The sequence below is a fragment of the Haemorhous mexicanus genome, chromosome 5, assembly GCF_027477595.1.
Source record: "Haemorhous mexicanus isolate bHaeMex1 chromosome 5, bHaeMex1.pri, whole genome shotgun sequence".
NCBI lineage: Eukaryota > Metazoa > Chordata > Aves > Passeriformes > Fringillidae > Haemorhous > Haemorhous mexicanus.
The window spans coordinates 71,731,285-72,012,589 of record NC_082345.1 but is presented as its reverse complement, the minus strand read 5'-3'; the positions used below and the strand labels follow the sequence as shown (position 1 = coordinate 72,012,589).

The 281,305-nt window shown below is 43.1% G+C and overlaps 6 protein-coding genes and 1 long non-coding RNA gene across 10 annotated transcripts; 4 read left to right on the top strand and 3 right to left on the bottom strand.

Moving 5' to 3' along the window:
- The first annotated feature begins 23,835 nt into the window (after positions 1–23,835).
- LOC132327881 (store-operated calcium entry regulator STIMATE-like) lies at positions 23,836–56,227 on the top strand. The gene is made up of 8 exons (XM_059847543.1): positions 23,836–24,056; positions 37,462–37,510; positions 37,732–37,827; positions 39,507–39,628; positions 47,001–47,113; positions 48,206–48,289; positions 49,260–49,376; positions 55,629–56,227. Exons 1-8 carry the CDS (start codon positions 23,948–23,950, stop codon positions 55,740–55,742), a joined length of 804 nt encoding a protein of 267 aa, XP_059703526.1. The 5' UTR covers positions 23,836–23,947; the 3' UTR covers positions 55,743–56,227.
- A 2,257-nt stretch (positions 56,228–58,484) lies between these two features.
- On the bottom strand, positions 58,485–106,301 carry ITIH5 (inter-alpha-trypsin inhibitor heavy chain 5). The gene is made up of 14 exons (XM_059847542.1): positions 106,092–106,301; positions 102,383–102,427; positions 96,974–97,137; positions 95,509–95,616; positions 94,752–95,002; positions 87,098–87,267; positions 86,352–86,468; positions 71,427–71,598; positions 68,661–68,970; positions 65,433–65,986; positions 65,011–65,061; positions 63,840–63,956; positions 62,158–62,535; positions 58,485–61,141 (listed from the first exon to the last, which is right to left on the bottom strand). Exons 1-14 carry the CDS (start codon positions 106,209–106,211, stop codon positions 60,843–60,845), a joined length of 2,856 nt encoding a protein of 951 aa, XP_059703525.1. The 5' UTR covers positions 106,212–106,301; the 3' UTR covers positions 58,485–60,842.
- Positions 106,302–113,746: 7,445 nt separating this feature from the next.
- Positions 113,747–138,831, top strand: ITIH2 (inter-alpha-trypsin inhibitor heavy chain 2). The gene is made up of 21 exons (XM_059847541.1): positions 113,747–113,959; positions 115,517–115,591; positions 120,644–120,679; positions 121,405–121,577; positions 123,074–123,178; positions 123,490–123,652; positions 124,155–124,262; positions 124,986–125,114; positions 125,778–125,894; positions 127,151–127,319; positions 128,973–129,098; positions 130,072–130,253; positions 131,503–131,688; positions 132,663–132,802; positions 133,019–133,191; positions 134,001–134,135; positions 135,274–135,387; positions 136,429–136,627; positions 137,070–137,242; positions 138,113–138,224; positions 138,476–138,831. Exons 1-21 carry the CDS (start codon positions 113,876–113,878, stop codon positions 138,621–138,623), a joined length of 2,847 nt encoding a protein of 948 aa, XP_059703524.1. The 5' UTR covers positions 113,747–113,875; the 3' UTR covers positions 138,624–138,831.
- Positions 138,832–140,348: 1,517 nt separating this feature from the next.
- Positions 140,349–150,814, bottom strand: KIN (Kin17 DNA and RNA binding protein). 2 transcript variants are annotated; one of them, XM_059847536.1, is made up of 13 exons: positions 150,637–150,814; positions 149,995–150,089; positions 149,110–149,153; positions 148,879–149,001; positions 147,661–147,842; positions 146,585–146,633; positions 146,194–146,251; positions 144,097–144,217; positions 143,558–143,608; positions 143,114–143,182; positions 142,497–142,596; positions 142,129–142,229; positions 140,349–141,274 (listed from the first exon to the last, which is right to left on the bottom strand). In XM_059847536.1, the coding sequence occupies exons 1-13, from the start codon at positions 150,748–150,750 to the stop codon at positions 141,212–141,214; spliced, it is 1,170 nt and encodes a 389-aa protein (XP_059703519.1). In that variant the 5' UTR covers positions 150,751–150,814; the 3' UTR covers positions 140,349–141,211. The 2 variants fall into 2 exon arrangements, with proteins under 2 accessions (XP_059703519.1, XP_059703518.1); XM_059847535.1 differs by having other exon boundaries at positions 144,097–144,220; positions 150,637–150,813.
- ATP5F1C (ATP synthase F1 subunit gamma) lies at positions 150,810–158,147 on the top strand. 3 transcript variants are annotated; one of them, XM_059847537.1, is made up of 10 exons: positions 150,810–150,947; positions 152,114–152,148; positions 153,051–153,182; positions 153,533–153,737; positions 154,176–154,319; positions 154,700–154,764; positions 155,393–155,548; positions 156,501–156,597; positions 157,410–157,447; positions 158,009–158,147. In XM_059847537.1, exons 1-9 carry the CDS (start codon positions 150,904–150,906, stop codon positions 157,414–157,416), a joined length of 885 nt encoding a protein of 294 aa, XP_059703520.1. In that variant the 5' UTR covers positions 150,810–150,903; the 3' UTR covers positions 157,417–157,447; positions 158,009–158,147. The 3 variants fall into 3 exon arrangements, with proteins under 3 accessions (XP_059703520.1, XP_059703521.1, XP_059703523.1); XM_059847538.1 differs by lacking the exon at positions 157,410–157,447; XM_059847540.1 differs by lacking the exons at positions 157,410–157,447; positions 158,009–158,147 and having other exon boundaries at positions 156,501–156,601.
- Positions 158,148–158,221: 74 nt separating this feature from the next.
- On the bottom strand, positions 158,222–159,936 carry LOC132327878 (uncharacterized). Its single transcript, XR_009486639.1, has 2 exons — positions 159,745–159,936; positions 158,222–159,269 (listed from the first exon to the last, which is right to left on the bottom strand). It is a non-coding gene; the product is annotated as an uncharacterized LOC132327878 (long non-coding RNA).
- Positions 159,937–160,092: 156 nt separating this feature from the next.
- On the top strand, positions 160,093–274,181 carry TAF3 (TATA-box binding protein associated factor 3). Its single transcript, XM_059847534.1, has 7 exons — positions 160,093–160,335; positions 170,151–170,393; positions 246,356–248,172; positions 253,130–253,212; positions 267,041–267,296; positions 271,230–271,336; positions 272,078–274,181. Exons 1-7 carry the CDS (start codon positions 160,170–160,172, stop codon positions 272,190–272,192), a joined length of 2,787 nt encoding a protein of 928 aa, XP_059703517.1. The 5' UTR covers positions 160,093–160,169; the 3' UTR covers positions 272,193–274,181.
- The last annotated feature ends 7,124 nt before the right edge of the window (positions 274,182–281,305 follow it).

The window sequence follows — 281,305 nt, the reverse complement described above, 5'->3', positions numbered from 1 at the left end:
GGGCTTTCTCGGGATGCTCCGACCGCCCGCAGATCCCAGAGCTTTCCCCACCCTGATCTGCTCAGCAGCGGGGCTGGGGGTGAATTTTTCAGGATTTTTGCCCCCCCTCTTGCAGCCCTGCTCAGGGAGTGTGTAAAGCATCGTTGATGGGGATTTTTGGAGCCCCAGCTCCCGTCTCCCTGCAGGCGCGATTGGGCGATTGAGGATTCAAGTGGATGCTTTTGGAGCATCCTCCGAGGTGGGGGTTGGTGCAGGGCACACACATTCAACAGGTCTGGGGGACAGCAGAGGGAAAGGACATCCCGGTTTTGAGGCAGCAACCAGTCCTGGACTTTGTCCTTTCCACAAATTCCTTTTGGAATTAACCCCAAACGCTGCTGTGTCCATCCCCGCACCCGGGCTGCCAAATCGACCTCACCCCTCATGCTCAGATGCAAGTGCTGTCTCCATTTGCCTTTCTCTGGACATTTCTGAGCCAAGGTTTGAAGTTTCTAGGTTGATTTTGTGAGCATCCCTTCTTGCAGGAGCAGGGAGGGTGATCTCACACTGGGGAAGAAATGGTTTCCCACAGGTGACCCCAGCTCTTCTCTGCCCTATTGCAAGCACCAGCACTCTTTTCACTGGTTCGTGCTGGGGACTCATCACTGAACCTCCCAAATCCCTTTCCCTTCTACTCTCTCCAATCCCTTTCCCTTCCACTCTCTCCAATCCCTTTCTCTTCCACCAGCCTCTCATGGATTTTGTGCAGGAAGACAAGTGAGGGGTGGAATAAAGATGAAGAAATATTTTGATTCTGGAATACATTTGAGAAGATAGTGAAGACTGGGAAAGAAGAGCAAATATTGCAGACAGTGTTTCTTCAGCACAATCCATGTTCTTGCCATTCACACTCCAAGAGGCCACGGGCATGGGCTCAGCCTCTCCTGTTCCAGCAGATTTCCTGGAAAACAAATACAAATACAAACACAAATACAAATACAAATACAAATACAAATACAAATACAAATACAAATCAAGCAGCTCCTACTTTTAGAGTTTGGGCTGGATGGGATTTCAAAACAGCAAGAGAACACTCTCAGAACTTCAAAATATGACCAAAAACCCAACTAGATGCCAGCAGAGCATTGAAGTCCTGTTTATCCAGATGATTGTGGAAGTGGGTGACATTTTCAGCACAGTGACATTTCAATTTTTCCACACACTTTTGAAAGGAAGATGCTCTGCAAACACCATATCTGTGTTCTCTCTCTCTTTTAATCTGCTCTGAATTAGGTTACACTGAGATTCCTCTGGCTGCAGCCCCTCCTCATCTAAAGCTGGTGGCATCATCCAGTTCAGGGACAGCCACAGCCACAGTGGCTCTCACAGCACTTCAGGTGTTTCTCCATCTCCTTTCCTTTAACACCAGATGCCTTTGTGCTTTATTTCCATTCAAGCCTAAGAAGCTTTCCCAGAAGTTTTGGCTCCACTGTCTTCTCTGGAGCTTCTTCTTCCCTCTTCACCTTGATTTTCTCTTTTAGTTTCATTTAGAGACTAATTCTGAAGCACTGATGGTTCAGTTGGCCCTGTATGGAGAGATGTGGAAGAAAGCCTTCTAAGAGTTTGTGATCTAAATTAGGTCTGTGGATGGTGTCCAAAGAGGTGGTTTGAAACCAAAAAAAAAAAAAAAAAAAAAAGGAAAAGAAAATAATAGTAATTAAAGCTGAGGAACAAAATTCCCTTGGAACTTTTCTAAGTGGCTGCTAACAAAGCTCTCAGATATGAATGAAAAGGTGCAGATTTATATCAGGGCTGAGCTGGAGATGACTCTAACAGCTCCTGTTGGCAGCAAAGACTTTGCATCTTGCTCGTTGCTGAGAATACAAATTGGTTGAGTGGACGTGAACTGCAGTAAGTGCTGAGAGATTTCATTCTAATACTAGCTTTGAGAGCATCACTGGGGAAAAAAGAAAGTGCTTTGAGAAATACTGAATTGTGCCAGTGCAGTATCCCAAGATGTAAAATGGATTTAAGCCCTGGCAGAAACCCACCCTGAGATCAGCTCCAGTTTCAGGATCAGTGACACTCAGGGATGAATCTTCCACTGATCTAAAGCAACTCCATTGATTTCACTGCTGTCCATGCTCCTTAGTGCTGCATTTCCATTTCTTGGCAACCATGACACCTGATCTGTGTTTCAAGTTGGGAACAGAGGTTTCACATCTGAATTTTGTTGTTGTTTTTAACTAAAGCACTTTTCTTCAAGTAGCACTGATAAAAAAGATTTACCTGAGTACCAGGTACCCAAGCTGTAATGAACATCCATCTGCTGCTGCCTCTGATGATCACTCCCAAAGGATGTAACTGTTCACATTCCAAACTTTCCATAGCTGGACACACAAAAACTGTCCAACCCAGTGAAATTCAGACAGTCCCATTACTTCAGATCAGATATTAGCAGCTCCTGATCTTCAGGATAAGATAACTAAGACACAAAAATTTTCCCATTTTCCAGGCTGTTGGCTTCAGCAGGTTCATGTTTTTGGAGGATAGGTGGAGGTGTAAAAAGGTCCCTACCCAAGGAGGCACAAGCACACACACAAACAGTGGTGTTATGGCATTAACACTCCTAATTTTTCTCTTTTTTCCTGACTTGGGAAGAGAAATGCTCTGAGGGACACTGTGGGATTTGTAGGTGGTTGTGTGTTTGGTTATCCAATTCTGGCCCAAATTTAAGCAGGTGCCTGAAGGACCCACAAGCTGAACATGGTGCTGAGATGACATTTGTGTTCATGAGTAAATGGCATCAGCCTTGCAGACAGAGCAACTGGGGGGATCTGAGACAACTTTTCTACAGGTGAAATGGCAAAGTTGAGACTCTGGAGCTTCGTGTGTGATTAACACTGTGAGACTGGGCAGAAGTTCCTTGGTGGCAGCCAGGTTTCCTTTCAGCCCAAAGAATGGGGTTATCTCCACTTTTGGAGGTATTTGCCTGCTTTTGGGATGCTGATTCCTGCCCTGGAAAGGGGCAGGGCTGTGCAGCTGGCAGTGGGGAATCCTTTGGGGCTGGTTAACAGTGTCCAGCCTGAGTGAGCTAAAGGGTGGAGAGTGTCTAACAGGAGCTGGGTGTCAGAGAGGAGACACAGGACATCACTGGGGCCACCTCCACCCTCAGGTGCAGTTCCTGTTAGTTCCTCTGCCATACTCATCTCCTGGCACTGCTCCTGGACTTCCAGCAAAGCCTCTCTGCATTTTCCCTCTCCTCTCAACAAACTGTTCAGCTTCCTTCAGCTTCCAAGTTTTCACCCCACCTTATCACAATCTTTACAAGAGGTAAAGACACCATCAGGCCCTTATTTCGTGGCAGCTCATGGGCCAGGGCTTTCACTTCTACCTTTGTCTTCTTTTTATCCATCAGCCCTAATTCAGAAAGAAGCTGGTCCCTGAGAGGTGGCATTGGGATGCTGAAAGACTTGTTTCACAGTGCCATCTCCTGGAGATCATATTTAGGCTGAATTTCTCTGATACCTTTTTCTTTTCCGTGTATCTGAGCTCTGAAGGCAGGTGTTTAAGGCATGATCTAAAGAAGAGATTAGCATAAGTGAAGTTAATCCAAAATTTAAACTCCCTCTTTATGCTTCACAGTAAAAGTCCTGCCTCCTGAACGCTGGGAACAGCAAAGGAATTGCTGGCTTGGGATTCATAAAATATTCACTGGGTTATGGTCTCACAGGCTTTGCACCTCTTGGCAGCACCAGCCCTGTGTGCAGTGATTGCAGAGGCAAAACATCCCCTGGGGAGGTGAAAGGGCCCTTGGTGCAGCCCTCCTGCAGGAACTCAAGGAATGCCAGGGAAAAAGGCTCATCACCTCTCAAATGGGAGCTCTCAGGGCCAGGCACCCCCACAGCCTCCAGCAGCAGCTGCCCTGCACACCCTGCCCCAGACACAAACCCCATGTGGAGACCCCCACACCACCTCCATAGCCCAAAGCACTTTATTTACCCAGTTTTAATTTATTTTTACTGCCTGTTGATTAGAAATTGCTGCGTAGGGGTTGTGGCTATTCAGCAGAGGGGCAATAAGTGGCTTTAATATTAACTGGAGAATCTGAGCCAGTACCTCATGCCTGCAGCTCAGGAATGCCCAGAAAGCGTGGTCTCTGTGCTAAACAATGCTTTCCCACCTTAGCAGTAAATGAAAAGGAAGCACATGTTATACCCAATAAATCACAGGGCTGAGGTTCAATACTGAGGCTCACAGCTATGAGCCTTATTGATCGTGCCAGCACTACAGGAGAGACCCACTCTCATATCAAAACCTTGCTCATTTCTACCATTTACTAACTTTATTTATTTATTTACTAGCTTCTTTATTTATTTCAAGTGTTTACAGGCTTTGCCTTGGCAGGAAAGCTCCTCCTGGCTTTTAGCCTTTACGAGCTGGTGTTGGGAAGGGAGGCTGGGGAAACTGAGGCAGGAGGAGCTGAGCTCTCACACACAGATATGCAGTCCCAGGGAAAGGCTGTGACAATGGAAATGGATTTACACCTCAGATGCAGCACTGTGGTTACAGCTTTCACTTAACAGGGGTGTTTCTGCCAAGTTCTGTGGTGTCAAACAAGTAAATTCTCCATTTTGCTCCTGTTTCACACAGGAATACCCACAATGGCAGAACAAGACCAAAATCTCTCACTGGCAAGGATGACCAGGAGCTCATGTTTCATTAAAGTGCAAATTATGCACCACATCTGCATTTCTTGTCATTGCTGCACGTGGAGTGAATTCTGTGTTATAGCCTGCAAAATACTGAGTTGGTCAGGCTCTCTCAGTGCCCTCCTTGCATGGTGGGCTCAAAACCCAGCCCAGGCATTTCCATGGTTTTGGCACCTAATGGGATTTAGGAGCTGGACAGCTGTGGGCAGAAATGCCCTGGCACATTCCCACAACAGCCCAAAAGCCCATCCACAGCACAATTCGTGCCCAAAATTTCTCTGGCAAACATCTCACCATGAAACAAAACCTAATCTTGCAATTACCCATTTGACCTTCTCCTCCCTCCTTCCTGTCCCCCACTCAGTACCACCCCCAAATTCACAGCAAAGTATTAAAAGTACTAATTACTCTAGTACTATAGTGCTAATTACTAAATATAATATACTAAAAGTATATCAGTACTTTGAGGGATTTTTTTGGACAGTACTAAGATGAAAATGATACATTTAGAAGTGTCTCTCTGAAGCTGACTATGAAAAGGGCTTGTGGATGGCTTTTGCTCTTTTAATGGCTCTTCCTGTATTAAGGAGGAAGATTAAGAACAAAATGCCACTAATTGCACATAAAGGGCCTCAGCTTCCACAACAGAGTAACTGTACATTGTATTCAGCTTAATCTCCATCTGCCCCTAAGAGCATAATTGATTTTTTATTTTAATTTGAAGAGGCTGACACTTGTACTTCTTCATTGCCAGGTTGCTAAGCACATTTAATAAGGATGCATGTGAGTGGAGGAGTCTGCAGTATGCCATTAAAGGTAATAGGTAACATATTTAAGGTCATAATGAGCTCAGGACTGAGTATCTCAGTGCAGGGATCAGGAGGGGAGGTGTTTAAATACTTTTCTTACTACAGCTCTGCTGAGCAAGACATGGCTGTGGGCTTATAAGTATGGAAGGAAACAGAGGGTTTTTAAATGAAGTGAATTTTCTGATCTCATTTCAGACCATGCTCCCTTGGTAGCTCATGTCCTGCCTGCAGGTGACCATGGTTTTACCACAGACTGGCTGAGCCCTGACAAGTGACAACCTCTGGGCCTCAGGTTCCCCACCCCTAAAACAAAAAGAAGAATAATGCCCCGATTTTATAAACTGCTGGAAGAATTCACTGAAAAATGCCAAATTCTGTACCTTTTAAGTATCCTGTACTTTGTCTTTAGAAAGGAAGCACTGTACAGCTGGGAGATTGAAATCTAGGCAAATTAAAAGCCAGGTCCATAAAAATATTTAATAATTTAAATCCCTCTTGGATTTCCTATTGCAAATAATAGGTTTTAGGAATGGAGGAAGATTTTTAAGGAGCTCAAAAAGCTGCAAGCAGCTTTGGACATGACTCCAGGATCAAGTCCTCTAAGTCCTTACTTTTATTATGACATTGATACCATTTTCTCCACTTTTAGACTCTTTTAGACAATAAGCTTGCCCAGGACATGTCTGGTTACCTTCAGGCACCCCCAGGAGCCTCAGGAAGATTTGGTCCTTGAGCAGCATCTGCTCTGTTTGAGATTCACACCCTCTCTGAAATCCTGCAGAGAGACTCAGCTCCTGCGTCTGTCACAAACTTGCAGCCAAACCTCCCAAAAAATTCAAGCTTGGGAAAAAAATTGTAACTGCTGCCACAATAGAGAGGGTGAAAATCCTCAGCACCCACCCTGGCTGCTCAGAAATTCCTCTTAAGGGGATGAGACACAACTTCAGCCTCCAAACCCAGGACTCTTACCTGAGTACCCCATCAGTTTAAATGATGGGATTTTAACCATTAATGCTCAAAATCAGTTGCTTAAAATCAAATTATTTTAACCATCATTTAGATCCCAAACTTGGGTTTTGGTGGATCCCACTGGGCACAATAAAGGCTGTGTTTTTTCGTAATTCACATACAGGAAGGATCACAGGAAAAAGAACCTGGATTTTGGCTGTGTGCAGACACCCTCAGACAGAGTCACAGTGCCAGAAGAACATGCCCTCAGGCACCAACTGTGTCATCTGAGTCAGCCCCTCTGATTTATGGGGTGGAACTGATCTGAAACCCTAAAACACAGCACGGGGCGTGCTGACATTTAATGAGACAGAGATTTTGTGCAATTCAACCTAATTGCTGATTCCCTTTTGATTTTATAAACTGGCACTTCTCCAGGCCAGGATTTACAGTCTGGACAGGAGTCTTTTCCAGTGGGAATCTCCAAACATCTCCTAAATTCTGACATTCATGCCAGCCCTATTTTTCTGTGTGTTCAATTGTAACATGAAAAAAAAAAATTCTCAGCTTGTTCCTGTGACACATTCTAAATATTAACCATCTTCCAGGTTTTCTTTTGGCTTGAACCAGGTTGTTCCCTGATGAATCCAGGGTGCATTCAGGGGTCACTTGAAGGATTTCCCTTTGCCCACAATGTGAGGATGAGTTTACCCTCCTGGCTCTCCAACACTATCCCAGCGAGCTTCAACCTCAAGAACCCTTTGGGGATTCTGCCAGGTTCCAAAAGGAGGGATGTGCCACCTCAGTGCCACCCCCATGGGCTGTATTTTCAGTCTTTTTGTTCTGCAAATTACCCTTTTTCTCGGGGATGAAGAGATGCCTCATTAATCCCAGAAGAGACCAAGGTGGACACAGCCACCTTGGGAGAGGAGAGCCATGAGCTGGATGGACAAGATTTGTCCTGGAGGCTGGAGATCTGCCCTTACAGCAAACAACACTAGCAGGGAAACATTTCACTAGCGCTGGACAGGATTTTCAGGATCTTCCCTGGGGAAGGTGTTCTTCCAACAGCTAAAATGGTTTCACTTGAAAAAATTATTCTCCTTCCTTGCTTTTTGATCACCTCTCATTATAAGGTATAAATGTAAAAGCTTCTTGGCATGGTGTTGAGAAAATAATAGGTTTTAGTGCTCTGAAAAAAAGTTTTTGTTGAAAGGAACACAACTCTTTACACAGGAAAAATCAGAATTTTGTTTGCTCACCACAAACAACTGCTGCTTTCTTGCTCACACCTACAATTTCATAATGTAAAATGAGAGAAGACTTTACCCTGAGAAATCTTCTTAGTCCTCATCTCAATGTCCTTTAGATTGCTTCCTTACAAACAAAAGGATGTTGCACAGTCCTGTCAAGAGGAAATGCTTGCTGACAAGCACTGGATTTAAAGTCCTGTTTGGGTAAACAAATCATGATTGCAGTCGATTAATTGATTATGTTACTGTCTATGAAATATCCCATTTATCCAAGATCCACAAAGGCAGCTCATTAGCTATTAGCATAAACAAAGAGTGAAGAGTAGGGGCAAAGGCAAAAGGGGACTTTGGAAGAGATGCCAACAAGACAGGGAGAACGATTTCTGTTTGAAAAGCAATGTCAGGGAGAAGGTTTGTGTGAAAATGCCTTCTAAAATTGTCCAGTGCAGTGTCCCTGTCTCATATTTGGAATGCCTCAATGGATGTACCCAAGATTGCATTCTGAAAGATGGAGTTGGGTTTTTTCCCTGTGGAAATATCAGTATTTTGGGGATATTTCCATGCTCTATCCCTGGAAGTGCTCAAGGCCAGGTTGGCTAGAGCTCTAAGCAACCTAGTCTAGGGAAAAGCATCCCTGCCCATGGCAGGGGGTTGGAATGAGATGATCTTTGAGGTCCCTTCCAACCCAAACCATCCTGTGACTCTGTACCTTTTCTGTTCCTCTATTCCAGTGCAATGACTTGTGCCCAGCCCAGTAGGATGGGAGCAGTGGGAAATGTCCCTGGAGACTGATCCAGATCTGATCAATGTGACAGCACAGGGCACAGAATTCATGTTCCTCCTCTCCTGAGTAACAACAGGTGTCCAGGTAGGAAAGGTCTTTGGTTTTCCTCATGTCAAGTTTTAAAATGAATTTTATTTTCAGCTCAGTTTTTCAAAAACTGGGGCCAGGAGAAGCTTTTGGACAGGAATGGGACCACACTTCCTGGCAGAACAGGCTCCAAGGGCTTTTCTCCAGCTCTGCCACAGAAAAAAGGCAGAAAACTCAGCATGCAAAGTCATTCAAAGGCATTTGCACAGCAAAGGCAGCACTCTCAAAGGAGACCAAGAACTCAGACCCAGCAGGAGAGGGTCAACATTTCCTTTGGACTGCCTGGAAAATCCTCCCTGAGTGTGCTCAGAGAGGTGGCCCTTGTGGGGGCAAACCAGTCAATTACAGAGAAATATCCCCAAAATGATTAGTGCCAGTGCCAGCAGGTTGGAGGCACAGAAAGGTGACTTCCCCACGTGACTGGTCACACTCCCAGATCCATCCTTAGACCATCCTGCCTCCCCATTTTTCATCTCACCAGGTAGTTTTAATGCTAATCTGCTTAACTGCCTTTTTATAGCTGCTAGCTGCAGGCTGGTTGAGTTAAGAAACCTTTACAGCTGTACAGTTTACAGGGCTGCTTTAAGACATGGCATATATTATGTATGAAACCTTATAACAACCATCCCTATCAGAGCTGATGGAGAACATGAAAGCAATACAGCACTGCTCCTTCCTACAGCACTTTGTTACAGGTGACAAGAGATAGGAGATCCAAAGGCTCAGTAAAACTGGGAGCAGGAAATTATTTTCCTAAGAGACTTCTAAAGGATTTAATGATAAATAAGACTTTCAGAGCCACAGTGAGACAAAGGGCTGCTTTAATTAAAAAGAAATCTGATCCCATGAAATGTTGAAGGTTGTATTCATCTGTCTGAGCTAGGAGATATTGAGATAAGTGCAGCTGAAGTATTAATCCCCTTTGTAATTGGGGGGAGAAATCACTGCAGGGACCTGGAAAAGAAATTCACCTCCCTCCAGGGTAAATATTTTATCTATGCTTGAGACTTTCAAACTTCCACAATTGAGTATTAACTACAATCTGTCTCAATAAAGCAAAACTGGTTTCCAGGCCCAAAGCAGCCTGTGAGACACCTTGGTCTGGACCTTTGGGTGAGAAGAGTCCCAAACCCAACCCAAAGCCAAGAAGAACCCTGGTCCCAGAGATTCCAGAAGGGAGCAGAGATTCCCCACAGGGTAACTACTTGTATGACAAAATTTTGCAAGCACTTGTGAGGTTTGCTCCACTGGAGCTACACTGTTTTGAACTTCTTTGAATTAAACCCTGCATGAGTGTGGAAACTGGAAAGATTTTTCCTTCTAGAGTTCGGATCAGACTCTGCAAAACTGAATTAAATTCAATGTCACTGTAATCCTTCCCAAAGCAGACAGAAGTTTAAATCATCCTGCCCCCTACCCCAAAACAAAGCTCTCAGCTCCCATCTCCATTTCAAGGCTAATTACAAACAGAAAGTCTTGCCCCTCCTGGAGTTTAATCAGTTTTGCTTTCATGCCAAAGACAAGCACAAAAGTTGAGTTTCATTCTTAGTGATTCTGGGCTTTTTTCATTCTGGAGAGCTCAAGAGCCAGCTCCTGTAAATAAAACCACTTTTCAGCACTAAATACTTCTCATTTTCACCCACAGAGCACCTGGGGCAGCTTCTCCAAGAAATCCATTTGGGTTCTCACTCCTCACCATGACAGGGCATACACAAATGTGTACAAAGGCATTATAAGAAGTTCATGAGAAAGACACATGGTGTAATGATACTAAATGAAAATAGATGCAATGAAAGCTTGGAGAGAAAGCATTCACACACTGGTTACAAAGAGCTAATGTCCACTTTAAGTGGTATCAAGAGCTGGAGCAATTGAAAGATAATAAGGAGAAAATGAGTAATGAATCAATTTTATTGTGTGCTGTTGAGCAGTCCTTGCTGGAAGAGAGTGTGTTGATACTGCCTGATAAAACGGATGGATGGGAGCTGACAGCAGCAGGGACAAGTACTCCCACACTTTCTGAAGAAATAAATGACTTCTGGAGTTATTTTTGCCTCAGCCAATAGGATCCCACTGGAAAAAAATGGGATGTTTTCTTGGGGAGATCAGTATAGACACAGCAATTGAACAGCATGATATTTATGGAGAGTGAAAATTCCAGCTTTAGTAGAGACACAAAATCACTCTGCATTTTCCTTGAATGTGGCTGTGCTGCCTCCCCCAGGAAAAGGGACACCCTCCCAGATCTCCCTGAGGGACTCACCTCTGCTGAACATCTCTCTTTTTTTATGCATTATACAAAGCCTAAGCCACCACTTTCCACTTCATCTCTGGTTTGGTATGGGTTCCAAATTCATGCTTGCCTCCCTGGACTCACAGAAGGGTTTGGGTTGGAAGAGACCTTAAAGACCATCTGGTTCCAGCCCCCTGCCATGGGCAGGGATGTTTCCCACTATCCCAGGAGTTACAACCTGCTGCAGGAGGTGAGGCTGGCTCAGGTTCTTGTTAGTAGCACTGGGGGCAGGTTAGAGTGAAATGACACCACACACACACAAATTCTCTTCCTCCCCCTCTGGGGTGCAAACCTGGCACCTGCAAAGCTCAAAAGGGCAAATGTTGGAACCATCCCCCCTAAACATTTCAGTGTCTCAGCCCAGGCTGCTCAGAGCCCTATCCAGCCTGGCCTTGACCCGTGCTGCAGTCACACTTATCCAGAAACCACAGAGCTGCTGTAGAACATTCCCTGTTGGGAACAGAGCAGAATGAGTCCACACAGGCATTTCTTCCTGCTACAGCAAGACTGATTCCTGTAACCAAGCTGATTTGGGTGTCTTCACTCCAGTCTGAAGAGTGGAAATCTATTTGGCAACTGTTGTCTTACTGATGCCTGGGTTTCAATTTTTTCATGACTTTTTAATTCTTCATCAAAGCACCATTTATGCTTAATTGTGGAAATCTGAATCAGCTCTGAATCTCACTGACTAATATTATTTCATCCATGTGTTAACTTGCAAACATCTGTGATGGCAAGCAGATGTCTTCTGGCCTTTGGAAATCCCTGGGCATTCAGGGGTTTGTATTTCAGCTGTAACATCCAGAAGTGAAGAGATGGGGAGGAAAAGAACATATGGCCTACATCAGCATCAAGCTAAGAGGTCACCTGTTAAAACAGCAGCCCTTGATTAAGGCGAGGCTGAAAATAGAAAAAATACAGTAGAAGAAAATAGAAACACTGTTTAGGTTGAGTTTGAAATAAGTATTGGGTTAAATTTTTTTTTTTATGGAATGGTACAGGCCTATTCCTCCCAGACAAGGAAGAAAAGTCTCCACTTTGAGCTATGCCAAAAGCTAAGAACTTTGCAGAACTCCTGTGAGTCACAAGGCACAAATCTCCTTGAAAAAATTAGCTTTTCAGCCTGTAGAGTTACTGTTCTGGTGCAATAAGTAAAATTTAGGCCAGTTAAAAGCCTTTTTACTATTGCATGTACCAGAGGAAGGTGATTGTAAAACTCCACCCCTTCTCTGGTACAACAATGTCAGAAAAACTTTTAAAGAGCAGATCTGGTGTCAGACACATAGAGTGACTGGGGGTTTGTGCATCACTCTGTAAAGCAATTTTCTAACCCTTTTTGTTTTAAAAAGGACTTGTAGCTGTGCCATAGACTCATGGAATCATTCAGATTAGAAAGGTGTGTCTTGCCCATGCAATTACAGAAAGCAAGAGCAGGCCTGCAGGGTGGGATGGATTTGTAGGATCATCTCTAGCAGCTGCTGTCTTGCTCCTTCAAATATTTTTCTCTTCTCCTGCTAAAGATGGAAATGCAGTAAAAATATGGCTCCTCTGGGATGCAGCTTCTCTGGGATACAGCTGGCAGGCATTTTGTACAGCTTTGCATCCCCACAGTGCTGGGCTGCAGAGCCACAGAAAGCTTTGTCTGCGAGCTGTGCTCATGTGAGCCCTGGGACTTCTCTGTAAATAACTTTAAGGATCCTTCCAGAAGCTGAATTCAGGCATGGGGTGAAGAGGCACGATTTGAGGAAGCTTAGAAAGCCAGTTTTGGCTGCAGGGCTGCATCTTAAAGACCTCAAAAGCAGCAGACCCAACTCCCTGCAGTTCCAGCCTCCCCTCCAGTGCTGAAGGAGGCTCTGAGCTCAGGATGTGTGCAGATCTAAGCTGCAAAAGTTCTGCCTGAAAAGGAGCTGTACATTGTGGCATGTGTCCAGTGTTTAGGAGCTAAAATGTGAAAACACAGCTCTGGTAAATGGATTTTTTCAACTGAGATTGTTTTGCATCAGGTCTCATCTAAGGGTGAGATTTACACATCTGATATAAGGCTATTGTATTTGTAGGGATCCCCATGGCAGGGAGGAATGATGACTCTGACTCCATGTTCTCAGAAGGCTAATTTATTGTTTTATGATACTATATTATATTAAAGAATGCTATACTAAACTATACTAAAGAATACAGAAAGGATACTTACAGAAGGCTAAAAAGATAATAATGAAAACTCCTGACTCTCTCCAGAGTCCTGACACAGCTTGGCCCTGATTGGCCAAAGAGTCAAAACAACTCACAGAAATCCAATGAAACAATCACCTGTGGGTAAACAATCTCCAAAGACATCCCACATGAGCACAACACAGGAGAAGAAAATGAGATAAAAATTGTTTTCCTTTTCTCCGAGGCTTCCCAGGAGAAAAATCCTGGGTGAAGGGATTTTTCAGAGAAAGTGAATGCCACATAAGGCCAGCTGGAATCAGAAAAAGATTCCCCTTGGATACAGAAAGCACAGGGCTGACCAAAGCAACCTCAGCACTGCCTGCTTTGGAAAACCATTGGATATTGTAGTGTAAAACAAAATAATAACAGCAAAGTTATTATCACCATTATTTTTTAAAAAATTATCACCATTATTTTAAATGAAATGCATATTTTAGGGCCAAGTGTTTTAGTAACCACCACCAGATCTGAGGCTACCCATCACAGGAGAAATGAGCAATCCTCCCCTTGGTGGTTTTCTTGTGACTTTTGTTCCTTGCTTAACTAGATGAAGTCACTAAGAAGGGGTTAAACCTAAAATCAAGATTCCTGCAGGTCTTCAGGCAGAACTGGCTTAGCTGAGCAGATCTCTGTGCCTTCTGCAGTGCACACCCAATGGATAATGAACTGAGGTGGGACCCAGATTGTCTGATTTCCTGGGCAGGATCCTGAGGATGCTAAGGAAAGTAATGCACAACTCCTTGCTTTAATTCTTCCTCCCATTTAGTGTCTGTGGCTGACACCAGATCAGTTTTTCTGACATTGTTGTACCAGAGAAGGGGTGGAGTTTTACAATCACCTTCCTCTGGTACATGCAATAGTAAAAAGGCTTTTAACTGGACTAAATTTTACTTATTGCACCAGAACAGTAACTCTACAGGCTGAAAAGCTAATTTTTTCAAGGAGATTTGTGCCTAGTGACTCACATGAGTTCTGCAGAGTTCTTAGCTTTTGGCATAGCTCAAAGTGGGAGACTTTTCTTCCTTGTCTGGGAGGAATGGGAATGCCATTTAATATCCAATAGGATCATTATGGGCTTGTGAGCTTGTGCATTTTCTCATCAGAGACCCTCTAGGCGAGTAAAAATCAAGTTTTAAGACAGTTTATTTAGCAATCCCTGGGAAGAAACACTGTAGGTATCCCAGGGGCAGATTTGGCAGAGGTTTCTAGGCTGGAGACAATCTTCTTCCTGAACCTTGAGAAGGTTTGTTGGCTGCAATACTTGTTGCACCATTTCTAATCCAAACACTATTAACACCCCTTTTCTTCCACATCCAGGTGTGGGTTTTTTCCCTCATGGAAATTCATCCATGTGAAATTCAGCCAAGGTTGAGCTCTCTTCTGAAAGCTTTTTTTTTTGTACCTGTAAGGATCCAAAAGGCTCCTGACCTGTGGTTCTGCAGCTGAGATTGCACAGAAATGTGAAATTGAATCCTTGAGCAGGTTATTAGCTTAAGGTTAGGCAGCATGTGCTGTTTTGGGAACACCTCAGGAGAGGTAGCTGAGGTCCCTTCCAGGACGACTCTTTGCAGCCTGAATGGAAATAATATCTCTGCTGCAGCTGTAAAAAATGCATTAAAGGGAGAAGAAGGGATGTCTCAGCTATAACATTTATAAAACATCAAGGGTGGCTTGTGAAGGAACCTGTGGTTTTCAAGTGCTAATGGAGAAAGGCTTGGGAGCAGGGAATATTCTCCAGGTCTTGGCAAATTAGCATTTTATTTCAAGGCTCCCAATGAGCAATAGAGCTCAGGGGAAAATAACCAAGGTCCTCTCTGGTTCATGCTGCCTGAATGTTGTGAATATTTAACATTTCTCCAATAGGTCTCCATTTCCTAACTGATCTTTTTGCATAAATAGTCACCCAGGCTGTCAGATTCCAACATCCAGGCCTGAAAGGATTCATCCAGACCCACGACTGAGCAGAGAAAAAAGCTTCCTCTTTCCTGAGGCAACCTCAGGTCTGCCAGAGAGACACAAGAGCTGTAAGGAACAAAACTGTATTTGATTTATTTGATTGGATCTTTTCACTCTTTCCCCTTCTTTTTTTTTCACCCTGAGGAGGAATCTGATCCCCCTGAACTGGAAGGATGTTGAGAGGAGTAAGATCTCCAATAGCACAGGATTGGGACTCTTCCTGTCTGTCCAATAACTCACTGCAACACAAGGTCAGGCTGGAGATACAGGCAGGCAAAAAGGGAGCAGGGCAGCCAAGAAAATGCAGCTCATGGGGAATTGAGGAGATCAGCTCACCAATTCTCCCACCTCAAGCAGGAATTACCCAGCTCTCCCTGAGAGGAGACTATTGGCTGGACTCAATTAATAGCTGGACTTGATGATCTTAGAGGTATTTTCCAACCTACATTATTCTCTTAAGATAGATATTCTTAAAATTCTCCAATGGCAGAATTTCTCCCTCTGCACTCAACAAATTATTGCAGCTCTAAACTAGCCTTAGTCCTGGAAAAGGTGTCCTGATGCCAGCCTAAATCCACTCTGTTGCAGTTCAGACCCAGGCAATTTTGCCCAGGTCTCAATAGCCATAAATTCAAATGTATCTTAGGCTTGAAAGAATTTGCATCTGGCCATTCTTACATAAGAACAACACAAGTTCAATTTTCAAGGAAGAAATTGATTGAAAAAAGCAAATGCTGAGCCTTTCTAGCAGTTCTCTCCTTGTCCAAACAGTCACAAACCCAAGGATCATCTTAGAACCATGGAATGGTTTGGTTTGGAAGTGACCTTAAAGGGGATCTAGTCCAACCCCCTCCAAGGGCTCACCTCTGCAGGAATGTGGGTGATACATGGCCTCAAGAGAGTCAAATGAAGCAGGGACAGCTATTGTATTTGTGGGGTGCCCCATGGCAGGAAGGAATGATGAATCTGACTCCATGTTCTCAGAAGGCTGATTTATTGTTTTATGATACTATATTATATTAAAGAATGCTATACTAAACTATACTAAAGAATACAGAAAGGATACTTACAGAAGGTTGAAAAGATAATGAAAACTCCTGACTCTTTCCAGAGTCCTGACACAGCTTGGCCCTGATTGGCTAAAGAGTCAAAACAACTCACAGCAGAATCCAATGGAACAATCACCTGTGGGTAAACAATCTCCAACCACATTCCACATGAGCACAACACAGGAGAAGCAAATGAGATAAGAATTGTTTTCCTTTTCTCTGAGGCTTCCCAGGAAAAAAATCCTGGGTGAAGGGATTTTTCAGAGAAAGTGAATGTCACAGACATCATCCCCAGGGTTGGTGGGACCTGTGAGGGTTTCCCTGGTGCCATTATGGGAGCTCCCACTCTATCCTGGGTGAAGGGATGGCCATGCAGAGGAGTGGGCTGTGCTCAGGGGCTGGATTGTAAAGCTGGGGTGTTCTGAACGAGGGGAGGGGGAAAGGGAGCTGAAACCTTCCTCTTTCTGACTTTCACAGCTGGGCTCATCTCAGGTTTCTGTGGTTGAAATGACCCCTGAGGTATTAAAAGTCTTTTTTCCCAGCCCTGCGACCGAAGAAGAAGTTGAGATTCCTCAGCTCTGCTTTTCAAGGTTGTTTATTTTCTCTTATCTGTTCCATTCTTTCTCTGCCCTGCTGAGATCTGTCCAGCAGGTCGGGTTGGGGCACAGTCCCTGCCCTTGGGCTGGTGTTGGCTTTTTATACTAAGAACTACGTGTACTTTATTTACAATAATGTCCCAATACCTATCACCTATGTTAGACAGTCTGTCTCTGCTCTAAACCAATCCAGAAGTGCCACCATCCCAGCAGAAGATGGAGGACAAGAAGAAAAAGGAGAAGGACAGGACATGCTCAGATTCCTCCATCTTGTCTCTTGGATCCCCATTCTAAACCCCCAAAATTCTACTTTTTCACCCTGTGACAAATTCACTATAGTTCTACTCAAACTCTTGTGGCTTGTAACTCCTCACACAAAGTTGGGAATTGTTCCCATGGGCTGAAATCAAAGGCCCAGATGGTTTTGACTCCGTGCCAAGGTCTCTGAGCCCCCTGCCAGGGTCTGGAGTCCTCCAGGGCAGCCAGAGCAATGTCCTGGGTCCTGACAGGCACAGACCTGCAGGTGTCCCCTGCCCCTCTGGCAGGGTGAGCAAGGCTGGCAATACTGGAGAGCCTCAGCTCCAAGCCAGGCACAGCCAGCCAACAGTGCCACAGGCCCTGTAAAGTGGGAGATTATTCCCATTCATTCAGAGCAAGACATTGAACATCTCATAATAACACAGCTAAAGCACTTAGTGAAAATAGAAAAGAATTACCTTGACAATTACTCCTTGGAGAATCCTGCAATACAAAGCCCTGGCTGATACAAAAATTGCTGTTGGCCTCTTGCTTATGAATATAACCTGGAACTGATTGTTCAGTGTGCTAGGCCTTGTCAAATGGGTAATTCAGCAAGAATAAGGTCCAGCTACTATTTAATCAGCAGGGATCACTGCTGCTGGCAGCATGAATAAAGTCTGTTCCAAGTATCTGCTTAAGGAAGTTTTCCCAAGAGATCTTGTTTTCAGAAGTAATTTCTTCACCTAGTGATAAATAAAAGCAGATGAATAATTTCCTTGAGCATCATCCTGGAAAGGGCAGCTTGGTGTGCCCCCTCCAATCTACCACAATAACCCTCTGCAAACCTGCCACTGTCCTTTCCTCATCCCCACCATCCAGCTGGGGACTCTGAGGGTACAAAACACCTGAGTGTTTTGGGGGCAAGTGAGTTGAAGAAAACAATGCTGTGCTGTTTAAAAAAAAAATGGAATTGATGCTTTTGTGGCTCTTTTCTGACATGAGGCCATCGCTGAACTGCCTGGAGCTGGAGCAGATTTAATCCATCTGACCAGGATGGACAAAGGAAGATGTCCTGAAAGAAGTTATTCCTCTCCACTGGCTATGAAAGGAGACGTCTCAAAAAGGGACATCTGAAGGTGGATCCCACCCAAAAGTAACTTGTGCAGAACAGGGGTGGGATTTTTCATCCTGTGACCATACCAGGACTGTACTAAGGGTATCCAAGGCCATGGCAATGTTACAAGAAGGAGCAGACCTAAAAAAAGAGGATCCCTCTGGATCCCAAGGCAGCAGCTTTTCACAGTTAAGTGCCCTTGAAGTGAGGAAGCCTTGAAAAGCCTTGTCCTCCCCTCAGGTCTGTTTTGAACCCAGGCCCAGCTGAGTGTGAGCAGGTACCTGTGCTGAGTGCCAGATATGGGCTGGACAATTTTCCCAGTGCTGCAAAACACTTTTTTTTTTTTTTTAATTTTTTTGAAAAAACAAACAAACAAACAAAACTGACTTGTCTTTTTTGAGGCAGAAAAATTCCAATAACTTTATTAACTTTTTATAACTGTACCAGAACAGTTTTGCCACAAAGCCTGTTCCTCCAATGACAGCTACTATTTCTGCAGGCTTTTTTCTGGAGGAGAAAATATCCCATTTCCTTTCTGGTTTTTATTTTCTCAAATGCTTTCCATTCTTCTTTGCCTTCTCCAGACTCCAGCTCATCTTTGTGTGATGGCAAAACTGGGCTGAACCCAGCACTGCCCAATTTTCCTACAAAACTCTCCAGATCACCTCCTAAAACAGGGAGGTGCAACATTCCTCATTGCAACACCTTTTGTGTTATCCACTCACATTTTGTCTGCAGGACATTTACATCTCCTGATGCTCTCTCCAGCCACTTTCTGCCTCCTTCCTTCCCTCCCATGCCCTGCCTTCCCTTCTGTTGATTCTGGAACCATCCCTTTGGTTTAAGGAAATAATTCCTAATTTTCACCCTAACCTCTTGAAGGCTTGCAGACTCTGCCAGTTGGATATTCAGCTTCAGGTGCCCACCTGGAGCCATCACACTGCTCCTGATGCAGCAGCAAACAGATTTTGGAGCAGCTGGTGGGGGTTTGTCCAGAGGTGATGCACCTGCAGAGCTCATGGGTTTTCACTGGGGCAGCAACACAAACCTTCTCCAAGCCAAGATACACCCAGTCATCCTCTCAGAGCAGAAATAAAACTCCCTTGACATGATTTATACTAGTCAAATCCTCATTGGTTGGTTTTTATTACATTATTTTCTGCTAGGTGCTTATAAATTGATTATTTGGTAATTTGAACCAGTGTCCTCCTGGCTGCTGGAATAAAGCTGGTGGGTCCCAGGTTCCTCACACCCTCATTCCCCTCCTCACAGCCAGGCACAGCATTTCCCCTTCTGCTGTGATAACACCTGAGGAGCCAAACTTTATCCAGCCCACTTCTCAGCTACTTTTGCTTTGTTTGTTCAGGCCCTTGAATCCATCAGTCTTCATTCCTCTCATCTTTTAACCTGTTCTTGTCTTGTGTTATCACTGCTCACGTTGTTTTAAGCTGATTTCATTTGCTAATCCTTTTTTGGAAGGATGGGAAAATTAAGGTATATTCTGTGGTTTCCTTTATTTGGTTTTTCCATTCTCTCATAAAGTAGAATACTGTTCTTATAGAAAATTCACAGTTTTCCTCCATCTTTCATTTTTTTTCCTTGTACTTTCATAAATAGCCTGGGTTAACTTTTACATTCCTTATCACTTGAAATCACTTTGGTGTTTCTGATCTTATCCTTAAGCACATGGCCTAATATTTTAATTAATTTTTCTTTTTTTCTTTTAATTATTCCTTTATTAAGTTCTACTTCTTGCATAAGTTCTTACATGACTTGCTTTTTCTTTTGCTGGGTGTTTTTCAACTGTTAGAAGCATGGAATGGTTTGGGTTTGATGGGACCTTGAAGATTATCTCATTCCACCCTCTGCCATGGCAGGGACACCTCCCACTAGCCCAGGGTGCTCCAAGCACTGTCCAGCCTGGCCTTGGACACTTCCAGGGATCCAGGAGCAGCCACAGCTTCTCTGGGCACCCTGTGCCAGGGCCTCACCTCCCTCACAGGGAAGGATTTCTCCCCAAAATCTGATCTAACCCTGCCCTCTGGCAGTGTGAAGCCATTCCCCCTTATCCTATCACTCCATGCCCTTGTCCAAAGTCCTTCTCCAGCTCTCTTGGAGCCCCTTTAGATACTAAAGGGGCTCTAAAGTCTCCTCAGAGAGAGAAAAACCTCAGAGAAAAAAAAAAAAAAAGGCAATAAAAAGGCAGGGAGCCAAGTGGTGAGGCATCTTAATTGCCAAAATCCTTGGGTTAGAATTCAATAACCAAAGCTCCTGGACTCCACTTGGGATATAGACAAAACTTCAAGACTTCTTGCATAGGCTCAGAAAACACAAATATTTTGAAGTGCAAATGGTGCTTTTGATAAAGCAAAGTTGTGTTTTCACAGAGGGGTGTGGAGCACCAAGAGCCACTGAGGGATATCTGCAAGGAGGGGGAAATCAAGGCTTTCTGTTCATTGCCCTCCTGGAGCCCGAGTGCTTTCACACATGGGAGGCACCCTGCTCTCTTGTAAAACCATCAGCACCTGGAAATAAGGCCTGGGATAACTCTGTCCTGCTGATAAAGCAGCTGGGAGGAATCACCATTAATTGGGCTTGAAAAAGGGGAGGAGGCAGTACTGGCTCTGAGGGAGCTTTTGAAAAGTTGTCCCCTTGGGCAAGACCTGATACATCACAGATAATTTGCAGGCTATTCACAGAAATTTAAATTTTGTTTAAGAAATACTCATCTTGGTTAAATGTCTTTTTTTTTAATCCCCTTTGTTTTCTCCAATTTCTGTGCTGTACCTGGGCAAATAGAGTCCAAGGCACCTCCCAGGGGAGAAATTACCATCCAGCAATTCTTTATAGCAGCAACCTAGGAAATCTGAGAAAATGCAAAAAAAGTTAAGAGCTTGAAGAAATCTCTGTTAAAGTCTGTACTTGCTTAATAGATGCTTCCCCATACCATGTGTTCAACTGGCTTATATCAAAGTATCAACTTTAATGTTTGATTTAGAATTTAATATAAGGGCAACTGACTGCAAAACACAATCAGATTTACCAGCTCAGGGGAATGAACCTTTTTATGAAACTAACAATTGCACATACAAAATCAGCTGAAAATGAGTTAGTGAGATGAAACTTCCACCTTCCTGGCTGAAGTTGTGATTAAAGCATGATTAAAGTCAGTGAGCTAAGTGAACAGCAATCAACCCAAGATTCAATTCACCCTTGGAAAAAAAAAAAAAAAAAAAAAAAAAAGAGGGACTATTTTTGTTATTTCAGTGATGTGCTGAGTTGAAGAGGGACAAGGCTCCAGCCTAAGCTGCCTGGCACTAATGACCTCCCCAGAACAGGGGATTCCCAAGCCCAGGAACAACACAATTCCCTCCTGTGTTGTAAACTGGACCTATTTGGGAAGCAGGCCAGCTCCCATGATTTTCTTTTCTCATAACATTTACTGCTGTTTCTCAGGCCATCCCTCAGAGTCATATGACAGGAATTGCAGCAGCTCTGGTTTTGTAAGTAAACACAAGCTCCTACCCTGCAAAATCAGGGAGGGAAATTTCACCATGTGACCCCAGTGCTCCCTGAAGATGGCCTCAAGTGTATTGAAAAGAGAGAGAAAATCAAAACTGCCCTGTGGGGAGGAGGCTGTAGAGGGGGGTGGCAGCAGTGTAATACAGGGGAGCAAAAAAATGAGATTTGGGGCAGCAGTTTGAGAATGTTGTAAATGATCAAATCGGCAGCCAAATTTATAAAAAAAAATTATAAATTTTAGATTCACAGCCGAATAGAATATTATAAAACCACCACAGCCAAGACAGTGTCAACCCCGGACTTTGACTCTGGGTGAACTTGGGTCAAACTGATGTAGTGTCAGCATCTCCCCAGAGTGTCACACCAACTGCTCCAGGTAGCCAGCTTATATACAGTTTGTTCTGCCTGGAGCAGAAATGACCTAAGATTTCTGTATGTCCTTTCATATGTATAACAGGGACTATACAGATTCAGACCTGTACAAAAGTCAGTCCATAGGTCTGGATGGCTGTCTGGGCTCCTCAAGATAGTCTTCTTTTCAATTGTAGCCAAGACTTCGCAGGTCCTCGATGTAATCTCTCCCAGGTGCTATTCTGTGAATGTTCTGGACATTCCTGGGAAATGGCTGATGATTGCCCGAGAAGGACTCATTCACTCGTTAATGGTCATGATTTTATCTGGGCGAGTCCGGGAAATCTTTGAATAGAAAGAAGGCCCTGCTTCTGGCCATGGGGGTCAGAGGCATGGTTGGATCTTATAATTTTTATACAGTTACAAAGCATGAATTATCTCTATCATATACTACAAGAACACAACCCCAGCAGACTCAAAATCCCACCAGGACTACCCCAGCCCAGCACTCTAAACCCTGCTGGGATCCTCTCCAGCCTGGTACCCCAAACCCTGCTGTGACCTCCCAAACCCATCACCCCCATCCCTGCTGGAACCCCTCAACCTGGCACCCCAATCTTGACCAGTATCCCTACCAACTCTCCCCAGTCAAGCATCCCAAACTTTGTGAGGACCTCTCCAGCCAGGGCAACCCAAACCCTGCTGGGACTTCCACATCCTGGCACCTGAAACACTTCTGGGACTCCCTCAGTCCACCATCTCAAATCCCAACAGGGTGCAACCACCCTCCTTGGGCTGTGCACCCCTATCCCACCAGGACTCCCCAACCCAGCTCTCCAAACCTCAGCACAATTTACCCAATCCAGCACCCCCGTTCCCTCCAGGACCTCACAACCTCATCTCCATCCCCAACACTGTCTCTGCCTGCATCTCCATCCTGATATCTCTCTTCATTTCCTTCCCTATCCCAATCCTCATTCCATCTCCGACCTCATCTACATCCACATTGCCATCTTCATCTCTATGCCTGTCCTCATCCCCACCAATTTCCATCTTCATCCCCATCACATCCAACCTACCAGCCCTTCCACATCCACCCCTCCATCTTAACTTCCATCCTCATCTTCATGCCTCCCTCTGTCTGCCTGTTCCCATTGCATCCCCATCTCCAACCTCTTCCACATCCCTATCCCCATCTCCATCTCTGTTCCTATCCTTATTCCCTTCCCTACCACCACAGTCATCCCCATCCCCATCTCCATTTCCATTTCCATCCCTGTCCCCATCTCCATACACATTCCCATGGCTGCCTCTGTCTCAATGTCTGTGTACCCTGAATCCCCATCTCCAACCCCTTCCACCTCCTCAACTCTTTGTCCCCATCTTTGTCCCTGTTCCCATCCCCAACGCAGCTCCATTTCCATTCTCATCCCCATTCCCATCTCCATCTCTGTCTCCATCTCAATGTCTGTCCCCTTTGTATCCTCATCTCCAACTTTTTCCATATCCCAATCTGTCCCCATCCTCGTCCCCTTCCCCTTTCCTGTCCTGATCCTCATCCCTGTCCCTAACTCAGCTCCATTTCCATTCCCATTCCCATCCCCATCTCCATCCCCATCCCTCTGCCTCTCTGTCCTCTTTGTACCCTCATCTCCAACTTCTTCCACATCCCAATCTCTGCCTCTGTCCCCTTCCACATCCCTATCCTGATCCTCATCCCCGTCCCCAACTCCATTCCCATCCCTACCTCCATCTTCATCCCCATGTCTCTGTCCCCTTTGTATCCTCATCTCCAACTTCTTCCACATCCTCATCCCCGTCCCTTTTCGCTGTCCCTCTCCCATCTCCATCCCCTCCTCCGCCCTCCCCTCCCGCCCCGCCCCGGGCGCTGCTGCCGGCGGGGCGGGCCGGGAGGCGGGGGCGGCGGCTCGGGGCCGCCTTTGTGCGGGGTCGGGGCTATCCCATCCCCGTTCCCCTTCCCGTTCCCGCTTCGTTCCTCGCTATCCCGCACCTCTCCGCACTTTCCCGTCCCACGGCATCCCCATGGCCGCCCCCCGGCCGGCGCACGGCTGCGGCAGCGGAGCGCTGCTGGGGCGCTTCGGGGTGCTGCTGCAGGCGCTGCTGGCTCTCTGCGCCTTCAGCACCCTCATGCGTGAGTACCGCGCACCTCGGGGCACCCCCTGCCCCCGGGGGGACCTCGGTAGGATGGGGTGGGTGCCCGTTCTCTTAAAAAGCACCGAGTTTTGGCTGAGCCGCGGTTGGGTTCGGGAGGAAGGGACGCGCTGGGGATGTTCCCGAGCAGCAGCGCCAGATGCTCCTTCTTCCAAACTCCCTAATCTGATGGTAATGAAGCTCCGCGGAAGGCGAGGCTGTAATCTCTTAAAATTGGCCGCGCTTGTGTGAGCCATTGCTCAGTCACTTAGAAAATTTTAATGAGGGGTAAAAAAAGCTTTTGGTGTGACCCCGCGAGTTGCCGGGGAGGAGCTGATAAAAACGGGGCGGGTGTCCGACCCGGCGCTGCGTGATGAGGGTGGTTTAATTGCGTTGTGATATTGTTTTGTTGAATTTTCGCTCAAGTTTTAGGGCTTGAGCGGCTGGGGAAGGAGGTTACAGAGAGAACGTGTTTTTCTGATTACTGGGAAGGGGTGGTAGTAGGAGAAATCAGCTGAGGAGTGAGAAAAATCACTCGGGGTGTGATTTCCAGAGCCGGAGAGAACGGCCCAAGTTACGCTGTAGAAAGTTCAGAGTGGATATTTGGGAAAGCGTCTTCTCCGGAAGGGGAAGGCATTGGAACAGGCTGCCCAGGGCAGTGCTGGAGCCTCGTCCCGGGAGGGATTTAAAATACGTGTGGATGTGGCACTTGGGGACGTGGTTTAGTGGGGCTCTTGGCAGTGCTGGGTTAATGATTGCACTTGATGGTATTAGAATTCTTTTCCAACCTCAGTGATTCTGCGATCCTGTGAAAAGGTGCGGAACGCCGAGGCTGAAAGAGCCGTGAAAATTTACTGTTGTTCTGTGCCGCAGCTGTGTTTTGCTCAGAGCAATGTGTGTGTTGCTGCTCTTCAGGGTTAAGTGGTTTAGCACAAGTTGAATCAACATGCCAGAACTCGATCTGTTTTCCTTGTTTAAAAGTCTGTGGTGACGGTGAACCGAAACCTCCAAGTTTTCTGGCTATGTAGCTGCAGATTTTGAGGTTCTGTTGCCCCCTCTGCCTTTTGGAAACCACTTTCAAAGGCTCCAACGCTGCGGTTAACGCCAAGCTGCCAGAGAAAATTGCAATAAGTTCTTCCAGGGATAACTGATCCCTTCTTCCAGCTGGGGCAGCCCAGTTGCAACATGCCGCTGCTTGTGTTTCACCAAATATTTTCAGTAAGAATAGTGTTAATTTCTTTTTCTGTTCCGGTTCCCCCTAGTGATGTGTGCATGTGAGTTAATTTTCCCATAAACGCTATGGGGTGTCCCATAAAATCAAGGACTTGAGTAAATCGTGTTGGAATACATCTGTGGATGAGGCTGCATAACCCCTGCCAGAAAATCAGCAGCTCTGGGCTAGCTGCTGGTGCAAGGGCTAATATTCCTGTGAACATTAACAACCTCTTATTTAATGAAGAGAAACTGAAAGCTGATCCTCTGTGGTTTCGTTGTGAGTCAGCTGAGGAGGAGCTGCTGCCTGGGACCCCGAGGGCAGATGTGTTTACAGCCCTGGGATCCCAACCACAGCACCTCCTCTGGCTGCAGCTGGGCTGGGGGTCCCTAGCCCACCCCAGCTGGTCCTTACCTGTGCCCCAGTCACACACTTCCAGCTGGAGGCTTCCTTGGATCTGCTGGAGGGGCTGTTTGTGTGCTGACCCCTAGCCCATGGTGGTTGTGGGCTCACCAGCAGTTTTGTGTTGGGCAGCAGCTTGCAGCTTTTGGGTTGTTTCTGTGGCACATGCAGCTGGCAGCCTTCTGGGAAGGAGAAGGCTCCAGTGCCTGGGAGGTGTGGAAGCCTCTGGAGCTGAGACAAAAAATTACTGGGAATTTTGGTTGCATCTTCATTTCACCCAGCCAGGCAGTCCCAGCTGGGTGACTACATCACGTGGAATTTAGGATCTTGCTGTTGTTGGAGTCAGCCCTTAGGTACATCTTTCCTTCAGTACTGTGATGTTCTTAGTGTGTGTTTCTACTGGTTTTATTACTGTGATTTCTTCTTTGCCAGGATGTTGCAGGCCATGGGTTAATAAGTGGAAACAAGGTCCACGAGTGTGGGCAGGCCCTGGCACAGGGTGCCCAGAGCAGCTGTGGCTGCCCCTGGATCCCTGGAAGTGTCCAAGGCCAGGCTGGATGGGGCTTGGAGCAACCTGGGATAGTGGAAGGTGTCCCTGCCATGGCTGGGGGTTGGAGCTGGATGATCTTTAAGTTCCCTTCCAACCCAAAACCATGTTACAGAATTCCCATCCAAACCCAAACCAGTGCCTTTTCTATCTATTCCTTCTACTTTAAAGTACCAGCTCAGCTATAGGAACACCTGGATTTGGATAGATAAAATTTCCAAATGTTGCAGATACTTGTTCAGAGCTCTTGAAAACATACAGAGGAGCTCAGGCTAACAATAATGTGGAAATCTGCAAAGTTGTGCAGGTGTATGTGCATGGATGTGCTCAGAGTATCCCTCCAGAATGTGAATCCCAAGCATGGCTATTGCAGGGAGGATAAATTTGTTTTTATCAGAGCAATTTGCATCATTGAATTTGTGTTTCTTGGGTCTGTGGAAAGATTCTCTCCTGCCAGCCTAGTAGGAAAACCTAATGGAGGAGGAAATCAGTCTTGAATGATTGAGTGGGGTGGTTGCTCCCCATTGCTGTGGATTCTGTGAAATGGATCCTTTGAGTGGTGAAAACAGGACCCAGAAGTACATGATGCCCAGCCTTGGCAGGGAGTCAGGACAGCTGTTTAGTGGGGTTTTATTATTCTGTCAACTCCCGTAAGCAATGGTGCTAACAGTTCATTTCAGCCTACAAACACTCTCTTGCTTTTCCAGCAAGGTGTTTAAGGCTGTAGCCAAGCCTAACCCCAGTCTGACCAGAGCTTGCTCAGGTTGCAGCTTTGCCCCATTTGGCAGTCAAATGGCAAAGAGGTGTCACCCTGTCCACCTGCCTGGGGTAGCTGTGGAGGCTCTTTGGCTCTAAGGACAGTCCTAGAACTGAACACAAACACTTGGAAGCAGAGGCAGAGGAGCCCAGCAGCTGTGAGTGTGTGGCAATCTGGATTCCTGTGCAAGAACCTCCCTTGGGGAGGTCGTGGCCCTGAGGAGTGGGGGTAATTGTGCAATCCCATCTAAAGCAGTTTGTGATGCTTTTCCTTGAGCATCCCTCAGATGGGTGGAGAAAGCTCGCTGCAGTTATCTCATCTGCAAGGGCTGGGTTTGCTTTTGAGGGCTGAGCCCCTGCAGTTGCTGCAATTCATTGAAACTTTTTTTTTTCTTTTTTTTTTTTTGAGGAAGGGGTTCTAGACTAGCAAAAGTTGTCCAGGCTTGCACAGGGGACAGCAAAACTCTTTGAAATGAGGGAAGATCTTTTGTACAAATTACATCCATAGCCTTCTTTGTGAATGAGCTAGAGTGCAGGAGAGACAGATTTGGGGAGTTGAAGAATTTTTGTCTCCATTGTGAATGGAAAAACTTTTCCCTGGAGCTGGTATACTCATTTTCTACTCTACCACAAACAGCATTGAGGAAATGCACGGACCTTTGTTTTTCTTCCAGCTTTTTCTGAAACTGTCTTGGCAGCCCCATGAGCTGCTGAATGAGGTGTAGTAGGACTTGTGATGTTGGTGTAGTATATGATAGAGATAATTCATGCTTTGTAACTGTATAAAATTATAAGATCCAACCATGCCTCTGACCCCCATGACCAGAAGCAGGGCCTTCTTTCTGTTCAAAGATTTCCCAGACTCCCCCAGATAAAATCATGACCATTAACGAGTGAATGAGTCCTTCTCAGGCAATCATCAGCCATTTCCCAGGAATGTCCAGAACATTCACAGAATAGCACCTGGGAGAGATTACATCGAGGACCTGCGAAGTCTTGGCTACAATTGACAAGAACACCATTTTGAGGAGCCCAGACAGCCATCCAGACCTATGGACTGACTTTTGTACTGGTCTGAATCTGTATAGTCCCTGTTATACATATGAAGGGACATACAGAAATCTTAGGTCATTTCTGCTCCAGGCAGAACAAACTGTATATAAGCTGGCTACCTGGAGCAGTTGGGGTGACACTCTGGGGAGATGCTGACACTACATCAGTTTGACCCAAGTTCACCCAGCGTCAAAGTCCGGGGTTGTCTTGGCTGTGGCGGTTTTATAATATTCTATCTGGTTGTCCATCTAATAAATTTATAATTTTTTAAATAAATTTGGCTGCTGATTTGATCATTTACAACATTGGTATGAAAATAGATGTTGCTCTTGGAAAACATTCCTGCTGCCAGGCAAGGAGAGCTGGACTGGACTGAGCTCCCACAACTCCGTGGAAATCTGGTTTTCAGCTTTACTTTTGAAAATGTCTCGATCCTGCCTCATGTGACAGCAGTGTCCCTCTCTCCTCCTGTGTGTCACTGCTGGACATGCTCTTCCAGCACATCTTGCCTTGAGCCTAGTCTTAAGAAGGCTCAGTTTGCAGTAGGGACCCTGGTGCTGACTCCCAGGCAGGACTTGGAGCTGGAGATGCTCTGTTAGCACCTGGGGTGGTGTTTTAGACACCGATCCAAATAGCTTGTCCTGAGGCAGAGCCACAGAATAGGAATTTACCAGACTTCCTGTAAAAGAAATAGTGTCTCTGTGGTAGAAAACAGTTGTTAAAGAACATCAGAAGTATCCCCTTGATCTGTGACCAGGGTTTTCTTGATCCCTGTGGATTTTCCAGCTGAGCTCTCGATGTTGATTTTCTCCTGGATGGTGCAATGGGAGAGAGCATTCTCGTGTTGAGAAGTGTCTGAACTTCCAGAGGGACTCCTGGAAGCTGTTGCACTCATCTCCTCTAGATTAATCAAACTTAACATTTTCTGTGACTTTTTACTGGGCCCTGTAGTGATAGGAAAAGGGACATTGGTTTTAAACTGAAGGAGGATAGATTTAGACTAAGTACAAGAGGAATTTTTTTTTACAATGAGAGCACTGAAACAGGTTGCCCAGCAGAATGATGGATGCCCTATCCTTGGAAACAGTCAAGGTCAGGTTGGATGAGTCTCTGACCAGCCTGGTCTAGTGGAAGGTGTCCCTGTCCATTAGGTTGGAAGGAGATGACCATGGAAGGACCCTTCCAACCCAAACCATGCTGTGATTCTGCCCCAGTGCTAAGTTCAGGGTGGTTGCTGCACATAGTTTGAAGTGCAGTGCTGTCTCTGTGCTTCAAAAGTATCCCGAGTGCTTTCTGGTTTGTGAAAATTCCTCATAAGGGTGGCTCAAAGTGTGAATCCATGTCAAGGAAAAGAAGAAATAAATGCTAGAGCCCTTGATCTGTCCAGTCTTCCATTCTGTTCTGAAATACACCTGCCCAAGACACAAAACCACTGCAGGCTTCCCATGCCCAAGGCAGGCTCTGCTGCCTTTGCTTGCTGTCACACAAGTGCATAACTCTGTGTGATTTTAATTGTTCGCTCACAAGAGCATGCAAATTCCAACTTCACCCTGTAAATGCTTTTCCCTCTAGAGAAAAACAAAGCCACAGAGGTTAACTGTGTCTGGCAGTGTGCAGCCTGGGTCCTTGCTGATTTACATGTAGGTTTGTGGGTTAAGCAACGAGCTGCACATGGCAGGACTCTCAGCACGTTTCTCTTCTGCTTCAGTACATCTGAAAACTGGATGAGCTGGAGAACATGTGTTGCCCTTTGTGGGCTGGAAGGTCTGTGCAGCACTCCGTGTGCTTCATTAAGCTGCACACAGCTTTCCACAAAGCTTTAGAATTGCAGCTGTTGGCTGCTCTGACCTCTCCTTGGCCGTCGCCCCTCGAGCGGCCGAGCTGAGGGAGGACTGGGAATGATTTATTAAGAAAAAAAGGATATTGATCTAGTACCAATATCCAACTGTGATGGACAAAAACTCTCTAACAGTTTAGAGTTAGAAAGTGTGTGTTTATTGTGACAGGTGATCAGAGAGTCCTTTTATCTATACAGCTATTGAATACCCAAAATACCAATGCATATTCATAACTTTGGTACGTCCCATTCCCCTCTCTGTATGGTAATTAGTTCAAAAGCCATTAAGCATTTGTTCCTTGAAATGGGTCGGTGGTCCCTTTCATGGGGAGGGGTCCCAAAATGAGGAAGTAAATGAAGTCTTCCTCGTTCTGACCCTTCTACCTGTTCAATGCAAATATGACAAATGAACCCTTGGTAGAACTCCTACTCCCCATCTTCAATTGGTTTCAGGACAGAGGAGGCCCACAATTGTCTTCTGTCCCTAAAAGCCATTTATCAGTTTCTATATTCTTCATTATAAACCCAGCTAACCAAACATTGTGTTGACAAGCAATCAACTATTAGTCAGCTACTAACTCTTAACTTCATCAAGGCCTACACATTTATTTTAATTAAGTCCAATAAAGCTTATCTCTAACTAAAATCTCAGCTCCTCTAAAATCTCTTAAATTCATTAAAGTTCGTGTCTCAGGAAGCTCCTGGTTCCTTTGAGAACAGAGGCATTGGGGAAGATGAGAGATGAGCTGGCAGAGTAGAGCTCCATGAGAAGTTACCTGTGATCCACAGGCAGCTGAGCACCTTGCACCTGGCTGAGCTGGTTCTGCCATGTGTGGTGAGCAGTTGATGTTATGGGTGACTTAACAAGACAAAAATCTGTACAGGGAAATTGGTATTTTATAATTGAGGTGGAGCATGCAAAGCTTTAAGGAGTCTCTTAAATTTAGAGCTTATTTTTTTAAACTGCATTTGTAAGAAAACTTTATGGCAGAGAGACTTTAGTGACAAAAGTTGGGTTGGCATAAAATGCTGTCTTTAATGCTAAAAGGGAGTAGAAAGAAGAGTAGAAAGAAGATGATGGTTAAAGTCCCTTCCCACCCAAACCATCTGTGATTCTGGGATAGCTGCTTGTGCATCACTTCATTCTTCAGGTGGTGTTCTCTTAGTGATCTTGGATTTTATTGCCTTTTTATCTTATTGCCTACTTTTACCTTTCCCTGTCTAAATTCCATTTTTCAAGGGACTGCCTTGCAGTGCTTTATATGGGGAGTCACAGCTGCCTCCCCAGGATGCTCTGCATTGAGTTGGAGCCCAGCCTCAGTCCAGGTGTCCTGTAGGACCTACTGTGTCAGCAAATAATATGTTCTGTTCTCAGTGTGCAAAGCACAACTGATGGTTGTTATCTCACAGCTTTGCTTGGTGACCACCTGGCACTTGGCTAAAATAACAGCTTCAAAAATCTGTGTAAAAATAAGACACAAAGGGTTGAGCTTAAGGCTGAGAGCCATGCCAGGGTCCTCTGTGGCCTCGATTGGGGCAGCTGGAGTCTCCAGAAGGATGAGTGTTCCAGCTGAGGCTCCTGAACAGCCTGCTCTGGTGGAAGCTGTGGAGGGAGTGGCAGGGAGTTGGAGCTAGATGTCTTTAAAGACCCTTCCCATCAAACCATTCAGTGATTCCATGAACACAATCTCAGTTTCTGTTCCTTCCTCTGCCCCTTTTGCTGGAGGTGCTTTCATCCTCCTAATGCTGGTACAAGGCTCCTTGGGAGGGAATGACAGAATAAACCTAGGGCAGACCTGAGGATGGAAGTCAGCAGCAGTCTGTGCCATCAAACCCCTGACAGCTGTTTTGAGGAGGAAAACCAGGACTTTGGCTGCTCCCTGAACTGATGGGGGATATAATTTCACACTTTTCTGGCTGCTCTCTGCAAACAGTGGCTGCTGCTGCTTCCTCCCATTGTGTCTAGGGTCAAGCTGTCTGAGTGGTGCATGCTCAGGCTAAGAATAGTGCAGACCCCAGGGTTTTGGCTCTGTATCCTGAATGTTGGCTTCTTTCCTGCCTGGGGCTTGGAAAGAGCCTGGGAAAGGGTGTGTCCTGCAGAATAGGTTGAGATGTGTTATTGGAGACTGTACTGCTGAAAATAACACAGAGGTTGGGCAGGGGCAGAGCTGCTGTTTCCTCCCTGGTGCAGTAGCTCTGAGTCCTCTTTGGCACAGGCCAGAAATAAAGTCCTGACCCTCTTGCTAGTGTGATGTGGCTCTGGAGATGGGGTTTATGGCAGTCAATTTAGTCCCCTCCTAAAAGCAGGTATCACCAGTTTGGGGCATCTCTGACTTTATTTTTGATAAGGCTTTCACAGTTTAGGTGTATTAATGCATCTATAAGTGCTTTTATATCAGGTTCATTTTTCAGTATCCATCCCCCAGGCCTGCTGCTGAGCTCAGCAGGGTCAGGCTTGGATCCCTGTAAATCAAATCCCAGCAGTTCTGTCTGGTGTGTCAACACCTCCCTCCCAAACCTCAGCTTCAGACTCCTGTGGTTGGTTGCAGTAAGATTTGTCAGGGAGGTGGTCTGACTCCCAGCCAAGCATGTCTAACCATATCCCAGGGAGGTAAGTTTCCCCCTATAATTTTGTAGAAACCTGTGGAAACCCAGGGCACTGGGAATATTTCTCTGTCTGCTCTGGGGTGCCCTGACCCCCAGGGGAGCACTGACTTTGACCCTCATCCATGGAGAAAGTTTCCCAGACTTCAGGATAGACTGGAATCCACAAAAGTGTGAAATAGATTACAGAGATCAGTGTAGGTGTGTCACTGGGTGAGAAATTGAGGGTTTGGGGTTTTTAGTGTGTTGTGAATGGAAGCAAGGTGGAGGGCACAGGGTGTCATCCTGGGTTTCTTCTTCATGCTGCTTCTTCCTCCTTCTCCATGGTTTGGGTGGCATTTTGTAATTGGGCAGAAAAGTCCCCATTGTGGGCTCTGTGGGATCAGTTATTGGGTCAAAAGGGAAAATAATCCAGGTGTCAGTTCTTAATTGGATAGTTCAGTCTTTAAAGACCTTGTACCAAGAGATTGTTGGCCATTTTGTGCCCTCTAATGAAAAGCTGCTGAACTCCCAGTAGTGAGACTGTTTTACTGATAAGAAATAATAAACACCTGAGTCTGAACATGAACTGCCATCTCCAGTGCCTTCAGTCCACACCCAGAGAAACCAATGACTGGTACCCCCACAGAAATCTGAGTTGGTAGCCTGTTTTGCTGATTGATGCTGCAGCTAATTCTGCTTAAATTAAGGGGTTTATACCTGTGCTGATGCACAAATCTGCAGCAGATCTGCCTGAATGCAGTGTGGGGTCAGTGGGGAATGCAGGGAGGATGTTCCAGCATGGGTGAGGAGCAGCACAAGGGAATTGGGCTGCTGTTGCTACTGTCCTTGTCCTAATCAATTATTAGAATCAGAGAATTTGTTTAAAAGCAGAAGTAGGCTATGGGACATTGACTGTGACTGGTCTGGTAACTTCACAGCACTTGTCTTTGTGTAGGGCAGCAAAGCTGTCTGTCCCCTTCCTGCTGCCTCAAGAGAACATAATGAATATTAACCTCTATATTACACTGGAAAAAAGGTGAGGACAGCTGTCATTGTGCTTTTATCTTTTAGCTTCCTGACTATTTCCATATCTATATTGACAGACTCCAGCAAATTTATTTTTTTTCTTGTAACTTTTCACAGGTTCTCATTCAGCTTCCACCCAGCCTGGTGGTTCTGAGGGGATTTCAAGCATGTATGATCTTTATTGTCCTTGGCTGAAGAGGAAGGGCTGGGAAGTGTTTTGTTTCCTGCCCTCTCTCTGCTGTGGTCAGGGGATCTCTCAGATTGTCACTCATCTTCCTTCCCTTTTGGTTCAGCCTCACAGCTTTTTGTCTGGAGCCAAGCAGGGGCAGAGTGGGAGCTGGTGAGGGCAGAGCCTGCAGAAGGCAGGCACCATCCCAGTGGTGCTCTGCTCAGGATAGACCTGGGTCCCCTCTCCTGGCTCCTACAGAGTCTCAGTCACAGAATGGTGAGCACAGCTTGGATCCAATGGTGGATCCAGTGCCACCCCCTGCCATGGGCAGGGACAACTTCCACTATCCCAGGATGCTCCAAGCCCTGTCCAGCCTGGCCTTGGGCACTTCCAGGGATCCAGGGGCAGCCACATCTCCTCTGGGCACCCTGTGCCAGGGCCTGCCCACCCTCACAGGGAAGAATTTCTTCCCAAGATGTGCAATAGCATTGCTTCCTTGCACAAGGCAGCTTGCTTTGCACGTGGACACAGCTGAGAAGGGAAGCAGCATTAAAATATTCAATACTGCAGTTGGGAAGACTAATTCCTGATGCCTTCTGATATAGAGCAGCTACATTCCAATCTCATGTTCAAATTGAAGGGGGTTCTCCTCCACCTTGTGCAACTCCGTGTGCAGTGAACTCCATTTTTAATTTCTTTCAGGTGTTTTTATGGAATTTGATTTGATCAAACTGGAACTCAAATATCACTTTTTTTTTTGTCCTTGATGCATGCATAACTTCCCTTAAAGTAAATATGAAGGATGGACTGATCTGTCTGAGCCAGGGTAGCAAACCCACCTACAGCTGGTGGAAAACTGAGTGGACTGCAGTGACTGGAAACCCATTTTGAGAAGAACAGAGGAGATTTTAGCCTTTCTGCAGCTTGATCCAGCTGAGTCTGTGCATGCCATGGCTTGGCTCTCTGTAGCACTTGGAAGAGGGGAGGGAAGCTTTGCTGTTGCTGCTCAGTCTCCAGAGCCCTGCTGTGCTCACTGAGCACAAAGTGCTGCTTTATGGAGGGCTCCATCATCTCCTGGAGTCTTCAGAGATGTGGTGCTGCTCCTGTGGATTTAACATCCCCCCCTTACCCCAGGTCACAGCTACCAAACAACTCTGCTCCCTGTTAAAGCTCTGGTAATCTTGGCTGGATTTCTGGTTTAATTTGGAGACAGCCTGCTGCAGCTCTGCACAGTAAATGCCCTATTAAGCAGCTAATTATTTCTCTATAATACTAGCTTTTATCTTTAATACAACAGTTTTACTGTCTCTGATAATTACACAGTCTCAGATAACTCTCTTAAATCTAATGAGGCATGACAAGCTGTGTTCAACAAGGCACCACACCATTAACTTCTTACCTCTTACTTGTCATCTTATCACACTGAATTACTGTATTTCCAGCCTGAGTGGCTGTGGATACATAACATGTCACTTCTCATTAAGAAAATAATGAAAGTCACCCCTGGTGCTCCTGTGGTTGGGCTAGTGGTCAGCTGGCTGGCCTGGTGGCCTGAAGACCCCTCCAACAGCTTCTCTGCAGCATTGTGCTCTTTGCCCCCCATCAGCTGAGGGTTGCTTTAAACACTTCTGGCCTCTTGGTTGGTCCATGGCTCTGATGCTTGTGGGTAGGTGAAATGAAAATTGGCTTTTGAAAGATATCAGTGATGATAGGTCTTGTCTGAGCTGATGGAAGTCATTGCTGCAGGAATGTCTCATGGTGGGATTCAGCTGGGATGAGGGAAACTGGTGGTTTTTATTCTGGACAGGGGTAGGACAAGCTGCTGCAGCAGGGTCTGGTGTGGCTTGACTGGTGCCTTGTTACTCATCACTGGCAGTAATGGATCAGGTTGTAGCAGTGCTGGTTTTATGTGGATTTGAGACTGGCACCAAATCCCTGCAGGTGCCTGACTAAATCCTGGGATTAGGGGAGATCACAGGGTTGGAGAATGGTTTGGAAGGGACCTTATAGACCATCTTGTTACACCCCCTGACATGTGCAGGGACACCTCCCATTGTCCCAGGTGGCTCCAATCCCTGTCCAGCCTGGCCTTGGACACTTCCAGGGATGGGGCAGCCACAGCTTCTCTGGGCAACTTTTTCCAGTGCCTCCCCATCCTCACAGTAAAGAATGTCTCCCTAATCTCTCACCTAAATATCTCTTCTTTTAGCTGTAAATGTTCCTCATAGTCCTTTTACCCTTGTCTTTTTATCTGTTGCCCTGTCACCTTGCCAGTAAAAGCAGTACAAAGCTGCACTTTTGAAATGTCAAGGCACCTGTCAGGGAAGTCCCTGCATCCTTCCATGTTGGATCAGGAAGGCATTTCCCAGGGGAAGGAGCCCAGGCTGCCCTTTGGGGGTATTGTATTTGTGGGGACCCTCGTGGCAGGAAGGAATGATGAATCTGACTCCGTGTTCTCAGAAGGCTGATTTATTATTTTATGATACTGTATTATATTAAAGAATACTAAATTAAAGAATACAGAGGATACAGACAGAAGGCTAAAAAGATAAAAATGAAAACTTGTGACTGCTTCCAGAGTCCTGACACAGCTGGCTGTGATTGGTCATTAAGTCAACAATTCACATGAAACCAATCAAACAATCACATGTTGGATAAACAATCTCCAACCACATTCCAAAGCAGCAAACACAGGAGAAGCAAATAAGATTGTTATTATTTTCATTTTGCTCTGAGGCTTCTCAGCTTCCCAGGAGAAGAAATCCTGACAAAGGGATTTTTCAGAGAATATGACAGTGACACCTCTGGTTGCTTTGCTCCAGGCCTGAGAACAGAAAAATGGAATCATTGTGGCTGGAAAAGCCATCCAGGATCATCAAGTGCAACCATTAACCCAGCACTGCCAAGCCCACCCCTGACCTGTGTCCCTAAACACAACATCTGTGTCTTCTGGGCACTTCCAGGACAGTGATGCCACCACTGCCCTGGGGAGGTCCTTTGGCTTTGCTCATCTTTAAACTTGCAAATTCTGAGGGACCTGTGTCACTGTCATATTTTCTGAAAAATCCTCTTTGCCCAGGACTCTTCTCCTGGGAAGCTGAGAAGCCTCAGAGAAAAAGGAAAACAGTATTATCTCATTTGCTTCTCCTGTGTTTTGATGCTTTGGAATGTGGTTGGAGATTGCTTATCCAACAGGTGATTGTTTCATTGGTTTAATGTGAATTGTTTAAACTTAATGACCAATCAGGGCCAAGCTGTGTCAGGACTCTGGAGAGAGAAATGAGATTCATTATTGTCTTTTAGCCTTCTGTAAGTATCCTTTCTCTATTCTTTAGTATAGAAATAATATAATATAATGTAATGTAATGTAATGTAATATAATGTAATGTAATATAATGTAATGTAATATAATAGAATGTAATATAATAGAATGTAATATAATATAATATATGTAATGTAATATAATATAATATATGTAATGTAATATAATATAATATATGTAATGCAATGTAATGCAATATAATATAATATAATGCAATATAATATAATATAATGCAATATAATATAATATAATATAATATAATATAATATAATATAATATAATATAATATAATATAATATAATATAATATAATATAATAAATATAATATGCCTTCTAAGAACATGAAGTCAGATTCATTCTTTCCTGCCACAAAGAACCCCAGAAAGTGCCACAGCCCTGCAGGATTTTTGGACAGCTTTTGCAGTGCAGGTAGGTGCAGGCTGCACACCTGGAGGGTTCATCTGGGTAATGGAACCTCTCTGATTCTCTTTGCAGTAAAACGATTTAAGGAGCCAAAGGCAGAGAGGCGACCCTGGAGGATATGGTGAGATTTTTTTCATTTGAAACTTGAAAAAACTGTGTTTATCATATTTTTTTTCTCTTCTACTAACAATCTTCTTGGCCCCCTGTGTATCCTGTATGACATTTAATTGTTAAATGAAATGTGCTGCTGCCTCCCAAGGAAATCTCCATGAAGTAGCTGGTGTTCCCTAGAAATAAAATTCCCTGCTTAACTCCTTTAGAAAATCTTGGTTTTTCCTTCAGGTTTTATGATACCTCCAAGCAAGCCATAGGTGCCCTCTTCATCCACTTTGCCAATGTTTTTCTGTCTGATCTCACTGAGGAGGACCCTTGTTCTCTGTAAGTACACAAAGCACTTGCCTTCAAGCCCTACATCTGTCAAAGGGAGAATTGTGTTGGGAAGGGTCATGAACAGTGGGAATGGATCCATCTGAAGCACTACATGGGGATAAACCCTGCTGAGCTTGTTTTTGTGGTCTCTGTTGTCTTCTTTGCTGGTCCTGTTTGGGGATTTCTAAACCAAACTTCAGACTAAATGTAGAAGTGACGCCTTCACTTCAGACACTTGGCAGATAAAAATTTAGTTTCAGCATTAACCTCATCTCATTTTGAGAAACTCCTTTAGGCTTCAAAATTCTCCTTAAAACCTTCTGACCAGTCCCCTTTTTTTATATCAAAGTTCTGCACCTTGATATGTTTCTCTAAGCAGACACAAGTTTGGCTGGGGCTGCACATAACCTCTCAAATGATGTATTGTTGTTTTTTTTAAAACAGACAGTGTTTAAAAATAAACCCTTTCATGCTTGTGCTATGCCCTTTGGGTGTGTTGTTTATTTTTCATGTGTGCTTTATGTTTCCCTGCACTGCCTGACTTGTCATCCTGAAGCAGGCAGCTTAAAACCCTCCAGCCCTGTCCCTGGGCTTTGAGGCTCACACTCTGTGTCCTGCCCAGAACAAACCACCAGAGCTCCATGTCTCTATGGAATGCTCTGATTTTCAGCAGCTGGAAACTGTAAAAAGCCAGTCTGAGTTTCTGGATGTAGAAAAACTTAATGTTAGGCTTTCAAAGTGGATATCAAAAGCAGATTGTTGTTTTCAATTTCTTGGTTCAGAGGCAAAGTTCTGGAAAAGGAAATGTTCACTGCTGTAGCTTTGTGCTTGGCATTTTCTTCATCCTGTAGAAATCTGGCAGAAAATATTGCAATAATGGAAAACTGTATAAAAAACCACATTAGTCTGTGTGATTTTTTTTTTTTTCTTTTTGGACTTCATTAAAATACCAAGCCCTGGATTAGAGCTTGGACCCTGCAATCCCCAGAAGGTCCCTGCAGGTCTCCTGCCCCTGGCACTCTGCCCAGGGACACTTCACCATCCAGAGCTGCAGAACTCAAATCCATTGAGCCAAAATCTCCTGGCAGGGATGGGTTCAGCTCCTGGATCTGCAGTGGGACCTGAACTTGAGGTTTTTGGGACCTCAGGATTCTTGCTGCTGAGCCAGGACCCATCACCTCTCCCAAAACCTGCCTCTCAGTCTGTCTCTGTTTTTGGGAGCCTCTTGCAGCTGCTCAGAAAAATGGACTTTGTGCCTCTTCTGCTGCCAGTGTGTAGAGCAACTGTGGTGCCCAAAAAGCTGCCATTTTCTTGTGTAAAATTCTGGGAACAGTTTGGTTCTGTTTCCTCTGAAAGTTGAAATTTCATTTTTTTAATTAGAAAAAAAAGTAAGAAGTCTCCTTTTTGGGGGGTAACTTTTAAAAGGTATTTATTGCTAAGTGAATAAATAAGCTGTGCCAGAGAGTTGGTGGAGCCTGTCCCTTCTCTCCTGAACAAGCTTTTAAACTGAGAAATTGCTGGTAAGGCCTATGAAAATGCAATCAAAGAGAAAGGAAGCGAGTTTGGATTGTTAAGCAGGTTTATTTAAAATCTTGGGGTTTTTAAATTCATTTCCATTATGAAATTAAAGATTTTGAATAATACTTCAGACCATAGAAGCTGAAACCTGCATTTTCCTCTGCTCTTAGCTACCTTATTAATTTCATCCTGGATGCCACGCTGGGGATGCTGCTGATCTGGCTGGGTGTGAAAGTTGTCTCCTGGATTGTTCAGCACAAGAAATACACATACCTGGTCTTTGGGGAGTATGGTAGGTGCCACCTGCTCTGCCCAGAGGGGGTTGGTGTGCTCCCACCTGGGAATGGGGACAGAAATGGCAGGAGCTGCAGTCTGGGGCTGAAATGGGAGCAGCTGTTCTCCCTTCCTCAGGGTGGGTTAAATGCTGGAACCACTGGAGTGCAGCAGGGTGGTGAGGAAAAGCTGAACATTTCCTTGCATGTAGAATATACCCCAGCACATCTGTGTGGTACATTAAGGTGTGTAAGGTTCTTTTTTGGGGTTCTTCTGTGGGTTTTTCCCTATCACCTCCATTCAGAATGTGGAGTTGTTCTTGCATTTGCCTTGAGCTGTGGTGGGGATCAGCCAGGCACAGTGTGACCCCAAAAGTTGAGTTCTCAAGTGTTGCCTCTTTCTCTTTAAATTCCTGCCTTGAGGTGGAGAAAACATTTCCAAAAAGCTGCTCTCAGCCAGCCCCACTAGAGGGTAGCAGTTCCCTTCCAAAAGAGCAGAGCCAGCTTGCTGGAGAAGCTGCAGGAAAGGGGAAAATTAATGCTTTGCTTATTTTACATTGCATCTAATGTACAGATGAATTCTGGCCTAGTTCAGAAAATACATCTTCATAAAAAATTCAGTCTTGCCATTAAGATGGTAATCATGAAGCCTTTTCTGAGGTTAGTCTGGTTTCTTTGTGTTTTTAGTGGCTGGTCTGGCACCTGAGCTGGTGAAACTTGGAGCCAAGTGGGATCAGTTTGGAGACCTCAGTGCCCTGTGAATTTCCTCAGGCTCTGCAGATGGGTCATGGCAGAGGGTGAAGGGCCTGGCAGGGTTTGTGAGGCAGCAAAAACAGCCACAGACTGGGAATGAGATGATGTGGGCAGGGCTGGCTCTCCTCAAGCCTGAGAGGGGCTTTCAGGGCTGATCTCCAGAGCAGATTCAGCATCAGCATCCTGACTCAGGCATTGGGTGGGGGCAATACCTTTTGTATTTTCCCTAATAGCTCCTCCCTTATAATAGATCCCTAACTTAGATGAGACAACAGAAGAATGCAGATCTTCTTAGTTCAGGACCTGGAGTTTTTCCTCTTTGGAGCAACAGGGACTTGAAGCCCAACCACCTCAGGACACAGCTTCAGCTTCATGTGCCACGTCTGCAGTTGAGCAGAAGCAAAAAACATGAAAAGTCTGTTGGCAGGGCAGGGATGAACTTCTGTTGAGCTGTAGCTGGCCCCTCATTAGGGCTGGCTTAGACCACAGAAACAGCTCACTCCTTTGAGAAAATCTTGCTTTCATGAGTGAAAAACAAGTTTGTGCTGTTGCTTGAATTTGGTTCTTGGATTGGGGGTTAAATATCTCATCCATCAAGTACAGTTTTTGGTGCAGGTCTCTGGCCAGAGTGACCCCAGTGGAAAATACAGGTGGGAGCCAAGTGACATGTCCAAGGCAATCCTGGGGCAGGGCTGGGGAAGGCAAACACTCCTGCCCTCATCTCTGGTGTTAAGTAACTTCCAAAACAGTTGTGAAGACGCTTGTAAACTTTGTACAGTTTGATGCAGGCTCCAGGAACATGATTCATTTCTGGGCTAATTGCTGTACCAGACTTCTGCTCCTCAGGAGAATTGAGGGAAGCAACATAAGTCCTGCAGAGGAGAAAACCAGGGGAGCACAAAATCCATGTTGCAGACAGCAGTCAGTGCCATTGCTGCAGCCATCAGAACAGAAGGGTTGTGGTTTTGTCCAGGAGAGCCAGTACCCATGTCCCTGCATCAACCTGGAGGGGGAAAAAAATGAATCTGTCACAGCTGTGTCCTTCCAGCAGCCCTGCAGCTGATGCAAAGCCCTGCAGTTGTCCTTTGGTGTGGGCTGCAGCAGTTCCTCCTGCTCTGTGGTTGCTTCTCCTGCCTCCACAGCCCTGGCTGGCTCCCCTGTGCAGCTGCAAGAGCTGCATTAATGGGGAAGTAAAGTAAAGGGGAGGGAAAGCACTTAAATCTATGCTGCTATTTTAAGCATCCAGCTGTCCAGAATTGTTTAGAAAAATCAATTTCCATATTTCCAAAAACCCAGGAACAGGCATTCTGAGATCAGCCTCTCTTGTGCCTGAGCTCATGGCCAAACAGTGCTGCAGCCAGGCATGACCTGTTTTACAGCTAGTGAGGAATCAAAGGCTCATGTTTGCTTGTGTTCCTCCATCTTTTGCTCAGGAGCTCTTGGTTACTCTCTGAACTGCCTCTAAGCACAGGAAACTGCATCTTGGAAAGTGCTGTCTCTTCTCAGGATGCCTGGCTCCTGAGATCAAAGATTGGGAAGTGTGTTCTTGGCACAGCTGGGCTTTGGGGAATGAGGGTTGCCTTACACCTACTCAGAGCTAACAAGCTCCTACCCCTGGAGGTGTTGAAGGCCAGGTTGGATGGAACCCTGAGAAACTCCCATGGCAGGGGGTTTGGAACTAGGTGATATTTTTAATGTCCATTCCAACCCAAACCATTCTGTGATGCTTCTGTGAAATTCCACAAATGCACCATTGCTGTAGCAGGTCATGGTTACAGGAGCTGTCCCTGTAGGGAACCATCCCAAGGAGGAGAACAAAGCAGAGTTAAAGCTTCAAAAGATGTAGGAGATGGATGCCCAAGTTCTTGGGGATGCTGTTGGGCTGGGACAGACTGAGCAGGGGATGTGCTGGCTCCAGTCAGGGTGTGCAGATCAAGCCTGACTGAGCTTTGTGCCTCATCTCCAAACTGGTCCAGCTCTCTTCTCCCTCCCCATGGCAATGAGCAGCTCCCTAGAGAACACCTTTGTATGGCTGCAGTGCCCTGACATTTTAATTGTGTTCAGTAATTCTCCAGCATTACTTTAGAAATATCCCAGTATTTCTCTTAAGTAAGCAAATGCAATGAATTTGCATTGAGAGAGAGATTTCCTGCAAGTCAATTTTTCTAGAGGAGCATTAGGAAATGAGAGGGAGGAAAAGTGTTCTCAGTGGAAAATGTCCCTCTGGATGCCCATCTGGATGTTGACTTGTGGCTGTGGTCACTGCCTATCTAAGCCTGATGCTTTGTGCTTCTTTAGTGTCTGGAAATGGAAAGGCATCTTGCTTGGAGGGCTTCAAAGTCTGTTTAGTGGCCTGTTGAACTCTGCTGGTCAAATTTAGTTCTAGGAGAATATGCTCTGTGCCAGCTGCTGAGTTTAACTGAGGACCTGTGTAGGCTGCTTCTGGCCCCGTGGTGATGTTGTACAAAATTTCCATAACAAATATTCCCACGTCCTGGAGCAGCCAAGGGAGCTGGCTGCTAATGCTTGAGGAAATACTGCTGGAAATAGCTCTAACCTGAGGGGCTGTCCTGGCCTGCTGGGCCAGGGGGAAAAGTGAGGAGAGGGATGAGGGTCCTGCTCAGGGACTGAGTGTGTGGTTGGGTGCCTTGCTCTGAGCAGGGGTGCAGCCTCTGGATTTGGATGACAGCAACACTGTTCCCTGCAGTTTGAATATCCACAGGGACCAAAGATCCAGAGCAGGGACAGATTCCAAATGTGCACTCACTTTTCTCTGCTTCAGCAACGTGACAGGGTGTCCAGGGGAGCTGGGAATGCCCCATCCCTGGAAGTGTTCAAGGCCAGGTTGGATGGGTTTTGAACAGCCTGGTCTGGTGGGAGGTGTCCCTGCTCATGGGGTCCCTTCCAACCCACACCATTCTATGGTTCAGTCATTTTAGTTCAGGTGCAGAAAATGCCAGAGAGGGTCTGGGGTGTCCACTGGACCCATCTGGCTTCTGATGCATCGCATTCCCATCTCTAAAAGGCTGGGTTTGCCCTCCATCTGAGCATTTCACACAATTCAGAATTTACTGCTATTTCCTACCCTCTGTACTTGGCACTGATAATTGGATCCCTTGGTTTTGGAGGTACCATTTGTGTGTCTGGTAAGAAGCTTTTATTGACTTTTTCTACCCCCACCCTGTCACCCAGTACAACTTCCACTGCTTTCAAATACTTGCCTCTCCTCAAAGCCCCTGAACCCTCCACTTTGGCTGTGAATGAGCTTTTTTCCTACCTGCTCTGTGCACAGCAGTCCCCAGAAGAGTGTAAATAAAGCTGTCTGGCAGTAACATGTGGGCTGTGCTGACAGCTTGGTGCATTAGGCAGCCTGGATTAAAACTAATCCTGTTGGGTGCTAACAGCTCCAACACCTCAGGCACTGCTGCTCTGCTCCCCAGCACCAGTGGAGTATAAAACCCATTTCTGTGAGGTTGCCACAGGCTCCAGGGGTTCTTGGGCTGCTCCAAGAAGTTTTGCTGGTGGTGGGGAGCACTAGGAATGCTGCTGGAGGAGAGCAGTCATCATTCAGTGGGTGCATACCAGGAGGATACTAATTTCTATGAGGATGGGAGATGGCTCAGGAAGGTTTTAGCAGAGGCTGTTCTCTATGCTGGTGGAAGGCTCAATGTGGTAGAGCTGAGATGTCCTGGGTTACCTCCCAGCTAGAACCAGGGACAAGAACCTGGAAGGGTTCAGAGGGAGTGTGATACATACAATCACCCAGCAGGTGTGATGTGGAGGCTGCAAAGGTCATTCAGGCCAATTCCCAACCCTGCTGTGTCCAGGGTTTTCCTTTCCTGGTAGGAAAGAGGAGGACATCTATTTTATTTTATTTTTTTTTAGCCTCCAAGTAGCAGATTCATTTTTTGCTGGCTGGCAGCACAGTGTGGCTGAAAATCTTGTGGGCTCCTCTTGAGATTTCTGCATAGAAACCCTTCCTGTAAGAAGAATCCTTTCCCACCCACAGACCAGGGCAGCTCTTGATCCACCAAAGGCATCAGGCTGAATCTGAGGATGCCTCTGACCAGCTTTCTGTAGGAAAGGAGCCCTTACATGAGCTCAGCTCCAGTCTTCCAGCCTTTCCCTACTGTGGAAGGAGATGGGGCAAATCTGTCATATGGGCTTGTCACACCAAGGGCTTCCCTGATGAGGTGCCAGGAAATGTTGGTTGGAATGTTCCTGGTGTTGGTCAGAGTTAGGTGAATTAGAGGTGTTAGGTGGTGGATTAGTGGATGAGGGACACTGGGATGGATCAGTGGGCCTTGGATGACTCCACACCTGCTGAGGTGAGAAGCAGACAGCTGCATTCCTTGGTGAAGTGGAAATGAGCTGCTGTCTCTAAGTCACCTTGCAGCCCTTAAGGCCATGCTGCTGTTTTGTTTTCACCTCTGTCTTGAATCATTTGGTACAGAGCAGCCTCCTGTCCTTGGGAGGTCAGGATGCAGTAAAAAATAACAGTGGAAACAGCCTCTGAGCTCCCTGCTGGGTGTGAAAGTCCTGAGTACCCAGGCAAGTCCATGCCTAGGGGGGTTAGGTAGCAGGTTGTCTTTCCTAGGTCTGTGTGAGGTTGCCACAGGCTCCAGGGGTTCCTGGGCTGCTCCAAGGAAGTTTTGCTGGTGGTGGGGAGCACTAGGAATGCTGCTGGAGGAGAGCAGTCATCATTCAGTGGGTGCATCCTTCGGAGTGAAGGAGAATATTAATTTCTCTTTTCTCAGGTGAGCCAAAACCTGCCCCAGGCTGTGCACAGAATGCAGAGCACAGAGCCATGGTTGTGCTGGGGAGTGGTAGTGACCTCTCCCTGCAAGGGGGCAGGTGTTTGGGAGAGATCTCAGTCCTGCTGCTGCTTTTTGGGCGAGCTGAGATGACAGAGGGAAGTGCTGTCACAGAGAGCCAATTCACAAAGGGTGCCATGGCTTCAGTCCTGTCCCTCCACGGGGGACAGAGCACAGCTGACAACACACAGCAGAAGGGAAAGAGTTCACATGCAGGAAGGATACAACAGATGTGTTTGTTTTCCTGTTTTGTTTGTACTCAGAGCTCTGATGGGTGCTGATAAATGTGGGGGTTTCTGGGAGAATGGTTTGTTTTGGGGTATGGGGCAAAAATGTTCACTAGACCCAATGTCTGTGCCAAAGACAGCCAGGCATCCTAATCTATTGGGAGAGGCTTTTAGGAGGATCAAAGCCCCTCTGACACCAGCCTGTGCTGCCAGCTGCCTCCAACAGTGCTCCCATCTCCTCACAGACCACCCATTAAGCTGTTGCCTGCCAGAGAGCAGAGATTCCTCTCTCCAAAATCTCCACAGGCTCTGCTGGGTGTGCTTCCACATAACCTTCCTGGCTCCCTGTTCCTGCTTTCCCTCCATGCAGTTCCTGCTGGTTTGGCTCTCTCTGCTTGCTCTTCTCACCCCTGCACCCTCAGCTTCCCTCCTTCCCTCTCCTCTTCTTTGCTTCCTTCTCAGTCATGGCTTGAGCAATTAAGAATTTAGGGCACAAGGGGATCCTGCCTTGGACACTACCAGGATGCCTCTGCTTTTGAGCTGTAACTTTTCCTTGAGGCAGGTGTTTTGGTATGTTGCTAACAAATGACAGAATAAGGACAAATGTGCCTAAAAACCCATTTTGCACTTGCTGGGAAGCTGATCCCCACAGAGCTGGGGCTGGTTGGACACCAGCTCTTACCAAATCCCAGCATGTGCTGCTGGTTTTTGTGGCCAGAGGTTTGTACTGGTGTGGATAAATGTTCCTTTGCAGACTGATGGTGTTGTCTCCCCCTGCCACATCTCAGAATTATGCTGAAAAGTGGGGAAAAGTGGTCAAAAGTGAAGCAAGGCTCCCAGGCTGCTGCCATCTGACCACATTGAGTGTTGGCATCTGTCTGTGCCAACTGCACAGGCTCCCTTGCATGGATGGAATTCCAAATTCCGGGCAGATTATGCTGGGAACAAGTGTTGCCAGGGGTTATCTTTGTCTTGAAGTGGTAAGAGGAAATGCTGCAGCTTTCCTGAGCCAGACAGAGTAGCTCAGTTTTGCAGACCTGAGATATTCTGGTGAGCCAGGGGAGGTGATAACCAGCTGGCAGGGTGCTCACAGAGGGCTGAAGCAAGCACGTGTAATAGATACAGAACCATTATTGTTGTTAACAATACAAATATGCTTTTCCTCATTTCTTGGTGAGTGCCCTGTTGGAAACATTCATATTTAATTAGCATTGATTGTTTTTGAGTGAATTGCTTTAAAAGCTGGGGTGATGGAGCCCCTGTCTCTTGCTCAGACAGTATCACATAACCAGCCCTTCACTTCATCAGCACAATGAAATAATTCTGTTCAGGCCTCAGAAGTTAGGCTGCTTGTAGTAAAAATGGTGATTTGAAATTTTCAAACTGTTTCTGGTACCTCTGTGGGTAAGTCTTGGCAGGGAGCACATTGCAGATTACATTTTTAATGATTTACTTGCATTTACTTTATTTTATAGAAGAGTGTGCAGGTACTGACTGGTCCTTGTAGAGAGGAGGGTCAGTATCAAGCATGAGGCAACTTTTCTGCAAGCCTGTCTCCTCCTGTGCTCTGTCCCAGATTTAATATTCTGTTTTTCCAGGTGACCCTCCACAAGCTGCTGCCTGGATTGGCCAGTGTATCCTCTATTTGCTGATAATGGTTTTTGAGAAGACTGTGATTAGCCTTGTCCTGCTTATCCCTGGCTGGACAAAGGTAAGCAGTATTTTTCTAGCTGTAGCTGTTGTGGTTTCTTTTTGCTTTGCCTGATTCATGGTTCCCATTACTGAAGGCCTTTAATCCTCACACTTATTGACATTACTCTGTAATCATTAGCTATTACTTAGATTTTGGGAAACATGACTTTCATAATGGTTTGGCTTCTGGTGCATTCTCTTGCTAGTCAAAAGCTAATGGAATAAGATGATGCTTTAATTTTCTTCCCCATTCTTGGAAGGCTAAAATGGGCTGGGCTGGCAGCTGAGTTCCTTCAGTTCTGCCAGAGGATTTCTGTGTTCTTCTGTCACGTCAGTCCATGTTGGTGTTTCATGATCCTGTGCTTAAACTGGGGGAATTAGAGATTCATTTGAGAAGTGCTGTATGAGTAGTGTGTTGTCTTTTCCTGCTCAGCTGCTTCTGTATGCCAGCAATGTTAATTGTGTTGATCAGAAGTTTATCTTTAAAAAAATAAAAATAATAATAACCTGTGGGGCTTTTAGCCACTTGCCTGTTGGCAGGTAGATGTGATGGGTGTAAAAACCTAATTCTGAAAGTCAGGGGTAGCTCCACCTTGGAGTCCTCTTCCAGCAGGCTCTGAGGTGCCAGGCACTGTGAGTAACTTGACTGAGGAGGTATCTCCAGCAGTCTGGGAGCACTTATCTCTTCAAGGGCTGTCCTTCAAACCCAGTAGCCCACAGTGCTCACACTTGGATGTGAACTTCTCCAGCAGCCCCAACCCAGATCCAGAGAAGCTGCTGGACTCCAACCCATGATTACTGCTCGTGGCTGGTGTCCTTCTTCTGCAGATGAGCTCCAGGGAGCCAAGGGAAGTCCCACCAGTTGTTGTCATGGATAGTTACACTGAAAAACTTGTTTCTGAACAAAATCATGTGCTTGGCAGCTGGGCTAAGGGAATATCCTGAGTAATCTTTTAAGAGCTGGGTTGAAGCACAGGCTGCAGAGCTCTGGCTGCTCATGTAAGAAGACAAGCAGTTTTCATCAAAGATCTTGCAACAGAGCTGTTCAAATAATGCTATAAAGTGTTCTAAATAACGTTCTAAATAATGTTCAGTGTTTCCTCCTCTGCAGCTTCAGCAGATCCTCCTGGGTTACATCCCAAACCCTCAGCTGGAGCTCGTCCTGGTGATGTTTGTTGTGCCTTTCATCGTCAATGTGAGTGGTGCCTCTGCAAGTGCTGGGGGGGCTGGTTGGAGATTACAGTGCACCCTCATGGGAGTGCACAGGGACTGGCTGGGGGCAGCCTCAGAGTGCCTGGGACAGGGTGGAGGGGTGTGTAAATAAAGCTGTGGGTCACAAATCTGTCGCTGCCTCAGTCTCTGTTCCCAATTGCCTTCCCTTTCTCTGAGCTGCTGTGGGGCTGACTCTTCACCTCTTGGAATAAAGGTGGGTCTTGTTAGGTGAGAGCTCATCTCAACAGCATGGGGATGCCCAAAACCCTTTAATGTCCTACAGGATGGCTTGTGACCCTGACAATCCAGTCATTTGGCTGGATGTCAGATTGTATTACAGCAAGATAAGGTGCTCAGGGTTACCCAGAACTGTTGTTCTTCTCAAAACTAGTTTGTCAAAACCTCTTGAAAGCTCAGCTCTTTCCTTTCCTGTTCCCCTGATTCTGGGTAATCCTTGAGCTGTTGCCCAGTTCCTGCTAAGGTGGGAAGTGGGAACAACATGTTACCTGGACAAGCAGGGAGTTGAGCTTTCAGCTCATCCCAGGCACATTTCAATGGATGCAGCACTGGCAAAGCTGGATGGATCTGCCTCTCTCCACCATCCCAGGCTGCCTTTCCACATTGGAAAGCAGATTCTGGTCCTCAAAGAACTGACCAGGCACTGGTTCAGGCAGAGGAGCTTTGGGTGGAGCTTGGTTCAGGAGTTACGTTCTGGTGGAAACTCAGCCTATTGTGGTTTTATTTAATCTGGGAACAATAGGACTTGTGTAAGAAGGGACTTAAGGAATTGGGCTCATCCAATCCCCATGGACACAACTGATACAGGGCTGATTTGGATCTGAGGTTGATCAAGGCTGGATGTCTGGAGAACCCAAGAGGAGAAGAGATATCTGTGATTGACTGACTGCATTTTGGTCTCTGCAATCTGTTGATGTTAGTTCTTTCTCCCCAAGGCCATTATGTTCTGGGTTGTGGACAGCTTGATCATGAAGAAATACAAGCAGAAGGATGCCCTAGACATCAATGGATCCACAGAAACCCCTCGGGCCAGGAGGACTGAGGAATCTCAGGTAAGACCAGGGATGCAAACTTGTGTTTCAGACCAAGATGCAAATTTGTGGGATGGTCTGTGTGTTTTACCACAGCCCTGTAACAGAACATCACACTGCCTGCACCTGGGGTGGTGCTTCATGGATGTGGGTGATCACCCTGCAAAGTCAAACTCACTCTAACCATGAGCAGTGTCACAGCCCAGGAAATGTTGCTGAAATACTGCCCTGGATGATGACAATGTCTTGGGGGGATGAGCTGGCTTCTGCACTGATCTGTGTGTGCAGGCTAAAACTGTCCCTCTGAGCTTTGCTATGTTTAATTGTAATTAATTTTGGCTGGGAAGAGCTTACTTTCCTCTCTGTAATTGTTAGCATCCCCTTTAGAGGACAAGGCTTAGCTGAGAATCCTGTTTTTGTCAGCATTTGTTATTTGTTCAGCCAGATTATTGTCCCTTAGCTGGAGGAGGCTGTGTTTTGGGTAGTCTGAGCCTGACAGCTGAAAGTTGTGGTGGGGGAGGAAATGCTGCAGCTCCAGCAGACTTTGTTCTTCTTCATAATGTGGGGTTTGTTGGGTAGGTGGTGTCTGCTTCTCACTGACCTCTGGGCAGAGTCCACACTCTTGGTCTCTGGGAGGAATTCCCTTCCTTCTCCTGGCACCCAGGCCTGGTTCCAGTGTGTTCTGTGTCCAGCTGCTGATATCCTGCAGCCCACTGGTGAGACTTACCAAGAGAAGATAATTTCTGGCAATCACAGCCTGGCTCCTGCAGGAGCTCCTGCTGAGGAATTTAGGATGAACAGAAATAGCTCTTGCTCTCTGAGGGTTCTTTCATGAGGAGGAACTCAGCTCTTGTGCTGACAGATGGGCTGGCCCATCACTGGTGACACTGCAGCACACACAGAGGTGGCAGTGCTTTAACAGGGCATGTTTGGTACAGCAGCCAAGGCTCCAGGGGTGCAGTGACAGAGGAGTCCTGGCTCAGACAGGGAGGGCAGGCAGGTGGGAGCAGCTGTTGGGACAAGAGGGTCACTGCTGCTGGCCCTGCCTCTGGATGAGCAGCTCTGGGAGGTCACTGGTGGCCAAGCCCTGCCCTGCTCCCTGGATGTGCTCCTGAAGGCCCAAGCTCTGTCAGAATCACACCAGCTCAGGAGCAGAGCTGAGGAGGTGACATCTCTGTTTGGGACAAGGACCTCCTTCACAGCTTCTGGACCAAACCTGGCAGCAACCAGGCTCACAGAGGGTGGCTGCTGTGGATGTGTCACAGATGGTGTCACAGGTACTGCTGCTCCATGGAGGTGGAGCTGCACCTGTGCCTTGGTCCACTGGAACACTGCAAGTGTTTGGTGAGCTCTCTGGGACAGCATCAAGGGCTGTGAGGATCAAGCCTGAATGTATTCTCCCTTGTGAGGGAGGGAAGTGTTGTGATGCCCACTTCAGAGCTGAAAAAATTTGGAATTTACAGTCCATGACCTGCCTTTGCTCTTGGGGCAGCAGGAGCACAAACTGTTTTCCCAGGTCCTGTTCTACTGTATTAAAGTCTGTGGTTAAACTCTGATTTCACTGTGGGAGTAGAAGCCTAGGGTCTGTTCTTACCTCCTACCAAGGGTCTAGAGACTAAAGAACATCAATGACCTTTAATTTTCCACTGAAATTACTTATTCCCAACTTCTTGTTAACTGGTGAGTGGCTCTTTCAGTCACCTGGTAATGTGAGCCTGTCCAGCAGCATAAAACACACACAGCCTTAGCTTCAAAGCTTGATTTATCTTGGCCAAATGAAAGCTTCACTGCAGTGTTCACTGTAAAATATTTATTGTGAAATGGATAGCTGGAAGGAACAATACCTGCTAATTTCCAGATGCTGAGAAAGCCTCTTCTGGCAGGTCAACAGACAGGAGATTTCATGTAGTAGAAAGAATTCCCACAACCTGCCACTTTCTGTCAAAGGTTTCTCTCAAGTACCTGGCTGCTTTTCTGGGCAGACTTCAGGAAAAATTCCACAATGTGCAGGTCATCTGTTCATCCTGAAACCCTGTGATCCATCACTGCAGTACCAAGGGGACTGCTTTCTCCTCAGAGCTGTCTGCAGGGATTGTCCTTCATGCTCAGGCATGTTCCTGTGCCTCTGGCCAGCAAATATTTTGGGTAGAAAAGGAAGTTTATGAAGAAATACAGAAGTGGGTGACCTGTTTTCCAACTCTTTCTTGGCACTGGGCCTTGAGGAATAGCCTTAAGCTCCTGCTTCAGGTGTCAGCCTCTTAAGCTGTGAACTCCAGATCATGTTGACTGGCTGAGCCCTACAGCTGGATTGACTGGAATTTAGGCTCAAAAGCAGTAAATGATCATTTGCTGGGCTTGTTGCTGCTAATCACCTGTTCAGATGGGGGAATTTCATGTTTCCCTGCTGCCCAGGGGAGGAGGAAGGGGGGCTGAGCAGAGCTGATGTGTCCCCCAGGTTTATCAGGGTTCATCGGGGCTGCAGGCGCCACCAGCTCCCAGCTCCCTGCTGGCTTGAATTTCAGCCCTCTGCCTCTCACCAATGGGGTGTCATTATTGTCACATGAACCAGCAGTTTGTGATTGGAGAAGGAGGGGCAGAGATAGCCAGGAGAATGGGAAGAGTAGGCTGGAGTTAACCTGTTACAAGCCCACGCTCTGTGCTTTCTCCAGGGGCAGCAGGAAAGCTCAGCTCTGTCCTTGGCTTGGTAGGACAGCTGGGCAGCAAGCAGAAACCCAGCAGCAGCAATCCTGGAGGAGGATTGTAGCCTCCTGGAGGAGGATTGTAGCCTCCTGGAGGAGGATTGTAGCCAGGTGGGGATCAGTCTCTTCTCCCAGGTAACAAGAACAGAATAAAAGGGAATGGCCCCAAGTTGCACCACAGGAAGTTTAGATTGGATATTAAAATTTATGTACTGAAAGGGTGGTCAGGCACTGGCACAGGCACTGGCTCATCCTTTGGTGAACCAGAGGATGAGCTTTTGCTACTTTTACAGTGAATCCCTGAAAGGGACAAACTCCCTCTTATGGTTGGAAGAATTTCATCCTCCTTTCCTTCCACAGCAGTCTTAAGCTTTGTGTTGTTTCAGTCCCCTGCCCTGCCTTGTAAATGTTCATGGAGTAATTTTTTTCCCCCCTCTTGTGGGATAGAAAAGGATCTCTTGAATGCCAGTTTGCATCCAGTGCTGTTCAGCCTGGGGAAATTAATTCATCTGCAAGGCCCTTATTTTTGCTTTGTATGTGTCCTGCCCTTGACCCGAGGCTCTTTTCCCTTGCCCTTGTAACTCCCATGAACTTTAGATCTTATCAGTGATTTCTTTGTTTCCTCCACTCAGGAAAACAAGTCAGTTTTAATAATGTTTTATTTGATCTTTTTTCAGTTGTTGGTTTTTTTTTTTTCCTTCCCCCAGGGAGGTGGATGAGTTTCTGTTCCTTTCCTGAAGGCTTACAGTTTTAGAGACAACCCTTAAAGCAAAAGTCTACTAACAGTGGTACTTGTGAGAAAAATTTTGGTGAAATGAGAGGCTGGAAGGAAAGTTAATATACTGCATGAGGGCCTGCCTTTGGTCAGGATGGAGTTCAGCACCTTGTTCCCTTCATAAGGAATTCTGTATTTTGGCATTCATTGGATGAAGATGCTGATAGACACCAATACAGTGCTGCTTACTTATATTGAAACACTTAGAAAGTCCAAGAGCAAGTTGGATTTTGCTGAGAAACAAGTTTATTTTATTTTTTATTTTTAATGAGCTCAAATTCATGGTGAGCTCAGGTACCAGATCCTTACAGGGAAGATAAAGGGAGGTGGACATAGAGCTGCTTCTGGAAGGGAATTGTCCCACCTCACAGTCCTCCTGACTCTGGCAAATCCCTCTGTGGAATATGAGGTGTTTGAGGACTGCTGAGTGAGACAGCAGCACATTGTCCCAGGACTGGGAAACCATGTCCCAGCCGTGCCACCAGCCCTCTGTGATCCTGACCTGGAGGCATCTGCAGGGAAAGAGCCTTGTCCAAGCTGTTCTGAAAACTCCCAGATTGGATTGGGCTTGCAGATGCTGTCTGAGGGTGTGTCCTGTGGCTGTCATGGCAATGAGATGTTCTCTCATGGTGCTGCTTCCTGGGGAATTGTGGAAAGGTTCTGGGGGACTGTTGCTGCTGTAGCTTCCTGCAAGTGAGGTGTTGGGGCTGGGTTGGACTTGATGATCTTGAAGGTCTCTTCCAACCCAGGCATTCTGTGAGTTCTGAGCAGTGTGTGGTGGGCAGGTGGCAGCCTGGATGGGTCTGGATGCACAGCACTGTGTCACCATCCCTGCTTGGCTGCAAGGGGCTCTGAGTTTTCAGCTGAAAGCCACCCAAATCACCAGTTCAGCAGGCCCCACAACCTGCCTGTCAGAGCTCAGGGAGTTCACAGTGCTGCCTGTGAGTAATTACACATTTCTTCAGGTCCAACAGCATCACATTACCAATGTGATAAACAGAGGAAATACTCACGTGAGAGAGATGGAAACTTGCCAGTGTGTGTCCTGAACCAAAAAAAATTCCTTGAGACCAATGAGGGGGACAAGAAGAGAGCTTAATCTGCTCTGCTGCTGTCCTTTGGGTGTCTGACTGTGGGGAGGATGGAGGGGCTGGGGTGTGGGTGAGGGTGGGGAGCAGGAAATCTTCCCCTGCGGCTCTTCTGCTGCTTTGAAGTCACTGACTCACTGGAGTTGTGTTTTTCCTGTTTAGTGGTTTTGTTGCTGTGGTGACTGGCCCTGTGGTGCTGCCTGAGTGCTGACAAGTGGAGGGCATGTTCATTCACAGCTGTATGTGGAGATACAGATAGGAGTGATTCCCCCTGCTCCTGGTTTTGCCCAAGGGATCCTGAGCTCTGTTGGGAATGGTCTGTGTGTGAGCACTGGGCTGAAAGTCCATGAACCATCCCTTGCCTTGGGTCTTGGAGCTGGAAGGCTGCTGGGTCAGGCACAGGGAGATTTCATGGTGACAGTGCAGCTTCTCTTGCCCAGATGGGGGTGTTTGAGGAGATGGGGCTGAGCAAACAGCCTGGTCTGGAGCACAGCTCTGATGAGGAGCAGCTGAGGGAACTGGGCATGCAGGAGAAAAGGAGGCTCAGGGGTGACCTTACTCCTCTCTAAAACTCCCTGAAAGGAGCCTGTAGCCAGGTCTCTTCTCCCAGGTAACAAGAACAGAACAAAAGGGAGCACCCCAAGTTGTACCAGAAGAGGTTTAGACTGGATATTAAGAAAAAATTCTTTCCTGAAGCTGTGGTTGGGCACTGGCACAGGCTGCCCAGAGAAATGCTGGAATCACCATCCCTAGAAGTGTTGAAGAAACATGTGGATGTGGTGCTCAGGGACATTTAGGGTTACTGGTGAGCCTGGCAGTGCTGAGTTAATGGTGGGACTCAGCCTAGGGGGTCTTTTCCAACCTTGAGGATTTATTGATTCTAACCTGTCCAGCCATGAATACTGTCCATGCACACTGCTGGCTGGCTGGCATTGGGTTTCAGCTACTCTGCAGTCAGTGCAGCCATCTCCTGGATAAAATCCAGCCTTTTTTCTCTTCCAGAGGATGTGGCTGCCCACATGTGGCTCCATCTGCATCTTGCAAATGCTCCAGGCTGGTGGCAGCCAGTTCAGAGCAGCCCGTGGTGGCCTCAGGTGTGGAGTTAACTACTGAGGGTGTCGGGTTCCTTTGGGTCCTCCAGCAAGAAAAAATGTGGTTTTTTACCTCAAACCCCAGTGAGAGGTGTCACTGCTCTGCTTTGGCTCCCACAACTGAGACTGAGCCAGGAGCTGCTGTGCCAGGCAGAAATGAGGTGCTGCCAGGCCAGGACAGCCCTCCTGAGCTGGCTCCATGGCTGAGGCTGAGCCTGTAGCCCTGCTTGCCCTTCTGGCTGAGCTGTGGAGGTGACAAGCAGCTGGGGACCTGGGAAAAGGTCTACATGTGGCACAGCTGTTCCCAAAATATGTGGCCTTGTTTTTGAGGCTTCAGCCAGGCCTGGACATCCATGTGTGAGTTCTGTCCTGTGGGATCAGAGCCTGTTCTGCTCTCAAGGAAGGGGCTGGGACACCAGGTGGTTGTGGTGCCTGTGCCCAAACCTGTTTGGCTGTTGTTGGAGAGATGGTCTACATGACCTTGAAGCCTTACCCTCAGCCAGAGAGGATTGGATCTGGCAGCAGACCCCTCTGTAGGAATGTTTGATTCGTTGGGCAAGCAGAATTGAGAAGATCTGAGACCTTTGACTCCATCAGCACCTGTCTGTTGTCCTTTCTAGGTATTGCTGTCTCCAGACATGGATTTTGATCAGTCTGAAAGCGACCAGGATATTCCAGGGCTCTGGGGAACCAACCAGAAGATGAAGCAGCCCAGCTACCAAGTGGTCATCTGACAGCAGCAGGACAGTGGAGGTGGAGGGAGGAGCAGCACTGTGATCCTTGGGCTGGCCAAGGAAGGGCAGGGTGGGGACTACTGGGTGACCCTTGTGGGTCTGCAGAGGTCCTTTTGCCTGCCTCATCTTGGGCCTATCCTGCAGCTGTCCTGTGGGTGCTGTCTGTGCATCTGCCCGACACACAGGCACGTTGAGGTTGGGGATACAGGGATGGATTTTCCCTGGCTGGACAACTGGGTGTGACTTTTTTTTTTTTTTCTTTTGTCAGGGCTAGAGACTGGAATGAAAATATTGTCTGGTTTTTTAATAGAAAAAAAAAAAAGCTCTATTCTGTAGTACCTGAACTGTGACACTTTTATATGCACAATGCTCAAAAGAATTGGTTTGCAATATGTATTTAAATGTGTTGAATTGGGAAGCTTGTCCCAGTGGATCTGATTCTTTTTACTGTTTTATAAGGAATCCAATAAATATTTGACCTAAAATTGCTTCATAGATTAAATGCCTTCATGTGCCTAATGTTCTGCACAACCCTGATGCTGTGAAAGGGAGGAAGGGGAGCTGTTGAAATCTTTCCTGACCAGGCAAGATTGTGTTTCTGCAGCAGAGCTGGTCTGGTAAACCTAAAGATGAAGAGCTTGAGCCACAGAGCTGGTTTCTGTGGTTGAGTTTTAGGAGCTGCTTCAGTGCAAAGCCTTGATGCTGCAGCCTCAGCCTGTGCTGGGCTCCAGAGCAGACTCAGAGATGGATCCCAGTCAGCACCTTACAAGGGAGTGTTTACTGGAAGCTGACAGCTTGCCTTTTACTCAGTTTAAAATAAACAGCTGAACTGTCTGCAGGGTCTGATTCAAGCTGTGTCTGTGGCCCCATTAGCCAGCCCTGTTTTGGGGGTAAGGAAGGACCTGGGGTGGTACAGCTGCTGGAAGAGACCCTGGCCCACCCCAGGACTGGCACTTTCTGCTCCAAGTGTGAAGTGCAGGGCTTTGCCCTGTTTGCTTTCCTCTTAGCAAGCTGTATTTGTCTATAAACACAAAAATGCAAAACACTTTGCAGCTGTCCTGGGGAGAGAGCCCAGAGCAGCTGCACCACCCCACTCCCAGGCTGGATGCAGAGACACAGCTGTGGAGAGAGCCAGCCAGAGTCCAAATGGGGGGATAGTCCTTGGAGCAGGGATCCAGGATCCACTGGGCTGCCATCCTTCATGGAGCCTTAGACAGGCTTTGCTTCTTGCAAGACAACTCCCCTTAAGTGATGGATGAGAACGTTCTTTTATTTTTCCTTCCCCCCTTGTATTTTTCCCAAGAAGAAAAGCCCTTGTAAAGGAGTAAAAATTAAAGGATTTGGATTTTCTAACTTGGATGGATTTAGATGCGAAGGCTGAGCTTGGAGCATGAGAAGATATTTGGTGGGGGTTTTTTTGGGGTTTGGTTTGTTGTTTTTTTCCTGACTTCAAAGTGGATTGAAGCCTTAGATGCAAATCAGAGTCTCAGATGCCCCTCAGTGAACGAGGCACGCTTGGCTACACTTGCAGCTGTGCAGCTTTAAACTGTTTTTCTGGAAATTAAGTCCTATTTTTTTTGTTTTTCTTCCTTAATGAAGGGTCAAAATCCTACTTCTGCTGGCACATCAAAAGGATTTTGGAACACATGGCACACAGCTCTCTGAATGGATTATTTATATTGCTCAGTGCAGTTGGTTTCACAACACAACTTCTGCTTGTCTGGGGTGGTTCTGCACTGGTAAGGGTTGGAATAAGTCCTGTGCTGTGCAAGGTTTTGACTGGAAATAGATGAAAACAGCTTCCCTATGGGAAACTTGCTCCCTATTTTGAGGAATACTGGTTTTTTGGAGTTTTGCTCTTGCTATGGGGTTGCACAGTGCAATCCTGCAGTGGGTGAAGAGTGCAAATTTGGCCAAAGCAATGTCCTTGTCCTAAACTGGACTGTGAGTGACATGACCTTCATTTTAGCTCTGAGTTGAGGCTGTCTGAGAAGGTTCATAATTGGCAATAGCAGGAGAAGTGAAATGTGGGGCAAGGTTCTCCCTCTCAATCCTTGTGCTGTTCCAGCAGCCCTGTTCCCTTCCCATCTCTGAAATGGTGCCATGCAATTGTTCCCATTGCACTCCAGAGTGAGTGCTCAGCCTCATTCCTGAGCTGTCTGAGCAATGTGCAATCACTGGACACATCCCTGTGCTCTGTGACCCTCTTGGAGATGAGAACAAATGCAACTTCACTGCAATATCTGCATGGAGGTCTGGGAGCTCTCTGGGACAGCATCAAGGGCTGTGAGGACCAAGCCTGAACATATTCCCCCTCATATTCACAATATTCTCATATTCCTCCCCCTATGAGAGAGGGAAGTGTTGCAATGCCCACTTCAGAGCTGAAAAACATTGAAATTTAACAGTCCATGACCTGCCTTTGCTCTTGGGGCAGCAGGAGCACAAACTGTTTTCCCAGGTCCTGTTCTACTGTATTTAAAGACTATGGTTAAACTCTGATTTCAATGTGGGAGTAGAAGCCTAGGGTCTGTTCTTGCCTCCTACCAAGTGTGTAGAGACTAAAGAACATCAATGACCTTTAATTTTCCACTGAAATTACTTATTCCCAACTTCTTGTTAACTGGTGAGTGGCTCTTTCAGTCACCTGGTAATGTGGGCCTGTCCAGCAGCATAAAACACACACAGCCTTAGCTTCAAAGCTTGATTTATCTTGGCCAAATGAAAGCTTCACTGCAGTGCTCACTGTAAAATATTTATTGTGAAATGGATAGCTGGAGCCTTCAGGAGACCTTGAGTATATTGCTCCAGGTGCTTCATTGGACTTGATCCTTGTTATCTTCAGGCCCTGAAAGAAATGTGTTTCCTTGGCCGGAGGAGGAGAAGGAGGAGCAATGGTGAATTTTTAGCAGTAGGTGTGTGTTTATATATATTATCTACATATCTATATACAGAGGAGATGAGGGAGAGCCTGAGCCAGCCCCTCCCCTTAGCAATACACGTGGACAGCACAAGGTGGGAGGAGAGGGGAGGTTGCAGTGAGGACAGTATGGAGACACCTGCCAAGCCCTGGGGTGTCCAGAAATCCCCTGCCACTTTCCTGTTTGCTCTGTGCCAGTGGAAGGGGAGGTTGTTTGGGTGTGGGCCCTGGGTGATCTTCCTACTCTCTTCTTGGGCAGAGATGCCAACATCACAGCTGTTCTTCCTCATCTTTCTGGCCCACAAGCAAACTGCAGAGCATTAAACCTTATTGTTATTATTATTTAGTGTTATTATTCCACACTCAGGGCTGTGCTGAAGGTTTTGCCTTCAGCTCTCCCTCACAGGGGAGCTATTCCTCAAGACAGCAGGGCCCAAAGCAGTAGTTTCTTCTTTATGTTCTGTTCCAAAGTACAAGCCTTGGCACGAGTTTGGTGCTAACTGAGCTCTCTGTAAGGATCTTCCAGAGTGCAGTTAAATCTTGCTGGCTGCTTTTGGCTGTTTCCAGGCAGCACATGGTGTGAGTAAAGAAACCGTGCTTGCCACCTGCTCTGCTGCCACGGTGCTTGCAGCACTAACGAGCTGATCAAGCAACTGGAAAATCACCACCCACCCCCAGCAGCTGGAGCTCCAACAGCAACAATATGATTTAATTGTTAAATACGAAATAAAAAATAAATCAGTCAAGATTGAACCTATTTCTGTGGGTCCCTGGCAACTGTTTTCTCCTAACACATGGATATCATTTAATTCCTGGAGATGCTTCCACACCCAGCCTCCCTCCTTTTCAATTCTGGAAAGGCAGAGTATTCATGAGCTCAGTTTGGCCTTGCCATGTAAATGTCTTTGTGGTTGTCAAGTCCCCTTTGGACAAGTTCATTGCTAAAACTCCCCTGTGGCTGATCTGCAGCATTGCTCAGTGATGCCTCACTTTCAAACACACCACAGCCTTGCAGTTTTGGGTTTGGAGCACCACCTGCAGTGGGGGTGGCTGGCAGACCCTTCTGTAACCTCCTGCTGCCAAATTCCTGCTGCACACAAATTCCTGCAGGGTAAGGAAGGAGAAGAAGCCAGGGGAAATCGGGATGAAAATTTTTTGACAATTTGGAATAAATAAAGACTTCCTGATTACAAAAGCAGCTAGAGTTGTCTGGTAGAAATTCAAGAGGCTGCTTTGTAGGCTCACAAGCTGTTGTGGGTGCTGGGTTGTCATCCCTTAGGAAATTTTAATCTTTGCTTAGCAGAAGGGCTGTGATGCTCAAGGACATGGCAGGTCTGCTGGAAGCTCACAGTGGAACTTTGTTTCTTCCTGGGGGAGTCAAGACTCAAGAAATCACTAACCCTGCAATGATATTTAAACTGATTTATGTTGAATTAACTGCTCCATGGAATGGGAGCCTGCACCACTCCTGTTGCTGCTGAGGACCAGAGGTGTTTTTTAAGCACACAGCCTGTGCACCAAGACAGCAATAAACCCCATCAAGGTTTTCACCACTGTTTGAAGGGTTTGTAGTGATTCAGGGAACATCATGTTTAGTGGCAAATCCAGACCTCATCCCACTAACCAGGAAAGCAATACCCTCCTGTGGCCTGTTGATTCAAGGTTTTGATTTTATCTGAGGCTAATGGGTCGCTGCAGATGAATATCCACCCACCTCTCCTCTCTCTTTTTGTCTTTCTGTCCTTTCCCCATGGACCAAGGTTGGAGCAGGTGCTCCAAGTCACTTCTTTGCAAAGCCTGTCACTTCAACAGGCACTGTTCTGTATGATCTGCCTTTCGTGGGGTGACTCACCAGCCCCAGGGGGTATTGCACAGATCCTGCATGGGTTTATTTTAAGGCCAGCAACCTCTGCACTGTTCACTGGCTTATTTCTCCCTCCCTTCCCACTGAGAGAGCATCAATCATGCCTTTAACCACGTCCTTTCCCCCAGCCTTCTTTTTCTTCAGGAATTTGATGAGCGTTCATTTAGCATGAAAGAGAGACAGCTGATTTCCAAGGACAAAATCCTTGGTTTCTTTGGCACCAAAAGGTAAGGAAATACTCATAAGTTGCCTAGTAAAGGCTTCAGAAGGGACCTGCTGTCCCACGTGCTGCTGCAATGCATTGCTGTGACCAGTCCTAAAGGCTATTGATTGTCCCAAAGCTGGTCCCTGTGTCGAAGGGATGGGAAGCCAGATAGTCCTGGTAGCTCCCATCGATCAGTTTGTCCGCGTTGTTCTTGGCAAACCAGCACTCCACTTCCTGCTGGCCATTGTAGATCCTCCTCTGCTTCCACACCACAGGAACCAGCCTCCCCTTCACCTTCAGGGTGTTTGTAGGGTTGGCCTTCAACGCCTCCGTTTGGTTCTGCCCGGCCTCCTGACGACTTGTGTTTAGGGATTCCTGAAGAAGCTTAACTTCATGGCTCAAGAACTGACCTGCAAGGCAAGATAAAATAAGAGTCCATGACTGGCTGATTTGTGCCTGTTTATAAATTGTTGTGGTTTGGTGGTTTGTTTTGTTTTTTGTTTTTTGGGGTTTTTTTTTGGTAGGATGCATTTGAGGATTCTCAGCCTACCGATCTTCTCTGCAATAGCAGGATGAATCTTGTTCCTGTGATTCATTTCTAAATCCCACAAACACAGAGGTTAGAATAAAACCCTATTTATTTTTTTTTTCCATGGGTCACTAAAGAGCTAAAGAGGTTTTTTTAGCTGCCAGTAGTAAGTTCCCTTCTATGGGACATGGTTATTAGAGGGTAATGACCCACACAATGTCCATCAGCAAGCAAAAAGTCCTAGGCCTGAAGATTCAATTTCTGTTCCCTTGCCTTCTTGGGAGAAATTTCTTCTAGGCCAAACCTAAGTGTGGATTTAGAGGTTTGTCCGTGAGAGTAGCCTGAGTCCAAAACCCCATTCATAAGGGATCATCTCCTCCTTCATCTGGGGGTGTCTGAGTGGCACAGAAACTATGGAAGAAGTTTTAGAGTTCTGCACCTGAACATGACCAAAACCATCAATACTTCTCATTGGCTGATAGAACACAACCATCTGGCCATCTAAAGCCTAGTTCCTTCAAAAGGTAGGGGTGGTTCTTCTTTCATTTCACATTTGGAAAAAGAAAGGGGCCACAAAAAGTTCTTGGGGAAGATTTGGTTTCTGTCTATACTTGGGAGCATCAAGCACGTGTATTCTAACAGGAACTGTACTAAACAATCATTAAAAGGGTGGAAATGTGAAAACCAGGCACAGCTGGGATAGGGAGAGATAGCTCCTGCAGGAAAAGACAGGAGAGGAGTTGGAGGTACTAGAAAGAGGGAATTGTTTGAGAGAGGATGTGAAAGTCTCACCTGGGAGCTTAATCCCCACCTGCCTTGCTCCTTCCCTCCTGTCTCCGCTCAGAAACACCATTTTTGTCTGATTTACAGCTCTGAACCTGAGAACCTGCCACCTACCCAGGAGCCCGTGGGAGTCAGAAGAGAGGCCTTTACTGTTGGAAATGTAGAACCCCAGGTGATTCCTCTGGTACGGGGCTGGCTTCTTGTAGTGGTGGATGAGGATGACGAAGCTGATGGAGTCCCGGATGGTCACGGTGATGTTGGAGTAGGCAGAGATGGACACCTCCAGGCTCCTGCTCCTCACGACAGCACTCCGGCCACAGGACAGGACAAGCCTCTCCCCATCATCCAGGATGACCCTCTTGGGTGTGATCTCCAGGTAAGACCTCTCTGGCTTATTGCTGAGGATGGTGATGGTGCTGAAGTAAGTCCGATGCTTCTTGTGGCCATTGGGTGGTGCGGGAGCTCCAATTAATTGTCCATTCACAGTTACACCTTGCAGGAAAACAATCAGTAAGTGAAAGCTGGAACCCGGGATCACAGAGCCACAGAACAGTCTGAGCTGGAAGGGGCTCAGCAGGAACAGGTCTATTGTCTCAATGACACAAGCTTTGTGACTGAGGACATGCAGGCTCGCCACCTCGTGCTCAATTATTTCACTTACCAGCATTCAAAAGAGTACAATCAGTCTGTTATGGAATTGTGACCTCATACAGAGCACATAAATTTACCCAAGCTCAGAAATGCTGGCCTTCCCTGCAGGCAGGTGCCCCCAGTCCCATTAAACACAGTGTACACAGTGCCACAAAAAGAACCACTTTTGAGTATTCTAAGGTGCAGAGCCCACTGAGTCAATTAAAGCCTAAAAGTCCACAGTAAGTTTCCAAGTAATTTTAATATTTGTTGTGAGCTATTGTCCATAAGACAGTGATTCACTTCCCACAAGCCTCTGAAGACTGACAGTTAAGAAGCAGGCTTGTTGCTAACCCAAGCTAAACCCAAGCCATTAACACTGAGATTAAATGCCTCCATATCCCATTATTCCTGAGGGGACCTCTCATTTCTGTCTTCAAAGATTCAAGGCTCTAGTGCTACAGAGTCTGTTTTCCTCAAGCTCATTCTGCATTGGAGCCACAAAATCATTCAAGCAGTAGCACAAAAAAACAGTCTCAGAAAGAAGTTGAAGGGAAACATTGCCTGGAGCTGTATTTTGTATTTTTAAGGCACACATCAACACAGAAATATGGGGGCTAGACCACTGCCACACAGAACAGAATCTTACAAATTCATTGTGGGGTTTTGTAAAACAAGCCTGTGAATTGTCTCCTATTTTGACACCCCTTTCTCTCCCACTGTTGCCCTGAGCAGGACATAATCTGCTTATTAGCAGTCCTGCTTAGAATTCCAGATGGGATCAGACCACGCTTTGGCTCAGATTGGCTTGGGTAAAGCAGATCCTGAATCATGTGGGTTTTCTCAAGACTGTCATGACTCTCCAGCCAGTTTGGTGGTTTCTTTACTAAAAGAGCCGTGATGCTTGGGTACTTTGCTCTGTCCTAAACCAAACAGTATTGTGAATAAAGAGGGAAATTCCCACAGCAGAGTAATTTTGGTGAGTCCAAACCTTTTATCTGCAAGCTGTGACTTTGGAACTGGGTGAAGCTGAACCATAGAAGAAACTTTTTCTAATTTCCTATCAATTTCTTGCCTGTGAGGCACCTTGGTGCTTGGTCTGCTGCAAGGCTTGGCCTTACACTTTGATTTTCCTCCACAAGAAACTGCTTGACTTGGCTGCTCACCAGATTCCTTGTGATCAGAGACCAGCCTGAGAATGTCCCCTGGTTCTCCATCAATATTGAAGCAGACAGAGAACTTGCTGGAGGGAAAATCAATGACAAAGTGAGGGTCCCCATCCGCTGAGAAGACATGGAAAAAGAGACAAATGTGAGAGGCTCACACAAAACTCCAGTATCCAACAGATTGCAACAAAACTGCTGTTTAAAGTGTGTTTGTCCCTGTTTTTCCTAAGTCCTCCTGGTTTGTTGTTTTTAGAGGGTCAGATGGAGTTTGCCAGGAAATGCCAAGTTTTGCTTTGTTTTTGCAAAGATTGTTTTGTTTTTCTCACAGAAGAGGTTGGGTTTTCAACGACAACTCAAAACCCAAAATAGTCTAGATGAAAATCAGGATATTTTCTTCCCGGAATATAATTTTGGTGATTTATGGGAATTATCATGTAGGTGTTTTGAACTCTTCTCCATTCTTTTTTGGCAAGATACATCCCCACAGCACACAGAAATGTACTTTCTGACCAAGGGCTGCTGCATGGCTCCACCTCACACTGACCCCTCCTGGCCCTCAGTATCATATTGGAGCAGTCAACAGCAGCTGTTGATCCCACAGTCCTAATTTTTCAACAGGTCTTGACCTATCATCAACTATCAGACAGCTGCCATTAATAAGGCAAGCCAAAAATACCAGTTTCTAAGGTAAAACTGACCCTATCAAGAGAAATTCAAGTCAGAGTTCTTGATCTGGACTTATTCTTCAGTGTTTAATGTATGAAAAGTTAAGTAAAGGTGCAGGACAAACAGGAAAATTGTAAAATACCATAGAATTTTCTCTTTTTTCCATCTTCAACAACTTTTTTTATATTTCAGCATTATTATTTTTAAAGGTTTTTTCACTATTTCTAGTACAGAGAGAATGTGTTTCTGTTTTACCCTAACCTGCAGAAGTCTTAAACATGAGGATCAAGAGTTATGGATCATCTGCCTTGGCCACACTCCTTCTCATTACTGACCCTCTCTGTATTTTGGGTTTGTTTTCATTTTCTTCCCTACTCTGTAGGTCTGACAAACAGAATTTTGGCTGGTCACTTGCATGGTTATACCACAGTGATATGTATCTGAGGTTTCCATAAATCAGTCACTACTGTTTTGCATTATGAAAGGCATAAAAACAGGCACTGACCTGAAGTTTTGGAGATTTTAATCCTCTGCTTATCTTGCCCTCTGCGTATACCTAGAAGTGGGGAAGGAAGGCTGTTACAATTACTCACTGAGCAGCAGAAAGAGACATATTATAAAAATGTTCCCCAAATATTATTCAGAGAGCTTATGGGACGTATATTCTTGCAGTCACTTTTAAGTTTCATGTAGAACTCCAATTTTAATCCAATACTTTCTACAGAGCAGTAAGTGCTTCAAGGGGGTGAGTGAGTGGCCTAAAAGGTTTGCTAAAGGTTACCCAGCCCACAATTAGCAAAATTAGTATGAAAATTTCGGCTTTACCCTTCAGTTCACTGTCTAGATCACCCCTGTGCCAAAGTCAGCCATGAGGCATTGCCCAGAAAGAAGATTTTTTACCAGAACAAGGTTATTCTTCTCTCATACCTGATGGGGCCTTGTGCCCCTGCAGGCTCTGCACCTTTTCCCCGATGCCATCAGTGGAAGGGCTGATAAACTCCTCCTGAGGTGGCTCCAAGGGGAGTCCAGCCTCTTTCATCTTCAGAACAGTGAAGGGGGTAACAAAATTGTAAGCCAGGGCCATGGACTTGGCTTTCTCCATCAATTTGTCCTTTTCCTGAATGTCATCACTCTTCAGCCGCGAGTTGAGCAATTCCTTGATGGTGAGATAACTCCACGCCCTCTCAATGTAGTTATTGCCACCTTTGCCATCCTCCAGGCCAGGGACACCCCTGATGTCATTTCTGCTGGGCAGGTCAATAGCCACATCTGTTTTGAGCAGGATGTACTTCTTGGAATTGCTGGCAGTCACCTCCACGTGGAGTTTATCCGAGGTGCGGTTGATGAGTTTGCCGGCTATGATAATTTCAGAGCCATTGAAGTAGTTGGGGAAGAAGTTCTGGGTGACCTGCTCCACATCATCTTCAGGGTAGTCAACACGGATGTCAGAGAGAAGGGGTGTCCCTATTTCATCATAAAACCTTAAAGCAAAACACATTTTTCACTGTTAGCACTGTGTGAACACACTCTTGCACTTGCACACCAGTAAGGACACAGTCAGGTTATCTAAAACAGCTCCTAAGTTGTTCAGGGGCAGTTTGAGCCATCAGAAACCAAATTTAACTATGATGTCCACTCTAACTTGGCCTAGAAAAACAGGGGGGGGGGGGCTGTCTGCCCTTAGGGCTTTTCAAAACCTGAGTGGACAAAGCTCTGAGAACCCTCATCTAAATTTGAAGTTAGCTCTTCTTAGAACAGGAGGCTGAATTACAGGATCTCCAGAGGTCTCTGTCAACCAAAGTTATTCTCTGCCTCATTTTAGTCTTCACTGTTCCTTAGGCACCTAAACAGAGTCTCAAGTATGTTCAGAACCATCCCAACATGGCCTGGAAGTCACTTCCACTATAGTCCTAGATCTCTGCAAGGAGATATTTGTGACCACTTAAAAGTAAATTATTGGCCTCCAAGATTCACAGAAATCACCCCATTTATTAAAAAATGTACTTAGATGAGATGCTGTTATCCACAGGTTTCTAGTGGTGTTACACATGGTATCCCAGAGCCAGAAACTGTAAGGCCAAAATGTTAGGTCCACCAAAGATGAAGAGATTCCAAACCAAAGCCTCTGAATCTCTGAAAGACCCCTAGATTGGGTTGGTCAGTGTAGGACAGGCAGGAGTACAGTTTTCTGAGGGCCAACAGAGAAAGAAAATCAAGAAGGAATCTCACCATGCCCCCTGCATTTGACCCTGTTACGGAATTGTGGATAAATGAGGATATTTCCAAGGAATGGAGGAATTCTAGCTGCTAAGAGAGAGCACAAGAAAACTCACTTCCTCGTGGCTAATTTTCTGTTGGAGCAAGGCATGGCTTTCCTGGAACCAGGGAGGTTAACCCTTTAATGCCTTGTTAATGTGACCAGCCACACTTGTGAAACACCTCGCACCAGACAGCCGAGAAAACCTTCCCAAGGCTCAAAGCCCAAGTTTACAGTACTGTGTTTTCCCTACAGCAATGTGCTTTTGAAGGTTCCTCCCAAGCTGCTCCAAGAATACCACATTTCCCATTCCAATGCCAAACTGCTCATCTCTTGGCAAGTCATTTGAGTTTAATTTGGTAAATAAACAAAGAATTGGCCTCAGCCCTTTTTCTAGTTCAGGCTGCATTTATTTGACACATCTGGTTAAACAGACTGTCTGGAAGCTAAAGTCACACTTTCTGCTTTATTCTCTCTCCAAGGGAACCCAAAGCCTGAATTGGTTGACTTTCTTTTAAAGTCTGTTTGAGCACTCATTGTCTTTCATGCAGAGACCTCACCAGATTTTAAAACATGACTAAATTAAACTTGAGGGCTCTCTGTAAATTAACTTCTGAGTTGTAACAAATGGTGGAGATACACAACCTGTCTTAGAGTACAATTCAAGGAAGTATCTGTATAAAAATACAACCCGCGAGCATAAAAAAAAATAAATTGGCACCCATTTAGGCTTTCCCTCCAACTGAGGTTTGAATTGGCCTCCAGCAGTGATTGTGCTTTTCTGTATAAATTTGGCACCAGGTGCCAAATGGGTTTGCCATGACTGAACTTGATAAACAGGGAGCTGTTCATCAGAGAGGTGTTTGAACAAGTACTTGCAGCACTGGGCTCCTGCAGCCCCGCCAATCAGAACATCCTCCATCTGCCAGGGAATGCCACTTGCTATCCAAAATTCATGTCCTGAGGAGGAAATGACATGGGTGGAGTGACAGATGGATCTGTAGAATTTAGTTTAGAAGGAATTCTTGTCCATGCATTACTTCCACAGAAGGCAAAGCCCTGGTGGAAAGTGCTTGGATTTATTGCTCCAGAGGAGTTTGGCATGAGCCAGGAGAGAGATCAGGACTTATTCACCTTCTCTTTTCTGTTTCTGTGGTTAAAACACTAACATTTTCGGTATGAAAGCCAAACATTTTTATTTGGAAACATTGAAACATTGCTAAACATTTTGGTCAGAGGTCTGGTCACACATATTTCTGCTGTTCATTACCAGGGTCTCTCCTTGGACTACAGCTCTCTCCGCACAGAAGAGAAACATAATCTCTGGTCCTACTGAAGCATGAGGATTTCAGGAAACTTATGAGAAGTTTGGGTCACAAAGAATGAGGAAATTAAGTGACTATATGGTCATCCCAGGAATGATCTTAGTGTGTTTTTCCAAGTCAAATATTTTGGATCTTGGGCAAAGGGCTATCATTTTCAAAAAATAAATAAATTATTTTTTTGCTACAAATTGGAATCTTCATTCCTGATTCCCCCCATGCTGTTTATGTTGTTGATTTGAAGTATGAAATGCATCCTCTCCTCCTACCATCTCCCTGTGAGGAGTTGGGACCTGTGCCCCCCAGCTCTCTGGGTTTACATGTCCAAAAGAATGATCTGAATTAGGGAACAAATGCCTTGTTCTGAGGTACTGGGAGCTTCAGTACATCTCAGGGGGTCTGCTAAGAAAAAGGAAATTTTTGGGCAGCCATTCAGAGTATCTGATCATACTCTGCCCTTCCCAACCAGAGCTAAGCCTCAGGGAAACTCCAATTTCTTGCCTTATCTCAGTGAAGGATATTCCATCCCAAAATGCTTTCCCAGAGAACCCAAAGAACAGAAAAAGCAGAACAAACCCCTTGAGGTGGCTGGCTGCATCCTCATCCTCCTGGAAAAGCCTCGTCATGCCACAGTTCTCCAGCGCCATCCTCTCCAGCAGCTTGTGGTCCACGTCGTTGCCAATGCCGATGGTGAAGAGGCAGAATTTATCCCTGATGGCCTCCTTGGTGTTGCTGAGGATTTTGGAGGACTGTGTTTCCCCCACAGTCGGCCTCCCATCCGTGAGGAAGATGATCAGGGACACGCTCCTGGCGTTGATGTCGTTCTGAGCGATGTAATCATTCAGCAGCTTTGCCCCAGTCTGCAGAGCCCCGTTGATATTAGTCCCTGGGAAGGTTCCAGAATGATTAGAGGTCAATTCTCCTTCTAAGAGTGGTGTGGATAATTTCCCTGAGCTCCCTTCAGTGAGGTGACAGCTTCTCTGGACATCAGGATGTCCCCTTTTCTCCACATGAAGTTGCTCTAGCCCTTGAATTCAGTTCAGCTCTGTTACTCAGAACAAGTTTGGCACAGCTGTTTATGGTCTTATGAATTGAGTTATGAATTTCAGTTTGTCATGTGGAATTGCTGTTGAATGTCTCAATGTACAACAATCAGCCTGGTAAACAGTCACACTGCGTCTGGCTGGTACAAACAAAAATTGTTAAATTTAATTATGGCACTCTCCCAGATGATATCTGGACTAGGAAATGTTCTGCTCATTTTTTTTTTTTTCTGAAGGGAACAACACTTGGAGTCAGGAAAAAAGCCTTCAAATGGGAAAACAAGTGGATGGGCTCCTTCTTCACACCCCAGGGGATACAAAGTTTAAAGGGAAGAGCTTGGTTAGCTGAGGAGTGTTTGCACAAAACAACTGGGTAGTGAAGAATAAAACTGCCTGAAGTGGGGTGGGAGGGAGAAAACAAAGTAAATGAGAGATCAGATGTATTAGAATAGACATGAAAAGGATACAAGCCCACTGTGTGTTAAAAAAAAAAAAAAAAGAAAACAGGAAAATGAGTACAAGTATTCCCTTTCTCCATGTATTTCTAGTTAAAGCACAGAGGGATTGGCTGTGGCACCTTTGCAAAATCAGCACATTGGGGTTAAAAACAGCTCTTAGGAAACAAAGCAGGTGAAAAGGGTAAAGAGCCATACACAGCTGACTCTGGGGGGGTCTGGAAAGGGAGATCTAGGAAGGTTATCAACAGGATGTGACAGAAAGTCAGCACAAACCTAGAAACTCAGTGTGCACAGCTCCAGTGACTGCAGCAAGACAAGGAACAGGAGAGCAGCAAAGACTTCTGAAAAGTCCTCAAAATCCTGGTTCTGTCTTCTCCACAATCCAGGCAGATCCAAAATTTCAGAAAGAACTTTTTCCCCAAAACCAGAGGAAAACCATGTCTCATAGCAGAGTGTGTAATTTTATACTCAGTTGTATCATAGAACCAGCAAGCACTGACAACTGCCTTTTGCCACATGCTCAGGTATTTAGCAGCAGGGTTTTTCTCCCATTTCTTTGGTGTGTAAGTACAACACAGGGGTGTAACCACACCATGTTATTTGTGTGTGTTCATGTTCAGTGGAAGATCCTCAAGGAATAGCACCTTTATAGGGAAAACACAGATTTAGCCAAACCTGGAAAAAGCCTGAAGTACCTGTGGTGGAGGATCACTGTGGAGAATAATTTCCTTTTACTTTTATTCTCTGGCAGGTTCATGGGCAAACCCAGCTGGTTCCTGCACAGCTCTCTTGGCACTTCAGGAATAAAAGGCTTTGTTCTCTGAGTTTTGTCCCACTATTGGTAATTGTTTAACTGGGCAGGTCCCTTCACCACTTCCTAAGCAATTCCTCTCACAGCACAAACAGCACAACGAGCCATCCTGTTTGCTGTGCTTTTCCATCAGAGGGTTTCCTCTGCTAGGAGTGGTCCCTGCTCAGGGGCAGCCATGGGAAGGCCCTCCCTGACCTTCAGCCAGCTGTGACCACTTCCATGGGGAAGGGTTTGAATAGGTCCTTTTGCAGCTCTCTGGGCACAGCTGCTGGAATATGTTTGATTGCAAACCTCACTGTAGTTGGAGATTTTTTTATACTACTGTCCACAGCCTCACAGGAGACCTATGAATCAAATTAAAACTCACACCTGCACTCTGCCACTGTTCTGGGGTTTTCTCTGCCTGCTTCCCTCCAGGCAACAAGGCAGAAGCAAAAAGAGCTGAGAAATTCTTAAAATATCATTTTGGCTGTTCCTTGGTAGAGACAAGAGGACAGTACTAGGTGAGAAACTAACTCCTGGAGAAGGCAATCCCACATCCCACAGCGTGTGCTCCATCCCTGGGGTTTCCAGCCCAGACCAAATCATGAGTCTGCTTTCACAGAGCTTTTCAGAAACTACACAATACTGGCACAGTGTATCCTTTGCCAGGGTATGTTTTCATCTGTGTCCTCAAGAAATAACCTTGGAAGCTTTCCCATTCTGAGGGTGCCACCAGATAAGCAGGAGAATGGAATCAAATTGGGTTTAATAAGTGTATGGAATCACAGATTAATTTTGGTTGGAAGGAACATTAAAAGTCCATCTTGTCCAAACCCCCTGCAATGGGCAGGCTCTGAGGAAACCTTCCCACCATGTGTATCAATAAAGAACACATAACCCTGAATGGAGATGTAGGGACCCCCTTGTCCCATGACCTAAATCCCAATGTCTTTTTATCCCATGTGCTCCAGGACCACATTCCCCACTCTTTGTTCTGTTGTAGTAAATTGGATAGCACAATTAATGCCATCTGTATCTCTGATCATACCTCCAGTGGGTGACATGTTATGGATGTACTTTTTGGCATCCCTGATGTTATTTGGAGTAACTGGCACCAGCCTGTCCTGCTGCCAGACCTTGATTCGGTTGGAAAAGCCAATGATATTGAAGTGGTCTTCAGGCCTTAGGTCCTGGAGGATTGTGAAGAGAGCTTCTTTGGTCTAGAAAGAGAAAAGAGAGCAGCTATTGGTTTCTCTGGGTGTGGATTGAAGGCAGTTGAGATAGCAGTTCATGTTCAGACTCAGGTGTTTATTATTTCTTACCAGTAAAACAGTCTCACTACTGGGAGTTCAGCAGTTTTTCTTTAGAAGGCACAAAATGGCCAACAATCTCTTGTTTCAAGGTCCTTTAAGACTGAACTATCCAATTAAGAACTGACACCTGGATTATTTTCCCTTTTAACCCAATAACTGTTCCCACAGAGCCCACAATGGGGACTTTTCTGCCCAATTACAAAATGCCACCCAAACCCATGGAGAAGGAGGAAGAAGAAGGTGAAGAAGAAACCTAGGACGACACCCTGTGCCCTCCATCTTGCTTCCATCCACAACACACTAAAAATCCCAAACTCTCAATTTCCCACCTAAGTGACACACCTACACTGCTCTCTATAATCTCTTTCACACTTTTGTGGATTCCAGTCCATCCTGAAGTCTGGGAAACTTTCTCCATGGATGAGGGTCAAAGTCAGTGCTCCCCTGGGGGTCAGGGCACCCCAGAGAGACAGAGAAATATTCCCTGTGGTGACCTGGGTTTCCACAAGCAGCAGACAGAGCTGTCAGTGTTTTAGTGGCTGAGAATTTAGTTTTAAGATGTTTACTGATCTTTTAGATATTTCTACACTGCCAGTTTGGCTGATGAAGAAAATAGGGATGTCCTTCCTTATCTCAAAGCCTGATCTCTATGGTACCAGGGGATGGGCAAATATGAGATGACAAACAACTCTTGCCCAAAAAGTCTTGTGAGGCACATCTAGACCTAACTAAGCTTAAAAATCTGGCTCCACAATTGGGATCAAAGCTCCCAGTGACTGGGAGAACCATGTTCTGAATTAAGGAATAGTGAATAATAATGACTAATAACAAACTTAGAGTATGTCTGACACCCTCTAGATTGGCAGTAAGGTGCAAGTGGCATATATTTAAAACAGGTTACTTATAAGTTAAAAAAACAGTAAACATGTCAAAGGATGCACATTCTCTGTTCATAATTAGGATATTATTTGCTACATGTACACTCTAATGAGTACTTTCAGCAATTAATAAATGTTTAGGTTAACATATTCAATTAACTAGATATAACTAGTCATTGCAGACTCTACCTGCCAGGCAGTTTTGTCCCAGGCATATTATTTTTAATCAATATGCCAACTCTTCATCATCCTATATAAACACAGGCAACAGAGTGAGGAAAGCTGGTCACAAGATGAGTTCTTAACAAAGGAGGTTACAGATCCTGGGTTCTGGGAAAGCCAGACCACTGAGGAAAAGGCAAGAGGAAGACTGCAGAGGAGTCCAGCTTGGATTTAGCAGCCATGCAGCTGTGTTCACATGGAGACAGACTTCAGCTGAGTCAGACTCAGAGAAGTTGCCCAAAAGCAGCCTCTGTCCATGCAAACATACCCTATATTTGGATGTAAAACACATGGGAGGAATATGAGGCAATATCTAGGCAGAGCAATCAGCAGATTCTCAGCTCAGCCCTTTCTTGGCCTCCATTAAGCCTTCAAATTCCAAGGAAAGCTATGCAAGAAATTATACTGTGGGCTCACCAGCATTTAAAGGTTCCTCTCATGCCTATCAGGAAAATATGTGAAGGGCTTGTCCAGAAGAAATGTAGCAGTGCTGGAAACCACAAAATCCTAGGCCTGATGTTGCTGTGTAAAGACAGTTTGGAAAAGGGCTCAAAGGACTGATCAAGCTGTGTCATCAACATCCCCCTGGATTCTGCATGGCAGATGATGATGCAATGATGCAAACAAATCTAATCCTCACAGCTGGTGCCTTGGCTCCCAGTCCACCTGAAATTAAGGGGAATATTTCCCATAGCTTCAAACATTCTGGAGCCAGGTCTGGAGGCTCTCCCTGCCTGTTTCTGTTCTCTGTACAAATAATTTTCCTCTGCAGGGATCTCAGGCTTAATCCCTCCACTTGCTTAGCTGGAACATTCCCCCACGTCCCACCACTGTTTCACAGACAAGAATATTAAAGCAAATGCTGGTGGAAGAGATTCTTTCAAAGAGAAGGGGAGATTCCCATCAGGTTCACGTGATGATGTGCACCAAACAACCCTGCACAAAGGTGAATTCCTGCCCCAAACACAGAGGCTGCCTCCAGTCTAACAGTCCACAGAAAATGGAAAAGTTGGGTGGAATAATCAGCTATTTGACAAAGAAGGAAAGGTTTTATTCTCTCTCATCTGCTCTTTTACAACACCCTTTGTATTGTAAAAACTCTTCAGATAATGCATGGCATCACCCTTCAGAGACACCCTCCATCAACATCCCATTCTACAGAGAGGAAAACCAGGCTACTTTTGTAATTATGTCAAGGTCAGAAAGTGGGAGGTTCCCAAAACCTGGGGTTCCCAGCCCTCAGTTCAGTCAGCCAAACCATCCCACACGTGCACAGGCAGCAATCACACAGCGGAGAAAAGGACTCTTGCATTTATTCCATAATAACAAGGTTGGCCTGAGTATCTGTCCCTCAAAAAATGGATCAAAGTAAGCAGAAAGTGAAAATGGAGAACCTTCTATCCTGTGTGTGAGCAGGCCTCAGTGCCAAGCTCTGCTGAGGGAAATCTGGGCAGGGTGTTAAAGCAAAGAGCAGTGAGACCACAACAACTCCCTACATACACATCCTCCCTCCTCTCCACAAGGAGAGGAACAGAGGTTCCTAGAGGCAGTCATTTAAAAAAAAAACTCCCCAAATCTCATTATCTATATTACAGCTCTGATTATAATTAACACTACTTGACCTCTCCCATTACAAAACCCCTCTTCAGTTTTTTTTGGTTTTTTTCCCCCCAATTCTGTGAAACTGCACTTTTCTCAGAGGGATTTATTGGGCCCAAATAAGCTCTGCTGTTTCTGAGAACAAGGCAAGAGGAGAAATAATCTTGCATTGGCCTACTTGCAGAGAGGCTGCATCTCACTTCCCTTGTGCTCACAAATTCCTTTTGACATTCTTGCCTGTGTTCAGCCAAAAGAAAAGGAAAGGAAAAAATAAAGCAACACGGAGCAGAAGTAGCTTGGTGTACACAGCATCCAAGCTAGAATTGCAGGGAGGATCAGGAGGGAACTGAAACACACATTCCCAGGAAACCCAGCCCTTCCCCACACCCTCTTACAGGGGCCAAATGTGGGGCTGGGACCATCTCTCTCTCTCCTTCTTTCATTTCCTCTTTGCTTTTTGTCTCATTTTCCTCACTCCATGGAGTTTGAGTCAATTTTTCCCAGGAAAAAACTTCTGCCATATTTTCATGGACATGCACTGACAGCCTGGATTCTGGCATATGTATCCTGTGCTTGCCTCTGCAGCTTAAATGAAAACCCTTTGAATTTATGTGGCATGCACACAAACATATGTACAAGTGTGCGTGTGTGCACATGGTTTTGCTCCAAAGCAAACAGAGTGAGGGAGGCCATATGGTTCATTCTCCCGCAGCTTTTACTCCATCCTCAGCAAAAAAATAAAGGGTGGGATTCAGCTTTGCCAACTCACTCATCAGAAAGCTGGGCATCACATCTAATCCTGCTCGAGGCAGGGGAAGCCACCTCCAGGGAATAATCCATCCCATCTGTTTTGGACAGGTTTTAGGGTGGGCTAAGTCACTGGAAGTGCCTGACTCCAGGCATTGCCTTCCAGCAGAGAAGGTGGGACTCACCTCAAAAACTAATCCTGCCCCATCCTGAGCAGTCTGATTCTTGCTGGAGCCAAAAGGAGCTGAACTGTCTCTCCACCTCTCCCAGAGTGCTCTGAATCCCCTGTCTCTTCCTATTCCCATCTCTCTTCCCAGCTCCTAAGGACTCCCAGGTGTGTCCTAAAGACCACACTGCTCATGGGGTGGAGCAATGTGGTTTGATATCTACCAGCCTTCCTCACCCTCTAATGGTTCATGAGAGAGGTGTGACTTCCCCCAGAGTGCTGGATAAGATTCAGCAGCTGGCAGCTTTTAATAAGGAGAATATCTTGGTAAAAGGGCACTGCTGGAAATCCTGAAGGACTCAGGATTTGAAGGGCAGCTGGTGCCCAGCCCTCTCCTCCCATCTCCACCAGAGCCCAGGTAAGGCTTTGCAAAGCTCTTCTGGCTGCAGCTTCAGCTGGGATACAGCAGCAGATTTCTGCTCCTGTCCTTTGTCCTTGCAAGGCCACTGCTGGAACTTCTCCTGGCTCCAAGGAGCCAAGGGCTGTGGCTGCCATCAGATTCCCAAACTGCTCTGCTGCCAATGGCAGTTCCATTCCCACTTGGCCCCACTGAGTCATTCCACTGAAACTCCTACCAAAGAGGCAGAAAATAAACCCTTTCTACCCTGCTGAGGGCCTGGTTGTTCTTCCATGGTTGTCCACATGACACTGGTTCATTTTGGAGATAAACTGGACCCACTTACACTGAAGAAAAATGGTTTGGAGGTCCAGTGCCTCTGTGCCAGGTGCTGCAAGGTGAAATACTTTTCCCAACATGTTTGCCTGGGGAGATGCATTTGGAGCAAGGATTAAAGCAGAGGACGGCAGGAAGTAACAATACAGAACAGCTGAATAAAAACCCTTTTTTACCATTTGGGAATGGTTTGTACATGTTAGAGTCAGGTTTTAAATGAGTATTTTAAAAGAGGATAATTTGGTGGGGAGAGATTCCTCCATTTCCCTCAAATTAGCATGGATAAAATTGAGGTGAGAGGTGGAGATGGAATTGCCACTGCATTTGAGATGAGGAATTGTGCTGGTGAATGAGCTGCCAACACAGCTGGAACCTTGGGACTGAACCAGCCACCTCCAGGGCTATGAAATGTCACCCCAAACCTGGAGCAGTACAGCCCTGGTCTACACCTGGGGACAGGTGATGTGACCATGACTGCCTGGGAGTGACCACAGTTCATGTCTGTGCTTTGTGAATGATGAGAGAGGAGAGAAGAGGAGCTCACACTGCCTAAATTATTGAAGTGCACACAATGTCTGCTCAAGCCTACAAGGACAGAGACAAGCCAGCTCCCAGCCACCACCCTGACCTTCCTTGTCACCTCTGCACTGACACCTGGACATGCAATATTGTATTTGTGGGGTGCCCCAATGAAGGAAGGAATGATGAATCTGACTCCATGCTCCCAGAAGGCTAATTTATTATTTTATGGGACTATATTATATTAAAGAATACTATACTAAACTATACTAAAGAATACAGAAAGGATACTTACAGAAGGCTAAAAAGATAATAATGAAAACTCCTGACTCTCTCCAGAGCCCTGACACAGCTTGGCCCTGATTGGCCATTGAGTGAAAACAACTCCCAGCAGAATCCAGTGAAACAATCACCTGTGGGTAAACAATCTCCAACCACATTCCACATGAGCACAACACAGGAGAGGCAAATGAGACAAGAATTGTTTTCCTTTTTCTCTGAGGCTTCTCAGCTTCCCAGGAGAAAAATCCTGGGCGAAGGGATTTTTCAGAGAAAGTGAATGCCACATCACAACACAGCTGCTGCCTGCCTGGTTCTTGCCTTGCTGCAGGCCCTGCATCACAGCCAAGGTGATTCAGAGCTGTACCAGCTCCAGCAGGAAGAGCAGAACTCCCTCAGCTACACTCGAGTTTGGCTGTGATTTGTCACCCTTGTAGCCAGCCCTTGGAGTTAGCTCTGACAGACCTCATCTTGCTTAAACACTGGTGGAGCAAAGCATGGGATGATAGACACTCTTATGAGAAAGCTGAGAGCCTTCAGCCTTTTTTTGGGTCAGAGATCTGCCTCAGAGACATCTGGGATGATGTCAGACCATCTGGGCACCTCTGAGGAGGAATCTGACATTTCTTTCACAGTCCCTTGTTTGTCTGGGGAGCAGGGTGAGGGTGAAGCCTGGCTACCCTGAGAGCTGTGCAGCTCACAGGGACACAATATGTGGTTGTTAGGAGCTGTGGCACTGCCAGACATTGGTCCTGCTGACCAGCAAGGGGAGAATTCAAGCACCTCATTAAAATGCATATCCCAAGCCCACGTATTCACACTTTCCATTGCCTTTGGAGCACTTCTAAGGGTTTCATCCAGCCACCCTCGCAGCAGCTGGGCAGCAGGACTTCATCACCAGTGACACAGCCTCTCCCAGCTCAGCCAGAACCAGGGAACTGCCTGGGCTCAGGATCAGCCAGGGGGGAAAGCATTCCCAACCACAGCCTTTGGAAAACAGGACCCACTGACAGGAGGAGATGCACAAGAACAGCCTGCAGACAGCATACCTGGGGCCATCCTTGTGCTAAACGATCTCACAACTAAAGACAAAATTTAAGCACCCTTTGTCCTTCCAGATCCCTTGTGAGAAAGCAAATTTGACAAGAAAGGAGCTAAGGCACAAGATGTAAGCTCAGAGGGAATTAGGAAGCCAAAGCTCTGTCCAGGAATGAGTCTGAGAGTGCAGCAGTGCAGAGAAGGGCTCAGAAATGAGATCTCCTACAGCAAAAAGGAGAAAAGTACAAGTGAATATTTTGCTTGGCAAAAGATTGCAAGGAGATATAGGGAGAAAAATCAAAAGAGCTCCTTCTTCCCCTTAAATATCCTCTGTGCTTTGGTTCTTCTCTTTCCCTTTCCAAACATGCAGAGGCAGCTGATAAAAAGGTCCAGAGCTGTGGTTTTCAAGCAGCAACAACCAAAGCTCATCAATGTCCCCATGGTCTGTCAGAAGGATTAATTAGTACTGTGACTTAAGGAAAGGCTGGCATCAAAGTCACACCTGAAATGGTGCAAACATGGCCAGCCAAGGTGCTGCCCTTGGTTTGGTTTGGGTCCAGAGCCAAGGGGAATGCAGTGGGAGCACCACTGCCACATTGCAGGGAGCAGCTGAGGCACAGGGAGAGCAAAGGTTTGGGCAGTGTTGTTGCTGCTGAGGTTGGAAGCCACACCACGTGAGGTTTGCTTTCCTCTGTGTCCCAGTGTCCTTTCTGCCCACATAATGCTGGTCACATGTCACCTGCCAGCAACAGGGACCTCTGCACCAAAACCAGGGGTTAACCCCAAAGTGTATCCCTGGATTGTTTCACCTTCCTGCATCCTACTCTCAGAGAGGACAATTGGCCCTTTCTGCCTCCACAGGGAATGTCCTGCAGCTGAGGAACTGCAATGCCCCTCTCCCTGTCAATGTATCTTTGTGCTTTTCTTCCTGGCAGGCAAGGACAGCGTAACCAGGGAAAACTCCTGCGCAATCCTGCACAAGAAGCATTTTGTTCAATACTGACACAGGCCTGTCATGGGAGGCAGTTTGAATGGGGAGTTCTGGACAATAAAGGTCTGTCTCCAGTCCACGGTCCAGTCTCCTCCTCCTGAGCATCCCAGATCCTTTGCTGGTCACTTGAACATTGCTGACTCCCTACATGGCCTTAAAAAAAGTTGCTTTGTTGTTTCCCAGGCTGAAAAACAACCATCCTTTAGAACAAATGTTTGTTCCTATTGCCTTTTCTGAAAAAAGGTTTTCCACTTAACATTGAGTAAAACACTTAGCTCCACACCCATCCAGGACACTTAAGCACTGAATTTTTGCTCAGTAGATGATAAAACGGTCTTCAAGGATGTGATCAGTTGGGATAACTCACTTATCTAGTAAGCAGGGTGAGGAGAAACACATGAAAAACTAATCTGATGATCCAAAGCTGATCTGATTTCTCAGGAGCTGGAATTCCATGGGTCCAGATGCTCAGTCTTTGCAATCTCACTGCAGCACTGAGGATGTGAATAAATGCCAGTGTGAAGATTTAAGGAGGCAAGTTCTAATCAGCACCAAGCATTGTTACTTGGAGCCCTTATCCCAGTGCAGAATGGACTACAGTTGGAGCAGTGAACAATTCTGTACAGTAAATAAGGCAAAGGGAAAAGCTCAAGGGCTGTCCCACAGTGCTACACTGAAATAACCCCACTGGAAACAACGGGGCTGCACGGGCACACAGCCAGACTGACACAGCAGTGTCTGAAGGCCACATTCTTCTCTTAGCTCATTTCTTCATTCTCTCTTGTGCTTAGCTCATTTTAAGTGGAATCAGATCCCAAAACATGCCCATCAGACAGTCAAACCCCCACCCTGCCAGCATGATGAAACATTTCCATGGAGATAGCAGCAAAAAGGTCAGCACCAAGGGGAAAATGCCCCATGCCCTCCACGCAGAGCTTGACATCTCTCTCTCTGCCCATCCTCAGAAGATGGAGTTCATCCCAGGGCACAGAAACTGTTCCAGTAATTGGGTACTGTCATTTTCTGTCACAAAGATCAGCCCCAACACAATGCTGGGAAGAGCTGACACACCCAAAAGCTGCCCACAACACATCCCCTCAATTTCAGCAATCAACTGCTGTGTTACAGAGCAGGACTTGAGCTGAGACACAGCTCAGCATGCTCATCATACTGATGACAACCATCCCTCCTTCATCATGCAGCCACTCTCACAGAGTGGGTGTCCCAGCAGCCTGCCAGGTTTGGAGCTTTGTAGCCCCTGCTCAGAACATCCCATCCATGGGTGTGACCTGCTGGGAGAGAGGTGCTGCTCCTCCCTTGGGGCTTCCCCATTTGCATTTCTTTTCACAGGACATGCAGTAGGGACCTTACAAGAGGATGCCAGTGACAGGACAGGAGGGAGTGGCTTTAAACTAAAAGAGGAGAGATTTAGGTTGGATATTGGGAAGAAATTCTCCATGAGGGTGGTGAGGTCCTGGCACAGGGTGCCCAGACAAGCTATGGCTGCCCCTGGATCCCTGGAAGTGTCCAAGGCCAGGCTGGACAGGGCTTGAAGCAGCCTGATCTAGTGGAAGGTGTCGCTGCCCATGGCAGGGGGTTGGAATGGATGATCTTTAAGGTCCTTTCCAATCCACACCATTCTGGGATTCTCTGATCTCCAGTGAGTGAGGGATGGTGACAATGGTTTGTTGGTTGAAGCAAAGACCCAGAACTTTTGCTCAGAGTTAGCATTAAGCAATGCAAGAGCACAAAATAGTTCCTTAAAAAAAAGCAAATTTCCCCATTTTCCTACCTAAAAGTGTGCCACAGGGCCCTCACAGCCCTCCAACACCTGCCCCCATCCAATTTTCACCATTTCCAAACCCCCTCAGCATCTCCAGGTGCAGGATCCCCACTCCCTCCTGCACATTTCTGCCTCCAGCCCACTTCCCTCCTAAGTCACTGCCTCAGGCATGAGAAGAAGCCAATTCTTCACCCAAAACTCTGCAGAGAAGAGAGCAGATGTTTTGGAGAAGATTATGTCACTGCATCAGGGGTAACTATCCGAGCAAAAGCTCTCTCCTCATGACACAGCCTCACATCCCTCGTTCCTAAGGGACCCCAAATTACATCATGTGGACCTCAGAGCTGCCTGTGAGCACTGTCTGATGACAGCAACACAACCTGGAAGAGCTCCCTCCAGCAGGATTCCACGAGAGGTGCCACAAGCACTTCTGAGCTTCAGCTGCTCTCCTCAGCCAGAAACAAAAGGTCCCAGTGGAGCAATGTGTGGGACACGCCCTGGGTTAGGGGGAAGGGGTATTGGCCTGGAAGCAGCAGTGCTGCTGCAAACAGTGCTAATCTAATAACTGCAGTCTTGACAAAGGCCTGGTGTCTTTTAGGCTTGGGGGATCTTTGTACAGCCATAACCCAGACATGGGTTTGCCAGCTGAAGAGACAAGACTCTGCAAAGAGACAAGCACAGGCAAGGAAAATAACCTACCTAAATTCTCATAACAGATCCATGATGAAAACACACGTAGAAGCCAGGTCTGGCTTCCAGGTGTTGCTCCAGCAGCTGGAAAAAAAACCTCTTTTAATTCCAGCTTGGAAAGGACTACTAAAGAAAAATCTTTCACTTCACTGGCTTTTATGCATTTGCCAGAGCCTTGAGGATACCAAGAGGCTTTAATGGCTCTGCCCAGCCCCAGCTGGGGCCTCCACCCACTCTCCTGCCCATTGAAGCACCAGCCTGGGCCCTCATCCCAGTCTCAGACCAAGAGCTGTGCTGTCTGTTGCTCTGCTACATAAACCTCAATGACCCCAATCCATGGAAAGACTTCCCAGCTTCATTTAGCCACTTCCATTTCACTTCACCTTTGTCTGGGGGTCACTGGGCTGTGTCTGGCACCTGTTTCCAGCTCATCCTTTGATTAACTCAGTGATGGTCCAATTGAAACATCTGGGAGAGCTCTCAGCATCTTCAGGAGTTTTCAGTTCAAGCTCCAGCTGCATTCCCATGCAAACTCTGCCCTCACCTTTGCCTCCTATTTACTCCAAACTCAATTAAAGGACTTGCACTTTATAGGTGGTCTGGGATCTTCCTGGGAAATTTTGTCTCTGCTTCTACTGCCTCAGCATGAAGCAAAATTGGCTGTAAGTCCTAAGGCCAGAAGCAGATGCTCTGTGTCCTGGACACCTGAGAGCATGTTGCTCTGAAGGCTGTTTCTCTGTATGACCCCATCATTATTTAGTATTTTTAGGGTTAGGCAGACTGTTTTGCTTTGTGACAAGCACTTGCATTTCTCTTGGAAGAGAAATTTTATTTTTTCTTTGAGCAAATAAAGTCTACATAGATCTGATGTCTTATTTACTGTGGTGTTTGTTATATCCCAAATCCACACCTCCAGAGAGGACTGAGGTGACACTGCTGTGGTGTATTCCTGAGCAGGAGGCAGCTGCATGGGGCTGTTGGTGCTGCAGACAGCTCTGCTGTGTTCTCTGGGCTTGTTTCTTTCCAGCAGAAATGGAAAACCTGACAGAACTCTCCTCGTCACAGTAGCTTTGAATGCTCTGGAGGCTGGAATTAGAATTAGCATTTTTTCCAGAGTTCCCTGGAGATTTCAGGTTGTTCTCCTGGGCAGCAGCTGTTACTTGGACTGACAGACAACAGGCTCACAGCCAGCTCTGCACCAACCAGCAGAAGTCAGAGGAGTTTGGAAGGAGAACATCGAGTGCTCAGGTGCTTGTCTGCTCCTTCACCACCCTGAAACTCCTCGGGGGTGTTGATGCTGAGGCTCAGAGGGTGAGGGTTGGGCACACAGAGCCCTCAGATGGGCTCCAGCACTGTGGGTGACTCAAGGGTGCCAACAGTGTCCCTTGGACAGGCACAGGCAAATGAACTGGAGCCCTTGCAATTTCCCAGCAGGTCCCAGTTGCAGCTGGGTGCCTCCTGGAGCAATTAACCTCAGAGAAAATTACAGTCTGGCATGCCACCATTGACAGGTTGCCAGGCTTGTGGTGAAGCCAGCTGCTTAACTGAGTGTGAGGCATTTATTGCCTGTGGGAAAGGTAAGGTGAAACTAATCTGTGGTTGAAGCAACTCTATTTTACATCTGCAAAATGCCTGCAAACTCATCCTCTTGTGGAGATATTCACAGCTGGGAAGGTTCTTGTTCTGTAACAAGGGTTTTTCTCACCATGTTCAGTGAAGCTGGCTGCAATGATGGCAATCACAAGGTGCTGAACTTATAACTGGCCCCTTTTTCTCCTGGTTATACCAATGTAAAGTTGCTATATCTCCTTCTACCTAGCCAAAGGTACCATAAAATCAGACTGCTCAAAGGCAGTCATTCTGCTTCATTTTTGCAAATTTTTGTCATTTTTGCAAATCATTTTGCTTCCCAGTAAACCCTGCAGATATAACCTCTTCCCCAGGCTCTCCTGGCTGTTAAAAGCAACTATTCCACAAAGAACTTGCTGTCTCTTTGCAAATGAAGGAACAAAGTTCATGGGGATTTTCCTTGCCAGTGGGACAGCAGTAATGATGTGCAAAGCCTTGAGCACATTAATATTTTTTCCTCATCACGCTCAAGAATTTTCTATTCATGAACTTCATCTCCCTGCCAGTGCTAAAAAGGAGACTGCAGCAAAGGCTCAGATTCTCAGAGGGGTTTGACTGCTGCAGCACATCTGAGTCTGCTGGCCATCACCAGAGCTGAGAGGCTGTGAAAACAGAGGAGAAATATCTTCCCCTCAAAGCTAGTACATCTCTTAGTGACGTGAGGAGAGTGTCTCAGGGGTCCTGATCACAGAACCAAAGAGCTGTTAAAGCTGGAAAAGACTTCTAAGGTCATCAAGCCCAATTATTAACACAGCACCACTGTGCTCACCACTAAACCATGTCTCCAAGTGCCACATCCACATGCTTTTAGAACACCCCCAGTGATTTGATTCAAGCTGATCAACCAGTCTCACTCTGTGTGCTTGCAACTGGACATTTGTTGCTTCAAAGACTGAGATATCACAGGAAAAAAGGGATGGCACCAACAGATAAAATTTCACGTTGGAAAAGGAAAACCTTGGGAGAGGAAAAGATGACTCACAGTTGGGCTGTGGGAACTGCAGGATGAAATCCTGACCCCACTTGAGTCACTTTGCCATTTGCCTTGTGAAGGCAGGTGACTGAAGAGTCCAAAATCTCCTCCAGTTGCTACAGAAAAAGGTGCACAGCTGATGTTTCCCATCCTTGCTTCCACAACCCTAAAAACTGTCCCTTGCCACAGTGACTGCAGCTGACCCACAGGAGCACTCTTTACAATTGCTGACTGTATTTTTAGCTGACCTTGCACGTGACTCAGTAGAAAGAAATGAGGAAAGACAGTCCCATGGGATTCCCCAGCTCTCTCCACACCACCACAGAGCACCACAGCTGTGAGAGTCCAAGAGAAAAGACAAAAAGGAGACATTTCCTCTGCTCAGATGTATCCTGCCACCAGGGAATCTGTTTGTAATTTAATAAACATCTCAATGACATCAACAACTGGTAAAAAGGACACTGAGCAGACATGGCTGCAACTGATCACACTTTCTAGAGAACCAAGAGAGATTTATTTTTCAGACAGCCCTAGATTTTGGTCTTTTCTTGATTAATCTGTGGGGGGTTTATGATTTTGATCTTAACTCCATAAAGTTCTATTTTTTGGAGCAGCTGGAACCAAAGGAAGATAAGTGCTTCCATCCCATAGCACTCCTCCATAATGTACCAGTGGTTCTCCATAAGGAATATACTGAGATAACAGAACAAAAGTTGGGTGTGGATTTTTTGTTTGTGTTTTTTATTTTTGTTGAGGTTGGGGTTGAAGGTACTTGAGATAGTATTTCATGTTCGGACTTAGGTGTTTATTATTTTTTATTAGTGTAATAGCTTCACAACTATGAGTTTTGTAGTATTTTATTAGTAAGGCACAAATGGCTAATTATCTCTTGTTACAAGGTCTTTTAAGACTAAACTACCTAATTAAGGAATGATACTTAGATTATTATTTTTTAAATTTAATAACTGGTTCTTCAAAGCTCGTAAAAAAACTTTCCTGTTTAATTACAAAATACTACTTAAACTCATGAAGAAGGAAGAAGGTGAAGAAGAATAATTTGCCTCAGCTCTAAAACTTTCATCTTGCTTTATATTTATTACAATATTCTAAAACTCTGAACTTTAAGTTTTCTACCCTGTGATATTATTCACTTTTAATTTGTAATTTTAGGTCTACTAATCAATTTTGGCAGTCTTCTCTACATTCTCAGGTTAAATGTAGTGCTCTCTTGTGAGTCTGTGCCTTTCAGCACACAGAAAGTTTAAAATTCTCAGCATCTAGGATTTCAACAGTTGGGTACAGCCTCAACAAAGGCTCTGGCTCTGACACTTCAGGATCAAGAGGAACCTCTCTGTAGCTGATTTGCCTGAGATCCATGTTTAGCAGCACAAACTGCCCAGGCTGTGAATTAAACCTTTAGGGGTTAATGGCTGTGCTGTTTTTAGTAGGTGTAATGAAAAGAAACTCTGATACTCAGGAGGAGAATAAAAGCTTTCATAGTGCAAGGTTAATCTGCTGACTACTTGTGCAGCTCACTAAAGCACCAAAGCCCTTTGGAGTTTTAATCTCTCTGGTTCAGCACGTGGTCACTGGCTATCTGCTTCCAGCCTGCAGGACTGGGGGCATTTGTGCCATAATTGTTTATTCTGAGAGGCAGGGTGGTCATTTTTCAGCAGGAGGATAACAGAAAGCCAAGAGCCAGGCTCTGTCCACAGGGCTTTTTACAGATTCAGAGGCATCTTGATTTGAGACCTCATTCAGGACAGGACTAGAATTGCTTCCTAACAACTCTTCTGATGAGCCATCTTCTTCCCCAGTCACTGGGGAAGATAATTTGGATCCATAGAATTCATATTCCATTTATATTTGATGTCCCCTTCAGCTTGGTATGGTGGCTCACATTAAGGTCTGTGTCCTGGAAAAACGTCTGAGATTTGTTCTGAAAGACTCAGATTCCCAAAAAGGACAAAATTACTTTTCTTTCAGCAGAACCTCTTGAGTTGTCCTTCACTGAGTGTTTTGCCAAGGTAATTTAAAGGCAGCAGTGTCTTCTCTGTGCTGTTAGACTGGATACAAGAGTCTGCTGAATGCACTTTGCTGGGAATTCTGCCTGATCTGCCTCTCCTCAAACTGCTCAGAACAGAACCACCCTGGACAATCCTATGTTCAATTTTGGCAGCAATGACCTTTACAGAGTGATGAATCCTTCTACATTCCTTGTTCCCATCCCATTCCCACTGACACGATCATTTCTCATTGCAGGTAGATCACCTCACCTTGAGGTGTCTTCAGAGCCACCTCTCACCTCAGACACAGCACACATTTTGCAAAAGAGAAGTGATGAGACAAATCTGAGCCAAGCTTTGCCTCCCCAGGGCTGAGCAGCCCAGAGCAGACACGAGGAGGAGCTCACCTGCTTCAGCTTGGTGCCCACCATGGAAGCGCTGCTGTCCAGCACGAACACCACGTTCTTTGGCAGGGGAGGAAGGTCTGTGGGGGCGAAGTAGTGCACAAAATATCCATTGAGGATCTGAGGAAGAGCAAGGCAGTCAGGAAATCAAAGGTGGATCGTGGTGCAATGTTCTACACACGTCACTATGGGATATCTGGATATTTGGGTGCTTTCGGTGGCTGTGTCTGCACTGGAGGGTGTGAATGCTTCTTGGAATCCCTTTTAATTCTGTTTCCAGAGACCCTTGGGATCCCCCCTAAATTCAGTTTATCCAGACTGGATCAGCCAACTGGAGCTCTCCACTGAGAGATCCATGGAAATCCATGGTTGACATGGACCTTCCATGGTTGACATCCAAATGCAGTTTGGGTCATCCAAATGAGTTTCCTTCCAAATGCAGCAAGGATGTAACATATGTGCCCACAGATCAGAACCACAACATTCCCTTGAAAAACTGCCCTTGTATCCAGATATGGACAGCCAGTATATTGAGAAACTGGAAAGCAGACACAAAAAAGAAGCTCAGTGAAGCTGGGGTTTAAGTCCATCTTGTGGCTGCTGACTGACTGGTTTTATTTTGGATAGTTCTTACAAGATGGAGGAGTAGCCTTCACTCAGAAAGCATTTTATAGGAATTTGAAGCAGGCAAAACAAACCATCTTGGGTACAGTTAATAAAACAGAAAAGATGAATTGTGTGTACAGTACCTGAACATCCCCAACACTCAGCTCCCTGCTGACATCATATCTAATGATGAAGTCTCCCAAAATTCCATTTCGGGCGATCCTGGTTTGCTCAACAACACTGGGGTTGAATGTAACCTTAGCTAAGGTTTTGGTGTGCCCAATGACAGTAGAGGGAGGAGGAGACACATCACCTGTTGAGATAAAACCACAATATTTCAAGTTTCTCCCACTGCCTTACAGATGTCAAAGCACAGCACAGGTGGTGCTGCCATGGAGCCAAGTCAGCCAGCAGAGTGACTTACTGGGATTGAAGATTCAGTGATTAAAAAAAGAGAGATTAAAAAAAAATTAACCCATCTCTTCAAACTTTAAACTGAAACCCATCTTGCAATGCTCTCAGGGATATAAATGTTTGTAGAAGATTCCTGTATTCAGTTCTGTGTGGCCAAACACACAACCTCAGACATGCACATGCTGTTCATTCCAGCCAGATCCAGACATCCAGGACACAGATCCTACACCTGAGATCCTGACAGTCAGTGCTGGTATGATTCATTTGACCTATTTAAGCATTTCTTCCAGGACTAGATGAATCACACTGTAGATTTTTCCTTATTGATTGTTAGGAATTCTTGAGGTGGCATGCTCAGATGTACTGGAGGCATGTGGGGTGGGATTAACTGAGTGACTGATCCCTTGGTCTGATAAGTGTTTTATGTGTAATGTCTACCTTTTAACAAGTCCCCTTAGCTGCCTTTATGTTCAGCAAAAGTTATCATAATAGTCACTGCAATTTCAGTCTAACTAATTCAGACAAAATCCACCACTGCCAGTGCAGTCACACAAATTGCATCCCTAAGATGTAACTCATCCTAAACTCTGGAAATCCTTCCTGAATCAGTCAAGAGGGATGTGCCTGGCAGAGGGTATCTCAGATAAAGACAATTATTTAGGTCTGAGTCACCCTGCAGGAAACTCTCCTGGTATTGTTATCTTTGCTCATTCTCTAAAAGTTGAGGGATGTGGAAGTTCCCCGTTGCCTCTCTATATAAACAAAATCCCACCTTACCCTCTTTTGGTTTGCCAACTGTTTCCCTCTCAGCTCCATTGGGACCCTTACATGAGATGGATTTGGCCCCTGAACTTCTCCAGATTTTGAGGGGTTCACCCTTTTCCTAACTGGCTTTTGAACACACAAAATAAATATTGTCAGCTGAAGTTGTTCTTGGGCGCTTTAGTTCTCACAGTGATTATTCCAACAATCCTCTGAGGCACAGAAGTTCTATTATGTCTGCTCCTGGGCTGGTTAGAACTGGTAGGAATCAGCTTAATTTTACTGTGAGGGGAAATCTCAAATCTTTTCCAAAAATGCCCCCCAAAAATCTGTGGTATGACAGGGAAATTAGGGATGGGAGAGGTTCAGTTTCATTTCAGGTGTGCACAATGCAAATACCTACATATAAGTTTATTTTCTAGGCTCCACTTTGCAAGTGAGATCAGGTCAAGAGTGTCAGAGGTGAGGGTATGATACATCTGTCCAGACAGACATCTGCTTTAGGGTAATTTTAATTAACAATAAATTAACTATAGTGATCCAAATTACGAGGTGCAGGTGGTCTGGGAAAGCTCCATTCCAGGGGGTCCCAAAACTCTGTTTATGTAATGAGCAGTGGCACTTCACCTTTGTAAAGGGCTTTGAGCAGCATTAGGGAAAGGCAATGTGACATCTGTGAGCAAGAATGAACACAACCTCACATCCAGACCCCACTGTGACTGACAAAACCAGAAATATGTGATTATGTCCATTTAACAAGTAGGGAAACGGAGGCATGGGGTGGTTACCTAACTTACCAGACTTCCCACAGGTGGGAGTCCATAGAAATGCCAGGGTTAGGGTCTTTGTGGGTTTATGAAATGATTAGGCAAATCTGTAACTTTTACTCTGAAGTGCCATGTACAATCTAGGTTCCTCTAGGCAAAGGAATGAGAGTAAGATATTCATGAATCAATAGCACTCTAGGATGTTACTGCCAGGATGATTTTGCTTTACTTTCACAGCTGTCCTGTGAGTGCATTTGAAAAGATGAGGCACAAGACTGTTCCACTGAGATAGGGAAGGGTTTTATCACAGACCCAATTTTACACAAGCAAATTATAGTTAAAGCACCTGGACTTTGAAGCAAACTCCTCAGCAAGCCTTGCCCAAGGAGACTGAATGATAGAGATCACTCAGTTTCAATAAAATCAAGAACTGACTCTGCATTACATCTTCTCTGGGAGAGCTCCTGTCCATTCATCCTGATGGAAGCAGAGAGGGAGGTCCCAGCCAATACACTGAAATCACATAAGGACACTAGTTTTGTATCTCAGGAGGGGCTTATAAAATGATTACCCAGAGCTTTGACATTTTTTCTAAAATCCACGTACAGTTCAGATTTCTCCTGGCAAAGAAAAGTTATAAATCAACATTGCTGTAAGATTTCACCTCAGTCTTGGTCTGTTTTTATTTTTATAGCTGCCCTTTGATCTGATGAATCAACAGACAGAATATGTTTTTAATACAAAATGCATCAGATTTGCTTGTATCTGCCTTCTTGAATTTTCCATCTGTCTTCTATTGCTTCCAGAAATCCCATTTAACTGCCAGTGTGGGAAAAGCTTAAAATACATAGAAATGGCTTTAAAGTCCATTTATAATTTCTGATCTGGGGTTTCACATTACTTTTCCTCAACTGCTGAAAAGAAAGCCTGCTGTGGGTCAGGCTGCCTGGTCATGTCACACCAGGGGCAGTGAGAATCAGTCAGAAGCTCCCTCCCTATTCCTCCTGCACATCCATGTCCGTGGCCTTTGGGCAGCACTTCCATGTTTCTCTGCCATAAATACAGTGATGGGTGAGGCCAAGGAGCTGTGCCACAACAGCATGAGCTCCAGCCTTAACATTTCTCTGGACCATTGGAAATCAGCTGATTTAGGCAGCAACTCCCTGCCTCAGTTTCCCCACCTGTTAAATGAGCATAATCACATGTAACCTGTTTCTTAAAGCAATGTGGAATCCAGGTGGAGCATGTGGATGACATTGCCTCCCTCTATTGCTCCTCAGAACACTCTCTGGAGGTGATAAATGTCATCCTTTCTAACACAGACAGTGCTTTAGGGATCTCTGGAGAGGAAGTTCCCAAGGCTGTCTCACACAGCCATTTCAAGTGGCAAGGATTGCTGAGGAATCTCTCCCATCCTCTTCATAACCTCTCATCTCCATCCCTGGGACAGAAGTTAAAAATCAAAAAATAGTCTGATAGAAAAGGTCCAAGGAAACTTTTTTTTCTGGAATAACAAAAATCAGGTCTGGAAGGTAACTTATCTAATTCATGTTCTCAGACTGAATCCCTTCCTACTTAGTTTTTTGATACAATCAGGAAACACTCCAGACCTCCAGTAATGGAAACTCAGTACCTGCACTTGCCAGTCCTTCCCAGAGCTTCACTTTTTTTCACTGTTGAATATTTTCAATGTCCAATTTACATTTTTCCCTGTGGATTATAAACCCATGACTTCTTTTTTTTTTGGCTATTGACACAGAAGCCACAGTATCCTTTTCCTCCTTGCAGCAGCCCTTTGTATTCTTGAACACAGCTCCTATGACTTCTCCCAGGTTTCTTTTTTAGGCAGCACTTGGTATCTGGCTCCCAATTAGTCTCCTTTGTTTATTGGCCTTGTTCTTTTTAAACAAGTGGCAGAGAGAGAAAAATCTATGAGATATTTCAGAGTCCAGAGCATGGATGAGCTCCAAATACTTGGGCTGGTTTGTACTCACACTGAGAGAGTTAGTAGAGCCTTCAGGCAAACTTTCCACTAAATTCAGCTGAAGAAGTAAACAGAGCAGGAAAAAGCATTTTCCAGATGAAACTTTTGTCCTACAAGAGGAACAGTTGAACCTAAATTATTTTGGATTCTGGCAGATTCAGGATTAGAGCTCAAATGCAAAGTTCATCCTCCGCTAACATGTGGAAACTTCCAGACAGCTGTTGTAAGAAATAAAAAGCTTTCTGAAACCTTTGGCTTTAGAAAGAAAGTCATCCTCAAGCAGTCTACTGTCTCCTGCCCAAGCCCATGGCTAGTTCTCAGACAGCTACACTGCAGGAACAAGATTAGGGCAACATCCAGGACAACACCCAGAAAGTGGCTCCGTTCTGAGGTCACCAGAGAAGGTCAGGATCATTGGCCTCAATGCCTCCTGTTTTGGGGTTTGTGTGTGACAGAAGACAACACCTGCACATGCCAAAAGATCATTTTCCAAAACTCACATGCCTAATGCCTTCCTTTGGGGAAAATACAACTCCCAGATGGAGCCATGTGCACAGGAGTTACTGCACCAGGAAATATCCTAGAAAGATCTGTCATCACATTGTCTCTGCTCCTCTGTTCAGAGAGGATGGACACAGGACTTTCTGAGAGACAAGAAAAGGACATATCCACAAGTCAGACTGGCAGAGGCACTGGGATGCTGGTGGCTCAAACACTCAGGGGAAGATGCCCATGGGCAAAGCACCCACCCAGGTGCCAGGGGCAAGCTCAGCCCAGCTCAGGCTGCAGCTGGTGTTGGACCAGATAAGGAAAGACCCAACCCTGGGAGGTGGGAACTTTGTCCTTAGCAAGTGAACTCAGCTGTGATAACTCCCCTGCCCAGGGCAGTGCTGGGACATTCACACAGAGCCCTTGAAGGTGCTCACTCTGCTGGTGGGACATAATTGACAGCAGCACTTATTTAACAGGCAGCTGTGTCATCTGAGGAGGTGTCAAAAACTCCCCAAGTGTCCCATGATCCACAGCATTCCAACAACCATTACAAGCTCCCCACCCCTGGACAGGTACCTGGGCATTCCCACCTGAGCCTGAGTGAATATAAACCCAATAGATTGTGCATTCTGTGGGTTTCCCTAGGATTTCCTTCACCACAAACTGGATCTAGCCTGTGATCACCACTTTGACCAATGGACACTGAAATTGCAACAACCAAGTCTCATCACAAGTCTTTCAGGTGGTGAGATCCTTCTACTCTTATACATTTTCTTAAGTGACATATTTATGGTCCTATGTTGTCATATTACTGTAGATAATATGTACATATATGTATATATATACTGTAGACAATATAATATTATTTTGTAGATAATAAGAACCAAAGACAATTGTAGACAATATTATTGTAGACAATAAGAACCAAAACATGTCTGTTTTCCTGTGCAGCCAGGTTGTTGCAAAATAAACCTACATGTGTGTATTTACAAACACTGATGAATGAGTGTCATTTCAAGAACTTGTGTTACCCTCACCTTTTGGGGTGGGTTCTAACAGCTTGATGGCACAATACATTTTATTTCCACTACTCTCAATGTAATTTATTAATACTTATGAAAATATAATATTTTATATTTAACTGTGAGATAGTTTAGACATAAGAAATAGAGGAAGAGAGCTTTAATGTCATATTCAACCTCAAACCAGTCAGGCAGTACCATTTTCCAATGTTCCCATGTCCAGCCAAGTGGTACTGAAGAGTTTTAAGCCATGGCAATCCAAGAGAGGGCAGACACTTTTTTCTGGTTTGCATTTGAGCTCTAATCCTGAATCTGCCAGACTCCAAAATAATTTAGGTTTAACTGTTCCTCCTGTGAGGATGACAGTTTCATCTGGAAAATGCTTTTTCCTGCTCTGTTTACTTCTGGAGGTCTCACTGGATGTGCACCCACTTTTTGGGTGTCATATGAGCAAGAAGGCTTCACAGGGAGCAAATAATGGCCCTGATGGTTTGGTTTTGGATCCATCTTGAGAGGTGACAGTCAGCTGGAATATGGTGAACAACCACATGGGATGATTCCAGACAGAAAGGGTGTGAAATTGAGTTCTGAACACAGATAAAGCACAGGGAATCTGAGCTTCAGTTGCATTACCCATGCAATGGAACACCTATTTTATATACATTTTATTGGCTAGGGAGGATTACAGAATCCAACAGCTCAGGCCCATTTTTATATGAGCTCTTTCAAATCTGAAGCGTGATGCCAAGAATGTCAGTGCTCCCAGATTGCCATTTGGATAGTGACTTACACGAGTTTTCCCTGTATGTCATTTACATACAGGAATTTCCATCCTGTGCTGGACCAGCAGTGTGTCTGCTCTGCTCAGTCTGTCTCTACCCTTGATCAATGCCAGATGTCTTGCAGGAAACCACATGCCAACAATTCCCTGATAGGTGAAAAAGGCTTCCTGCCTCTCCTGATGAGGAGCAGAGCACATTTATCACTTGGCACGTGGATGTAGGACACAGAGACTAATGAGGCTTGACCTGAAGACAGCCCAAGTCACTGAGAGCCTTGATTTCATGGGATTTGGATTAAATCAGTAGGATCCCACTGAGCAATCAGTTTAACTCCAGTTCACATGCTTTAGGATCTTTCAGTGGCAGATATTGAGCAGCTCCACTGATTTTGCTGGCACTGTGTCACTTGGAATGACTGAGGGTCAAGTCTCAAAAGACCCTGCATCCTCCTTCCATCCTTCTTTTTTGGTGTTTTTTGACAACATGCAGCAACCACAGTATCCTGAGCTGTTGGTTTATGCCAGAAAGAGTTATATTTACACTGTCTGAACAGTGAGCAAGGATGGTTAGGGGTAAGAGCAGATGCTCAGATAGCACTTAGCACTTTGGCAAAATATGGATTTTCCTCTTGGAATTTCCCATGTTCTGAAGTGCAGGATTTCCTATCTTCCTTGGCATGGATGGATGGAAAAAACAATTCACTTAAAATAAACAGTTCCCAGGAGATGCAGAGGCCAGGGAAGAGGCTGCTCCAGTGCTGAGCAAAAGGCCTGAAGGCACAGTTCAAAGCCCTTCAAGACAATAGCAAAGAAAAGAAACCCTATTGAGATGAATGGGATCAGCCCTGTATTCATTAAGCTTCAAAGTCCTCACAGGCTGAGGCACAGATACCACACAGACACAGTCATCCAGAGAAAATAGATCCAGCACTGCCATGAGAATAACCACAAGAACCATGGGTCATAAAGTCTCTCCTTACATGTAGGGGTCCCAGTTGTGGGTTTCTCTGGGTCTGGATTGAAGGCACTTGAGATGGCAGTTCATGTTCAGACTCAGCTGTTTATTATTTCTTACCAGTAAAACAGTCTCACTACTGGGAGTTCAGCAGCTTTTCCTTAGAGGGCACAAAATGCCCAACAATCTCTTGGTACAAGGTCCTTTAAGACTGAACTATCCAATTAAGAGCTGACACCTGGATTATTTTCCCTTTTAACCCAATAACTGATCCCACAGAGCCCACAATGGGGACTTTTCTGCCCAATTACAAAATGCCACCCAAACCATGGAGAAGGAGGAAGAAGAAGCATGAAGAAGAAACCCAGGATGACACCCTGTGCCCTCCACCTTGCTTCCATCCACAACACACTAAAAATCCCAAACTCTCAATTTCTCACCCAGTGACACACCTGCACTGATCTCTGTAATCTCTTTCACACTTTTGTGGATTCCAGTCCATCCTGAAGTCTGGGAAACTTTCTCCATGAATGAGGGTCAAAGTCAGTGCTCCCCTGGGGGTCAGGGCACCCCAGAGCAGACAGAGAAATATTCCCTGTGCCCTGGGTTTCCACACTTACCTTCAGCTTTCCCATTGCCTTTCTGCCTGCTGTTCCTGAGGGGAGGCACCTCCAGGGACACAATTCCTGAGTTCTCCAGGATGTTCACCTCCACCTTCAGCCTCCCCACCAGCTGCTGGGGCCTGATGCTGACTGTGTACTCGTATTTCCCCAGCCTCCTCTGCAGGAGCTCCTCGTAATGCAGGATGAACCTGGCCTGCATCTTGCGGGGAATGAAGACAGAGGCCTTGAATGTCTCATAGCCATTCTCCCTGGAAGGAAAATCCAAAGACAGCTTCACATCCCATACACGTCACACATTACCTCCTCCCCCTCCCCCCAACGGTTTTGCCTGACCCTGTTCCCTGTACTGAACCTTCCCACTGAATCTTGTTGAACACCTGTTGCATTTACCATTGAATTTTGCTGATTTATATAAATAAAGTGTATTCTTGCTTCCCTCTTGAGTGAAGTGGATGACTCTGTTCGTGACAGGACTCAGTTTCCTTTCTGTTATTCAGGAAGTAACAATATTCTTTCCCCCACTAGTACATCCTGGAGCATCTTGGAATTTAAAAAGTTGTGTGACTGGGTTAGAAAAGGCCACATACAATTTTTCATGGCTTGGAGTACAGGAATGACACCGGGCAGTGAAGATAACATTCCGTTTAGTTGCTTCTTCCTATAAATCCATGGATGGGCATGCCAAGGCAGCCAAGATAAAGATGGCAGGAGAGTGCATCACCTCCCAGAACACAGCCAAATGCACAACACTCACCTTCCTTCTGTGGGGCTTGGAGGTTTCTTGTGCCTTTCTTTCTCATCGGTGCTATTTTTATTTTCCTTCCCCGTGACCTCTCCATAATAAGTCTTGTTGCCAATGCTCCTGGAGAGATCAGAGGTGTCAGTATGGTCACCCTGCACCCAAGTACAGCGACAGGTGTACATTTGCTGCAGGTGCATTCACACACTTGGATGTCAGAAGAATCTCAGAGTGCTGCTGGACTCTCCTGAGTCCACCCAAGTCACTGGGACAGAAGCCAACTCAGAAGTTCCCTGGCTGGAAATACCAGCCTATTACAAAGGCAAAAGTCTCTTATTCTTCCATTCACTCTAAATGGAAGTATTTCTTAAAGAGTGGGTCCCCTATCCCTTTTGGTCAAGTCTGAAGCTGTGGCCCCAATATCTATCTGTAGAAGGGATCTGAGCATGATCAAACCAAATATGTTTGATACTAAGAGTTTAATTTATTGGTCATTTCACTATGAGGTTTCTCTCTATTTGATTAATCATTCACACCTCCAGCAGCCAGTGAACCTATCTGCTGTCTGGAGTTGACTTCTGCTCCAATGTGGAGGACATGAAATAACAAGAAGATCCTTAGGCATTACAGTCAGTCAGATGAGATAAATATATCTGCCAGTGTTGCTGAAACTTTCTCTGGAAAGGTCTTGAAGGTCTTGAAGAGTTTTCTCATTCAAATCAGAGAAAGGAGCAGAAGGAAGTGGTTAAAAGACACTCAGAGGAGAAATAGAATAGTTTAGAATAGTTTCCCTCCCTGTTTACACTGAGGATTCGAATTTAATATTGTGGCATCCATAGACCTGGTCTGTGCATTTCTTACTTCTTGGGACTTCTGCTGGTCAGAGTGACTCTGAGATGCATACAAGTCTCTTTTCCCAGCCCAGCAGTCAAAGGAGTCAGGATTCTTTTGTTCTCATTCTCAAGGTTGTTTATTATTTCTTATCTATAACATTCTTTCTCTGACCTGCTGAGGTCTGTCTGGCAGGTCAGGTTGAGGCACACTGACTTGGGGCAGTGTTATCTTTTTATACTAAAAACTACGTGTACATTATTTACCATAACTTCCCAATACCTATCACCTGTGTTAGACAGTGAGTTTCTACCTTAAACCAATCCAAAAGTGCCACCATCACCCAGAAGATGGAGGCTAGGAAGAAGGAAGAAGGACAGGGCACACCCAAATTCCTCCATCTTGGGACCCCGAGCCCCCATTCTAAAAACCTCAAAAATCTGTTCTTCACCTGTGACAAACTAACTATCATTCTATGTAAACTTTCGTGGCTTGCAGATCCTCATATAAGGTTGGTAATTTTTCCCATGGGTCATAATCAGAGTCACAGGGGTCTTGGGCTCTGTGCCAAGCTCTCTGAGTCCCCTGGCAGGGGTTCTGGCAATCCAGGACAGCCAGAGGGATGTCCTGGGTCCCGACACTTACTTACATGGTAAAGTTGGAGATGAAAGCTGCAGCTGGGATCTGCATCTCAAACAGAGCTTCCCGTGCCTCGGAGCCGCTGTTGACCATGGTGCAGGACACGGTGGTGAAGGCATAGCGGGAGATGATCGTGGACCTCACGTGGAACTCAGACATCCGAGGCCTGGTTTCCTGTGGGAGTCAAAAAGGTCACTCCTAAACAGGCAGGTGGATAACTCAGCCCTTCAGTGCTTCAATGGTTTTAGGATTTAATATAGACTAGAAGCTCCCATGCAGTGGGTATTAAACCTCCTGACAACAGCAGGCAAGGTGGGCTTGTCCTCAAAATTTCAGGTGAGCTGCAAACAGTAAATCAGGAATGTGCCTTTGTTCATGCACAGAGGCCACAGACATGGTCCAGTGCTTGGGAAAGGTCTGAGAGCTGTGCTCATGCCAGCCTTTAAGTTGTGAAACACCCTGACAAAATCCATCTGCATCCTAAACTGAAGCCTTCTACTCTGGCTGTGTGAGAGGATCAGGATTATTCCCTTGTGGCCTGGGAAGAGAAGCCCAAAATATGTCCCCATGGGGTCCAGAACTGTGTCACAGACCCTGCTCTGTGCACTGTGCACAAGAGCAGATGGAAGACTTCTTAAAAGACTGACATCACCATTTATGAAGAAGCACCTTCAAATTCATCCAGTCAGATCCCTGAGTTATGTAAACAGAAAAACTGCTGTCAATGGAGTCAACTGAGTCCTCCTCTGCTGAGAATCCATCCTGGAAGTCTGCACCAATGGATGAAGACACTTAATAAAAAACTGACACTGTGACATCTCCAGCAAAATATTTTAAGCTTTTTAGCCCACACTGGACTCCTTCCAGCAGAGAAGCAGCAGAGACAGCAGTCGATGACACATGATGTAGCAATGGAAGCTGAAAGCCAATTTCTGCTTCTTGGGAATGTGTTTTCGTGCACAAGTCCTGAGTTGGAGCATTTCTCCAGACTAATGTGTTTTTTGACAGCAACATCTCCATGGAGCTCAAATGTTTTCTTCCTGGAATACTTCAGTATACTTAACTGTAAGCAGCCCTTGAAAAAGAAAAATCTGTGCATTGACTTACACAATCAAAGACCAAACCCTCAAAAGAAGAAGGGATATAAAGGGTAAAATGCACTGTAAACACAGAGCAACCCCACTGAGCCAAACACAGTGAGACTCTTCCTATTGAGGTTGGTAAAAGCTCACAGTCACGTAAGAGTTGTGAGGACAAGAACAGGCTCTTCAGCTGCATGTCCAGGCTTTCTTTCAGAACAAAAATAATTTTGGCAAACAGCTTAAGAAAGGGAGCAAGTGTTTGTCTGAGTATGAAACAAGAACATTTCTGCAGTAGCTGATGGCATCAGGAGTAACTGAGCATCCGACTAACCAAGCTGCTGGGCTTGTGAATTCCAGGCAAATGGAAGAATGAGGATCCACTGGAAGATCTAACAAGATCTACCAACAGACTTGGCATAAAGCCCTGCCTGCCTCCACTTGGAAAGACTGATAATGTGTCTCAGATGAACCTAGTAATGAGAGATATCTTTAACTTTAATTTTAGGCAGATCATTGCAATGGATCTGTGGATCTAGGCTCGAACACCCCTGCACAGACCTAATTCTGCACCCTTAGACCACTGCTTAATTAACTGCTGTTAATTAGAACTAGATCCTGCTGTTCTCAGGACCTTCCCTGATACATAGGCATGGCTTCCCAGTCTCATTATCCTGAAGGTGGAGAAGATGGGGAGTTTTGATTGAAATAGGGTTGTAGGAATGTTTTCAGATATAATGAGCTGATGCTTCATTCAGTCTTCCATGATACTGATTGCCTGTGGCATAGCAAGGTAGATAGAGGATTTAATAACACAAGTTATAGAAAGAATTGAAAACTACAGAAAATTCTGCATTCACCCCCATGTTCTGCAGCTCATAAAAAACTGTGGGTTTATATGTAGCTGACAGATGAGCAGCAAAAGAGGATCAAGCCCTTTGCCTTTCACTTGAGATACAAGTGGCTCTGCAGTGACCTGCCTGACACTGAGAATGCACTGATGGATTCACAGGAGCTCAGGAAGTCTTTCAAATGTGACAGAGAGCATGAACTTGCCTTTGTTATGACAACAGAAGGAGAATGGTTGTGTTGGGTGAGAAAAAAACCAGTTCTAACCCTGTAGCCTGTCACTAGCAGAGACCAACAGCACATGCTTAGAGGACAGTGAAAAATCAGTCCAACCTGCACTGATACTACCCTGAAATAGTCTCAGTTTTCAGTAATTTGTGGCTGAAGGAACTCCAGGGTCAAGGGTGGTATTTTTGTGCTATATTTGTATTCTATGGATTTCACTTCTATTACTTTGCACAGATGCTTTTTGAATCCATGTAAACATTTAGCATCCGCAATATCCTGCTGCAAGTTCCACAGCTCAGTGGTATTTTATCTGTAAAAAAATGTCACTTAGTGGTTTTTTTGTTAAAAACCCTCTTTGCTGGCTTCAGCTGATCTCTGTTATAGAATCACAGAATGGATTGGGCTGGAAGAGGCCTTAGGGCCCATCCAGCTCTAACCCCTGCCATTAGCAGGAATACTTTCCACTAAACCAAGTTGCTCCAAGCCTTGTCCAACCTGGCCTTGGACACTTCCAGGGATGGGAAAAATACCTCTATCCCACTGAACAAGCTCCAGTTCTGACATCCTTACAATCTGAGGAATGGCAAAAAAACACAACATAAAATGACATTCAACATCCCTCCCTCTTCCTGTTGGGTGGGAGTTGCTGTTGGGAAAATCAAACATTGAATAAGGGCATCACATAGAGCTGAGGATGAAAGAATTGGTTCACCTTTCCATCCCTGAAAGGGATCTGCAATTCCCTGTATATAGAAAATGTAAATGTTGGGGGCACAGGCCATTTCCAAACAGATTACTTGGTCAGACTGGGCAGGCAGCCCGAGTTCCACTCTGTGATTCCTGTGGAGCATTCCCTGGAGCTCTTGCACAGTCCATCAGTGCCTGGTGCTCTGACTTACAGCTGCACAAATGTTTTCTGCACTTTTTATTGAGGCCTCGCCTTAGGTTGGAAATGGGGGTGTGTATTCTATTCTATTAGAGCTGGGGCAGTTATCTCTGTTCACTGGGCAGTTTTCTTTATCTCTCCCACAGCCAACCCTCCCTCCAGGAGATCCCTTCTGTCCATGGCCACTGAGTGTCCCTGCAGGGCTGATCAAATTCCACCATCCCATGGGGAGATGCTCCGCCCAGGGGAGGAGCCAAGCATTCCTCCCTGGATCCAATCTGCCCTGGGAACAGCCCAGCAGCCTTTGCCCACTGCATTCCCAGAGGAGCAGCTTTCTCCTGCCCTGCATTCCCAGAGGGAGAGCAGGCCCATCTCCAGCAGCCCTGGAGCTGCAGAGGAAAACTCCCCCCTTGTGCAGGATCCCTGCTCCAGCAGAACCACAGCTGGCACTGCAGGAGGGCTGAGCCCCCCTGGGATGGGACTGTGCCACCACCCTGAGCCCCCCTGGGATGGGACTGTGCCACCAGCCTGAGCCCCCCTGGGATGGGACTGTGCCACCACCCTGAGCCCCCCTGGCATGGGACTGTGCCACCACCCTGAGCCCCCTGGGATGGGACTGTGCCACCACCCTGAGCCACAGGGCTCAGCTCCTGCTCTCACTCTGCCACTGGGTTGGTTTCTTTTTTCTACTATTGCATTTGTATTTTTAATTTTCCTATTAAAGAACTGTTATTCCTATTCCCATGTCTTTGCCTGAGAGCCCCTTAATTTCAAAATTATAATAATTCAGAGGGAGGGGGTTTGCAATTTCCATTTCAAGGAAGGCTCCTGCCTTCCTTAGCAGACACCTGGCTTTTCAAACCAAGACAGCCTTCAGAGGATAAGAGGCAGCTCAAAGGAAAAAAAAGCAAAGCAAACAGCTTGTTTAATGTTATTATTACCATGACTTATCATCCCTATTAAAAGTTAAGTGAGGGAATGCCAAGGCAGCAGATTAGCACACTGCCATGAGGCATGTTGGCTGGATGCTTTGTGGAGGTGTCCTGGTCATGATGATGAACTGGCAGCTGAGATTTTCTCACCAAACAAATTATTTTATGCTCATTTACATGAAATATTTGGAAGAACAGAAAAAGAGCTGAATATATGAAATCCATTCAGTACTTTTGCCTTTATCAGTTACTTTCATCAAAACAAATTGACTGTCTCTCAGATTAGGAGTAATACTCTGGTAATAAGCCTGAGAGTTTCTCTCTAGGCTGCTGATTCCAATTTGTCAAAGATGAAGGGGACCAGAAGCTGTTAAGGTGATGGCTGCTCAGTGTGTGAAATGAGTTTCACCAGTTCTGGTGGAACTCATGAGTTTCCCCCAGAAAAGCCGGAAAAATAACTGGCCATGGACAGCAATTCCACTAGCTGCCTCTCTGCATCTAAATTTTAGATTTCTGTGCTGGAAGAAGGATTTTGGCTTCCTTGTTTTCTTCCTTTCTCCAGGAGATTTTGTCAGAGAATGACAGAGATCTTCAAATTCCAAAGCAGACTCCCTCATCAGGCTAATATTCACTGTGTCGTTAAGGTTGGTAACATTAGATGTTCTTCCTCCAAATCTGGGCTTGAGAAGATGGATTGGGAAATATCAGAAGAACCTGTACCTGTTGCATTGATTAAAATGAAATTTTATTTTTTCAGAATCTCACTCTACCATCAAATAGTTCATCCCTGGGCACTGGGAATATTTCTCTGTCTGCTCTGGGGTGCCCTGACCCCCAGGGGAGCACTGATTTTGACCCTCATCCATGGAGAAAGTTTCCCAGACTTCAGGATGGACTGGAATCCACAAAAGTGTGAATAGATTATACAGAGTAGGGTAGGTGTGTCACTGGGTGAGAAATTGAGGGTTTGGGATTTTTAGTGTGTTGTGGATGGAAGCAAGGTGGAGGGCACAGGGTGTCATCCTGGGTTTCTTCTTCATGCTTCTTCTTCCTCCTTCTCCATGGGTTTGGGTGGCATTTTGTAATTGGGCAGAAAAGTCCCCATTGTGGGCTCTGTGGGATCAGTTATTGGGTCAAAAGGGAAAATAATCCAGGTGTCAGCTCTTAATTGGATAGTTCAGTCTTAAAGGACCTTGTACCAAGAGATTGTTGGCCATTTTGTGCCCTCTAATGAAAAGCTGCTGAACTCCCAGTAGTGAGACTGTTTTACTGATAAGAAATAATAAACACCTGAGTCTGAACATGAACTGCCATCTCAAGTGCCTTCAATCCACACCCAGAGAAACCAACAACTGGGACCCCAGCAGGGATGCACACAGACACACAGATATCCAGGGCCAGTGTAGCTCCCATGAGGTAAAACAAAGACAGGGTGTGATACATACCAGCCTCTGCAGGAATTTGGCCTGTCTTGGGACTCGGCGAGCAACCTGCAAAGGAGTGAAGGGAGTGAGTGGGTTCTGTTCAGCTTACAGCAGACATGCCACTTGTTTAATCCCAGACACAGGGCTGTGTGACTGATCACCCATGGCCAGGTTCAAATGTTCCTCTGGTTAAAATTAAAACCTGAGTCTCTTCTGTATTAACAGACCCACTGATCAAAGCTCAGCAGTGGAATGTGGCTGTCTCAGGCAAGGAGCTGCTGGGTGTTTGGCCAATGGTGCTTGGCAAGGGACCCTCTGTATGATGGCTATTGTGTTTGCAGGGTTCTCCAGACAGAGGAAGGAACTGATGAATCTGACTCCATGTTCTCAGAAGGCTAATTTATTGTTTTATGGTACTATATTATATTAAAGAATGCTACACTAAACTATACTAAAGAATACAGAAAAGATATTACACACTGATAAAAAGATAATAATGAAAACTCCTGACTCTCTCCAGAGCCCTGACACAGCTTGACCCTGATTGGCCATTGAGTGAAAACAACTCTCAGCAGAATGCAATGAAACAATCACCTGTGGGTAAACAATCTCCAAACACATTCCACATGAGCAAAACACAGGCAAAGCAAATGAGATAATCATTGTTTTCCTTTTTCTCTGAGGCGTCTCAGCTTCCCAGGAGCAAAATCCTGGGCGAAGGAATTTTTCCAAAAAATGTGAATGGCACATGATGGCAGGAAGGTCAGACTTTAGCCCTGGCCCTGGATGCTAAGAACATCCCTGGAAGTATTGAAAGCCAGGCTGGAAGGGGTTTTGAGCAGCCTGTTCCAGTGGAAGATGTCCCTGCTTGTGGCAAGGGTTGGGGACTGGATGCTCTTTTAGGTCCCCTCCAACCCAAAGCATTCCGTGGTTCTATAACTAGTTTAAATTAATGCTACAGCTTCAGCTGTATGAATATTATCTCAAGAGCAGATCTGTTCCCTAAATACTCTCCACAGCTACTGTGTATTTATTGTGCAGTGACAGAAAAGCACTGGTTATGTGCAAAACAGGAATAAAGATATTTAAATTCAGCCACAGACATTATTATGAAACAAAGTGCTTCACCTATGACAGAGCAATTGTGTTCACTGTCTCACCCTTGTCATCAACTCCTCTGACTTCTTCTCACATGGTTGCTCAACAACATCTCCAAATCAAGTCCCTCCCCAAAGCAAGTCTTTTGTCAATGAGGGAAGCCAAATCCCATCTAAAAATGTCTGTGGAACCCCAGAGAGAAGAAGAATGCAACAATATGTTTTACCTGGTTTGCCCTTTCAGTTTATTTACTCTGAAATAGCAGCAACCCTTGCCAAAGAGATGATTTTATGTCTGTTTATATTGTGCATTGAAAAGCTCAGGAGTGCCCAACGGCGAAATTAAAGTTTCATCCATGAGAATCTTTACTATTTCCTTCTGCATCATTTTAGCCAACATCTTGTGAAATTAGAACCACGGGAAAACAGCTCCCTTGGGAAAGGGGAGGGGAGAGGGAGAGGGAGAGGAGAATTGTTTGCATCTTGAGTTTTGGAAGAAACTTTCTGCCTGGGTCTGTTATCTCAGACAAATAAAGCCCTTCAGGAGCCTGCTGTGAGAAGCTGCAGAGTCTCCATCACTGCAGGTTCTTCAAAACAAGACAGATAAATGGGTGTGAAATTTGCCCTTCTTGGGGCAGAGGCAGGGATGAGAGATCAATAACCCTCAGTATTTTTTTACTGAAGATTTACCTTTTGGAACAAATCCACCTGTTGTTCTGATCACGGGGAGTTTTTTAAGACTAATCAGTGAAACTGGAAACTTGGTTCCTATTTTTATCTTTCCCCACCAAAACCCATTCTGTTTGCTTACTGAATTGCATAAGAAGGCTCTGTGTGACTTCAAGAACCTTCTAAAGTCCTGGGGATCATCAGTGAGGAGCTAAGGATCACCACATAGCTGTACCTCATGTTCTAGGACTTCATGACTACTGCCAGAACACTGCTGCAGGGTTTGTTACCAGTCCATTGGACTGTTCCAATTAGGCAGCTTCACTGGCATCATCTAATGGAACCGTTTCCAAATTACCATCAACTTTTAGCTTTAAAGCTTTCCAACACCCTCATTAAAGCCAGATAATTGCTAGTAGTGGCCCCATAACTCAGTGCCATCTGTTAGTCCCAGCATGCTGTATGGGATACAAACTGTGCAGTGGATTTGTTTCCAGGACAGTGTCTCAATCTAGGGCATCACCTGCCTGTCCTCAGCCTGGCTCAGGTGTTCAGGGAGGACACACAGATGTCCTCTTCTAGGTCTGGCTGTCCCAGGTCACCACAGCACTGCTTTTCTGGTGGAAGTGACTGCTGCCACTGACCTGGCAGCAGCACAGCTCCTGTGAAAACACTCTCATGTGCCTCAAGCAACATCAGCCAGGTCACTCCAGCACTTTGAGCCAGTTCTTTGAGCTTTGCAACTGATTTTCCCCCTAAAGCAGGTGAGTGGTCCCAGATACCATTCCACTGGCAGTGGTGGAGGTACTCTCTCCCACTTGGACAGTGTTGGTTTGTGGCTGAATTCCCCAAAAAGGAATATGCATCCATAGCAATCGGGATTGAAAACAAAGTTTTTGGTGTCCCCATAGGGGAGAGATGTGGATGCTTCTGGAGAGAGATTTTTTCTGTTCTGGAGGGATAGATACAGATATTTGTGAAGAGTCTCTCTCTTCCTACCTGCTGCATGGCAGAAGATGGCAAATACTGACATTTTAGCACAACTGGATTATCCCACCTGACCTCCAGCAAGTCACAGGTATTCCATAATTCCTGCATTGTATCTCAGGCTCACATGGGTACCTCAGGGGCTACAGAGCCTCTCAGATCTGATCAAATTTAGGTCACTGATGCCCTAAGTGACCAAAAGTCACACATGATACCTCTAATGGACCTGATAGATGTGAGCACAGACCCGAAGCCCTCTGTTATAGAATCTGAGTGGTTTGGATTGGAAGGAACCTTAAAGATCACCTAGTTCCAGCCCCTCTGCCATGGGCAGGGACACTTTCCACTTGAAATAGATCACAACCTCCCAAACCACCACCCAAACTCTTGCAAAAGTTCATTGCTCTTTCAGCCCCATTTCCTTAGAAAATCTAAGCCATGCAACAACACAACATAATAGCCCTCACTTGCAGAACATTTTTTCCTTTCATTGTCAAGAGACCTTTTAGAAGCTGAAATTCATGTGCTTTGTTTCGTCCAGCACGAGTTAAAAATCAAGTACAGTAAGACCATCGGCAGAAAAATCTATCCCCCGAGCTTGAAATACTCGGGATTACTCAGACTGGAGCGTGGCCAGGACACGGCGTTAGCTCCCCTGTGCCTGTGAAAAGCCTGGTTAGCACAGCCTGGGGATGGATGGGGGTCAGACCGAGCCCTCCCTGGGCAGCAGCCCCAGCAGGGCAGGGGTGATCTCCTGGGTGATCTCCAGGGTGATCTGCAGGGTGATCTCCCGGGTTAGCACCTCCAGCACAACCCCATGCTGGCTGCAGCAACCTCGCACAGAGCTCAGCCGCACGGACAGGTGGAATAAACTCATTTTTACCAGCCTGCCCCGCTTGCCAATGCAGCTGCCGAAAAGGGGACAAGCCAGCCGCGGCCACCTGATGCTCCTGAACCAGCTCCGCCTCCAAACCTACCTGCTCCACGATGCTGTAGTCGGCCAGCAGCTGCTCCTCCAGGTACCTGGCCATCAGCTCGGAGTCGGGCTGTGCCACCGAGCGGGAGAAGCCCCAGCAGAGGCACAGCCACAGGATCATGGTGCCCGGGAGCGCCGGGGCTCCTGCCCGCCGTGAGCGCACAGCCTGCCGAGTCCGACAGGAGACACAGCGAGCGACCCACCCTCTCCTCCTCCTCCTCCTCTTCCTCTTTCCTCCTCCTCCTCCTGCCCAGCCCGGGACCGGCCCCTTTCGCACGCCTCCTGTGCTGCAGGGAGTCCCTGCAGGGCTCGCCCCCCTCGGCCGTGCCCGCTGCGCTCTTCCTCAGCCCCCTCTTGTCCTCCGAGGTGCTGCCGCTGGTCATTTCGGCACCTTCAGCCCCTCTCAGCGAGGGGGACACTGAGGGGACAGTTCCTACAGCCGGCTGGGTTGCCGAGGAAGGGCCAGGATGGTGCCCCAGGGTCTCTTACCTTAGGGAGCACAAGCCCGGGAGATGCTGCAAGGCTGGGGCTTTCCTAAGGGGTGGGAAAGCCGATCACCGACGGGACGGGACTGCTGGGGAACGTGCTCTTTTATTTCCCAGCGTCAGCCTCATTACATGGTTATGACAATGGGAAGATGCCATCAGCTCGCATCCCAGGCAGCAGACCTCCAAGTTCTTCTTGGCAAAACCCTCTGGTTCCACCCTCTGGGAAGAGAAAGCTTCTCTAACTCACCATCAGGGGAGCCCTGGCTGGTTCAGAAAAGCTGCCCCCAGGGCTGGGCAGGGCAGGACTCCCTCGCACCCTCACCTTGGCAGCCACCGAACACGAAGGCACGTACTTCCACCTCCCTCTTGCCATCCAGACTGTGTTTCTCAGCCAGACAAAGCTGGGGCGACCTCCTGCCCTTCCCTCCGTTCCCCAAAGGCCCCAGGTGAAGGTGGACTCTGGTGGGACAGGCGGGATTCTGCCTGCCAGCTGCCAGGGACGTTCCAGGGCTGGACTCTGCCAGCTGGCACTGACCCCGGCAGTGCTCACCTCCGGGCATTCTGGAGCTCACCTCACCTCAAATCGGGCGTGTTTGCTACTTTGTTTTTCTATGACAACAGTAACTTCTCAAACAAGCTGACACAAACTTCCTCTTTTTGCTTTGTTGTTGTTTTTTTGGTTGGTTGGTTGGTTTGGGTTTTGTTTGGGTCTTCTCTTCTCTTCTCTTCTCTTCTCTTCTCTTCTCTTCTCTTCTCTTCTCTTCTCTTCTCTTCTCTTCTCTTCTCTTCTCTTCTCTTCTCTTCTCTTCTCTTCTCTTCTCTTCTCTTCTCTTCTCTTCTCTTCTCTTCTCTTCTCTTCTCTTCTCTTCTCTTCTCTTCTCTTCTCTTCTCTTCTCTTCTCTTCTCTTCTCTTCTCTTCTCTTCTCTTCTCTTCTCTTCTCTTCTCTTCTTCCCGAAACCTTCCCTTCCCTTCCCTGTCAATGCTCAATGTCTCTCTGGCCTTTCTGAAGCTTTATGTCCTCCGAAGGAAGAGATCTCACAAGTGTTTTTGAGATGTTCTCCTTTCAGAAGGGAAGGGGGAAGCTGGAGATGGAGCAAAGGGGAGGTCCTGGTCAGCATCTTTGGAACTCAGTTATTAGCAAATGGATGGCTCAAACTGAGGCTGAGGTGACACTATGTACACACACGAGACCCTGCTGGCATTGCCAGCAGGAAGGAAGGAACCAAAAACCTGTCCAGTCCTTTTCCCACTGGGACCCCTGGCAGCTACAAAGGCTCCTGTGGTGGCCACACTTCAATGGGAGCTGCAGACCTGGGCAGCACTGCAGGGAATGATGGAAGGCTGATGTGGAGGGGAAGAGAAAGCTGGAGGGAGGCTGGGACAGGATGCTTCAGGCCCCCAGAGACAGCCCAAGTGGTTCCTGTACTGATTTGATCCCTGCCAGAAAAAATTGAATAATTTTCTTCAGCTCCTCACCATTTCAAAGTGCAGTGGAAGAGGTCTCAACCATCCATTCAGGAATCAGTGAAGACACTGCGATGGTTCAGGCTGAGACCTGGTTTAAGAACACACCAACAGGATGGTTCTAAGTATTTTTCATCTGTTGCCAGTTATTCCCACATGTCTTGCTTAGCTCAGACAGAGAAGTGCATGGGAGCAGCATGGGAAATAGGACTGCAGCCTCCTGTGCCCTCACTACTGACATTACAGTGGTCTCAACCTGCTCTGTTTCACTACCCTGGGGACACAGATGTGTAAAAGTCCTGCAGTGGATGTTTAGAAATGCTGAAAACAGGCATCCAAACCAATACAAATAGCATGATTTTCCTCCCTTTCTGGAAAACCTCAGGGGAATCAAAACACCTCTGTAAAATCAAGGCAAAAGCAGCCTGCTAACCCTGGGGGTAACAGCAGTTTCTGGGCAGGAAGGGGAGATGTTTGCCAGTTTGAAATGACCATTGCACAGTCAGGAGGCATTTGGAATACCATCCACATCTCACCAGCTGCAGCATTTGGCCACTCTGCCTCTCCCACTGCCCAGGTGGGCATCTGAGGGCCAGGTGTGTCAGAACAGTGAGACTCTGCAAAGATGCTGCAATAAAGCTGAGCCTAAGCACACCTGGTGAAAGGAGGGTATTCATGGCAGAACAGGATCCTCCAGCAGGTACAGGATAACCAACAGGCATGAGAGAGTGGGCTGGGGAAAGCACTGCCCTTCCTAAAGGGATTAGGAACAGCCAGTTCTGCTTATGCTGCCCTCAGCAAGGGCACATAAGGACACAGCACATGGGTAAGGTGTGTTTTAATGTGGTTCAAATGCAGTTAGGCTTGCTGAGTGAACATTGAGCCTGGGGTCTTGATTGTTCACATTATCCCCTCTTCCTCCTCCTAGGAATACATGCTCCTGGAGTGGGGTGTGAGCATGGCAGGCAGTGTTCTGGGGATGCTGCTGGAGTCCAGGACAAGCACTTACTCAGGTGTGCTCACATCAGACATGTTCAGTGCTGACTTTTGCAGACTTAGCAAGAAGAGCAGCTGTTCCTTGGATGGGGGCTCAGCAAATTAAATTTCCTGATGTGCCTGCAGCCAGCTTGAGCAGAGCCAGCAGAGAGAGGGGCGTGATCCAGCAGCTGAGCTCTCACACACATTTCACCTGTGATCATTTTATATCAAGGAGTTACAGAGAGCTGTGTTGACACACAAACATGAGCACCTTGGTGACCTCATGCAGGGTTAAATGCCCAACCAGAAGTGTCTGAAACAGCAGCTAAATGTACCCGAAGCACCAACAAACTGTACCACTTAGTGGCATTCAAAGCCAGCAATTGGATCAAGAAATTGGCAAGAGCCCCAAAGGGTTACCCAGGTGTAGTCATAGAGAAATGTCCAGAGGTAAAATTAATTACCATGAAGTTCAGGGAATTGCATTCCATATTTTTCTTCAGGTCTTAATCTAAACAATCTCCTCTGAAACATCTGGATGTGGTCTGCTGGTCTCCAATTCTGACACTACTGAGGGGTGCCTGTGCTCCTGAAAGAATCACAGAATGCTCTGGGTTGGAAGGGAACATAAAAATCATCTAGTTCCAACCCCCTTGCCATAAGAAGGGATGCCACCAGGTTGCTCCAGCCTGGACTTGCACACTTCCAGGGATGGGGCATCCACATCTTCTCTGGGCAGCCTGTTCCAGTGCCACACCATTGTCTGCAAAAAAGAATTTCTTTCTAATATCTAATGTAAAAATCTCCTCTTTTAGTTTAAAACTGCTACCCCTTGTCCTGTCACAAAATGTTCAGATAAAAATCAGTCTCCCTGTTTTTTATAAGCTCCCTGTAAGTACTGAAAGGCTGCAATAAAGTGTCTCCAGAGCCTTTTCTTCTCCAGGCTGAACACCCCCAGCTCTCCCAGCCTGTCTCCATAGCAGAGGTTCTCCAGCCCCCAGAGCATCTTTGTGGCTTCCTCTAGACCTGCTCCAACACATTTTTGTCTTGTTGAAGGCTCCAAACCTGGATGAAGCCCTCCAGGCAGGGTTCCATGAGGGCAGAGAAGAGTAGAAAGGTATTTTCTGGGGTCCCAGTGTCTGCTGGTCTCCCTGCTGCCATTAGCTGTGTGCACCATGGCCCAGCAGAGCATTTCAAAGCTTCCAAATCTGATATTATTCTGATGAAAATCACCCAAATTCTCTGCAAAAGGGCCTTGGTTCTGGGGGTATCTGACTGTGTCCGGGGCACTGCTGTACATCCATATCTGTAATTTCCCAGAATGGCTGGAGTGTGGTGGGATTAATGTCAGGGCAGTCACACCAAGTGTGTTCCTTGCAGGTACACCCTGATCTTACCTGGGTCACTGGAAACTTTCAGGTAGGAAATGCAATATGAGAAGAGGATGCTGGCTCCCTCATCAGACACAGAAACTGTGACATTTCTCCCCAGGTGCAAGCCAAGCCAGCAAAATTCAATTATTCTGAGGGACAGGCCCTGCCCAGCACTAATTCAGGTGGTTCAGGGCAGAGAGTGCATTAAAACTTCCTTCCAGAGGAATCCCAGCCATGAGAGGACAACTCATGGAACAGCCCCATGGACACCGAGCACAAAACATCCTACTGAGATCCTGTAGGAAATCCTCGGGAGGTTCACCTAAACTGATGCCAGGGCTCTGAGCATCCTCAGCACTTGTTTCTCCAGTTTAATGTTTAGTTTGAGAGGTTTCAGCTTTTTGGGGCTCTTTTGGGCAGTATATTTGAGCAGTTTGTGCCATCTAGTGGTCAGACTAATTTCCCAAGCGATATTTTTACCAAATTAAAAAAAAAAAAAATTAAACCACATTTGGTGGTTGAGAGATGACCTAAATAAGGGGTTGCAAAGTTGATTTTTAAAGTAAACTTTGTTCTAAAGGGATTTTTTAATCTCTTCAGAGCAGCAGTGATTTGTCCAAAGGCCCAGATGGCTCCAGAAGATCTTTAGGTTTCTGATGAGGCAGGACTGGTCACCCTAAACTAGGGGCACAAGAATAAAAAATGTGAATTAAAAAAAAAAATAGAAATAAAGAATAGAAAATCAGTTCATATACAAAATTCAAGCTAAAATAGGTACCATCAACACAGCAAAGACTGGCTGCCCTGTCCTGCTGCTCTTGCAGCTCTGGAGAAACCCTGCCAGCCACAGCCACAACTGCACTCATTGAGGGTTTTCCTAGACTGGTTTTGAGGTAGGTAACTTAAATTCTGCCAGGCTGTCCCCACAAAGAGTGGGGTCAGCAGGACAGGGCAGTGACCATCCCCCTGAATTTGTCAGTGGTGAGGCCACAACTGGAATCCTGGGTTCAGTTTTGGGCCCCTCACTATGAGAAGGAAATTGAAGCACAGGAGTGTGTCCAGAGAAGGGAACTGAGCTGGGGAAGGGTCTGGAGGAGCTCAGCCTGGAGAAAAGGAGGCTCAGGGGTGAAGTTCTCACTCTCTACAGCTCCCTGACAGGAGGGTGCAGCCAGGTGAGGGCTGAGTTCTTCTCCTGGGTAACCAGGCATGAGAGGAAATGGCCTCAAGTTGCATCAGGGATTATCCAGGTTGTACATTAGGGAAAATTTCCTCACCAAAAGTGGTGTCAAGCACTGGAGCAGGCTGCTCAGGGCATGGGTGGAATCACCATCCCTGGAAATATTTAAAATCACATGGATGTGGAAATTGAGGATTGCTGTGGTGGACATGGCAGTGCTGGGGTAAGGGTTGGACCAGATGGTCTTGAAGGTGTGTTCCAACCTAAATGATCCTATGATTATTGGAAAGCCCTGCTCCCATGCCCTCTGTTCCCCTCCTGCACACTCCCCTCTTCCAAACACATCACTCCTCCCACCACTCTCACCTGGCAGAGAGCTGAGAGGCTCTGCTGGCATTCCTTGTGAGCTTCTGCAGGAGAGTTCAGGGCTCAGACTGAGACTGTCAGTGGAAAAGAAAGGATGAGGAACAGCAGGCTTGAGCCACAGAAATCTTTTAGTGAAACAGAGAAGTGTAGCATAACATAAGGGAAGATAACAGAATAGTATTAGTATTATGTCTTGAATATCATATAACACAATATAATATGCAAGATTATGTAATGTACTGTCATGGGATAATATAATGTAATATAATATAATATAATATAATGTAATATAATATAATATAATATAATATAATATAATATAATATAATATAATATAATATAATATAATGTAATGTAATGTAATGTAATGTAATGTAATATAATATAATGTAATATAATATAATATAATATAATATATCGTAATGTAATGTAATATAATGTAATGTAATGTAATATAATATAATATAATATAATATATCGTAATGTAATGTAATATAATGTAATGTAATGTAATATAATATAATGTAATGTAATATAATATAATATAGTATAATGTAATATAATATAATATAATATAATATAATATAATATAATATAATATAATATAATATAATATAATATAATGAAATGTAATGTAATGTAATGTAATGTAATGTAATATAATATAATATAATATAATATAATATAATATAATATAATATAATATAATGTAATGTAATATAATGTAATATAATATAATGTAATACAATATATTATAATGTAATATAATATAATGTAATACAATATAATATAATGTAATACAATACAGTATAATATAGTGTAATACAATATTGGCTCAAACCATGACAAATATAATGTAATATAATGTAATATATACAATATAATATTATATTGTATATATTACATATTATATAAAATTATATACAATACAATATCATATCATATCATATCAATCATATCATATAATATCATATCATACAATATAGTATAATGTAATACAATACAATGTAATATAATGTAATACAATCCAATATAATGTCATATAATGTAATATAATGCAATATAATATCATCATATCATATCATCATATATATTTGGCTGCTGTTTGGTCCCAGAGTTCACACAGTAATTCTGTCATTTGCATTGAAGCTGCTCAGGTGTCTCCATCAATCCTTTCCTTGTGGAAGAGTGGAAGGGATACCCCAACAACTTTTCCCAAAAGGCATCTTCCTCCCTGCTTTCCCCCTTTTTCTTTGCTTTCTTTATCTCATCACATTCAGCACCCAAAGAACCAGGGAGGTAAAAAACCTGTTTCAAAAGCCCCCAGGAGCAACGTGCACCAGAAAATATCATCAGATGTTCTCACGTGACTGATTCTGGAAAACTGGAACTATCACAGCACCAGCTATGATTTTTTTTCCCCCAGCAGAATGGAGAAAAGGGCATTAGTGTGGGTCAGGAAGCAGCCCCAGGGTCTCACCAGCCCCTGTGGGTTGGCTGGCTGGGAGAGCCCCTGGAGGAGCCCAGCACCGCTGCCTCCATCCCGCTGAGAGCCAAACTTCACCTCGTCTGCTATAAACAGGCAAGCTGGAGCTCTTGCTGAGATCTTTTGAAGTTTTTGGACACTGCAAGCTCTGTGCCTAGCAGGAAATTAGTCCAACATCACGGGAAGCTACAAAAGCAGGGAGTGAGCCTATCCCAGCCAGGGCTGTTATCGAGTGAAGACACTATTTGGATAACCCTTGCTCAGGCACCACAGCTCAGGCTTGCGTTGCAAGGCTAATATTTACCCACGGCCTAAACAAAGTCAGCATTTCAGAACTTTGCTCAAAATGCTGCACAAACCTGGGCTGTTTCCTTGAACTTGTCTCAGAGAAGGGAAGAACTTGTGCCTGTACCTGTGTGAGCTGCTCTCAGGAGGAAACAAGCAGGAAGAAAATGAGGTGTCTGAGCAGCTTCCTGGTTTTGTTCCTCATTTCTGGAGTCAGGAGCTTTGATCTGGTGATTGGGGACATCCCAGATGTGAGTATTTGGAGGCAGGGCCCAGGTCTCCCTTCCCTGCTGAACTCTGGATGGAAGCAGCAGTGGGAGCAGAACTGGGTCACTGCTTCACAATTCTCTTCTACTTTTAGCTGTAAATGTTTCTGATAATTGGTCTTCATTTGTCATTTGTAATGCTGTTTTATTTTTTTAATATTATTAAAGCTTATTATTATTACTATTTAATATTATTAAAGGGAGAGTGTGAGCATAAGTCCAAATTTCAGTCCAAGCAGTTTCATATTCTTACTTCAGTGTTGCCTTTTCTGGTGTGGTTTTAACCTTTAAAGATTTAAGTGGGCTTCTGTACTCAGATCTTCAGCATATTTTATGCCATGTTTTCCTGGAATAAGCAGAAACAGAGCACCTAAACATCTTTGTGACTGGAGCCTCCTGTGTGGAACACTGTGAACTTCAGCAAAGCTTTGTATGGAATTGGGTTTTTGTTAACAGGAATTCAAATATAGAGTGGATATCCTATTGACTCTACATTCCTCAGCAGAGGGATGGCAGAATTTGTAAAAGAGACCATCAGATATTGGGATAATACAATGATGAAAAGAAGTATAGTTATAGCTTTGACTCTGAAACTGAGTCTAAATTTAAATCTCCAGGCTCAGGTGAACTTAGATTTGGTGTTTACACCCATTTCCACGTTGTTGTTTTGAAATATTTCTGTGAAGTCAGCAGGGATGACATGAGGCTTTCTTTTCCTTTGCAGGATCAATAAAAATCTTCAGTGAGCTGGGATATCCTATTTTTCTTTATTTTTACAGCCATTTTCTTGACTCATTGAGATTTTATAACTGGGCTTTTAATTCCCAGGAAAAATATTCCAGACCTGCATTTCTTTCTAATTTTAGATGCCTTATCAATTCAACATCAATATGCTTAAACAATTTAAATCAATTTTGTGCAAACCTTTGTGGCTATGCTATCACATAAGCTGGAAAGGAACACATGAACTTAAACTTCTTCTTTAAATTACACTCATAATAAAATTTAATTAAGAGTGTTGCTGTGGTGTGAGCCACACTTCTAAATGAATCAGTGCAGCTTTGCCCTTGGAAAAGACCTGATGTTCTTCTTCTGTCTTTGGGGGAAATTTAATTCTCAGGCATATTGGTGTGAAACCAGAGCCAACTTCTACTGGTTTGAGCAGAAATTCTCTGAACTTGCTTTGAGTGAGATCAGTGTCTGAAATGCTGGAGTTTCCATGGCTAGACCCATCCTGCTGATAATCATCTGCCTCTTGCTCTTTGTGGTCATTTTATGTTAAATATTACTCCTTGTTTCAGAAGGAAAGGCTGTAAAATGATGGTAAAGGTCATGATTTTACAGGAGTTCATGGAGCTGATTGTCCATGAGGGAAACTGAATGTGTGAGGATTTTGGCGTGAGATGGTTTGTGCTCCCCATTAGCATCCAGGGGAGGTAAATTCCCTTTAGAACTCTCCTGTAAAGTGACAATCAATAATAAATCAAGTGATAAATCCAACAGTCAGGCAGCAGCAACTTTTTCTTCTTCTCCCTTCTCTAGGAAGTGGAAAACCTGATTGATCTGGAAATGGATGGATTTCCCCCAAGCTCCAAGGCCAGAAATGGCAGGTACCAGGTACAGTACCCAGAAATGCTTCAAAGAGGAGGGAAGCCAGAATGCCTGGGAGCTCTCTCCAGGTGTCTTTTCCCATCTCCAGGGTTGTGAGTGTACAATCATGTGGGACCAGCTGGTTTTTATAGGCATTGAGATTTCCATGTCTCTGGCTGGGACAAGAACTGCTGCTCTCCCTTAAGCACAGCAAGGCTTTGTTCTGTATCTGTGCTCCTGAGCTGATAAACAATGAGATATTTGTCTAACTTCATGGCTGGGGAAAATGCCATTGAAACAGGAGAGGTTTTTCCATGAGAAAATGGAAAAGGACTTCAGGCACTGGCAAGTGCAGGCTGTAAGCATTCAGTCCATGCCTTCATGTTTAATTTTGGTCAGAGAGTGACACTCAGTGATGAGCTGGTGACATCTGAGACCCGGGAAGAAAATTTGTTTGCAGCACACTGATGGGTTGCAAATTATTTTATTCTGTTGGCTTGGGAGACAGAAACACTTAGAGCAGCATTGAAAGAGTTTCTCTGTGTTTTATTTGGTAGCAATTAATGGTAATACTCATGAAATCACTTGTTTGAATGTATTAAATTTTTCACTACACTGCATGAAAGAAATGATGATCAGAGGGGATCTTGTCCTCCACCAAGCTCTGGTGCTGCTTTTTTTGAGCACATTCAATGTAGTGAAAACAAAAGGTCCTCTTGAGTAATATTGGATTTCCCAGAGTCTTTCAAATCACACAGAGGCAAACCTGATTTTTCTTTATCCTAAGGCTTTGGATGGTACTTACTGATACCTAAAGCCTGCATAACAGTGGAAGGAAATGGTAGATTTTAGCATGAGTATGAATCAAGCCTTGTCACACTTGCCAGTCCAGTATTTATATAATTGAATCATGATCCAAACAAAAATCTTTCCTAGCTGCACTTCTTCAGGGCATCATTTCTTTCCAATATGTCTGTATCAGTGCCATATGTATTATTTTTGCCTCTGTTCCCACAATTTCTGGATACACAGGGGCACACACATATGCATACAGTAATTTACAATTCCACCATTGGTTTCATTATACCAGTTATTGCTTTTATTCCCATACATTATTTCCCCTCCTTTACCTATCAAATAAATCTTTGCAAACCAGTGGAACAAAGATCTCAGATATTTTTATATTGAGTCACAATAGCATATAATAAATTAGATTAAACTGAGCTGTGCAAGTCATCTTGAGAGAGGAGCCCTTGGCCAGCAGCAGGCACACAGTTATTTCCTGTTCTTCACTGCAGGAAGGCTGTCTCCCAAATTATTAGTTCAGCACTATGCTTTTCTGCAAAGAGCTCACCAGCTCCCTGCAGACCCTATTGACTGGCTCTAAACACAGAGGATGGTTTTCTAGGTACAGATAAGGTACCCTGCTTTTTGCTCCTGAGTAATTCCCAAATGCTGTGCCTCAGGTGTGTGCACGGTCCTCGTGACCAGAGCAGCAGAGAGTTCCATGGGCTGGAATGCAGGTGACCTTGTGAACCTCTATATGGTGGTGCACAGCTCTTATCTCTGTTTGGGAGACAGATAAAGTGTCTAGAGCTGTGAGGCACCCTGTGAGGTGGGATGTTCTGCAGCACATTGCCCACATCTGGGTCCTGATCTCTGCCTGTCCAGAGGTGGGTGAGATCTCACCTTTTTCCTTTTCTGCCTGCCTGGCTTCCCCTCCAAGAGAAGCAGCACAGGAAGGATTTATGGAAAGAGATGGGGTGGAATGATAGAATCATGGCATGGTTTAGGTTGGAAGGGAGTTTAAGGCTCATCTCATTCCAACCTCCCTGCCACAGGCAGGAACACCTCCCACACCTTCCACTAGACCAGGGTGCTCCAAGCCCCACCCAACATGGAACACTTCCAGGGATGGGGCAGCCACAACTTCTCTGGACATCCTCTGCCAGGACCTCACCACCCTCACACTGAAGAATTTCTGCCTAAATCAGCTGGTTGGAGACTCCTCCAGCTGCCAGGGTGTAAATGGAACCAAACTGACAAGGATCCATCTGCACCACTCTGAAGACAAACTGTCAAGTCTTAGGTCTGAAATTTCTCTTCTTGTATCTCACAGTGAGGATCCCCTGAAAGGAGTGTGAAGAGGCTGCAATGGATTTGGAGTGTGTTAAAAACTGCTTAGCAAATTGCAGGAAAATAAGTGAATTATAAGGGAACATCACCTCAAAGAACTGGAAGGGCATTCCAGGTAGATAATAGAATCACAGAAACATGGAATGGTTTGGCTTGGAAGGCGCCTGAAAGATCATCTCATTCCAGCCCCCTGACATGTGCAGGGGCAGTAGACCAGGTTGCTTCAAGCCCCATCCAACCTGCCCTTGAATACTTGCAGATCACTTCTTTCTGGTTTCTCCTGTGGGACATCTGCTTTTCAACATTGTTCATGCCCCAGTAGAAAAGCAATTTCTGTCAAATGCAGAACATCTGTTACTGTGCTCTCCTTATTTTACTAAATAGTGCAATGTCCATGAACAGTGATTTGAACAAAGATCCCCGTGAAGGGTCAAATATCCACATCCTGCACAGGTTTCAGGAGAAGATGCATCTCAGCATCTGAAGACAGAGCCCAGCATCTGTCTTTCAAACAGTTCCTGAGGCACATGTTGTCTTCATTCTGATTAGCAATTTGGCATGCAGGAGATGTGGCTCAAGATCCTGTTTTTGTGCAGTGATCAGCAGGCCTGGATGTGGTTTAAAAGCCAGGATCAGCCATGAATCCCCATGCTGGAAATAGTCTCAGCTACCACAGAAGTCCCTGTTCTCAATCATCACATCAGCACTCAGGCCTGAAGTAGGACCTTCAAGGCCAGCTTGGATGGGGCTTGGAGTAACCTGATTAGTGGAAACTGTCCCTGCCTATGGCAAGGGAGGTGGAACTGGAGTATCTTTAGGGTTCCTTCCAACCCAAACCATTCTGTGATTCTGGGGTTCAGGTGCCTGAAGATAAAGGTACAGCTCTGTCCTCCTGACCTGTGGGAATGGCTGCCCTCTGCAACCTTTGAGTTCCCAGGGGTATGGCTGCCCCAGCCCATGTCTGATCTCTAAAAACAGCCATGGCAGTCACTACCTGTGCACTGATAAGATCCCTCTCCCTCAGCTACCCCCTCTTCTGCACCAAGAACTATCAGGAGGGAAACCTGGGCATCCTGGAAGCTTTAAACACCATTCCTAAAGTGGGTCAGGAGCCCTAAACTGAGAACCAGAAAAGTGCCCCCAATAAAACAAAACCCCTGAGATCTAAAGTCTTGGTCTTTATCTTTCCAAAATTAAATTTGTTTCAGTTGATGTTGGTTTAATCTTAATTTGTATTCAGGCTGGTGATGCTCCCTGTGCCATAGGTATGTGTGGGGCCAAAATCACTCTTCATGGCCTGGTCCTTTATCAGGTGTGAAAGTCCAATTCACTGTACAGTGAATTCTGTGGGGTGTGACAGGATCAGTCTGCAGAGGGTCTCCACAGAGCCATAAACTTCCATATCCTGAAATCCCAGTCTGAATGGTTCAGGTAAAAACTTTAGAGCCAGAAAATTAAAACCTGCATTTGTTCTCAGGCAGGGGGAAATCCTCAATCCTCTCCATCTGCCTTTAAAGGGTCCTTAAAATCATGATTTTAACATGAACCTGCTATGACATCATCATCTCTTATACTGCACAAGATTTCCCTAGAACAGTATATTTATTAGCTTTAAATGAATTTAGCAATTGCAGAGCAATCTTCCTGTGCACCATGGGATTAAAGCTGTTTTCATGAGCATCTTCTGTGGTTTTGGGTCCTCTTGACCCTGGAGAGCTGAGCTGGCCTAGGTATGATGGTAATCCAAAAGTAGATCTTTGCATTAAAAACCTGCATCTAGGTGAGCCAAGTTTCCTTTCAGGGGATTAACAGAAACATTCCTTATGTGGGGGAGATTTTTTTGGGAATTAAAGAGAATTATTTGAATGGCCACAAGATGTCAGCACCTTGCCATAGAAATTTCCAAATGGAGCAATTCATAGGGCAGGGGGAAAACCACAACCATTAATGAGCACTTTCGTCTAAATAATGCATGCATAACTAATTCCCATAGGCACAAGCATGTAAATGTAATATTGATTACACAATGAGTTTATAAATTTATACATATTGCATATAATACATAAATATTTTCTAATGTAAATGACTACAAAGTGAGCTAAAGAAGTCTGGGGTTTACTTTTCATAGAAAAACAAAGAGAACTTTTCTGTTAAAAACAAGGGTGTCTGAGGATGACTCTCTGCCAGCATGATTTGCTTTCAGGAAGAATGTTTTTCTAAAAGAGAATGTTTTCTTTAAAAATAAAATAAAAGACAGAGGAAGAAAGCTGTCCTGTTCATGATAAGTTCTAAGGCACAGCTGGGAAATCATATGCTCCACCATCCCATGCAGAAATACATGAAATAAGACAAAAGGAATATTCACACTTTGGGAGCTCAAATTAATTCGTATTCATGTCCAGAGAAGGGCAATGGAGCTGGGGAAGGGTCTGGAGCACAAGTCTGAGGAGGAGCAGATGAGAGAGCTGGGAAAGGAGCTCAGCCTGGAGAAAAGGAGGCTCAGGGAGGACCTTGTGGCTCTGCACAAGTCCCTGACAAGAGGGGACAGCCGAGGTGGTCAGGCTCTGCTCCCAGGGAACAGGGACAGAACAAGAAGAAATGGCCTCAAGTTGTGACAGGGGAGGTTTAGATTCCATGTTAGGGAACAGTTCCTCAATGAAAGGGCTGTCAAGAATTTAAACAGGTTTCCCATGGAAGTGTTGGAGTCACTATTGATGGAAGTATCCAAAAAAACATGTAAATGTTTAGTGACCCTGGCAGTGTTGGGTTAATGGTTGGAAATGATCTTAGATGTCTTTTCCAAACTCAATGGTTCTGTCATTCCCTATGATTCTATGATTCATAATCTTAGAAAACAATTTTTAGACACTGATCCTTGCCTTGAAACAGCCAGTCCATGTTCTAACTTTGCTGAAATATCCCCTCCATATTTCTCTTTTCCAGAGGAGCACATCTGACTGGGGGTATGATGGAGATCTGGTGAGTATTTTTCTTCCTCTGTGGTAAATATTGCTGAACAAAGTGTTTTTCTAGTTAACCATTTTTTTTGGAAATCAATCCCTCTGTTTGTTCAGTTCCTTGTTTTTACTGCTGGTTGGGCATTAACCCATTTTCTTTAAACAGAGTGCTCTTTGCACAATATTTTTGATGCATCTGCTATTGGAGGGAGAAGGGTATGGTAAATGTGAAGAAATAAGCATCAAAAGTTAGAAAAAGACAATGTCTTAATAAAACACTTAAATACTGTTTTCCCCCTGCTGTGGTTTAACAATTTACCACTCTAGGTCAGTAACCAGTGCTTCAAGTCTCCTCTGTTTAGGACTTCTCTGGAAAATGTGAACTCTCTCCTCCTCATCATATGATGTTCAGGATTACTGTGTAGCTTTCCAAGCTGGATTGCACTCATAGAGTCATTCCAAGGACTGGTTGCAAGGTGAAAAGCAAGGAAAACTTTCCTGCTTAAAAAATGCCTTCTTTCAGCTGAAAGGTTATAATGAACTATATTCACATGAATATCCTGCCACAATTTCCAGGTAAAACATGGAGATGTCCTGAACTTGGGCTCCTGTCCCCTCTAGCTGCCATGTTGTAAGGAGCAGCAATTAAAAAGGAGCACTGAGAGTATAAAAATGGTTAAATATTGTCCTCTAGGGCATTTTTTCCAGCGGTGCCCTAAATTTATGGAGTGATTTTGTCAAATGCAGGTGGAGGATGATGACAAGGTAGGTCTTTACAGCTACAAGGTGCAATCCACCATCACATCCAGGCTGGCCAACACCATGATCCAAGCCAAGATGGTGAACAACGCCAGGAGGCCCCAGCCCATCATGTTTGATGTGCAAGTCCCCAAAGGAGCTTTCATTGACAACTTTACCATGTAAGTAGGGGTCAGGTGGTATTAGAGTACAAGCCTCTCCAAGTTCCTCAGAGAGAGAGATTAACATAGGAGTTAAATTAAAACCTTTTAAAAAATTAAGAGATATTAACACATAAAGTATAGGTTTAAATTTTAAGTAAATAGAAGTATAAGTTATGATTTTAAATAAGTAGAAATACATTTGAAGTACCTTTAAAAACTGTGTTAACTAGTAAAGGCCCTAAGGCTAATTTTAAAGTTCAATTAATTAACTCCAAACATAAAAACATAACAAAACTTCATTTATATATCTAAAATAGACAGAACTATATGCATAAATTAATAGAACTATTCGCATAAATAAATAAATAAATTTATATATGTAAATTTTAAGTAAGAAAACAATATAATTACATAAATAAGTAATATTATATACATAGTTTTTAAAGTAAAATCTAACACTACTTTCACACATTAAAATTAAGTTTAGATTAGTTTAGAAAGAATATTTTAGAATCGTGCTTTTAGCTGATTAGTTGTTTTATGTATAAAAATCCTCCTGTATTAGGAAAAAGAACAACAAGAGGAAAAAGAGAAGAAATAAAAAGAAAAAACTATAGCTCCTACTACTACTAAAAACATCAGACTCTGTACCAGAGGACAACTATGACTACTACCACCACCACTGTTCCTACATGGAACCTTAGAACTCTATACCAGAAAGTTTTTAACACAGACTTAAATACTTTAACACAGACTTTAATGTCTTAAACTCTTCACCTTTGAAACTAATTGTCATAGTCATTGTCATATTCATACAACAAGCAACTTTATAACAAATAATAACTACTCATGTCTCTTTGAAGACCCAAGGCCTGACTAAAACTAAAGGTATCAACCTCATCTTCTGGAAGCATTCAATGGTCTGGGAAGGAAGTATTTGTGAACAAAAAGCTCTCCTTATTTTCCAGGTTCAGTGTAATTTTTGCAGACTTTCTCAGGAGGTTCATGCATCAATCTGCCTCCCTGCCCAGTAATTATGGAGCCATTGGTCAATATCAACAAAAATGGACAAAAGTCTCAAATAGACTAAGCCTTGCTAGATCAAGGGAGAGAGACCCAAATCAGAGCCCTCACTGAACAGAAACTGGCCTGGTTCAGAATCCATTCAGAGAGGCAGCAGCCAGGTTGCTGGTCAGGAGATGTCCTGATCCATGTTCCAAACAATCCGTGACATCAGGAACTGCCTTCCCTGCTCAAAGCACGGGGAAAGTGTGAAGGAGCTGGAGGAGAGCAGGTACTCCTCAGAGCACAATGGTGCTGGCTACTTGAAATACAAATCAGGTAGGGAAAAAGATAGAGCTGTAGTGAAAATCAGAATTCATTACTTTGGGGTTGAATAAGAACCTTGTTATTTCATTTCCCACCAGCTTAGATTTCACTGATGTAAACTGAAGAAACAGTCCTTGATTGTAAAGTTGTTTCTTTTGCAAGCTGACTGTGTTTCTGCCTCCTAGGGATATCAATGGTATCACATTTACCAGCCATATTCGGGAAAAATCTGAAGCCAGAAAAATGTATGCTCAAGCAAAAGCCAAAGGCAAAGCTGCTGGAATAGTCAGGTAAAAACACTCTGGCATATGGGGTTTGTACTGAATTTACTCACAGGAGAGCTGAGATGACCCATCCCAGGAGGGCATAGATGAGGGGGAATCCTGGAAAGGAAAATGCTTGCTTACAGCAGCTCTGCTATTTAATTGTCATGGACTTAAGCTGTGTTTCAGCTTTCAGCTTGCTAAAACACCCTGTGCTAGCAGACAACTGCAACTCCCTGACAGAGGCCACAGTTAGAATCAAAACCCTCAATCTAAACCAAAGTAGCTTTTCCTTCTCCTTGTATTCTCTCAAAATAACCCCACAGCTGATTTTTCAGGAGCAATGCCTTGGACATGGAAAACTTCCAAACCGAAGTGAATGTGCCCCCAGGAATGAGGATCCAGTTCCAGCTTCACTACCATGAAATGATCCGAAGGAAGCTGAGCTCCTACGAGCACGTCATCTCTGTGAAGCCAGGACGCCTGGCCAAGCACTTGGAGGTAAAGCAGAGCTGGGGTGTGTAGGAAGAACCCCACAGGTGAATCCTTGCTGAGAAAGCACCCATGGTTTTCAGGGAGGTGTTCCTGCTCACAGCAGGGGGCTTGGAACTGGATGAACTTTAGGATCCCTTCCATCCCAAACCATTCTATGATTATAAGACAAATCATGGCTCTGGAGGGACAGCCAGAGATCATCAGCTCTCATAGGACACTACCTCATAAAGTTGGGGTTTTTGTGAAAAGCTCTGTTCCAAATAAATAGCAAGTGCTGTTTGTTTTCCTTCAGTCAAGTTTACACAAGAGTATAAAAATGTCAAAGCTTGTTTGGTCCTGACGTGAGTCAGTCACAATTCAGGAGATTCTCAGCTGTGTTTATGAGTGGGGACAGGACACATTTGTTCCTCACTAGACCAGGTTGCTCCAAAACCTGTCCAACCTGGCCTTGAGCACTTCCAGGGATGGAGCACTCTCCACAATAAATGCCCTCCCCTCCTGCCCTTAGGTGGATGTCCGCATCATTGAGCCGCAGGGACTGCGCTACGTGCACGTTCCTAATTCACTCGGGGATCACTTCAATGGAATCACCACCATCTCCAAGGGAGAGAAAAAGGTAACCTCTCACAGACTGGAAAAAACACAAATCTTCTGGTTTCACTCTTACTCTACACAGTCCTGGCAATTTTTTGTACCTGCTGGAAGCATGCAAAAATGTGGCAAAATCTCTCTTTAATTCCATAGTAATATGCCATGAAGTATTGTTTCCTGATATTCAAATTCACCCCCATTCCTAGTTTAGCAAATTATTTCAGAGGTACTATGTGTCTATATTAAGTCTTATCTTCTCAGGCAATTTCAAGTTATCCAGTTAAAACAGAAAAAAATACCATGAAGTCTGCATAATCAATCATGACTAATAAAAATGTTTCCTACAACTCAATTCACAGACAAATGGCAATCCTCTTTGTTTGGGGGGGGAAAAGTCAATTAGAAACCTATTAAAAATGTTGATAAAATTGTGGGTAGTTTCAACCAGGAAAATGTTAACAAAACCCAATGTGTTGCTTAATAGAAATGGTTTGCACAGCTCTAGTTGAAATATTGGTACTGTAGATGGGTCATGTGATTTGAGTCCCAGTTGCTACTACTGAATCAACATATCCAGGCAAACCTCAGTGCTGTTTTTCTTCTGAAGTGACAAAGTCCATTTTCCACAAATAATGAAAGCACGAAATCAGTGAAAGTCAGATAATTCATGAAGATGTGGAGCCTCTTTGTGTCAATCACCCCCTCTCCCACAACACCTGGCTGACTGATGATCTCTCCTCCTTCCAAGGCTCACGTTTCTTTCAAGCCAACGATGGCTCAGCAGAGAAAATGCCCCAAGTGCTCGTCCACGGCCGTGGATGGAAATTTTGTGGTGCAGTATGATGTGAACAGAGAAACCACGGGGGGAGAGCTGGAAGTAAGTGTGGCTGCTCAGCTGGGACCAGAGAGCTGTGAATAAAGGAATTGCTGTCCTTCAGCAAACTGTGCTAAACTTCATCCTTCAGGGAAATAAGCATGAGGACAAGCTCTGTATCCAATTGAAAGAACAGAGGGATTTTAAGTGGGCAGAATGGATTTATTTAATTTATGACTAAGACATGGGCTTACATATAGTAGGAGAAGATTTCTGTCATGTCCAAAAGCCAATGTCTTTATACCTGGCAGCACTCTGGTGATTTAATGTAGAATCAGAGGATGGAGTCATTGGATGTTGTACCAATACATCACAAGGAGACAACCAGAACATCACTATTTTTATGTTAACATGAAGCTGAGTTATGAGGTTGAATTATTACAGGCAGAACAGTCTTTTTCAAAACATTTTTCATTCCTCCCTATGCTAGGGCATAGAAGTTGTCTGAGAACCAGGCTCTGCTTTTATTGAGTAAAAATTGTGTAAGGCTACAGAGACATGCAGAGATGAAAGCTAGAACTGGCCAATAAAGAAGAGAAAAAGACAGAAGGGAAAAATAATCAGCTCATTAGGAAAATAAGAATTTTCTACTCTGTGGCTGTCTTGAGTTTTCTGAAATCTTTGCTATAACTAATTTCACTGGGATTTTTTTATTTTATTTTGCAGATTTTTAATGGCTATTTTATTCACTTCTTTGCTCCGGAAAATCTTGATCCGCTGCCCAAAAACATTTTATTTGTTATAGATGTCAGTGGCTCGATGTGGGGACTAAAAATGAAACAAGTAAGTGTTTGACCTCTGTTGCAAAATGAACGTCCTGCCAACTTTCCCCATGTGCTTTACCATGCAGTTCTGTACCACACTGAAATGTAAAATTAGCAGCTTAATGTGGAGACTATTTGCAACCAAACACTTCATGATTTTACCCCATTATTTATAATGCTTCTTCCATGTTTTAAGGAAGAAGTGGTGCCAGATTTTAACTCTAAATTTAAATTTTAATGGACAGTTCACAAAATATTTTGCAAATGCTCTGACCACCTTTTTCTCTAATGCTCCATACTGAATCCTGGGAAAGTCTCAATGGGGATACTGCATCCCTGCTTTCCAAACATGGATGAATTGTTGACAGCCCTCTGAAGACGACTAAGGATTGTTTAGACAACATAACCCTTAAAGGGGAAAAATGTTAAAATAAGATTTTAGTCTGCAAGAGAAAATGCTTGAAGAAAGATAATCAGCCTCCAAATATGCAAACATTTTTTCTGAAAGGGAAACTCATCAACTGATTTTCGTGTCCAGACAGGGTAGAATAAGATGGAATCAGATGGATTTGCAGCAGGAGAGGTTTATCACATATATTAGGGAAAACCCTTTAGGTCTGAGTGAGGAGTTTGGGAGATTGTATATCATGTGTCACTGAAGGCTTTTAAGAACTGACTGGACAAACATTAGCTGGGGATCATCCAGGTATATTTGAATTTCCTTCAGAGCACAATAGTAAGGTTTGGCAGATTGCTTCCTTGGGGAAATCAGTGCTGCAAAACTTGGATACAGGGGTTTAAATCACACATCTTCAAAGGGATGTTAGCCAGCCTGAAACAACTGCATTGCAGACAGAGCTAACTAAGTCTCCTGAGCTGATCCGAGCAGTTGTTCTCTCCTGAACCGCAAATGTTTCTCCCTTTTACTTCACTCTGTGTTAGCAGGAGTTAAGCAAGTTGAGCCATGAATTTATCCTTCCTAATTGCAAGTTGAGCCATGAACTTATCCTTCCTAATTGCAAGTTGAGCCATGAATTTATCCTTCCTAATTGCAATCATTCTGTGTTTCTTTGGTGAAAATTTCGACATTATGCAAGAAGTGAAAAAAAAAAAAAAAAAGAAAAAAGAGAGAGTTTTGGATAGCAGATGCTAATTTGGATTTCAGTGCTCATGTGCTAATTCCTCATAGGCTTATATTTTCCTATGGTCACAAGTTAAAAAGAGGGTTTCATAAGCAGGAAGCATAAAGCTGTCTTCTCTTCAACTTCTCCTCAGACCATCGAGGCCATGAAGGCAATACTGAGTGAGCTCCGTGCTGCTGACCAGTTCTCCCTGATCGACTTCAACCACAACGTCCGGTGCTGGAGAGACAATCTGGTCTCAGCCACCCCAGCACAGGTGGAAGATGCCAAGAAGTACATCCAGACAATCCATCCCAACGGGGGTATGAGGTTTTGATGGCAGGGTGGTCACAGAAGTTGCATCTTACAGGAATGGATGGCTCAGACAGCCTTCAGACTGTCAGAGTATTCCTAAAAAAAAGAGTCTGATTCCCAAAATAGAAAAAGCATGCTTAAAAGAAGAGCAAGAATTGCAGTTTATTGTGTTAGGGGATGGGATAGCATTTCCTTCTATGGCAGATAGAAAACAAACCACAGAACAGCTGCCTTTAATCTATCTTACCTCCCACTCAGAGATCCCAAAAATCACTGAAAGATGAAGTCCATCTCATAGGCCTGGATGAACAGGCAGATGAAGTATTCCCTAAGCAGGGAATCACAATCATTTTTCCTGGGCTGGCAGCCAGCTGAACATGAGCCAGCAGTGTGCCCAGTGGCCAGGAAAGCCAGTGGTGTCCTGGCTGGGATCAGCAGTTGTGGGGCCAGCAGGACCAGGCCAGTGACCCTCCCATGTGCTGGGCACTGGTGAGGTCACACCTCCTGCCCCATGTTCAGTTTTGGGCCCCTCTCAACAGGAAGGACATTGAGGGGCTGGAGCATGTCCAGAGAAGGGCAACAGAGCTGGGGAAGGGGCTGGAGCACAAATCCTACAAGAAACACCTGCAGGAATTTAACAACATGGTTTAGCTGGGGTTAATGGTTGGACTCAATCTTGGAGGTCATTTCTAACCTTAAAGATTCAATGATTCTGTGAGCTACTAAATGCCATATGGGGAAACTGTTTATCCTTTTTGTGACTTCATTCCCTGTCTGATAAACAAGGACAGATGTCTTTTTCATCTGCACAGGTTATTGGAATGAGCTTACATGATTTTGATCTGCCACTCTCTGAAGTGCAGTTCTGGATTTGTTATTCATTTATTTGTGTATCAGCAGTGTGGAGAGACTCTCCCTAGCATCAGAGCCTTCTGGTGCTGTGGCACCTTCATCTCCAGAAGTTTTCACTACAATGAACATGAAGTTATAGACTTGTCCAAAATCATCAGTGTGTTGGAAATAGGAAACCAAGCTCTATATATGAGTGACTGACTTTGTTACCCCAAAAGAATTGACAGATTAGCTTGGAGATCAGCTCCCATCCAGCAAAGCCAGTTTAAATGCAGCATTTTATTATCTTGTCTCTGGAGCTGCTGACTTTTTTTCTTTCTGGACAAAAAAAAAAAAAAAAAAAACCCCAAAAAACTATTTTCTGACTGCTCAGCCTTCAGGTTTCTGTTCCTCTCTGCTTCACAAATTTCTTACTCTGCTCCTTCTGTGTCACAAATCAAACCTTAGATAAGCTCAGCAAACATACACCTCTTCTTGTCCAAGGAATGGGCTGATGGCCAGAACAGGAAGTTTTTCCTTGTTCTCCTTCAATCACCTGCCTGCAAATCCAGTAATTCTTCCCACACCAGGTAGTTCCCAACACCACAAATGGTCACACTGGAATTAGTGAGGGGGAGTGGAGGAGCCTCATGAAGACGACAGCCTGGGATGAAAAAGGGAACTTAAGAAAGGTGTACCTAAACATCATAGAGGAGGGCTTTTGCTGCCTTGATCTCAGCTCTTGTCCCTCTTAACTCCACTAAAATCTTAGAACTGATCTGGATTCAACAAGAATAAAAAACTTGTTTTCTTTATTGTGTCTTTGACAGGCACGAATATCAATGAAGCTCTTCTCCGAGCCACTTTCATCCTGAATGAAGCCAAAAGTTTAGGCATGTTGGACCCAAACTCAGTTTCCATGATTGTATTGGTATCTGATGGAGACCCAACAGTAGGTAAGGATCCTGCTTTGGGTGAGAAGAAAGCCTGGTGGGGTAAGCCTGAGAAAAGCAACAAGTAGACAATTTGGCAGTAAGTTTAAAAAGTTCCATTCATCTTTCTTCCAATGCCTTCTGCTGCCCTTTTGCCAAGTGTTAGAAGTGCCACAGGGCTTTGCACAGAAGCTTTCAAAAAATGAGCAGCTTGTTATGCAGGTTGTTTTTTTTTTTTGCAATTTACAGAAGTGCACAAGTCCTGTAGGACAGCTAATCAATACAACCTTAGAGAAATTGGGCTTTTGAGCAACCTAGTGGAAAGTGTCCCTGCCCATAGCAGGTGGCTTGGGACTGGATGATCTTTGAAATTCCTTTCAACACAAACCATTCTATGATCCTATGATTGTACAAAAATTCCCCTTCCTATGAGCTTAGTCCGCACAGATCTATGGAGTCACAAACATAACACCAAAAGCAGGAAAAGAGAGTGGAAAGCAAATTAATTTGGATTGAGTTTGGTACAGGTCAAAGCAATTGCTGACTTGAAGATACCAGGTCCAAAAATCTGCCATTAAAAATAAGCCTTAATGTTCTCTGTCATCCCAATGATGACAGAGAACATCTTAAGTATGAGAAACAAAGTAAAATCTTCATGGCAGAGAGCTTGAATCACTAATTCTGGAAGAACTCTAGATGTCCTAGAATTTCAAATCCCTCTAGGAAGTTGCTAAGAGCCCTGGATATACAATGAAAACATATCAGATATCAAAAAAAGTGTCCAAAAGGATCACCTTCAGTGCAAACACTTTGTTAATCTCTATCCAGGAGAAGCTCAAATGTTGCTGTAGGCAATGGAAATGTGGCACTGAGCTTGCTGTCTGGATTTCCTTGATATCCAGAGAGAACCAGAGACACTGGGAGAGCAGGAATGTTCTCACCTTGATGGAGACTTTCCTGTTGCTCAGGTGAATGTCACCCTTTCTGTGTCTCCAAGGTGAGCTGAAGCTGACAACCATCCAGAAGAACGTGAAGCAGAGCATAAAGGATGAATTCTCTCTCTTCTGCCTGGGAATTGGGTTTGATGTAGATTACGATTTCCTGCAGAGGATCGCAACCGACAACCGTGGCATGGCCCAGAGGATTTTTGGAAATCAGGAGACTTCTCTCCAAATGAAGGTCAGTTTCTGCCTCATTGCCTCTGAAACTCTCCTGTTCTGTTCACAGCTGTAGCTCCACTAGCAAGAACTTCTCAAAACCTATCATTTCTTCTGGACAGTCCTGCTAGATATAAATCACATTTCAGCTCAAGTGGTCCTAGTTACAGTTTTAGTAATATCTATAACACATAAAGTATCTTACACATACTTTACTTCCTTGTGTAAGATTAGTATTCTATAAAACAACCTTGACTATAAAAAAAAGATTTTCTGAATTAAAATTAAGGCCTAGATGTTACTTTAGGCCATTTCATCACTGTAGATATAAATGCTAAATGATAATCCAGACTTAGCCAATGCAAGAAAAAGTTCAACTCTAGCTCTGGCTCCAAATCAGTGAGCAGGAATTGCTGCTGATCAAACTCTGACATCCCTATACTGTTACTGTTCCCTGATTTCACCATCTATACAAGAATTAGATGGGAAGTAGCTGTGTGTCTTACACAGTAGCCCAGAGCTGTGTGTGTGGCATTCAGGCCCACACACATCTGTGCTTGAGACTTTTAGGTCTGGGAACAACATAACCCATGGACTTCTGGCCATCCTTTGACTTTCACAAGATTTGGACCAGATATTTTTGCTGTACCCCCTTAAAAGTGTACCAAGTATGAAGAAGTCTGCATTCAATGAGATGAAGAAATCTGTGGTATTTGCTGGGTCCCCAGGATGAAGGAGGAAATTATGAATCTGAGTCCATGTTCTTAGAAGGCTAATTTATTATTTTATGTACTCATATCATATCATAACATATCATAACATATTATATCATATCAATCATATCATATCACATCATAGAATGCTATACTAAACTATACTAAAGAACAGAGAAAGGATACACAGAGAAGGCTACAAAGAATGATAATCAAAACTCGTGACTCTCTCTTCCAGAGTCCCAACACAGCTGGCTGTGAATGGTCATTAAGTCAAAACAATTCACATGTTGGATAAACAATCTCCAACCACATTCCAAAGCAGCAAAACACAGGAGAATCAAATGAGATAATATTTTTTTCCTTTTTCTCTGAGGCTTCTCAGCTTCCCAGGAGAAGAATCCTGGGCAAAGATGATTTTTCAGAAAATATGATGGTGACAGAAATTCCCTCTTGCTCATTAGGGCTCCAGGTTTTGTCCCCCACTGTCCTTTCAATAAGAGTGGCCTGTGAAAGAGAGTCACTTCAAACTCACTTCTCTGCCTCCTTCCCTCTCAGAATTTCTACAACCAGGTCTCCACCCCACTCCTGAAGAAGATTCAGTTCAACTACCCCCAGGAGTCAGTGTCAGATGTCACCCAGAGCAGCTTCCACAACTACTTTGGTGGCTCAGAGATCGTGGTGGCCGGGAAGGTGGACACGGAAAACCTGCAGCACTTGGAGAGCGTTGTCACAGCCACTGCAGTGAGTGAAGGTGTCCCTGGGACACCTGCCCGGGGGATTTGGGCTGCTCCATTCCCTCCTGTGTGCAGTCTCCCTGCTGAAGGTTAACGCCCAGTGGAGGGTTTTGTCCTCTTGGGCTCTGGGTGAGAATGTGGGGATACTCATGGGGAGATTTTTCCAATAGTGTTTCACAATTGCTTCAAGTACAGCCAGGAATAGTCACTCCCTGCATCCTGCCAGAGGAACTTCCTGCTGATAAATGTACCAAAAAGATTAAATCCAGACAAAAGTATGGATTTTCCTTCATGCTTTGTGGAGATGCAGGAGTAATTCCCTAAGGTAACCCCTTTCATAACTGAACTTCCCACTGTCGGGGAGTTCAAGCTGGTGGATCTACAGCATATCAAGACCTAGCACTGCCCTTTTTTGTGTGATGAGCCTTTCCCTAGGTTTTCAGAGCTGCTTTTCCAGGTGGAGTGGGGTGGGATGGGAATATTATACCAAGACCCTTCTTTCTGAGGAGGGATGGAATTATCTGCACTCTTACAGGGCTTAGGAGTTATGATTTATCAGTTGGAAAAAACCCAAAGCTCTTCAGTATTTTTTTCTCGCCAAAGCACAGTGCAGTCCAAGGGCCTGTGTGAGAAAGTAGAATTTGGTTGGTGTTCTTCAGTGGAATTGGATGTGAAAAAGCCTGAGGAGAGGGTTACAGAGCTCTGTCAAGAGTCTCTTTTAGCATGAGGTAGCACCTCTTGGGCAGCTGTTAACAGCTCCTTGAACTACTTTAATCCACTGCCACAGAAGTGTCTTTAGCAGAAGGACCTCCTGCTACTCCTTCCCTCTCCATTGCAGTCAGGCCAACAGTGCTGGGACTTTCTGATCTAGAAGTGACCAAGGGCAGAGCCAGAGTGGGTCCTTAACACCAACCAAAAGAAGAATTCAAGGCACCCCGTTCTCCTGGTCCCCATCCCTCATCTTTCTCTCTCTCTGCACAGGCAAACGCAGAGCTCGTCATGGAAACCCTGAGAGATGTTGAGGAGCTGGATGGATTCATGAAGAAGGACAAATATGCAGATCCTGACTTCACCAGGAAGCTGTGGGCCTATCTGACTGTCAACCAGATGATGGCAGAGAGGTGAGGAGAAATGTGCTCAAACAGGCCTGGCTGTGGGGCTGAGGGAATGAAATGATGGAGATTTACCTTATGGAGCCTGAGTGAGAGCCATGGAACAGCTCAGGATTAATCCCCGCAGCCTTTCCTCTTGGCTCTGTGACCCCTCCATGACAGAATTGCCATGGCAGCTGCCCTGGAGAGCTGCTAACCAGGAGTTCTGGTCCTGTTTCCACCCAGAAACGCAGCCCCCACCGCAGCTTTGAAGAGGAACATCACCAAATCCATCCTGCAGATGTCTCTGGACCATCACATTGTCACCCCCTTCACAGCCATGCTGATAGAGAATGCTGAGAAGGATGAGATAATGCTGGCAGACCAGCCCAAAGACCCCAGGAAGGGCTGCTGCCCAGGTCAGTGTCTCACTCTGCCCATTACTGTGACTCTCATGTTGTGTGAAACAGCCTCTGGTCTGAATTAGGGACACAAGGATGAAGATGCTGGCAGAGATATGACCTGTGCAATCTTCAGCCCTGCTGTTCTCCCCAGCTCCTCTTTCCCCTTACTCCTCTTCAGAGCAGGGTCAGCAGATGTGAATGTCAGCCCAGCACATCAAACAAACCAAGTTTCATGGATTGTTTAGGATCATGTTGCTTCATGAACTGAATGGGAGAGAGACAGGACAAGTTACTTTGTGCTGTCTCCATCAGGGCAAAGGCAGAGACAGCTCTAGTCCAGAGGAACATGATCACAGATATAAAATTATTGCACTTCTCTGAAACCTTTATTCATATGGGTCATCCCAGAGCATGCAAAAAGAGTCCTGTCTTTTATCAGGCACCTCGAACTCAGGACCCAAAGCTTTTGTCATATGCTGAATTTCTAAAAGTCAGCTTTTTTCTTGGTAAAACACTTCAGGCCTTACACTGGAGGCTTTGCTAAAGTGGGAGCTGCTCTCATGAATGATAGATAAAAAGCCAGGCTCCATTTTTTCACTGATAATTTCTGGTGAGCTATCTACCCTCATAAGTCATATTTCACTGGTGAAGACACTGGAGCAAATCCAACCTTATGACATGACACAAATCCATTGTAAATGGTGTTGCACCTGCTTTACATTGGTATAACAACATCAGGCTTTGATCAACTGCAGTGCTCTGAAAGTTACACTATTAAATATGTCAGCACTTACAGAACCCTAATTGTGACTGTCATCTAACAGGTACCCTGGGATTAACTCCAAATGCACCCAATAACAACAAGGGGATCCCAGCCTGGGCCAATGTCACAGCTGTGCCAGTCAGCTTCATGCCTGAGCAAAGGAGCCCACCTGTGTCCTCTCTGAGCATCAACAGAGGTAAAACCTACAGCAGAACACCAGACACATCAACACTCATCACCTAACCACTCAGCACCATCCCTGAAGTGTTTCAGGCCAGGCTGGATGGGCATTTGAGCAGCCTGCTCTAGTGGAAGGTGTCCCTGCCCCTGGCAGGGGGCTTGGAACAAGATGCTCTTTCAGGTCCCTTCCAACCCAAACCTTTCCTTTATAAATCATGGAGTAATTTTGATTTAGAATAGATGAACCTGTAAAAATATGCAAGGATGAAACTATTTTGGATCCTAATAGGATCTAAAGTGACCTCATAAGCTCCTGTGGGCTTCCCTGAGGTTGGGGCTGTTTGCTGAGCTTAACTCTGCAGTAGCAAAGTTACCTCCATTGTAAATGACAGATGAAAGCTATTGTGGAGTTACTGCTGTTGTAAATGGCAGATAAATGTTCTGTGGTAGATAAAAATCTCTGAGTGCACTGGTGACTGATGGATCCTGTTAGTTCTTGGGCCTCTGCCACAGTTTAGTGGCAGTTTATTTGAGCAAGCCAGCTGTGAGAACCACTGCCCATAAACACGGTGTTACTGCAATAACTCTCTGTGAGATGTGTGTATTTATGTAGTGATTTCACAAAGAGATTTCAAACTCCTTCTCAGCACAGGGAAATGCCAGACACCACCAACCCAGCAGGAGCTGGGCAGAGCTCTGCACTGCAAGACAAGGCTGGAAGCAGCTGCCTTCAGTGATGGGTGCAGCTGTTTGTCTCATCTGAGGCAAATTTTAAGGGGCATATGCATTTCTGAGGGGCCCAATCCTGTCAGGTGGTTAAATATATTGTGAGAACCAGTCCTGGATTGTATTCCTCAGTGGGATTAGTGGGCAGGATGTGTTTTTACCTGGCATCACTGCATTTGACAGCTCTCAAACCAGGAATGTCACTTCCTTCCCTTCAACCAGGGAATTGTTTGAGGAGGAAGTGTCTAAGGGCCTTTTGTGAGGAGCATCTGAGAACTTTTTTAGCTACCTTAGGGTGGAAAGGGCCCTCATTTTACTATGAAGAGTCCCAAAAAGTGCTTCAAAATCCTTTTGAAAAGCTTTTGTGTCTCTCCCCTCTAGTGCAGGTGCTGACCTGCTTCTCACACTTGTTTATTTCCATGTTTCAGTGGACAATGACCCACACTTCATCATACACCTGCCCAAGAGCCAAAGGAACATCTGCTTCAACATCAACTCGGAGCCTGGGAAGATCCTAAACTTGGTTTCTGATCCTGGCACTGGTAAGGGAGTAAAACATGGCTTATTTTACAGCACAAAGTTTTCCTCTTGGGTCTGAAAGGTATTTGGAAGGACCAGAGGAATTGCCTACAGGGGGGACTGTGTGCTGGCAGGAGTGTGAGCAGCAAGCTGAGGAAAATGGTTATTTCCCTCCACACCTGGATATGGTGTCCAGTTTGGGCCTTGCCAGCACAAGAGAGATGTTGACAAACTGGACTGAATTCAGTGGTGGCCATCAAGATGATTTTGGGTCTGGGAGCAGAGGGGCAGAGAGGGAGAGGCTGAGACAGCTGGGTTTGGTCAAGCTTCAGAAATAAATTTGTGGATCCATGGTGGGTCTTGTTGGTGTTCTCAACCATGTGACCAGAAGGTGAAGGTGAAGCCTTGCACATCTCCAAGGTGCACAGCTAAGGGACAAGAGGCTGCAGAAACAAGGTGAAACTCAGAGTAGAAGCGAGCTACTGGGGAAAACCCTTTCACTGTGAGGATGGCCAAACACAGGGAAAGGAGCCAAGATCATGGAATAACAGGACAGCTGAAGTTGGCAAAGACCATAAAGATGATCAAGTCCAAATTTTAACCCAGCACTACCAACCCCACCATGAAACCATGTCCCCAGGCGTCACATCCACAGGATTTTTGAACATTTTCAGGGATGGTGACTCCACCATTTCCCGGGGCAGCCTGTTCCAATGACCACCCTTTCACTGAAGAAACTTTCCCTAATATCCAATCTAAACCTCCCATGGCACAACCTGAGGCCACTTCCTCTTGTCCTATGCATCCCTTACACTACACCTGAAGGGGTTTTGCTACTACTCCCAGCAAGATCTAACAGAAATTCCCACCAGATTATTGTGCTAAGGGGTGAACAGTAGCATCAGGAGTCAATTTAATAAATTCTTCTCTTCTCTTGGCTGGAAAAATAGGAAAAGCAGGGTCAGAGGGATTGATCCCATGGTTCTCCCTGTGGAGATCAGAACTCCAAATCTGCAGGCAGTGCTCCAAGACTGAGGCAACATTTCCTTCTCTGCTTTTCACAGGAGTTGTGGTCAATGGGCAGCTCATCGGGGCCAAGAAAGCAGAGAATAAGAAACTCAACACATACTTTGGCAAGATTGGGTTTTATTTCCAAAAGAAAGGCCTGAAAGTGGAGATAACCACGGAAAAGATCACGCTGAAAGATGGCTCATATGCCATCACACTGAGCTGGGCTGACACAGGGCACATCATTCGCAAACAGTGAGTCGAGCATTTTTCACCTGCTCCCAACTAATTCTGTTTGAGATCCCCTCAGGGCTCCTGCCTTGCCATGACTCACATCATCCAGGAGAGCTTCCCCTGCAGGTTAACAGCTCTCAGCCATGCTGGACACCCTACAGCCCTGTTTGGGCAGCAGGACCACATCCAAAATCTCTGCTCACTGTAGAAAATTTAATTTAATTGAGTTTAAATTTGATGGGGAAATTAGGTTGCCTCAACATGGGTGTGAAGTGTCTGTTTATTAGGCATTGTCCTGCCAGAATGCTGGGTACCACTCCCAAGGCTCAGGGCTTTTAATGGATCCTCTGACATACCTGCCATCCCTGTGGGATTGTTCTGGATGCCTGAATGAATCTCAAGGGGCTGGGAGTTGTTGTGTGGGCAGATGAACTGACCCTGCCCTTTGGTCCCTCTCTGCCAGGCTCCTCATATCTGTGAAGAAAGAAAGCAACGTTACCATCACTGTGGGGGAGGAGATGTCCTTCATGGTTTTGCTGCACCGTGTATGGAAGAAACACCCAGTGAATGTTGACTTCCTGGGAATCTACATTCCCCCAGAAAATCAGTTCTCTCCTGCAGCCCATGGGCTGATAGGTAAGGGCTGGGGGCCAGGCAGTGGGAATGGTGGGACATTAGGAAGGGCTTTTGCTAGATCTTGGAGGGAGTTTTACAGAATCACCGACATAAAATATCCTGAGTTGGAAGGGACCCACAAGGAGTCCAGCTCCTGTACAGAACATTCCCAAGAATCCCACCATGTGCCAGACAGCATTTTCCAAATGCTTCTTAACTCTGGTTTGGTGCTGTGATCACTTCCTGGGGAGCCTCTTCCAGTGTCCAACCACCCCCTGGGTGAAGAACCTTCTCCCAATATCCAGCCTGAACATCTCCTGGCACATCTTCATGCTGTTAATTTGTTGGTGACTGTGTCCTGAAGGAAAAGCTATGGAAATTATTCAAAATATCCTGTAATGTCCTGGAAGCTCCAAGGACATTGTGGAACATCAGGGACCAGGAGATTATTCCTTATTCCAGCTGGGGAGGGTGTTTTCAAAACAGACCTGACTAGATTTGGTGACACTGAGACAGGACTTTCCCTGCTTGGCTAAACTGCTGCATGTTGAAAAGAAAAAGACTGAAAGAAACTCCTCAAAACTTTCTGAGGATATTTCTGTGCAACCATCTGTAATCAGCTGCTCCTTAAATGACAGCCCTTTTTGGCAGTGGTATAAAACAAAAGCAAGGCCTCAGTTCATAAGGCAAATCTACCTTCTGAGTCCTGGACCCACGCAGAACTCTTTTTGAGAAGCAGAGGCTGTTTTCCCAATTAGCTAGAGACAATGCCCCATGCAGGATTGGTTGGCCTGGTGGAGCTAGTTTGAGTTTCCAAAAGTGCCTGGCAGCAGCAGACTTGGAACTTCAAAGGTCAGGGCACACAAACAGCTTCAAACTCTCCCTGACCAGGTCAGTTTGCATCTGAGCCAGAAGTGTCAATCCACCACCAAACACCTGGGCAAGATCCAGAGAAGCCACAAGCCATCATGGAAGTGAAGGGCAACAAGTTCACTGTTACCAGGTAGGAATCATGTGCTTCATTGCTCTCTTTATAAATCAGTTCTGTCCTTGGAGCTGCCCAGCCTGGAACCCCCCAGAATAGGCCCATGAGGTCACAGAACTGTGAAATTCCTTGCATTTTGTGGTTATTTCCACTTCCTGCTGGTGGAAGACACCTCTCCTCACTTTGGAAGAACAGCAGCAATATTGAGCAGGATGTCTCAGTGTCTCTTTGCCATGTTTGACCCTCCTTTGGGTGTTCTCTCCCTGCAGGGGTGTGCAGAAGGACTACAGGACAGACCGCGTGCTGGGGACTGACGTGCTCTGCTGGTTTGTGCACAACAGTGGCAAAGGCTTCATAGATGGCCACTACAGGGATTACCTGGTCCCCCACCTCTACAGCTTCATGAAGAAACCCTGAATGCTCTAGTTTAGTACAAAAAGTTCCCATCTGCTCCTTCATGCCCAAACAACTCCTCTGAGCAGCAGCTGTCAGCCTGTCACACCAGGGTGACTGGAGGCAACCCCACCACTGTTTGTTTTGTTTTATTGGTGTTTCAAAGACACGTAAACTCCCTTTTCTGCTGAGAAAAAATAAATCTGTAATAAAGTGACATGCTGGGTTGGAGGAGGTGTCTTTCTCTTGCTGTGTCTAATTTAATGGGCTGTAAACTCCATTAAAAATTTCTACTATTTTCTAATTTCCATTTCATAGTAGAGGTGTAACAGTGTTGTGGCTTCTGCAGTGTGGGTAACACACATGACCAGATTTAAAATGTATTAATATAATATTTAATATGTATTTAATACTTACTCCTTTATGTTTCCAGACTGCTGGGAAAATATAAGTTCATACCATGTTAGACCGGGCAAAAAGAAGGATGTTAAAGGAAATCTAACAGAAAAGAAACATGGGTCTGGAATGGGTGTCATGAGCAGTCTCCAGTATTTAAAGATGGATTAACCATGGTGAGGAGGGTCCTTGAAATAATTGTTGCTATACTGGCAAGAAATTAATTAGATGAGTCTCAGACAGCCTAGAGCCCTTTTGTGAAAATTCAGCATCAGAATGGGGCTTCAAACAGATACAAATCTTTGAAAGCAGAAAACATTTGCACTATATAGAAATAATCATCAGTACTAAAAGTTTCCCTTCCAGAGGGCTTAGCTCCCAAAAGATCACTTACTTTTCAGGAGCATTCAGCAATGAATGAGAGCAGTAGTGTGTGTGTACCAAAAGCTGGATTTCAAACTCTGCTTTTTGAACACCTTATTAAAACACATTGTCCTTATCCTTTTCAGCAGCCCTAATTTAGGAAAGGAACTCAAGTAGGCTCCTTGCCCTTCCCAACTTTGGTTTCCTTCACTTAGGCACTAAAAGCTGGTAAGGATCTTTCTTGCAGCTCTGTCAGGATCGATGTGGTTTTGAAATGTCTCTTCAAAGTTCCTCTTGGAAGTGTCAGCAACTTCCCACAAATGATTTATTGCTTCTTTCAATTCACCCCTCAGTTCTGGCCTCCACAACATCCTGCAGCAGCCACATCAGTGAGACACCATTCTCTGGTCTTCTCTACACAACTTATAACTTGTCTACTATATTTACTGTAATTCATCAGGTTGCAGAATGTCAAGAGTAATTATTTTCAGTGATACAGAAGCTGCTCTCTTCGGTCACTTGCCCTCATTACCCTCCCACAAACCTCCTCTCTCTCACTACCTGTTCTCTGGGAGAGGGCAGTGCTGTTTACACAGCCCAGGCTGCACTAAGAGCCTAAATTTACAGACAAGTGTTCTGTGCCTCCAGTTCTCATAAGTCTCCACTCTTTATGCTTGAGAAGACAGCTGATGTCCTGTGTGAGGTTGTTCCAGGCTACCTCAGACAGCAGCTGTTTCATCAAACCTCTGCAGACTTCCAGGTTTGTGCAGGTTTCCCCTGGAAACCACAAATCAACCTTTTGAGGCAAGGAAAGGGAAAAGGTTCCAGAGACACACAACCTTCAGGTGATGGGTTTAGTTTGTCCAGGACCACCCACATTTTGGGGTTTTTTTACCCAAATAATGTGGTGCAACAACCCAGCACTTCACTGTGCTCTCTGGTGGACTTTAATCAACAGCATTGGAAAGGTTGGTAAGAAACACACTGGCCTAAGAAAGGTTTCTGTTTATTCCTGAAGTGCCTTAGAAATTAAACATTGTACAAAATGTGACCCTTTTAAAAAAATAAAATAAGTAATGCTATATCATTTAGCACGAGTAGCAGAGCAACAATGGAAGAAAGGAAAAGGCTTTGGAAAACCAAAGGAGCAACCCCCAATTCATATCTACCCAAGCTTCAGCTGGCATCCCAAGACACTCCACAAGTAACAGCCATGGAGTAGCTCCATACAGAGTCCATATGAAGATAAATTCCATATCAGTATTATCAGGGGCCCTGACAAACCTGCTGGAGTAATGAATTGCATTCTACTATCACTGATGTGCTGATCAAAAATACACTGGTGACTGCACTTAATAGATCATTCTTACAGCATCCAGGAAATAACCCCTTGCAGCACTGGAATCTTCTTGCTATCCCCTCAATCCCATGCCTTGTTCATGCACTCAGAAGTCCATTTTGGCTCTGGATTACAAAGTGTGTTGTTTAAACTCCTCTGGCTCCAGCACACACTGCCTCCTGTAGGTAATTCTCTCTTCAGGACCTGCCCACATACTCCAGTTTGCAGATCTCTGCTACATTTTACAAAAGGAAATTGAAGCAAATATTATAACTTTGATATAAAATCAGATGAAAAATTTCCACTGATAGTATTTCCATAAACATTTTATATAACAAATCAATAGCTATCTTTAAATAAATCAAGTTTGCTGTTTTTTAATGTCTATATACATTATAAATACATACACACACAAAATTAAAACCCTGACATGAAAGAGTCTTGTGTCTGCCTGAAAGATGTCAGAAAGAAGGTTTTGAGAACCAAAATCTTCTGTGATGCACAATTTAGCACCTCAGGCAAGTTTGGAAACATCTTCATACTGGATATCTTCGACTCTGCGCCCCTTTAAAGGTCCCTGGAGAATGACAGAAAAAAAATATAATATTACAACATAAAATTGTGTCTTGAATTCCCAACAGGGAGATTACAGTAGGAGAGGTAAAGGGGATTTGTTCATAATACAATGTTCTTTGATTCATAATTTTCAGCCTGACCAGAGAATGTGACAGGGCCTCAACACCATCCCAGAAATTCTTTCACTTTCACTTTGCTCTTAGTACCAAAGCTCCTCCTCTCATCAGGGCTTCTGCACAGTCTCTCCAAATCCTCCATAATCCAACCTGAACTGAGTTTGTGCAGCCCTTCTTTGAACGGCAAGCTGTGTTTAAGAAGTTTGACTTTGAGCTAGTATCATCTGTGCCTTATCAATCAGTTTAAAGACTGGTTTTGCAGAGCAGAATAAAGAAAGAGCCACACAGACATGGTGGCATGGACTGATTGTTAACCATAACTGTTAACCATAAACAAGACAACAAATGAGCACATAAAGCCCCACATTCAGTCTGGAAAGGCAGGAGTAAATTCACATCCTTGCATATTTTGCATTTTTTACCTTCCCACAAAACAGTACCACAACAGCCATGTTCAAAAGAAACACACAAAATATTTTCCAAATCTCTTGCAAGTTCAAAACTTGCTAAATTCAGTACCCTATCATCTTTTTGAATATTCTCTGCAAACAGCAAAGAATAAGCCTGTGATAGGTGGGTATATGTGGCTGTTGATAGGTGGGGAGTGTCCACAGAACTTTGCACACAACAAATCCCACCTGTAAGGCAGGATTAAGGATAATATGTTTCTTTCTGAAAGCTCTCCATGTACAGATGGAAAGCTCTCTGCAAACAAGAGCTTGCAATGTTTGGTACTTACTGAGTCAATGGTTATTGTCACTGAAAACCTTTTCTCATTGATGGACTCCAAAATGCCTTCATTTCCCCTGTACCCACCATTTAATACCATCACTTTCTTGCCTGGAAAAAAAAAAATAGGAAAAGAGTTACACAACTCAGCAAGGTTCCAAAACTCTGCTGAAAAGCTTTCCCCCATCTTTCTTATAAACTCCCTTTAAGTACTTTGCAGGTGCTTTTAGGTCTTCAAGGGCTGAACAACCCCAACTCTCTCAGCCTGTCTTCTCAGGAGAGGTTATGATACTTTCAAGTGGATGAATTATAGTTTAAAAGAACTGAAATATAAGTTTTGCAGTGACAGAAGCTGAAAACAGAAGGAAACAGCTGTACCTGGTGCTGGGATTACAGTTTCTAGATGTGTCTGATCAAGCTTCAGCTTGTCCCCAGAATCAATCACCTTGACAACTGCTGTGTATTTGTCAATCACCTCCTGTTTTGAAAGGCAGAGGCCAATCAGAAATACCAAACATTGTTCTCTAAATTTACATTTCAAAGTTAACAAACTTTAGCATTGTGACTCTGCACTTCTGCATTTTCAAAACCAGCAAAATACAAGGGCTCCAGCCTGGAGATTTTATGTGCAAATGAGATCCTGCAGCTTAAAATATCAGCGCAGAACTGACTAGTCTCGGGTTAAAATCCAACTGCACTGCTGTTGTCACATCCCATGGATACAGGGATTATTCTCCAAGATGGATGTGTTAATAGGGACAAACTACACAGGACAAAGCTGTGCTTAAGAAAAGATCATGGAATAGATGCCCTTAAACCAATTCAGAGGCTCACTGCCTGTCCAGAATAAGTCCCAATACAGGTGAGGTGACATTTCAGTCCTCAACAGTGTTGTCTTAAGGCTGAACAACCTGCACAATGAAACAAATCTTCCTAAGTCACCTAATTCCAAAAAAGCCAAACCAATGCCACATGATGCCCATGGCCCACCTTACCTTCACAACTGCCTTCTTCTTGTGGTATTTCTCTCCAAGCTTTTTTGTTACAATTTTTACAATGATTTCCTGGGACATTTGAAAGGAGACAAAAAATAAAATAAAGTGCCAAAACATGCAAACAACTCTACAATCTAAATTAATAATGCAGCACAGTGCAGGAAGCAACAATAGTAAAGATGTGCCTTTCAGGAATTCGTGTATTTGTCAAATTACTGGCTCAAAGTAGCATCTCTCAAGACTTCTTTGGGTTTCTTTGACAAATACAGTTACACTTGAATTCACAATCTAATGTGACAGCCCACAGTGGGTCAAGACAGGAAAGGGAAAATAACTGTGAATTTAAATTGCAATATGGTTTTGGATCTTTACACTAATCAACAATGGCTATAGAAATGCAGAAATTGGGTGTATTTGGTATATAATACTTTTGAAGTCACTTACAGGCTGTAACCAGTAGTCTCTTCGAGATGTTCTTTTCTTCTCCTCTTCAAGCTAAAGAACAACAAATAATCACCATTTACTTCCTCCTTCCACTGCAGCTTTCCCATGCCTTTGAACAGCTTTGAACCAATTCTCCAGCCCCATGTTGTGTGGGGAACAAAGACAATCCCCAAACCCTAAATTAGGGTCAGTCAGTATAGTCTTGCCTCATAAATCCTTTTGATGAATCCAGGAACTCATGACAAAATGATGGTGATTTGTAATTTTTTTTGGCAAGTGTTTCTAGGTATTTTCTTCTCTTGCAAAATCAGTATTCCTTAACTTCCCAACACCTCAGTCATGTGGGGAATAGGCAGAGTTGAGCAGCCAGTTTTATGAAGAAATGTAACCAGTTTTATGGGGAAATGAAATTATTTTGCCTGGTAAGATGTGAAAGTTGGAATTCCATATGAACTGAAGGTCTGAGGTCACTTCAAAGGTGAAGTGGACATTGTCACTGGCACAGGGGTACACAGAAACAGATCCTGCATGATTATTACCTCCATGATCTCATCCAGTGCAGATTTCTTCTTTTTCTCTTTGGACTGACCAGAGCTATGAGCTACTTCTTTTCTTTTAACTGCTCCCTCCACCATCTTCAGTGCATTCTGTCCAAGGACACTGCTGGAAAAGTAAGATGGTGTTTTCACAGCAGATCTTACATTTTTTTTTTCCTCTACCAAGATGCATTTGAAGAACTGGTTGTGCTGATCTGCTTGATTTCAGCTGTCCCAGTCCCCTTGCAGACCCTACACAGCTCCTCCTCTAGAACTGGTCTCCTTGGGGTGCAAATTCCATGTCCACTGAGGGTCACTGCTGGCAGTCCAGCAGAATGGACACAGCCCCATGACCAGTTCACCACTGCATGAGCAAAATGTTGATCAAGGACTTGAGTTCAATAAAGAAGACAAAAGCTGGTCTGCAAATAAGGTTTTCAAATTTGAAAGCACAAACTTTTGAGAAGCCACCTAGACAAAGGAACTCTCCGATAGGGCAGATATCTAGAATTCCTTCCAGACAGAGATATTGAGCCTATCTGGCAATGGGAGAAAACACCCTGGAATCTGTAGAAAAGAACTCCACACTCAGTAAACAAATGTCACCTTCATAACCATATTTAAAACAGGCAAACAGCCTAACTGTGGAAAATAAAGAGCAATCAGCAGAAAAATCTCCATCTCAGGGATGAGGGAACATCTAGGTAAAGTGAGAACTGCCCATGGGTAGCTTCAGTTCAGCCATTTTTATAACAGACATTTGAATACAGTAAAAAAATTTAGGTATTGTGTCAACCCAAAAGATGAAGGCAGCTGCTCTGAGGTGAACAGTGATACAATAATTAACATGGCCTTAGGACAAATCACATGTGCTGCCTGTGGTGAGGATGTTGGATATACTCCCACAGGGAAGATACCCTACAGGAATGAAGAGACAGGAATTGCAGTAGAAGCAACTTTAAGAGAAAAACTGTATTTCATAAGAAGTCTGAATAATCATAGAGTTTGAGAAAAAAATTGCACATTAAATCACAAATCAAATAGCAAGTACTTAAAAATAAAAATCTCATAAAGGGCAACATACAATTAAAACATAACAATGTTATGCAGTGTTCATATTTAAGAAGACAAACATATCCAGTGAACTTACTACACTACCATTTCAAAGCATACAGATAAGTATTTCATATATGCTGTGAAGGAATTAGACTACTTGATATATGATTTCAGATTTGGCCAAATTTTAGCAAGGACCTGAAATATTCCTCACTGAAACTATTCAAGAGAGAGTCTGGATTAAGTTTCAGAACCATCTTAAGCACAGCTCAATGCTTAGGGATAATTTACAAGTTTTCCTTAAAGCCTGCAATCTGTCTCTATTATTGCAAAGAACTGCTTTACTGTCTCATTTTCTGCCTGGCATATATCCCATCAGATACCTTATCTAAGAGCTGAGTGAGATGAGGAAAAAGCTTTCTTTTTACCTGAAATACATTTAATTACAATATTGCCTTACATGAGAAGATGTACTGCTCATCAAACAGTTCCCCAGGCTGCTGTAAGTCAGTATTATTTGCATTATTGATCCCTTTTGTCCTGCATTGCTTGTGGTTACATGATGACAATTAAATTCCAGAGCTCTGGGAAGATTTATTTCAGGCAGATTTAGCTGCTTAAACGATGACCAAAGAAAGTATTGTCTCCAATTAGACAAGGCAATCAAACCTTTTAGGAACCAAAATTAACAAGTTAGGAATATTTATTCATAGAAGGCAGCTGGACTGCATGGCATCACTGCAAATGCTTTGGCTGGATCCCTTTCCCACCCTCCATGGAGGAACCTGTGACTGCCTTTTACTTTATGGGCATCTGCCACGAAGCACAGAGAATTCAAGAAGGCTCCTCACAGCTCACATTTAAGATACACCCACTCATCCATTTTAAATACAAAACCAACCATGAAGTCACCAAGTCATCCTTCTGAATACCAAGAGAGGATGAGAGATTAGACTCCAAATATTTCAGGACAAGACAAACTTTCCTGTTCATAGATAGAAGTGCTTTGTAACAGTAAAGGTTGGCCTTGAATTCTTTTCTCACCTTGTTTTAGAAGATGCTGCGACTGAAGTACTTGCTCCTTTGTTTAAATTAAATGTAACTAAAAAATAAAGAGACGTTACTCTATTTCTATCTTTAAAAATAACTGCATTGAAGGATGTTAACAATTTTTAAAATCTGCAAATAGGAAAGAATCATAAATTTGAAAATATTTACTAATCTATATTTTGGTTTAGCTTTTAAAGTTAATTAAACTTTGTAATACAAACTACTCTGCATTTCCACATTCCAGTGCTCTTTACAACTGATCTCAAAGCACTTTATGAAGCTTCACTTTATGAAGCACCAAGCAGGCTTCAATGCTCATTTCATTTAAATGACAAAATCAGCTCCAGTAGGTTCTAGAAAATTACATCCATTAAAATCTAGTTACCTTTTTCTTCTTCATTTTCTCTATTCAGTTCAGTATAGACTGGCATTTCCTGCCAAAAACACAAAGCACATTTAAAGAATCAAACAGAAAACTGAATCAAGATGTCATAATTATTGATTAAATCAGTTTTACTGTAATATTCTGTAATATTCAACCTGGCTTGACACATAAAAGATTAAAATAGAAAACATCATCTCATTACAGTCTCCTGTGCAAAACTCTCCAATTAACAGAGATGCTGCCTAAACTTGCTCAATTCCAGCATAAAAGGCAAGTGGCCTTGCTGCAGCAGTTTTTGATTAAAAAGATTAAAATAGAAAACATCATCTCATTACAGTCTCCTGTGCAAAACTCTCCAATTAACAGAGATGCTGCCTAAACTTGCTCAATTCCAGCATAAAAGGCAAGTGGCCTTGCTGCAGCAGTTTTCTCTATCTGAACCAGCATGATCTGACTGGTTTCTGGACAGACTATTAACTTAAAGAAGGAAATTCTGGTATCTTTCGAATTTTTTAGCACCAAAGGCTCAGACCATTTAAATTTCAATTAGTTTTAAATTAAGAAGCAGGTAATTGTTTACAACTGGATTTAAATGTACCCATCAATACCCAGGATGAAATGGCAGATTTTAGCCCCAGGCAACATGTATGGGGGTCATGGTATGATGCCAAGTAAACAGATCCCAATAACCGCACAAGAACAACCAAAAGAGAACTTTTCACTATGTGAACTTGATTATGCCAGATCCCCCTGGTTATTTATCTCAGCCTCCTCAGTGCACCAGGTACTTGTTATCTGCAGCCCTATTAGTTGTGAAATACCATAAATGAAGACATCATGCAGCTTAATGGTTGTTTGCTCCACCTTCCTAAATTCAAGAGTGATTTTTAAATCACTAATCACTGGAAGAGCTGTAATTATTGCTTCCTTATTACTACTGCAAGCTGGGTACAATGTAACTCCAAGTTAGGAAGCAAAGGAAATACCAGTGCAAGGATTCCAGCAGCATCAAATTCCCCCTTGACTTAACAAGTAGCTTTGACCTGAAGGTTCACACACAGTGCAATTTTTCTCACCAGTTCTTTCCCTTCCAAACCTCTTCTGACTTGTTGCTCAATGAATTTAGCAGTTTTTTCCTCATCATCAAGGTCTTGCTTCTTCTTCCTCTCTTGCTCTTGCTGCCTGCGAATGGTCTCTGGGTCTCTGTCAATGTACTGAATGTACCAGCCCTTAGGGGTCTCATCAACCTTGCAAAGACCTAAAAAATCAAGGCAAAACAAAATAAGGTTAGTATTAACAATATCAAGATCATTTTTAGTCCAAGTTTGTGGTAATCCTTAAAATCAGAGGGTTTGGGGAAAGCTGCAAAAGACAGGTCTTAGGAACAGCAGAACTGCAATTAGAGCTAAGCAGAAGCCATAAGATTTGTCAGCAGAAAAGTTATATGAGATGTAGAAAGTAAGGACAAATAAAACTCTGTATTAATTTGTTCAATGTAGCAATGTACATACCTCACCAGAGACAACACACCCTTTACTGAGCTACTAAAACTGACTTGGAATTATCTGTACCATGTGTTTCTGCCCTCAGCTGCCCAGATCTGTTTGGACACAGGCCAGTGTACATCACAAAGTGCATGAAGTGTTTTACAATCCTTTCCTTATTGAAGAAAATGTTTCCTTCCCACTGTTTTAACAGGGAAGAAGACAGAAATCTAACATGTATAAATGATACACACTCACAGTATGGTACTAAAGGAAATATTGCAGCACTATGCTATTGTTACTGACTCTGGCTAGAGTGACTTTGTAACTGCTGGATGTATCCTGCAGAACAGGGGCATCCAGAGCCAAAGTAAACTTTCTGTCACACCACAGTGCCATTTAATCTCTCTTCCTCCCACTAAATACAGAACTGCAGACCTCCAGCTTTAACCCTTCCACTAGGCCAGGAATGAAAATAACTACTTGCTTCTTGTCAGATGTGGAAAGAAACTCTAACTTTTAAATGGCAACTCTTAGAAGTTGATTTAGAATTTAGCAATGTATCCAGTAAATACAGACCAGCAGATGAAAAAAGGAAGGGGTCACATCTGGTCCTCATCCCAGAATTCTGACATTTTCCATAAGCAAACTGCTAATGGTTAGCACAGAAATACATTTGGGAATCTTTTCATGTATATACAGGAGGGGAGGGAAAGAAAGAAAAAGAACATAAATAATTACTGATCAATTATCAGGAATTCAATTACCCAATAATTTTAGGACTTCCCAGCCCTGAGCAGGTACACTCACCTTCTCTCCCCAGCCATTTTGTAAAATCAGTCAGTGTCTCCCACTGTGTGGCATTCATGTGGATGTGCTCTCGATGGCTGATGTACTCATTGTACACAATATTATTATGCACTCTCTTTGTTCCTAAAATACAAATTATTATTACTATTACAACCACTATTATTATCATTATGTGGCTTGCACTAAACTAACAAGACACTAAAACAAACAAACAAACAGCAAAATATTTACCAAATCGCCTCCTGAGCAATTCTAGGAAATCATTTCGGAATTCCCTTAGGGAATAAAAAAGAAAGTATTTTTAGTAAAACTTTAACAACTAGGAAGCAAATTTCTGTTGTCATTAACAATTAAACACCTGCAGTATAAACCTGATTATTCTTTTGAGCTGAGCATGATGATATTCAGACACATTTCCCTTTTTCAGTAGACCAGGATTAAATACAGGATGAAGCACAACATGATACATGCACACACCTTAAATATCCAAGAGAGTAACAGGCTCTCAAAGGGATAAAATGGAGCAAAGGAATCTCAACACTTCCCACTAATTGCTGGCATTTGGTTACCAGGTGTCTTCCCAGGCTGACTGACACAAAGCACAGGGCAGGACAAAGGGCAGAGGAGTGGATGGAGCAGAAGGATCACTCATCTCCGTGCTAATTCCAGGGCTGCAGCATAACGCCTCACTTCAAACTCGTGCTGAGGACAGCTCCAGTCATCCCAGCTGCCATGTAAGTCAGCTGGACAAAGGCCTGGGAGAAGCTGGGGGATGTAAGTCCCTCCCCTGACTTGTTCTCTCTCTGTTATGGCTCTTTTAGCTCGTGTGTGTGGCAGTCACTCAGTGGGGACAGAAGGTGATGTATTCGTAACACAGAGCAACAGGATTAAAACATGAGACAAAACTGTCAAATTTTACTAAAATCATGGCTTCTTGAAATCCCCTGCCTAAAGTTTAAAGGTGGCATTGCCTAAATTTCCTTTTCAAGAAGAGCTGACACTAACATGTATCACAATAAAGTGTCTTCAAATGGGATGTTATTGGGCCTTAGGCATGTGGCTGTGCAGATCTGATATCGGCATGAAGATCTGGGTAAGAATATACAGAAAACTTACTCAGAGAAGTAATCCATGAATTGCTGAGGATTTTCAGAAGCCAGCAGCAACTGCCTCTGGTGGGACTCAGACATGCAGTGACACTTGAAGCCATTCTATAAAGCAGAAATAAATGCTTGCCTTGTCTCTGTCTCAAACTGCAACACTCTCAGATGAAGAGAGTACCAAAATCCTATAAATAAAATCCTACAGGTGTGATCGCAGCTCCCGTAATGCTCCCCTCGATAGCACTGGGGACATTTACAAGATTGATAGGACACGGGACAATGACTTTAAACTGATAGAGGGCACGGTTAGATAAGATATTGGGAAGAAATAATTCCCTGTGAGGGTGGTGGGGCCCTGGCACAGGGTACCCAGAGCAGCTGTGGCTGCCCCATCCCTGGAAGTGTCCAAGGCCAGGCTGGACGGGTCTTGAAGCATCCTGGGGTAGCGGAAGGTGTCCCTGCCCAGGGGGTTGGAAGGGAATGATCTATAAAGTCATCCCAACCCAAACCTTCCTGTGATCCTATGAGATCGCAGCTGTCACAAGAGCTGAGCCCAACCAAGGGGCCCTGACCCCGGGAGAACCGGGACTGGGCGTCCTTAGACGGAGACCGGAGCCGCCCGAAGGACCGGGGACCCCAGCGCGCCCCGACTTACCTCATCGCGGCACTGCTTCTGGCACATCTGGCAGTACCAGCGCAGCTTCTGCAGCCCCTTGGATTTGATGCGGTTGGCGATGGCCTTGGGGCTGAGGAAATCCGACTTGCCCATGATGCCGACCCGACGCCGCTCCCGACCCGGCGCCGCTGCCGATCCCGCCCCCTCCGGAAATGGCGGCAGCACCCTGGAAGCGGATCCCAGCGGGCGGCGCAGGCGCGGTGCGGGCGCGCTGACCTTCAGCGGGGCTGTGGTGGAGGCGCCGCCATGTTCGCCCGGGGCGCCGCGGTCGCGCTGGTCCAGCCGCAATGGTACCGGCACGGGCTGGGACGGGCACTGTGGGGACGGGGAAACGCGTCCCGATGGCCGGGGCGGCTCTGCGGGGTGAGGGGGGGGATGGCTTCCCTCGGCCGTACGGCGCCTGGGAGCGGCGGGGTCGCGGCCGCGGGCGGCCCTTGAGGGGCTGTGGGTTCTGAGGGGTGGTGGCGGAGCGGGTACCGGGAGATGAGGGCAGCGGGGACCCGCAGGGATGGAGGGTCCGTCCCTGGTGGGTGGGAGCGCTCGGTCGGGGTGGGTGAATGGGACAGGCAAGGGTTAAAGGACAGGTTTGTACATGGCAGAAGACCCTGCTCTGGCCAGGAAATGGTGCGGTCTCCTCTGCTTCATTTTAGTAGTCTCTAGAAACGAATTGCATTGCATGAAGCTTTGTTTAAAATTATTTTTTAATTTCTAATTTGCCCTTCTAATGCCCTCGTTTGTTCCATGCCATTCGCCAAGGCGGTGGGTAACGCGTTAAACCTTTCTCTGTGCTCGGCACTGCTGGCCTCGAGTCCTGGGCCGGTTGGGGCCCTCAGTTCAGGGAGGACATTGAGGTGCTGGAGCGAGTCCGGAGAAGGGCGGTGGGACTGGGGAAAGGAGCCCGAGTCCTCTGAAGAGCAGCCCGGGGAGCTCAGCCTGGAGAAAAGGAGGCTCGGGGTGACCTTATCACTCTGCAGCTCCCTGACAGCAGAGTGCAGTCAGGTGGGAGTTGGCCTCTTCTGCCGGACAGCAGCGGCAGGACATGATTATAGAGATTTAGCTGTACATTAGGAGAAATTTCTTCACAGAAAGTGTAATTAGGCATTGGAATGGGCTGCCCAGGGAGGTTGAGGAGTCACCGTCCTTGGAGGTGTCTGAAGAAAGACTGGATGTGGCACTCATTGGTTTACTTGATAAGGTGGTGTTCGGTCATAGGTTGGACTTGATGATCTCAGAGGTCTTTTCCAACCTAATTGATTCTGTGAAATTATGCAGGTGAGGGAAGGATGAAAGTGTGCATACAAGTCACCGGTCAGAGTGGTTTCTGTCTGTCACAGATCTTTTTTGAGAAACAGCAAATTTTTGAATTTTCATCACTCTGAAAGGGACTTGCCCTTGGCAGGTGTTAGTTTGTGGAGAGCTAGTGAATTATCCTAACTTCTCCTTCATTCCTTTGCAGGGGCCAAGTCAGGAATATGGCAACTCTAAAAGACAGTAAGTAAAGGTTTTCTCTGCTCTTGAGAGAGAAAAAATGTTGCAGGAAAACCATATGTTAAAATATAATTCTGTTTAGCCTCTGTTGGCTAAAATGATTGTGGTACATAACAAAGATATATAGGCCTGCAGTGCTAATTACATTAAATAAGTGTCCTTCAGAAGTGGTTTTAGCAGTAATTTAGATGTCTTTTTTATAGTTTTATTCAAATATATTTTAAAAATACTTATATCATATGTGCTAAACCAGATTTCTGCTCACCTCTAAGAGTTACCTTAGTTTCTCTTATGTTTCTTCCTTGTGATTTTATGCAGTATTTGGAGGGGGGAAAGGATTGACTGAATGGTTTTAGTGTGATAATGCTTCCTTAAGCCCTCCCTCATATTCTTATACAGGGGTATTGCCTTGCAATTGTGCTTATCAATGGGATTCCTGTTTTGGTTTCTTTTTCCATTAGTGTTTTTATAGATGTCATTTTACCACAGTCTAAATAGAGGAGGAAATTTATTCCATCTTCACACTATGAGGACTTTTTTGTTTGTTTATTTTCTCTGCTTGTCATCTGTGAAAGATGACATTATACCTCAAATAATACATTTGTGAAACAGGTAGATTAGGAAAGCAAAGAGAATAGTAAATAGACTTCATGTTGGGATAAATATTAAATGAATGTTATGTCTGAAGGAAATAACATCTCTGTTGTAAAGATGAATTTGTGTTAGGTACATTCTTATACCGAGGTCTCTTGTGAGGTTTATTTATGTGCTGTTTGTTTATTTATTTCTTCTTCTTTGAGGAGCATGGCAAAATAGTTTTGGATGGCTCTTGCTGGCATTTTGTTGTTTGGGTTTGAGTTATTATGCCCAGTACAGTCTGTGACCTAGAACTCTTAACCTTGCAGTCACCAGGCGTTTGAAGTCCATCAAGAACATCCAGAAGATCACCAAGTCCATGAAGATGGTTTCTGCAGCCAAATATGCAAGAGCTGAGAGGGAGCTGAAGCCTGCAAGGGTCTATGGAACAGGAGCTCTGTGTGAGAGAAAGATCTTCCACTTAGTCATGGGGGAGCAGAAGAGGAGCTTTTCATACTGGTGACAAAATGCCAAGGCTTTTTAACCTTCCAGTAATCTGTTTCCAAAAGAGTTTGCACAGTGAACTTCACTGATCTGATCAGAACTGTGACTGGGTTTGAATTGTTTCTTGCTCACATCTGGTGTGACCATGTGCAAGCTTGGAACAATTGCAAAGGAAATAAAATGAATGTGGCTGAGATCTGGAGCCCCTTTGGTATTGGTTTTAGTTAGAATAATTCAGAGCATTTTTTATTACTTACTTGCGTTTTGGGCATCTTTGAAAAACCTTTTTGATCTTTTTTTTTTTCAGCTCTTTATGAGAAAGCAGAAATAAAGGCACCTGAGGACAAGAAGAAGCACCTCCTCATTGGTGTGTCCTCTGACCGAGGCCTGTGTGGTGCTATCCATACATCTATTGCTAAAACCCTGAAGAATGAGATTACCAACCTCTCAAATGCAGGGAAAGAGGTTATGGTAGTTGGAGTGGGTGACAAGATCAGAGGCCTGCTTCAAAGGTAAAAAGGATGGGGGGGCCAAAAGTTCAGTTTGGAGTTTTGTTTTCTGTGGTAGAAATTACAAGACTGTAAGATTGTGTGTCATTGGCAGGAAATTGCATTTAAGGGAACTCTGCTAAATTCAAGTTCCTGTAAAAATAGAAATCTGCAAATACCTGAAAAGTGGTTTTGATACACAATTTGGGAAACTGCTACACAGCACTATTATATCCTTGAAATAAAAATGTCTGATAGCTGGCAACTGGTGCTGTTACACATGTGTGTATTGTGAAGCTCTGGTAATTTAACTAAAGGCAAAGTTTCCTTCAGACCCTAATTCAATAAAATGTTTCATTCTGAACACTTCTAAGTTACAGTCAGTTACTTCTAGTAGGTCTTACTGCTCATTGTACTTTAGAGCATCTGCTTGGTTCTAACACAGGTTTGTTGTTGCTGCAGGACACATGGCAACTATTTCCTGCTGACCTTCAAAGAGGTGGGACGGAGACCTCCAAGCTTTGGAGATGCTTCAGCCATTGCTTTAGAGCTGTTAAACTCTGGGTATGAATTTGATGAAGGCTCTGTCATCTACAATCGCTTCAGGTAAGGTTGAACTGAAACTTCACTGGAAAAATACTGGGCAGAATGCTTCAAAGAACATATTGGCCCAATGAAGTTGTATAAAAGCTGAATATAACTGAAAACTGAAAGTAAATATTTGGACTTCTTGATTTTGTTGTGTGTCAAGAACTGGGCTGTTTTTTCTAGTAGCTGTGGTTGGAACTCCCTTTTAACTTCTGTATGGCTGTTATATTTACAGTCAACACATCATTATATCCACGTGGTGTCCACGATCTTTTCATCAGGGTTATCACAAAAATTTGTGGCATTGGAAAGCCAGAAGTTGTCTATTCTAGTTTGATTTGGACCATTCAGTTTAGAGTTAGTTGAACTGAAGAGCCTATTTTGCTCTTTTTATGCAGGTCTGTCATCTCTTACAAGACTGATGAAAAACCAATCTTCTCCTTTGAAACTGTGGCTGGCTCTGGTAAGTAGGGAGCTAGAAACCACCAGTTACATGCAGTGATAAATCAGAAGAAAAGCACTCTGAAAATGGGAATATGATATTAAAATATCTTATTATGGTGCTTGTATCATAGTTTAACAGATGGTTTTATCTTGGCCTAGATCAGTCCAAGGCTGGCTCACAAAGGTGCTGTGGGGCAAGGAGATTAAAAGGAAAGGTGATGCTAATTCTGGTTTGAGATTCTGTCTCAAGCAAGAATTATGCATACGTAAACTCTTGTCAGTTCCAAAATTTTCAGCACTGAACAGCCTGAATAGTGAGTGACTTTTCACTGCTCACTAGAAATACCCCAGAATGTTTCTGCAGCATTGTATGGGAAGGTTAAATATAATATGGCAATAATGTATTTTGCTTTGGTCTGACTTTCTAATATTAAATTGAATTAAAACATAAAATAGTTAACAGAATTATAACTAACATAGAGATTCTGAAGGTACACATAATATGTTCAGGAAATCCCTCTGTGCTGCCTTAAGTAATCTTAATAAAATTCAAACAGCCCAGCCAAGTAATCTTCTCCATGCCATTGTATTTTGCTGGAAGTAGTAAATCTCGGATGTGTCTAAGCCTGCTCCTGCATGTTTTGCAGAAAGCCTAAGTATCTATGATGATATTGACGCTGATGTGCTGAGAAACTACCAGGAGTTCACGCTAGCAAACATTCTGTACTACTCCCTGAAAGAATCCACCACCAGCGAGCAGAGCGCCAGGATGACTGCCATGGACAACGCTAGCAAGAATGCTTGTAAGCTACTCCCTGGCTTTTCAGGACTTCAGCTGTTCAGCAGGAAAGTCAGCTGACCTCCCTTTGTGTAATACTTCACTTCAAAAATCAGCTATTTCCTATCTTAATTCCACTTCTAATTGTTTTTTTGAGCCAGTTCAATTGAGTTCCTGTTTCAGACATGAACTGTATTTAGTCCCTGGAAAGAGGGATTGCTGCCAAGAAACAGGCCTAAGACTGAAAGTGCAATAACAGATTATTTAAAAGGCATATAAAATACTAAACTAATCATGTAATGGCTAAATACTCTCTATGCTCCTTTCATGTGGCTGCTCTGAGGATTTCCTGAATTTTTATAAATCTATACTTGCTCGTTCACCAAATATAATTAGTGCAGTGCAATTTAAAGGTGGGGAAACTTGAACAATAGTTAAATACCACCTGTCATAGAGCAAGTAGAGAATATGTAAGTATGCTTTGGAAAGATTGTGGTGATAGTGTGAAGCTGCTGTGATGTGCAGCTGGGCTGCCTGCAGTGGTAGGCATGGCTCTCATGATCATCTTGAGATGAAGAGGTGATAGCTGCTGTGTTTAGAAATAATTGAGAAAAATCTGTCTCCTTTTGCAACAACTTGAAGGAAAGAACAATGCAGTTAATTGACAGTGAAATCTCATTTCAAAGCTAATGATGCCTGCTTGTGTTATGTTACAATAAGCTATGTCATGCCTGGTATTTACAAGCCTGCCAGCTGTTCTGCAGATGTTTAACTGACAAGCTGAATTCTCAGGTTCCTAGATTGTTTACTGGTAATATTACCTGTAGGGAAAAAACATCAGGTGCACTAAGCCTCTTGGTATTTGCAGTAGTTTACAAGCCACTTGGATATTGTGCCTATACAGCTTCTCTGTGTGTGCATTTATACACATTTATACACTCATTTTGTGTTTAAACTCCAACCTTGCCTTACTGCAGCTGAGATGATTGACAAGCTGACCTTGACCTTCAACCGCACCCGTCAAGCCGTCATCACCAAGGAGCTCATTGAGATCATCTCTGGTGCTGCTGCTCTGTGAGTATTTGTGTGAAGGTGCAGTCAGAGCTCTTGCAGTCCTGTGCTGCTTGTGTGCCAGGGTAACAGGCAAACTTTGGGATTGTGGGCCCTAAAACCAGAGGGAAGGCAGTCCTTGGCATGGCTCCCAAGCTTTTCAGCTTGCGCAGTTCTACTAACCAGAGTGAAATTTGGCAGTTTTTTCTGATCAAATAGTTTAAAAGCTGGTAAAATAGATATTCAGCCTCACCATGCATCCTTGCCTGGAGAGCTGAGGGTTTTTCTCCTGGTCTTCGGTGGATTTCCCCCCTCCTCCTTTTTACTTGGATATTTCCTACTTTGCCTGGTGAAATAGCCCAGTAGTGTTCAGTGGGGGAGAGCAAATGGCATGACTGAAATGCTTTTGGATAAATCAGGTGTTCAGAAGCTGAGAGTTTGGGGCTGGGTTTGCAAGGAGGGAATTTCCAGAATATTTTCATATGGAATATATATTTTACTTGAAGTTCAGCATTTTGCTTGTTTGCCTGAGGATGAGGTTTTGTGCAGGTGTGTGCTGCAGGTTACAAATGTGTGGTTTAGGCCACAATTTGTAACTGCATGTAGCTCATGTGTATTACTGTAACAGTAAAAACTTTGTGCTCTGTATGGAAATACATCTGTTCATATCCTGTGTATTGACAGAATGCCTGGAATATGTACTTTATATGATTTTGGTGCTGTATTGTGCTCCTCACAATACATTTGTGGTCATAAATCTGTGCAGTTTTGCCTGAATTTGCATGAGTTGCTTCCTAACCTGCTTGTTTTGTTTTTTCTCGTAATACCATAACCAGGGATTAATCGGAAAAAGAGGTTCAGCCAAATCCAAGAGGTAAAGTTATGTCATAGAAACTGGATTGTGTTTTGAAATGAATTAACACAGAAAATATGAAATCAGATGAGGAAGTCAGAATTGAGTGGTCTTGGTCAGACCTTTTCTTCCTAAACAGCTGTGAAATTGGACATTTTTAATTTGAATTTGTCCAGACAAAGAGTTCTTAATTTTCAGAAATTTTAAGGAAAATATGTCCATGGGAGCATAATCCCATATGAATTATAATTTTCTGTGGGGTTTTTTTTTTGTTCTCTATTATTGGATTAATTTGCAATTACTGTTTGAATTTTTGCATAGTGGCCTGACTTAATGCAATTGCTTAAAAATGTCTGTATATAAGACATACCTAAAGAGGTTTCTGTACTAACATGAACATATTCAAAATATAAAATGTAAGGAAAATTTTGAAATTTAAAATGTAAGAAAAAAATAGATTTGATGAATAGTTGGGAGGTGGTAAGGAATATTAATGAAGTATTCAAATTGGAGAAGATAGCAGTTTAAAATAAATACATAAATAGATGAAAGGGTTTTCATTTGTTTCAATCTTCTTTACAGGTGAAGAGGAGCTCTTCTGAGCACATGTGGTTTAGCCTGCCTGTGTCTGTGTTGACAAGACTGCTCTGTTATCTTGTGAAGAAGTGAAAAGCCCCAGAAATCTGTAAATTCTTAAAATAAACCACCTCCATGAAACAGATCCTTTTGCTTGTCTGTGGAGCAAATGCTCTTGGAGTCTAAGTATCTGGGTTGGGCTTGGGTGTGCTTTGAAACTTTATTTTTAAAATGTCTGTGCTCTACACTTTTAATTTATTTGCCATGTGAAATATGTAAGTGGATGTTTCTTTTGAAGAGTGGAAGAGATTTTCTGACTTCAGCCTGTCTTTGAAAATGAAGTGACCTATTTTGAGAGGTACACTGCATTGTGGGCTGAAGGAGGAGACTGGAATAACCTCTGCATCACACAGCTGGAACACTGATCTCTCTTATTTGAATTTTGTATTGCTACTGTTTGCAGATGTTGAATTTGTAAAATTAACTGATGTGATTAGGTGAGTCACTAAATAACAGAGGTTATTTAGAATGCACAGTTTATAGCATGGTCAGGCTGGGTATAGAAATGTAAATGTCAGAGGGTTGGGGCACCTCTGCTTGGAGACACCCTGAGAGTTTTGCTCAGCCTGGAGAAGGTCCCATGGGAACTGGGAAGTGACTCTGGATAAGGGCATGGAACAACAGGACAAGGGGCAATGGCTTTAGACTGATGGAGGGCAGGGATGGATTGGATATTGGGAAGAAATTCTTTACTGTAAGAGGGGTGAGGCCCTGGCACAGGTTGCCCAGACAAGCTCACACTGGTCCCAGTGGGGAGCCCTGAGGGGCACCACCCCCAGGACCTTGAGCTGTTAACCAAACCAGGAGCTTCAGGACTTTGTTCGGGGTCCAGGTCCTGCTCTTCAGGCTGCAGATGTGAGATGTGAATGCGACTGATACAACAGACTACTCATAAACCAAAGTGCTAATTTATGAACTAATTAGGTTTTCATACTGGAGTTCTGTTATTTACAGCTCTGTTCTCTGTGCTCTGATTAGTTACATGCAACTTAGTTTAGCTCTTGTGTATCTCCACAGCCACCACTGAGTAACAGCTGTGCTGCTCCTCCCTGCACCTCCTACACCACTCAGTAACTGTAAATTTTGATTCTGGATCCTTTTTGCCACCAGAGTTCCATCCTTTTCCTACTTTTTTTTTTCCCCCCAACTAAACAACTCGCCCAGAAGCACTTTTTCCTCGTTGCTGTCAATTTGGTGTTCCATCCAGCTGGAAAGAAAAAAAAAAAGAGGAAAAAAACCTTCCTGAGCAGCCTGTTCCAGTGCTCTGCCACCCTCTGTGTAAGGAAGTTCTTCCTCATGCTGAGGTGAAACTCCTTGTGATGTGGTTTTGTTTATGGCCATTGCTCCTCATCCTGTCACTGGACATCACTTAGAATTCTGAGCCTGGCATCATACTCTTGACAGCTGTCTCTGAGATATATTGAGATATTTATATTTACTGAGAGATACTGAGATTGTTTATAGAGATCACAGAATCACGGGCTGGTTTGGGTTAGAGGGGACATTAAAGGTGATCTTGTTGCACTCACTGCGATGGGCAGGGACACTTTGCACTATCCCAGGTTTCTCAGAGCTCTGTCCCACCTTACTTTGAATACCACCACGACTGGGGCATTCCCCCTGGGCACCCTGTGGCAGTGTTTCACACCCCCACAGTGCAGAATTTCTCCCCCACATCCCACCTCAAACTCTCAGCTTGAAGGCGTTCCTCTCGTCCTGTCACTACCTGCCCTTGTAAAGAGCCTTGTCGCATCCTTCCTGGGAGATCCCTTCGGGCACTGGGGGACATTTAGCGGTGCTGAGCTACCGATATTGATACATTTACCCTCTCCCGACCCCAACAAGGTACCGATATTGATATATGTACCTTCTCCCGACCCCAGCGAGGTACCTATATTGATACATTTACCTTCTCCTGCGGTCTCCTCAGCGGCGGGACGCGGCCTTCGGGCGCTCCGGGCGGCGATCCCGCGCTCCGCCCTGCTCGATGCGCTCGGCGCTGGAGCGGGGCTGCCTAGCGGGGGCGGGGCGACGCCAAGATGGCGGCGGCGATGGCGGCGGTGGCGGGCGGTGCGTGAGAGCTCCCGCGGCCCCCGGCCCCGGCGGGATGTGCGAGACCTACTCCCGCTGGCTGCTGCGGGTGTCGGTGGCGCAGATCTGCCAGGCCCTCGGCTGGGACTCCGTGCAGGTCTCGGCCTGCGACCTGCTCACCGACGTACTGCAGCGGTACCTGCAGGGGCTGGGCCGGGGCTGCCACCGCTACTGCGAGCTCTGTGAGTGCGGGCTGGGGCTGGGCCGGGGGGGATGAGGCTGGACACGGTCCTCGGAAGGCACTGTGAGTGGCCCTGCTTGAGCAGGGTCCGGGCTGAGTGAGCTCCCTGAGCCCTGCCGGTCTCGGCCATCCCGCCAAGGAAACAGCGCTGGGCACTGCTGGGTCAGGACAGGAGCACGGGAGGTGGGATTTGGGCAGGGCAGGAGGGCACAGGGAGGGGTTTGGGGCACTGCTGGGGGCTGGGGGCCAGGGCAGGGGGGCACGGGAGGTGGGTTTGGGCAGGGGTCTGGGGGACAGGGCAGGAGGGCACAGGGGGGTGGGTTGGGGTAGCACTGGGGACCCTGGGTGTGGGGGAAGGCTCTGGGGTAGCACTGTCGATGTGTGGGGAGGGCAGCTGGAAACTGCTGCTTGTCGGGCAGTGCCAGGAGCTGGGGATGCTTGGCAGGGGAGGGTCGTGGTGGTGTGGTCATTTGGGCAGGGTAGGAGGGTGCAGGGAGGTGGGATTTGGGCAGTACTGGGATCTTTGGGAAGTGAGTGCCAGGTGTGGGTTTGGGGAAGATCAGGGCTGGGGGCTGTGGGGAAGGGGAGCTGGGTTGTGGGGCAGTGCACAGGACTGGGAAGATGGGGGGGAAGCCGTGGGGCAAGGGGATCCTGGTGCCAGGGAGGACTGTGGGGCAGTGGATCTGGCTATGGGTGAGGAGTTGGGACTGTGGGGCTGGAGCTGGAGAAAAGGAAGCTCTATGACAGTGGGTCTGGAGTGTGGGGACATGGGGATGCTGTCCCACTCTCTCTGGCTACAGCGTGCAGGGTGCTGGGGAGGGGGAGACACAAGTACAGGAGGAGGAGAGGGGACTGTTGTCCCCATTGCTGGGATGTTCTGAATCTGGGAGGGGGATGAGCAGGAGGGAGAAGGGGCAGCCAGTTTCTTTTCCTAGTGGGATGTGTGCATGGGAGGATGTGGTGCTGTGTTCTCATGGCTCATCTTTGTGCCATGTGGGGCCAGTGCTGAGGGTGCTGTGGGAGCCCACTGCAGCTGGAGGTGTATGTGGGGTTCACTGTTCTGGCACAAGGGGAAGTGCTGAGGATGGACGGTGCAAGGCTTGGACTCCCTCCCCCTGCCTGGGGAGGGAGTGGTGTGCCTGGAAGTCCTGCTGCTGGGGTGCTCTGGGAATATTTGTGTGGAGGGGGGAGGCAGTGGTGCTGTGGGACTGGGAACATGTGTATGGGGAGTGTGGGAAGGCAGGGATGCACTAACATGTGTTTTGGGGGAAGTGAAGCTGTAGCGCACAGGATGTGGGAGTGTGGCAGGGCTGCACATGGGAATTGTGGAGTGCAGAAGGGGTGGGTTGGGGTTGGGGATAATTTAGTGCACATGGCATGAGGTGGGGGAGTCCTCATGTGGATGCAGAGGAGGAGGTTTGGCTGGATATGTGGGGGACTGGAGAGGTGGTACAGAAGGAGCTGGAAGTGATGGTGGGGGGCACTGGAAGTAGAAGTGATGCCCAGGGCCTCACTGGATTTGGGGTGAGGTGGTGTGGGGTGGGAGGATGGAAGGACTGAGTTTATAGCAAGTGGGAGAAGAGAAGGAGGAGAGGCCTGGAAATCAGTGCCAAGGACTGCTGGCTGGGTAAGCCAGGAGTGTGGGATGTGGGTGTTGATGGGATTGGGAAGGGAGCACCACTGCTGGCTCTGGGCCTACAGTAGAGGATGCACTTGTGTGTCCCTTGGGATTGTCAGTGTCCCTGCAGCGCCTGCAGTGGAGCTGCTGAGGGGATGGATGTCCTGCTGGTACCTGCAGAACATGGGGGGTTGGAGGGTGGGATGTCCAGTTGCTTGCTTGGTCAGTAGTGCTGCCAGTGGGGCTGAGAGTGTGCTAGGGGTGTGCTGGGTCTGGGAATGTCAGGAAAGGGTGCTGGTGGGTCAGGAAGGGGTGGGGAGGTGACAATCTGTCTGCAGGGTGAGGGAGGCTCTCAGGGTCACTGCCAGCTCTAAACACAGGAAATGTGGGCAATGAGGAGCAAGGCTCAGGCTGTGGGTGACCCTGTTAGAGGGTCATGGGTCTATGTGTGCAGGCCTTTGCTGCCCTACATGGGGCAGGGAGGGTGTCCTGTGGCAGAGATTTGTGTGCAGAGATGGGGCTGCCAGTGCTCCTGCTGCATCTGTGAGTAACAGGAAGGAAATGAAGGAGGATCTCCATAGTGGAGGGATTTGGAGGAGCAGGGGTGGATGTAGGCTGTGTGCCTGGGAAAACAGGACTCCTTGTGCCTCCTGTGCCAGGAGGGACATGTTCCCCCTTTCTTTGGCATGCTGGAGAGCTGTGGCATTGTGGGCAGCTGCTGCTGCACGTGTGGAGGGGAAATCCTCCAGGGCCCCTGGGGCAGAGGTCAGAACATTTGGGTCTGGCAGGGCTTGGAGCTGGGATGGATAATTGATTGCCTGAAGTGCTGGGTAGGGAGATGGTGGCTCGCTGGTGGTGGATTTGGGGGCTGCTGTGGCCACTACCAGTTCAGAGATTGTGCTGGGACCTGTGGGAGGTTGCTGGAGAGGTAACAGGGATGGGAGCCCTGAAATGCACCACTGGGAATGTTTGCCAGTACCTCTGTCCAAGCTGTGGGAACTGTGCTAATGAGCTGTCAGCCACAGGTGAGAGGAACATCAGGGGCATGTTGCTGTCAGCTGGTGGTGTATTGGATGCAGCATCAAGATCCAAGGAACTGTGGGGGCTGGGTGTGTTGGATTTGGAGAATGTGCAGAGCTGGGAAGCGCACTGTGAGTGGCTTGGTCAGGAGAGGAGCAACCACAGCCTGAAAGTGCTGCTGCTGGAGGTTGTGTCCCTTCTCTGAAGAAGGGAAGAGAAGTTCTCACTGCTGCAGGGATTCCCCATGAAGTAAAGTGATGAGCTGAGTGTATCTGGTCCTGGCTCTGCTTCATCGTTTCAGCAATAATTGAGATCAAGTCTGACAGTGCCAGTGTAACCAAACTTAGGAGCAACTGTGTGCTGCAAACTGAATTTCTCAGGTTGAATAGGTTTACTTGTACAACTTTCCCCAAATTTGAGAGCAAGTTAGTCTAGAAATAGGACTGTGCAATGTTAACCCATATATCCCAGCAGCACAAGTGCAGCTCTGAAGTTTGTATCCCAATCCACACAGAATTTCTCTTTAAAGCAATTAAAGGGGACAACAGAGAGGGTTTAGGAGGATGGAGTTAGGAGGTGGAAAGGAAGTTCACCTAGGTTTGGCCTGAGCTGTCCTTTCATAAGGTTGTTACAAATTCTGGGGAAGATGCTTGTGCTGCAGTGTTTCTAAGACTAGGAGGGGAAAACATAGAGATGATGCAAATAAATTTTTTGGTGCTGAGGACTGGAGATGTAGAGCTCAGGTATACCTCTCTTGCTTTGGGTTTGCTTACTGAAAGTGAGGAAAGGCATTTTTCCCCTCTATGAATGGGGAAGGAGGTACCACAAGTATCACAGTCTTTTTGTTTGGTGTTTTTTCCTTATTTTTTTTCTTTGAGGAGAAGGGGAATATGCTGTGTTTGTGCCAGTGATGTGCTATTTTTTGTATTATGTCTCTTAAAACGATCCCTGTATTTCTTTCTTTAAAAAGGTTTGTAAAAGGACATCTTAATACTGAGCTGACATCTCCCTGCAATTTCAGAATTGTTTCCTTTTGCTCCTGAAATAAGTTACTGTACAAACCCAGCTCTGGATGAATGAGCTTAATTCTGCCATGGTTTTGCATAAGTAGAATTAATTAAATTCCAATTGTAGCATCTTCATTGTCAGGGCCTTATCTCGGAGTCAGACCAGTGGGGTTTGAGTTAGCAGGGCTGTCAGCTGAGAGACATAATCTTTGTGTTCCAAACTGAATGGATTTACTCTGACGTGGTTGAGACACCATGGTATGGCTGTGAAAAGCCTGTCATCGCTGCTCACGTGTTCCCTCACTTGCAGAAGAAAATGATGGCTCTCCCAGCTGGGTTAGATCTTTGTTCCAGCTGTTACATCCCATTAGGAGAGCTACATTCAAGATTTTCATTACTTTTCTGCTGTTGTTTCTTTGCATTTGCAGTAGCTGTAGTTGATGGGCGCTTCTGTGGCTGCAAAGAGAAGGCAAAAGGATTTGCAAAGCGGGTTTGGGATGTGTTTGATGCCGTGAAATGCTTCTGAATGCTGTGTTGGGGGCTGGAGGAGAGGCTGAACTTACAGGGAGAAAATCAGGGTTTTCCTCTTAAAGTACACCATATAATGCTGCTCAAATTTGTGGAAAGCTTGTCAAAGGAACACCATTCAACATGCTGGGAGCTGTTTCATCCTAAAATTTAAATTAAATATTTGAAAACCAGTGTTGGAGTATGTAATTAAGGTATCAGGCTACAAAACAAACTGATGTAGAGTGGTTTCTGAGAGCAGAGTTCTGCATTGTTGTTGGTTTTAAGCAGAGGTGAAAAGGGAAAGGCTCCCTGTTAGGTGCCACTTTGTTTTGCACTCCTGTTCCACGTGGTTTGATAGAGGGGTGGCAGAGCTGGTGCTTTGATTTATCTGCTCTGGGTTGTGTAGGTTGGTTTTTTTTATACTGGGGAGCTGTCTGTGAGGACAGATCAGAATCTGCTTTGTTTGCCATGAATTTACCTAATGTAGTTTGGCAGTGGTTATAGAGGTGCAAATATGTCATGTTTTACCTCTTAACACATCCAGTGAGGGAGTTCAGTTTCCAGTTTGTTTATGTGAGTGGTTCAGGGATGAGGGGGGGAGCTGTTTTTCACACCCCCTAAAGTCTCTTTTTCTGGTACATTGCTCTAAAAACCAGTCAGATAGAAGCTACTTAACTTCTATCAATGAGGGCACCTGGGCATATTTCAACAGGACAAATTTAGGTTACCTGCTGCTACAACTTGAAGTGTAATAAGTTGGATAATTAACTTTTTCAATGTAGAGGTCTATTTTCATCTGCTTTCCTTCAATTTTCAGTATTGAGCTTATGGTTGGATATACTGTGATTTTTTTTTTTTCCTTTTGAAATTTGCTAACAGGAAATAAAGTTTAAAAGCTGGTCTTTAGTTTCATATTGTTTGACTACTTTTTTGAAGATAATTTTTATGCAAACATGGAATTATACAATGTCTCAAGTTGGAAGGGACCCATTCCCTGATCCCAATGATTCCTCAATGGATCGTTGAGTCCAAGTCCCTGTTCCTTGCAGGACTACATACTAATTATATATACACATAAAAATATTAATGACTGTATTGAAATTGGTATTATTAATGCAACTGCATTTTTGTTGAAAGGCAGGTTTGATCTAATGAGAGCAGTATTTTAGCTGGAAGGAAAAATTGCCAATATTGCAAAATATTTTCCAAGGCAGAATTGGCTCCAAAACTGCTCCAATGTCTGCACAGTCTCTCCTGTAATTTCATTAGAGCAAAGGGAGAATGCAATCAGCAGACCAATATTTTCATTGGTAATTACCACAGAGGAGAGGATTCACCTGGCATAGCCATTTTTTTATTTCTTTATAATGTCAGATTTACCTTGTATGTTTTCTTTGGTTTTGGTCTTTTTTTAGTTACTTCATTCTTACCACTATACAGTAATAATCTCTATTAAAGGATTAGATTGTTGGTGATCACTTTAAATCAGCTGAGTCTCTCTGCTGGTCCTTGAATGACTTTATAACAAGGATCTGTCCTGGGCCTCTAACATTCATTATAAGTGGACATTTCATGTCCTGACAACCTTAAGTGATGTTTTTAAGCTAATTAACTTCTTGCTGGCTACTAATACAAAGAAGGACAATGTGGGTTTTTTGCTTGATGTTTCTGAAGTTACTGGGAAAAGCAGCAGACTCTGAGCACCAATAGCAAGAAGATGCTTTTGCCCTGACTGGTACCTACATTAATAGGACCCTTTTTTCCCCCACTTAAGTGCGTTTAAGTAAGGCATCTAAACTTATTAAATAACCTATTGTGCATGCTTATGACTTAGCTGGATAGAAGCTGTGTTGTCTCTATGAAACAGTTATCCTGGAGTGACTTTATGTGACATGCTGGAGCACAAGGAATCTGTGATAGAGCCTGTAATTAAAATACCAAGGAGACATACCTAATAATTTGCTGGTTAAAATAAATTCTAAAAAAAAAAAAATCTCTTTTACAGCAGCCTTGAGGGGGAATGCTGAGCTATTTATAACACATGTACATGTTGCATGGGTGGTGACTCATTAATTTTTCTCAGTATATTTATTAAAGAAATGTTGCTTCCTTTAAGAAACTTGGCATGAAACTAAAAGCTCTTCTGTTCTGAACTTACTTGCCTGTTAAATTTTCACTCATTCATACAAACTTTGGGCTGGGAAGGAGGAGGTAGAGGGGGTGAGTTTGACAAAAGGAAATCAGCTATTCCTGAGACTGAATTTAAGGCGAGTAAGACAATTCCCTACTCCCACAGAGCCCTTCACAGTGCCTTTGGATGAGCACTGGCCAGCTTGTTTGCTGGAGGAATTCTTGTGACTTTTTCAAAAATAACTTGGCTTTAGGAGCTTCTAAAAATTCCTTTTCCTCACAACACAAACCCTTGTTTGCAGGGCACTTTAGTGCTCCATCCTCATTCTGTTTGGTTTGGTTTCCCTTGTGGCTGGGTTGGTTCATCTGCAGGTGATGCTGAGCAGTGGGGCTGAGGGCTGGATAACTTCCCACCCAAATACTCTGCTCTGCCTGGATTCTCTTTGCCCATCACTTCAGTCCAGTACTTTTTTGGGATGCAGTTCCATGTGCAGATTCCTCCTCACCTGGTGCTTGTTCACATGCTCAGGGAAGCTGAGATATCTTAGCTGCATGGCCGTTCCCACAGGTTTCTGATGAGCTGTTTTGAGACCAAATGGTCTTGATTTAGCTCTGCTGCTGCCACAGCGTTACCACTTTGAGAGCACAGTTCCCATTTGGGGAGATAGTGCAGCTTAAAATCTTGTGAGAAAGGTGTTTTCCTAGTTCGCTGTTCACGGGGCATAAGGAGGAGAGTTGTAACTTGCTGGATAAAGTATTCCCACCTCCTTCCATCAATGAACAATGATAGTGTTTAAAGTTGTGGTATAAAGAGCAGCAAGGGACTGGAAACCAAAGCTCTGAAGGGTCTGTGATCTGGCACCGACTTGCTGTGTGACATGAGATTAATTATTTCACTGGGAGGCTTCAGCATCTGAATTTTTAAACTGAGGATAGCACAGATATGTGGACAATATTGAGATAAGTTCAGTATGCATAGATTAAACTTCTTTTCTTGGCATCATTTGCTCACAGAAAAAAGCCTAAGACTAAATGAAACACCAGCAGAGAGTGTGTTACATGTTTGTCAGCATTCCTTTTCATGTGTCTGGCTTCTGCTATTTTACTGATTTTTTTTTTTTTTTATTAAGCCAGGGAAAGAAGAGAAAGGCTAAACTTTTGAAATAAAAGTGTAAAGTCTTTATTTGATGAATAACCTGGAAATACACTTAATGCATTTTTGTGCTGTCATCATTTCCAGTTGATAACTGGTTTGATTTTAAATACAGATATGAATACAGACCTGAAACTTTTTTCAAATGCTTTTATCACTGAGGACACTCTCTTGAAATGAAGGGTTAACTGCTGCATCCTTTCATCCCTCTGACAGTTGCAGGTTTAAACATTATTTTTAGCTTTCAATCAAACTTTAAACTTGGCATTGTCTCTTTGGAGACAAATGTCAAAGCTGTGAGAAAATTGAATCTTCTTTGGGGTTTTTTGGTCACCTTTTGAACCCACTTTCTAATACACATAATTGTTTCATGATACAGTTGTTAAATATTTCCATGCTTCAGTTACACATAGTAGCTGCTTCTCTGCCACGTGTTCTTAAAAAGCACTTGTAGAAAGAAATCCTTTTTAGCATTTATCACTTGCTAATCATGTCAGCACACCTTTCTGGAGGTTAAAAAGATCATGTGCAGATCTAAGAAAAGACCTTTGAAAAGTTTTCCCCAAGTTCTCCTTTTCAGCTGTCTGTCAAACTTGTACCTGTTAAATTTTGACATCTTAGTGAGTTCACAGTTACCTTCATAGATGCAGAGCAACTAAAAGCAACAACACAAAATTTCTTAGTGGTGTCAATTGCCTGAATTTAATTTTTTAACCATAAAGCACACTTCCCCCCCCCCCCCCCTAATTAGTATAAAGATCTCATAACTACTCTGGAGTGGTGATATCCTCATGTAATTATGTGCATGCAAGCCTGGAGTTTGCAGAGCAAACTGGTATTGCACTTACACAAACACACAGGTATTACACAAACACAAGCTGTGAGGTGCTTCTCACCCCGCAGAGTTCACATTCCAAACACAGGAGGGTAAAACTGGCAGTAACTTGGTCTGCTCTCCCTTTTAGCTGTGAAAGAATTAAAACACAAGGAAGACTTGCCCGGAGTCACACAAGAGGCCAGTGTTGGAGAGCTGAGAATCAACCCCATAATCTGAGTATTATCCTTATCTTCACCACAAGACTTAAGAAGGGAAATTCTAGAACAAAATTCTCATTTTCTAAATGTACCTGCAGGCGTGAGTTGGCTGGGGGGTGGAATTCATGCAGTGATGTGAGAACCAGCTGCCTTGGCTTCAAGATAAACCAAGAAGAGATTAGGTTAAAGGACAAACAAAAGAGCATCCCCCCATTCTCTGGAGCCAGGGCTCCACAATAGCTGTTGTGTTCCTTCAATAAGCACTGGCTGCTTTTCCATAATTACTTTTTAAAGTAAATCACAGCTTATCATCATATAGGGATGTAATATCTTTATAAGCCAATTCTACAGACTTGTAATAATTCAGTATATCATTTTATTGAATTAAAAATCATGTTTGGGGTTTACAGCATTGTTTTTGGGTTATTGTTGTTATGAAAAGTCAGGAGTAGACTTGAAGTGGTGCCTTGCTGCCAAAGCCAGGTGCCCACTTCTCCCTCCAGAGGCCTTTTGAGGGATTTTCCTCTGTCAAGTCAGGGAAACTGAGGTACTTGGACTTCTGCAAGTGTAATTTAAATCCTTGAGCCAAAATTATTGTATAGCACAAACTGCATCATCTATTGGACTGTTTTCTTGGAAATCCTATTAAATAAAGATCTCGACTGCCTGGCCAGTGAGGTTTCACTGTGCTTTTTGTGAAGAAAGTAAGATTTTTGCTGGAGAATCAAACTTAAGTTGCCCCCCAGGAAATCAGCCCCTGAAGTATAGTATAAAATACTTTCCCCTCATCAGACCACTACTTAATATTCCTCTCTTTTTTCCCAGAGGTGTAGCTCACCAGTAGATGAAGTGGCTCATAGTTTATGAAGCCTGTAGTTTTCTTCTGGTGGAAAGATACTTTGTGAAGTTTTTTTTTTATATCAAGAGATTATTTTTTTCTTTTCTCACTGTAAATTACAGTCAGTTCAAAAAAATGAAATAACTCCTTTTCTAGGTTGAGAAATAATGTTTGATCTGTTCCAACTGATAAAAAGCACTTTCTGCATATGGGGTTGTGTGGTGTTAACTGACTGTTGCCATGCAAAGCTGCCTGTTGTTGCTCCCTCCTTTGGGCTTGCTTTGCTTCCTGGAGTGCAGCTCTTCAATGGTATGATTTGAAACAACGTGATGGCTCAAAACAAAACCCTTCTGAAAGTCAACCTGGTGGAACTGTGGGGGATTAAATCCATTTCTCTTACTGATAGGGTGGGCTGGGGGACTGTAATCTCTAATCTTCAGGTTGAATTTTTTAATCAGGATTTCTGTGAAAATATTGTTCTTCTGTTGTTTTTTTTTTGTTCCAGATGGCCGCACAGATCCAATTTTGGATGACGTAGGCGATGCCTTCAAGCTTATGGGGGTTAACCTGCATGAGCTGGAAGATTACATACACAATATTGAACCTGTCACTTTTGCACATCAAATCCCTTCGTTCCCTGTCAGCAAGAACAATGTCCTCCAGTTCCCCCAGCTGGGAAGTAAGGATGCAGAAGAGAGGAAGGAGTACATCCCTGATTACCTGCCACCTATTGTCTCCTCTCAAGAAGGTGCGAAATCAATTCTTTGCTTTCATTTTTGGTGTCTTTGGATGTTTGTGGGCATCCCCCAGCTGTGCTGCCCTGTGGCAATGTCTCAGGAAGGGGACTGTAGGGTTCTACCCAAGCAGGGTTGCCAAACAGGTAGCAGTGCTGTGACAGGTTTGTTCACTGTTTTTACTTTCCTTCCAGATTAACTCGTGCCAGAAATTCACCATGTTATGTCATGTTTCAATAATGCATTCTAAATTTTAGGTTTTCAGATGACAATAGGAGTAAATGCTTAGCATTACATTTTATATATTACCCTCTCCCTTATGCATCCTGAAAGAGCTTCTGTAATTTGGTGAAGGTAGAAGAAGGAAGGCTGGTGAGACTTTCACAGCATTTCCTGCTCCTGCTAGCTGTTTCTCCTTACTTGTAACAAATTTTGCCAAAAAAACCCAAACCCAACCAAACAGAAAAACCTAATTTTCCAATTAAAATGAATTCAGCTTTAAGATATGTTAGTAAGAGTATTTTGAAGGCATTGTACTGCCTTTTAAGTCTCTTTGCTAATGTTGATTAGGGTTTCATCATCACTGTTCCAGTTGTTCCTTCCCTTTCTTGTCCCACAGAGGCAAAGGTTGAGGAAACAGTGAAACCAGCTATGCAAGTGCTATGAGATGCAGTTGACCTGAAAATTTTAACTGTGGCAGTGGAAAAAGCATACTTGTTTTCTCTATTTTTCAGCTATATGAGACTTGATTGCTAATAAGATAAACCTTTAAGAAACATGACCTAGTCTGACTTGCCCTTTAAATAGTGAACAGCACACAACTGTACTTTGTGTGAAGATAAATATATGTAAGGTAGTGGGTAGAAAAGTTCCAGACAGAAGAACTGAATTTTGCAAAAAAGTGTGATGAACAGGTGCAACCTGCACAAGATAATTTAGAATTTTGTGGGGATAGAAGGGATATCATGCTCTATTGTGCATTTTGCCCTTTTTTTAAGAACTGAGGGCTCAAAGTCTGCTTGGTGAAATAGGCATAAAAACCTCATGTGAGGATGAACATAAGCAACATCACCTTGTTGGGCAAAGAAATCCATTGCTGTGCTACAAATGTGGCATGGGGCAGAATTCCAGTGATTTGGCAAGCTGTAGGAAGTGAATGTTCAGGCTTTCTTACATCATGTTCAGCTAAAGATGCAGTTGCTGTGTACTCCAGTTAGAGCAAGTGTAATTGTGGTCAGGAGCAGGTATCTGTGGAGCAGGTGCTGGGTTTGGTGTGTTCTGAACAAATATGCTCATTCCAGTATAAAGGTGAGGACTTACTCATCCTGGTGAGTATTACTGAGGCTCTGTAGACTTCTAATTTTCTGTTTCCTTTAGTTGTGTTTTATAGATCAATAGCATTTCAGTGTTTCTTGCTTTGATACAAGCCAGGAAATGAAACTGCTGTTCATAACAGGAATAAATACTTTCTTAAATTGGTAAGGAGATCTGAAAGTGTCACCCTTGTGAAGTTTGTTAAAAGGGTTACTTTAAAAATCTAACAATGCACTCTCTCAAACCAGGAAGAGGCAAACAAACTGTGAATGTCATATGTGTAGACAACATATATAAAAAAAGAGTACTGAGGAAGAAGACTTTGAGAAGTCAATGAGGATTTTAGCTCCTCTGTTTTGGCTACTTGCTTTAGCCTGATTCTTCAGGAGGGAAACAAACACCAACACCATTCTGTCAGAGAAATCCAGCATCTTTGAAGTGTAATAAATTGCCCAGGAGTGTTGTAGTTGTTTTGGGTTTTTTTTCCCTGGGAAAATTATGCTTTAAAATATGCAAGAAAAGTCAAATCCAGCAAGGCTCAAAGCAGCTGCAGACAAATATCTGAGCCTGGGGAGGGAGAGAGGAGAGTTACGGACTCAGCCTGGCAATACACGACATACAAAGAGAGGCTAAAAATTGAAATGGGGACAGTTGTGCTTTTTCTTTTTTTTTCTGTATGTAACTTTTTATACTCTTTCTCTTGCAAGTTAGATCCAGGAGTTAGATTTTAGCTGTCCTTATAAATAATGTATGAATCCTTTTAACACCTGAAGCAAGAAGATATTATTTCCAAAGTTGGATGAGAACCAGGAAAACTTCTGATGCCTAAGGGTAGTGTATCAGAGGACCTATAGACACACACAACTTAAAAAAATGAATAAAATATTTTTTTAAATGGAAATTTAAAGGAAGCATTAAATACAGTTGCTGAATGCAGATTTGTTATAGTTGATTTAAAATACTTACAGTTGAGAACATTTTAATTTTGAATTAAGTGTTTTCTGAAAATGGTGTTTGTACTCTGTGGTTTATTTTTGAAAGGGATGAGGTGGATCATTAAACTTCCGTATATGTTCTACATTACTCCAAGTAAATGTTCCATATTATTCCAAGTAAAATTTGGGAGAAAAACTTACTTTTGGAGACTAAAGGAATGCTTGGTAAAAATACTGAAGACTTGCAGAAGCCATTTAAATACTTTGCAATATTTTATAGGATAGAAAATAAAATGCTGCTCAGATTGTTCAGTCTAAAATATCTGAGTTGCTTTGAGTAGGCAATAATTAGCAATGGAGAAAGGCTTTGTGCACATTAGGGTGTGGGATGTAAATCTTTCAGTGACTTTAAGGAATCATCATCAGGACTCTTCAGGTCCTATTTTATGTCAAAGCCTAGAACTCAGCTCAGTTATGAATATTTATTTATTGTTAGGGGTCAGAAGTTATGAGTGCTGATATATTTCAGCAATGATGTAGGCATGACTTTTAGTAAGGAAAAACTCTTTCTTCAGTACTGTTAATTTAAAAACCAAACCAAAGCAGTGTTCAGTCTGCACCACGACCAGTAGGTGTTGCTGCCCTCCTTCCCAAAAGTCCTTTAGCTCTGCACATGTAACCAACTTCTTATTTCCACTTACTCCAGAGCTGGTGGTGGTTCAGGCTCTGCAGAGGCTGCCCAGCAGCTCAAGAGATGTCTTAGTTATCATTGCCAGAGAATCCATAGGAGCAGAAAACCCTTCCAGCCTGAGAGGAGCCATCTCCTTCATTGTGCTCAGCAGTAAGAAATTCTGAAAGAACTCTGAGTGATTCCTGAAGTTGTGGGGGAAAGGGAGGAAGGCAAATAAGTTTTCAAGATCCTTAATTTGTGTCAGTCAGAAGTTCAGTTCAGTGATACAGGTTTTGTTCCAAGAAAGCAGAAAATGGTTTCTTGCCTTAAATATGGAGTGCAAGCTCTAACCAAATGCTTGAGCTGTGAGGATCTGCATATATAATTCTATATATTATAAAACAATCTGACTCAGTATTGCCATGGAAAATGTTGGGTTTTTAGCAGTATTTTTACAAAGGACACTGAAGGGGTAATTTTATGCCAATGTATCATGATGTTCACTGTCTGCCTATTTTTAATTAGTCTCCTTTTTGTTTTTGAGTTAGTTTAGCACTGTTGTCACTAAAATGTCATGGTAAACTTGTAAGACAGATTAAAAAAGGAGAAAAAAATAAATTAGTTACAAAACATGATGGTCATGCTTTATTTCTTGTGCTTTAATGCAAGAGAACATACATTTTGCAATAATAAATCAACTTCATAGAATTTGTTGATTGCATTTGAAGCAAAACAGTATGTGCTGAAACTAGGCCAGCTGAGAAAGCCCAGATTTTTCTCCACAGCTAATAATAATCCCTGTTACATTTTGTGATAGTGTTGAGAGGCCTGAGTCCTGATGTTGTAAGAACATGTACCATTCTCCATGATTAAAACAAAGAAAAGTGAGGTGTGCATCCTGCATGTACCACGGGATCCTTATTTTTAAGCTCCCTGGATCTCTACCTGCACTTGCTGCCTCTTGTTATCACTTCATTTAAAAAAACAATAATAATTTTAATTTTTTTTAATAACCACTTTATGTCAACTGCTCTCTTTTTGTGACTTTTTGAAGTCACAGGCAGTCCATCCCTGCTTTTTTGTCTAGAGAACTGAAGAAAACACATTGTGCTTGTGTCTGCAGTGTTCATAATCTGTGGTATTTGCATTAGACCCTTATTCCTCTCTTACACTCTAGTTGTGCTGGTGCATATAAGCAGGATGTGAGGGAGAAGACAGGAGAGGCTCTTCCACTAGTTTAGATATTTTGTGGGGAGAAGGGTAGCTTTTAGAGAGTCAGATTTTCTCTGCAGTTCCAACTGCATTTTTTTCTGTCCTCCGCTTCATACCACTTCACTCCCACTCCTCAAGGTTCAGCTCCTTTCCCTTGAAAACGATCTGGGAACAAATGTAATTTTTACCAGGCATTAAATTTTGTTGTCTTTCATTCCTGGTAATGTGTGCTCAAGAGTGGCATTGTATTTCTGATCATTGAGTCAGGACAAGTTCTTGGCACAGTTTACAAATTCAGATTTATTTGTAGCCCTTTCTGTCAGAGCATTTTATTTCCCTGTCAGATCAAAGCCTAAAATTGCTGATCTTCTTACAGTCCTGCTTTTTCCCCTCTTTGCTGCTGATGTGATGTTAGGACCTGTTACCTACCAAAATCTGATGCTTCCAGCCACCTGGAAGCATGGAAACCCAGCTGTCAAATTGCAGCTCATCTCAGCACATCTCTAGTTTGGTTTTTTCATGCCGTGGTAGCTGCTGCAAATCTTGTTTGAATTGATGAGAATTGGGGATGCTGGTGAAGCAAGGTGCTAATCAAAAGAACACATTTTTGTATTTAGGTTCTACCGGTGCTAGAATTGTATAAAGCATTAAGCATCAGGGTGACAGAAAGCATTAGTGTTGAGCTGCAGTGGGAAATAGATCAGAACTTAAAAACTGTCACTGTCCCTTCAGGCTGGCAGTGCTTTCTGTGGCCATGGTCCAGAAGGGAATGTAGCAAGTCATGGATCCCACAGCAGGGTGATTTCAGTCTCTGGTTTCTCCAAGGGTTAAACAAAGCCAATCCCTCTTTGTAAATCAGAATGTGATGGGCTTTTAAAGGGATCCTTGGGTATGCACTTTGCCATTTTGGTAGCACAGGTCTTGCTATTGCCATTTTTTGACTTTTCTGCCTTTCCCCAGTTGTAGTTTAACCCCACAGACTAACCTTCCTCATCCTAGCAGCTGCACCAATGATTTTAAAACAGCAGTGATACTTTTAGCAGAGCTTTTCCAGTATAGTTGGTTAGGAAATCACCTCTCCTCAACAAAATTTAACTCTTCAAGCAGTCTGAAAAGTTAAAGCCCTGCCAGAGTGTGAAGATTTTGCTCCTGGCTGCTCCCTGTGCCTGGTTGCTGATACTCACAGGCATCCTTTACCTGTGTGTGCAGTGCTCTGAGAGTCAGACTCTGATAGCTTTTGTGAGGAGGGATCCTCACGTCTGCAGCAGCCCAGCAAGGAAGGAGCAACAGGAGAAAAAGACAAAATGAGAAAAGCAGCCGAGCTTGAGATGCAGCCAGAAGAAAGGCGTTGGGAAGGAGCCAATAGGAGAGGCAGGTTTCAAAAGAAAAAAGGAAAATACGAGACAGGAACAAAAAAAAGTGTGCTGAAAATGTGCCTGGTTTAAATCTTGCCATTAGGCAGAGAAATAATTTTTCTGCAAGGCGTGCTGATAAAGCTGTAGTTGGGAGGACAACTGTATCTCTGCCTTTTCTTAAGTTGTATCATAATCCAAAGCAGAATTTCCAGTGAAATCCTGCAAAAAAGGATTTAATGAAGTTTGTTTTTTTTAAATCAGGAGTTAAATAGATTTTTACAGGAGAGCTTTTTTAATTTGCAGCACTTGGAGAAAAAACCTCAATGTAATAAGTGCCATAGTAAAACTTTTTCTGTGGCAGGAGCTAACTCACATAGCTGGGATCCGTATACTGTGGGGACAGACACATGCACTATTTTATATTGTCTAGGAGACTGGTACCTAGACTCCTAATAATTCATGTCTTTGGAAAAAAGGCCCAAAACTCTTGCTATTTTTTAAGAAACTTAGTGGCAGCTGGAAGTGGGGAATGGAGGACACAGATTAAAAATGTTTTTTTTTTAATTGTAGCAGAGGCTTATGATGAATTTTCATGTTTTTGTTTGTTGGGGTCTTTTAAGTGTTTTATCCTTCAAAATAAATAAACCAGGTGCAACCTGGCTATACATGAAGAACCAAATCAGAAAATAAATTTTATAAAGATGCTGCCTCCATTTTTTTGCAAGTAATAGCAAGGAGTTAGTAAAACTAACTACAAAAATTCAGCTTTGTGAAAATTTATTTGTTTAGTTTCTTAAGCTATCTAGTTTTATTTGCTGCATATAGCAATTGAAATGAAGCTAATGTGACTTCAAGGGGATATCATCCTTTTAAAAGCTTCTCACAAAGATTTCTCTGTTTTTCAGACCTGTTTAGATAACTTACAAGTTAGTGATTCTTAAGGATTCAGAAATAAAAACTGCCAAACACAGAAATTGCCTGATAAAAGCCAGCCTTTTGCAGTAAATTATTTACATGGAATGGGAATGAAAGTCATGGATCCTTTCACTGCATTGTGATGTGCAAATTGCAATTTTGGTTCGAATAAAACTGGAGGAGAAAATGGGACTTTGTGATAAAAGGATTCTATTGTCTTGTGTATTTTGAACAGAAATGCTGTCATGATTTTAATTTCCTACTGATCCTTTTTCAGCAAAACTTTTGTCACTTGTCTTGACTCGTCACGTCAGATCAGTTTTTTCCCTTTTCTGACAATGTGTGACTTTGTTTAGTGCCTGTGTTGCTTCCTGCACTGTCTACTGCAGCTATGCTCGAGGATTTTATTTCAGCTGGATCATCAGACACCTTTGTGCCTTTGGAAGCATAAGTTTCAAATCAGGTTATCGTCTGATAGCTGGGTGTTACTGTTCTTGGGTCTTTCAGACTTCCCCTAACTGCTCTGAGTATTTTTGGGGACTTGAGGGAATAGAGTGGGAATTGGAAAGTCTGCCTGATTCTTTCAGCAGGATAAAAGAGAAGCACAACTGGCTGATTTTAAGGGCTGACCTTGTAACTTTATTATTTTTCAGCGTTTTCACTTCATGCAGGAATGTTTCCTATTTTTCTTCAATCAAATGCTTTTCTTTCTTTCTCTGTCTTCTGCCACCAAGAATGCTTTAACTTAATGAACATGTTAGTGATTGCTAACAGTTCCTGGCACTTAAAAAACAAATAAAAATCATTTTAGCTGCTGGGAGCGAAGCCACAAATTTGATCTTTACCTCCCCACATGGGAATTTGTGCCAAACTTCTGGAGAATCGTCTCAGTCCAAGCAAGTCTTAATTTTGTACGAGAATGTAGAAGTGGAAAATGTTGGTTGAGACCTCCTACGTGTGTCTGATTTTGAGACACAAGCATCCTCCTGCTGCTTATTAGCAATGGTGGCATTTACATGGACACAGGGAATGGTTCACACTTGGAATTCAGGAGCTGGCCCTCCAGGTAGTTGTTCTGAATAACACAAGTGCCCAGAGAACTGTTGCTTGCAGGGTAACTTTTCTCACTTGAACACCTCTGAAGTGTCTGAAATGTTTCTTACCTCCTGCGAAAAATATCCATGCTTGGAGTTGTTTGGGAACAGATACTGCTTGGTGTTTTGTGCACATTTTCAAGCATAGCTGAGCCTAACCTTTATCTTAGCATCAGAAAAAAATGTTGTCTAGACAAAGATCACGAGTGGATTACAGGACCCTGTATCTCTCTTGCATTAATCAGGGGAATGACTCATTATAAGCTTCTGCGTGTGGTGCAGTCCAGGTTAAGTCTAAGGAATTCTGCCTTCTAATTTTTAAAATTATGACTAAGAAAGCTCATTTGAATTATTTGTCTTTTGCCACACGCAGATAAGCACTTTAGCTTTACCATACAGCTCTTGACTTCAGTGTCTTCTTAGAATTAGAGTTGGAAGGGACCTTAGAGATCATCTTCTTCCAGTCTTCACCTTTGGTACATGCTCCTGTTTTCTCCAGCTCTCAGCTAAAGAAAATGCTAGTGACTGGGTAAGTCATTAGGAAGGGATAACTCATTTTTGTGTGTAGGCAATTCCAGTGAATTCTGGAAGACTTGGAGAAATGCAAAGTTGGATGGATAACAGGGAGAGTTCAAATGCTAAGGCATTTGGAGACATGACCTTGGTTCATGCAGCCAGATGCTTGGATAATTAAAGTTCATCTTTAGCTGTGTTTTTTCGGAATCTTTCATTTTCATAATTGCACTCATTAGAAACATTAATGGTTTTCTGATGGCTTGACAAGACAGTATTTTTCTGTATTTCTCTAGTTTGGATTCTGTTTCTTTGAACAGAATGACTGGGTAAAATGTAACCCCGTGTGCATGTTGTGTATAAATGTGCATTGTTTGGGTCGGTTAAGCAAAGCCTACCATAGCATACCTGTGTTTTTGAGGAGCAGTGTTAAACTTGAGCAGGGCTGGATCTGGCTTGTACTTAGCCCAAGGCTGGAAAACAGTGGGTCTTCAGGTGGTAACACAGTAAGTCACAAATTTTTCTGACTTGGTTTGAGATTAATTTTTTGGTGATGGTTATAAGCGATGACGCCACGCTGCCAGGGGTGGTATTTTATATGGAGAGATAAAGTGAAGTTCAGCTCTGCGTGTGTGTGTGTTTGAAAGAGGTCGATAACAACTTAAATGGCCTTTCTTCTGGCCACTTTTCAATCTTCAGCATTCTGCTTAATTTATTTTCTTTGGTGAACTTGTTTGCCCTCTGCATTCTCACTGTTGATGTCTGCTGCTTTCCCATTCCAAAGGGTTGTGTTAAAGGAAGACTCTGTGTTTCATGTGTATTCCTACAGTTGGGATGGAGCATACTTTTCTTCAAACGTTATGAGCTCTTTTCCCTGAGGGGAGGAGGATGGTACAGATTCTGGGTGTCTGAGCAGTGCAGCTTAACAGATTGGCCAAATAATCCATCCTGAACTGGAGAGTGAATAATTTTAATACCCCTTATCTTGCATAGATTTTTATGGATATTCATCTCAGCAAACGAACTTTGCATTTCTAAATATTTAGAGCAGCATGTTCGTTCAGGCACAGCATATTTGAATCTTAATATTCTCAGAGTTTCTCCACATTTCTCTGGGTTTCTGTGCATGTGGGACTTGGGTTCCAGGCTTATTTAAACACATATTTTATGCCGGTGTGTGTACAACGCTAATTATGTCTGACAGTCACAACTGGGAATAGCAAGGAGGAAATAATAGTTCTTGACCAATCGCTAAAACACAGGAAGTCCTGGTGCCATAGGAAGGGAGAGAAACTCACTTCTCATTTCCTTTGGAGTCCAGTGTGTTCAGATAAACTTTAAAGGGAGCTGAGGTGCAGCTCTAAGGATTTGGGCTTCAATCGTGTGCTCCCTTCGTGTGGAGCCCGTCTCAGCAGGCAGCAGGGCACCAGCCAGGAGAGCTCTCACAGCTCAGCTGCTGGGGATCCTATTGCAAATTAAATATGAAACAAGGATGCATTGGGTTTTGCATGGGAAACTTTTTAACACAGTTACTCATGAGGCTTTCTCTCTGTTCTGAGTATTTTAAATCACAGTACTGCTGGAGGTGGTAGCTCATCTGTAATCTTTCAGAAATAACTTGTTTCTTTTGCTGTTTCAAAGGAAATCGATGATTTTTTACCATAGAGTTTTACTTTTCTGTGTTACAGGCTTTACCATGTTCAGAAAAGCAAAGTTTACATTCAGTTACTTTTTATTGGGGTGTGTATAAAATATTCTACAAATATTTTTGATGTGATCAAAACGTGTACATGTGTTCTTTGGGGTCTTTTAATATAAAAAGTACATTTAAATCAAATATCCTTGGGCAGGGATCTTGAGTTGGGCTATTTTGGGGGGGGGATTTTAAGAAGCTTTAAAATTACGAGTGAAAATCTTTTTGAATTTTGGTGAGATTTAGCCGTCTGTTTATCCTCCTGTAGCATCAGACCTTAACTTTTCTTTCCAAAGTCCTTAAAACCAGGATATTAAATCAAACTGGTTGTGATGAGCTGAAAAAACAAGGTGGAATTTTATTGCCATGGTGTTGCTGTATAGTTCAGTTACACTTATAAACTCCAGCATGTGAAGGGTTTGTCACAATATTGCGTGTATTGACACAATTCAGTATTTTTTTAGGACTCTTGGGAAAGTAACCTTTGCGTGAATTAAAAAGTGATAAGTATCTTAGTGCTGATATTGCAATCAACAAACTTCCCTCAGATGAGCTGATTTTCTCAGAGTACAGTTTTTGCTTAGTATCTGTTTAAAATTTCCAGTGATTCAGGCTGAAAAACCGAATTTCCTCAAAACCTCAGTTTTAGAAGGAGCACATCTATTTAGGGAGTATTTCCTTCACACAGATATTGCTTCTGACATGAGCTCGCCAAGCTGAGCTCCTTGCATGTATGTTTGGACGAGCTCCCATCACATCTCCTAGATCTCTTGGTGGAATGTCACATGGATGGTATGCCTGGGCACAGCTGTGGTCCTAAAATCTAGCCCAGCTGGATGGCCAAAGACAAAATGTTCCCACTGGTGTGGAAAGTGAAGAATGTCAGATGAAATTGGAGGTTGAATTTTGCAGTATCGATGATCCGTACGCCCTGTGTGTGGGATGTCTCCTGTACCCTGCTGTTGTGGGCTAAGATTTTCCTAGGTCACAGGCAAAGCCAAGCAGGGCTGCTGCAGGACTCCTCACAGGAGACATCCAAGGCAATCCAGAGAAGCAGGAAACTGTTGATTAATAGATGGCAGTCTATAAGAGGCTAGGTCTGCTGTCGAGCCTGGCATATTTCAAATGAGATGAAAAATTAAGTCCTTGCCACTTGTGGTGATTAAAGCCTCGGTGGCTCACTTTTCAAGAGCAGCATGTGAACCCTGCTGGCATGGTTCCAGTTGGGTTATAGAGTTCTGCCAACCTAAATGCCCCAAGCAGTTTCAAATTCGTGGAGGAGAAACAGCTCAGTGCTGTTCTGTGCCGCCAAGTAGCCGCCACATCCTCCCACCACAATTCCTGTGTTTCAGCAGCAACTGAAGGGATGCTGTGCTAAAGGCAGTCCCATTCACTGAAAGCATCCAGCAAGCCTCTATTTATTTTTTTTCAGGGTAAATCCAGGACTGCATATGTGTCTTCTAACTTGGTGTTAGACCTGTGTGTGTGAATGAAGATAAATAAGTGCAAAGTTGTTACGTTTTTTAACAACAGGGAGTAGAGCCCATCCTGCTGTCAAATCTGTGTTTGCAGAGAAGAGAACCATGTTTGATCCAAAGGTGCTGCCAAACTGAGGCAAATAGAAATGTTTGGTTTTTTAATCTCAATAATTTTCTTTCTTTCTTTCTCGTGTATATAAGGGCTGATTCTGTGCATAATATAGAGAGTAATGTCCATGTGGTATTTTTAGCAGCCAGTGTGTAGAAAAGGTGTGGACTCATAGATTGATTAAATGCAAAGAGCCAAGCAGAGGGACAGGACAACTGGTTACAGTCTGCTGTGAAAGAAAGGTGTGGGATGTGGGAAGGTGATGCTGAGTGCCACCAGAAGAATGCATGTTGGGGTTAAATAGCTTCCAGTAGGATTTGTATAAAATGGAATTGTTCTTATCAGCCCCTGGTGGAACGGCCAACCCTTGTTGTGTTGCTGCTCTCAGACTCCAGTGTTACACATGGGCTTGTGCTGTGCAGTAGCTTTGGCCTTATCTAAATGGAAAACCCTTTCCAGCTTGAGAACAACTTAGCAACTTTTTAATATCAAAAAGAGCACATTATGCACAACACATGTACAAGACTCAAAGGAACATGTATGCTGCCTAAAGTTTTTGGAGCTGGCGTGTGTGTGCTAATCTCCTGAGAGTTCATTGCTCCAAGCTTTTATCCGGAGCAAAGGGAGGCAGAGCTGAAGACTTCTGTGCACTGCCACTCCATCTGAAAGAACCAGCTCCTTTTTCCTTAGTTCAAGGCAAAGAAGTGTGTGTACATCGTTCCTATCAATGCAGTCACAGGACTCTGACTTCCTTTTTAAGTGGAAATAAATGAAAGTATTCTCACTCTCTATTGTTAAGTGGCAGAGGAGCTTTCTGCTACAGTCTCATTGTCTTAGATCTGTTTCTCAGTGCAGCACATCTTTGCATTAAGCTGTTACTACCTTTTCATGTCATTTGGAAGGGATGAAATATACTGGTAGTGTCTCAAGGGGAAGACTCTAGATGCTGGTTTTCTGAGGAAAAGCTTAGATGTGGATTAAAAACCTGCTTGCTTTTTAGCTTGTCTCAAGCTAACTGCAGCTCAGGCTCCTCGGAGTTTCTGCAGCATCCCCATGTCCAGTTTTGCAGTTTCTTTGCTGCCTTAATTGGTGTAAGTTTGGCTTTCCCAGATAATCTTTTCTGAAAGGACAAGTGAGATGAGGGAACAAGGAGCTCCAGAGGGAGAGATCCCATCAATAAATTGTGTCCACTTAATATCAATTTAACAGGGGGAGAACAGGACAGTGATCAGGTAACACCTACACACTATTCACCAGAATTAGATGACTTTGTTTCCTTCCCTGCATTTGTTGTCCCAGCATCCTGCAGAGGTCAGGGCTGCTTTTTGAACAGCTGCATTGGTGCCATTCTCTCTGTGAAGAGTAGGTCATTCTTTTCTGTGGCATGAGGAAGGAGCTGTAACCTTGTCATTTTAATGAGCCAAAGCTTTGTTAAACCTGGAACCTTTCCTGGTCAGAGGTACATGGTACATGAACATATCAAAGGCAGTTCAGTCTCTGTAAGAAAGTCTGTGAGGAGACTTGCTTCCTCATGCAAAGAGACTGATTCCTAATTACCACAGAGCTGACAAAGAGTGACATTTGGCAGAAATCCAGAGCAATATTCAGCCTCATTGCCTCCTGCTGCAGAGTGAGACACCTGAGCTGTCCTGTCATCACACCTTCTGATGTAATGTGAGGAAAGTTAGAGATATAAGTGGAGATTTTCAAGATTTTTTTCCCTCACATTTCTATTGGAGAGCATTATTGCTATACTTATCCAGAATTTATATTTCATTAATGCTAGCTCTCTGTATTGAGCCACCTACCTACCTGCACTGTGCTGTATCAAAGCTGCAACTTTTATTCTGCAAAACCCAAGTAATTCCTCTCCAGTTTTTATTTTGCCTTTTATGTTCATGTCTCATTTGCAGCAAAACATGTTCTTTAAATAACAACAGCATAATCTGGTTACATATGGCAAAGGAAATCATACAGATGAATAATATAGGCTTTCCCTAGTCTGAGTCCATGTAGCACTTTATATTGCTATATGTTATGTGGCTGTAAATTGCACTGCACAAGTATAAATTGCACTGCACAAGTATAAATTGCACTGCACAAGTGAAATATTTTCAATTATTATATATATGCAATTAATAAATTATTAGCTATTTTTAAAAATTCAGAACTACTAAAAGATTAATAATGTTTAATACATTTTAATTAAAACTAATTAAATGTGTTCATTTCTAAGTTTACTTGAAATTGCTTACTAGCACTCAAAAAGAAAACAAAGGAGCAAATATCCAGAGGGAGGGATTACTTGCTCTCAGAATGGAAACTTCAGGAGGGAAGCCGAGAGCAGCCAGATGAGCCCATGCAAGGAAAATTAAATGTTTCAGGACAGTCTGAGCAGTGGAGATCAGGTAACTGCACTCGTGGTGTATCTTCTTGGAGGTGCTATTAGTAGTTCCTCTGCATTGATCTCTACTGAAGAACAAGAGCTTGGTGTGTGATATATGTGGCACAATTTGGAGCATGAGTCCCAGGGATTTGCTCCTGGCAGTCCTTGGGAGACAAAGGGGCTGTAGCAGCTGCTAGAGTTTGGGGAAAAGGAAAATAACTGAAGCACTAATCCACCCTGTGGAGCTGGACCAGAGCCATCAGGGCAGTGTCAGTGCCTTTCCTGTTGCAGCTCTGGGCAGGGCTCAGCACCACAGTCTGTGCCCAGCTGCACCCTAATCAAGATGGGGTGCCAAGGATGGGGTGATGCTGGGTGACAGGAGACGAGAGAGCCCTGGAGAGAGCCAGGCTCTTCCCACAAAGTTGTTAGAGTAGTGCATGTAAGGATGGCTGCTTGGACCTCGTTATTCAGATGCTACATCTACATTTCTTGCTCAGTTTTCCTTTCTAGATCACCTAAGGAAGAGCAGGAATCTCTGCTAAGAAGCAGAATACATCAGTCCAGGTGGAATGTCATGTTAAAGAACTGCTAGCTGAGCAGGGATTTAGGATACTGGGACAACACTCAGTTTAAATGGGTTTGCAGATGGCATTTCTCCCCGCAAAACAAGGGATTTGGTCAGTGTTAGTGTCTGTTGATGAGCCATTTGCACAGAAAATCTCTGTTCCACTGTTTTTTCTCTTCATTGATCTTCTAGATATCCTGGAAAATTAGATGTTTTCCTCTTCCCTCTTAAAACTCAATCAGATGAGATTAGGTGTTTTCCAAAAACACAGCTGTGGTTTTTTTCACCCTAGTTGTTATATCTGATTTGCTGCTTAATGCAAATTCAGTGATCGTATTTATTCATTCTTATACACGGAGTTTTAACATCAGTGTTTTAACAGTAATATTTTACAAATCACTGCAGAAAGGTGTAAGATTGCACTCTATTTTCAGAGGAATTTCCAACTTGAAAGTGTGGTGAGCTTTTTATGAGGTAGAAAATCCCAAGGTGTAAAAGCCCAAAAGGTCTCTATCACTCTTCTCCCTTCAGTTACCACACGTGCAAAAATTTTACAGCATCGTTCCAAGCCTCAAGTTGAGAGAAGTTCATGACTTAAGGCTATTGGACATGGAATTTTCAGACAGCTGCAAGTTCTGCTATTTTTAAACCCTTCTTCACGTGCAACAAAAGGCCTGGTTATTATGCACAATGACATATTCAATAAACTTTGATTTAAAACATTTTTTATGTTTTAGCTGCATTTAGGTAATTAAAAAAAAGAAGAATGTGGAGGAAATATATTGTGAGCTTGAATAGCTTAAGTCTTCTGGTAACTTTCTCCCAAAAAATTCAGCTTCTAAATGGATTCCAGGCATAAGATGTTGTATTTTTAATAGATACAGTTGTCTTTGGGTTTTTTCCTCTGAGAAATACAAATGTTTGAGGCATGATTTAAAGTGGAAATAGCATTGGCGCCTTCACTGTTGTGTCACTGTGTAATTTGGTAGAGTGAAACCATTCAGGGAGATGAAATAGATTCAGTGGAGCTATCAGATAGGATCTCACAGCCTTTCTGTTTAAATGTGCTTTGCTCTTAATGCAAAGAGGGCACTATGTATGTGATATTAATGAAATGGACTAAAGAGACTAGATAGTGTTGGTGCTCAGTGAGTTTTGGTTTCTCTATTAACCTGTGTTTTTGCAAACCTGTTCTTTCCCCCATCTCATGGATTACTTTGTGCAACTGGCATTTTTAGGGTTTGGGGTTTTTTTTAACTCCCTTAAAGTTCAGTCTTTCCATCATTCTGGAATTTCTAATTTTCCTAAGCTCCTTCCAGTTTGTGGGGTATTTTCCCAGTTGGAAGTGGAACCTGGTTTTGACAAACAGTTCTATGCTGTTTCCATACTGTTGTGGATCTTCTAATAGTGACTGACCTAAATGCTGTGGTCAAATGTGCTCTGCCTTTTCTCTGCCAGAGCCTTGTACCAGTACTTCTCACTCCTAAGTACTTCTCACTCCTAAGTATTCCATTATTCTGTTCCTAATAAACAAGTTTCCTGAAATGCACTAAATATCTTTGTCCTGCATGCCGAGATCAGCTTACATTGTTCAAAGCATGGTAGTTTATTTATAGGTCTCTTTCTCAGAGCTGTCGTTTTCTGTGAACATTTGTGCCACGTTTGCAGCATGACACTTTCTGACAAGTTCCATTCAGTGGGATCACCCTTGTTTTTGGAAAATGCCACAATAAAACCATGCCTAAATGATATTCTTTCAGTCCCTTCCTAGCTCTCCCCACTTGTTCATTACCACTTGCCTGCTTTCTTTCAGCATGTTTAATTTTTTGTCCAAGACTTTTCAAGTAAGATTTTGTGATACTGTCAGATGTCGAACTTTAAAGCTTCTATTATGGTTTCCAGTTATCTATTATTTTTGTAGTTCTTTCAGAACAATCTGAAAGTTGATCAAGTTTTTTTTTTTTTTTTTTTTTTTTTGTCTAATCTTGTAGTGTTTTTTTTTTTCTTAATACATCCTCATCTGTTGTGGGTAGAAGTGGTAGTTATTAGGGTCATTCTTTTGAAGTGTGACTATATTCTGGACTTACTGATAGTAGTAATTAGATACATGTAATAACAAGTAGCTTTTGTAATTAGTGAACTCCTGATAGAGACAGCACAATAGTTTGAGACATTAATTGTCTCAAACAGAAAGACAAAATGATCCAGATGCTCTGTTTCAGTATTAAAGGAATGTTTCGTGCTGTGTACATATTTCTTGGGTTTGGGATACACACATGTGATACCAACTGGCTGTTCATAATTCTTAAATTTGGTAGCGATGGTTAAAATCTCCAGCTACTGAGAGTGAATAAAAGGTGAAACAATAATAAAATATATTGGTTTTCTATCACTGAAAAAGCTTTTCTTCTCTGCAAGTTTTATTACAGAACTTAAAGGTATTAATAAGTGAGCAGAAGCAGTTTTCTCCCAAAAAAGGAAACTGTTCAAGAAGTTCTGAAAAGTCAGCATAAGGTGCAGAGAAAGAAGGAGGCTTCAATTGTTTGCAGTTTGTATTTCCATCCCTGTTTGCTGCTGGGGAAGCTTGCCCTGGGTTTGTACTTGGGACCAGATGTGTGTGGCTGTAACCCGTGGCTGCCCTTACATAGAAATATTTTTCTCTGAAGTTCTTGCTAAAGAATAAAAAGAAAATAATTTTCAGTCTATTTACATTAGAATTTCATTTCATTTCCTTAGTTTGTGTTTGTCTGAAATGGTAAAAGGGTTTTCCTTGCAGAGCTGGACGGTGCAGGAATCTTTGACTGGTAATTTTTCTGTCTGGTTTTACACCCAAACTTGATGGCTGCTCTGGCCCAGGTCTGAGAAGTTTGAATGTTTATGTTTCCTTAACATGAAAAAAGTTTTGACATGGTTGTTGACACTGTTGCATCAGTGCTAACTGCATTTTTAAAAAATCAAATAACAGATTTGCTATTATATTCTATTATTTTCCCCCATTAAATGTGCTTATTTTGGCTTACATGCCCCTTATCCCTTCAATAAGATTCATCAGTTTCCTTAGGAAAGCCTGATGTGAGATATTGAGGATACAAGGAACAAAACTAACAAGGAAGAATAGCTGAAAATGCTGAAATGTCATTTTTAATGGAAATAAAATGTTACAGCAGCAGATGGTTTTGTTGTTTTCTTGTTGTTTTGTTTTTGGTTGGTTTTTTTTAAATGAACATCTGGCTTAATTTTTATAAAGAACTTTTGTGCAGATGGGTAGAAGGAAAGAAAAATGTGACGACTTTGCCAGTGGAGCAGCCAGTTTAATCACCTCAGTCAGATCCTAGATGAGCTTTCTGAGGCTTGGATAGTAAGAATGCAAAAAGCTGGATGTGTCCTTCAAAGATTGATTTCACCCCTGGTGCTGATGATCTTCCCTGAGCATCTTTTCTTGCTGTTCTCACTGCATCTGCAGCACTGAGAATAGTTTGCTCTGATGAACAGACTGTTGTTAACAGCATTTGTTACTGCTGTGTGTAAATCTAAAAGGACAGATATAATATTAAGTTACCAAAATGGCAAAATGTTCATAGTAAGTGCCTCTTAAAGCTCTCACAGTCACAATTAGTTTTCTCTCTTCCATTTACTTTTTTATATTTGTGATGATTCTTCTCTGTTTTCTCAACTTGCAGATTTTTTTCTGAATCTTGTAGAAATCTTTCACACAAGAATGGTGCAGTTTGGATCTGTTTGATAGCCGTCACTATTTGGCAAGAGTCTTCTACATATAGATGCAAGTTATTTATACTTTGAAATGAGCATTTTTGAAGTTATATTATTTTCTAAGTTTGGCTAATAATTTAATTTGAAAATATTAGCCTGTTCTTGTTCCTTTTTATTAGGTATCCTGTTTAAGGCTGAGTTTTTTCTGGAGGGATGAAAGGTGAAATTTCAGAGCATTTCAATAATTTTTAAATCACCCAACTTAGAGCATCTTCTTGGGCTAAAATTACATACATAGAGAAAATTTTCTTTTCCTTACTGACCAAAGTTTAAATGTGCTGACTCCATTACCTTTTACAGGAGCAATCTGTGGGTAAAAAGTTCTCCTTTTAGTGCTTGTTAGTGATACACTGTTTTGGGAAAAGTTTCTTATATTCCTTTACTGAATGTGCAAAATTGTTTCTTGAAGATCAACTCTAATACTGATTTCCATGTTATAGAAAATGCAACTAAAAAATTAGTTTGAGGCAATGCATGAATTTCTGGTAAAAAACTAAATTTACTTGTGGAAAAAACCCTGCTTTTCATTTTTAAGCCTGAATTTTTCATCCCAGTAAATATTAATTCCAAAAGCTACCATGTACATCCCAGCTGTTGGCAACTGGTTGTTTATTGAGGTACCTTACACACAGAAATTAAGTCATTCTCTCATTTTCATTGATCAGAGAGCTAAATATCCTGATTAAATGTTAAAAAAACACTTTTAGGGCAGGGGCCAGGATTTTTGAGATAGGGAGAAAACTTCTTTGCAAAGTGCCTTTTGTGTGCTGTGAAATCTGTGCCGTAGGTGCAGCAGTGTGGGGCACTCAGGGGAAGGTGGATTTGTACTCCCCAGTTTTAGCTGTACATCCTCTCTGCCTTTTCATAGGAATCTGTGGACAGATTGCTTCTGAGTAAAATACGGTTTAATTGTTTTCCCCTGATTAAAAAAAAAAAAAAAAAAGTTGTGTTTGTTGGGAGAAAAAGAAAAAAAGATTGTTCCTGAAATGGGCTCCTTGTTCTAGAAATGACTTGAATTTGCAGATAGCTTTGGGTTGTTTGGGTAGCACTGATCATTTGGGGGATGCCAGGCACTGCTGCCTCATTCTCCTTCTCCTTTTCCCCCCTCTGCTGCCTCCAGAATTCCTTTTCTCCTTATTGTATTACGGAAGGGAGAGAGCCTGGTGTCTCCTAACATGGATCTCAAAGTTCAGGGAATGTCCTTCTGTGGCATCTGAATTGAAAATTCCTTAAAATTTGGATTTTCAGATTAGTGAATGGATAGATCTGCAGTAAATTGATTTTTTTTTTTTTTTCTGTTTTGACTATACTAACCTGCTTAAACTCTCTGTGGGGACAAAAGGTGGACAGATCTTCCCACTCTTAGCTATCATGTTGCTTAAAAAATTCCTAATTTAACCCCAAATGGTTTTTGCCTTTATTGCCTGCTGCATCTGTGTATTTTGCGCCCTGAACTGTCTTCATTATTGTGATTATTCAGTAGATTATGCAGTCATCTCTGAAGATTTGTTGACAAGGAGATGAGTTTATGCCAGAGAACTTCTGTGAATCAGAATGTCTTGGGTTTTCTTAGAAATACATACTGAATTTAAAAGTGTCCCTTTGGGGAATGAAAAGGAATAACTTAATGCAGTTAATCACTCCTGGCATTACCTGTCTAAAACAACTGGCAGGCAGTGGATTGAGATTTTAGATTGTACAACTGTCCTTCAAAATTAACAATCCTTTTAGAAAGCCAAAACCAAGCCACCTACAAGCAGGATATTGCTTTAAGGCTACAGATTTAAACATGCAGAAAATGGACCTTTAGGATCCAGCAGCAGCAGTAAATCTGCCATCATTTGCATTGTATTTTGAGTAAGCAAGTTGTTAAATGTTTTTGTCTAGCTTGAACTTAGGGTAATGTTACATATCCTTGATATTGCTTTATTAATATGTGTTTTTTTTATTGTTGCTACTGCACTGATGTGGCTTGAAGTAATTTTATCACCTCCATGTAACCTTTGGTGTGTGTTACTCTTAAGTATATGTACTGATATATGTGAGTGTATATATATATGTATATAAAAATACATATTCTTATATATACTTAAATATATGAAGTGAGTGAAGGCTCACCTGCAACATCTGTGCAGTCATCTCTCTTCAGGGGGGTAGGGAGATTTATAAAAATTAGGTTCACAACACAGATTTGAAATTGAAGTGGTGTGTGAGGAGAGGTGCCAGACTCCTTAAAAAGACTCACTTTTGATCTCAGCCTTTTCTATACTACTGTGTTTAAGCAGCTAATTTTTCAACACAGTTAAACAAAATATTTCAGCTTTGCTGACATAAAACAGAGGCCGAACAGAGGCAGAGCTGGATGGAGGAAGCCCAGGGTTTGTCACAGTGTGTAGTAAATAAAAAGGCTGTTGGGATTGCTAACAACTCACATATTTCTTTGAAACTAGTAGCACCTTTAGGTACTGTCAGCCCTGGATGTTTGCACCCAGTTTTAGCAGCCTGATTTTGAGCCGCCGTGCTCGATAAGTGTTGTGGAAATCGGTGTCTGTGTTAACGGCTGAACGAGCATCCTGCTCCCCTTCTCCAGCATCACCAGCTGGATGAAACTCTGATAGTTTGCCTCTTCCCAGGGGTCTTGTGAGGTGGTGGAAAAAGTTGCTGTAATCTGCAGGATGTGCTAAAAAACCTTACCTCAGGACTGCCAGCCTACGTTTGGTTTTTACACTGAACGCTCCCTGTTAATTAAAAAGTGTAAATGTAAGAATCAAAAAATAGGGGAGTTTTTTGAATTTCTAATTTTAAAATGAAAGGAAGATTACCTTCCAGATTTCTAAAAGGTGTCACTGAGGTAGAAAGATGTGAGTTTTAACTGAGTCTCTTTGCCCCTTGCTTAGCTCTGAGTACCCGGAGAGTGCAGAGTCTGCTGCTCAGAGGAGCCGAGTTTCAGGGAGCTGCTGGTATGAAACAGCTTTATAAAAATTCATGGCCATTTTGGCATGTCTTCTTCCTGCAGCCATAAAATTATCTAAATTCTATGGCTACAATCTAATCTGAAATATCTAGGAGCTTGTGGCTGCAGTTTTTTTCAAGTGATAAACTATTCGCCAGTTAATCATTAGAGTTACAGAATAACTTGTGAATTTGGGGAGAAGGCAGGGCTCAGACTTTCGAAAGTGTGGTTCATTTTTATTAGTGGAAATTTAAAAAATTTGGTCAAAGAAAAAGAAAACATAATAAAGTGGAAAGAAATAACTCTTTGCTATTTTTATTCTGCCCGGTTAAGGTAGGTAAGCCAAGGGGTGACTTAAGAAAAAAACAATTGTGTTTTCTTTAGAAAAAAGGAAGGTTGAGGGAGCTGTCAGGAATTTCTATGCTACACTTTTCAGTTGTGCTACGATCCTTTGCCTCCTGTTTTCCTTCCCCTTTCCCTTTTTCACTTGGCTACCTGAAACTGGAGTTTTGAAACACATCATCCAGTCTTTCCTCGGTGCCTAGGACGGTGTTTAGTTCACTGCTTTGTTTTCAGGAGCCAGACAGCAATATTTTGGGATATGGTTACCATCTGAAAAAAATCATACTAAAATATATTGAGTAACAAATCAGATTTTTTGGTTTTTTGCTTTAGATTATTTCGGAGTTTGTCTGCTTTCAGAGGTGTTTCTGGTATCACCCAGTCTTATCTGTCACAATGCAAAAGCAAACTAAGTTGGATTTTAAGAATTGCAGTGCTTTAGTACTGAATCCTAAACAGATTCATCTTTGGGAATATGCTCATTAGATGCTTCTTGTGAGACCGAAGCGATTCAGACCTCTGATGTTGCTTTTTGGATGTGTTTGAACAACTACAGCAATCTTTGAAAATATTCATTGCCATCTCACTGCAAAATGCACTCTGACTGCAGTGCTGCACTGCATATGTGACATATTCATCCTGCAGGAAGTTGGCTGAATTGGGTTTGGTGAAGTGCTGAATTTTAGGCAGAAACGGTCCCAAACTAGCGATGCCTGCTTGTGTGTAGTGTTTGATGCCGGAGCACTAATCCAGCACTATTTGGGAGCCTCGGCAGAGGGCACTGTTGGAGCATTAAAGGCGCTTGAAAGGCTCATCTCCAGCTTTTCTTGATTTTTTTTTTTTCCTGTTTGGAAAGTGTTTAATGTTCTCCATGTAATTAAATTCAGTTCCCTGTATAATTAGCAATGGAGCCTTATTCTTTGTGCCACTGCTGTGGATAGTATTATTTTTGTCTCTATTTGCCCTCAGTCAATGCAAAATACTGTTGCCTATCAAAAGGTAGAAAGTTTTATTGCTATCTCCCAAAGCTAAGCAATATTTAAAGGTAGAAATAGAAAACTATAGAGCTACTTTCATTTAGTTGCTCAGAGTAAATAGGAAACCTTTAGAATTCCTGCTCATGGCCCAGGAAGGAGCAGAGTTAATGCACCACGATAATTTTACATTTTTATCCAAATGTGAATTATAGTATTTTTGAATTGGCACTACTTGCAGTTTGTTAAAAATATATATTAAACATGTAATATTTAACTCTGTGTGAAACCTCTTGATTTTATTTGGCAGATTTTGTTTTCTTCTTTAGTTTGTTTTCCTTCGGATCTTTGCAAGAACTTGTATTGCTGCTGTTTAGCATATTGAAATATTAATTAGAGTGATCAAGCATAATTATTTTTCATTAATTGCAAATGCAAAGTAATTGCTGTGACCTAGAAATAGTTCTCTTGTCCAAATTCCTGTAAACATCCTAATTTTTTTAAATTTATGAGGACCAGCTACAAAACATTGTGTCAGAAAGAAATAATTTAACACTGACATTACATTAGACTTCTCTTACTGCTTGTAAAGGAGAGATATTTGGAAGATGGAAGTCTGATGTGTTTGGCTCTTGAATTGGCAGATACACAGAGCATTAATTGCAAAAAACACGTTGTAGGTTTCTTTCAGAAAGTGCCTCTTTGTCCGTAACTGGTTGAGTTACACGAACAACCTGGAGAAGTTTGCGTTAAAGATCGAGGGATACGCTCTGCTGCCGACTGGCAGGACACTCTTGCATTCATTTCAAAATCAACCACAGAAGACATCTTCTCCAAAAATCTGTTGCCTTAGAAATAGCAGGGAATATTTTTTTTTTCCCCCTACTTGAAAATGTTAATTAAGTTATCGGCAGCTGAAGGCAGGCAGATTGCAGGGGAAGGAGCACCAAAGAGTTAGAAATGAAAGCGTTCGGTGTGGATCCGTACAGCTCTTGGCTTCCAGGGGAAATCCCAGGGCTGCAGCCTGATCCTGATCCTGATCCTGATGCTGATGCTGATGCTGATCCTGCTGCTGATCCTGCTGCGGGCTCTGTGCCTTGCTGGTGTTGTAGAATCCGTGGGGATGGCAGTGCAGGGTCTGTCCCTGCCTGCAGCGGGATTCCTGTCTCAAGGCCAATGCCGCTGTCTGCAGTCACCGCTGGGATTGCAGCTGGAAACAGCAACTTTAAATAACAAAGGCAAAAGTTGGTTGGGTTCCTTCTTAGTGCAGCGCAAGACAACTGGTTTGGTCTTTTGAAAAGAGAGGTGATTGCCTCCAAAAAAAAAGGCACACTCAGGAATATTGCCATGCAGCGGGTTGTAACCATCTCTGTCGTGTATTTTCTAAGGGGACTAATCCAGTGCCCAAGAAGACTCTAATGAAATGTACATATTTGTTTTTTACAGCCTTCTTTCATATCGTTTCCTATTAGTGTCTCCTTACATGAGCTCGGTAGGGTAATATGCAGGCAAATTTCTGTTTTGTCTGAAACATTAATACTGATGTTCTGCTCCTGTATCATCCCTGTAGCTGTTATCTGCTGTGTGTTTTCCCCACGAGAGGCTATCGCAGGTTTTTAGTCCAGACTGTTTGTATTCGACAAGGTCAAGATAAGTTTTATCTCTATAGATAAGTCAAGTGCATTAAGATCGATACAGTTACAGTAAAATACATTGGCAATATTTATTGCTAAGATCCTAATGAATTTTTAAAGCTTGGAAGACTGTCAGTGGAGTGAGGATGCCCTAAATGGTTGTTTATAACAGGGCCTATATAATTATACAGTTAAATACTTTCTGAAAATAAAAAATTGTACAACTTCATGGGTTTTGACAAGGTAAAGCTTTATGCTCATCCTCCCCCAGTCTTAACAGATTCTTAGGACACCATCAAAATAAGTATTTACTTTCCATTCACTTTGGTGTCTGTATTGGGATTTATGAGGCTTGTCCCCTACTTACTTGTTATGATTATAAAATTGCTCTTTTTTTAGCACACTAATACTGGGTTTTTTTTTGAATTTTACCTTCAATTTTTTATTGACAAGATAATTGTCTTTGTTTTGGCTTTGACAGAGTGGCTTTGGCCAGTTTCATTTGTGGTATAAATTTCCCTAGGCACATATTTATGCAGTTAAATCAATAAGTATTTCATAATCTCTCTAAATACTTATGTAACTTAATAATTCCAGCCATTATGATGCATCTGCTTAAATATGTATTTTATGTAGGGGCATTTAAAAATGCAAATTATAGGGATTATTTTCCTTCAGGCTTTGTATTTTTCTGTTGCATCAGATAGAGAGTAAGAAAATTAACCCACAAAAAATCCTGCTAAAGTAATAATGAAGATCTGCCTTCTATCTGGTAAAGATAATTTGTTGATAAGACTTCATGGCTTGCTTGAACTCATTTTGCTTTCTCTGCTTTCTGTAGTTGATCTTTTAAGCCACACGACACAAGCATGGTAAAGGCTAAGTTAAGAAGAAAGTTTCCACCTTTCTAGCAGCCACTACTTTTGAGTCTTTTATTAATCTGTCATCTTTCATAGGTCTGTTTTCTACCCCTCCTGTCTCCAGAGCACCAGAGACTGCTTATTTTTATTGTTAATACTTTGAGATTCAAAATCAGGATTGATAATACCGTGTTGGGAAGCTGCTGTGTAGCTTCTCTTCGTCTTTACCGCGGAGGTTTGATACCTGACACTTTTAATTTAATTTAATTAGGGAGGCAGAACCCCATCTTGGTGTTCATTAAGGGGATTATTCATCAAAGTTATTGCTTCCTTGATGGAGAATAACAATATCACTCGCAATAGCTGCTGTTGCTCTCATAACTGTATTACTTTCTACTATTTTTCTCTCCAGGGCTTTGTATTTAGTCTCTTTATTTGAAAATTTTAAATTGAGGGAAGCATAAACTTCTGGTACAGCAAATTCACCAGGGTCACATTTATTTTTGTCTAGTAGCTTTCTGTCGTGTAAATGCTTTGCAGAATATGTTTTTTTCTTCTTTTTATTGGTTCTCTGCACTGTCTTTAAATATTTGTATTTCTTTCAAGCTTAGCTGCACTTCAGCTCAGGGCCTGAGGTTTCTGGCTGCCTGTTTGCTGATGTAGCTGAACTCTGCCATGCTGAAATCCTGCAGAGATCGCTGTAGGAAGGAAGCCTCCACGGAGCAGGGAGTCACCACGGGCTTTGCTGGAACAGAGTGGAACTCTAATGTAAAATTAATAAGGGGGGGTTGGGGGAGAGCAGACTGTTTGCAAAAGTTATCTTTTATAACGCAGCCCTCATCAAATATTCAGAAAATGACATCTTTAAAAATAGAACAATTGTCCTTTTAAAACATGACTAGTTTGGTTAATTTACCCCCAAGTATCTGGTGTCTGTGACTCTGAAAAACCCTTATCTCCTAAAGGGGGAAAAAAGAGCACTGCAGAAAAGGTGACAAGTTTTCACCTCTTTCCTCAGAGAACATTTTAATTCCACTTTAATCAGCCTGCCAATAAAAGAGTACTTGGCTTTCAAGGGGAAACAAATCAAAATATGCATTTATCAGTCACGAGGCAGAATTCAATCGCTCACAACTGATGAACTCCAAAAGGAATGAAACTAGTACTATCACGCTGCCTTGGTGGTTTGCTTTGTACTATCAAAGAACTGGTACTATCTTTTCCTGCCACATCCACTGTTTGTCTGTCATCCCTAATTATGGCCTTTCAAAAGCAACGCTTCATAATTGCTGTTAATGATTAAAATACAAAAAAATTTCGCATCTAGATAACTAAACTAGTGTTCTGCAGTGTGCAGATTTGTGTATTCTGCAGCTGAAAAAATAACTGAAATTTAAAAAAAATTAGCCAGAGATGAGGCAGAGGAAAGAGAAAAAGGTTGCCAAGTTGTATTGTCAGCGTTACCATACTGTGCTCCTGCAAGGGCACATCACAGACCTGTCTTATTAAAATAAAACTTTATTTTCCACTAGGAGAGGAGACTGAGGTTCACGTTGCGCTGCACAGGTGGGCTCTCATTTCAGACTGCTCTCTGCCTCTCTGCTCTGGTTAAGAAAGAAGAGCCTGAAGTGGAAAGAAGGGTTTTTTTGTATCAAAGCAAAGTTGGATGCTGTTTCACGTATGGGTGTTTCTAGGTTGTGGGAATTGGTTGCTCCGGGTTTTCAGTTCGTTTAGCATGAGGCGAACACATTGCTCACTTTATTGATATTAAACAGAGTTGTCCTGATGGTTCCAGTAGTTAGACTACAGCATTATACACAAAGCTGAATCTTTCTGGTGAGAGTAACTGCATTCTTTGGGCTTATCTTGCTCCCTGCGCTGGAATTTACATGCGTAACTACCAGTGCATCAAGATGAGTTTTTTGCCTTTGTGTGGTTTGCATTTCAATGAGAGTGGAGAGGTGCAGTCTATTTAGCTTTCCTTCTCCCTGCCCTGAAAAATGCTTAAAACTCACCTCCTACTTTATTTATGCCTTGTTCCATCTGACTTCTCTTCTGCAACTAAGGATTTATGAGGCCAGAAAGCAAGAGCCACCCTGCTCTTGTGTTTCATTTTCTCCATTCTCGTCCTTGTTTGATTTCTTGCTGATTTTTTGTGCCCTGGCTGCGGACCCCTTTAGGGCCAGGCTCAGGCAGCTCCTGAGATACTCAGCTCCCCTGACACAGCCCTGTGCCTTGTTCAAATCCCAGCCTTGACTCCGGTGTCCTGGGATTGCAGCCTGACACTGGGAGCACAAAATACCAGCCTTGGCTGAGTTTGATGTGCAAAACCACCAGGATCTGACCTCTAGTCTCTCCTTTTCCCCTTCCTGTGGTTCCACAGAATCTCACTTGTGTTGCCTGGGTCTGGGGAGCTTTCTGCTCTCCTCTGTCCCACTGAGCTCCATCCTCTCTTCAGATCTCACCTCCTGACCTCTTTTTTTTCCCCGGGAGTTGATCAGACAAAGGAGGTACGTTGTCATGTGGATGGGATATACAAATAAATTGCATTGCATTTTTTTTTCTTTTACGGTTCTTTTTAATCCTGTGTTTCAAAAGTGGGCTGGTAGCAGTTTCAGGTGAAAGAAATATAAAGTAGAATTGTTCAAGTGCCTGTTTGGGTCACAAATTTGTGGAAATGAATGTGTTGGTATTGCTTGAATAGGCAGGACAACTTGTGATACTCTTAAAATTAAAAAGTGGGGAGAAACAGGGTAGAAATGTGGCGGGGTGAGAAACTTTCTTCTTCATTCAGCAGTGGTTACATCATAGTGTGGTAGGAGTAAAGGGGTTTCTGTGCTCAGCTATTCATTTCAGGACTGCTTATATTTAATTGACATGACACTAAGCGTGCTTGATTTAAAATTTGTCTTGGAAATCTTTGGAAAATGAAATTTAAGAAAACCAAGTAGTACTGTAAATAATAATAAGTTTATAAAAATACTCCAATGGCTGCAGATAAATGAATTAGGATTATAACTTGCTGCTGCTTAAATAAACAATTGGTCATACAAACAACAGATAGTAGAAACCCCCAAAGTTTTCAAAATAATTTTTATTTTTAAGTGAGAGCAAAGGATGAATATGGAGCTTCTCACATTTCACATATTCTTGTGCCTTCATGGTTTTGTCAGACAGAGCTTCACATTCTTCACACTCTCATACATGTTGCTTGAATTCTTGCCCCTGTTGTCCAATTTCCCAATAATGCACTGCACTCAGGAAATATTTATGCATTCACTATGGGAAAAAAATGGGAACATTATTTGCCTGTTAGGTTATTTTGCTCTAGGAATAATCTGCTGAAGGTGGTACTGTGTTATGACCCAAAACACTTGAAATATTATACATACAATCTACTAAATGAAACTGTTCATACTGCTGTGTATGATTATAGATAGTTCTGTGCTTTCTGGAGAGCTGATCAGAAAAATGATAAATCATTAGGCAGAACTAAAGAAGGCGTGTTGCATGAAGGTTGGAGGAGGAGGAGGAGTAGGATGTGAAGGATGAGTCAGAAGCCAGCAATTTCTTCAGAATTTGGTAATTAGCATAAGTGAAAATAGGAGTCATCAGGAGCTGGAATGACAGAAATCTGTAACTGCTTTTAAGAAAGCAGAAATCCAGGTGTTGTAATTTGGGTCTGCATCCTCACAGAGGATTTGGTGTGTTACCCTCTGTGTGATGGGTAAATTCCAGGTTTATCTCAGAACAGTAGGAAAGAATTTCAAATGTCCTTTGAAAGGCAACTGTAGAGTATCCTACCCCCCAAAATACTGGTGTTTTCCTCTGTAAGGCTTGCTGAATCATAAGGACCTAGAAATTTTCTTTTTATTAGAGCTTTGGCTGATCTTACTAAATATCTGAAATTGTGCTCAAGTTTTTTAATGAACCTTAGAGGTTTTGGCAATACATTTCCTGCATTTAGTAGTATGCTTTTGGGATGGGGGAATTAAAGATGCATTTTTATATCCTTGTCTTTGGGAATTAAATGCCTAATTTTGTTTAATCTTCTCTGTACCTCTACCTATACACCTCTTCTTTTGTCTTTTTTTTTTTTTCTAAAGTAAGCATGTAAGAGAACCTATTTTATTGCCCTATTTTCTACTGTCATGTAACAGTCACCTATTTTTTTTTTTCTGACCCTCCTATAAAGAGAAACCACAATAATTGACGTGGCCTCTGATTCTGCAGCCCTTTCCCTGGGTGTGTTGGATATGTTACTTTAGTATTTTTGAGTAATTTTTATGACACTTCTCATGGTCAAATCTTGTTTTCTGTAAGATCAGTAGGAAATGTCCCTCTTATTTCTTCAGGGGCAGATCTTGCTACTGTGCATTTATAACTTCAAAGACAACAATAAACCTCTGGTTCCCATCATTGGAGCAAAACCCACTTGGGGTGAAAGGTCAGAAAGAGGTGGAAATGCTAAGAAATGTCTCTAAATGTCAGAATCAATTAAAATATTACTTTATTTAAATTACTGATTTCATAGCATTATTCTAATTCATGGAGCCTTCAAAGCCATGAATTCTCATTGGAAATATTAGCACTAGAAAGCATTGGGTGCCTGAAAGCTGTGGGTTTAGGGTGTGTTATTACTTTTTTTTTAGGAGATGAGTCTGTCTGGTTTATGAAAGCAAAGATGTAAGTCATGAAAGACAGACTCAAGACCCTTTCCTTGCTGCTTTTTAATCTGCTGCACTTACTGTACATTCTTAACTCTGTAAGTAAAAACTAGTTGGAAACTCAGCTATCCCTAAAAAAAAAAAAAAAAACCAAAAAAACCCCAAAACCAACAACTTTGATGCCTTGAGTTTCAGCGAGAGACGCCCCTGGCATCACCTGCAGTGTGGGGGTAACCTGGGGGTCAGGCAAACTTGAACTGCAGCATTAGGGCTGTTGTGCAGCCCATCAAGCTTTTCCTGTGAGCGGGTGCTCCCCAAGCTCCTGCCTCGGGCTTCTGTGCTGCTGCTGCTGCTGCTGAGTTTTCCAAGCAGCTCCTTCCTGGTGTGTTTGGCAGGGAAGAGAAGAGGGGAGCTCATCACCCGCTGGATTTGCCTTCTCTGGGTAGAAAGAGCTTTTACCTTCTTGTTTCACACCCTGACAACTTTTCCTGAGCTGTTGTGATGGAAGTAATGCCATTTAAAGAGAGAGAGGTTTAGGCATGCCAGGTTTATTTTACCATAGGAGTTGCTAGTGTCTCACGTTCTAGCCTGTTTTTATCACAGACTAAAAAACTAGATGCAACATTTCACATTTTATTTGATCCAGCAAACACATTTTTGGTGCTCACTTAGTGTTCAAATCAGCTTTCTCTAAGTAACTGTCTGCTCTTTGCCTCATTCTTCTGATTGTGGTGCTCCATACAATGTAGTCTTTGCAGGAATAGCTCTTTTACAGCATCCATTTACTAAATACATCCTTGATTCAAAAAGATACTTGAAAAACTTGGGTGGTAGCTGGCCTGGAGGACAGACAAATTGTCTTTTTAAGAATTTCCCCCAGTATTGCTATTTAGGTTTACTTAAAACTTAAATTAGACAAGAAGACCAATAAAAAAATAAAAATTTTGTGAAATATGAGCTTTGGTTTTTGAGCATTACAAACCCAAGGAGGCATTTACACTTTGGATTTTACAGTTGTGATAATGCACAGGGTGGTTCAATCAGACTGAACCTGCAATTGGTATCATGGGGTTGTTCTTTTAAACCAGAGGAATCATTATGATAATTATTTCAACCTTCAGTAAAACAGGCTGTAGTTTTTTAATAAGCTTGCTTTGTATAGAGTCCAGGATGTTTGGAATTTTAAATCTTATTTTCTTCTCTGGTATTGCCTGTGTGAAGCTCTTGCAGCAGACAAATGCTTTCCCTGGCAGGGCAGGCTGAGGAGCACTTGCTGATGAGGAAAGTGACAGTGAACTTCAAAAGAAACCAAACATCAAGCCCTAAAGCACACAGTGTTTGGAAGCCTGACCCCTGGTAACCTGACCCTCTGTTTCAGGGCATTTTGTTTGTTTTGGATGCCAGGGGGTGGCTGTGGGTCTGCAGCAACACTGAGCAATCACCAAACTCCATAACTGAAAACTTCTCAGGGATTCAGTCTTGATTATTGGGGAATATCTTGGTTATTTTGTTTGTCTTCCTTTTTGAAATTCTGGATGTGCTTAAAGCATATTACATTGATAACTATGAGAACTGGGAAGTGCACTGACAGCCAGCATCACTCGTTCAGTGTCACAGACCTGCACAGAAAGTCTATAGAGAAATGCAAAATGCCCCTTTTCAGAAAAAAAAAAAAAAAAAAAGGAAAATGTAGAAAATGCCTTTATACTTTTTTTTCCCCCATCTGTTATTTCCCTTAATTTCTGGAATTAGAAAATTTGGTTGGGACAACTATATATGACTTGTATTTGTACTATTCTAACAGACCATTTTCAGAATCAGAGAATGAATTAGGTTGGGAAAGACCTCTGAGACCATTAAGTCTAACATATGACCGATCAAACTGAACCTGGTGCTGGCTGCCATGTCCAGTCTTTCCTTAAACACCTCCAGGGATGGTGGCTCCACCACCATTCACACCCTTCCAGGGATTTCTCAGGAATAGCCACCCTCCTGCAAGTTATTTTGGGAGAAATTTCTCCTTTCCAACTGTTGGAGCAGGAAAAAACACAGATCCTCTGCTTCTTTCTGCCTTTTTGCTCAGCAGGGTAGGGAAGGACCAAGAAGGAGAAGGAGAGGAAGCAGCTCAGGTGTTGGGAGCAGGGGATGGAGGAGATACTCAGTGTGGTTCCAGCCATAGGGAGGGTTTGGGGCTAAGCTGGAAATGATCAACCAGTCTGGTTACTTCTTCTGCCTCCCTTGTGTGAGGGTGTTTTATGCAACTGTTTGTTTAAATGAAAACAAGAGCAGCATTTGGTAAAGCTGGAGAAGGGGTAGTGATGTGTTGCAGGACATCAGACTAGAAATTTCTAAGTGTAGTAGGTAAAGGAAGTGCTGGGGGTGCAGGTTGCCTAATCTGCCAGAGATCTCAGAGCAGTGCCAGTTGTGTTTGGGTTTTTGTTTGTGTGTTTATTCCCTGCATTGTCAAATGCCTCTGCTGATGTAGGAGTGGGGCTGCTGCAGGAGCTTTAGAGGTATGAAAAACATTCCTTCTAAAAATACTGGGAAGCTCCCTCCACCCCCATTGTTTATTGGAAACTTTTCCCCCGTCTTAAGATATTTGATTATAGTGTAATGCAGCTAATTTAAGCATCTGTTTATCACTGCCTGGCTAGACTGAATGTGAAATTTCAATTGAATTACCTCCCAAGAGAGCTTTGAGCTCTGAGGGTAAAACAAATCATTTTCTCTCCATTCCCCTGGGATTGTCAATAAAAAGAATTCATCTAAATAGTTTACATGCGTTTTGAAATGTTGCATCTACCAGACTTGGGTTTGTTGTTGGTGGAAAATTGCCAGTGTGAGTGGAATATTGGCTTTAACTCGACTATGGCACTGTTGTAGCATGGTGGTACGTGGTCTGGGAAGGCTGCAGCTGTGAAGTCGTTTGCATTTAATTCATATTTGATCAATAAATGTGCGTGCTTTATTTTAGAGCAGAAGAGAGAGTATAAACCTAGCTTATTACAACCTCAGGAAGAAGACATCACCAACCCACTTGCTTAAAATCATAAAATATCCTGAATTGGGAGGGATCATGGAGTCCATGGATCATTGAGTCCAATTCCTGGTCCTGCCCAGGACAGCCCCAGGAATCTCGTGTCCAAAGGCTTCTTGTGCTCAGTCAGGCTTGATGCTCTGACCACTTCCCTGGAGAGCTTCTTTGAGTGCCCAACCACCCTCAGGGGAAAGGGTTATTATCTTTTCCATAATATCCAACCTGAAGCTCCCCTGACATCTCCATGCCATTCTCTCAGGTCCTAAGAGCTTCTTCAGCTAATCTGTTACAGTGAAGTGAATTATTGCTGTGGGCTGCTGGTGGGGCATGGGAAGCCCCTCATCATCACCTCAGCTTTGTCTGCTCCTAAATATTTGTGTGTGCACATGCTGTTAAACATATTTTCACTTACACAAGAAACAGTAGGTTTTCTTTTTTATTTGTCATCATGTCAACAAAGATCTGGGAGAGTGCAGAGTACAGGTTTTTCTTGCTCTGCAAAAAGAGCACTCACTTTACATCTTCTCTGTTATTTTGGTTGTGTGAAGAGAGGAGATTTTCTTTCTCATTTGCATTACTTGAGTCGGAAGTGAAATCTGCTGCCATCCACCTCCAGGAGACCTGCAGGTCTGATCTGTAGGTGCTTTTACCCTACCTGCTACTCTGCTGAGGGGCAGGTGCTGCCTTCACTCCAGCTGGGATGTGTGGACATGTCCATGAGCTGCAGGCAGCAATCCATGTGCTGGTGATGCCCCAGTGCCTCCCCACTGCTCACTCTGGAGGACAAACAAGTTCCTCTCAGCTGAGTTTGCCGATTGGGCAGGAGCCCTAAACTCTCAACACATAAAACTGTGAGCTACATTTCCAGATGCAAAGGAGGACACAAAGATAAGTTTTCCTTATAGGAATATCCACACCAGCCTTTGTGCCCTTCACTTGAGTCTCACCAGTGGAGCTTATTTGGAGCAGTGTCCAGGTTGAGGGTAATTGGATACAAGGAAGAAAATTTTTAGTATAACAGTGGCAAGGCCTGGCACAGGGTGCCCAGAGAAGCTGTGACTGCCTCACCCCTGGAAGTATCCAAGGCCAGGTTGGATGGGGCTCTGAACAACCTGGTCTAGTGGAAGGTATTCATACCCATGGAACAGGGTTTGAAGTGGATGCTCTTTAAGGTCCCTCCCAATCCAAATTTTTCTGTGATTCTCGGAGTTTCATTCAAGCAGGAAAACTGCAATCCAGGACTCAAATTGAAATTAAATTGAATGACAGTGTGAGTGTTTGTATCCCACACCAGCACGTGGGTAACCTGCTCAGTGAGCAGACTGAAGGGAAGTAGATGGCAGAATTTGTCTTCCTGGCACTCTGCTGTTGCAAACAATTCAGAGAAGGTCCAGGTGGTGGTAGAAAGATGCTTCACCTTTACACCAGGTTATCTTTTATGATGCAGATAACTTAAATTTGCTCTTACACAGATATTTAGGCAGTGAAAAAAACTTCTTTAAAGATCTTATAGTAGTGATAGTGGAACTTGGAGGTGAATGCCTGTTGATTCCTTTGCAGTGGAAATGTGCTCAGACCTGCAGGAGCCGGCCAGGTGAGCAGCTAAACCATGTAATTGCCCTGTCACTCTCTCAGACTCCTGTCCTAGTTCTGTTTCTATTGGTGATAAAAAACATCTCTTTATGTTAACTCAGATAATTTTAGATGGCACAGCAGTTGGAATGACAGTCAAAAATCACAGTCCAAAATTCATACAAACAGATGAAAGCTTTAAGAAATTTTAGAGTTCACTTGTTCAGGAGTTTGGTGTTTCTGTGGTCATTCTTATAGTTGGTCATGTTTAATGGCAAGGCCCAAGCAACTTAAATACCACATATGTAGGCAGTACATTTTCTGACAGCTATAATCAGCAGTAGTTCCTGCAGGCATCACAGGGAGGGTTTGAAGAGAGAGGTACAATATTGCTTGTTTTCTTGTCAGTATTTTCTTTACTGTAGGGCGCTGACTGTTTAAAGACCTTGTTTGCAGAAGCTGTAAGTTACTCACAGATGGCAACAGCATGGGAACGATTAAAGTTTTAACTTACAGCAACATTCATTGTAAAGAGGAAAAGAATAATTGTGGTAAAGAGAATTCTGGATTTTTATTCCAAAACAGTAGTAGACCAGAAGTCTGTAGGTAAGCTGAAGCTTTGGCCTGTGTTGTGAGATGCTAATAGTCCATATTTCCTTTCTGTCTCTAAATATGGAACTGTTTTGACAGTTTAAGTATACTATAAAGCGATTAATCCTGACAGGGTTGATAGTAACTTAAGAAAAACATTTTTAAACCCCAAAACTGCAGTTTATCTTAATGAGTAGCTCACACTGTCAACAGCAAAGCCCTGTTACTGTGTGTAATAGGGTTTAGAGACTATCACGATGAGAAAGGACAGGTCTTGTAATTTGAAAATACATGACTAGAGGTAGAGATAGTTCCTTCCACTGAGCCTCCAGCCCGAGGTGCCTCACCTGTGCCTCTCTCACCTTGCTTCTAAACAATGTTAAGAACAAATTTATTTTTGAGATCCTGGAATTAAAATTATCATCTCTTAGGAGAGGTGTAATGATACCAGCTGCTTAAGATAGAAAAGATGCAAGAGTTTGTGTAATGTTAAAAGTGAGCACCTACAGGAGAACAATCTTGGAGCGTTTCCAGTTACAAATAAGTCCTGTGCCACAAAAAGTCAGAAGTCTCCCTTGAATGAAGATCATTACCCTCAGGGTGCGTGTTGGTCACTCTTTAAATTTCTTATAAAAACAAAGAAATTAATTATCCAGTATAAAAATGGGACATACGTCTCCTGGCAAACATTCAATTAACTTTTTAGTGCTTGCTACTTAATGTTGTGTTTGACCACTGGAGCATTGAGAACGACTTTCCTTTGAGAGGGAGCTGGGGTGGAACGTGGCATTGGGCTGGAGCTCTGCTCCGCTGGCCAGTCAGGGCTGCTCATCAACATTTTTCCCATGATCGTTGAGTGTGGAGCTAGTTATGTTTTACTTATGCATATGAGATGTAATTTGCTTTGGGACAGGGTTGTTTTTGGTTTGGTTTCTTTTTTTTTTTTTTTTTTGCAGGCTGGATGATGTTTTATTGAGAATATAATTCAGCTAGTTTTGCAATCATAGACTGGTTCGCAGTGGTTGAGCATGAACTACCAATTAAAAGCAACTGTATAATACTTGTAATTCCCATGACTAATGGGCTGAAAATATGGAGCTCTTTGACCTGGATCCAGTCCAAGCCAAAGATGAATTATGCCACATAGATCACATTTTCTACTGTTAAAATATCCAACGGTGCAAGTGTAAACCCCAACCTTTAGGAAATGTTGACTTCTGAAGGAAGAGCTGACATGATGACGAATATATTTTAAGAATAACGCATGAGAAGAACTTGAATAACTGTATTTTTGTAGAACTTTTACCTATTTCTGTGTACATTGATATAATTTATAATCCCCTTTCATCATTAATCTCCTGCTGCTTTACTAACAAGTGATTATGTACTGAAACAATTGGAAGGAAAAGATTCTCTGGGATTTTTATTGTGTGTGTGATGTTCTTTAGATTGGCAATAAAAATCTGCTACAAGGTAAATATACATATTAATTTTTTTAAGTGCATCCGGTGTGTAAAGATTCTCAAATTGATCTTTGATTGTTGTACATGAATTTATTTTTTTTTTCTCAAAGGGATCACTAACGTTGTGAAATTTGGCATTAAATTAAATAGCTCAGTTTTGTTGTTCTTGTAGCAGAAGAAAATTAAATATCTGTATGTTAAACTTATTTGGTTGAGCTGCTAAATGGTGTATAAATATTCAGGGGCCAAAGCTGATGTGAAGGAAAGTGCTCTGCTCGTCAAACGAGGGAGTGATTGTGTGGCAGGGCAGTAGGAGTTCTCTTGGAAACAGGGGAAATTATCAGAGTACCAGGACAGAATGCAAAGGTCGATCTGCTGAATACAAATAAAGTATTGAGCACCAGGTTCTGCCTCATGGAGCTGGCGCTTTTGGAACCGCTGTGATAAATGCACTGATAAATTCAAGGGAATGAGTGCTATTGCAAAAGCCTGATGAAGGCTAGAAAGTGTCCAGCTAGTAGGAATTGCACTGCTTGGTCAGGCACAATGAAATTAAATAGAATTTGCTTTAGTGAAATTGCATCAAGGATGATTAAAGGTGCTGCTGGGAGAAGGTGGCGATCACCTTCCACTGAAGCCACTTCAGTGACTCCCTCGTTTACTCCTTACGTGTTTTGGCTTTTTCTCATTTTTTGCTCATTTCCTCTGACTTCAAGGCTCCTCTCCCCGCTCCTGGTCCTTTCCACCTTTGTGTTGAGTCCCTGCTCTGAGCCTGAAAGCGACACCAGGCTGCTTCAGAGAGCAGGGAGCTCATCAGCACCATGCCTTGGGTCCATGAGTTTGCTCAAATACACCAAATCCTGCACCACCCCCCACCCATACACAGCATTCTTCATTCTCCTGCTCTTTGATAATTATGTTTTGGGTCAAGATTTGGCCTTTTAGCTCAAAAAAGCTGATCCATGTAGTGCAGCACCGTGTTCCCTCCTCAGCTGGGTGAAATGGAGCTGTGCAGGTGGGAGCTGCTCCCTGCTCTGCCACAGCTCTGCTGTTAGGACCTGCAGTCAGGATTCCACTCTCTATCTCATTTTCCAGCTAAGTTTCCAAGCAGTCTCTGATCCTGAGCTGCTAAAAACACCCCAGTGTGGTGTCACAGGAGTCTCACCTCAAGGGCTAAACTGCTCATTGGATGTTTCCTTGAGTAAAAGCCTGCAGAAGAGTCTGAGTCAAACTCCCCTTGGTTTTGTTTCGGTATGTTCTGCATTTTGCAATAGTGTTTAGAGGCCTTTGGCCTCATGGGTGTTTAAAAATGAATTGTAGGAGAATTAACAACTTTCCAGTTGTTTTACTTTCCTAAAAAACAACAGCAGAGCAGTGCCCAGGGCTGCAGGCAGCACCGAGGCCTCGCTGTGCCCTGCTGTGTTTGCAGGGGAGCTGAGATACCAAATGTGAAGTTTGAGTGACTTGAACTAGATCTTTCCCCAGATGGGCTGACAGTGTAACCAGTCTTTTATGGTAAAATAAAACATGTGGTTACAGAAATACACACACATATATATATAAAACCACATGTAACATCCCTATGTTACCAAGATGAGACCATTTCATGACTGTTTTGTTTCCATTTGACATTTAAATGATCCTCTGGCAGTGGGACCAGAGTTCCATACTCCAAATAAAATGAGACATCGTCAAATTCATATAAGAACACCTCAGCACTGTAAGTGAAGCTTATTTCCTCAGTGTATATATTTTCTTGAAGTATTTGTCATTTTACCTCTTCTGCTGCTGGTTAATGCTGCACTAAGGAGTGTGAGGAATGTTTTTCATGATTGCAGTTGTTGGAGCAGTGCATGTGCAGAGCTGTGTTCGGTCATTTATTCCCCCTTCATTTTTGTAGCAATTGTAGCATGAACTAATTATTTTCTCAGCTTGAGATGTGTGGGAGTTGCATTTGATAACTGTTTATTTTACAGAAGAAGCTTTTTGAAGGAGTGACCTTAGCATGGACATGGGGTGCTCTGCTCTGCTCCCTTCAGAGGCACAGGGAAGATTTGCCAGGGGCAGAAAAGCTTGAACAGTAAATTGAGGCACCTACTTTATCCATGTCTGAAGATCCAGGTGTAAAGTTAATGCTGCCACAAATGAAATCAAATTTCTCTCCGTGCTGGCATGTCCCTTGAATTTCCCAGACCACAGCAGTGCTAGCCAAATGGAGCCATGTGTCTCAGAGGAGGTGTGGGAAGAGAGAAGCAAAGGTGTTTGAGCAAAGAAATCAGCACTCCATTGGGTTTAAACCATTTCTCTTTGCATATCCTGGGAAAGCCACCAAAATGCCACCTTCTCTCTGCCATTGACTCCTGTCCAAAGGATTTGCTGTTAATCTGTCTGAAGGGACCTTAAATACACCACAGAGCTCAAAACTGGTACCAAAAAGAAGTAGTAGTAGTAATGGTAATAATAGTAATAATAGTAATAATAGTAGTAGTAGTAATAATAATAATAATAATAATAATAATAATAATAATAATAATAATAGAGTTCCAGTTTCCTGCAGATTGAAACTGGCCCAGTAAGCTTGACACCATGTTTAGCTTCTGAGGTGATAATGAATCAGATTACACTGTGTGGGTGTTTTTGGTGGCATGTCAGTAAAATAGAAATTAATATTCTCTATTGGCCTTTCTGAAGGTGTTTCTTCAGAGGGTGAAGCTTTCAGTGGGGATTTGAAGATTGTTACTGTAAATGTGACCATTCTGTGTATTTTTCATTACAGGCAGCTGACTTGTATTATAGACAAAATGTTAATAGTTTAATATTTTGGTTTAGAGTTAGAGGTGGTAGAGTTTCATAATATAAGTAGATGTTTTGTAGGGAAAAAAAAATTAAATAGCACTTGAAAGAATTCATTACCTCCATATTTTCATAACTTCATTAGTTCCCTAACTAAATGCTCCAGCAGTGTTTGCTGGGTGCTTTGTGCACAAAAAGGGGCAGGTTTTGCCCTGAAAGCCTCAGTCTTTGGGTATCAGATGTTGGGTTTGATGCCCCAAGACTGCAGGGAGCAGTAAACAATGGCCAATTCTGAACAGTTTTAACTGTAACAGCTGTTTAAGAAGTTTTAGTCTGTTCTTGAACAGAAAATGAAGTTCTCAATTGCACTAATACTTTCCTTGAAACAGCTTTTCCTTTCTGTAGAAAACTGCCTTTTTGTGGTAGACCAGAAAACTTTTTTTTTTTCTCCTTATAGGGAAGAGGTTTTGCATAAAACCATTTTCTGACCTTTTCTGGGCTTTAAAATGCAGAGATAGCAAAGACCACTTAGAGTTTTTTCTCATCATTCCTCAGGAAACTAAATGCTAAACTATCACCATTATTGAAAGCTAGAAAAGGTCCTTGCTGTTTTATCCTCTCTCCATACCCCAGAAGAGGAAGAAAAGGAAATAAAATATATTTGCCAGGGTATTTTTGCCTCCAGGCTTTCTAGTGAGCACTTTAGCTGCTTCAGTGCTTTCCTGCCTCCTCTCTGAAGCTGTGCTTGTTGGTCCCACTTGCAGCAGCAACCTAAAACGTTTAAAAACATATGGGGTGAGAGGAGAGGAAGCAGGAGGAAATTATATTGGCTTTTTCCAGGAAATTGTGAGTTTTGCCAAATATTGATACAGCAGAAGCTTTTCACAGGAGAAACCAGTTTCCATTTGGAAATGCTGCTGTGATATTGCGGGGTCGACTCCTGTGCCTTCTCTTCCCCACCTGGGTTCTCTGCATGGAATGCATTCCTTTCCTCTCACCTGGCCCTAAAGAGCACAATAATTGGTGTTTTCTTAGGGGTTTTAATAAAAAAAAAATTAAATTGTGTATTTTTTCATTTTGGCAGTCATCTGGTCAGAGCCTCTAGCCCAAATAAACAAAATCCAAATGATAATAGATTAATCAACTTTGTTGGGGTTCTGTGATATTGGCAGCTGCTGTAGCAATGGGCTGCCACAGATTTCCCTCCAGTGGCTCTGGTGTGCGCCTGCTCTCCACATCCACATCCAGCCAGGTTGGAACTGCATCCTACCTGGAAATGGAGATGGGAAAAATATCTTAGCTACACATCCACCATAAAATTGGGTTTTCATGGTACTTTGAATGGTGAGAGGTATATGTCTGTGTGCTTGGGGTTTTTTCAGTAGCAATACAAAACATCCATCAATTCCTAGAAGTTTGGAGTTGGGGATAACTCCAAGTGAGGTATTTTTTTGTTACATTATCCTGTGCCTGTCTGGCTTGTGCCAAAGCAATGTAGCTCTGTCACTGTGGTGAAGGAGCCCTTTTTTTGCAATGTATTTTTAAGACATCAAGACTTTATTTGAAGGGCAGAAGAAGAATTTGGAATCCACTTCCTTATTATTAACCTCAAAGTCTCCTCTCTGAGCATTGTGATGGCATGGGGTGTTTTATCTTTCTGGCTCTAAAAAGTGGCTTTTCCCAATTTTTATCCAGTTTTTCACTAATTATAAACTGTGTATATACTGGCTGCTATTCATGCCTATTTCCCTCCTCAGCAAGCAATTGCTTTTCATGTGGCCTTCCAGATCTTCCCCTCCAGTGTGAAGGGAGCATGGCTTTGGAGTGCTCAGCATACCAAAATTTCCTCCATCTGTGTTTATTTCAGTGTGTGAGGACATTCAGACAGAGCCTGTGCCTCCATTTCAATTTCATGTTACCCATTCAAATAAATTATGTCAGAAGAGCTGATCAGTAAGAGGTCAGTCCCTTCCTTAGACAGGAGGAAATCCACTGGGAAATTTCATTATTAAGGTGGTGCAGTAGAAATACAGAGACAGAAAAAGCAGGAAGTCAGGCTTGGTTTTTTGGTAGCTCTTTTAATTTGGCTCCATAGTTCATAAAATGTCCACAAGTTAAATTGTGTTCTTTGGTTGTAGCATGAATATGGGTTTTGGTACACCAGACTCTGGAAATCTGGTTTTGGTTGTAGAAGAGCCATGCACAGAGCACAAAACATTGGGAATGGATAGATGGGGATGTGCTGCCACTACAGAAGAGTTCACATTGCAATTATACTCGAAAACTAACCCAGAACAAAGTAATTTCTGCTACAAAGTGTATTTTCAGGCCTTGGTATGGTTTCTTGGCTATAATCTCATTAACTTTTAAAATTAAACATGTAGGCAGACTTAAGCTCTGACTTTTATGTCTAAATATTAAAAAAATTGAATCAAAATGGAGAGGGTTAGTTCAGGACCCACTTTAAACATGTATGGGAATATTTACACTGGCTAACACAGATACTGAAGTTATTTGGCAAGTCATTACAAATAGGAATCAAAGATCCCTATAAATCCATTGAACAGACAGGCAGACACCTCAAGGAAAATGATTGAAAATGCTGGATATCTAAACTGGATGCCTAAAGAAATGTATATAAATGCCTTGGGTTCTCTCCTCTTTTTTTCTCCCTGCTCTTCCAACAGACATTTATACTAATCCATTAGTTAAAAAAAAAAAAGGGGCTTTTTCCTACTTAGTTTTGCAGATGGTTTTGGCCTTAAACACTGCACAATCTACAGAAATGCAATTATTTAAGTCTTCGTTTTTAATGTGGCTCATCATTGCTAAATTGAAGAACCCAGGATTAAAAAAAAGCACGTAATGTGAATTAAATGGTGGTGGTGGCCAGCGAGTGTTTGTGTTACAGCAATAGTATCACAGGTTCATTTCCTTTGTATATCTTACTTTGGTTTTGCAAACTAGGATGGGGTTTTTCCAGCTTTTTCTGTATACTTTTTCAGGGCCTTTTGTTTCCAGAGATGTAAATTGAAAGAGATGCCATTTCCACGCAAAGAGATGAAATGTTTATTTTAAGAACACACAAGGACTCTGTTACGATATAACTTGTTGAATCCTTGATGCCAGACTGGCTTTCCTTGGAAGATGAATGGGAATTTGAAAAGGACCCTGTCAAAGGAATTGGGCTTTACAGTTACTCCTTTTAGCCAAAGCTTTGCTTCGTGCTCCTCTGTTTTAAGCATGAAGGAGCAACATGTAAGAAAACAAAAAGTTTGCAGCCTTGGTGCATGTGTTGGGATATTTTTGTGGTTTATGTTCCACTTTCAAGCCTTCCCCTGTGCCCCCTCCCCAAAACAAGGGAACAAAACCCTCCATACAAGCAGAGAGGGAAGCAAAATGAGCAAAATTGAGATGAGTTTTCATTAAGATTTTTTTTTTCCCTGTGACAATATTGTAGCTAATTTCCAGCTGGAGCAGCCTGTGGGGAATTGTGCTGAGCTCCCTGTGGGCTCATGGATGGGGATGGGGATGGGGATGGGATGCTGGGACTTAGGGGGTCGGGCTGCAGCTCTCTGGCTGGGCTTTCGGTCCCCAGGCACAGCAGAAATCGGCTCAGTTGTGCTCAGCTTGTGTAAAAGAGGCAACTGGTTGTTTAAAAGAGGCTGCCATGATTTTCATTATTTTCATTTCACGCTGTGCCTTCATTCTCTGCCGAAGTTTTCCAGAAGCAGGGAGTGAGAATATCCTCCTGCCACCGGTCTGAGGGCATTTCTAAACCTGCACGTCAGCGTAAATCGGAAGAGCAATAAAACAAGGGAGCAGTGCAAGGTTCAGCTGAGCTACAGCAGCAACTTCTGAGAGTGCTTAACCTTGCATATTTTATTTTCTTTTGGTCTGACTGGTGTATCTGTAGCTACAGACAGTGTGCTCTTAATAAAATTAAAGGTGGGAATTAAATATGGTAGTACAAGGTGATAGGGCAAAGCTGAGAGTTTCTCATGCAACTTTGCTTCCCTCTGATCTTTTATTCAGCGTTTAGAGATGGCAGATCTGCCGTCCTTTCCCTGGTGTATTTTTTAATACCAGTATGCTTCTTGCACTCTACTTCCCTGTTTGGATTTCTATACTGCTGAAATGTTATGTGGACAGGCAAGGGTTCATAAATATATATATGTTCCCTGACGGTTTCAGTTCCTGCATGTGTTAATGAATATATATCCCTCGCTGGAGTTTCAGTTCTGCGGCAGACGCGATGGATTTCTCCTTCTTTATCAGTGGCACCATTAGTAGAGATAGAAATGGAAACTTTTTCAACTAAAACCAGCTGGGATATCATTGATCAAGATACAGTCTAACCCAGGAAAGTGGGGTGTAAGTAGTAATTGGAGCTGTAATGCAGCTGAAATGATGTTTTTCTTGCTGTTTGTTTTTAGGATATTTCATGACCTGTTAATTAATTCATTCTCTGTCTCTGTTTTCCCTTAAAAATATGAATTTCTCAAAGCTGATGATAAAAAGGGGTTTAGTGCTGCTGAAACAACAGATAAAAATATCAGAAATATAATTTTGTTCTTTTAAAAATATTTAAAAATGTGTTACAGGTGTGTAAAAGAGGTAGTATGACACTCTAAGGAATTTTCAAATCCATGATATCTTTTCCCTTTAACGTGTTATACTTAACATTGCTGTTTAAAAGCGTGGAACACGACTTCATAGGTTTGTGTTTCAAAAAAAAAATAACACAAACAAACTGAACCAAAAATCCCCAACCTTCCCAAGACACAAGATTTACATTTAAAAAAGAAAACAGGTTACAAAGACCCTGCCTTTTACTGTGCAGAAATGAGCATTTGATGATGGGTTTCAAAGGAAGCAGATTAAGTGATTCACAAGTGCTGTGGTGTTTGGCACACGTGGGGATTCGAGCAGTAAGTCAGAAAGGCACGGATGAAAAACTGTCAGGGACCCGGCTTTGTTGCATCTGTTTTCATGATGAAGATCTAATTTTGAATTATTTTGACAAACTAGAAATGCAGCAAATATTTTCTCCCTCAAATTTAGAGTCTCAGGCAGACAAATTGGCTTGCCTTTACTGTCTCCCTTTCAGTACTTATTCTCCACAAATAAGTTCTGGAGTCAGATCTGAAGATTGATTGACTTTGCTTTTGAAAACACATTTTAAAGACAAAACCTAAACTGTATTAAATATTTACATGCCATCAGTGACTGTAATTACCACAGTGGTCACATTCTGTCTGGGAGAGGGGAGGGAGGTGGTCATGCCACAAACATCAAGAGGCAGCTGATATTTAGGGGACAATTTCTATCATAAGCGTGATCACCGTGGGAATATGACTCTGAAGCAAGGAAATTCTTTTTCCAGTCAGATGCATTTTATTAGAAGATTCAGTCCTCGATCCTGCCTTGCAGTTCTCCTTTCTCACTTGGCTGCTTTGATGTTACTGGTTTTCACCACAGGTTAGCACAGATATGGCCCAGATTTTCCCAGTTTCTACTCTGTGATTCTTTCCATTCCCTCCTTCATCCCAAGTAATTCTTCCCTGGATACACTCATCATTTTTGTACTGTGTGTAGGAAGGTGATATTAAAACAATATTATAGCAGCCCCTAGTAAATGTGGAGTCTGTGTGTATTGGTTACATGGGATTAGTGATTTCAGATATGCAGACACATAAAAAATAGTTGTTGTACATCTACAACAAGTTGGCTACTTGACCTTGCTGCTGATCAGTCTCCCATTGGATTTGTAGCATTTAAAAGTTCTGTAGCAAATTCAGAAAGTTGAGTTTTAATTACTCATTATTCAGGAAACAGGAAAATTTCTTACCTTTCTCACTTGATTTTTGAAAGATCTTCTGCAGTTCCTCCTCTCTGATGCAACAAAATCATGTTCATTCCTAGAGCAGTGTTGAGGGTTTGTGTGTGTTCTGACAGGACATTATTTGGAAGGGGTGTGAATCATCAAATTTGAGCTTGTATAGTTCATGATGTATCAAATACTGATACACAAAAAACCCTGTTTTCCTTTGAATGAAAATTAAAAAAAATAAATTGTAGCAGTGCAAAAAGTGTTTCTGTCTGTTACAACTTACAGTGATGTTTGGCTGTGAACAGCTAGGAGAGATTTGAAATGGTCTGAATCTTTATTTGTTAAAGCTAAAGTATAATCTTTATTTCTAAACACACACACAGCGTCTTAGTTGTGCTTCAGTTTTTAATTTCACCCCAAAAAAATGCATTCATCTCACATGAGGCCAGGAGAAGTGTTACGTAGGTGTTTTTGGTGTGTGCATTTGCAGACATAAATCATGCATGCAGTATCATGATTTTATGCTGAGGGAATCCCAAAGCACCTGGAAGGTCACACCTGAGGAAGTTACTTGTAGAAACAGCAGAGCCACCCCTATGAAAAGGAACAGGTAGAGAATTCCCAACCCTTTGCTAAGCTCTGTCCTCCTGTGTGATGGCACAAAAAACTTTCTCTTATACACCCCAGTGCTGTGAAAATAGCAATATTTTGAGCAGAGTAAGAAAACTTGTTTATTTATGTCTTATTTGCAGTTCCTTCACTCCTACATAGATGCATCAAGCCCTAGAGCAGTTATCTTGAGGGTGAAAAGCAGCTTGGAAATCCCATTAGGATTCCACACGAGAGTCTCTGAGCACTCCCCAGCAGCAAAAAATCTCAAACATTTCAGCTCAACCCTTGGGATTGCAGAGGCAGCGCCGCTCCTTGAGAGACACTGGGACGCCGAGTGGCTGTTCCACCTTCTCTGAAGTGAAGTAGTAAGAGATTTTTTTGGCCATAGGAAATGCAGAACCATGAGACCAGATAATTGGCATTTGAAAGTATTGCCAGGATCATGTAAAATAGTGCTTTATTTTCTCATCATTCAGAAGAGTTATTAATTTTTTTTTTTGGTGGTAACAGTTAGAATAAATGTGCTAGTATTACAAAAAACATAATAATATATTGTTTATATGGGGAAACAAAGCTCCAGAGGAAATTATGGTTTGAGTTTGTGCATATTTTCTGCAGCAAACATTTTTGGCATACCCTTTTTTGTTTTTTGTCTTTTTTTTTAATACTTTATTTTTCCTGCTTGGTTTAATGCAGCATAACCTCCTCTAAATTTAGTGGGAAGTGTAAATGTATGTAATGCTTTTTCTGTGGTTAGAAAATACATGTAGCATTAAGTTATTAAAGCTTGACTTTAAACTATGTCTTGGGCTAATGATTTTACAGTATAATTGCTTTAGTTAATTTGAAGGCAGGTATACATACAGCTTATTCCATTTTGGCACTATAAAGTTTGCCATTGGTATTATACCTCATTTTTTATATGATTTACATAATTTGTGAAACAGATTTAATACTTTGTGTGTGAGCTAATTAGTTTCTGGTTTAGAGCCTTATTGTATGTTCATTGGGTTCTGAACACCTTTTACAGTAGCACAGAAGGTCATTGTTGGATCTAAATTCTTTGTAGAGCAATCAATCCCCTTTTAATAAAATAAGTTGCATAATTTTTAATGTAATTAAATCGGGTTCTGCAGAATTGTTTTCAGCTGTAAATTTGCTGAATTGGAAGAAATATGTGGTGATGTGTTAATTACTGAGTTGTGCTCTTTCCCTTGTTATGGCATAGTTTGAGATTACTGGACTTTGCATGAGTATAATTTTACATTTTTATATTTACCTCTGAGGAGCTCGTAAGGGGTATCCAGCATTTTCTGGTAGAAGGGGAAAAAAAAAGAAAAGGAACATTTCTCTTAGAATTTCAAGAACTTCCTGCCTAACTTTCAGAACATTCCATGTTAATATATCCCTAACATTTATTACCAATTGCCAGATGACAGCAATACCAGCACTTGCCAAGCACTGAGCTCTTCAGCAGGTGACGATGACCAGGTTGGGTAGGTGAACTAAATGTCCCTTTTCCAGGGAAATGGAGCCCCTTCATGCACAGTAAGCATCTTAAAGTCACGTCACACACCAGCCCAAAGAAGTTTTTTTCCTCTGGAATGTGATTTTTACATGAGGGCACATGCTGGCTGTTTTCCTCTCCAAGGAATTGTTTTCTTGACTGCCGCCATCCCGTGTTGAACAGGACTGTGCAGCTTTAACGGCTCCAGCCTTATTAGGAGTCTAAACAGTCTCCTGTATCCTTTGTGTCAAAATGAGTGAAGGCTTTGGAAATCATTTTGGGATTCACTGAGCAGGAAAAGGAGTTGCTTGAAAGAGGCAGACCCTGCAGAAAGGCTGGCTTCCCAAGTTAAAAATGGACAGCAGCAATTCCCTTCTGAAAGTTTTCTGTATCCACTCCCAGTGCTAACTCAGAATTTTAACTTAATCAAATAATTTCTATAGCTAGTTATTTCTAATTTGGGTTTTACTTGTCTGTTTCTACCTCACTTTTTCCCTGTGTAGCCCTCACATGCATGCCTGTGCTTTTTAACTTGGTAAAGTAGTTGTATTTAGTACAGAGATAAATTAAAGTTAATGAGACAGAACCGGAACACGGCACAGGTATTTACCTTCCCTGTGTTTGTGTGCTGTTAGGAACTGGTTCTGGGATTTTTGTACTCTGTGTATAACCCTGATCTGCTAAACATGTTTTGTGGGAGAAGCAAATATCACCAGTGCCTTCGTGCTCTTGGCCGAGGCGCAGCTGATTTCATTTAGCAGCGCACACAAAGTCTCTTATGCAGAACCACCATCAAGGGGTTTTGATTATTTATAAGAACCTCTAACCAAGGCAGTGTTTTTCCGATGTGTTTGCATGTATACATAGCTATAAAAAAATAAAGAACAGGAAAAACTGACTTTTTATTGTTGTATTTGCAGCCATTCTCGCTCAGCGTAGAGCCGTTAGACCTTTGCAGTACAATCACACCAGTGGAAGCCTTTAAGGCATTTATTTCTGAGTGGGAATACTGTTTCTCCTACTTTAAACAGTTAGATGAAGTGTAATCTCACTTTCTTCCTGTGGAATACCACATTTTTATTGCTATCATTTATCAGTAGCGAGATGCAAATAAGACGTAAGCTTAGGAGCCTGGCTCAAATAAAACCAGATTGTATTGATTCTTGTGTGGTACAGAATGAAATGGAAAATCATCTGACAGCCAATCAGTGCTCATCAAAGCAATATTTAAAGAATAAAAGCTGAATACGTACAACATAAATTCCTTATCTTGTTTACGTGATGTACATGTGCAGTTTGAAAGTCAGAAACCTGATAAAAATTGTGCCTAATTGCGTGAGATAGTACCGGTTATTTTCATTAGGGGGTCTAAAATGTGAGGTGTGGCTTGGGCTAAAAGCAGCTTCAGAGCACACAGAAACTTTCGAAATCATAGAATCATAGTCCTGAGTTGAAAGGGACCCACAAGAAACATAAGAGTTCAACTCCTGGCCCTGCAGAGGACAGCCCCAACAATCACTCCGTGTGTCTGACAGTTTATTGATGGACACCTAAAGATGGAGGGGGGAAAAAAAACCAAACAAAATCCCAAAACTTTCACATCACTGACAGCAAATGAAAGGGACTGAAAAACTGAGGTTTTGTCCATGTAGCAAGTTAATGATTTTGTTTTTAAAAAAAAAAAAAAAAGTTTCCCCATCCCCCTGCTCGGGAGACAAGACGGCTGCTGATTTCTTAAAGCCTTAAAGTTAGCTGACCTCCTTGCTGAACCCGACTTTAATGTAAACATTTTCTTGAGATGGTTCGTAGCAGGGCCAGCAAATCTGGAGAATATTAGTGGCGCTGTGTTTGCGGGAAGCAGGAATCCCTTGGTAATTCTCAGGAGCTCTTTTCCAGGCCAAGGCAGCCTGAGACACAGTTGTGTTTTCAGTTTTGCAGGGTTCGTTGGTAATGCCCTGTGTATCTTTCTAAAATGTAATTAGTAAAACACATAATTAGTTTTTGCTTTGAAGTCCAGTTTTTCTTCCTTGCTTTCACTCCGTTAAAACTCTTTATCTCCCCCCACCAAAGGTAAATAATTTGATAGCCCAATATTGGCGTTGATTTAGTTGTTGGCGTTTTGGCATTGGTTTATGAATCTAAATAGAAGGAAGAAATTAGAGCAGGGCTTCCTCCAGATCACCTCTTTGCAGGAATATTAATTTCCTTTAAATGTTCCATGCTTAAGTGAAACACACAGCTGCTGTCTCAACCCTGGTATTTTGAAGGAAAATTTTATTCTTGCTTGCATTCCTTCTGTACAGTAAGAGCTGGGTACAACGTGTGTCACCATGTGGAGTATTTTGCACATAGAAATATTGCTGCTAAATTTCTACATTTTCCTTACCTGTGTGCCTTTTTTTTTTTTTTAGAGATACATTGCATTTATCATAAGCTTGATCAGCTGCTGAAATAAGATATAATACTTAGCAGTTCTTGCATTTCAGCTTCAAAGCACTTTTCACGCATTAACTGATCTCCCCAGTGTCCCAGTCTGCCCAGTACTCGCTGCTGTACAGCGTGCCCAGAGTGGGTGCACAGGTGGGTAGCAGCCTGATGGACATTAGTCAGCAGTGCTTATTATCCCCTAGCACGTGTTATATTTCACTAGCTATAAAAATCTTATTTTTACCTGCAGAAAAAAACATGTTTGCCCATAAGAAACCTGTGCCTGATATGGGCAGTCCTTGCTGTCACCGCATGTTGTGTGTTAATCTGCTAATTGGGCTCAGTCTCTTTTCCCAACAGGTAAAAAACTTGAGAGAGTAAACAGACTGATGGAAAGAAACTCTGTGTGTAGTTGATTTTTTTTTTTTTTTTTTTTTTTTTTTGTTCAAAAAAAATACCTCAAAGTTCCCTTTTCGTTTTGGAAGGAAACTTTACAGTTCTGCTATTAAAGCGTCTGAAATCCAGCTTTCACTTTCAGCACAGGGCACAGAGATGCAAAACTCCCTTTAGATCTCTCATTTAAATTACTGAGAAAACTTGCAGAAAGGAAAGGTGAAGAGGGAGAAAGTAAAAAACTGATGTTTTCTGCTTTTACACTATAATTTAGAGATGTGTGTAAAAATTCCCATGAGCAGCACAAAACTGGTGCTTTTGCAGAGGTAGAGTAGGACCCTGCCAAGATGTTGTCAATATTGGCTGGTTTTCCGAGATGAGCTGCATTAATTGTTCTTTCACCCTTCTACCCTCACTTTCTGTAGTCATGGACTGTGTCCCACATTTTCGGGAGCAAGGATTCCCTTCATTTATCTTTTTTGGATGTTGTAGGGTACATTGAGCACACTGGACACTGGTTGAAGCATGTGCGACTTCCTGAAATAGAAATAATAGTAAAGGCTTTATATTATTACATAATAATTTGGTTGGCATTTCTCTAAGTTTGTTTTTTCCAGGTTTTGATCACAGATATGTTTAATTGCTGTTAAAATTGGCTGTTGTGTTTGTTGGTTGTCGTGGCTTGTTTAATACCTCCTGTTTGCAGTTGTCCTAGTTTTACCATCTTGAAAGATGGTTTCTATTTAGTTCCCTTAATGTTTGCCACAGTTTGTTTTAAAACCCACAAATTTAGCTGAAGTGTTTGTTTTTTTACTTAAGAATGTTAACTTTAGAAATAAAAGATTTCCTGTTTATCAGCAAAAGTGTTTCTTCCCACTTGCTGGCATGATTTTGGAGACGGATTTTTTATTTCCTTCTCTTACACCGCATTTCTTTCTTGTGCTAAACATAATAAACCCTGAGCTATGATAAAGCTTATTTAACCCAAGTATACCTGCCTCACCTCAAATAAATACAAAATAAATTGGGCAAAAGAAAGAGATAATATTTTTGAATCAGGACACAAACATCACTCTCTGTAAGATATTCATTGTACTGCAGTAAATGGGGAAAATATATTGAATTTATGCACACATGATTGACTTTTCATACAGTGAACCCAGGTTAAACATCTTGAATATGGAATATGAATAGAGCTAACATTTTCATATGAAGCAATAATGAAAATTAACAGAGCTCCATTTCGACTGATAGCAAAGAACATTTGATACTCCAAGGCATAAAAAGTGTTTAGTACTTGGGTTTTGTGAAGCTTGACAGAAGCCAGGAAACGGGATGGTACAACTGCAGCATAAAGGCTGCTTCTGTACCCGATGACAGGCTCGAGGATGGAGTTGGGGGGAAACAATCACACCACCCACCCACCCCTCATTCCTTACAGTAAGAGGAGAAGGCATTCATGGCTGTGTGTCGTCAATGGGATCGTCTCTGACAGCATCCGTCCTTGGGACCTGGGTTTTGTTCCCTGGCGCCAGGCTGCAGGCACAGGAGGGAAAAAAACCTCCTCCTCGTGGATTTTACAGGAACAATGCATCTCCTTTTGTATTTTTTACCTTGTTTTGTTCCCTAACAGCCCTGGGTGAAATGGGGTTTATTCCAGGTAACAGGAAGGATATCCTTGTGCTTTCCTGGTTTTGGGAAGTGCGGGGCTGGCAGAGCAGCTGCAGCTGAAGGGGAGGTTGAGGCATTACCTGCTGTGGGCTCCTAACCCTGGTGTTCTGTCCTTCTCCCTCACCATCAGCATCTTATAGTCTTAAGCTGCTCTGACACAGGATAACAAGCCTGCACTTTGAGGACTTTTTTTCCTGCAGAGATTTCAATCCCTGTTGAGAGTTACTTGTTGAGTCTGTATGTGTGACCATTTGATAGGCAGAAAAATCAGAAGTCAAAATACACAGGTCTGGTCAAAAACTGCCAGAAACTTTCTTTATGTTCCCTTCCCTCCCAGCTCTTTCACCTCCAGCAGAAGCTCAAGTTGCTTTTCTCTTGCAGCTTTTCTCTTGCACTAGTTTCCTTAGTTGTAACCCTATAAATGCTCTTTTTTAACATGGGCCGTGTTTGAAGAGTTGACCTTTTATTTGGTTTTAGTGCTTTAAATTAGAAGTTTAAAGGTACCTAAAATCATTTTAAAGAAAAACGTGGCCCAGCAATTAAGGTTTGACATCTGAGCCTCTCCAGCTCCCGTGTTCACACAAGGAAATTTTCCTGAAGAGTCACACAAGGGAGAAATTCCTCTGGTCAGTGAATACAAGGGCCATAGCCCTGGAGGAAAGCTTGACTTCCACTCTGTTGAAACAGGTTCTTAATTGGTCCTGTGCTAACCCTAAATGGGAGCTTTTTTGCTCTATTTCTGGGAGATTGAGACAAAAATAAGTGAACAAGGACACCCTGTGAGCTTCCAGGCTCTGGGTGATTTCCGACTGTCTGCTGAAAGGGCTTTGTGATGCTTGTGGTTTAACCATCCATGATGATGATTTACACTAGCAGCTTAAATCCCAGTGAAACCATAACTAAACCTCTACCTAAATTCCTAGGACTGACCTAGAGTATCTCAGAGTTGTGCATTTTAAACAAAAATGTTGTATTTAAAACATTAAAAAACTCTACTCAGCATCGAGGAGAGTTTAGAGCCACTGAAGGGGCAACTGCTTCTGTATTAGCCTAGAAATGACCTGTTTTGCTGTTCTTCATCAGCTTCAGCCAGTGTAAGTTGAAGGTCTTGGGACAGTTAGTTTTGCAGTGACTGTTTTCTGTTGTGTGGAACCTGTTAAATGAATTTTAAACAGGTTTCTCTGCACATCTTACAAGTTTATTATTGTGAATAGAATCTTACTTCAAGAGCTCCTTGAATTTGTGTCAAGCCTTCAGCTAATCCAGCAAACAGCTTTCTTGTATCATTTAATCTCAGTTTGTTCACCTGTGAAATGGGTGTTTTAACAGTCTATGTGATGTAATACTTAAAAAATGTACTTAGTACACCAGTATATCCTGCAAATTAATAGAATATTATGTAGAGAGAATTTGCTGTTGGGTGGTAGGACAATGGTATATGCTAAAATTTTTGAACACAGTGTAGAAGGGACAGTACAGTTGTGTTCTTAAGTATTGTGTGAGAATAAACCTTTTTAATCCACCATGAAGGATAATGTACCTCATTTTAAAAGTCCTTTGAGGTCCTGCACAAACTGTTGGAGCTGTTCTTTCCTTGCTGTGCCAACTCCTCACCTCAGGAGGAAGACAAAGAACAGTTTGCAGTTAATGGACTGATATTCGGGACATGGGGTCACACTTGCTTTGTGACCTTAGCTAGGTCAGTTCCTCCATAAATCAGTATTATTACAGTAATATTTCCTGTCCTTCTGCTTAGGTATGTCTTTCATATTTGATTTGTAAACTGTTCTGACTGAGGGCTTTTCAGGTTAAGTCTGGACAGCATCTACCACAACGGAATTCTGTTGTTAGCTGGGGTTTCCAAGATGCCTCTTTAATAAAAGCCATCATAAATTCAGTCATTCTACTAGGTTACATCCATCTTCTAAACATTGACACATATGAGGTTGCACTTGTTGAACTCAAAAATGTTCAGGTGAGGCTGGACATAGGATCCTCACATGTCATTGCATGACAGTGTTACCATCACAATTTATTTTTTCTAGTGCACTATATCATTAATATTTGATTTATCCTAACTCTGCAAACAGGAAATGATGGTGCATGAAGTTCAGCACTCAGAGCACCGATTTGCTGGAGCTTGCTTTGGCAAATCTGGATCTACAAAACTACAGTACATTAATTTTGCTTGGTATTTGCATCCTAATATCTACTTTAGTCCTTGGGGTAGTTTTGTGGATACTTGTACATATATGGAATTTTTGTCTCCTTGAATTTTTCTCACTTCTGATGTTATACCTTACATGTACATTTACATTATACTTTACAGTCCAGAGGAGCATTTTAGAAGAACAGGAAACATTTAATCAGTGTATGTCATGTGAAGGAACCATGATTGGTTTTTCTGATCTGGCAGGACATACAGAACCAGCAGATCAGCAGTTGAGCCCATCCACTGTCAAAGCTCCTCCAGTCTTTCAGGAGTTAGCAGACATCCCTGTCACTGTCTTGGGATGGTTTAACTTTAAATTTGTTGAATATTTAAGAGAAATATATGTTGAGAAAATTAATTTTAGCTGCACACCAGCAGATTGTCTCTTCTGTACATGGCCAGAGTTGTGCCTCGCATCAAAGCTTGCATGGGTGGGGAAGGGGCTTACTACTGTAGCAAAGTCCATGAGTAGGAATTTGAAAATGCTGCCCCAGATGATTTCTGCAGAGTCTAGTTGTGTTCACTTGTTCTTGATAAGGAGCAAGGCACAAATCCCAAAGCCTTGAATTTTTGAAGTGGGAAACCTTGTTTGTTTATGGAAGTGGGGCCAGTTAATTTACATCTATACCTGGTACAGCACAGCTTCAGCCAAGGCCAGGCTGGATGGGGCTCTGAGCATCCTGGTCCAGTGGAAGGTGTCCCTGCCCATGGCAGGGGTTGGAATGAGATGATCTTTAATGTCCCTTCCAACCCAAACCTTTCTAGAATTCTTGGATGATGGTGCCTCTCTGTTTCACATTGTTTTGACAGTCATGTAAATTCTCAATTATTTTATACTTTATCAGATAACATGAGTGGATTCAGTGACACCATACGTAGTTTTCACCAAAAATCTCCAAAGCACCATTAAGAGAGAGTTACTGAAGTGATTTTATCTCTGCTTCATCAGTGGGGCAGCAAAACTTCCACTTTTGTTACTTCCACTTTTGTTCTGCTTTCCCATCATTTGAGCAGTAGTGAACAATGTGGCCTAAAGTTGTTTTTTCCTTAAAGGCTATGACAGGCCAGGCCTGATAAATTTTAGCATGATAGAGAGGGAAAGCTATAACCTGCTGACACTGGGGCATATAATTAAAATGTGTAGGCACCCTGAATTACAGCTGTTGCAAGTGTTCCAGCTATCTTAATAATTGAAGACCTTTTAATAATTTTATATGTTCTTTACTAGCTTGGCCTTGAGCTTAGGCAGGACTTCAGTTTCAAGATAATTTTCTTGTCCTCAAAAGTTAAATTGCTTTCTTTAATATAAAGCATACAATAAGGAGTGCAATTGAAGAGCTGCATGCCTACTGAACCTGCTCTTTCAGCATGAGGCTCCACTTGTTCGAAGCAGATCCCGAGGAACAAACACTCTTTTATTATTAGATGATAAATCCCTGATGCCGTATCACTGTTTTGGCTTTCAACCTTATTGAACTTTCAAGAGAAATGCCTCTGTTTATAACATGAACTGCCCAGTAGCATCCAAGTATCTGTCACTGCACTGTGGACTTGAATTTTTATTTGGTGAACTGTACTGTGCTGTGTTGTTCACAGTGTGTCTGGTGCTGTACAGCTGAAGTCTGGCTTGTACCCTGATGAAAAGCTGCAGAATGAGATGTGGGGGTTACTGTTTTTGTTGCAGAATTCTGATTGCAAGTTAGAGCTTTTAATAATTTTTAATTAAAGGAGTTGACAAATTAAGGTTGGTTTTTTTCTGAGTAAAAAATAAGAAATAATATTTTTGGTGAAAATTGTTGGGATACTTAGTCTTAATTTACTGATGTTTGTTGGGCTTTTTTCTACAATATCACAAAATGTACATAAAGGGGGCTTACAAGAAAGCTGGAGAGGGACTTCTCACAGGGGCATGGAATGATAGGACATGGGGATTGGCTGTAAGTTGCAGGAGGGTAGATTTAGATTGGATATGAGGAAGAAATTCTTTACTGTGAGGCTGATCAGGCCCTGGCACAGGTTGCCCAGGGAGGTTGTGGATCTCATCATCCCTGGAAGTGTTCAAGGCCAGACTGGATGTGGCTTTGATCTGGTGGAAGGTGTCCCTGGCCATGGCAGGAGGATTGCAACTGGATGATCTTTAAGGTCACTTTAAAGATCCTATGAAGTGCTGCTGAAAGTGTGAGTTCAAAAATATCTGTGCTGATGGCAAAAATTCCCTGTGCTTTAGGAAGTATTATTAATTACCACATAGAAACATCTCAATAAAAAGTGACATCTCTAGCACTTGACTTTGAATGGAAAAGTAATTTGCATTTCTGTATGTGTATTCAGCAAGTTATGTTTCTATGTTTGATTTTGAATTCACCATTCTCAAGTAGCTTCTCCAGCCTCTAAAAGTAGGGAAACTGAGGCAAAGATCTGCATTTATTTTGCAGATGGCTTCATTTGGAGGTGGCTGTAGTGAAGCAAAGATAAAAGCTGAAATTCACTGTCTCCTGGATCAGTGTCTCAGGCAGGGTTCCTGAGTTTTTTGCTTCCAAAATTTTCTTTGGGATACCCAGCCTGTTGCTTCAGCAGCAATCTGCTTTTGACACAGCCGTGGGGTATTCTGCCAAGAAACATTGTTTGAGTATTGATATCTTAGCCCACAGCACTGTATTTGTTTAATATTTGGTAAGGTCTCAGCTGCAACAATCAACTAGCAAAAATTTTCTTCTCATGGGAGCTTTCTAGTGAGTTCTAGGATATGGTCAAGATCTGATGTTTTGTAATGCCAGGATGTGCAGCTAAAAGGCTTTATAAACCATCAGGCTCTAAGTGGTGCTTTCTCCTGCAGAGTATCAAATTGATAGTCAAACATAATTTGGTTTTTAAGTTTGGCTGTTGAATGAATCCCAATTTGTATAGATAATATATTGTGTGTTCAAGTGAGCGCTCTGCTTTTGTACATTCACTTCCATTAAGAAGATGAGACCTTGGATAACTCAGAGTTTGAGATAATGTGGAATCAAATACATTAGCAAGTAGTACTGTAACAAATCAGCACAATGACTATTTTATGTTTGAAGTGGAGATCGTGTTTGGAGTGCCTGTAAATGCCTTGTTGGAAAAATCAATTCTGAGCATCTCCTTTCTCCACATTTTGATTCATTTTACCTCAAATGTATTTTGACACTGAAGTTTCAGTCTGCCCACAGTCAGGGTTTAACTCTCCTGGCTTTTTTTGAGCTTACTCCAGGGTTATACCACAGTGGCTGAAAACAACATGTGATTTTGAAAGGCACATTCATAGTGCTTAATTACTTGATAGAATCATATAGTTGCTAAGGTTGGAAAAAGCCTTTAAGATCATCACATCCCCCTGGCATTTGACTGGTAAAACAGCCTAAGAAAAGCATGCACAGGAGGCAGCTGAAGAAGAAACTAAGCAACAAATCACACTTCTTGCTTTCTCAAGTCATCCCACTAGACCTCAGACTCCATCTTTTTGGGAGACTTGCACCATGGTAGTGCTGGATTTACAGAGCTTGTCATATCTGGAGCAGGCAAATGAATAAATAAGGCTTCTTGGTCCACTCAGAGAGCTCAAGGCACTTGGGGAAAATATCAATAATCCCCATTTGATAGAGGGTGGGAGCCAGGCACGGAGCTGTGTCTTGTCAAGCACTGCCAAGCTGGTCACTGGCAGAGCAGGGCCTTCAAATCTGCTTGAAATAGGAAAGCTGATGAGACAGAGAGATATGGGAGGGCTCCTCCAAGCCTCTAAGTCAAGGAGAGGGTTTATAGAGAGATGTAACACGTTCCTTAGTTTGATTTATTTTTCTTTGCTAAGGAGAGAGTCTGCAGTACACAACATTAGATAGTCTTTGCCCTGGGTGCACCAAGCTTTTGCATTTTCTGAAGGGATATATTGGTAGTATTGTGAAAATGTGACTGTGACCTATTTAGGCGGGTTAGAGTGGGGTACAAATCTCTGCACTAGGAAGAAGTATCATTTTCCAGCTGGGCAGAAAATCGCATTTATTCTGTAATAGAACACAAGAGCTCATTGAACACCAGAGTGGAGTGGCTGAGCCCTCAGTGCTCCACCGGGGGAATGAAGTCTCCGCTTAAATATTCCATCAGATAGCAGAAATCCTGGGAGTCCGAAGAACAGAATTACTGCCCTCGCTGGATGGCCAAAAAGTTCTTCTATATCTCAGGAGAGGCTGTTCAGCTGCAGTAGAGGATTGTTTTTAGAGGAGCTGCGAGACACTTTCTGTATGTGGTCTCCTTGCTGGTTGCCAAGGGCAGAAAATAAAAAGGAAATTATTATACATAGGCATAACCCCGGACTGATGAGGAGGTGACGTGCAGAGATCCATGCACATTTAAATGAATCTCTCTTAGAAACAGGAGAGAGATCCATGCACATTTAAATGAATCTCTCTTAGAAACAGGAGCTTTTCAATCAAAGACTTCACTTTCTCAGAAAATCAACCATTTGACCTAAAAGCTCAGAAGTTGTAGGGGACTACCCAAAATTATCAGGGCTGGAACAGTCCAATATTTGTGTTGTTAATACTGCAGCCAGGATCAGGCAGTTTGTAGGAGGAGGTGGGATCTCCTCTTACACAAATTATTCTGGTCAGGAAAAAAGCAGCAGTACATGAGTCTTTGTCCTGGCAAATAGGTTGTGCATCCAAAACGATATCTGGTTTTTCCTTTTGAGTCTAAGAGGAAATTGCTTCCCTTATAAACCTAGAATTTGCTGCCTTTCTTCAAGAAATACTTAAATACGATGGATTTTTAAAATTTCTGTAAAGAAGCTTCACAAATTCACACTGTAATAAAAATATTAACGTGCAAGACAGTGAGTTTGGGCAGTCAGTGTCACTTTGTTAGGTTTGTGCAGGTGCTCTGAAGTGCTTCCCAGTTATTACATTTCACAATGCAAGATGGGCAAATCTTATCTCTGCCTCATGCCAGCCTCACAGCAGCAAACTTGTTGAATTCCCCTAAGTTATGGAAATACCTGGTGTAGAACCTAAACTGTGTATTACAAGTTTTGACACAACTCCTTTGCAACCAATGGGGAACACATATTATTTTCTGTCCTTCAAAGCTGCTTTTCTGTAGAGATAACATTGGCAAGGATAGCTCCGAAGATAGGCGCTCACTCAGCAGAGGAACATTGCTGTATTACTCACAAAGATAAGGAGGTATTAAGAACTTCCTTGGAGTTCTTACCAAAAATCAATTCTATCTTTTATAGTTCTCCAGAGATAATTCATCCCTCTCCCCATCCTAATCCTCACTGAGCGGGGATGGAGGCAAGGAGAAGGATGTGGTGCAAAAACCAAAGGTTAAAATCTCACAGTCCTTTTGTGATTTATTTTGAAATTAAAAATTATACCTTTTCTGGATGGCCATCAGCCATAAAGTGATGGTCATTCCCAAATCAGCCTTAAGTTCATTGCAAGGAATTAAACTACTCTTTCTGCCAGGAGAAACCAACAGTTTCAGTGGCAGGAGGAGCATCCCTCTCCTCAGGAGAGATGGAGGATCCTAATGCAGATGAACAAGGTGTCTCCCTAATCCAGGCTGCAAGAGACATGAACTCTTTCCTCTTCTGACCATATTGAAAATATCTGATTAGCCAGATTTCACCTTTTCTAAAGTAAAAGGCAAGCTGGTAGATTCAGAATTTGATTTCCAAGCATCCTAGACTTTGAATTTTCATCCTTGCCATCAGTGTTTTGTGTGACAATGACCATGCATCAATAGCTTATCATTTCTGAGCCCTGCTTGTTTTTTCCTCTGTAGATGAGACCTGTGGTGTAGTGGAAGGTGTCCCTGCCCATGGCAGAGGGATTTGAACAAGATAATCTTCAATTTTCAACCCAAACCAATCTATGATCCAATGATTTTGGATGTACAAATTCTTTCCCATCTGTGGATGAAGAGCCTGTTAAAATATGTGGCCATGCCCTGAGCAAGTTGTCGTAAAATATCTGGTCTCAGTAATAGAAAATTCCCCAGACAGTGATTTGGCAAACATCTTACTCCTGAGTAAGAATGAATTTAAACTTTTATTCTGAATTGGATATCTTGTGTCCCTAAAAACCTGCTATTCTTGAGCAGTCAGAGAGCTTGTTAATCATATTGCTTATGATAAATTATATTTTTGGCCACTCTGTCATTCAGACTGTCTATTGTATGTCAAAGGTAATATTCTCTTGTGGTGCTGCAGCATATTTTAAATGGAAATAATATCTTTACAGTTTTTCAGGTATCCTGACTAAAATTGTAACTTGTCTTTTCTCCTCCCAGTTCCTTATGCTTTTGACTGTCTCTTAGTTTTTCCTTTTTAATGCGAGTCCTGACAGCACACCCTTCTTACTTAGAGGACTAAGACAGTGTCCTTGTTTATGCTTCTTATGGTTATATTTCTTTCTCCCTGTAAGGCTTCTAGATTTTTTAAACAGCTTTCTGTGCAGATAAGTAAAATCTTAGATTTAAGTAGGAAATCTTAGTAAACTTTAAATTTTTGTAGGAAACCTTTATTAGCCACAATACAAGATATTTATCCTGTGGTAGCAGATTGTGGCAAAAAGGAAACAAGTTGTTACCATGTTAAAATTCCTCATGCTTCTTTTTTCTTGTTACTTCATCCCAAGGTTCTGGAGATCATTTTAGTTGAATTTAATGAGTTCCTGTGTGTACACAGAGCACACCAACCTTTTGGGTATATTTCTCTTGCCCAGAAATGGTGGAGGAGAGGGAGAAGCTCCAAAATACAACAAGAATCTGCCAGAGTCTTATTTAGAGCTTGAAACAAATTCAGATCTGTTTCTGGATTTGAAATTCCTTATAAAAGGCTCTTTAGCTCCCTGCAGAAGAAGTGGTGGCAGGTCTTCTTTTGTACATTCCAGTGATATTTCATATTTGAGAAAACTCTCTAGGCATTGTCTGAAGCTCTGCTGTCTTTCTTGCCACTGGGAGCAGTGACAGTTCATGGTGGGGGAGAGAGAGGAAAGGGTTTGCCATTTACCACTTTATTAGAGAATAATATGGTGTAAAAATAATCAAGGGACCCATAATGATCATCAAAGTCCAACTCCTGAAGAGAGGAAAAGAAAAAATTTAGGAGGTGAATTGAGAAGTGATCTCTGCTGAGTCAGAGATGCCATACAAGAGAAATAAATGTATATCCTACCCCAGCTGGAAAAAGAATCCTCTGCCATACTGCAAAGTCAGAGATCTGAATAAGTCTTCTACTTCTTAATAATTGCTGAGCTATGTCACATATGAGCAGCTTTTTATCTAGGAGTATCCTCAGGCATTTATTTTATTTCTCTGGATGTGCACAAGAAATGAAGCCCCAGTAGCTACAGTGACAGGTGTGAGATGGAAGAACTCAGGAGTGAAGAGACTCTGCCTAAAAAAAACCCTGAGGACCAAAACTTGCAGCATTTAGCATCATGTGATGGAAAAAAGCAAACCAGCAAACAATTGCTGCCCATTTACATTCTGGTTTGTCCCACAGCCACTTTGAGCATGTGTCTACAACATACCTGCTTGTCCCATCTTCCTTATTTTGGTTTGGAAATGTTTATTTAGTGTAACTCCTCTTTACCTCCTCTCCCTCTTCTTACAGCTTCTTATAGTTCCATATTTCATGGGCTTTTGGAGTGTTTTGTCCTTTACCTTTTGCTTCAGTCTGGCCTTTGGCCATCAGTCTCCTTCATGGAAATATCCTGGGTGACACGAAAAGCAAATGTGTTCTTCCCTCTTTTAGTTTTTGTCTTCCTGCTAAATGCTAGACAAAGAGAAAGCTCAGAGTGAGGGAGAGGAAAAAGCAGGAAAATTCTTTAATACAGAAAACCTGTGATTTTCTGGGTTTTGGAAAGAGCAGTTAATGAATTGTAAAATAACAGAAACCTGGAATGGTTTGGAAGGGATTTTAAAGATTGTCTAGTTCCAGCCCTCTGCCACAGGCAGGGAAGAGGTGAAAAGGGAAAAATGCAACAATGAAAGAAAACAGAAAATCAGAACAAAAAAAAAAAAAAGTGAAAGAAAACCTTCAGTGTTTTTCTGTTCCAAATTTATCCAGGCAGCAGTGTGGGTGAAGTCCCTGCTTTACAAATCTAATTCAGGTCCCTGTCCCATGAATTTACAGCTTGAATTGGGAAGTGGGAGAAATTAATGGGGGGAACCTCCCTCATTTCAATTTATTTCTGTGTAACGCATCCCAGAGCATATTCCATTTTGGGGAGAGGAGGGAACAACAGATTGTTGTTGCTAATAGGATTTGGGTCAAACTGCTGCACAGTTTGGCATGTAACTAAATTAAGAGGAGGGTGTTCTCAGAAATGACATGGCACAGCAGGATGATAATCCCCTCCCCACCCAATTCCGAGTCCCCTTCATCAGCAGAGATGTTTGGCTGAGCGTATTCTGCAACAATTTATCCATTAAAACTCGAGCTTCCCCACCACTGCCTTTAATCCTGGCTTGGAAGGAGCTCCATCGCCACGGCTGAACACGCTTCGTTCTGCCTCAGTCCCAAGAATACCAACAGTTTGTGCTCACTCCTGAAGATAAATCTCCCCTCCACCCTTCAAAACTCACGAAGACAGGGGTGGTAAAGGCCTGAGTTTATGGAGCAGGAGGTTAAAAAGAGTGGCCACAAGCAGCAGAGCAAATAAAGTTACGGATGAACTGCGTCAGCTGCAAATGCTTTTGCAAGGTTTCATGAGTAAGGGAAGTTTTGGATCTGGAGATGAAGAAGTTGTCTTCAGTCTCTGCCTTCTTTGGGGTCTTTGTGGACCATCAGCTGGTGTCCCTGGGAATTGCAGTTCCCTCTCAGCAGGGAGTCACCTGCTAGTGAACCAGCCTGAGGTCCATGAAACAGGAAGGTTACATGGGAATCCAACAACTCTCAAATGAAGGGGTGTTATATTTTTTTCTGTCTGAGTGGAAAGTTAATGTTACGTAAAACTGCCTACTGAAGCCAATTCCTTCACTAAATTTGTTTTCATTGGATTTTTTTCATTCCTTCCATGTGTCCAAGAAAAATATTACTTAGCTAAAAGGCATTAATTCAGTTTAAATCAGAGTATCAAGCCTTCTGACTCTAGTACTGATGTGTGCACAAGTTTCTTGTTTAAATTAAGCCTGCTGGTTACTGGCTTGTTTGTTTCTCCACTATCCCTGCTTTCTCTGTATTCAGGATGCTTATCTCATAAACTAGAAAAATAATGGCCATGTACCATTTTTTAAATAATTCAGATGGAAAAGCAATATCCTGCAGAATTTCTGTAATCAAGTATGTACCCAATCCAGCTCGTGTGGAAACTTGATCAAAATAGATCCTTAACTCCTGGTTAAGCCTAATTAGGATACAGAGTTCAATACAAAGCTACTTCTCATTTTCCTTTGCAATCAGCACATCATTTTTGTTTTGTTAAAGGACACAAGTTGCATCCCTTAGATAAACAGCTTGGGCAAGCTCTGCAAAACAATTAGTGCATCTTTCACATGGTCTAAACTTGATTGAATAATTACTCAAATAATGGTCAGTAATGGAATACATAGGTTTATCTTCTGGCTAATCCTCAGGTAATGGAGTTGGTGTATCTCTGATTTTTCTCTTAGCTGTTCCCAGTAAACAGGAGACTGAGACAAAAGTGATTATGGGAAGTGGAGGGAGTCACTGGAGGCCAGCAAGGAAAAGGAGGCCTTATCTTAAGCAATTAATCAAGAAAACTCCTATTGTGGGACAATTATTCAAAGCTAATTCTAAAATAGCTTCAGAGCCTGAGGTCCTGAAGGTTTTTTAGCGTGTTTTTTTCTGTTTTGTTTTTGTTTTGTTTTTAAGAGTTTTGCCAAGGTCATTGGGAGCATAGGGGCTGCCCTTGCATCCAAATGAGGGCTGCAACATAAAAAGGGAGTTGAATCTAAAGTGCAGCATCACACAATGTGGGCCTTGAGGTCCTTGTCAGAGCTGTGAGTTTTTATTTTAAAAAATGGGTTGGAATGTTTCTAAACCGAGGCAATATTCTAAAACTTGCTTAATGCTTCCGCAAAAGTCATAGACTCAGAGAATTATTTGGGTTGGAAGGGATCCTGAAGCTGGTCTTGTGCCAGGGATACCTTCCACCATCTCAGGTTACTCCAAGACCCATCCAGCCTGGCCTTAGACACTTCCAGGGATGGGGCAGCCACAGCTGCTCTGAGAAACCTGTGCCAGAGCCACCCCACTCTCACAGTAAACATTTTCTACCCAGTATCCAATCCAAACCTCCTCTCTGTCAGTTTGAAGTCTTTTCCCCCTTGTTCTATTCCCTACATACTCTTGTAAAAGGGTCCTCTCTTATTGTGTGTCCTTTGCAGGTGACACCAGGAGAAGTATATCACAATCATTTCACATCCGTGCCCAGCTCTACTTCTGCAAATGCAGGACTCTGATATCTCTGAATCTCCCTTTTACTTTTTGCTCTGATGTTTTTCACTGCTTTTTGCTTAGCTTAATTGTCCTGCAAGGTCTTGCAGCAATCTCAGAAGCGTAGGATTGTTTTGTGGCTGTGGCCTTATAAAAGCCCTCAAGGTTTTTCCAGTTGTCTCCCCAAAAAGCTCCTGTACAGTCAGAGTATCTAACTGATTCCTGTGCTGTGTTTTCAGCCTCTGAGCTCCCTCGAAAGTGAGATTTATTTGAAGATGTTGCTGTGATCCATGAGGTCCTACGGGAAGAAGCAATAGATTTTAGCAGCTGCCCCTGAAAAATTATAAGGTCACCGGAAAAAAAGCAGAGGTTTTAAATTGGATGTGGTTTAAATTTTCCTACAGCCTCCTGAATCGGGCTCCTTGCTGGAGTAGGAAGCTGCCCACAGAATTATTGCTCAGCACAGTCACCCCATGCTCTCAGAGCAGTTTTTCCCCAGCAGTGCTGACAGCAGCAGTTTGAACCCTCCGTGCTGCCCGATCCGGTTTCACATGGCTGTGGAGTGTCGCCAGGGAAGTGCTGCTGGCTAGGTGATCACACTGCCCTGATTAGTTTTCTCCCTGCCTATGGGCACCTTTTGCAGGGCAGGGTAACAGGGGAAGCCTGGACACACATGTGCTCCCATACAGAATAAAGCAGAGAGGCTGGAAGACAAAGAGAGTCACTAATTGGATTTGTAGCTGTAAGAAAAAAAACCTCTTAAAGTAAACATTTTCCTCTCTTTAAGTCTCCGTGGCTTCTTTCGTGAAGACCGCTTGAAAGTATCTGTTTCGGGGGTGAACCCTTCCCAGCAAATTTAATTTTGAGGCTTGTCAAGCTTTATTAAAACCTTATCATCAGTGATTTCCTTCTCTGCCAGATCAAGAAGATTGTATTTGTTATGGGATTCGTATTGTGGCTCAGAATTCATCCCAGCAAAGGAGAGGGGGGTTCACAGATGTACCAGGACACACCAGTGCCAGTTCAGAGCACTGAAGTCCTGGGATGAGTGTGGTCAGCTCATCTTCCTGAAGGCTTTGGATGCTGTTTAGACACAGTTGGAAGCTGTAACTGCACTTGTGTTTCTGAGTTAGCAACTGTGGATATAAACTCATTGCTTTGCATGGCAAAAGCATTCATGATTGCTGCTGGTATCATTAAAGAAATGAAACATCTGAAATATTCCCAACCCATTCCCAACAGCTGGAAGATTTGGTAAACACTTTGGGGCATGGTGTGTATGCATTTATTAAGGGAGAGAGTGAACATGTGCCTTTTTTTTACTCTAAGTAATTCTGTTTACATTAGTGAGAGTTTTCCAGTCAATTGCAGAGCTTTTTAATTTATTTTTAATTAAATTTCTGTGACTTCTCTTAATTTGTGCCACTATGGATCAATACCAAGGATCAGGATTTCATCTAACAGGATAGACAGAGCTTTTTCAATTTATTCTAGAGCACAGGCCCTAGTTAGCTTTTTCTATACCTCTCCATTCATCTATTGAAAATAAATTTCTCCCTACCCCAGTCTTTCTCTTTTTTAGAAAATATTTTTGAATTGTTGAGAAAATACTGAATTTCCCTTTTTTACCTAATGAAGACAAAAAGATGGATGGAAGAGTCTCTTAAATACATGCTCTGTTTGTTTTTCTTATAGTGCCAGAAGTAACCAAAGCACTTTGGAAAACACAGATACAGTTCTTGCCCTGAGCAGCTTATCACTGGGATTCAAACATGCCCTTGCAATTGCAAGCGATGCACAAGAGGAGGAGGAGAGGCAAGGCAATTAATGGCCAAATGAGTTGTTGAACTAAAAAGTTACTTGAAGGTGATTTAAACACTCAGAGCCTTTTTTTTTACAACAGCAAAATTGCATTTGAATTTGCATTTGCCCTGCATAGCCAGAGTCATGATGGTCTTTAAGCTGAGTTGAGCCAGGACTTCCTTCTGGGAATGCATTTTTGCAGAAGCTCCCTCATATGAATAAGAATATAAAAGATTAAGACTCAAAATAGCCCAGGTCTACTTTTGAGGGAGTAAAGGAGTCGAAGGCAGACACAGGTGATTGTAGCTGATCACACACCTTGTCTGCCAGAGGAATTCTCTCTCCATGTGGATTTTGTGCCCCACCTGGCAGTGTCTGTGTTTATCCTGTGAACTTAGAGATGAGCTCATGATTTAATAGGAGACCACTGCCTTCATGTTGCCATTTCTTCCATGCCAGACATCTTCCCTGTGCTGATCCACAACCTCCCCTCCCATCTCATCTACCCTGGCCACAAAACCAGTAACAAGTTGGGTCACTCTGGGCTGAAGGACACCTTAGCTATTTTTAGCAGCAATATAAGCACAAATATGCTTGTTAGTACAATCTAAAATAGCCCATCGTGCCATTGTGTCTGCCTCTTACTTGCTGTCACTGGAGCTCCTGAGGATGAGAAATGTGACTCTTCAGTTCTAACACCTGGGCCTTAAACCACATTTCTGCTCTCACTGTTGCATTACACGAAAAACCCCAGACTTTTTGGAGTTAAATTTTGAACTTCTGGGGAGAAAGAGTGGTATCTGAAGTAATACAGTGAAAAAAATATGTGATGTCTATGGGACAGTTATGCCTTCCTGTTTCTGGAGTTCTTTAGCTCAGTTGCAAAATAAGACATTCAATAATCACAGTATTTTCTCACTGCTGAATCCAAGTACCCAAATATACATGTAGGTTCCAAATCCGTGAAGGACTAAAATTCTGCAATGCCAGGTAAAAATTATTAATATGGAAGAAGTACAGTTACCCCAGTGCAATAAATACCTAGTCTGTTCCTTTGCCAGGAGGTACAAATAGTTGCTTCCTAAAATATTTGTAAAAGCCTGGGGATTTTCAGCCTAGGATTTTATTGAAGGTAGAACAGTGTATTTTCTTATACAAGACTGTAGTATAGAAAGGGAAAAGCACTGTAAAAATCCTTCCAGATGTTTATATAGGTTCAGTGTTTTTGTTTTTAGTAAGATTTGTGATACTTGAAAAGCTGGTTTGGAAAGCTCAGCTGGGAAGATTAGATACAGAGGTGCAAAGTGAAAAGACTGATGGTCTGCTTTCCTTTTCTCAAGAGAAAATACATATAAACCCCTCTTATTATATCTGAGAATTATTAGATACAGATAATACAATGTGGATTTTGAGTCTTTAGATGGTAAAGTTGATCTTTGCAAGAGGAGTGGTGCTGAATCTCAGTTGTAACAGAAATTCTCATCCAGGAATACTCCTGGGAAGATTATTAAAATACTACAGGTACTGACATCGGCTACAAAGATCTACTTGTGCATATTTCTTTAAAGGGGGGGAAAAACACCTTAATACAGAGTATTACCATAGCTGGGCCCTATTATACCATTGTAATCATAGCTGAGGCAAGAACGGTGATTAACGATGGCAATTTATTGTATCTGACGAGGGGAGAAAATAGGAGATGTTGTCGTTATCATAAATCATATCATAAATAACCAAAGAGAAGCACTCAGAAAGCTTGTGTGGTGTCAGCAGCAAGCCCTTTCAGGCACGTTAGCCCAGGATGTAGCCATAGAAACCCCAAAGTCATATTGTTATCTTAGTCTTGCTGCAGTTATGTGATACAACAGTATTAACATATAGATTAGGCCATTTATAATACTAGGTGTCATTTCAGGTTGGCTTGCTTATATAGCATTTTAGTTTTTTTATTGTGCTGAATGTTAGGGAAACGCTGCGTTTTTACAGGTCAGTATAGAGCCATTTATAATGCATCAGCTTCACACCTCTGTCAGTCTTGCTAATGTACTCTGTTATTGATTGGTTGTACTCTATGGATTGTCATTGCCTAATTACCTTGTCTTTGCTAATAATTTTATTTTTTAGAAGTCAAAATGTTCCTTTAGAGAGAAAACCTCTGCGCCTGCACGCATACTTTGGGACAAGTTCTCGGTTCTGTTAAGGATCAGACATCCCAGAGGGAGTAAAAAGTGAAATAAAAATCATGGAGACAACGCCAAAATTTGGTTGTAGAGGTTTTCTGTCCCTGGCTCTATGTTTTGATCTAACTGCAGTGGTTTTCACATTACACTCTGCAGAGTTCAGGGGAGAGACTCAATCCCAAGTAATTCAGAGCAACACCAAAATGACTGAGGCAAGGCTGCCCTGCTGACAGGGAGCTGGCTGGATCTCACACATTTCTCATTCCAACACTTCCTAAAGATGCTTCTGGGGTTGTTTCTGCTCTCCAGACCCATTAGCTCAGCACTGCTGTGTGTTCGTGTATTTGTGCATGAGCTACAAAAAATGTTGAGACGCTGCTTAAAAGTCAAAGCAAAAATAAAGTCTCCCTTGTTGTATTTAGACAGAAACATGTTTTTGCTTGCTGTAGCAGCACAAATTCTGGACTAATATTTTGTCAGGTCAGACAGAGATTGCGGGTGTAGCAGATAACCATCTGCCAACTCTGTTTTTCTGTCTTCAGCAGGGAACTAGCTGTGTCATTTTAAGAATCCTGTGTAATTTGGCTTCAAAAAATTCCATATTTTTAAAAATATTTGAATGAGGGCAGCCACTAGTAACTACTTAGAAGTGTTACTTTCATTGCATCTGGTATCCTAAAGCAGCATTGGAAGCCAAAATCTCACATTATATCTGAGATCTGATGCCCAGAGTGATGCTCCTCACAACTTCCCCCTTTTTTTCCACTTCCTTATGCCTGTGTGATCCTGAGGTGGGTTTTTTGATTTGCCAGCTGCATATAAAAATACTTGATCTTTGGTTTTTTTTTCTTCCACCCTCATACATTTCCATCTGAGTTATCCCATTAGGTCACTTCTAGCCCAAACCAGCAGATAATCTTCCTTATTTTAGCCTTGATTGGTTCCTCATTCTCCTGCACAAATGCTTGAATCAAGACAAAAGAAAGGATGAAACAGTTTCCATTTAAATGTAGAACTACAGGTTTGGGAGTTATGGTTTGTTTCTGGCAAACTGTCAATATTCTCTTCTCAGACTGGTGCTCAGTAGTTCATCTCCAATGATTTCACTCCAAGATGGGGAGGACGGAGAGGAAACTGAATCAGTCTGGAAACTTTGGAGTCCAGAACCTGATTATTGCTATCATACATATTTCCAGATGGTTGGATGTATTATGTCCTTAGGGATGGAGGGCTGTTTTGTTGGCCTCTTGTAGCTTCTTGGGCAGGTTAATAAGGGTTTCTGGAGTGATTGATAAATGTATGCACCAAGTCTCAGTCCTGCTGAACACCTCATATGTCAGTGGTGACTAATAGCAAGGATTGAAGGCACCTTCCAGCCATTTGGGACATCATTTTCTAGTGTGATTAACAAGTTGAGATGTTTAACTTCAAGAACCTTTCAGGTCTTCCTTACAGTGTTTTAGTTATTTATGCAAAATCACTTGCCATACCCTAAAGCTTTTTTTTTTTTTTTTTTTAATGTATTGGTGGTTTTTGCATTTGATAACATACTGAGAAGGCACTGCAATGAACTTGCTGACAATGTCAGTGGAAATATCTGAGACACATGGAAGATTAAATCCTTGGTGGTGCTCTCTTCCTAGCTCTCTTCCCATAGAAAGTATGGGAAGATGTCAGGAACTGAAAGATGTCAGGATTTGGTAATAGGTTGGTTGATCTTTATAAAGTAAAGGAGAAATCTGTTGTTTTTTGTTGGTTTGGTAAACAGGTCATATTAGTGATCAGTTGTGTTCATACAGCAGAGAAATTATATATACAATCATAAATATAGATATGTGTAACATATGCATAAGTATCTATATAAAATCCAGTATTCTAAGCCCCACATGTGTCACAGGTATCTCAGTGTGTTCATTTTGCATTGAGGTATCAGGATATTGGCCTGTAGGATATCAGGATTGAATTTTGTCCCTCTCCCATTAATTTCCTTTATGGACTACAAGCACACTTTCTGTTTGTTTTGGGAAAAGGCCATTGTTATTACAAGTTAAAGAGATAAAACATATCATGGCACAAGAAAAAGACTTCAATTTTAACATAAATCAAAAGCTTCTGCTTATTAGGATATGATAGGGATGTAAGCTCTTGACTTAATGACTTAAAATTTCCAAAATCTTATATTTGGCTTCATCTCATGCTTTAACTAGACAATAGGAAAAGCATTCTAGAAGTCTGCAGGAAGATTTTTTCTATTTTTTTTTTTCTCACTAAAATGTTTCATATGTTGGGTGGGAACAATCCCTTCCTTCCTTACATTTGAGAGGCTGAGCTGGCTGTGTATAAAGCCATCAGCCTTGATATCCATGTGGTCCTAAGGAGGATATGCTTGGAAATGAAGATGGATTGAAGATATCAGTGCAAGCACTGCCAGATCACTTCCTTTCCCAAATCCTAACTTTCCTTAAAACCCCTGATGCTTCCAACTCCCATTCTCAGGTACTTGGTACCATGCAGTGCAGAGGAACAGAGAGGCTGATCTGAACAGAACTATGTGTGAAAGGATTCTGTAATCTACTGACAGATCTTATTTGATCATTTTTGCATTCTGTTAGAAAAGAAAATGTTCAAGTTCTGTTTAAAAAGAAAAGGATTATGGAAGAAATTTAATAGTTGAAAATAGGCATGTATGAGTTGGATGGAAACATCTGCTTTTTGAGAATTGTATCCTTAATGGGTTTGCTCTGATAGCTGATCCTGTTTATCTGCCATACTGCTGTTAATATCAAATGCCCAATGCCTAAATCTTACATTATTATAATAACAAGAGTTGGCTTCCACAGGAACTGTTACCTCCCAGAGCTTTGTGCAATTCATACATTAGATGTAGCATTGGAGGTAAGAGCTGCTGTTACTAAAATTAAGTTACTCTTTCTTCAGCAAGTGGTGTCCAGCTTTAGGCCAGCATGTCTGACTCTGCTTCATTTTGCACATAAGAAATATTTATTTATTCTTAAATCTGCATGTCTTACCCAGATGGTTTTATCCTGTCACCACCCTGTGACAGAGTGAAATGTTAATCCAGTTTTCAGAAGAGAGTCTGGAACTTTACTTAAATTAAATGCCAGCCAGCAGACTGGGTAAATTTTTGGCAGGGTCAGGAGCTGAGCAGAGATTTTGTCTGTCCCAATCTGTGCCATGTTCTCTAGGACACCCATTTAGCTGTCAATGCTTTTGTTTTTTCACTGAAGCTACCAAGTAAAAAGTCTGGTGATGACCAACATGATGACAATTTTAATTTTATAATATGATTGTTTTCTTGCTTGAAGAATGCCCATACATAGGTGCATTTCTACTCAATCAGATGAGTTTTGCATCTATTTTTTCCTTATTTTTCACTTTTATCTGACCTGTTGTGCTGCATCCTCTGACAGGGCAGCCAGTTGAGCATGATAATGTGGTACATGTGATTGCATTTCTTTTTCTGCAGAAAGGCAGAATTTCTGTTCCTTTGTATCCACATGTCAGTTTCAGGGACAAATAGTCCATCAGTTTTCATAAACCTGGAAATTCATTACTGAAGTGTTGGGTATTGCTGTCCTGAAACTAAGCTGTGGCTAAATTAAGGTATGTATTCAATAAACCTTTGGTCAGGGGTCCCTGCTGTGCTACAGGGACATGATGTACCAAGAAATAGAGTTTGAGCTTCTTTAGTGATTTTTCCTTAAAAAAGGTACAGAAATTTCAGTTTCTTGCCTGAACTGTTCAGCTTAAGACATTTTCCAGCATTTGAAGTGGTGACAGATCCCCACTGTTTGCATTTGGGATTCTGATGCTTTCTGTCCAGATGCTGCATATTTATCAAGTTCAGCTTTTCCAGCACCTCTGTGAGATGGGATTATGATCATTTGTCAGGTGGAAAGGTTGCAGGACATGGAGTGACCTGCCCCAAATCAGCCTGTAGACCTGTGTCAAGAGAGGAGTGGATTCCTTCCTCCCCTAACTTTAGAATCATCCTTTCATAAAAATGAATTTGCCTTCTGACATAGACTCAGGTGATGTTGTTACCCATTGAATCATTTAGGTTGGAAGAGCCCTCTGAGATCATCAGGTCCATTTACCCAGTGCTTCCAAGCCACCACTAAATCCATGTCCCCAAGTGACACATCCACATGTTTTTTGAACAATTCCAGGGACGGTGATTCCACCACTTCCCTGGCACAGCCTAATATTCTCAAGTAAGAAATGCTGCCTTTCTAAGCAGATTTCTCATAGGCAGCATGCTGACAGCTCTCAGCTTGTTTTATTTCAGTGATGGACAAATTCAGTGCTGTAATGGCAGAACTCATCCCTCCTGTAACCCAGGCTCTGCACAGGGGGCCTGCTGACATAATAAACAATTGCTCTCTATAGCTTTTGTAATGTGAGCATTAATATTGATCCAGCACTGACTTCTCTAACGACCAAAAAAAAATGTATCTGTTATCTTGAGAAACCTCCCAAACAGCTCCAGTCTCCTTTCATTACAGGGGAGAGTTATGAGGGCAGATGGTTGAGGTGATATCCATTTGACCTATAGATGTTAACTAGGGCTGGATCATTAATAAGGTGGCTGGAGATGGGGAGAAATGGCAGGAAAGAGAGTTAAAAAGCAATCCTGTGCACAAAGGCTGGTGCATCCAGAAGTGCAGGGTGGCAAATGAGATGGACAAGGTGAGGAAGTGGCCACGTGGTTGTAAATGCTCATCACCAAGTCAGGCATCAAACACTTAAAAGCTGATGTTTTTCCATGTTTAGTTCCTGCTCTGGTGTGAATCCTTTGGGAGGAAAAAGAGCCGTAGGTCTTGAACTCAAGATAGAAATTTCACTTTCTCTAATTAACTAAATTCCCCCCACACCAAAGAAATAAAAAAAAAAAAAAAAAAGTGCTTCATTGTTTTCTGCCACAGCTATGGTGGCTCAGGTTTGAAAGCTGCTGCCTGGCAGAAAACCAGTCCTTGCTAAGGATCAGACTCTGGCCTTGTTCCAAGAGAAATTTGGATTTCATTTGACCACGATAGGATTCCAGATTGTCATCTGAGCATGTCTGAAAAGTGGTGAATGTGTGTCAGTAGTTAAGTGCTCATGAACTTCCTTAGTCCCTGGATTGTTCAGGACTGACCCAGGCAATTTTTTCCAGATGTTTTGGGGAATCCAAGTCCATATAAAAGGGATGGTAATGCTTCTGCTTCCTTACTAAGTTGTCTTTGTGGCTTGCAGGAATGTGCATGAAAGCTGGAGGCAAGACACCCTGATTTCTTGTCTCACCTTTACAAACTGCACTTTAACCTTTCTGCCCTTCCCTGGCACCTCCACACAAGATCACAGAAACTTCGTGGGTCCGCTGCAAACTTTACTTGGCCTTATTAAAAAAAAAATAAGCATTGCTCTTTTTTTATTGTACAGAACTCCAGTCCCTGTTCTCCAAAGCTCCTCTGAAATTGTTTTTTTGCCTTTGATCCAGCAGCTGCTGGTATTCTGCAATCCTGAGTAGGTAAAACATGAGAAGCACCTTGGGATGGGAAGGAGTTATAAAAATATGAAATATTGCAGTGCCCTTCTGTGAGATACAGTGTAAGCAAGGGGCTGTTTAAATGGACACTGGACAGAAATCTTTAGCAAATACATGTTGATTTTTCTAGTAAATGTAAATTTTTTACTGTTGCAGTACTTAATTGACTCTTTTTATCCCTGCATTTCCTGTATTAAAATGGTTAATATTCCTATCTCTATTCTAATATTCCTATTCTATTCTAAACTCTGTATCATCAAACCCTGTCATTCCTAATATTTTAATTTGGCTACACTTTTCATTTGTGGCTGAGGCAGATTTCTCTAAATCCCAATTTTAAAGTATGAGGTTTGTTTTAAATTTTATCTCCTACTTTTAAACAAAAACAAACTCTCAGTTCTGATGTAGGTGGAATGGGGGTTTGGAGGGAATTGCTCAGTAGCAACCAGTGCTGTGTGACATCTGATGAATGCTGGTTCTTCATCCCCAAAACCTTCTGAGTGGGTGAAGGCAGCTGATTTCTGCAGCAGCTTAAACAGAGATTGAAATTACTTCCATGATGGGGAAGGAGATTTTTTCCCCCATAGCAGGTGCAGGCTCAGTCCAGAGTGATTTCTCAGTTATACTCTAACTTTGCAGTTTAAAAAATTCAATGTCAGTGCCCAGCCAGGCAAAACCTAACTCCCTAACATTTCTGTTTTTCACGGAAGGCTAAGACTTTATCCTCAGGCAAAGTCTCCTCTCTGGGCTGGCTGCTGTAAATCCTCTGGGCCCTGGTGAAAGCCAGACTTGCTAGCTCATTTTACTTAATTTGTGATGCTGGCAAGATTTGTGCTGCAGCCCAGGGCTCTTGACTCAACTCTCCTAAATCAGAGCATTGACACATTACAGTAGAGAAACACCAGCGCAGAAAACCTGAAAATAAACTCCTTGAAAAGAGATATTTCAGAAAGATGCTGTCTTGCTGAGTTTTAAATAGTATTTAGTGGAATGTTTCAAGTTTCTTGGTGCTTTTTTCATTAAAGCCACCTGCTCATTAGGAAGTTGGGTTTTGGCCACTGTCCTCATAAATGTTTTTTACTACATATTTCATGTGAGAATCTTGGGGCACTGGATATCTTTCCTCAGAAACCCTGAACGACAAAATGTCTTGAGTTTTTGCAGGTGGGTAAACAGAAACTTGGGGTAAAGTGAAATGAGGTTGTCTGTGTAGGAATGTTAACCAGCAGAGGTGTAATGATGTAATTACTCCAAATACAAATGTGTCAGGTTAATACCTGTGTAGACATTCTTATTCAGCACTAAGAATCCTTTTTCCTGCTCGGATAATTCCATTTTGAAAATGAGGAAGTGTATCAAAGAGGATAAAGTGCTTGGCTGTGGTTGTGGAGATCAGAGGTTCTCTTTTTAAATCTACTGTGGATTTGTTGGGAGATCTCAAGTGGATTTTCTCCTTTCTTTGCACCATAATGTCACGTGTGGCTTGGAAGATGGTGTTGTATGTAGGGAAAAAATTAATTGTTATTAAACAAAAAACCAGAGCAATCACACAGGTGATATCCACACTGGTTTGGAATAGTTGATGTCTGCACTGTGTAGATTTCAGGTTTATCTTGTTTTCAGAAGCTGGTTTTTGGTCTCACGGCCCAAATGCCCACTTGCTCTGAAGTGTGCTAGGTGAAATCCTCCTTCATGTTGGTTTCACTGCTGCAGGAAGCTGGCGTATGCACTCCAGGATTGTCCCACAATGCAAACAAAACAACAGTGAGGGAGATGATGGGAAAATGCATTTCAAAGCCATCTTCCTGATCTGAAACAACACACACACACACACACAGTGCTGGGGTGTTCCCATAAAGTCATAACAGATAATGTCCACCTGCAGCAGCTCTTAAGATGGTATCAGAGACAGAACCTGGCAGGTGAATGGGGCTTACTCCTCTGCTTTAACCTTCAAACTGTGCTGCTTCAGGAAGAATAAACTAGGTTTAGGAAGATGTTTTCCTAGTAGCTAATCTGCAGTCAAACTTGTGTGATATATAGGCAAGAAAGAGAGTTCTGGTTAATTTTACTTTGACACTTTGCTTTGACACTGTGTTACAGCAAAAAATGCTTCAGCCGCTTTCCCTTCATTTAAAAATGAATGAAGAAGTTATTAGGGTGGTTTTGGGTAGAACTGACACTTTGGACCTGCTCTGCAAGCTCTGCCATTGGTGAGCTCTACCCTCCTCTCCTTTGCTCGTGGGTTCAGTGTTACACTGCAATGAGGACATCTGCCAGTTCCAGTGCTGGCTGATGTGACACAGGAGGTGCCACATGTCCCTCCAAGCAGACCAGTAAGAAGCCCTTAGGTGGCCAGTTGTCTCTTCTGGGCTGAGCTGCCCATGAATATTTGTTGTGGTGCTTGTTTGTTTCTGTAAAACACATTTCAATTATCCTAATGCTTTTCTAAATGTTCTTTGTTGCAGAAGAGGAAGAGGAGCAGGTTCCTACCGATGGAGGTACATCTGCAGAGGCCATGCAGGTCCCACTGGAGGAAGAAGGAGATATGGAAGAGGATGAGGCAATTAATGATGAGAACTACTTGAGCAAGAGACCATTAGAAAGTCCTGATGTTGAGGAATTCCCACCTGTGAAAAGGCCAAAACTGTCTGTTTCCAAAGGGGACCCCTTGGATGGAACTGTGGAACCACGTGAGCCTCTTAGCTCAATAAATACACAAAAAGTACCACCAATGCTTTCTCCAGTTCATGTTCAGGACAGTACAGACTTAGCCCCCCCTTCTCCAGAACCACCAATGTTGGCTCCCATTGCAAAATCCCAAGTGCCGACCCCCAAAGCATTAGAGGCAAAGCCGTTCGTGCCCAAAACAAAGTCCAAAACAAGTTCTCCAGGACAAAAGACAAAATCACCGAAAGCAACACCCTCACCAGTGGTAGCTGGGAGCCCCATTCGTTCACCAAAACCTGGATCCAAAGAAAAAAAGTCACCGGGTCGCGCCAAGAGCCCAAAAAGTCCCAAAAGTCCAAAGGTTCCTGCTCACGTTCCACAACCACCTGTGAAGGCTGAACCACCGAGCAGACCCCCTCTGGCTGCATTGAGTGAGAAGATAGGAAAGGAAAACATCCAAGTGAAACAGGGACCGACACCACCTGAGCCTGCCCCCAAGCCAAATCTGGACAACCAGGTGAAGAAAGTCCCGGTCATGGACAAGACCATTGATGATTCAATCGATGCTGTGATCGCTCGTGCGTGTGCAGAGCGAGAGCCGGATCCTTTCGAGTTTTCCTCTGGCTCTGAATCAGAAGGGGAAATTTTTACCAGTCCTAAAAGACTTTCTATTTCAGAGTCTACAACTCCTAAACCTTCTGTTCCTGCAAATAATGCAAATAAGGCAGGAGCAACTCCAATACCTGCCTCAGGTGGGACTTCAAGTTCAGACATTTCATGGACAATGGATGACTCAATTGATGAGGTCATTCGGAAGGCAAACATGGGGACACCTTCTAATCCACCTACCAACTTCACTTATTTCTCCTCTCCTTCTGCTTCACCTCCAACTCCAGAGCCTCTTCTCAAAGTCTATGAGGAGAAAACCAAGTTGGCTTCATCGACAGAAGTGAAAAAGAAATTGAAAAAAGAGCTGAAAACTAAAATGAAGAAGAAAGAAAAACAAAAAGAAAAAGATAAAGAGAAGAACAAGGAGAAAAATAAGGAGAAGGAAAAGAACAAGGAGAAAGATAAAGATAAGGAAGGAAACAAGGAAGCAAAGTTTCAGTGGAAGGAACTACTCAAAGAGGAGGATCCTGATCCATATAAATTCAAACTAAAGGACTTTGAGGATGCTGACACAAAAGTAAAGTTGAAAGATGGCAATACCAAAAAAGAGAGAGAAAAACATAAAGATAAAAAGAAAGAGAAAGAGAAAGGCAAAAAGGACAAGGATAAAAAAGACAAAGAGAAACTCAAAGATAAGGGTAAGGAAGAGAAGATAAAGGTGCCATCAGCACCTCTTGTGTTACCTCCCAAAGAAATGTCTATACCCTTGTTCAGCACACCATCTGCCATGAGGCTTCCCAGCATGTTACCTTCCTTGTCTCCCATGCTACCTGAAAAACTATTTGAGGACAAAGAGAAACCTAAAGAGAAGAAGAAGGACAAAAAAGAGAAGAAGAAAAAGAAAGAAAGGGAGAAGGACAAAGAAAAGGAAAAGAAGGAGAAGGAAAAGGAGAGGAAAGAAAGAGAAAAGAAAGAGAAAGAAAAGGAGAAACACAAACATGAAAAGGTAAGCTGGTTGGATGAGTTGAGATGTCACACTTGCTTGAGGAATCCACATGGATTCCTGTGTTTGCTGCTGAGCATTGTCTAAGAGCTTTGAGGAGAAGTGTGGTTACAGGTTTGTTGTTTCTTAATAATAACAGCTCCAAGGAAAGTGTCCCCCAAGAGCTTCAGAGATTGTCCCACATCTTTGGAAAACAAAACTGGAATTCTAGTTCTGTGAATTTGAAATGTGAGATTGTCCTGGCTTTTCTCAACCTTCTTTTCACTTGGAAAAGCTGAGGCTCAGATGCAACAACAACACACACAGCAAAGGGATGCAGTGTTGTGCTGCAGAAAGTTTGTTCTGTAGGTTTCCACTAGAAGGGCAGCAGCCCTATACCTTTCATATAAACTTTAAATTTTGTTTCTAAAAATCTGCTGTTTCAAAGTTTGTAGAAGCCTGGGAAATTCCCAGGTGGACAGAAATGAGAACCAGACTGCCCTCAGATAAATGTTATCTCACATGCTCAAAAGAGTTGCTGAGTCTTCTCTTAGCAAATCTGCCCCCTTGTTGCTCCAATTTGTTTGAAGTAAGAAAATTATTTTCAAATTATGCTCTGTGTTCAAATGTCACCTTTCTTTGGAGTCTTATGCTTGAGAGACAGAAGGGGAGAGCTAATTTTCAAGGGGTTTGAGCTCCTTCCATTTCTGTAACTCTTACTGATTTACATCAGCCAAAGATAATTTCTTCTTTCCAATATCACCTAATCTTGAGAATATATTTAATATTTAAGAAATGAAACCAGCATATTTGCATGTTATCAGATTTCAAATCCCATTAGAAGCAGCTCCCCTAATTCAGGATTTGCTCTAATTTTTTTGTCACTTCACCTTATGATACCCATTAAATTGTTAATATTGAAAAGAAAGAAGAAAAGAAAGAAGAAAAGAAAGAAGATTGTCTTCCTGTGTGATAACCTTGGATACAAGAGTTCCTAAATCTCTATCCTTAGCCTTAGGAAGCACTGTGTGAGTTCCAGTTTTACCAAGATGCTCTTTACATCCTGCTTTGAGTGTAATACTTAGTTTGCACAAGCTCAGGTTTGGGACATTCCTCACTCTCCTTTTGTTGCCACTCTTATGTACCTGCTGGACTTGAAACAAAGTGCTGATTTCAAAACTTTATCTGTTTTTTAAGTTTACAAATGAGTTTTCCATGCAGAATCTGGGTGATGTGGAGAACTAAAGTTTGTCTGCTGTATATGAATTTGTGATCAACAGGGTGGTGGCCCAGTTGTCCATGATAATTTCATGTCTGGTTTTAGACTGCAGCAATACTTTCACACATTTCCCATTTTATCTGTCTGCCCCATGTGCCTGAGCAGTTTTGGCAGTATTTCATTGAGAATTTCTGCAGAGATTTCTTTTTTAAGTTAAATAGGGGTGTATGTAAAATAGAGGCAACGAGTTTCTTGTTTTCTACATTTTCAGTTTTGCATTTCTTCTGCAGTTGTCTGTGTCAAGTTTTCTTTTAGAGTGATAAACAGACACATAAACAAATACAAACTGGTAAAGCTTCAGTATAGACTCACCATATATATATATTAGGAAAAGGAGTTCAACACTAATAAAAACTTGGACAAATGAAATTGACAGAGCTGCCCATTACCTTGGCAAAAAGTCCCTGTCAAAAGATAAACTTTAAAGCTAGAATGCATGAAAGAGTCCCCAGATAGAATTAAAATTTGAACTGATTCTTGAGAGATAAGCTTTTTTTAAATCCACCTCTTTGCTGCAAGTCAGGATTTTAAAAATAAATTTCCCCTTTAAATCTCTTGAGCGATTTTCATTTTTTGCAAGGCCGCACTGCTGGTGTCCTGGAAAAATGGAGAGTTAGAGCTTTATCAGTTGGTGCCCTGAGGTATGTGGCAAAGAAGCTAAATCCTTGAAGATTAGCAAAAAAAATGCAGCACATGGCAATAAGGGGCTTATATGACTACTAGTATTAGTTCAGGTGAAAGAAGTATTGCTTATACATAAAACTGGACAAATCCACTGACAATGTATTTTTAGTTAGCTACAAAGGAGTCTTATATTGCTGGACTTTACCTCTTTGGTGATTTGGGAAGCTTAGTAATCCACTGTAAATGCTCTTCTGCTGGCCCCAATTCCCAGTATTACTCCAGAATGCTGCTCTTTCGTTTTAACCCCTAAAAGTACATGTTTCCTTAATTTAGCTTTTAGATCACACAATGACTTATTTAGGCAGCAGTTGTGCTGCAAGAGCAAATGATCAAGTTACAGCTTGGACATTTAATCTGCCACAGTGCATCCACCTCAGAGGTGTAAGCACAACCTGGGAGATGAGTTTGTGGGCTCACTGCAGTTTCAGCTCCTGATGGCCAGGAGGAAATATCAGAGTCCCATGTCTAATATTGCTGTAGTTAAACAAAAACTGACTCAGCTGTAATGGTCCCATTTCTGAGCCTTGTTGTAGTTATTACCTTTGTGTGCATCCCATCCTCTTAGGTGATTGAAGCTTTTTATCAAGTTTTTCCTGGAATTTTGCCCCAGGCTGCTGAAAGGTACAGAGCAGCAAACAGAACACTGCCTAAATGGCAGAAAACAGAAGCTGAAGGCTTCATGCTGGGAGTGTTTGGTGATGGCACCAAGGAGGAGAAGCTTTGTCTCAGGGCTTGCCTCCAGCTCCATGCCCTGCAGTGGTGTTGGGTGCTGCCCACAGAGCCAGAAAAGGAGATCTGGGGCACTGCCTTGTGAGCTCCAGCAGATGAAAAGCAAACACTTGGAGCAGTTACACCCCATTTGTACTCCAGAGATTACCAGGCATGCTGTAGGAGTGACTGAGCAGCTCAGGGAGCAGCTGCTGACCCAGTTTCAGCTAACCTTAATAAGCTGAGCTGGAAACTAAAGTAGTTGAGGAGCTGCTTCATGAGAAATGGAGCCATCCTTGCATCAGGGCAGGGCTTGCCAGAGCTGCCCCAAAGTAAGCTGCCCTTGCTCCTGTGTCAAAATTCTGTCATCAGTGTAGAGGGAGGACCAAGCTCTGCAGGATGTAACTGTGAATGTTCCTTAGTTTTCTCCCTGGTCTGATGATGTAAACCCTACACACAAACCCACATTGTAGACAGATGCTTCCTGTCCTCTTGTATCAAAGGAAAAGATTTAGCATTCTGGTGGAGCCCTGTTTTCCTCTCCTAGCAGACTGTGATGTTGGTATCTGAGCATAAAGAAGTGGTTTATGTGCTTTTCTTCTGCCCTGTGAGCACACACCACCATTGTTTAGAATGGACCAAGGACCTCTGTAAATGATGTGGGCATCTCTCTGTGCTGTGTGCTGGAATCTGCAGCAGCAGTGCCTGTCCTGAGATGTTTTGTATTCCAAACAGGCACTAAAGAAGGAGGAGAAACCTGCAGGAAAAGAAGCAAGATAGGCTGTGCAAAGCCATAGTCCTGAGCCTGCAGTAGCCAGGGTTCAGTTTCAGTCTCTTAAGCAGTGGGTGATGTTACAGGTTAAGATGCTGGGAAAACAGAGAAAAGACTCACCTGTCACCTATGGAAGATGGCAGTGAAATTGTTGCAGGCATTTGAAGCTTTGGAGAAAAAAAGCTCTTGCAACACTCCAGGGGAATGATGTAACAAAAAATGGTTCTACATAAACAAAGAGTGCAGAGAGGCCTGTGAAATCAGCTAATCCACATCCATGGAGAGCTGTACTGCAAAGCACAGTTCTCTGTGTCAGAGCAGGAACACCACTCAGGCTGCTCTCTTTCTCTCTCTGGCCTAGACATCTGCTGGAGAGCAGCTCCAATTCTTTTGCCAAAATGTGTGGCATGAGATTTTGTTCTTACCTTTCTCAAAATAAGTCCCACTTGAGCCCTCCCACTCTGGCCTGCTCTCTCCCACACTGCATTCTGTGCTTTGCTTTGATTGTTTGCCCTCCCTTGTTCAGTGAAAGCTTTATGAAGCTGGAAATTTGTTCAGGTTTCCCTTTAGTTGTATGCATATTAGTTTTGTTTAAGTTCCTGGAGCAGATTCAGCCGAGTGGTTGTTTTATTAAATATGGTGACACACATGCTCAAAATGAGATCAGTCTCCATCTCTGTTTTTATATGTATATCTCTCTATATATAATGTATATACACTTGTCATATATGGACATAAGTTGAGTAATGAATGCCTGGAGAATCATTACAGTGTCAGCTGTAGCATCTGTGGTCATGCTGGACAGGTTTTGCAAACCAGCAGCTCAATGGGAGTTGGTCATTTTGGCATATACTGGTTCCATAAGTTCAAGGACATATTCAAATGGTCTAAACTCCACCAGATACCAAGATTGGAATCCCAGGCCACTTGAAAAATAGTCATTAAAAACCTCAGCTTAATTGCAGTAAAATGCAGTGGCTGTTATGCCTGGTGTGGATAAGAACTTTCATAAAGTATTCAGTGTTGGTGAATTCAGCTTGGAGTTTATTTGCTTCCTTTGTCTCTCCTTTTGATTAAAGAGAGTCATGGTACATTTATGTCATGAACCTGAGAAATAATTGAATTTAAATCTCAGAAAAATGTGCAAACACCAATGGATGCCTGACAAGTTTGAGTACTAAGATCAAAGCATTTTATGTCATTGTTTAGAAACAAACTGGGAAGTTTGATGTCTCTAGAAAAGTACTTAATCAGGAAGATTTGCTAACAAGTTGTATTGGGAGGTACAAATGCAGCAAAATTTCAAGTTGATTTTTTTTAGCTTTGAGTTTGCATTTGTGAATTTCTACATCTGGGACTTCCTGCCGAGACCCATCCATGCCATGGGACAAAGTGTGAGAGAGCAGTGATTAGTCTGTCATAGTTTTGTTTCATTAAGTTGATATACTCTGGTTAACTCCATCAGTGCTTTCATGTAATTAATATATTTTGAGAGTCTGCTTGCAGTCTTTGATTGATGATTGTGTTCCCCTGTGCAGATAAAGGTGGAACCAGTTGTTCCAGCTCCATCACCGGTTATTCCTCGGCTGACTTTAAGAGTGGGCGCAGGCCAAGACAAGATGTAAGTACAAATAGATCCATCTGTGAGGTGTGTGCTCACCACAGTCCATCCTCTGGGAGCTCTTCTTTTAATGGGAAAAGCTTAAAAACTAGTGACAAATTACTTTATACAGCAGAGTGAGACCCATCACCTTCCATCCATCCTACTGTGTGTCCCATTCCATGTCTTTCTAGGGCATGGATTGCAGCACTCCATCTGGGCTGGCCTCCAGTGACATTTAGTGAGGTTTCTGTAATGGATGCTTATCCAGAGTGTAACCTACAGCTAAGTTTCACAACACTCCCCAGCTAACAGTTGTTTTATGCTTTAAAACATAACAGTTGGATTCCTTTATACACATCTGTTTTGTTATAACTGTTGATGATTATTCATGAGTGTGCCTAACGCACTTCAAGTGCTGCTTCATTAGCTCCCTAATTATTGGGTGCTGTTGTACAAATAATAGTTACTTTGTACTGGATGAGCATAAATAGGGTGATCCCTATCCTGAGATCATCCAGCATAAACAGGAGGCTGCAGAGGCTGGGGAACCATGCCTCACCAGGCTTCTTAGGCTGCTCCTGTGTTGTGTGTGAAGGGTTTCTTTTAATCAGGTTTTTCGTGTTGATTTCATGGCACAAAGCACACTTTCATGTCCAGTGGTAAACATGAGCACACACAGATCTTTCATTTCCAGTCCTCACATTAAGTACTGCTAATGCAGTTGTTTCTCTTATAGAGCCATTATGAAGCAAACCCCCTAATCACTCATTTTTCTGCTCTAGAAGTTAAATGGGATTTTGATTATTATTTTCTTTTTCTCTGCTGTCCTACTTCTCCCCAGTAGGTAACCATGGCTTTTACTGGTTTGAAGCTGTTAAGGGACTTCAGTCATTCCTTGGTTTCCAAGGGACACCCACACCCCAGTTATTAACCATTTTTACTTTCTTCCTTTCACAGTATTTGAGTGTGATCTAAAATTTCTGTACCTCAGGTTGCTGTACAAAGTTCCAGCTCTCTCAGAATACTTGTCTGTCCTGCTGAGTATGATTTGAATGTGCATGGCTGGGCATGCTATCCCTTGAAAGCCCACAAATCCATTTTCCTCCTTGAGGAGACATGGATACTTTTAAATTCTGCTTTTGCAAGGACTGTTGGGTGTTCATATGGGGGAAATTAACTCATATTTTCAAGGCAGAACTTTTGAATTAAAGTTCTGAAGCCATATTTTAGCACCAGTTATCTTCCAACCTTATCTCTTTGCTGTGTTTCTCATACCCACACACGTTTTTAGAGGGGACTTCAGGCTCCATCTGTGTGCTACAAATCGTGTGGGTGCATCATTGTCATCCCTGCCAGCCCTTAGATCTGAGATACTGACATCTCATTTCATGGGCTTTTGGGAAACTCACTTTATTTTCAGATTCCTTTTTACATCTTTAGTGGTACCTTGGCCCCCATCTGAGGATCTCATAACAGGAAGAAAGAAATGCTTTTTAATGTGTTAGAGTAAGGGAAAGTTAAACATATGTTTCATCTGAGTTGGTAACGAGGTTCTAAATATCTGGCAATTATAATATAAAAATGTTGTGTTTCACTTACCCAGTCTCTGGAGTTAACTGGCATGGGATTGTTTAAGGATACCATGAATCTCCATGGAAAGGTGCAAGGAAAATTTTTAGGGATTCCTAGAATTTGATGAGAGTAGAAACTAGATGGAGAAATTCTCTGTTAGAGAGAAGAGCTGTTTGGAGGCTTTTAGAAGTACTCAAGTACCTGTTCAATTGGAAGTTAATTTGCTTGGGGGAATGTCATATAAAACATCTTTAATAGAAGCACTCACAGATCTTCATGAGGCACAGGGCTTTCAGGAGTCTGAAGCTAAAGTGTCAGATTGGTGGTGCATGGAATGGAGATTCACATCACACCATAAACTCAGCACAGCCCCAGCACAAGGTGGCTGAGTAACACAGCAGCAAAGCAAAATGCCTTTGCAGTGCAGTGAGCAGTGGGGCTCTTCACCCTGGAGGGGTGAATGCTGTGGAGAGACTTTAGAGCCCTTCCAGTGCCTAAGGGGCTCCAAAAAAGCTCCAGAAGGACTTTAACAAAGGCATGGAGTGCCAGGATAGGGGAAAAAGGCTTCAAACTGACAGAGGGCAAGGTTAGATGGGATATGAGGAAGAAATTTTTCCCTGGGAGGGTGGTGAGGCCCTGGAGCAGGGTGCCCAGAGAAGCTGTGGCTGCCCCTGGATCCCTGGAAGTGTCCAAGGCCAGGTTGGATGGGGCTTGGAGCAGCCTGGGGTAGTGGAAGGTGTCCCTGCCCATGGCAGGGGGTTAGAGCTAGATGATCTTTAAGGTCCCTTCCAACCCAAATGATTCTATGATTTTATAATTTTACTTCTTGACTCCTCTGCTTGGACCAGTGTACAAAGCAGTGATGGGAATAGCAGGAAAGTCTTTTCTCTTGTGTTTGTGAATAAAAGTACATATTTCCCCCAGATTCAAAGTAATTCCTGCATTCAGGCTTGTCTGGAGTACAAATGTTCTTACAACATGCATCAGCTCACAAGAAGTGGCTATTAGCAACATTGGGTTAATAGACATGAAAATGCATTATTGCTGAAGGATGGACAAACCAATATTGGAAAAACTGTCCCACTTAAGAGATTTTTTGCAAGTGTTTTAACTGCACAGTAAAACAAGAAGAAAGTAGATTATTATCAAAGCATTTCCATCTTAGTTGTAAACAATTACAGCAATACTTGCATGGATGCCACATTAGAAGAAATTTACTGGATTCCATTCTAATGCAATTAGAGCTAATTTTGTTCTTTAAATGAATAAAAGGTCAGCTAGTAAATCTAGTTTATCTCAAGTCCAGGCTTCAATAAATTGTTTTATTTAATTTGTTGTAAAAGATCTTATCCCTAATGGGCCTTGCTCTTATTGGTTTGCTTGGGTTCTAAAATATTTATGACCACTTTTTTAGATATGATTTGAATGATATGTTGGAAGGGTTTTTCACTTTTTTTTTTTTTTTCCATTCCAGTGTTATCAAGGTAGATTGCTAACTGAGTTAGTATAGGAAGGAACTAGTGATGCTATCTTTTTTCAAAACAAAACAAGCAAAACAAAAAACACAGACTTTTAAATTTTAAATGAACTGCAAATGATGAGTAGGGTTTAATACTTTAATTCAATTATGTCATGGCTTCTTTTTGTCTTGTTATTTTTCCTAAGCACTATCATTTTTCATACACATAAGTTTTTTTAAATTATATCTATTGATAAGGTGTTGACATTCCAGCTACTACTACAGCTGACGTAAACTTCAGCAAAAGTACATGCTGTAATGTTTGATACTTCTGATAAATTTATGCTACATTTAAATACAGCTTTTAAGAAAAAACACATGGCTGCTGACACTAATGCCAGACCACAAAGCACAGTTCTACTCACTGGGTGCTGTTTCAGTGTTTCTGTGCCCTGGAAGCAGGATATATGTTTTTTGTGAAATCAGGTCTCCAAATTTACCTTAAAATTTCAGACTTTTGCTCCAGACTCATATCATAACTCTGCCATCAGCAGGGAACCTGGAAAGCAGACAGGAAGAAGGAGAAAGACAGGCATTTTAACAATGTTTAACTGGTAAACCTGACCTGCTGCTCTAATGAAATTGCCCCCTGTCTTCTATATGTTTTAAGTGAGTAGATATGTGACTTTCTCCAAAAACAAATCACACACATGCTCAGACACCTATGTGTGTGTGCCTATAGAAATATATATTAAATAACCTGTGGATTTTACCTTTAAGATAAAATCCTAAAAGGATTAAGGGACGATAAAAAATTTGTTACCAAGATCCTTAATTGGCCCCACTAAAAATCTTTTTTACTTGGTAGGATATTATCAATCCAAGGCCAACTTATTTTTGTGTGGAGGCTCATTGAGCTGCATGACACCTCCATGACAAAAGCCATGAGCAGAGCCAGCTGACATCCTGTGTAGAGGATCTCAAAACCAAGGGTCAAGATAGAGAAATTATCTTGTGATCATAGATGTGACCTCTCTATGTAATATCAGTGACCCAGAAGAATATTTTTGGGACTAGGAGGACAGGAAAACCTAGTTTATTACACCAAGTTTCTTAATTAGATTATCCATCTAAGAACTTCTACAACCCCCACATGGAAGAATTTTTTCCCAATATCCAATCTAACCCTGCTCTCTTTCAGTTCTATTTGCTCAAGAATTTGTTATTTTAAATGCAACATGAAATTTTAGTGAATCAGTTCTTCACTCATACTTTTTGAAATCCCACAGAACTATAGAATGCCACCTGTGGCATGCAGAGTGCCACCAAGTGTATGCTCACCAAAAAAGAGATGCCTTAATGAGGGATCTTCTATCTACAACAAGCTTAATTTACAAAAGAGTTGAGTTGCAAACTCTCCAGAGATTGAATTTTCTTGGGAAAACTGCACACACACATACACAATCAGACTTTAAAAGGTCATAGCACCAAGAAAGGAAAGAAGAAGAAGAAGGTTTTAACAAGTACATCCGTATGCTTCTTATTGACCTGGCTGAACAAAGAAATTAGACAAGGACTGTGTTGGTGCTCCCCAGAGCTCACTGGGGATCTGAGTTGCTGCTGTAACATGAATATTTGTTCTTTTAAAACTGTTCAAGCTCTGTGTGAATTTGTGGAAAAAAAGCTGGGTATCCAAGACTTTGCTGCAAGTTTGAGTTAAACTAGAATCCTGCCCTATGCAGTTTCCAAGAATGCACCTGATTGTTACAGAATCATCTTTGGTGAATATTTAGGAGCTTCAGTTTTTAATAGGGTTGTTCTCATACAGATAAATCAGCGAAGAAACTTTTGAACTTTGGGTGCTATTTAGTGGTGCACTAGTCAGACTTTGATAATTTACATTATTGTCTTCATAGTGTTTGCCCACAAAAGCTGAATGATGGGGTTCATTAAGCTCCCTGTACAGGCATATCCAAATTGTTTGCCTCCAGCCTTGGCTCCCTGCGTGTGGCTGGGGAGGGAAGGATTGGCTTTTTATTGACTTGTCAAGCCTTAGGTTTGCATTACCAGCCAAGTAGCTCATGACCCATTCCATTTATTGCACTGTTTTGTGGTGGGGAAACAGGTAAAGGAATCCTGCTGGAAGCCCCTCCCTGTGCCCGTTGGGATGAATAAGGGCAGTGTTTGGAGCAGCTCAGGCACCGTGACCAAAGCCTTGGACAGACGGAGTGGCAGCAGCGTGGGGCCATTGTGGGCCACAGCTGTGGGTGGTGTTGGTTACCCTGTGAGACATTGCTTATCCAAGGGAGAGCTCCAGAGGAGAATTCATTGAGGAATTGAAGAGGGGAGGGGGAAAAGAAGTGATACTTCAGGGAGTGTTGTATTTTCTGAGACCCCCATCGTTGGAAGGAATGATGAATCTGACTCCATGTTCTCAGAAGGCTGATTTATTATTTTATGATCTATATTATATTAAAGAATACTAAACTAACCTATGCTAAACTATACTAAAGCATACAGAAAGGATACAGACAGAAGGCTAAAAAGATAATAATGAATCTTGTGACTCTGTCTCCAGAGTCTAACACAGCTTGGCCCCCATTGGCCAATAAGTCAAAAACAATTCACATGAAACCAATGAAACAATCACCTGTTGGATAAACAATCTCCAACCACATTCCAAAGCAGCAAAACACAGGAGAAGCAAATGAGACAATATTGTTTACCTTTTTCTCAGCTTCCCAGGAGAAGGATCCTGAGCAAGGAGATTTTTCCAGAAAATATGACAGTGACAAGAGAGAAAAATGGAGAAGGGCTAACCACAGTTTGGGAAAATTAAACAATAGAGCACAAGCAGTAAAAGTCTGTGTTTATTGCTGTGCTAATGGGCATCCCAATTATTTTAGCAGGAAAGGCCATGTTAACTGCATTGACAGAGCTGCTGCTCTGGGTGTCAATCCAACTTGTGCTGTAAAGAACATGTAATGGTGAAATCATTTTTGATATGATCAATAGACCACCTAAGTGAGGAGGCAGAGTAATGAAAAATGATCTTGCTCCTCTCCAAGGTGTGCTGAAGGAATTCCAGTGATCTTTACAGCTTTCATCAATCTTTGTGAGTGTATTTACTGACATACCCACATTTCTCTGTTCTGTGGTCTTTTAAATTATAAGAGCTGGAGGACTGATTTTTGGTGCCTTTTGAAATGCTGAATGTATTTTAATGAAGATACTGTCTCAGCTATGATTCATAGCCCTTTCCCAATTGTTCTTTTTTAGTGTAACATATTGGCCCAAATCCTGCTGTAAAATCCCCATGTGTGGTCCTGTATCCATCCAAAAGGCTCTTTCACTTTGGTGGAGGTTCCCCAGCCTCTCCCTTGCTGCAGGATTGCAGCTTTTACATGGAAAAAAGAAAAAAAAAAAAAAAGTGAACAATACCATATCCCTTTTACCAAACCAAGTAAATGATCATTTTTGTTTATATTTCTAGAGGTGATTTAGCACAGCTTTTTCTTCCTTGAGCATGAATTAAATTTACAACTTCAGATGTAGTCCTTTGGTTTTTTCTTCCTTCTATTTTATTTAATTACTGAAGCCACCCCAACTAATTATTCATCCTGTTTATGGTAGGCAGTAGTCTGTGGCAAATTATTTTCATTTTGCTGCTGGCCACATTGAGTGATGACTCCAAAAGTGAATCCATAAAAAGGCTTGAGTCATTAGAAAACAAAACAACTTACTGTGAGATTCTTTGATTTTGCTGCTTATTGCTCAAGAGTAAAAAAAAAAAAAAAAAAACCAACATGTATACTGTATACCACAATTAAAAAAAAATACTTCAGGCAGGTTTAGACACATGAGAGAATTGCTTGTGTAAATGGTCATGAGCAGCTGCCCTTATGAAGCACAACAGAAACTGATCAAATATGTGTGAAAGATTAGAAAGGCAGATGGGTATTTGTTTCAAAAATAAACTTTCCATAGAGGATGACTGCAAGAGAAAGGTACTGATTTGTTCTTGGCTTTGACAGAGTTGCTTCTTTTTATTCACGCTTTTACTGAGGTTTTTAAACAAAAGTGAGGAAACTCCAGACCCAAGGATTTGTGGGATGGTTCCTGGGAGCTGGATGAGGACAAGAAGACCATAAATAACTACAAAAGAACAGATGGTCCTACCTGAATTTAGTGAAGTTGTCCTGTTAGCAGTTGATCTTTAGCTGTGCAGAATCTCCAAGTCCAGGACCATCTGTCTTACTTGTTTCTTTCAAAAACAAACTTGGTAACAAGCTGAAAATTACAGCTTTAAAGATTTTCTAGACCCATACTGGTACAACTTTCTGCTAGTTAATACAATTAATGTTCTATACCAGTTCCCATCAAAAAGGGTGGATATAGGACTGGTTTATGGGCAAACTCCTAGATCCTGCATCCCATAACATTTCCCAAAACAAATGACAATAAAAGGCAGTTTGCTGGGAACACAGAAGAGAAAGTTTGCAAAGAGCTCATTGACATAAACATGTTTTACCAGGTTCTGGTTTTGCTCTTGAGAACTCAGCAGAAGGGGTTGGTGCCAGGTGGTTTTAACATTGAAGATGTTTGTTATTGATGATAAGGGAAAAAATAAGATGAAAGATACCAAGACGCCACGCTACCAGCTCAGTTTTGTTTTGTCAGACTGGCAGTGAACCATCCAGAGGTGTAAGTCAGAATGGTGAGAAAATGGGAGGGAGATTTAGGAGTCATCAACTGAAAGGTGCTTGTGGTTGTTGGGAGAAATACTCTGGGTGTAACAGATACAGAGGCTGAAGGCCAAGGGCAGAAATCTGTTTCACTTAAAGTAATGGGAAAATAAACAGTAGAAAACTTGTAATTCAATTTCAACAGTGCATGTGTCCATAAAGGAAAGGAGTTAGCTGGAAATGTCAGCTGGGCTGAATGTCCAGATGTTTGTGGGGCTTTGCCATAATGTTAGAATAGTAGAATCATAGAATAATTTAGGTTGTAAAAGACATCTTAGATCATCAAGTCCAACAATTTACCCAGCACTGCAAAATCCATCACTGAACTGTGTGCACAAGTGCCACATTTATGTGTCTTTTAAATCCCTCCAGGGATGGGTGACTCCACCACTGCCATGGGCAGCCTGCTCCAGTGCTTCACAACCCTTTTCATGAAATCATTTTCCCTAATATCCAGTCTGGACCTCCTCTGGCTTAACTAGAGGCCATTTCCTCTTGTTCTTCACTTGTTACTTGGCAGAAAAGACCAACCCCCCCCACATGGCTGTACCTCCTGTCAGGGAGTTCTAGAAAGTAATAAAGTCCCCCCTGAGCCTCCTTTTCTCCAGGCTGAGCTCCCCAGCTCCCTCAGCTGCTCCTGGTGCTCCACACCCTTCCCTAGCTCAGCTGAAATGGAGAATGAGCTGTTGATCTCCATGTGCACCACTGAAGGTCAACACGCTTTACGTGGAGAGGCAGGCACCCAAAAAGCACTTGGAATAAGTGCTCAAAGTTCATTTTCCTTGATAGAGAAGAATACCACATGGCAGGTGATGTTAAAGTCCTGAGGTCTTTTCACTTGCAACATTGCTTAGGGCTTTGTTGGAGGTTTGGTGCATTCTGGCACTCCACAAACTCTCAAGTTGGTCACAGCGTGTGCTTGTGGAGCTTCTGTTTGCCAATATGACTTCTTTGCACAAAATAAAATATTCAGTAGGGCATGAAACAGCAAATAAATTTCCCTTTGTAAAAGTAATATGGGAATTAGCCTACATTACAGAGCTTAAATCACACTGATTCTCCTCCAGGGCTGGAATAAAATTTTCAGAATCACCTCTTATCTCTGAAGAATCTAAACCATATGGAAATTTCCTGATTTCCTGAGGTGTTTTTGACACTCTTACCCATAGGTCTTAGAGTGTTTACGTTTTTTCTGGTGCAACAGTCTCAGTTCCAGGTGTGAGATTTTTTTAGAAACAAAATAGTTACATCACTTTCTAGCATCAAGGAATTTATATCAATAAGGGAATATCAAAGCTAATAGATTATATGATGATTGATAATCCAAGTGAATTGCACCAGTTTCAGTTATGTCAGTGCAGTTGATTGTGTCTTTTTCCTAGACACAGAGACCCATTTAGCTCCTTCTCCTTGCTTAAAAATGGCTCATGGGTTCAGAAAATAATTAGGGCTTTTCAAATGTTACTTTTTTCCTCTGGGCAGAGAAACAGCTTCTTGGGAGCTCTGCCTCAGAGAAACAAAGATTACTGTGATTTTTTTACTAGACCTGTGGAAGTTCTGATACAGCATTTTTTTGGAGCTCATTGCCAATAGCAATCATTCTGCCCTGTGGCCCATGCCCTGTTTTTGAAAAGCCATTTCCTTTTGGTGCACGTCTTCCCCCTGTGTTTAGGTGAAGCAGTCAATGGGGCTTTCAGCCGTAAGGATCAGAGTTAAATCAAATAAATTACTTCCAAAGATAGGAAACCATTTCACACCTTGGAGCTTCATTTTGCTCCAGATGTAGCATGTTACAGTTCCTGCCACCTAGAGCTGATTAGAAACCAACTGACCTGTTGCAACACTTCAAATCTTGGTAGAATTTGCCCTTTGCCTGCCAGCTGACACTTGGTGTTCATCCTCTTTGGGTTTGGAATTATAACTGTGAACAGGGTCATTGCCCTATGTGATGATTAAAAAGGGTTTTTATTCACTCTACCCTCCTGAGAAACAGAAAAACTTCACTGAAGTTTTCTTTTCTTCCTTCCCCTTGGAGCAGTGTTGGACACAGTTTTAAACCAGTAGAAAAGCATTGACTCTTTACTGTAAGGGTGGTGAGACACTGACACAGGCTGCCCAGGGAGGTGGTGGATTCCCTATCCCTGGAAGTGTTCAAGATCGGGTTGGATGGGGCTCTGAAAAACCTGGTCTAGAGGAAAATATCCCTGCCCATGTCAGAGGGGTTGGGGCTGGAAGATCTTTAAGGTCCCTTCCAAGCCAATCCATCCTTTGATTCCATGAGATCTGGCTGCTCAGCTGAGATTCAGATATTACACGCTGTTGTCTTGGCCCCAACACAGCCTTGGTGTAGTTGAGCAGAAATGGCAATGGAAGATCTCATTAAGTTCTGATATAGAAATGCTGTTTGCACTGGTGCAGATTGTGAGAAAGAAAAATAACTTAAAAATGCCTTTGTCAGGAAGCTTTAGGCTCTGCTCTTTCAGCAAAGGGGTTATAAAAAAACAGCATGGAAAAATAATTTGTAATTGTGGTATCTGAGGATTTCTCTGTCCTTCTGTCCTTCCACTTTAAATTTCACATCCCTTAGGTATTTGCCCTTTTTATTACATTTAGGTATTTTTTCTCAGTTACTACCAGGCACTGTGACAAATGAGTGTATGTGTTCAATGATAAATACACTGAGGTTCTGTGAGCAGGACAGCTCCTGCTGGCATTTAAAAAGAAATCCAAAGTGAATTTAGGTTGGACACAACCAAATACACAGTGTTTACATTAATTCTGGGGTTTTTTTCAAAGGAAGTGGTAACTTGTAGTCACAATTTATGGAGGCTCTTATTACCACATCTATTCCAAAGGTTTTCTCACACCTCCTTTATTCTGGAGGGACTGTTTGGATTCAAAAACAACTTTTAATTGGCCTTTTATCTTTCAGTGTAGAATCTGTTTGTGGTCCATTGCCAGGCAAGCAGCCTGCAGAGAAATTCAGTTCTTGCCTCATGACTCTGATTGTGGTGGTGGTGGTTGATGTTCATTTGTGTTTGATATGTGCAAAAAGTACTCATTTAGCCTCAGTTTTGGAGTTTTTGGATTGCTGTGGAGGAGGAGATGAAAGTTTGTTTTATGTAGTATTGTACTTGCACTAAGTGATGATTTTGGACACGTGAAAACACATTTGGGAAAGGTAACAAAATGTGTATGGTGATGTCCCAAGGAAGAGTTTAAATCCCAGCAGGACCCAGGTACCAGGAGGATCAAGGCTCTGCTGCAGTGAGAGCCGCCTACTTGCAGTGAGCTCTGTGTCTCAATTTTCCTGTCTATAAAACAGAGCTCATAAATCTTGCCATCATTTACATAGTGTTTTGATATCAGGTTTCTCTCCAAGTCTGAAATAACAGTAATTATTAGTCGTGGGACTGCTATTTCCCTTTGATTTCTCCCCACCTCCATATTCCGTGCGTGCAGCCCCTTCTTCAGGACAGGCTAAACCACCCTCGCTGAGATTACTCCATCACCTCTGATGGTGCAGCACAAAACCATTCATTTCTCCACTCTGGAGTCTAAAGTCTCTGAACTCCATTAGCCCAAGGGAGTGGTAGGCCCAAGCGTGCTCCGAAATGCCGATCTCCTGTTTTGATAAGTGAGCTCTAAAATCAAGATAAACAAGCTGCCCTATATACTGAACATGTCCTAATTGCACACTCGAGGCACGCCAGCCAATCCGTGAGCGCGTGTCGCTCGCTAATGAATATTTGTGCTTTTGGAAGATTTCACATGTGGTGTTCCTTGCTGCTTCTGCAGTTGTGAGCAGAGTGGCTTCGAAGACCCTGTGCAGGAGGAGAACCTGGCTTTAGACCAAGAAACTCTAATTTAATTTCATGTGTTAGCTGGGCATGGTCACTCTTATTCAAATTGTATTAGCTAATACTTCTTTCAAACTGTTTACACTGTGTGCAAAGTTGTGTTTAAAGCCCTATTAGCTAATACATCTCCTAGTCTAGACTTGAGGAGGGTTGACTCCCTGAAGAACTCCTAGCAGGACTTTGTTTACTTGCAGGAGGTAAGAGAGGGAGGCATGGAAAGAAGGGGCAATGATATTTGAAACCATCCAAATGACTTCTGCTGTGCCAATATTTTGCTGTCAGTCCCTATCCTCAGTTTTATTATAGCTAAGAGTTTGTCTATTGAGAGATGGCTCTCCAGTCATGAGGATAACTTTGCAAACCAGGGGAGCATTGGCACCAACCAAGGTCTTAGGCATTCAGCACTGGGAGCCAGCGCTGTCTGTGGAATGGGGAAGACACAGAAGAAGCACTGAGTTGGGTATGGCAAGTCTGGCAGGAGCCACACACTGAGACTTTCACTGAACCAGAAACACATCATGAGCCAAAGAGAAAACTTCCTTGAGAGATAACAGTGGCGTTTTGGATGTTCCCCACTAACAGGAGAAGGAGGCTGGTTTTGATGCGTAGGTTGCTCCCAGGATGTCCTGATAGTAGAACTTCCTTCCTTCTCCAAGTCACAGACAACATAAATTAAGACTCCTGTACTTTGACTCACAGTCTAGCACCTTACTGACACATATACAGAGCCTGAGCCCCACGTTAGGTACCTGAAGCAATCACTGGGACATATGTAGTGTGAATGTGTTGCTGATCTAAGAATCATCTATCACCCTTTAGATTTCATTCTTTGATTTTCTTCTCCTGTTCACTCATAAAAGGTGTGATGCTGCAGCTGGGGGTTAAGCAGGACTACCAAGCTCATTGCTCTTGTTTCCTTTTACCAAGTATGTTTTTACTATAACTGGACATAGTTCTGATTTTGTAGTGCAAGTGGCATATCTTGTGAGGAAAAACACCATTATCTCAGCCAGGCATTACATACTGAATTATTCCAAGCCTTTCTCAAATGATGGCTTGGAATTTTATTGACTTGATTTCAGACATTGTCTCCAATCATAGTAATGCTGCCTTTGGAGTTGCAATAAACTCTAAAGTTGAACTTAGAATTCACATTGACAGTGGAGCCAGACATTCCTGGTTCTCAGGAGTCATTGCAATCTGATTTTTGTCATGGTTTCTCTACTGATGTCTCAATTTTTTACTTTCTTAAATGATTCTTGTCCCTGGAATGTCTAACCTTTCTTTAAATCACCCTCTTCTTACAGTCCTGTGACAAATCAATCACACTCCCACAGTTACCATTCAAATATAAATAAATTAGTTAAATGATTTACCAAAATGTGGTAAAACAAATCAACCTATCTTGTGTTTTGTTTGAGGTTTTGGTTGTTTTTTGGGTTGTTTTTTTTCTGTTTTTTTAAAACATCTTTTTCCTTCTCTTTATGTTTCTAACCTAGAGCCTTGTAGTAAGGGCTTTTTCTGGCTTGTCTGTGAAATTGCATGCACATCAATAACACTGTGTATCAACAGTCATTAATAAAGGCTGGGTCCTCTATGTATCCCCCTTCCTGGGCAAGATTGTTCTATACAGTGTATTTACTAGAGCTACATCCTGTCTACTTCAGCTACTCGAGTAAGTAGCAATATTTTAACTGCTGAGTGTATAGTGTGCGTCATTTATTTGTCCTGACTAGATCCACTGCTGATTTCATAAACATTTGGGCAAAGACATACCAAACCAGCAAATATTTGCAGAACCCCCTAATGTAGGATCTTAACAGGATGATATGGTCTCTCAGTTTGAAGATTAAAATCAGTGCTGTTCACAGCTGATTAACTTTCCTTTCTTATATTTCCCACAAATTGAGCTAATGCAATAAAACTTAACGAAACAAGGTTTAGTAAAGCCACAGAGAATATTTATAGGGCAGTGAGGTGCAGACTGGCTCAGGGTGTCCTGGCATTCACTTTGTAATGGCTCTGTGCTTTATCCTGTAAATGGATGGGTGCAGCAATGACAGCAGTCCTTGTGTGGGGTTGAAACAGCCTCTTTGGTGGCTCCAGGGTGACATGAATTAGCTGCTCTATATTTTCTTTCTCTCTAAAGGGTGATTGATCACTGCTTTCTCTCCCATCAGCTCTAACAATTCTCACTGTTGCTTCTACAGAGTCATCAGCAAAGTGGTGTCAGCTCCAGAGGCCAAACCTTCCACTCCGGCGGCGCGGCCCAAAACACCTCCGCCTGTGCCATCACCGGTGCCAGCTCCCGTTCATGTCACCCCTCCTCCAGCTCCAGCTCCTCCTCCTCCACAGGCCACCATCTCACCTGTCCTCATCCCACCACCCTCCCCAGCCGTGTCAGCAGCTGGAGGCTCCAAAGCTCCCGTTCGGAGCGTGGTGACCGAGACCGTCAGTACTTACGTGGTAGGTGACAAGTGCCATGCTCTGTCCCAGTGCCAGGGGCATTCCTCCCTGGAATTGGTGAGCTCCTGGGTGGCTCATCGTCTCAAACTGATGGTTTCTGGATTCCTGATGTTGCTCTCTGTTAAATTGCTGTTTATCCAGCCTTTGTTTCCACACACATGTTTTGAGGGGTTAATAACTTAACTGAAACGCTGTAACTTGGACTGAATTTTTCATTTGTTCCCAGTTCCAAATTTAAGTTCCTTCTAACAAGTCCAGCTATATCCCATATGATATTTTCTGCTAACTGAGCTAGAGCACTTTTTTTTGGAGGTGGAGGTTTTTTATAGTTGCTTTCAAAAGTGCTGAATTGAAACCTCAAATGTCAGACTCACCATAGATTTTACTGTCAGTCAGGTAGAGTACAAAACCCTCATACAACATCAAGAACTTGACTTAGCCCTCATTTGAAATGTGTAGAGTCCACTAATCTCTTTCCTGGTTTCCTCAACATACAGAAATTGCAGATGTTTGTGCATCTCAGAAGTCTGCAGATTGTTCATTAGTCTGCACTTCATTTGTGTGTTTGACACGGGCTCTGAGCTTGGCCTGTGTCTGGCAGCATTCTTCATTCTTTTAGAAAAGTCTCTTAAGTAACATGGTGTAGGAACTGCATTCCCTAAAAGAATGTGGATATGTGTCTGGGTAGGACAAGGCTTGCTGTGCTGCTGAGAATTTCTGCTTTAAATGCTGTGTGAAATTAAGTCCTGAACATTCCTGATGCTTGAACAGCAGCACAAGGGTAGCAGTGTTGTTATCCTCCCTGTCCTGGCTGAATTCCAGCTTGATTGGTGACACCTTGTTTAGCTGCAGTTTAAAAATCTCACCATTTGAAACACTTAAAGCTTACTTTAATTACAGAGTTTGCCGTGCTTGAATTGCAACATATGCATGTTTGGTTGTTTTTTTTTAATTTTTATGAATCTTGATTCAGTATTGATTTCTAATATAAATCCACCCTGCATTTCTAATGGAAAGGTGCTTCCCTGCTGGACTTAAACTGCTGTATCATGTTACTGGTCTCTATTTAAACAGCTGCTACATTTCACTCCTGAGTTAGTTACAGCACTGGACAACGTCACACAGGCTCTGCATATCCTTAGGGTGCAGGACACAGCCTCACCTCTGGTATCACAGTGTAAACCCACAGTCACTCTTATTATTACAGTCACTACTATTGTTGTCATTGTTATTATTACAGTAGTGCCCACAGGTTTCAAAATTTACTTTAAGAGAAAAACATTTCCTAAATGCTCTACTACATCCCATGTAGTAATTTTCTTCTGTAATTGTGAAAAGAAATAATTGAGGGATTATGTTAGTTTTAAAAAGAAAAACCTAGCACTTCCAGTGGTAACACACTTAGCACCTTTATGGAGAATTCAGAGGATATGGAAGCTCCAGGTCATTTTTGCTTTTCACAGAACCATAGATTATCACAAAATATTTTGGGTTGGAAGGAGCCCTAAAGACCATCTTGATCCAACCCCTCTGCCAGAGGCAAGGACACCTTCCACTCGACCAGGTTATTCAGAGCCCCATCCAACCTGGCCTTGAACAATTCCAGGGGTAGGAAGTCCACCACCTCCCTGGACAACCCGTACCACCACCCTTATTGTAAATATTTTTTTCCTAATATGCAATCTAAACTTACCTCCCTTCAACTTAAGAGCATTCCCTCTTGTCCTATCACTCCAGGCCCTTGTGAAAAGTGATGTTTTACAACATTATAGGTGAAACCAAGGCTTTACTGTATTAGGACCCAACTATGTGCACCTGCAGGAACACACCTGATGTGACAGATTTATAATTCAAAATGCTCAGAGAGAGGTTGGGGAAGAAGAAAATGATTAATAATTATTAGCCTCTTGTATAAAGGAAATCCAGGAGACAAAATCATTTTCCTCAGATCACATGGGAAAGCTGTTCTAGAGATAAGAGTGGAGCCAGTGTGACAGAGGTGCCCAACTCCCTTGTGCAGGGGAGGAGAGGAGAGTGATTTTATAGTTCAAAACAGAAAGGATACACATCTCCCTGATGGATAGCATCTCAGTGCATGTGCTCTGCTCATTAGCTCTCAGTGGTTTGTACTAGCACAGCAATCAGCAATCCCACTCTGTACCTCATTGCATGACCCTTGGCTTATTCAGGAATGAGAAGTTATGCAATATTTTTAATATCCTTATTCAGCAGCCCAATTTCTTGTTTAACAAACAGGCAGAAGTCTCTGTGATTACAGACCACCCTGCCCCTCTCCAGCCCCTGAGAGCCTGAGGAAGGCATTCTGCAGGGGAAGAAAACCCTTGAAAAATTAAGTTTGGAAAAGTTAGGGTGTCTATTTTCTGATGGGGCAACGTCTGGCAGTGCTGCCTACACCCAAAACAGGCAGCACCAGAAATGAGATGCCTGTGCTGGGTGATGGTGGGGGTGCAACCAGGTGTTCAGGAAGGTTTTTTAGCCCTCAGCCCAACATCCCACAGCATCCCTTCTCTGCAGCACTGTGGCACAGCATCCCCTCTCTTCCCAGCAGGGTTATCCCACCAAAATGACTCTGCACCTCTGAGCCCAGACACTTCACGTGGGGAGCAGATGCTTCTCCAGCAACTTAAAATGACTCTGCAGATGTGAGATTAGATGGTAGATATAGGAATGATTATTGCAATCAATCAGCTTGGAAATTGAGTTAATTTTATGACGGTGCCTACTCCATATCTCTGTTGGAAAGGGATTGTTCCCTGGTTAGTATTCCTGGGACTTGTATTTTTGAGTTTTAAACCACAAAAACATTCAAGGCTTTAGGAAGAATCAGGGAAGAGTGATGTGTTGGTTGCAGCTCTGGTACATTCCTATTGATTTTTCAGGAAGTGGTGTAAGATGTACAGACCACCGTGTAGTGGCTTTTTTTTTTTTTTTTTTGCTAAGAACATTTGGGGCTTTTCATCTGCTACTTTTTAATATTGTGTTTGTAAGCTGTACAGATAGCAAAAAGTTATTGCCTGAGATATGTGTAAATGCACAAAAGCTGAGAACAAAACAGTTTCTGCTTTTGAGATTCAGCGATAGTGTGCAAATCTTCATAAAGGAGTGATGGAGTCAGGGTAATGCCCCAGACATTTTGTACTTTGTGTTGTTAATTGCACTCCTTTAGGTGGATTCTGTGACATTTTGCGTGCATGTTTTTAGCAAAGAGCTGTTCAAGAACCACTGGAAATGTAAAAATACAAACAATGGGTCGAGCAGGATATAAACATTAAAAAAATGCATATGATGAACCCGGTGAGCAGCTGCCCACTACTGTAAATGATCTGCCTTTCTTGTTTCATTTACCCTTTAGTAGATTGTACTGCGACATAAATGTCATAAGGGGAATGGAAAGTTACTCAGTAACAACTTTTTTTATATCCTGATCTTATCAGCTCGTTGGAGTTGAAGACTTTGGCTAATAAGTAATGCAGCAATATATACACATGGCGCTGTATATTTTACATGCACACAAGAACTGTTATCTTACACAGGAGGCTGCCGTGGCTCCTGCTTGCCATTAACAGGGTCGAATTTTAAAAGTATAGACAGAGAGGGAATTGTGTCCTTAAGCCCTGGCTCTGTGTGTGAATGCCTGTGCTTAGGTTGGGTGGTGTAACTGGCTTTACTGGTTTACAGGACAATGCAGGAAAATACATGATTTTGTCGTCATGAGAAGTGTAGGAAAATCAATTAAGACGTAACACTGAGCTCTTATGATCAGAGAATTCACACATAACAACAGGGGCTGCTGAATGGCTTAGCCAGATAAGCAAGAAACCTTTTTTTTTTGTTGATTTTTTTTTTCCAAATGTCAATTTTCCTGCCTGCTTGGCCCTGAAAACCAGCTAACTTTGCTTTTCTTTGCACCAGATCCGAGACGAGTGGGGTAACCAGATCTGGATCTGTCCTGGCTGTAATAAGCCAGATGATGGCAGTCCAATGATAGGTTGTGATGACTGCGATGATTGGTATCACTGGTAAGTTCCTCTCATCCATCCTGCTCTGCCAGTGCCTGGCAGATTGGGGCTATATTATTAAAAAACCTTTTTTTTCTAATAGTTCATGACGTTGGGAATATTTAAATAGCTTTACTGTGTCCAATTTAATAATCTGGAAGATATTTTTATCTCTGTTGCTCTGAAATTTGAAAAGGCAGATTTTAAGCTGTGAAGGAGAGTTACTTTTTAATTAATGGGCATTGGTGATAACGGTTGTTTTTGAAACTGCTGGGAAATATTGCTGATTCTGGTAATTTTGTGAGAACTACAGGATTATGAGCACAGTATATACAGATAGACAGTTCAAATTATGAAGCATTGTATGAACAGTAATATAAATGTCAGCTCTTATAAAAAGGTTAGGGGAAATTAATCACTTTTTAGGCTTTTTTTTTTTAAAAGCTACATAAAATCATAAGGTTTTTTTGCAGATGTGTTAAAAAAGCATTTGAAATTATTTTAAAGCTAATCTATTACACCTGAAAATGCACTCATATTTTCAACTAAAACAACACTTTTCATCTGAGTATCCTTTTGATACTTCTCTTTTGTTTCAAAGCAAGAGTTCTAAGGTTTTGATCATTATATTTGTTAAGATAATTGCTGTATTAATTCCAAGGCCAGATACAGTCTCCCACTGAAAAGTTGCATTTTTTGGAGTAAGGCACGAAGGCAATGTTACTCCACTGAGATGATGTGATATTTTCCTGTCCTTCACAGGCCTTGCGTTGGGCTTACAGCTGCACCCCCAGAAGAGATGCAGTGGTTCTGCTCCAAGTGTGCCAACAAAAGGAAGGATAAAAAACACAAGAAGAGGAAGCACAGGGCACACTGAAGGCTTGGCAGGGACTGAAATCGTGTGGTCACCGTGGCACCTCCCGCCCCGACTCGGCTGCAGGAGGGATCCCCCCTGCCAGGGTCGTTTGTGTCCCTGCAGTGAATCAGGGGCGAGGAGATGCCCTTGCTCAGGGGCTGTTGGGTCTCACAGACCGTCCGAGCCCAGGGCATTGGATTTTGGTACATTCTGATGCTGTTTCTTCCCCCTGGCAAGGGGAGTTTGCACAGAGCGCCGTGAAGGCTTCGGTGGTTCCCGGGACCGCTCCCGCTCCTGTGGCTCGGCAGCAGCACGGATGAATGTTGTAAATACAGATATCTGTCCTATTCTTTCTCGATTTGTTATTAATCCCTCTTGAACCTTTGCAGTAAGGTGCTGAGAGGAGGAGAAAATGTAAATTGCAGTAAGTTGTAAACTGAGACAACCTTCTGGAATGATTTCTGTAGTCTGGATACAGTTCAGCCTCGACTCTTGCTGAGCCAGATAATCATAATGTGGAAATAAAAAGTGGCTGGTAAATATTTTTGTGATGAGAATATATGAAGCTTTTTTCCTTGATTTTTAGTACTAACATAAAATAAACATGTTCAAGCTTTTGTGATATATCTTCTATTTTTTAAAAAAAAAGTTTCTATTGTGTCAATTTTTTTCTTCCGTGTGAATTTCTTTCGGTGGACCTGTAATATATTTTATACTTTGATTTTTAGTTTGTTGTTTTGGTTTTTTTAAAGTCTTTGTCAACATAACTTTTCATTGCTTGTACATTTCATCAGTGTGTAAAAACACTTCCCATTAAAAGATTTTCACACGTGTAAATAGCTGATATTTATAAAGTAATTTTTTTTTTTTAATTATTTTGTAGGGCTTGAGGATTTTTGTTGTCATTTGCCCGAGAATACAAACCTAGCAGCTACTAAAAGCCCGTGTGACAAACTCCTGTCCTCATGGCTGTGAGGGATTGGTGAGCTCTGCCCCAGCTGTGCGTGCACGAGGAGGTGGCCAGCACCATAATTAGGCCTTGATTCAGATACTTAAACATGTGGTAACTTCTTAAGAAGTGAGTAATCCTATTGCCTTCAAGGAGCCTGTTCCCACACTTGGTTATACATGTGCTTAAATGCCTTCTGAATTGGGAGCTTAGGCCAGGGGGGCTCTGCACTTCTGGTGGCAGCTACAGCATGTTAATCTGTAGCTGGAATGGACTTTTTTTTTTTTCCCCTTTTTCTCCTTTTTTTTTTTTTTTTTTTTTTTTAAACAAGTGGTTAATGAGCTTGCCAAAAGCATCGTATTTAGGTAGAGGAGATGCAGGTGTGTTCCTCTGCTTTGTGTATCCCCTTGGAAAGACCAGTAAACTGGATCCCAGACACATTCCCCCTTGAAAATGTGAGGGGAAGGTGCAGAGAAACTGAAATAAAAGTGTTACATATTGTAGTGCAATGGGTCTCAGAGCTAAATAAGAATAAATCTTGAAAACAATTTATGCCTTTTGTTTTCTAATCAATTTTAGATTGCATTGGTTAATTTGGGGATATTTGTATTTTAAACCAATGCAGTGAGAACGTCTGATGTTGGAGAAACATGACCCTTTAGCCTGTTGTGCAGATATTAAGAGTTATTTTTTAAATGCATCCAAATTGATATTAATGAGAGTGAATTAGTCATGTTTTTAAAAGTACCAGTCTAGTTAGGGAAATGAGGCTTTGCTGATAGAACTGTTAAATTGCAAATCAGTGGTGATATGGATGAAATTGGTTTATTAAAAGTGCACTGTTACCTGCTTTGTTCAATGCCATCTCGTTTATATTCCGTCCCTGTTAATTACCAGTCAAGAAAGTTCTTGGATTTGATTTTTTTATTCTATTTTATTTTGAATTGTTGGATGTTGCAATGCTGATTTTTGGTTTTTTCCACATGTAATGTGCAGACATACAAAATACGGCGTCTTTGGTCATTTCTGGTTGCAATAATAAAGAAATTAGCTTTTGGTAAGTTGTTTATGCATTTCCTCCTCCTCTCCATGAATCAGAACTTCTCACATTTAATCAGCTGAATTACTCAGGATGCCATGGGAAGGCTGAACTTGCCCCATTGGATGGCTGCTCAGCTCTTTCTCTGCATGCTTGGCCTTGCTGCTGCTGGGTTGGTTTCTTAACCTAGCTTTTATGATTTTATAAATGACCCCTGTGGCAATAAAACCAAAGCATCATTTTCAGGAGGCTTGTGTGGCTGAGGGGATTAGTAATGGGAGAAGGGGCCCTTCACCTTCGGGTCATCAGTTTGAAGCCACGCTTGGTGCTGAGCCTGCCTCCCTTTCACTTATGCTGCTGTGGATCAGGAATCAGTGGCATTAATGAATAATCATTCCAGAAATGGTTATCCCTGAGCAACGTGTGCCTTGGACCTTCTTTACAGCCCCTGGCCCCACCCAGCCCTGAGCAAGCCCTGCTCCTTCCCCACACCTTTGTATTTGCTGCTGGTAACTTCACAGGTTGGATGTCTTCTCCTTAAACTTCGTGTAATGGAAAATGAGGGAGCAGTTGGGGCTGCTCCCTGGAGTCTGCTTGATTTTGGGGTTGGGATACGAGTCCTTTAATGATTTGTGTTTTGGACACCACCATCCATGAGAAGGGGGCACGGTGGGTGGGCTGCAGGTTGCTTTCCTCACTACTTGTCATGGGAGAGCATCCAAGTCTCTGAATGGTTTTCCTGCCTGGAAATGCAGCTTCATCAAGGGAAGCATCAGTGGGTGGTTGGAGTAGAACTAGTGCAGAGTTTAGAAAGTAAAGAATTGAAGAGTTTTCAGTGAGAAGACAACTCACCAGCTGCTGCACTATAAAGAGTGGACAGGTACAATTTTCCCCCTTTATGGATGCACCGTGTGTAGTGGATTTAAGCAGGACAGTGAGGATGGGTCATAAATATTCAAGAAAAGAGCACAAAAACTATTCCGTGAGAAAAGCTTGTTGAATCCTGCCATTACTCTGGGGCCAGATTTTTATCTGGAGTCAGCTGGGAGTCAGTTGGAGCTGTGTCAGTTTACAGCAGCCCAGAGCTGCCCACTGGCACGGCCGGTGTTGGGGCTGGGGAGCAGCTTTGTTTGGAGAATTTTTCATCCTTTTTATCCTTTTCATCCTTTTCATCTTTTTTATCCAGGGCAGCCTGTGCCTGTGGGTCACTATGCTGGGTGCTGGCTGTGAAGCAGGTTAGTCATTAGGCAAAATTGCAGCTTGTTAATGAGTTTGGATCCAGAAAAAAACATGGAGTTGATATAGAGACACTAAGCACAAAGTTAGAAATGGAGGAAACTCTCTTGATTGCTGATTTTTATTGGAGGACATTGATATAAAAACAGAGCATCCATCCCTGGAGTAATGGGAATGCCCTTTTCCCAAGATAATCTTCCTTTGGGGCTGTATGTTGTGCTCAGAGCATCATTTCTCTGCTTGACAAGGTGTTTTTCTTCTGAAGGTGTCCACAGCTAAGTACAGTGAGGATCTTTATGCTCTGCCACTGATTTGTGATTCCAAATGTCCTGGAAGAGAAAAGGAATTTAAAAAAAAACCCCAAATCGGAGGGTATCAGAGCCTGCTGACTTTGTCTAGGCTTTAGAGAGATAAAATAGAGTGTATTACTTCACTGTATCACCTAAACCTTCTTTGTTCTCCTTTCAATAGGACGATTAAACAAAGACCTACTAACCAAATTAAAGTATAAAATGAACGCTGAGATATGGAAACCTTGCCAGGAAGAATGTTAATGAATGAAGTTCACTAAAGGCATGCTGGCTAAGTTTTCAATACAAATAGTTTTATGGCCAATCTCTTTAGATCATAGCAGTTTTCTTTAGAAGTTTTAAGTCTCAAAAGTAGATGAGTTTCCTTCACTGGGGAATGAATTAGATAATGCTCTGAATAAACTCCCTCTTCACCGTCTTGTCAGTCATGCTGCTTAGGAAACTTGCCCTTTCTTCTGGGGACTTTTGGATCAGCTGTAACCTCAAAAGTAGAAAGCTGCTATTAATCCATGTGGGCTGGATGGCAGAGGAGGCTGTAACGGGAGATTTACAGCCAGCAAACAGCTCTTGTACCTGGCTCTTGTGAGCAGAAACCATTAGCTGTGAGCTGGGGCAGCTGAGCCAAGGGTGCTTTCCCTCCAAGGTGCTGCTTCAGCCTCTTCCAGCTTTGCAGTGGGTGAAGGAGAGGGTCAAACTTTTTATTTAACAGGGTCTGTGGTGGTTGGACAAAAGAAAAGGAGGGTTCATTTAGAGTAAGTGTAAGGAAAAGGGTTTTTATGATGACAGTGGTGAAACACTATAACAGGTTACCTAGAGGGGTGGTAGATGCCCCATCCCTGGGAACTTTCAATGTCAAAGTTGGACAGGGCTTGGAGCAGCCTGGTCTAGTGGAAGGTGTCCCTGCACATGGCAGAGGGGTTGGAATGAGATGATCTTTAAGGTCCCTTCCAACCTCAGCCATCCTAGGGTTCTATGATTCTAAGATGCTTCTGGAGTGACCTTTTGCACCAGGACTTTAAATCCTGTGATACTCCTCACAGTGAGAGAGGAGAGCTGAGGGCTTCCAGACCATCTGTTCCCCCTTGGCAGTCACCCCTTAAATTTTCCTTCTAGTCCTTGTCTGCTCCAGAGTTCTGGCCCCTTGACTCAGGTGTCTGGTGGCCCATGCCAAAGCCAACACAGGTCAGCAGCTGCTGGGTGCCTTGAGCAAGTGGGGACTCCATTCCAGAATGGTGACACCAAACGTGCTCACAGTTGAGGTTTGGTGCAATATTGGTTGGAAATAGATGATCTTTAAATAGATGATCCCTTCCAACACAAACCTTTCTATTATTCAGTGATTGCTGCCTCAAGCTTTCATCAAGAAGGCAAATTTCCTTCAGAAAACAAAATGTGAGGTAAACCTGGGATAGGTGGAAGATTTTGCATGCAATTTGTAAAACACAATGAGAAAATCATTTCATGTGAACACAACTCCCTGTTCTGTTTTCAATATGAATGCTCCCATAATGACTACGAAACAACTTTACAAAAACAAAGAGAAAATAATTTGATTATTTTATTGCCTAAACAAGAGGATGACAGAGAAGTAGACTTGGAACATATTTACAGAAATTTAGGTTTCATCAACTATCATGAGCAGGAATTTGGTTTACAAATTCTAAAGTCTTTCCTGTCAATTCCTCCCTAAGCCAGCATCTCACTGTGCCTGTCATTTGCTTGCTGTAGGACTAATGACAAGTGTGATGGCATGTCACCAGCCCTGGTGTCACCTGGGGCCTCCAGTGCCACTGCTGCTTAACTGTGCACAGGTGACCTTCATCCTCCTTCCTTCAAGGTGATCCCTCCCCAGGTGTGGGACTGGGCACTGTTTGCAATGGATTTTTTTTTAAATTTGGCATCCAGATTTGGAAAACAAAAAATCGAATTTTTATTTTCCTTTTACATAAATTCATTAGGAAATAGGGACAGGAGATAGTGAGCAGTTGTTTATTTTTAATTGAGTTGTCATTTACAGCACTTTTTGATAAATCCTGTAAGAATTTTCTTTTTAGAGATATGCATCTCCTTGTGGGTTTTTCTTGTCCAAATGGTCACCACTGCATGGATTCAAAGGGAGAAACTTGGTCTTGCTACCAGGAAAGCTGAGCACAGTTCTCAGCTCTGCCGTGGTGTGTTTAGGCGCAGGATCAGAGTGTGTCCCAGTTTCCATCCACAGGAGGAGGATAACGTTTCCTGCTCTGTGAAGCCCAGACCTTCCCATGGTTTAAATAACAATAACACCCTTCACAAGGGCTGGATAAAACTACAGAGCCATTGGGAGCTTCCCCAGTGACAGAACTGTCCTTGAACCTGGTCCTCAGCTGAAAATGTGTTTTTATTGAAGTTGGGAACTGGAAACCACCTACAGCCCTCCAGAACCAGAGATCCTTTGTCTTTGCAGGCTTTACTTGACCCTCTTCCAATAACTCTTCCAACATGAAACCAACTCTTTTCCTCCACTGATTTCGAGCTTTTCTGTGAAAGGAGCCGAGCTGAGCTCACATTAAGGCCTTATTTTCCTACTAGCTCTTCTTTGCTTCCAGGGATATCTGGTGGAGTTTATCTGAGAAGCAGCTTCTTGCTTAAAATTACTTTGGGGACGTCAAAAAACGCCTCTCATAATTCGTACAATAGCTGCCTTCTCTGGGCCTTGTGGGCTGTGAAATGTCTGCATTGGTGCTTGGAGCTGGCACGTATTAAGATGCTGTGGATGAAGTGATGCTGTTGTTCTCTATATTTTCTGCAAAGACAGATGCTCAGTCAAGCCCAAAATCCAGGACTTTTCCTTGATATCTAATAACCTGACCCAACCATTGGCTCTCAGTGCCACCTCCTCTCTAAAAGGCTGGATTTGCAGTTCCACAGCTCAGGAGGAACCACATCCCTCCAGCCCTCACAGTCTTGTCTGGCTAAATGCTGCATTTCTTTGTTTTCAGGATTGCTGACAAAAAAAACTTTCCCAAAGCAAGGATGTTCATTGGTTTCATGCTGAGGACTCCACTGAAGGAGTCGTAGCTCTCTAATACATGAGATGATGTTTAGGGAATATAACCATGACCTGTGTGATGTCTTGAGCTGAGCCAGTGAGAGGGTCAGATGAAAATGCTTGAATTTGGGGAAGCTTGCAATGGAGAAATGTCTTCCAAATTCACTGAACGTAAACTTCATGTGCCAGAAGCCCATCCTGTCTGGGGTGATTTTTAAGTCTTCCTGGAGGTTCCACAGCAAACATGGCAAAGCTCAAGCAGCCATTGCTGTGCACCCACTCAACCTTTATTAGGACTTAATTTACTTACATTAATCATATCACAAGGATCTATTTTGCAAAACCCTTGTATCCATTAGAATTGGGAAAAACATCTGCCTACCAACCTCTTTAGAAGCAGGTCCTGCTCCATTTGATTCTCTGTGTCCGTGCTTTCTCTCATCTGCAAATTTTGGCTACAAATACACTTCTGTGGGGGCCATAAGGATGGGCTGGTTTTGCCCTGTGCACGCAAGTCACAGTGATTCCAACTGAGATGTGTTTAAGATAATTATTTAGCTATTTGGAAGATCACAGAATCATAGAATATTTTGGGTTGGAAGGAGCCTTAAAAATCATCTCATTCCAACCCCCTGCCATGGGCAGGGACACCTTCCACCATCCAGGGTGCCCCAAGCCCCATCCAACCTGACCTTGAACATTTCCAGGGGGCAGCCACAGCTTTTCTGGGCAACCTGTGCCAGGGCCTCAGCACCCTCACAATCAAGAATTTTCTTCTTAATAACTAACCCAAGTCTCTCCTCTCTTAGTTTAAAGCCATGTCCAATCACTATCTGTGTGTACATTTGTCTCTAATTAATCTAATCAACGTGAGATATTTTCATTCTTTCGAAGAGCTTGTATGGGAATAGGATGAGGGGGAGAGCAGAGGGTGAAATGTTTCAAGGTACTGAGAAAACACAGAGTAGATGTACTTGTCCAGCTTTATTCCACCTTCATCCCTCTTCACCTCCATTTCAGGCTTTGGTCTTCATCATTTGCCAAATGCAGGGCCAGACCTTTCTGCCCAGCATCTTTGGAAGACTTAATTCTTTAGAGTAGAAGCAGGAGCAGTTTGCAACTTCCTGCAAGCATCTCCCTGGGCAGATCCGCTGTTGCTAATGCCGGCGAGGCCCAAGGTGAGCTTTTGGCTGGTATCAAATCCTCCTCTCAAGCCAAGAAGTTCCCACTACTAGAGAGCAACACTATGGTCTACTTAAGTTTTGTAAGCCCTTAATGAGTCACTTGATATCAGCCGGATCAGCTGGCTTACATGGAAAGGGCTCCTGTTTCTCCTGGTGGCGTTGGCCGCGGCGCGGAGAGCGCGGAGCTCCAGTGACTGATCCTTCCTACACCCATTGCACAAGGATACACACGGAGATGGGCTCATCTCGGATTCCTGCAGGAGGTGGTGACAGAGCTCCACCTTAATGAGTTCATCGCCCTGCCAGCATTCTTCCCACACCCAGGTGCCCGTGTTGGCACAGCTGTGCTGCACCAGCTCGCTGGAAAGCATTCCCTGGGATTTTAACAGGGCACAGATCTTGGGATACCCGCCTGGCTCCTCGTTTTCGGTTGGTCTCAGTTGGTGGTCTGGTGGTGTTTACGAGCAGAACCAAGTGTGCTGGTTTGGTGTCAGGGAAGGAGGGTGGTGCAGAGACACGGGGGGGACCAGCTTAATTTCCAGAGCTCCGACTAGGCCAAGTTTTGTACATGTCACTGAGTGTGCAGGTGGGTGGAGGGAGGAGCCAGTGCCTTAGCCCGTGCCTGAGGCTCTGGTGAGTGTTAAACCCGCTCTGTTTACCAAAGCCATGCTTAAATGGCTGCAGAACTGCATCACATCTTTGTTTTTCTTCTGGCTTCTGGATGGCATGCACTGGTCACGGAGTTAACACTTGCCAAATCACATTGCTCAGGCCTCTGATATGAATCCAGCCTCAGATGCACACCTTGCAAAATAGTTTCAGAGCTGAACACGCTCTTAGCATGGCCTCCCCCGACGTACTCTGATTTTCTGCAACAATGTAGTCATTTAGCTCTTTACTTCCATTCTGGGTCATCCTTTTCTCAATCAGAAGCGTCCTGCTGCTTGCAATGGGTCCCTCACTTCCACTTGTCTGACACCACGTCTCCCCTCTGTGCAAGACAAGTGCTTGTTGCCATTTTCTGGAGATGGGTCTTCCAAACTTTCTATCCTGAAATAGGGTAGATTTAGGTTGGATATTAGGATATTATTCTTGACTGTGAGGTTGATGAGGCACTGGAATAGGTTGTCCAGAGTGGCAGTTGATGACATATCCCTGGAAGTGTCCAAGGCCAGGTTGGATGGGGCTGGGAACAACCTGGTTTAGTGGAAGGTGTCCCTGCCCATGGCAGGAGGGTTGGAACAGGATGACCTTCAAAGTCTCTTCCAACCCAAACCATTTTATACTTCTATTACCCTAGATATCCAATCAAATTTCCCATCCTGGTGCAGCACATCCCCCTTTGCCATTCCCATAGGTGCATTTGGGCAAGGCAGCTGGGTGTCCC

What these genes read in the sequence shown, in the direction of transcription:
- TAF3 (XM_059847534.1), top strand. Translation starts at nt 160,170, where the DNA reads ATGTGCGAGACCTACTCCCGCTGGCTGCTGCGGGTGTCGGTGGCGCAG. An exon ending in GGCGCAGGCCAAGACAAGAT is followed by an intron (nt 253,213 to 267,040) that starts GTAAGTACAAAT and finishes TTGCTTCTACAG; the next exon opens with AGTCATCAGCAAAGTGGTGT. An exon ending in AGACCGTCAGTACTTACGTG is followed by an intron (nt 267,297 to 271,229) that starts GTAGGTGACAAG and finishes TCTTTGCACCAG; the next exon opens with ATCCGAGACGAGTGGGGTAA.
- ITIH5 (XM_059847542.1), bottom strand. Translation starts at nt 106,211, where the DNA reads ATGATCCTGTGGCTGTGCCTCTGCTGGGGCTTCTCCCGCTCGGTGGCA. An exon ending in CCAAGCCCCACAGAAGGAAG is followed by an intron (nt 95,003 to 95,508) that starts GTGAGTGTTGTG and finishes TTTTCCTTCCAG; the next exon opens with GGAGAATGGCTATGAGACAT. An exon ending in TAACATGTCACCCACTGGAG is followed by an intron (nt 68,971 to 71,426) that starts GTATGATCAGAG and finishes GAACCTTCCCAG; the next exon opens with GGACTAATATCAACGGGGCT.
- LOC132327881 (XM_059847543.1), top strand. Translation starts at nt 23,948, where the DNA reads ATGGCCGCCCCCCGGCCGGCGCACGGCTGCGGCAGCGGAGCGCTGCTG. An exon ending in CGCCTTCAGCACCCTCATGC is followed by an intron (nt 24,057 to 37,461) that starts GTGAGTACCGCG and finishes TTCTCTTTGCAG; the next exon opens with TAAAACGATTTAAGGAGCCA. An exon ending in CCTGGTCTTTGGGGAGTATG is followed by an intron (nt 39,629 to 47,000) that starts GTAGGTGCCACC and finishes CTGTTTTTCCAG; the next exon opens with GTGACCCTCCACAAGCTGCT.
- ATP5F1C (XM_059847537.1), top strand. Translation starts at nt 150,904, where the DNA reads ATGTTCGCCCGGGGCGCCGCGGTCGCGCTGGTCCAGCCGCAATG. An exon ending in ATCAGAGGCCTGCTTCAAAG is followed by an intron (nt 153,738 to 154,175) that starts GTAAAAAGGATG and finishes TTGTTGCTGCAG; the next exon opens with GACACATGGCAACTATTTCC. An exon ending in GTCATCTACAATCGCTTCAG is followed by an intron (nt 154,320 to 154,699) that starts GTAAGGTTGAAC and finishes CTTTTTATGCAG; the next exon opens with GTCTGTCATCTCTTACAAGA.
- KIN (XM_059847535.1), bottom strand. Translation starts at nt 150,750, where the DNA reads ATGGGCAAGTCGGATTTCCTCAGCCCCAAGGCCATCGCCAACCGCATC. An exon ending in AGAAGCAGTGCCGCGATGAG is followed by an intron (nt 150,090 to 150,636) that starts GTAAGTCGGGGC and finishes TCTGCTTTATAG; the next exon opens with AATGGCTTCAAGTGTCACTG. An exon ending in GTTTGGAAGGGAAAGAACTG is followed by an intron (nt 146,634 to 147,660) that starts GTGAGAAAAATT and finishes TGTTTTTGGCAG; the next exon opens with GAAATGCCAGTCTATACTGA.
- ITIH2 (XM_059847541.1), top strand. Translation starts at nt 113,876, where the DNA reads ATGAGGTGTCTGAGCAGCTTCCTGGTTTTGTTCCTCATTTCTGGAGTC. An exon ending in AAAGCTGCTGGAATAGTCAG is followed by an intron (nt 123,179 to 123,489) that starts GTAAAAACACTC and finishes CTGATTTTTCAG; the next exon opens with GAGCAATGCCTTGGACATGG. An exon ending in GACAATCCATCCCAACGGGG is followed by an intron (nt 127,320 to 128,972) that starts GTATGAGGTTTT and finishes TGTCTTTGACAG; the next exon opens with GCACGAATATCAATGAAGCT.